Here is a 288,358-nt window from a genome sequence, read left to right on the forward strand (position 1 = left end):
TACCGTAATTATTAAATTTATCAACATCTATCACTATATTTTTTATATCTGCATAAAAGAACTTTCCCAGTCTCCAAATTCCTCTTACATTCCAGTTAGGATTCAGTCAAGAAATGTGTTTTGTTTTGTGCTTTTAGTTTCATTTAATCTAACACAGTTACCTTCCTCCCTGATAATACTGATTTTCTAAAGTCACCATGCCAGATGTGTAAAGTCCTATATTCTGGATTTGTCTGGTTCCTCATAGAATCATTCACCTTGTTACTTGATCCCCTTTACTTCTTGTAAAGTGGAAGCTTCTCCTAGAGCTTGATTGATTCAGGTTGCAATTTTTGACAAGAATTATTCTATAGGTAAATCTACAATAGTTAATATTGCATTACATCAGGGGACCCATAATGCCAGAGAGTCTCATTGTTAGTGATGCCAAATTTGGTCACTCAGCTAAGGTGGTGACAGACAGATGTCTCCATTGCAGTGATGCATTTTTTTTTTTTTTGCATTTTACAAGCAATAGTTTTGGCATCCACTAATGATCCCTTGTTCTTTTGGAAGTGAGATACTATTTAAAACCCACCAGGTTGGCAAAAATTTAAAAATCTGATAATATCAAGGGCTAATGGGTGTGCAAAGTCATTATTAATTGCTGGTAAGAGTGTAAGTTTATCTAACTACTTTGGAAATTCATATTATCTGGTAGAACTGAAGAGGCTTATAGTTTCTAATTCATTCTCTCTTCCTTCCTTTTAAGAGAAACTCTCATGCAGGTGTACAAGGAGACACACACAATAATTTTTAAGCAGATTTTTTTAAAGACCAAAACTTGGAAGCAACCCCAATGTGTGTCAAAAAAAAAAAAGAATGAATAAAGCTTTATATAGTCAAACAATAGAATACTGTGAAACAGTAATATTGAATTACCTAAAGCCACAAGCATCAGCCTTATGAATCTCACAATCATTACACACACACATACACACACACTCTCTTTAGGAGGAAAGTTGCAAGACTTTTGATAAAGATACTGAAATTAACACATGCATTTGCCTCTGCTCTTTCTCCAAATTCCATTAAAACGATAGTAATTTTTTAAAAGGCATAAATGTTTGTACAAAAGCAAATGAAGAAGAGAGTAGACAGCAGCAATAACAGCTTTTAGGCATAACTAATGATACTAATTTAGCAGACTGAAAAAGCTACTCTTAAGCCAGCAGGGAAAATGCAAAAAAGTATTATATATGTTTCCCAAAACACACAAACAGTTCTGGAATTGGCAGCACCAAGTATCTTTTGCAATAGGAGTAAATATGGACTAAAAAAAGTCAAGTTGGTTTCAATTCTACTCTAAACGTGCAGCATGGTGACTGTCCCTCTCTAGTCTGGGGGAAGATTGAGAGGGTAAAACAAAGAGCTCAGGTATTGGCATGGAGAGTGGTGGTCATAGCACTAATTTAGCATTGGACAGTAGGGTGCTAGACCGGATGCCTGTGAAAATAGCTTAGGTATTCAACAATGGGGTACAGCCATGGAGGCCTACACAGGTTCAACAGATTGGTAGAAAGGAGACAAACATCACAGAAATGAGAAGAGAGAAAGATATAGTGAGAGTGAGTGAGAGAGAGAATGAGCTGCAGATGTGAGGTAAGATTTCAGAGGTGAAGTTCTAGGTGATGACCAAGCCTTTGGTTTCTCCTCAAGGAAATCTTGCTGAGCAGCATTCCCCTAAAACCAGACTTTGATGCCTTGTGATTAGGGGTGATGGCTTTCACTATTTTCCTCCACTCTCAATAAGCACCAACAGAAAGAAGATACTCCGGAAAGAATCTCCGTGGTTGCAACATGAGGCAGAATGAACAAAATTGTACAGGCTACTGTTGTAATGGGAAGTAACAATGGGGTAAGAGGCGGTTTTAACAAGCAGAAGAGGCCCCGATGCATCTGGTTTGCCCTCTATGAGTACCAGAGTGTTAGCTACCATTTTCAGCAAGCCTGTGTGATGCATCTTGACTTTATCAACAACTAGAGGACTTTTTTCACCTAACAAGAGGAAGATGAACTGAGAATGACATCTTGAAAAAACCTGAGTCAGGTGGCTGGCAAGTCAGAATAGGAACAGCTCTCGTCTGCAGCTCCCAGTGAGATTAATGCAGAAGGTGGGTGATTTCTGCATTTCCACTGAGGTACCCATCTCATTTCTTTGGGACTGATTAGCAGCAGGTGCAGCCCACGGAGGGCGAGCCGAAGCAGGGTGGGGTGTAGCCTCACAGGGGAAGTGTGAGGAGTCAAGGAATTCCCTCCCCTAGCCACGGGAAGCTGTGGGGGACTGTGCATTGAGGAATGGTGCACTCTGGCTCAGACACTATGCTTTTTCCATGGTCTTTATAACTCACAGAACAGGAGATTCCCTTGGATGCCTACACCAGCAGGGCCCTGTGTTTCAAGCAAGACTGGGCGGCCATTTGGGCAGACACCAAGGTAGCTGTAGGATTTTTTTTTATGCTCCAGTGGCACCTGGAATGCCAGCAAGACAGAACCATTCACTCCCCTGGAAAGGCGGCTGAAGCCAGGGAGCCAAGTGGTCTAGCTCAGCGGATCCCCGCCCCCCGCCACGGAGCCCAGCAAGCTTAGATCTACTGACATGAAATTCTTGCTGTCAGCACAGCAGCCCGAAGTCGACCTGGACATTTGAGCTTGATGGGGAGAGTGTTGTCCACTATTACTGAGGCTTGAGTAGGAGATTTCTTCCTCACACTGTAAACAAAGCCACCAGGAAGTTCAAACTGGGTGGAGCCCACTGCAGCTCGGCAAAGCCGCTGTAGCCAGACTGCCTGTCTAGATTCCTCCTCTCTGGGCAGGGCATCTCTGAAAGAAAGGCGGCAGCCCCAGTCAGGGGTTTATAAATAAAACTCCCATCTCCCTGAGACAGAGCACCTGGGGGAAAGGGCGGCTGTGGGTGCAGCTTCAGCAGACTTAAACGTTCATTGCAGCACTATTCACAATAGCAAAGACCTAAATGCCCATCAATGATAGACTGGGTAAAGGAAATGTGGCACATACATATACACCACGGAACACTGTGCTGCCACGAGAAAGGATGAGTTCATGTCCTTTCCAGGGGCTTGGATGAAGCTGGAAATGATCATTCTCAGCGAACTAACATAGGAACAGAAAACCAAATATTGCATGTTCTCACTCATAAGTAGTAGCTGAACAATGAGAACACGTGGACACAGGGAGGGAAACATTATACAATGGGGCCTGTCAGAGGGTGGGAGGCTAGGGGAGGGATAGCCTTAGGAGAAATACCTAATGTAGGTAGATGACAGGTTGATGGGTGCAGTAAGCCACTATGGCACGTGTATACCTATGTAACAAACCTGCATGTTCTGCACGTGTATCTCAGAACTTAAAGTATAATTAAAAAAAAAAAAAGATGGAAGACCAAATAAAAAGAAAACACCCGAGTCAGTAGTTTTCCAAGTGATTCTCAGACTAGCAGCATCAGCATGGGAACTTTTTAGAAATGCAAATATTTTGGCATCTATCCTAAACCTATTGAATGGGAAGTTTCTGGGGTAGAGCCCAGTCATAGGAGTTTTTAAAAGCTCTTCAGGTAAGCATACTAAAGTCTGAGAATCACTGACCTGGACGTAAGTTTTTACAATTAAAACAAAATTTTTTGAGACAGAGTCTCTGTCACCCAGGCTGGAGTGCAGTGGTGCAATCTCGGCTCATGCAACCTCTGCCTCCTGGGTTCAAGCAATTCTTGTGCCTCAGCCCCCAGTAGCTGGAATTACAGGAGTGTGCAACCATGCCCAGCTAATTTTTGTATTTTTAGTAGACTCAGGGTTTCACCATGTTGGCCAGGATGATCTCGAACTCTGCCAGGCGATCTCTCAAGTGATCTGCCCACTTCGACCTCCCAAAGTGCTGGGATTACAGGCATTAGCCACTGTGCCCGGCCTAGCTGTAATTTTTAGTCAACTCAAGTATGTGTAACCTATGCAATTATGTGCAAAAAACACTATAAATGGAGCTGATGTTAATCTCTAGCCCCTGTTGTATTGAATATTGGTGAAACTCTTTTATTTTGTAATCCTTTTCTTTTTTAAGGGGATGTTTCTATTGATTCTCTTCTGTACCTGCTGCTTCCTCTTTTATTGGAAGACAGTAAAACAATTCAGAATTTTTTTAAAATATATTTTTTATTATATTTTAGATTCTGGATTACATGTGCAGATCATGCAGAATTGTTACATAGGTACATACATTGCAATGTGGTTTAGTTCCTCCATCCCCCTGTCACCTATATCTGGTATTTCTCCCCATATTATCCCTCCCCAACCTCCCTACACCCCACTGCCCCTCCCTAGTCCCCCTCAACAGACCCTAGTTTGTGATGCTCCCCTCTCTGTGTCCATGTGTTTTCACTGTTCAACACTTGCCTACGAATGAGAACATGTGATGTTTGATTTTCTGTTCTTGTGTCAGTTTGCTGAGGATGATGGTTTCCAGATTCATTCATGTCTCTACAAAGGAAGTGCTTTTTTATGACTGCTTAGTATTCTATGGTGTATATGTGCCACATTTTCCGTGCCCAGTCTATCGTCGATGGGCATTTGGGTTGTTTCCAGGTCTTTGCTATTATAAACAGTGCCGAAATAAACATACATATGCATGTGTCTTTATAATAGAATGATTTATAATCCTTTGGATATATACCCAGTAATGAGATTGCTGGGTCAAATGGAATTTCTATTTCTAGGTCCTTGAGGAATTGCCACACTGTCTTCCACAATGGTTGAACTAATTTACATTCCCACCAGCAGTGTAAAACTGTTCCTATTTCTCCACATCCTCTGCAGCATCTGTTGTCTCTAGATTTTTTAATGATCGTCATTCTAACTGGCGTGAGATGGTATCTCAATGTAGTTTTGATTTGCATTTCTCTAATGACCAGTGATGATGAGCATTTTTTCATATGTTTTTTTGCCTCATATATGTCTTCTTTTGAAAAGTGTCTGTTCATGTCCTTCACTCACTTTCGAATGGGTGAAATTTTTACAGAGATACAGAGGATTCAAAATGTCTGCATTGTGCTCTTCCAAAGCAAGAATCATGTCATAGTCATCTTTTTATTCTTGTTAACAGCCTTTATTGAAATATAATTGACATACTATACAACTCATCCATTAGAATAAGTTCCCTCTTCTGCCTTCAATACTTTTGGGTTTCACAGAATTGTGAAAATATCACTACAACCAGTTTTAGGCTAATTTTATCATCCCAAAAGGAAACCTCATACCTCTTAGCAGTCACTCCTCATTTCTTTTGAAATCGTCCAGGCTTAGGCTAATCTAGTTTCCGTTCCTATAGTTTGCCTAGCCTGGACATTTCATGTAATGCATTACACTATGATGTTTCACGACTGGCTTCTTTCACTTAGTATAATGTTTTGAAGTTTCATCCATGTGATAGCATTTGCCAGTACTTTATTTTTGTCAATTGCTTAATATTCCCTTATGTGGATCACAATAGTTTCCTTTTATCTGGGGGGCATCTGTTCCAAGTTCTGCAGCGGATGCTTCAAACCACAGATCGCATCAAATCCCGTATATACTACGTTTTTTCCTATGCATGATAATGTTTAATCTGTAAATTACAAGACAACATAAAAATAAATTAGGCTCAGTAAGAGAATAATAACAATAACTAAGTAGAACAATTTATAAAAATATGCCAGCATCACTACTTTTGTGTTTTGGGGCCATTATCAAGAAAAATGTGGGTGACTTGAATACAAGCACTGCGGTACTGCAACTGTCAACCTGTAAGTTACTAAGTGACTAATGGGCAGGTGGCTTAGACAGCATGGATGCACAGGACAAAGGAATGATTCACTTCCTGCAAAGGACAGAGTGAAATGACATAAGATTTTTTATCATGCTACTCAGAATAAGACATGATTTCAAATTTTTTTTTTTTTTTTTTTTTGAGACAGAGTTTCCACTCTGTCACCCAGGCTGGAGTTCAGTGGCTCAACCTCTGCTCACTGTAAACTCTGCCTCCCCGGCTCAAGCAATCCTCCCGCTTCAGCCCTGCAAGTAGCTGGGACCACAGGCATGCGCCATCACGCCTGGCTAATTTTTGTGTATTTTGCAGAGATGAGGTTTCGCCATGTTGGCTAAGCTGGTTTTTAACTCCGGGCCACAAGCGATCTGTCTGCCTTGGCACTGCAAAGTGCTGGGATTACAAGAGTGAGCCACTGTGCCTGGCCTGCACAATTTAAAACTTATAAATTGTTTATTTTTGAAATTTGTCATTTCACATTTTCCCACTACAATTGACTGTAGGTAACTGAAACTGCAGAAGGCGAAACTGCAGATAAGAAGAAGCACTGCTGTACATTTCATCCATCCATTCATTAGTTGATGGGCATTTGGGTTGTTTTCACTTTGGGGCTATTATGAATAATGCTGCTAAGAACATTTGTGTACAAGTTTTTGTGTACACATATGTTTTCCTTTTTTTGGGCATATATAGCTAGGAATGGTAACTATGTTTAATATTTCGAAGAACTACCAGGCTGTTTTCCAAAGTCACAAGACACTATTTCAAACTTTTTTGTGTGTGTGTGACAGATTCCCTACTTGTCACCCAGGCATTGTACCATTTTGCCTTCCTGGCATCAGTGCATGAAAGTGTCAGTTTCTCTACAATCCCATCAACATTTGCTATTATTTGTCTTTTCACACCCACATCCTAGTGGGTGTGAAATGGTATTTCATTGTGGTTTTGGTTTGCAGTTCTTTGAGAGCTAATGATGTGGAGCATTATCTCTGTGGTTACTGACCATTTGTGTATCTTCGTTGCAGAAGCGTCAGTTTAGATTTTTGCTATTATTCGTTTCTTTAGTTTTCAAGACAGAGTCTCGCTGTCTCCCAGGCTGGAGTGCAATGGCATGGTCACGGCTCACTGCAGCCTTTGCCTCCCAAGCCCAAGCAATCCTCCTGCCTCAGCCTCCCTAATAGCTGGGACTACAGGTGTGTGTCACCACGCCCAGCTAATTTTTGTATTTTTTGTAGAGACAGGGTTTTGCCATGTTGCCCAGGCTGGTCTCAAACTCTTGGGCTCAAGCCATCTGCTCACCTCAGCCTCCCAAAGTGCTGGGATTACAGACTTGAGCCACCACTGCCAGATTGCTATGAGTTTTGTGGTTTCACCTCTTACGTTTAGGTCTTTAGTTAACTTTTGTGTATGGTGTTAGGTAAGAGTCCAACTTCACTCTTTTGCATGTTCCTATCCAATTCTTTCAGCACCCTTTATTGAATTGTCTTAGCACTTTTGCCGAAAATCAATTCACTGTAAATGTGAGACTTATTTCTAGACTCTCAGTTCTATTCTATTGATCTATATATCTGTCCTTTTGTCAGTGCTACTCTGTCTTGATACTGTAACTTGGTAGTAAGCTGTGAAATTAGAAAATGAGTCCTCCAACGTTGTACTTCTTTAAGATTGTTTTGATTCTTTGCAAAAGAGTTCCTTGCAATTTCATATGAATACCCAAGTAGACAGCTTCCTGTTCTCCCACCCTGAGAAACACATAGTTTCTCAGACCACAACCACTCCTTACTGACCCACTAGCGTAGACTTAATTAGTAACTTCCAATTTCAATCATATGGACGATTATTCACCCAGTTCTCAAATCAGAAGGGTCTGCGTGGGTAAGGGGCTTCTATTACTGATGATGAGTGGACACAGACTGGGCCCCAGGGTCACTGTCCTGAGCATAGTAAGAATGAACTGGAGAGTGACTCACAGGGCTGTCTATGGAGCAGATTCCCTCTCCGTAAGACAGAGGCCCAGATACAGAGCAACCAACCCAGCACAAACTCCTCAGTGTCGGGGTGGAGAGCAAACCTCCAGGAATTCCTTCATTCTGGGGAATATGTGCACTGGCAGCTTTGAAACAAGGAAATGACATCATACTAGACAATCTGAAGTAGTTCTCTCTTCAAAACCTCTGAAAGAGTTGAATAAAATATAGTTAACATTCTTTTAAATGCACAGGTGAACTAACGGAAAAGTGAAGAAAATCACCAGGGGCCAAAGGTGGAGAGTGAGGTAACCAGAGCAATCACCATGAGCCCAGGCTAAGGCTGTCTTGGGGGCCTTGGCTTCAGTAACCCAGAGCATGGCTTTTAACACAGCACGAGGAAAGAACTTGTGCCCTGATGAAGTGAGAATTAAGAACATAAGAGTCGGCTAGAAAGCAATGCTGTTCTCACCCCATCCTAGAAAAAACCAAGGCAATTCATTTGTTTTAGCTTGTGTCTGGGTAAAGGACAACGAAGACAGTCTCCTGAGAATTTCTAGCACAAGCTTGCTACTCCTGGGAATCAAGGATGTCAGTTCATGCTACCCAAGGAGGGTAGTCCTTGAACCAACAACTTGAAAGTAAAAATTAGTCCCTGATCATTTGCTTGGTAAAAATTTTAAAGTATAATAATGAATATGGGGAAAGAGGTATAGATCCTCAGGATCTTTTACACACTGCTGGTGAAAGTATAAATTTGTGCAGTCACTTTGGAAAATGGTTTGTCATGACCATTACCTCCTAAAGTTGAAAATTCACACACTCTATATGATGGAGAAGCTCCTCTTGTAGGTAAATGCCCAAGATACTTGGACATGAACAGAAGTTGCAATGATATATATGAATGTTCATAGCAGCATTCCTCATAATAGCAGACATTTGAAGAATCCAAATATCTCTCAGTGGGATCAGGGACAGTAAAACTTAGTGAAATTTATCCAATTAAATATTATATAGGAGTCAAAATGAATGAACTGTAGTGACCTGCAGTAATATAAATGAGTCTTAGCAATATAATATTAAATGAAAAGAGCCAATTCCAAAAGATTATAGATTATACATAGCATAATACCCTCTGAGTTACTAAGGAAAAAAAAATATATATGTTTCTTTGCGTATATACATATAATTCTGCTATATATGTATATAGCAGAATTCATGGGAATCAGAATTCCATCCCCTTTGGTAATTTATTGTTTTGTCCTAAATGCATCTTCTTGAGGGCTTTGTTTCTAAAAGTACTGTTTGTTTTTAACATGAAGTATGGTGCCATCAATGCGAATATGCACCATCATGCTCTCTCTCCCCACAGGACTGTGCCAGGGCCTACAATCTCCCCATCAGGCCCTTATCTCTTCCAGTCAGATGTTGACGTTGCCAGTTCCTCCTTGGAACCGCTGCTACTTCTATTTATATCATTGCGGTAGTGTATGAATGTGAATTCTAGCCCAGTCATGGGCAGGGAGGGGTAGGAAAGAAGAGTCATCAAACAGGGGGAAGGGTGAAAAGAGACTGACTATTCAAACACGTACAGAGTGATTTAGGGACAGAATACTAAAGAACAGAGTGCAGGAAACCTGAAACCTTGCAGATGTAATGAGAGACAGGATTCAGGGTAAGATTTCTTCTTTGTAAATAGATTGAGGCCTCCCTTCCCTGGCCACCTCTGCCTGCTTCAATATCTGCCTCCTGAAAGTCCCCTCGTACTGTGCTTATTGTCAGTTACTCATAATATCCTTGGGACACTTTTTTTCCCTGTGGCCCTGAGCTGGATAATGAGGTGATAAATTGCTGAAACTTTCATCAGTTTATATCTCTGATTTCCAGGTAAATCATAAGAAAATTGTCCTTAAGTAATATGCTTATTCATCCATTTGGCTTACTCCATTTATTATTATTGCCTCAAGTGCTGTAGGGACTTCAGAAATCTTCTTGTCCAACCATCTCATTTTACAAATGAAAAAGTGAGGCTCATATTGGAGGAGTGATTTATAGTAGGATCTACAGGGGCAGTTGTTGGTATGTACAAAATGTCAGTTACTGGTGACACTGAATAGACCTGACATCCTCAGTCACTAGATGAAACATTCAATGTTACCTTCTCCAGTGACAAGAATAACCTGCAAAGTAACAGCAAAGTAACAAAGTAACCTGAATGGACACACTGTAGTCACTTCTGTGGAATAGCAGAGGAAAGGGGCTATTTTCTAACGTACACCAAACCCAGAGGGCAGGACAAGTCCTTGGGGGCTCAGGATAATATGTCCACCTTTCTAAGAGCCCAGGAAGAACGCTTCAGATCCTAACTTCATCACAAAAACTCAGAGAGGAAAGGAAAAGGTACCAATGACCATCTCAGCCACATCTCCGCTTTAACTCACTAAGAGGGAGATGTTGCCCACTCTGCATAGGACAAATCTGGGAGGCTTGTGGTTGAGGAAGACATGCGAAACAAACTTCTTCTTTTTAAATTTTTTTTGAGATGCCAAAGCTAGAGTTCAATGGCACAATCTTGGCTCACTGTAACCTCTGCCTCCCGGGTTCAAGCAATTCTCCTGCCTCAGTCTCCCATGTAGCTGGGACTACAGGCATGTGCCACCACCCTTGGCTAATTTTTGTATTTTTAGTAGAGATGAGGTTTCACCATGTTGGCCAGGCTGGTCTTGAACTCCTGACCTTAAGTGAGCCACTGGCCTCGGCCTCCCAAAGTGCTGGGATTGTAGGCGTGAGCCACCGCACCCAGCCTGGAATAAACTTCTTAAATTGAAAATTACGTCAAGATGAAGGGAGGTAATGGAATCTAAGAGGCAATGAATAGAAGTTGTTCTTTCTCAGGAAGATCTGACCAGCCTGGGGTCAGTTCAACAGTCGCCTGATCAATCAAAACATGTAATGGCACAAAAAATATAATAACATTGATGTTATACATAAATATGCAAGGTTGTCCATTGTAGTGATGTTTGTTTAACAGCCTAAATGTCCATAAGAGAGAATTAGGTAATGAATTATTGTACCTCTCTTTGTGAGAGCACATTGCTTGAAGAGAGGGAAGTCCAGAGAGGAATAGGGGTAGGTAATGCTCGTGGGTGCTGGAGCAAAGCCTGAGCTTATACGCCAGAAGCAGCTGTGATCACTGCTGTTTACAGACCTTTATAAGGAGGCTAAGGCTGCCAACCACATTCTTTCCCACTTTCCATTCGATGTCCTACCAGACTACTTGATGTCCCAAATATGTAATGCTCTGAATTTTATGCCTTTTTATCTGCCTAATGTGGCTTCTTACCTGGCTCATTTTTATCCATACTTCAAGTATCATTTCCACTTTAAAACCTTCCTAGGCTCCACCAGGTAGACATGAAATTGCAAATATTTGTTCATACATCTGCTAAATATGCTAGACTGTGACTTTCTCAGTAACAACCACAGTGATGCTGATTTTAACTGTGGAGAAGCCAGAAGAAGCACACTGTGGTATTAAAGAATAGCCAATAGTGAGGCTGGGCACAGTGGTTCACGCCTGTAATCCTAGCACTTTGGGAGGCTGAGGCAGGCGGATCATGAGGTCAGGAGTTCAAGACAAGCCTGACCAACATGGCGAAAGCCTGTCTTTACTAAAATACAAAAGTTAGCTGGGTATAGTGGTGTGCACCTGTAGCCCCAGTTACTCGGGAGGCTGAGACAGGAGAATTGCTTGAATCCAGGAAGTGGAGGTTGCAGTGAGCCGAGATTGCGCTGCTGCACTCCAGCCTGGGCCACACAGCCCAACTTCATCTCAAAAAAAAAAAAAAAGAATAGTCAATACTGTGTTTAGCAGGAAGATAAAACATCAGAAACTACAGAGTAACACACAGCTAGGGCCAGGTTCGTGGTTATGCTAGCCAGACTTCCATGCAGGGTGGAAGACGAAAAATGCCAAAATTTCAATCCTCAAGTTAGATGAAAAACTAAAACATGTGAAAAGTCACTCAGCCTTGTCTACAGTAAGCACAACATACTATTTTTCATCAACTTTATTGGTAATAATAAAAAAGTTTTATGAAGCAACATATTGGTAACGTTATGGAGAAACAGAAATATTTGGCCAGGTGTGGTGGCTCATGCCTGTAAGCCCAGCACTTTGGGAGAGGCTGAGGCGAGCATATCTCTTGAGCTCAGGAGTTTGAGACCAGCCTGGGCAACAAGACAAAACCCTGTTTCTACAAAAAATATAAAAATTAGCAGAGTTTGGTGGCACATGCCTATATTCCCAGCTACTCAGGAGGCTGATGTAGGAGGATGGCTTGCGTTTGTGAAGTCGAAGCTGCAGTGAGCTGAGGTTGTGCCACTGCCCTTCAGCGTGGGTGACAGAACAAGATCTTGCCGCTACAAAACCAGATATATTTGCTGGTGGGAGGGTAAACTGGTACAAATTATTTGAAAGGCAATTTGGCGACATCTGTCAAAACTTTAACTCCATTTATTTTTAGCCAAGAGTTCTGATAATTTAATATTTTACTCACATGTGTACACATCTATTTAATGACATGTATGCAAGGTTACTCACTGTAGCATTTTTTTGTAATAGCAAATTTTGTAAACAACTTGAAATTCATTAATAAAGAAAGATCAAAATCATTCACACAATGGAATATGCTGCAGTCTTTAAAAAGAATAAAGGAGTTTTTGTGTACTGACTGACTTGGGATGATCTCTAAGATGTAGTTTAAAATGAGAGAAATCGAAGTGCATGATAGAATTGACAGCACGTTAAAAGTTGTGATATTAAGGGATATATATATTTCACCCAAGTGAACAAAAAGTGAAGACATACACTTGTGAAGCCTTAGTTACTAGGGCTGCTATAACAAAATACCATAGACTGTGTGGCTTAAAAAGAGAAATTTATTTCTCACAATTCTGGATGAAAGAAATTTGAGATTGAGTTGTCAGCAGGGTTGGTTTTTTCTGTGGCCTCACTCCTTGGTGTGTTGATGACTGTCTTCTCCCTGTGTCTTCACATGGTCTTCCCTCTGTGTGTGTCTACGTCCTGTAATCATTTTTTTTTTTTTTTGAGATGGAGTCTCACTGTCACCCAGGCTGGAGTGCAGTGGCACAATCTTGGCTCACTGCAACCTCCGCCTCTTGGGTTCAAATGATTCTCCTGCTTCAGCCTCTCAAGCAGCTTGGATTACAGGCATGTACCACCACATTCAGCTAATTTTTGTATTTTTACTAGAGGCAGGGTTTCACCATGTTGCTCAAGCTGGTCTTGAACTCCTGACCTCAGGTGATCTGCCGGCCTTAGCCTCCCCAAGTGGTGGGATTACAGGCACAAGTCACCGTGCTTGGCACTAGTCAGATTGGAGCCTGCCCTAACACCCTCACTTAACCTTAGTTTTTTTTGTTTGTTTTTTTTTTAAAGACTCTATGTCTAAATGTACCTCAAGCATATTCTGAGGTTCTGGAGGTTGAGATTTCAACATATGAACCTGGCGGGGGGAAGGGGACCGCAGTTCTACCTGTAACAATAAGGTCCACACACTTGTAGATGCCAGTGAGAGGCTGACAACCTGTGGTGACCACATTGCCCCTGTCAGAGAGGAACTGTTGGGCCAGTGAACAGGTGAGGGGGAGACACACTTCCTACCCTTCTGTATTTTGAAGTTTCTATGCTATGCATGCAATATCTATTTTGAAATTTAATTGGGTAAAAATAAAGGGAAAATTTAAAGTCTCAGTACTTTGCTCTGTATTTTAAACATTCCTTCTTTTATTTTCTTTGCTAACGATTAATGATTTACTTATTAAAATAAGCCTGGATCTGTACCCTTTTGAGTTTCTCTCACCTAGGAAGGAATTTGTTTTGTGCAACCCCAGCAACAGCCTGCTGAGACTTGTTTCACATAAAACTACGTCACCTATACTGGAAGTTTCCTTTATACCAACCATACAGAATGGCAGTGGAAATTTCTTATATGGATGCTTAGTGACCCATCCATGCTCTCTGGCCACTTCCTCACTCACCCTGACCTCCTGGGGTTCCTGGAGAGACTGCCCCAGGCAGGGTGCTGCTTGAGGTCTCCTCTCTTGCTCTGGTCTGCTGTCCCCCAGGTGTCCAGCGGACTTCACCTCCTTTAAGATTTTGCTCAGTCTCCCTTCCTCAAGGACACTTAGCTACCTTGGCCATTGTATTTGCATTTGCAACCAGCCCTCCTCTCTCCACCCCACTTCCTTTCCTTAGTCCTCATCCAGTTCATGGGTACTTCTTGGTTATTTTTCACTTTCTTCTTTTTTTTTTTTTTAGATGGAGTCTTGCTTTGTCACCCAGGCTGGAGTGCAGTGGTGAGATCTCGTGCTTACTGCAACTTCCGCCTCCCAGGTTCAGCAATTCTCCTGCCTCAGCCTCCCGAGTAGCTGGGATTACAGATGCGTGCCACCACACCCGGCTAATTTTGGTATTTTAGTAAAGATGAGGTTTCACCATGTTGACCAGGCTGGTCTCGAACTCCTGACCTCGTGATCCACCTGCCTTGGCCTCCCAAAGTGCTAGGATTACAGGCATGAGCCACTGCACCAGGTCACTTCTTGGTTATTTTTCTATAGCACTCATCACCTTCTAACATACTGTTTATTTTTCCTGTTTGTCTTCTCCACGAGGTCAGGAATCTTTGCCTATGTTGTTTACAGGTGAGTCCCAAGCACCTAGAATTGTGCCCGGCACGCAGTACGTACTCCATCAAGATCGGCTGAATGCCTGACTGAACAAATGAGTGCCTGATAACAATGTGTATTTTTTTGTGCCTGAGGAAAGAACCTCTGAGTCCCAGGCTTCATTGCCGCTTCTCTCCTGACAACTCTCCTCTGTGGTGAAACTCAGATCTTCATTTATTACGATGAACAACAACACAGTCACCGCCTCAAGTATCAGGCCTCCCTTCAGGCACTTCACCTGTTAGCTCATCGATTCTACAGACTTTGTGATTTAGGTACTACGGATACGCTAATTCTACAAATGAAGGCTCAGTAGTGACAAGTAACTAGCTCAGGGATACCAACAAGGAAGCAAGAACCCCAGGGCTATTGCACAATTTTTTTTTTGAGACAGAAATTTAAGACATTTTCTTTTTCAAATCCAGTTGAACATTTTTTGACCCTCTCTCCATCAAGTGATTCTGGTGCCTCAGCCTCCCGAGTAGCTGGGACCCCAGGCGCGTGTCACCAAGCCCAGCTAAGTTTTGTATTTTAGAGATGGGATTTCGCCCTGTTGGCCTGGCTGGTCTCTAACTCCTGGCCTCAAGTAATCCACCTGCCTCGGTCTAGCAAAGTGCTGGAATCACAGGCTTGAGCCACTGCCGCCCAACCATAATTTATGATTTTCTATCACACACTGAGGTTAGAAACTACCCTTTGGGAAGATCTTCTGTCCCTCCATCCTTGTCTGTGTCTCTAACTGCCTGCCTATACACCTTTCTAAAAATAAAATCTGCTTTCTTTTTTTTAGAGGAGTTTAATGAGTGGTGGTGGGGTGGCTGAGAGCTGTGCTCATCTCAGATAAGGTTCATGGCAGAATCAGATTCCTGAAGTCAAGTTTCTAGGTCAGGTGCAGTGTCTCATGCCTGTAATCCCAGCACTTTGGGAGGCTGAGACAGGCAGATCACCTGATGTCAGGAGTTCAAGACCAGCCTGGCCAACATGGTGAAACACCAAAATTTTGTAGAAATACAAAAATTAGCTGGGAGGGGCAGTGGGTGCCTGTAATTCCAGCTACCTGGGAGGCTGAGGAAGGAGAATCGCTTGATCCCAGGAGGCAGGGGTTTCATTGAGCTGAGATTGTGCCACTGCACTCCAGCCTGGGCAACAGAGCGATACTCTATCTCAAAAAATATAAAAGTTACTTTCAGTGAATATCAATGGTGCTCCTGCTAGGCTGGACTCCCTGGATTCTTAAGAAAAGCCTCAGGGAGAATTGTAGACTATCAGAAATTGCTCCTCAAACCCCATTTCTGTTTAATTCAAGTTTCCCTGGACAAGGACGGGCCTGGTCAGTGTTAGCCCCAAATCTGGGTGAGTGAGGGGTGTCCAAAGCTTAAGAAGTCCTTATTTTCTTAATGATTAGCATTCTTGATTTTAGGTTATTTGATGCAGAGAGGGAATCACATACAATCTATAAGAGCAGAAATCCCCAAGAATGTTTTAGCAGAGAAGGCATTACACAATTTCTTCAGAAGTATACTCACCCTCCTAATTATGGATGCCTGGGGCTACAATTACAGATAAAAAGCATTTCCAAAGTCTAAGGTTCTTCCTGCTTCCTTCTCCAAAGCAATTCTCGCAAAGCTACCTGGGCCCTAGGTGCTGCAGAGGTGCGTGAGGCAGGCTGGGGGAGCAGACCTGACCAGAGGTCCAGAGGTGAGAGCAGGACAGGAGTAAGATGCCTTGACTATATTATCCTAGAAGGGAGGGCTTGCCACTCAGCTGCAGGTACTCCAGGGCTCAGCTCTTCCGTGCTTTGCCTCAGCTGTAAAGTGGCCTCACACGCAGTCATGCCCCTCCTGGGGCAGCCTGCATCTGGTGACCGAGCGAAGTGGGGAGCTGATCTGAGATACTGACAGGCAATCCTCACTCCCCACCTCCACTGCAGGCTCCTGAGCATTCTGTCAGGCCCGCATCACAGTTCAACCCATCCCTGGGCCTGATCCTGCTTCTTCCCTTTCCTTTCAGAGGTGCTGATCCTTAATAAACATGTTGTGTCCCCAAACTCCCTTTTAATGTCTGTTGGAAAACCCACCCTATGACAATGAGTTAGGGGATAGAGGGTAGGTGCAGCTGCTGATACAGAAAGAAGAGGTCTCTTTGGCCAAGCCTAACCCACATCAACTCTGGGGCCCCGTTCGAGGAAGAGATGTTCTAACTGGTGGGCAAAGCACAGCGCTGTACACAGAAGGGCCAGCGATGCTCAGCTCCAGGGGGCCTGTCAGAGGCAACGTGCATCTTTACTGTGACTCTATTCTCTTCCCCATCATATCCCGATGTAGGCCTTTACCATATTTCCCCTGAGTCATTTTGTAGTTTTTTAATTCTTCTTGTCTTCCACTAGACTGATCTTTCTGAAACCTGTATCTGATCAAGTCATTCTCTTCCATAAAACCTTTCAAAGACCCCTTTTAAACCTCAGGATCAGGCCCTCAAATGACTTAACTTGAATTATCATTGCCTTGAGCTCTGGCCTTGGTTGCCTGTAAACTTATCTCTTGAAGCTCTGGGCTCAGCCAGCCCCCTTCCCATTTCTCACTATTGCTATCTAACAGGCTGAGGGGGTTTTTCCCACTGCTTCAGGTACCAGAACCCTCAGCTGAAAACAATAGTACTCTCCCCTTCTAAAGAGAGCTGCCAACTTAGGCACAGCCATCTTCCTGGGGCTCAATAAGAGGTAGCAGAACCACCCCGATGCTCTCACCAACTGTCACAAACACCTACCACCACATCCCAAGTCTGGGGAGAAAGGAGGGTGCTAGAGTGATGGAGGACCGTCAAGGCAGACAGCAGAGTTTCCTGAGGACGGGGGTTGCCGCATCTCACACTGGAAGGCTGCGCACTGGGCCAGGCCACTCAGCAGAGGGGCAGACTATTGGTTTGGGAGCAGTGGAGGCGGGAGAAGAGCACAGGTGGACCTCCCATCTGGGAGCACCCAGAAGAGCTCCCATCTGAGCCCATGGCAGACCTGGCACTTAAATGCCTCCTACCCTGAGGGAAAGAGGGCCAGCCAGAGAGTCACAGTGATCACTGAAAGAATCACGACAATGGCTGGTTAGAGAGTGACATTCGCCACTTGCCCTTCTCTCCTGCCCACCCATCACTGGAAGTGCTGGTTGTCATCAGAATTCCAGCTCCAGTCTCTGTAAGTGAGTAAGAAGTTTTAAACTACATTTTAAAAGCTAGAGAGGGGGATCTGAAGGAGGGTGGTTGAAGACAGTGACTCCAAAAGAGAACGGTTTGTGTTTGTGCCCCATCTGATACTTTAGAATTATGCCATCTTCCTTAAACTCCAGCAGTACCACCTGCTTCTTGTATCTGCTTCAGGAAAGGGTGGCATGCTAGGCAGAAGCCAGCTCCGTTTTGTCCCTCCAACTAGGAACTGGGATGGGCGATGGATGTCAGCATCTCTCCCTTCCCTTCGGTCTCAGCAGTAACAGTAATTGGCTGAGCACTTTCCGCCTTGCCAGGCAGTGTTTTTTTTGAGATGGAGTTTCGCTCTTGTTACCCAGGCTGGAGTGCAATGATGTAATCTCGGCTGACTGCAACCTCCGCCTCCTGGGTTCAAGCAATTCTCCTGCCTCAGCCTCCCGAGTAGCTGGGACTACAGATGCGTGCCACCATGCCCAGCTAATTTTTGTATTTTTAGTAGAGACGGGGTTTCACCTTGTTGACCAGGATGGTCTCGATCTCTTGACCTCGTGATCCACCCGCCTCAGCCTCCCAAAGTGCTGGGATTATAGGTGTGAGCCACCGCGCCTGACCTAGTGTTTTAAATTATTGATGTGTGGCCCAGCGCGGTGGCTCACACCTGTCATCTCAGCACTTTGGGAGGCTGAGGCAGGCAGATGACCTGAGGTCAAGTTTGAGACAAGCCTGGCTGACATGGCAAAACTCTGTCTCTACTAAAAATCTATCTATCTATTTATCTATCTATTTGTATATATATACATACAAAAAAATTAGCTGGGCATGGTGGCACACACCTGTAATGCCAGCTACCTGGGAGGCTGAGGCAGGACAATTGCTTGAACCAGGGAGGTGAAGGTTGCAGTGAGCCAAGATTACACTACTGCACTTCAGCTTGGGCAACAGTGAGACTCTGTCTCTAAATAAGGAAAGAAAGAATGAATGTCTGCCCCATTCAAGTTCATTACTTAAAGAGCAGATCATACCTGCTTCCTCCATGACTTCTCTCACCCGCTCTAAAACTGCCCCCAGCCAGGCAGTGGTGACGCAGTTGGTATCTTCACAATATTTGCTGATATTAACCCCTCCTTCCTAAAAGTTCGGCCTTATTTGGTTTATGTGACATCACCCCCTGTGGAGTTTGTCCTCCCACTGAGTACTCTTTCTCAGACCCGTAGATTGGTTTCCAGCCGGCTTTCTGGCTATGCCTTGATATTGTCATAACCCTGGACTCCATTCTGAGCACTTTTCTCATTTGATTCTCTATCTTAGTAATTGTCTCTTTTACTGGGGATTTAGTTACTGAAGCTATGTGAATTTTATATATTCAGACGGCTAAACTCCAGACCCATGGATCTTTGGCTAATGGTTGGCTCTATCAGAGTGTCCTCAGGCAACCTAAACTGATCATTTTTAAGGTTAAACATGTCATCTCCCGTAAAGCCAGTTCCTTTTGACGTAACCCAATCAGGAGAATAATTCCTAAGACTGAACCAAGAATGCCCTCTCTCAACTCCACCAACCACTTTCCAAATTCTTTTATTTCTACTATTTTTCCCAGAGGTAGGTCTCGGTCTGTCACTCAGGCTGGAGTGCCGTGGTGTGAGTATCCAAATTTATACTTAGAGCATCAGCTCATTGAATTTACAGCCTACCCTTGAACTCCTAAGCTCAAGTGACCCTCTTGCCTCAGCCTCCAGAGTAGCGAAGACTACAGGTGTGTGCCACCAGGCCTGGCTAATTAAAACACAGTTTTGAGTGTGGTGATCTCGTTATGTTGCCCAGGCCGTCTCAAACTCATGGCCTCAAGTGATCCTTCTGTCTTAGCCTCTCAAAATGTTGGCATTAGAGGTTTGAGACACCACACCCAGCCATTATTTCTACCTTTTAAACTAGTGAGTCTCTGAATCCTTCTACACTCTTAAAAATCGTTGGGTATCCCAAAGAGATTCTATGTAAATGAGCCATATTTATAGATATTTACCATACTAGAAGTTAAATAAAAAATTTTAAAATATTTATTTAAAATAGTAACCCCATGACATATTGAAATAAGTAACAAACCCATCACATATTTACATGAATCACACATTGACATATTAATACTAACATTTCTATGAAAAAACTATTTTTCAAAACAAAAAAAATGAGAAGAGTTGCCTTGTTTTACATTTTTGTAAATCTCTTAATGTCTGCTTAACAGAGGAGCTGAATTATATCTGCTTCTGTTGCAATATATTCAGTAGCAGCCAAAACACAATGGTTTTATTTGAAGTATACAGAGAAAATGTCCTCTTCAAACTGATAAGTAGATGGAAAAGATAGCGGTGTTATAACATCCTTTTTAGATAATTGTAAGTAGTTCTTTTGATGCTACACCACAGCTCAGCAAGTGGTAGTTTCTTAAAGGTTAGCTGTAAGGTAGATTGCCAAACCATGTCAGTGAATTTTTTGTACTGTGTTATATTAAAATCTACTGTATTATTTTATCCTTTGAATGACTCTTTTCCCCATTCATGCATGACTGTGACACTGTGCAATGGGCTTTGGACATTTTGTTCACTGAGTTATGCATATCTTCCTGACATTTACCCATTTCCCTGTAAATGTCAAATGATCATATTTGATGTTTGCACCACTATATTGCTTGGTAGGGCTGCCATAACAGAGTACCACAAACTGAGTGGTTTATAATAACAGGAAGCTATTCTGTCACATTTCTGAAGCCTGGAAGTTTGAGATCAAGATGTTGGCAGGGTTGTTTCCTCCTTAAAGGGCTGAGGGAGAATCTCTTCGTGCCATTCTCTGAGCTTCTGGTGTTTGTATGCAGTCCTTGGTATTTCTTGACTTGTAGCTACATCTCTTCAGTTTCTGCCTCTGTCTTCACAGGCCTACTTCCTTGTGTGTGGCTACATCTCTGCATCCAAATTCATACTTATAGCATCAGCTCATTGAATTTACAGCCTACCCTAATTCAGTATGACCTCATGGTAACTCAAGTATATCTGAAAACCCTGTTTGCGAAGGTCACAATCAGAGATAGCAAAAATGAGGACTTCCACATGTCTTTTTTTGAGACATAATTCAACCCACAACAACCAATGGTGTCATCAGAAAAATCTTCAAGAATTGGGAAGCTGTCAGATTCACAGGGCTGGATACAGTCTTCCGAGATTCTAATTTTTACCTGAAAACTTAAATTTTATCATTGGCAAAAATACGACTAGTAACAAACACTAAAGCAAATCTAGAAAAATTTGTTGTTCTTGAAGTGAGAGGTTTACTCTGTTGACTTTTAGGAGAACATCTCCAAAATATGCCAGTCTGATAACCTTAGTTTATTAGTCATTTTCTTTCAGGTATGGAAATGATATTTACCATACTAGAAGTTAAAAGTATGGTAAAACTTAAAACAAAACTTTTTTTCATGTTCCATGAAAAAAACAGTTTGCTCAGTTTGTAACTACAGAGTGCTTTTCCTTGGGACAACCATCATATTTTACTCTGCAACTAAAATGCTTTGTATGCCCTTCATATATTGCATCACACAGAGTATTAAAAGGTTTTGGGCATAGTGGCTCACTCCTGTAATCCCAGCACTTTGGGAGGCTGAGGTGGGCAGATTCAGAGCCCAGGAGTTTGAGACCAAGCTGGGCAACATAGTGAAATCTTGTCTCTACAAAACAAACAAACAAAAATTATCTGGGCATGATGGTGTATGCCTGTGGTGCCAACTACCAAGAAGGCTGAGGGGGAAGGATCGCTTGAGCCCAGGAAGTCAAGGCTGCAGTGAGTTGAGATTATGCCACTGCGCTCCAGCCTGAGCAATAGAGCAAGATCCTACCTCAAAAAGAAAAAAAAAAAAAGTAGGCTGGTGATTCAGGAATGATAGAAAAAAAAAAAAAAAGATAAAAAGATGAGGTTTCTCCATGTTGGTCAGGCTGGTCTTGAACTCCTGTACTTTATGAAGCAATAAATAGTATTAATTTTTATTAAGTCTTGTTGGCCAGGCTGGTCTCGAACTCCTGACCTCAGGTGACTTGCCTGCTTTGGCCTCCCAAAGTGCTGGGATTACAGTGGCTGTGAGCCACTGCACCCGGACAGCATTTTAAATACTATACTGTAGTATTAAATAATGATAATTACCAATGGTGTGATCTCGGCTCACCACAACCTCTGCCTCCTGGGTTCGAGTGATTCTCCTGCCTCAGATTCCCAAGCAGCTGAGACTACAGGCACACGTCACCGTGTCCAGCTAATTTTTTTGTATTTCTAGTAGAGATGAGGTTTCACCATGTTGGCCAGGCTTGTCTTGAACTCCTGATCTCAGGTGATCCACCCACCTCAGCCTTCCAAAGTGATGGGGTTACAGGTGTGAACCACCTCACCCACCCTATCACAGCATTTTAAATACCATACTGTACCATTATTATAACAGCAAAACATCTATGTACTATGGGTTGGACACTGTGTCAAGCACATTAAATGCATCATAATTTCTGGCATATTAATTTATTAACCATATTAAGGCTTCAAGTTCCTTAACCTCAGGGTATGGGAGGTAAGAGAGCAATAAGGTTCACAGTTTTTCTTATTTATTTATTTATCTTTTTTTAGAGGGAGTCTTGCTCTGTTACCAGGCTGGAGTGTAGTGGTGTGATCTTGGCTCACTGCAGCCTCCACCTCCTGGGCTCGAGTGATTCTCTTGTCTCAGCCTCCTGGTAGCTGGGATTACAGGCATGCGCCACCATGCCCAGCTAATTTTTGTGTTTTTAGTAGAGACAGGGTTTCACCATGTTGGCCTGGCTGGTCTCAAACTCTTGACCTCAATTGATCCACCTGCCTTGGCCTCCCAAAGTGTTGGGATTACAGGTGTGAACCACCATGCCTGGCCAGGTTCATAATTTTTAAAGTTTGGGAGATACCTGTTTCCATCCCAGCTTCAATCTATGTGAATTTAAACAAGTTTCTCATTTCTCCTTCTCAAACAAACAGTTGTTGGGGTTTTTTTTTTAATTAAAGTGATAACATGATATCCAGAAAAGTAGAAAGAAGAAAACAATAAATGACCTCTAAATCCCACCATTGAGAAATAAAATTAATATTTGTGAGCATGCGTATAGATATTTCCAAGTGAATTTGTATGTTAGAATGATAAATAAATAACCTAGGATTATATTCTATATTCTGTTGTTTAAAGTAAAAAAAGAGGGCCAGGCATGGTGGCACACGCCTGTAATCCCAGTACTTTGGAAGGCCGAGGTGGGCAGATCACCTGAGGTCAGGATTTCGAGACCAGCCTGGCCAACATGGTGAAACTCCATCTCTACTAAATTACAAAAATTAGCTGGGCGTGGGGGCATGTACCTGTAATTCCAGCTACTCAGGAGGCTGAGGCAGGAGAATCACTTGAACCGGGAGACGAAGTTTGCAGTGAGCCGAGAATGCACTGCTACACTTCAGCCTGGGCAACAGAGCAAGACTCCATCTCAAAAAAAGAAAACAAAAAGTGAAAAAAGGTTTGCTGAGATTCAGGTAACATTTCTTTACCGTGAGGGATATTGGGTATTGGCTGCTCTTTTAAACCCTTTAGACGGGGCCCCAGCCTGGGTCCAGCAGGGTACATATTAAACCACAGAGGCATTTTGATTGGCTTCACACAGTCTGTTTAAAGAAATAGAAATGAAATGCCTTGGTGAGGGTCAGGGGTATTGACACTCCAATTTGCCAGGTTTCTGCCCACCCCTTATTGTCTCACCCTGGCCACTTCATATGGTCTCTGAGGGCTAGGAAAGGGTGGAGGAGAAGTCCATGGGCTGTGGAGCCAGACTGTCTGGGTTTGAATTCTCACTCTATGACTTGCTAGCTTTGGGGCTTTGGGTGGGTTAGTCAACTGTGTTTCATTTCCTCTAATATAAAATGGGGCTAGTAATAGACTCTACTTGATGGATTTATTGACAGGATTAGGTAAATCAATATATGTAAAGAGCTTAGAAAAACTTCGCTTTATATGTAAATGGATTTGATGCTCACCACCAGGATCTTTGCCCTAGCATTTTTATTTCTGAGTTTTTAATTCTGATTCAAATTTCGGTCAGCTGGAGTTTATGTTTTCAAGAAGAAATTATCCTGCATGTTACACTCTTGAGTTCTTGTAGATTTGAGAATGCCTGCCTTTTGCATTTATACTTGAATGACATTTTTGATCTGATGTAATGTTTTGGGGTCACTTTTTCTTTCCTTCACAACTCTGTGGCCTTTACTCCACTGTTCTTTTTTGTTTTTGAGATGGAGTCTTGCTCTGTCTCAAGGCTGGAGTGCAGTGACGTGATCTTGGCTTACTGGCTCACTGCAACCTCCGCCTCCCGGGTTCAAGAGATTTTCCTGCCTCAGCCTCCTGAGTAGCTGGGATGACAGGCGTGTGCCTGTCACAACCAGCTAATTTTTGTGTTTTTAGTAGAGATAGGGTTTCACCATGTTGGCCAGGATGCTCTCGATCTCCTGACCTGGTGATCTGTTGCCTTGGCTCCCAAAGTACTGGGATTATAGGCATGAGCCACTGCGCCAACCTATTCCACTGTTCTTTAGAGGAAAGTCTGATTAAAAAAAAAACCCTGAGAGGTGACTGGATTTTTCTTTCTGAATAGTTAAAGAATTTTTTTTTAGTCTTCAACTTTAACAGGCACATACCTAAATATATTTTTTCAACCAGTATTGTTGGAAAACAGTACTTCTTCATGGTTGAAAAACAGAATCACTTTGGAGAGATTTTCCTGTATTACATTTCCAAATAGTTTCCCTACTTAATTGTTGTAACTCTATTTCCAGGACAGTAGTAGTCCTTATGTTAGGTGGGTTTCGTCATCTATTCTTTACGTGTCTTAAATTCCTTATCCTTTCTTTCCATTTTCATTATGATTATAACAAGCCTTCCTTCCACAAAACTTATCTGATCCTCTGTTGGTTCTACTTTGTGGCTTGGTTATTTTTCTAAGTTATTTGTTTGATATGCATTGGGATTTTTCTATGTAACTTGCTCTTTAGTACTTGAATCTTCCTTTTAGTTTTATGCTGTTATTTTATCCTTTTGTCTTTGTGCTCTTATTTTATTAAAATCCCATGCTGTATTAGAATGTGATCTATGTCTGCAGAGTGATGAATTCACAATGAGTATTCCTCTGTTCCTCCGCTCGGGCTATGTTTTCTTCTAGGTTGGATTACATTTCTCTATAGTGAATGCTTTCATAGCTTCTGCCCTGTTTCTTTTTGTCATCTAGCCCATGATTAACACAGATTGGTAATTTCATTACATTACTGATTATTTATGAGTGGCTTCTCCTGGAAGCCCTTCTGTCGTATGTAAAACCCAATAGTTTTTCTCTCAGGACTGCAGGAGCTGCTTGCTGTCTTCTTTTCTGCAGTTTGAGGGCCTGGGGAAGGGATGGAGCTGCCCACAGCCCCTGCTAGAGAACCTGGGCGTGGCACTTTTCTGAGATCTCATTAAAATGTTCAATTTTATAACCTGCTCTTGTGTGCCCGCGCTATCCCAGCACATGTTCTGGAAGCTGTCAGGCCCTGGCTGTTCTGCAATTACTGTGGTACTGGCTTCTGCTTCTAAGCATTTTGTCTTGACTTTTCTTCAAACTTCGTTCTCCTCCTCTCAGTCACATTGTCTGCAGATGGAAACAGGGTGAGCAATTCCTAAAAATTATTAAAAATATTGCCATAGTATCTACTTCCTTTCACACTACTTATAGAAAACGTAAGTATGAAATTATGATCCCTGTGTCACCACACCAGAGCTTTCTATTTCTTTCCCTGACATCTTCTTTTCAACAGCTAAGGCATAAGCTTGAACCTCTTTGCTTGTTGCTGCTAGTAGAGTTTTTGAAATGTCATTTGGGAAGGATATTTTCAATGAATGTAGAATTCTAGATTGCCAGGTGTTCTTTCCTTCCTTCCCTGCAAGCATTTTAAAGATGGTCCACTATCTGCTGGTCTCCATATTTTCTTTTCTTTTTTATTTTTTTGAGACAGAGTCTCTCACTCTGTTGCCCGGGCTAGAGCACAGTGGTGCCATCTCAGCTCACTGCAACCTCCATCTCCCAGATTCAAGCAATTCTCCTTCCTCAGTAGCCCAAGTAGCTGGGATTACAGATGCACACCACCATACCCACCTAATTTTTGTATTATTTATTTATTTTGTTAGTAGAAACGGGGTTTCACTATGGTGGCCAGGCTGGTCTCTAACTCCTGACCTCAGGCGACCCACCTACCTCAGCCTCCCAGGGTGCTGGAATTACAGGTGTGAGCCACTGCACCTGGCTCTCCATATTTTCTAATGAGAATTCAGAAGTGATTCAAATGGCTCCTCCACTATGTGACATATTGTTTTTTCTCTGGTTGCTTTCAATATTCTCTCTTTAGTTTCCAGCAGTTTGACTATGATAGGCCTATATGTTTCTTTGTTTACATGTATGCTGCCTGGGGTTCACTGAACTTGAATTTATAAACACATTAGGGAACATTTAATCCATTTGTTCTTCAAAAAATTTTTTCTGGCCTCATTCTTTCTTCCACTTTTGAAATTCAATTACATGTACACAGGTATTTTTATATTTACAGGTCCCTGAGATCCTGTTCATTTTTTTCAATTTTTTTTTTGTCATCAGATTGGATAATTTCTATGGATATAGAAGTCTCTGACTCTTTTTTTTTTAAATCAAGTTTGTCCAGTGAATTTTTAATTTAAAATATTGCATTTGTCTGTTCTAAATTTCCATTGGTTCTTTTTTATATACTTTCTATTTCTTGTTTGAGATATCTTGCCTTTCATTCATTAAAGTATATTTTCCTTTACTTTGTTGAGACGAGTTGTAATACTTGCTTGAGAGTTCTTATCTGCTGCTTGGGGTTAGTCCCAGTTGATTGTTTTTTCTCTTAATACTGGATCATATTTTCTGAGTCTGTGCATGGCATGTGATTTTGGAGGATATTTAGGCATTACAAATTTGATGTTCTGGAGATTCTACATCCTATTAAGTTCTTCTGAGAGTGTTGATGTTTGATTTTAGCAAGCACTTAACTTAGCTGAACTCAAACTGCAAAACTCTATCTTTTGGACAGCAACTCACCTCTCGGGTTGTTTTCCCTGACATTAGCCAGGCTGCTTTGAGTATGCCTTATGTGAGTGTGGTTTAGGAATCTGCCCAAATCTTGATCAGCATTTATACACAGAATCCAGGTCTCTCTCACTTTGGCCCATTTCTTTCTAGTGTCCTCCCACCACTGATTTCTAGCTTACTGTATTAGAGTTTTAGCTATCCCACATTGTACCAAGCTCAGCCTGCACTCAGGCTACAAAACCACAAAAATAGGACACTCATCCCTTGCCATTTCTCTTATCCAAGATTTGACTCCCCTCAGATTCTGTCTGCTTCTATTTACTCCTTAGTGCTTTCAGGCTTTGTTTGTTTGTTTATTTCATCCGGAGTTGATTATCTGTAGGAAAGCAGGATATGGTAGATGCTTATTTGTCGATACCAAAAGTGGATATTGCTGCTACTTTTTTTTCCTGTTGCTTTTACTTTTGCTGTTCATTGTGTTAAATGTTGGGAGGAGAGAGATTATGTCATCTAGAGTCATTTTGCCATCTTTATCCAGAAGTTTTCTTGTGTAAATGGTTTATTCTTCTGGAGCCTCAGCTTTATAATCTGTAAAATAAGGGAAATAGTCCTTTGCGGAGTTGTTGTAAGGTTCAGATAAGATAGTGCAGGTAAAACATTTTAGCCCAGAGCCTGGCAGTTAATAAGATTATTACCTTCAGTACCAGTGTCTCATCAGTGTCATTATCTCATCGCTAGCATGGTGCTGAGTATGTAGTATGAGACAAATAATGACTGTTGGATAAATGAATTGGATACATGAAAATAGAGACCGAAGAGAATGGATACAAGAAATGGTGAAACTAACTACAGGAAACCGAGAAGCTGCTTCAAGGCTGGCATTTCCCCATTGGACCTGGGCACATAGCAGACACACAGGCCTGTGGCCAGGTAGCTCTTCCCTCTGGCCAGGCTCTGTTACACAACGTGTTCTCTTTAATTTGTGTGGTGATTCATGACACAAGCTGCAGCATGAGGCTGGTCCTGCCGAGCTGGGGGAAGAGTCTCCACATCCCTGCTTTGTACACTTTCCAGAGGGCACAACGGAATTTGGGTGGGGGCGGGGGGGGGCAGATTCTGGAGCCAGAGTGCAACTCCCTTGATTTGTGAGCATTGGAGAAAATGTTTGAAAACTGCTTTTGGGTGGGGCGGTTGCAGAGACAGAATGGATAGGTTTGGGGATAGAGGAGGCCTTCATTCTCCAAGCATGACAAGCTTGTAACACCCTGACTTCAGGGAGGAACAATTATCCACACCAGAGGGTTGAAATGCCAACCCCTCAGCAGGCAGTTGGTTGCATGCTCCAAAACAATAATTTACCAGGGTGAAGGGGGTCCAGCATTTAAGCACTGGTGGGCTGTGCTTCCACTCACAGCACCTACCATAGCTACTCTAAGAGGACAGTAATGTGAGCAAGTTCTTCGACCCTCGGAGTCTTCTTTGCTGGATAAAAATACAAGCACCGTATGTTCTCACTCATAGGTGGGTGTTGAACAACGAGAACATGTGGACTCAGGGAGAGGAGCATCACACACAGGGGACAGTTCATGGGGGGTGGGGGAGAGAATGGGGGGTGGGGAGAGAGGGAAGGGTGGGGAGGGATAACATGAAAAGAAATGCCAGATATAGTATGCACCTAAAGTAAAATAAATAAATTTAAAAAAAATTAAGATTCTATAGGGATAAGAAAATATCTGAATAACTAAGTTTGTGCATACATACATTAAGTTTAAATAACCATGACATTATTGTGTTTCTGTGTACTAGAGACAAAAACTTCAAAAAAATTTTAATGAATATGTGTTAAATAAAAAACTGCTTTCATTAAAAAACACACACACACACAAAACAAAAAGACTTTTGAAAATATTATTAATTAACATGTTTAAAATGGTAAATTTTATGTTATGTATGTTTTACCAAAATGACAAATCGGTAAAATAAGAAACGCTCATTATAGGCAATTTGAAAAATTAACAAAGATTTAAAGAGAAAACAAAGTTACTTAATTCTTTCCTTCTAATACTTTGGAATATATATATATATATTTTTTTAGCTGCAAGATTTAAGTCAATGTTGTTCTGGGTAGGTAATATATTTCTTTTCTTTTCTGTATCTAAATGAGCTTTTTTTTCTTAATTTAAATTATACTGCCTATAATATGGGATTTTTTTGGGAATTTAGTATTATAATCTCAGCATATTTGTCATTAAGCATTGTTTGAAAATCTTTTAATGGATTCAAAGAAATTCATTTATGGATGCATCAAATTGTGCTTTATTTATTTATTCATTTTGAGACGGAGTTTCACTCTTGTTACTCAGGCTGGATTGCAATGGTGCGATCTCGGCTCACCGCAACCTCTGCCTCCTGGGTTCAGGCAATTCTCCTGCCTCAGCCTCCTGAGTAGCTGGGATTACAGGCACGTGCCACCATGCCAGCTAATTTTTGTATTCTTAGTAGAGACGGGGTTTCACCATGTTGACCAGGATGGTCTTGATCTCTTGACCTCTTGATCCACCCTCCTCAGCCTCCCAAAGTGCTGGGATTACAGGCTTGAGCCACCGCGCCCGGCCTCAAATTGTGCTTTATTATTTCAGTGGCTATTTAGGCAGTTCCTAGTATTTTGCTAATAAAATAACACTTTAATAAACATCTTTAAACGTTAGTCTGTGTGTAAAATGGAACATTCTTCTGAAAGTGGAAAATTTTTTCTTCTCATCTTCTTTCATCCTGCTTAGATCCTACATCTCCTTAAATGCCAGGCTCAGATCTGGCCTCTGCTAAAAAACCTACCTGAGAATTTCAGCCTGCAAGAATCCCTTCCTTTTCTGACTCTAATTCATTTATTCTTCCATCAAATATTGTTTTATGACATATTAAATATGTATATATATATGTTTATCAAATATTAATTTCTTCACTGTAATTGCTTTGTACAGTGAGTATGGCTAAATATATTGAGTACTTTATGTTGGCCCTTTTTAAAACACTTTACATGGATTATATAATTTCATTTTTACAATACTATCCATGCTTTACCTATGGGAACACTGAAGCACAGAGAGGTTAAGTAATTTATTGAAGATTGCTCAGCTGTTTCTTGGGCGAGCTAGGATTTAACACAAGCCACTGTGGCTCGGAGTCCATTGACTGTATTAACACTTATGAATACTGCCTCAGCTGGACTATTCTAGAAAATAGAGTAGACAGAGCAATTATATCTCTGTCCTCTGGAGTGAATTTGCAGCCTGAGCTGCTCTACTGAGCTCTGGATCAGAAAGGATCTTGAGCCATTTCCTGATGGTGGTCTGTGGGTAACTCTTGTTTTTTCATTCTGTGAATCCTACAGGGCTGGGATATTGTCCCCTTCTGCCTTCTACCCCCATAAAGCACACATTTAGTGCACAAGGGCTACTCAGTAATGCCCTCAAACTGATGGCTGGGAGGTAGCAGAAAGAGATCCGAGCTCCTGGAGACCAGGGTTTGCTTCTGTCACTGTGAAACCACAAGGGAAGTTTGTCTGCCAGTCTGGTGTCTGTTTCTCCATGAGGGAAATGAGATCAGAGAGTGTGGTAAGATCTCCTAGTAATACCTTAGGTTTTTCTCACATGGTAAAGAGAGGAAATACTAACATAAGACCCTCCTGTGGCCCTGAGCTCTCTGATCTGGCCCACGGGCTGTAATTTCTGGGTTAAACATGAGAAAGCTGTCTCCACACTGCTTCTTTTTTAGTATGCACAGATGTAATTGGGAATCTTTTAGAGGCTAAAAGGCAATAACTTTCTCACTGCTACATATTTGTTTCATAAAGTAGGTGATCATGGTTACAATTTTTTTTGTTTGAGACAGAGCCTTGCCTGATTGCCCAGGCTGGAGTGCAGTGGTGCCATCTCGGCTCCTTGTAACCTTTGCCTCCTGGGTTCAAGCAATTCTCCTGCCTCAGCCTCCTGAGTAGCTGGGACTACAGGCGCCTGCCACCATACCCGGCTAATTTTTATATATTTAGTAGAGACTGGGTTTCACCATGTTGGCCAGCCTGGTCTTGAACTCCTGACCCTAAGTGATCCACCTGCTTTGGCCTCCCAGTGTTGGGATTACAGGTGTGAGCCACTGTGCCCAGCCCAATGTTTTGTTTTGAATGTGATTAAAGGACGAAAGAGGAACAAAAAAGAAAGAAGAAGAGGAGGAAGAGGCTTCTTATGCCAGGCCATAGGCATCTGGCTTTTCTAAATTGGTTCTAGGGATTAAAAAATGTTAGTTGTTCACCTCCTTTTGATCAGTTTCACACCTAATAATTATAATTATTATACCATTCACCTTTTGTGTATGTAGTTGATATACAGCCTGGCACTGCACATACCAGCATTATGGCTGATTCTTACTGTTATTCTCTGAGGAATGTAATATTTCCATTTCACAGTTCCAGAAAAGCTAATGGCCTTTCTAAAAGCTATCTGGCTAGTAAAAGCAAGACAGGAAACAAACTCCATTCTGCTTGGCCCCAAAGAACTACTGAAGCACCACAGCACTGAGTTAGCTGCTGTCTCATTAGTTACTGAAGGAACGAACCGTCAGCAACTGATGGAGAGGCACACTGCAGAGACTTGGCCTTTTTGGAGTTTTATTAAATAACTTGGAGGAGATCAGAGATAGAAATGTCAACTAAGAGGAGCAAGCCTATTTCCTGGCCAGGAATAGAGCTGGGAGAGACACTTGCTTCCCTCCCTACCTCTGTGGTCCTGGGCCAAAATTTGGGGAACGGCTAAATGAGGAGGGAAGGTTTCTATCTGATTTAATTTACAATTCTTAAGTCTGATAAAGAAAATTCTTTCCTGATTTGTGGACTTATTTATATAAAACAAAGTGTGTTTCTATGAACATATGTTTCTATTTGAAGGGTATTAAAAACCAAATGCCGTTTAGCTATGCATCAAATAAATGAGAAAACAAAAGGTACAGTCCCAGGAATTTCCACATGTGTCTACAAGACTTCAAAGAAGGAAGAGATCAGTGTGGATGCCAGGCTTCCAGGAGGAGCTTAGGATTGAACCAGACCTTAGAGGATGGGTTGAAGGCAGAGAGAGATGAAGGAGGCATTTCAGAGCAATGAAGAAGTACAAGGAAGTCCTATTGGTAGAGACAGTGAGGAGAGGGTCGGGTCATCCTCTCATCATTTTGTCTACAACAAAAAATGTATGAACCTAGTGGTCAAAGAGTGGCTTTGAAGTCATACACATTCTGGTTCAGTTTCCCGCTTTGGCAATGTCAAGACTTCAGCCAGTTATTCACACTTCTTAAGCCCGTAATCTCATTTCCAAATGTGGTCAATGACGCACATCTCACAGGGACTTTATGAGGATTAAGTAACATAACCATTTCAGCTCCTGCGTCGGTAATTTGAGGAAGTCGTTATCTCTCAGATCATTCTGGAATATCCAGATCCTAATGATCCTGATCTCAAGCATGCTCTATTTCACCTCAGAAACCAATGGAAATGACAATTTCCTCTAGCTCATGAGATCTTTGAAGCAATAAAACTACCTTGACTCTCTATGCTGAAAACACTGGGGTGAAGGAAATGTGTTATCCTAAGTCCAAATTCACACAAAGTCATCTCAAATGAGTGACTTCCTTCTTCTCCTCAGCAAAAACAACATCCCACCAGGTTTCTGGCCATTTTCTGTAATCGTCACTTATCATGTTATGTATTTTTCTTGGCACTTCGAAGAGACAGGATGAAAACCTAGTCTAATGATCCCTGAGCACTATGAAAAGTCAGAAAATAATGAGCAGGTCCTGATTCCTCTCAGGGGCCTCATTATGAAGGACAAGCCACTGCAATTTCTGCTTTTTCTCAAGTGTTTTGTGCTTTATACATTTTTCTGGGCTACTCTGTGGCCCCTTATTAGCATTTGGCTCTAGCCCAAATGCTGCCACTTATTGGCTAGGTGATCTTTGGCAAGCTGTTGTACTTTCTGGACCTCAGTTGATTTATCAGTAAAAGAAGGGTCAATCAAAAAATGTAAAGGAATGCACCTTGCAAGTCCTCTAAATGTGTAAATTATATTAAAGTGAGTAGATTAATCAACCAGCTGCACTGTTGATTAATCTACAGATTAATTAGCAAGCAGGCAGTCTATGATGACAATAAGAGCTTCTAATTATCCTTTCACCTTAACCCAGATTTTGCATTAGAACACTTCTTCAATATTCCACTATGAAGGTGGACTTAAGACCTCTGCATCTATTGTGGGGAAGGAAGTGAGTTTCCTAATATCCATCCTTTCTGTAAGTTTGAGAAAGGCCTCACAGAGGAGCGTGCTCTCTGGAATTACAGCCCAACTGATAGGGTGGGACCCCAAGCAGATTGGATCCAATCCTTTGAATATAATTATATACATGGTTAATGTAAGTGCCTATGCTTACATTCCCCCAAACACACACACACACACTCCCCTTCTACCTCAGTAGGCCTGAGCTAGAGTCCCTGCCTCCTGGATGAAGTTCTGGGGCCTTCAGGTCATGGCCTTGTCTGAACCTGTCTGGTTAGAGAAGTGCAGGCTCTTATTATCATTATAGACTGCCTGCTTGCTAATTGAACTGGACAGTTGAGTACTTTATGGTATCCACAAGAAAGACTGTAATGGATAAGGCTATACTGTTCAGGGTCTGTTTCCTGCAATGAACCATTTCAGTGCTTCCCAAATGCACATCTTATTGTCCATACACTTAGACCTTAGCAGAGCTGGTTATAGATTCACCCAAATCACCAGCTCCTCCATCAGCTCCTGCCAGGAGGATGCTGTGGCTGTACACTCAGAGATTTTTTTTTTCCTCTTTTTTCTTTTCTTTCAAGAAACAGAATCAATACCCATGAGCACTCAGGTTTCTAGTATGGAGCTGTCAAAGGTTTTGCCTTGAGCCCTGTACAAACAGAAACTGAAAAATTAATGCAGTTTCATAGGGTGGCGTTTAAACTTCAGGAAATACCTTAATGATAAGAAATGTGGCTTTTTCCAAAGGTTATTGCCCAGCTATTTGTGCTCAATGAACTACCGGTGATGATAATCAATGAGAAGGTGGCTGAGGCTGCAGCCATGCCTCTGCTGTCTAAAGCCCACAGTCCCCTGGCTCATTCAGGGGTTCCTCATTCAGGGCAGCATCAGCAGAGAGGGCTCCCTTGGTGATAGAGCACAAACATGTTCAGGCATAGTTGGCGGCTTTTTACCCTTTGGAGGAATTTATTTGTGAGAAGCTAGGAAGAGCCTTAGAGGTAACCCCGTTGACTGGTCTGTAAACCCTGCAGCTCCCTGCAGCATTGCCTGGAGAATTTGTTAACAAGTATAGATTCCCAGTGTCTGACCCCAGAACAATTAAATCTTGGGGAGGAGAATGTTTATATTATAAACAATTTCAGCAGGTGACTCCAAAGTTCAGCCAGGTTTGAAAACAACTTATTTTGTCCAACTGCCCTTGTTTCATAAAGTAGTAAACTGAAAACAAGAAAGAGTAAGGGCCTCGGCTGAGGTCTGCAGGCTGTGTTGCGAGTTTAATGTACAATGCGGGCCTGCTGACTCCTAAACTGGTGTGCTGTGCGCTGTGTGGCCTCTCTCATAAAATATTGGCTCTCCTTGGGGAGAGATGTACAAAACACGTGTAAGGAAAACACCATCAATGATGAGATAATTCTTTGAATTGAATTTTCAAGTCACCAGGACTCAGCTCTGGCCATCACTTGCCATAATTACTCCAACATTTTGATTAAGAATTCAGCATCGCTGGCCATGTGCCATGACTCGTATCTGTAATCCCAGCACTTTGGGAGGCTGAGGGGGCGGATCACCTGAGGTCAGGAGTTTGAGACCAGCCTGGCCAACATGGTGAAACCCCGTCTCTACTAAAATACAAAAATTAGCTGGGTGTGGTGGTGGTGGGTGCCTGCAATCCCAGCTTCTTGGAAGGCTGAGGCAGGAGAATCGCTTGAACCTAGGAGGCAGAGGTTGTAGTGAGCCAGGATCGCGCCACTGCACCCCAGCCTGGGTGACAGAGCAAGAGTTGGTGTCAAAGACACAAACAGTTCAGCTTCACTGGCTGGGTGCCATGGTTCATGCCTATAATCCCAGCACTTTGGGAGGGTGAAGTGGGCAGATGGCTTGAGATCAGAAATTGGAGACCAGGCTGGGCAATGTGGTGAAGCTCTGTCTCTATAAAAAAACACAACAAATTAGCTCATCATGATAGCATGTGGCTGGAGTCCCAGCTACTGAGGAGGCTGAGGCAGGAGGATTGCTTGGGCCCAGAAGGAGGTTGTAGTGAGCTGAGATCATGCCACTCACTGCACTCTAACCTGGGTGACAGAGTGAGACCTTCTCTCAAAAAAGAAAAAAAACTTCAGCCTCACCTCTTAACTACTCTTGTTACCGAGGTTAAGTTACTTATGCTGTAGTTTCTTCAGCTGTAAACTATAAGTAATAAAATTAATAGTACTACCTAAGAGGGTGGCTGCAAGGGCTAAATGATAGTATTTGTAAGTGCATCATGTGGTGCCTGGTGTGGCTTGTAGCACGTGCTCAATGTCAGCTATTAGGTGCACATGCCATACTGTCGTCCCTAATGTTCACAACAATTCTTGGAAGTAGGTTATTATTCATCAAACCTCGCCTATAAAGGAATAAGGAAGGATTGGCTAAACTTGTACTTTCTGTAGTATTGGTTGATTGAAATCAGATATTTTGCGATCTCTGTCAATATACGTGATAATGTAGAAATAGGTTGTTTTAACAATACCTTCCTGGAGTAACGAGTGTGACATTTTTGTAAATCTTGCTAAAACTCCTCGAGTGTGGGGTCTGCTGCTTGTTCGACCCAGCATCCCCTGACCTAGCCTACACCCTCTCTTGGGCCACTGATCTCAAAATATATTTGTGAACTGGAATTAAATATCATTTTGTCAAAAAGAGGAGTTTCAAAAATTCTGAAAGCCTGACGTTGGCACTACAGTCCCTTCATAACGAGGTTTCAATCCTCCTTTACTCTCCTCACGCATACAGTAAGTGTTTATTGCAGAGTTATTTGTTGACAGTGGAGAAGCCAAAAACAACCTTTTTTTTTTTTTTTTTTTTTTTTTAAGAAGGAGTCTCACACTGCTTGCACTGTCACCTGGGCTGGTGTGCAGTGCAACAATCTCGGGTCTCTGCAACCTCCACTTCCCAGGTTCAAGTGATACTCCTGTCTCAGCCTCCAGAGTAGCTAGGATTACAGGCACCCACCACCATGCCCGGCTAATTTTTTTGTATTTTTAGTAGAAACGGGTTATCACTGTGTTGGCCAGGCTGGTCTTGAACTCTTTTTTTTTTTAATTGCATTTTAAGTTTTGGGGTACATGTGCAGAACCTGCAAAATAGTTGCATAGGTACACACATGGCAGTGTGTTTTGCTGCCTTCCTGCCCTTCACCCACATTTGGCATTTCTCCCCAGGCTATCCCTCCCCAACTCCCTGCCCCCGCTGTCCCTCCCCATTCCCCCCAATAGACCCCGATGTGTAGAACTCCCTTCCCTGTGTCCATGTGTTCTCATTTTTCCTCACCTGCCTATGACTGAGAATATGTGGTATTTCATTTTCTGTTCTTGTGTCAGTTTGCTGAGGATGATGTTCTCCAGATTCGACCATGTCCCTACAAAGGACGCGAACTCATCGATTTTGATTGCTGCGTAGTATTCCATGGTGTATATGTGCCACATTTCCCCAGTCCAGTCTATCATTGATGGGCATCTGGGTTGGTTCCAGGTCTTTGTTATTGTAAATAGTGCTGCAATGAACATTCGTGTGCATGTGTCCTTATAGTAGAACGATTTATAGTCCTTTGGATATATACCCAGTAATGGGATTGCTGGGTCAAATGGAATTTCTATTTCTAAGGCCTTGAGGAATCACCACACTGTCTTCCACAATGGTTGAACTAATTTACACTCCCACCAACAGTGTAAAACTGTTCCTATTTCTCCACATCTTCTCCAGCGTCTGTTGTCTCCATATTTTTTAATGATCACCATTCTAACTGGAGTGAGATGGTATCTCAGTGTGGTTTTGATTTGCATCTCTCTGATGACCAGTAATGATGAGCATTTTTTCATATGTTTGTTGGCCTCTTGTGTGTGTTCTTTTGTAAAGTGTCTGTTCATATCCTTTGCCCATTTTTGAATGGGCTTGTTTTTTTCCTGTAAATCTGTTTGAGTTCTTTGTAAATTCTGGATATCAGCCCTTTGTCAGATGGGTAAACTGCAAAAATTTTTTCCCGTTCTGTTGGTTGCCGATTCACTTTAGTGACTGTTTCTTTTGCTGTGCAGAAGCTGTGGAGTTTCATTAGGTCCCATTTGTCTATTTTGGCTTTTGTTGCCAATGCTTTTGGTGTTTTGTTCATGAAGTCCTTGCCTACTTCTATGTCCTGGATGGTTTTGCCTAGATTTTCTTCTAGCGTTTTTATGGTGCCAGGTCTTATGTTTAAGTCTTTAATCCATCTGGAGTTAATTTTAGTGTAAGGTGTTAGGAAAGGGTCCAGTTTCTGCCTTCTGCACATAGCTAGCCAGTTTTCCCAACACCATTTATTAAACAGGGAATTCTTTCCCCATTGCTTGTTTCTGTCAGGTTTATCAAAGATTGTATGGTTGTAGATATGTTGTGTTGCCTCTGATGCCTCTGTTTTGTTCCATTGGTCTATATCTCTGTTTTGGTACCAGTACCATGCTATTTTGATTACTGTAGCCTTGTAGTATAATTTGAAGTCCGGCAGTGTGATGCCTCCTGCTGTGTTCTTTTTGCTTAGAATTGACTTGGCTATGCGGGCTCTCTTTTGGTTCCATATGAAGTTCATGATAGATTTTTCTAGTTCTGTGAAGAAAGTCAATGGTAGCTTTATGGGGATAGCATTGATTCTGTAAATTACTTTGGGCAGTATAGCCATTTTCACAATATTGCTTCTTCCTAACCATGAACATGGAATGTTTCTCCATCTGTTTGTGTCCTCTCTGATTTCTTTGAGCAGTGGTTTGTAGTTTTCCTTGAAGAGGTCCCTTATGTTCCTTGTGAGTTGTATTCCTAGGTATTTTATTGTTTTTGTAGCAATTGTGAATGGCAGTTCGTTCTTGATTTGGCTCTCTTTAAGTCTGTTATTGGTGTATAGGAATGCTTGTGATTTTTGCACGTTGATTTTATATCCTGAGACTTTGCTGAAGTTGCTTATCAGTTTCAGGAGTTTTTGGGCTGAGACGATGGGGTCTTCTAGATATACTATCATGTCATCTGCAAATAGAGACAATTTGGCTTTTTCCTTTCCTATTTGAATACCCTTTATTTCTTTTTCTTGCCTGATTGCTCTGGCTAGAACTTCCAGAACTATATTGAATAGGAGTGGTGAAAGAGGGCATCCTTGTCTAGTGCCAGATTTCAAAGGGAATTCTTCCAGTTTTTGCCCATTCAGTATGATATTGGCTGTTGGTTTGTCATAAATAGCTTTTATTACTTTGAGATACGTTCCATCAATACCGAGTTTATTGAGGGTTTTTAGCATAAAGGGCTGTTGAATTTTGTCAAATGCCTTCTCTGCCTCAATTGAGATAATCATGTGGTTTTTGTTTTTGGTTCTGTTTATGTGGTGAATTACGTTTATAGACTTGCGTATGTTGAACCAGCCTTGCATCCCCAGGATGAATCCTACTTGATCATGAGGGATAAGTTTTTTGATGTGCTGTTGCAATTGGTTTGCCAGTATTTTATTGAAGATTTTTGCATCTATGTTCATCATGGATATTGGCCTGAAGTTTTCTTTTCTTATTGAGTCTCTGCCGGGTTTCAGTATCAGGATGACGTTGGTCTCATAAAATGATTTGGGAAGGATTCCCTCTTTTTGGATTATTTGGAATAGTTTCAGAAGGAATGGTACCAGCTCCTCTTTGTGTGCCTGGTAGAATTCAGCTGTGAACCCATCTGGACCTGGGCTTTTTTTGTGTGGTAGGCTATTAATTGCTGCCTCGACTTCAGACCTTGTTACTGGTCTATTCATAGTGTCGGCTTCCTCCTGGTTTAGACTTGGGAGGACACAGGTGTCCAGGAGTTTATCCATTTCTTCCAGGTTTACTAGTTCATGTGCATATAATTGTTTGTAGTATTCTCTGATGATGGTTTGAATTTCTGTGGAATCTGTGGTGATTTCCCCTTTATCATTTTTTATTGCATCTATTTGGTTGTTCTCTCTTTTCTTTTTTATCAGCCTGGCTAGTGGTCTGTCTCTTTTGTTGATCTTTTCAAAAAACCAGCTCTTGGATTTATTGATTTTTTGAAGGGTTTTTCATGTCTCTATCTCCTTCAGTTCTGCTCTGATCTTAGTTATTTCTTGTCTTCTGCTATGTTTTGAGTTTTTTGATCTTGCTCCTCTAGCTCTTTCAATTTTGATGATAGGGTGTCAATTTTGGATCTCTCCACTCTTCTCATGTGGGCACTTATTGCTATATATTTTCCTCTAGAGACTGCTTTAAATGTGTCCCAGAGATTCTGGTATGTTGTGTCTTCGTTCTTGTTGGTTTTGAAGAACTTCTTTATTTCTGCCTTCATTTCATTGTTTATTCAATCAACATTCAAGAGCCAGTTGTTCAGTTTCCATGACGCTGTGCGGTTCTGAGTTAGTTTCTGAATTCTGAGTTCTAACTTGATTGCACTATGGTCTGAGAGACTGTTTGTTATGATTTCAGTTGTTTTGCATTTGCTGAAGAGTGCTTTACTTCCAATTATGTGGTCAATTTTAGAGTAGGTGTGATGTGGTGCTGAGAAGAATGTATATTCTGTGGTTTTGGGGTGGAGAGTTCTGTAAATGTCTATCAGGTTTGCTTGTTCCAGGTCTGAGTTCAAGTCCTGGATATCCTTGTTAATTTTCTGTCTGGTTGATCTGTCTAATATTGACAGTGGAGTGTTAAAGTCTCCCACTATTATTTTGTGGGAGTCTAGGTCTCTTTGTAAGTTGTTAAGAACTTGCCTTATACATCTGGGTGCTCCTGTATTGGGTCCATATATGTTTAGGATCGTTAGCTCTTCTTGTTGTATCGATCCTTTTACCATTATGTAATGACCTTCTTTGTCTCTTTTGATCTTTGTTGCTTTAAAGTCTATTTTATCAGAGACGAGAATTGCAACTCCTGCTTTTTTTTTGCTCTCCATTTGCTTGGTAAATCTTCCTCCATCCCTTTATTTTGAGCCTTTGTGTGTCCTTGCATGTGAGATGGGTTTCCTGGATACAGCACACCGATGGGTTTTGGATTTTTATCCATTTTGCCAGTCTGTGTCTTTTGATTGATGCATTTAGCCCATTTACATTTAGGGTTAATATTGTTATGTGTGAATTTCATACTGCCATTTTGATGCTAGTTGGCTGTTTTGCCCATTAGTTGATGCAGATTCTTCTTTTTGTTGATGCTCTTTAGCATTTGGTATGTTTTTAGAATGACTGGTACTGGGTGTTCCTTTCTGTGTATAGTGCCTCTTTCAGGAGCTCTTGTAAAGCAGGCCTGGTGGTTACAAAATCTCTGAGTATTTGCTTGTTCGCAAAGGATTTTATTTTTCCTTCACTTATGAAGCTCAGTTTGGCTGGATATGAAATTCTGGGTTGAAAGTTCTTTTCTTTAAGGATGTTAAATATTGGCCCCCACTCTCTTCTGGCTTGTAGAGTTTCTGCCGAGAGATCTGCTGTGAGTCTGATGGGCTTCCCTTTGTGGGTGACCCGACCTTTCTCTCTGGCTGCCCTTAGTATTTTCTCCTTCATTTCAATCCTGGTGACTCTGACGATTATGTGCCTTGGGGTTGCTCTTCCTGCGCAATATCTTTGTGGTGTTCTCTGTATTTCCTGGACTTTTATATTGGCCTGCCTTGCTAGGTTGGGGAAATTTTCCTGGATAGTATCCTGAAGAGTATTTTCCAGCTTGGATTCAGTCTCTTCATCACATTCTGGTACACCTATCAAATGTAGGTTAGGTCTCTTCACATAGTCCCACATTTCTTGGAGACTTTGCTCATTCCTTTTTGCACTTTTTTCTCTAATCTTGGTTTCTCATTTAATTTCATTGAGTTGATCATCGACTTCTGATATTCTTTCTTCTGCTTGGTCAATTCAGCTGTTGAAACTTGTGCATGCTTCGTGAAGTTCTTGTGTTGTGTTTTTCAGCTCCTTCAGTTCATTCATGTTCCTCTCTAAGTTGTCCATTCTTGTTATCATTTCCTTGAATCTTTTTTCAAATCTTTTTTCGAGGTTCTTAGTTTCTTTGCATTGATTTAGAACATGTTCTTTTAGCTCACAGAAGTTTCTCATTAACCACCTTCTGAAGTCTGATTCTGTCATTTTGTCACACTCATTCTCTGTCCAGCTTTGTTTCCTTGCTGGTGAGGAGTTTTGGACCTTTGTAGGAGGCAAGGTGTTTTGGTTTCGGGTGTTTTCCTCCTTTTTGCGCTGGTTTCTTCCCATCTTTGTGGATTTAGCCACCTGTCGTCTGAGTAGTTGCTGGCTTTTCGATTGGGTCTCTGAGTGTACGCCCAGATTGTCGATGCTGAAGTATTTCTGTTACTTGGTTTTCCTTCTAACAGTCTAGCCCCTCTGCTGTACGACTGCTGAGGTCCACTCCAGTCCCTGCTGCTGTGGGCTCCGCCCTACTGCTGTGGGCTCTGCCCTGCTGTTGTGGGCTCCGCCCTGTTGGTGGAGTCTCTCTGTTGTGGCAGGTTGCCTTGGCAATGGCAGGCTGCGTCAGCAATTGGCATGTACCTCAGTAGGGGCGAAATGCCTCGGTAGTGGCAGACGCCCCTCCCCCACGGAGCTGTACCATCCTGGATTCAGCTGTGCCCACGGTGAAACTCTCAACCCTGAACCTTTCCAATTGCAGTTTTGTTTGTCCCTGTGGGGGTGGGACCTGCCGAGCCTGATCACTTGGCTGCCTGCCTCAGAGCCCTTTCTCCCTCTTATTATTATTATTTTTTTAAATTTGAACGGTTGACTCTCTCCCAGGTGTTTTAGTTGCCTGCTGGTAGGGCACCATGATCTGTGTGATTTCCCGTGCAGTGGCCCACTGCACCGGCTCAAATGTTGCTTCCCGGGAGTTTCCTTGTCTGGCTCACTGTCCAAGTCCCGTTTAATCAGATGGATATGCTAATCTGCCCTCCCAAATCTCAGATTGCTAGTTTAACAGGGCACTCAGATCAGCGTGTTTTGTGCGGGGTGCCGCTGCGCTGTGGCGCTGGCCTAAACGGCCGGCACTAGCCGGGAGTGCTGCGCTGGCTTCCCATGTCTCTCCAACACCTGGTAATTTCCCCATTCTGTGGGCAACAAAGATCCGTCTGGAAATGCTGCTAGGACTCACCCTCTGCGCGTTCGTTCACGGAGAGCTGCAATCCCGAGTTGTTCCTACCGCGCCATCTTGGAAACCTTAATTCGGTCTTGAACTCTTGACCTCATCATCTGCCTGCCTTGGCGTCCCAAAGTGCTGGGATTATAGGCATGACCAAAAACAACCTTAATGTCCAGCTGCAGGAGAATAGTTGAATAATTTATAATGCATTCACATATTGTTAATAGCTACTGCTTATTCTGTGCTTAATGTGCCAGGTGTTGCTTTAAGCACTTTTGTTATTAACTTACTTGTTACTTATGTACTAATTTTTTGAGACAGATTCTGGCTCTGCAATTATTTGATCTCAGCTCACTGCAATTTCCACTTCCTGAGTTTAAGCAATTCTCTTTGCCTCAGCTTCCTGAGTAGCTGGGATTACAGGCACCCACTACCAGCCCTGGCTAATTTCTGTATTTTTTAGTAGAGACAGGGTTTTGCCATGTTGGACATGCTGGTCTTGAACTCCTGACCTCAGGTGATCCGTCTGTCTGAGCCTCCCAAAGTGCTGAGATTACAGGTGTGAGCCACTGCGTCCAGCCTATTTACTATTTAAAGTAACTTTTTGGGGGCAGACACTATTATCCTCACTTTACAGGTAAAAAAACAGAATCAGAGGAGTTAAGTAATTTGCCCAAAGTCACAAAGCTAGGAGGTAGCAGAGTCAGGATTCAAACCTGACTTGAGAGTACTCTCAACCACTAAACTGTCTCTTGTATAGCCAATACAATAAACCAGTAATAATTTGTTAAAGAATGCTTGCTTTGCATGTAATAAGGGCTAAACTGAACGAATTCATTTATTGTTAAATGCACATAGGAAATGCTTATGACATATTTAAATGGGGGAGGAAAACAGGATATCACTTTTAAATTTTAACTATTGAAAGTTGCAGAAAAATGTCCAGGAAATAACTGGAAGAAAACAGGTCAAATGGTTAATTGTGTTTGTGGTTGACAGGCTGACAGTTTTCCCCCCTTGCTTCTTTAACCTTGTCTTACTTTTCTGAATTTTCTAAATGTTACGTGTAACATCAGAAAACAAAACAGAACAAAACAAAACAAACACTATTAAAAACTGATTTTTGAAAACATGAGATCTTACAGATACAGGCTTGGGATAGATCACCAACAAGCAGCACACAACAAGCACCAACAAGCACCTCCTCCACCCAAAGAAATCATTCACTGCGAAGAAGTTTCATCGACCCATGCAACCTCTCGCACAAAACACTGACCCTTCCTGTAAGTTATTCTGACAGTCATCCTTAGATCATTAATGCATAGGAGGCAACTTCTACTTTAGTTCTGATAGAAGCCTCCCGAGAGAAGCCAATTTCCTGAATCTTTTTGAGAGAATGTATTACAAGCATCTTTGCTTCCCCGGAGTCTCCAAACTCTTGTATTCCCTGCTGTTACCAGTGTATCTGGTCTCCCGGGCATAGCTTATGAGCAGATGCTCAATACATGAAAATTATTATTATGAACTGAGATATTTTGCTAAAACATATGTGATTTGGGAACAGTGTCTTGGTTTCTCCTCATATCTTCCCAAGGACCTAGGATGGGGTTGGACACAGAAGATGATGAGGTGAAGGGCAGCATAACTACTCATGTGCCCACATGATATGTTTCTGAACTGTCCTGATATCACCATGCCCATATTCTATGCTGAGGTTTCTGGAGTCAGCAAGTCACTTGTTGCTGAACTCGGGGCTGTGGGGCCAGCCATCCTCCCAGTCTCATGGCTGTGATCCTTTCATGAGACCTGTTCCTAGTTTTCAGCCCCTGCATTCTAGCACTCTTCTTCTCTGCCCCCACTCTGCTTTATCAGCCCATCTGTGCAGGACTGCTTCACAGCAGTCAGCAGGAGCCATCCTGTGTGCTTCAATTAGAGGTGCTGTTATTCTGTCTCTCTCTCTCTTTTAATAGAGAAAAGGAATTCATTTCTTACAGTTACAGGGGCTGAGAAGTCCAAGGTCAGTGGATTGTATATGGTGAGAGCTTTCATGCATTTGGGGAGTCTGCAGATTTCCATGGTGGCACGGGGCATCACATGGCAAGGGGGATGAGCATGCTGTTATTTTCTGTCTACTTTTAAACTTGAGTTCTACAGACTTAGTAGGCTAGTTGTGTGTGTGTGTATATATATATATATAATCATCCTTAAGACTGGCAGCACTGAAAGCCAACATAGTGGGCACAGGCAAATCACAGTTCTTTTAGGCCCCTGAAGAAATCCTCATATTAGACAACATGTACTGAAGAGGAGACGTGATGTGAAGAGCAGAGCTGTGTCGTGGGTGGGGAAGAAAGATTTAGGAGGAAATTTTCAACTGCTTACCATCTTCCTCCCACCCATGAAATACCACCTCCAATTCACGAGTGTTATGAACATATTATTTGCAGGTGGACTGTTGTAAATAACTATGTGTAGAGCATTATGTATGTTAATTAATCTGTAAGCTGTCTGAAATGACGACTGAGCAATGCATGACCTAAAAATAGCATATATTAGCTAAGGTGGAAGTCAAGGGTTGAGGAAGGGATAAGGAATGTATTAGTCTGTTTGGGCTGCTATAACAAAAACACCATAAAGCAGGTGGCTTGTAAACAACAGGAGGTTATTGCTCGTGGTTCTGGAGGCTGGTAAGTCCGATATTAAGATGATGGGCCACTTGATGTCAAGGGAAGGCTCACTCTCCTGGCCATAAGTGGTATCTTCTAGCTGCATCCTCATATGTTGGAAGGGGCTAGCTAGCTCTCTGGGGTCTCTCTCTTATTTTATTTTTTAAAAATATTTATTTATTTATTTTTGAGACAGAGTCTCCCTCTGTTGCCCAGTCTGGAGTGCAGTGGCATGATCTAGACTCACTGCAACCTCCGCCTCCTGGGTTCAAACAGTTCTCCTGCCTCAGCCTCCCAAGTACCTGGGACTACAGGTGGGTGCCACCACATCCAGCTAACTTTTTGTATTTTTTAGTAGAGATGAAGTTTCACCATGTTGGCCAGACTAGTCTCGAACTCCTGACCTCAGGTGATCCACCTGCCTCAACCTCCCAAAATTCTGGGATTACAGGCGTGAGCCACCACACCTGGCTCAGGTCTCTTTTATAAGGGCACTAGTTCCATTTGTGAGGGCTCTGCCCTCATAACTGAATCACCTCACCCAAAGACCCCACCTCCTAATACCATCATCTGGGAGGTTGGAAATTCACTGTACGAATTTTGGGGGGATACAACATTTAGACCAAAGCAGGAAGGTGTGGGTGGAGAACTATCTCAGAACTGAGATAGTGTCCAGAGGGAAAGTGGGTATCTGTACTCCTTAAAAAAACCAAAACTAACCAGTCAAGGCAGGGACCTCAGAGACAATGGGAGGAGAAACCTCACACATACAGACTGGCGGGGGGACAGGTTCATCTCCAAAGTAATGTCCCAGCCTCTGCCTCTCGCTTATAGGTCAGCGGGTCCCAATTGATGAGAGAGAACCTTGGTGGAGGCTTCTCCACAATGACTCTCATCCTGGAACTTTACCAGGAGTAAATTTGTCTCAATGAGTCTCACCCTGGAATTTTACCAGGAGTAAATTTGTCTGCTGCCCGCTCATTTGTCTCAGAGTCCCAGGAAGTTTTCACGTGTCCTATCTTCTGTGCTTATCTCAGTGCTAAGATAACCTTTTCCCTTGTTTTCTCCTTATTTTGGTTTTCCAGTTCTCTGGAAACAAGAGCTGTGGAGTGGGGACTGGACGACCGTTTGAAAGAGCCTCTCTTTTGCTGTTCGTTCTTAAGGAGGGTTGATGAATGCGTGAGGATGAAGGAGATGATTAAGACCTTTTACTTTTAATTTTTATTGTACTTTAGGTATTGGGGTCCATGTGCAGATCGTGCAGGATTGTTGCATATGTACATACATGGCAAGGTGGTTTGCTGCCTCTATCCCCCTGTCACCTGTATCTGGCATTTCTCCCCATGTTATCTCTCCCCAACCTCCCTACCCCAAGGCTTTCAAAGAATATGAAAGCATGTGGCAAATTCTGTCTTCTCCTAGATGACTTCAGTTTCCTAATCCATAAAATAGGACTAAGACTGCTACTTATGAAAAGGAGAGACAATGTAATAAACAAAGTGCTTTTAATCCTGTATTATTCCATTTTCATACTACTGAGAAAATTGTAAATTACCTGAGACTGGATAATTTATAAATAAAAGAGGTTTAATTGACTCGCAGTACCACATAGCTGGAGAGGCCTCAGGAGACTTATAATCATGGCGGAAGGTGAAGGGGAAGCAGGCACACCTTACATGGTGGCAGGAGAGAGAGAGAATGCCGGGGAAATGCCAGACACTTACCAAACAACTAGATCCCATGAGAACTCCCTAACACAAGGACATCATGGGGGACTCTGTCCCCATAATCCAATTGCCTCCCATGAGGACCCTCCCCTGACACAAACAGATTACAATTCAAGATGAGATTTTTGGGTGGGGACACAGAGCCAAACCATCAGATCCCCAAATGGTAGCTATTATTTAGATGTCCTTTTTTTCGGTCTTGACTGTCACTGACACAGTTCAGGCTCTTATTATATCTTGGTTGATGTCACCTTCCAATCTAGTCTCTGCTTCTGGCATCTGTTTTCCAGTGTGGTGCCAGAGGAATCCTTGTAAAATACAAAGATGCATGTCATGCTACTGCACAGAATCTTTTAATAGCTTCCTCCCCACCCTTTTTAGAATAGGGCCTAAAATCTTCAATGTAGCATCCTTCCAGAAATAGTCTTCTGAACTTGTCTGCTTCTATTCATTCACTCATACTTCCATTTTACTGTTAGGAGCACCCTCTGTGTGCCAGACCCTAAGCTAAGTGTTTCACATAGGTCATTGCACATAATCCTGAAAGCAATGCTTTCCTTAATAGCTCCACTTTGCAGAAGAGGAAAGGGAGGCTCACAGGATGTGGAACTCACCCAAGAAGGCACAGCTAGTTGGCCATAAAGATTTGAAGTCACTCTATTTGGCACTCCCTTCAATTGGAGCTCTTCGTACTGAGCAAAAAATGCCTCAAGGGCAGCAGGGAAGAGAATATCAGCATCAGCAGAAGGGAACCAGGATCAGCACAGGGAGGAAGCAGTGTTTGGAAGAAGGGTGCTGGGGACGGGCTGAGGATGTAACTTCCCTTTCCCAGGTTGGTGATGGGGAGTAGCCACCTCATTTGGAGACAGGACTCTGGACCTGGGCTGCAGGCACTCTAAGTATGCACTGAACTTTGTGTTCCCAGAGGACTCCCAGACTTTTCGCCGCTCCTTCCTTTCCCCCTTTCCCACCCAGCACACATCCTGATGCCTGATGGGCACTCAGTAGACATCTGGGATATGACTATTGCCTCTAGTAGTCACATCCTCTCTCTGGGCTATGGGAAGCTGGAATGGAGGCCTTCAAGGCCCCTCCTGCCCTTCTGTTGGGCAGTTTTTTCGTCTTAGGGAAATCACCTTGTGGCCACCGCGTATGGTCAGCAGGCAGCTTGCTCAATCCTCCTTCCTTCCCAGCAGCCCCATCTTTGTCCTGGTGAAAAGAAATACTCTTCTGAACTTGTCTGCTTCTATTCATTCACTAGTGCATACGTTTTACTGTTAGGAGCACCTTCTATACGCCAGACACTAAGATAGGTGTTTCACACAGGTCATTGCACATAATACTGAAAACAACACTTTTTTTTTTTTTTTTTTTTTTTTGAGACGGAGTTTCACTCTTGTTACCCAGGCTGGTGTGCAATGGCGCGATCTCAGCTCACCGCAACCTCCGGCTCCTGGGTTCAGGCAATTCTCCTGCCTCAGCCTCCTGAGTAGCTGGGATTACAGGCACGCACCACCATGCCCAGCTAATTTTTTGTATTTTTAGTAGAGACGGGGTTTCACCATGTTGACCAGGATGGTCTTGATCTCTTGACCTCGTGATCCACCTGCCTCGGCCTCCCAAAGTGCTGGGATTACAGGCTTGAGCCACCGTGCCCGGCCCTCAACACTTTCTTTTATATCTCCATTTTGCAGAAGAGGAAAGCTGGGCTCCTAGGATGTGGCGCTCACTCCTTTCACCACCCGGCTGGAGGCTTCGGTTTTCCAGCTTGCAGCTTGGGGTGGAAGCCTCTGAGTGCCCTGGTTCCAGGATGCACCTCTCCTTCTGTATTTGCCATTTGAGAGCGCCTTGTAGGAGCCACGACCCAATGTTAACAGGTTAATGCCAAACGCAGAGAAAGATTTTGTTCCTTCCTATTCTACATGAAAGGAATACGAGTCTTCAGAGAGGTTAAGTGACTTCCTCAGCGTCTCGCAGTCAGTCGGTGGCAGAGCCCGGGTGTACAGTGCCTGCTTGTTAGGACCAAAAGCTGGACACGGCTGGATTCACCCCTGGTGGCCAAGCTGGGAAGAGGCATTTAGGGGTCCTTGTGCAGCCTCGTGGCCCCTCCCACTAGGTCCTAGAGCCACATTCCTTGAGGGGAGGCAGGATTCTAGCATCGCCCGGTGCCTTCAACAGGAACCCTTAGCCGGGTTTGGGGTGCGGTGTGGCCTGTGGGGCGAGGTGGAGCGGGGCGGAGACGGACTCAGTCTTCGCAACTCCATTTGCATACGGAGGCGACTCGCTTCCTTCCCGCCCCTCCGCCTCGCTCTTCCCTCCTTCTCCCGTCCTTTCCACTCTGCGTCTTCTGTCCCCCGTTCCTCCCCAGCGGACCCCTCCTTCGAGACTCCCTCGTGGGTTTCCCAGCTCCCGGGTGCTTTGCCCTTGCCGAGCGCGTTTTCTGGAGTCACCTGGGGGAGGGGAGTCCTGGGCAGGGCTGGGTTGGGGAGGACGCCTGGGGCACTGCCCGGCGCTAACAAAGCGAGCCGGTACCGACCGGCGTGGGCGTGGAGCGGGCGGAGCAACCGTAGCCTCCGCGGCCGAGAGTGCAGCGTGTGAGTAGGGGGTGTGGTGGGCGGTGCGGCTCGGGCCCTCCCGGGAGGCGTGTGATGCAAAGGGGCGCGGGAGGATAGCTGAGCCGCGGGGCCGTGGCGCGCCTAGGGCGCAGGGACTCTCTCTCCAGCGTCGCCTCAGCTGCCTTGGCTGGCCACCTCTTGGTTGGGGCTCTGTGTACATTTGTCTGGGCCAAGGGGGCCACCCTGGCTTCTCTCTGGCTCCGCGAGCCTGCGGATCCACAACAAACCCACGTGCGCACAGCCCTGGGGAACACCGATTTCTCCACAGCACAGTCAGTATTGGGTGGGGTGGGGAGGCCGGTGCGCCTCGCAGAGTCCGGGTTCCTTCAAATCCCACCTGCTTGCTGGGTTTACGGCTGGAGAAATTGAGGCCCGCGGCAGCGGAGGGGGCACAGGCACCACAACAAACGCACGTGCGCCCTGCCCAGAGACCTGGACGCACCGCAAACCCTTAGGAGCCGCCCTGCGGTGCCGGGCCATTGTCTCAGCCTCTGGGGAGGGAGTGGCTCTAGAGGCGCCACTTGCTGGAGGAGGGCGAGAGAGACATTTAAAAGGTACCGCTTGGGCATCAGACTAAACTGTCGGACTTAAAAAGGGAAATCAAAACAAGAATGCAGCTACGAAAATGTTACCCCAGGCTGAGAGTCCGTCCCCGGCCGTGGCGCATTCCTTTGGGTGAAGTGGACAACTCCTCACCTCCACCTCCTGGAGGTCTCTTAGAGATGTGGATAGGATTAAGGGTCTAACGGTGCCCCTCAAATAAAGATCGTGCTGGACCTACTATTGTGCCTGTGCTGACCTACTCCGGCGATTGCCTCCGTGTGCATATTTTGGGCGCCTCCTCAGCCTGCGGGAAGAAGGGTCAATGTACGCGTCACCCAGTGCGGTCTTGCGCTTTGCCTCTGAGGTCCGAGTCCGTGTGCCCAGACACCCCAGATGTCACCAGCCCTTTTGGCTTGTTAGGCATTTTCACAAGCAAGGCCAGCTGAGACCTGGTGTTCTAGCTGGGTACGTACAATGTTCAGTTCTGAGTTTATTTGAAAGAAATTCCGAGGTCCGGAAAGAGAGGACTCTTGTTTGTTTTGCTTTCTCTTTGCTTACATATGCTCAGCTCAGCTTTGCAGATGTTACTTAATCAGACACGATCTGCAGCAGGGAGACGGTTTGGGGGTGAATTGGTCTCTGAGGCGTTGGTGTTGGTCAGGTTGTGGGCGTGCAGTGGCGCAGGAACCAAGGCGCTGCGGCCTGAGTGTGTGCCTGCGAGGCGGGTGGGCTGCTGCCTCACCTTGGCTAGCGTGGCTGAAGATTAACCTGTCGGGGTGTGGGGGAGGGGGGGCTGGAGTGCCTCCAACCCTATTCCACTGTTACTGAAAAGGTCTAGAGAGCATCTAGGGAACCTTCTTATTTTGCAGGCAGGAAGCTGATGCCAGAGAGTTCAGCCACCTGTCCAAGTTTAAACCGGGTGAAACGGGCCACAAAGTGTGTGTCTCCCAACTCCCACACTGCATCGCCCTGCCGGCAACTAAAGGCAAAACCGGGATTCTGTGGTTGGCTTAAAACGCAATGGCCTTAGGCAGAACAGAGTTAAACAAAGAGAGTAATTCAAATCGAAAGCTGCACCCTTCCATTATCCCTTTCAAGAGTTCTTTATTCTGTTGAGAAAAAATAGATCTAGTAATTCCTTACTTTCCTTCTAGCCTTTCAAAAGCTTAGTTATTTTTCTCTCCTGGCGGCCCCTTCCCCTCAAATTGGAATAAGGCCAAGTATGGAGACTCAGATGTTTTGCCTCTCATCCCTGTGCCAGGAGGCCTTTGTTTGGGCAAAAGCATGGGCTGTTGACATCAGCCCCACTGGGAGGAAAGTGTCTCTTAGCAAGCTGCTCCTGAGCCAGTCGTGGAAAAGCATTGTTTTCACTGATTTTATTTAATTTTTCAAATGAGAGTCCCATGGAAGTAGCTGCTTGTTTTTGTATTTGGCAGAGAAGTAGGAAAACCAATAAAACACCGAGAAGCCGGGTTTCCCCAAAGTTAACATGTTGTTTTGCACTGTCCGTGTTATCTCCTAGTTACACTTGTTTCTTTTCCTTAGAGTTTCCAGGGTGTTTCACTTTCATGATGATTCTGATAGCAACAGGAGGCAGCCAAATGCCCAGGCAGATAGGGGCAGGTACCCAGTGAAATCCCCACCTTTAGGCCAAACACAGTTTAAAGCCTGAAAACCAGGCTGCAAGTTAAATTCTCGGACCAGACTGAGAACTCGTCCTCCTGTTTGGCGTGCTTTCCCTTTATTGATCCCTACCTTTCACCTGTTTTACATATGCCTACCCTTTTTCCTAATTGGTTTTCTGCACTGCCGTGCCCACCCTAAGTGTGTCTTCACTTTAATCTTTTTTTGCATACTCACAAACCGGTCAGCCTGCACTCTCCATTCTGAGTTCTTAAAAGGCCCCTGATCCAGCCACACTGGGGAACTTTCCTGTCTTCAAGTAGGGGACCAACAGTGGGTCCCCTCTCTGCTGAAAGCTGTTTTCATCACTCAGTAAAATTCTTCTCTGCCCTCCTCACCCTTCAATGTCCAGTGTATCCTCATTATTCTTTGCTGTGGTACAAGAGCTTGGAATTCAGGGACAAGCTATAACACAGGTGAGCTGAGGCAGACCAGCATGGCTGAGTGAGGCACAGGCGGGGGGACGTCACTGGCCAGGAGACCAAGAAGAAAAATCCTATGTCAATTCTACTTGGCACTGCAGTGTAGTTTTCTCAGTAGGACACTGACCCTGTAAGGAACTTCAGAGATCATCTGACTGGACCCTTTTATTTTTCAGATGGGAAAACTGAGGCCTGGAGAAGAGAAATTTCTTGCCCAATGATACACAGCAATGCACAATCTACTTTTAATGTCCCTTTTTGCATAAAAAGGAAATGGTTGCATCAAATCAGTTGTGGTTGGTACTCCAGGGAAAAGTCAAAGTTATGGTTGTTATAACAACATGCTTTAAGTCAGAGAACCAATTCCTTATGGATTTAAGTAGGTTTGGTTATTAAGCAAAGCCAGGGATCCCAGTGGTAGGTATGGTGAATATCGCAGTTATCGTTAGGGATCAGCTTTCTTTAGTGTTTGCTAAATGGTTTCCTTTACTCTTGTACTGGGTTCTTCCGTATCTCTCTTATGCTTCCCCATTAGGGGTCTGCTTTGTGTGAAATCATAAGGCAGGAGGTAGTGAGAAGACAGAAGAGAGAGGCTCCACTTAGCTGTTCACGCTACTTAACCTCTTGGGCTCTGGTTTCCTTCTTTGTACAGTAAGAGTCCTCCCTGCCCAATCTCTGCACAGGCTGTTTCAATGGAGTGGAAGATACCTAGGCTTTAGAGGCACCTAAATGGGGGGCGGGGTTTGGGGTCATCTTCCTCTCTTGCAGAAGATATATGATCTATTGCAGAAGATATGGTCTTTTTTTATGGCTGCATAGTATTCCATGGTGTATACATACCACATTTTCTTTATCTAGTCTATTGTTGATGAGTATTTAGATCTTTGCTAAAAGACCTAAATAGGAGGGGTTTGGGGTCATCTTCCTCTCTCCTGTGGTACTTTAAAACCAGCAGGCTGGGCTGGGCCCAGTGGCTCACCCAATAATTCCAGCAGTTCGGGAGGCCAAGGTGGGAAGAGTTCAACCTCCTTGAGTTCAGGAGTTTGAGACCAGAATGAGCAACATAGATCATCTCCTGCCACCACCATCTCTATGTTTTCATAACAAAATTAGCCGTGCGTGGTGGCATGCACCTCTGGTCTGAGATACTTGGGAGACAGGAGAATTGCTGGAGCCCGGGAGGTGGAGGTTGCAGTGAGCCGAGATCATGCCACTGTACTCCAGCCTGGATGACAGAGCGAGACCCTGCCTCAAAGACAGAAAACAACAAAAACAACAGAAGCAATAACAGCAGAAATCCCAGCAGACTGCCTCTGCATTGTGCAAAGTGAGAGGAGTAAAGTGTGTGAATCTCCTGGGGTGTTGGGGACATTAAGTCACATGACGTGTTTGTGACTGGTCAGACCTCTTGGCAGGCTTGAGTGCTCACCAGCTTTTACAAAACTTTACTTTTTAAACCTTTTATTTTGTGTTCAGGGGTACATGTGCAGGTTTGTTATATAGGTAAACTGTGTCATGGGGGTTTGGTGTACAGATTTAGTCACCCAGATACTAAACCTAGTACGCAATAATTACTTCCCCTGCTCCCTTTCTTCCTTCCACCCTCCACCCTCAAGAAGGCCCTGGTGTCTGTTGTTCTCCTCTTTGTGTCTATCTGTTTTCATTATTTAGCTCCCACTTATAAGTGAGAACATGTGGTATTTGGTTTTCTGCTCCTGCATGAGTTTGTTAAGGATAATGACCTCCAGCTTTACCCATGTTCTTGCAGAAGATACGATCTTTTTTATGGCTGCATAGTATTTCATGGTGTATGTGTACCACATTTTCTTTATCTAGTCTATTGTTGGTGGGCATTTAGGTCTTTGCTGTTGTGAATAGTGCTGCAGTGAACATATGTGTGTATGTGTCTTCATGGTAGAGCAACTTATGTACCTTTGGGTATTTACCACGTAATGGGATTGCTGGGTCAATGGTAGTTCCTGTTTTTGGTTTTTTGAGGAACCCCCACACTGCTTTCTACAGTGGTTGAACTAATGTACATTCCCACCAACAGTGTATCCATATTGCCTTTTCTCTGCAACCTTGCCAGCATCTGTTACTTTTTAATAATATCCATTCTGACTGGTGTGAGACCAGCTTCAGAGTGGTGGAGAGTGACAGTGGGAGAATGTCCCCATAGGGTAAGCTTATGTGCTCAGGTTAGAAGCTTGTCACCTGTCACAAAGAAATGTCAAGTAAGGCCTGCCAAACTACCAAGGGAGGCTTTGAATTGTTGTGAAGTTTGTGTGACTCTAAGGTGACTAGAACTTGTAAAAAAAAAATTAATAGAACCAAAACCATCAAACATAACTGAGTAAAATCTCAAGTCACCGTATTTATGTATTCTGTATTTATTGACAAACAGGTGGTGGGATGGAGGGTGTCTTGTGCTTATCCTGGGATTACAAAGAGCATGGAGACCCATTCTCTGCCCGAGGGACGCCCAGCTGAGCTCCACCACCCTTGCTTAAAACATTTTTGGCTCTCCCTTAGAAATTGCTCTCAGGAGCCTGAGAAAATTCATCTAATTTATCTCAGTATTGACCTCTGGGGTCCCCTTCTCTTCATGAATAAAGGCAAGAGCAGGTGGTAAATGACAGAGTATAAGAGGGAAGACTGCAGAGAAAATCTGGCTCTCTGTAAATATGGGACATGGTTGCATTAAAAAAATACAGGAAAATTCATTAGTGAAATTCACAGTAATTGTTCTGGACCATTAGAGTCCTGAGAATTTGGACAGAGAGTTAATTGTTCAGATATCGTATCAGTGACTTGTTCCATAAGAACTGAATTAGAGGCAAGTGAACTTTTTCTTGCTTGTCTGCAGAAAACGACGATGGCATTCTGACTCCTATGGATGTACTTTAGAATAGGCTTATATCTAACAGTAACATTGGTACAGTTTCACCATAGTAAAATACTGAGATGATTTTCTAAGTAATTATTATACTGGAAAAGTCAGGTTAGCCCTCAAAATCATTGTAGTAAATTACATTTTATTTATTGTTCTGATTATAAAAATAAAGCTAGGGCAGGGCACAGTGGCTCGTACCTGTAATCCCAGCATTTTGGGAGGCCGAGGCAGGTGGATCACCTGAGGTCAGGAGGTGGCCAACGTGGTGAAACCCCATCTCTACTAAAAATACAAAAATTAGCTGGGTGTGGTGGTGCATGCCTGTAATTTCAGCTACTCTGGAGGCTGAGGCAGGAGAATCACTTGAACCCGGGAGGTGAAGGTTGCAGTGAGCCAAGATCGCACCACTGCATTCCAGCCTGGGTGACAGAGCAAATGTCAGTCTTAAAAAAAAAAAAAGAAAAAAAAAGAAGAAAAAAAGCCTTTACCAATCGGGATAATTTGGAAAGCACTGTGCAAAAAAGCATAGAGAAACAGAAAAAAAGTCTGCTATCCAAAGACAAGACCTCTTAACAGTTGGCAGTTTTTCCTTTTTTTTAAAATGGATTTATTTTTTGTAAATGGTTGAGAGCATACTGTACGCACGGTTATGTCTCTTGCCTTCTTGCTTAACCTTTCCATGTATACATTTCATGGTTAACATTGCATTAAAGCTGTTCTCTTTCATCGTCACCCATATCAGCTGTTCGGCATCCCCAAGGTCACATGGGCCCCTGGGATCTGATCATTTCAGTGAGGGCCTGTAAAGGAAGGAGCCTCCAACTGCCCCTGCCTTTCCCACCCTTGCCTCAAGTGTTCAGTCATCAGCCATCGGTTTTTTAGAAGTCTGCAGGTACTGGCAGTACAGGGAGGGAGAGGAGCCCTGCGTGGGGCCTTCGGTTCTGGTCCGCCCTTGTGACCTTCAAACACTTCACTTTAATAACAGTCTTCAATGTCTGCATGTGTTAAATGAGCAACTCCAGGGTCATTTATTAATTTATTCACCACATAGTTGAGTGCTCACTCTAAACCGAAGACAAATAGGAAGAGCTTAGTTTTTTAGAAGATCGTAGTTCAAAGGAGGAGGCGGGGATAGTGCAGGATGCTGTGTGACCATGAGGAGGGCGTCACCAGTGACAGGAGCAGTGGGAAAGACTTCCTGCATGAGGCCACACTGTACAGCCAACCACACCTAACTTTCAATTATTGTAATTGACACTGTGATTAGAATATTTGTGAGGAGCCAGGGGCTCTTTATACTTTAAAAGGTATGCCCATTTTTAAAACTTCACAGATTGAGTTCGATTATCTATAAAATCTTAAAGTATCTATAAAGTCTTAAAGTAGCCAAATATATATTGTGGGATGGGAAAAAAATTTTTTTTGAAAGAGAAAGAAAGAAAGAGAAAAAAAGAATGAAGAAGAGGAAAAAAGAGGAAGAAGAGGAGGGAGAGAGAACGGGAGTGTTTTTAGTTGCCCAGGCTAGAATGCAGTCTAAAAATGGGTATTGAAATTATACCATCAATTGTGCTTAATAATGGCCAACCAATATTTCATTTAAACCTGTGAGTAGGTGTGATGTGGTACTGATAAGAGTACATATCTTGTGTGTTTTAAGTGGAGAGTTCTATAAATGTTTATTAAGTTTACCTGTTCCGGATCTAAGTTCAAGTCCAGGATATCCTTATTAATTTTCTGTCTCGTTGATCTATCTAATATTGATGTTGAAATCTCCCACTACTACTGTGTGGGAGTCCAAGTCTCTTTACAGGTCTTACGTATCCTGTATTGGGTGCGTACACATCCAGGATCGTCAGCTCTTCTTGTTGCGTTGATCCTTTTACCATTATGTCCTCTTTTGATCTTTGTTGCTTTAAAATCCATTCCATTAGAGGCGAGAAGTGCAACCTCTTCTTTTTATTTATTTATTTATTATTTATTTTTGCTCTCCATTTGGTTGACAAATCTTTCTCCATCCCTTTGTTTTGACTCTTTATGTATCCTTGCATGTAAGATGGGTCTGGATGCAACATACTGATGGGTTTTGGCTCTATCTTCTGGTTTTGGGGGATTTAGTCGCTTTAAATTTAAGATTACTGCCATTTAATGTTAGCTGGCTATTTTGCCCATTAGTTGATGTAAATTCTTCCTTATGTTGATACTCTTTACTTTTTGGTATATTTTTAGAAAGGCTAATACTGGTTGTTCCTTTCTATGTGTAATGCTTCTTTCAGAAGCTCTTGTCACGCAGGCCTGGTGGTAATGAAATCTCTGAGTACTTGCTTATTCACAAAAGATTTTATTTTTCTTTTGATTGTTAAGCTTAGTTTGGCTGAATGTGAAATTCTGGGTTGAAAGTTCTTTTCTTTAAGGATGTTAAATATTGGCCCCTACTCTTTTCTGGCTTGTAGGGTTTCTGCTTAGAGATCTGCTGTGAGTCTGATAGGCTTCCCTTTGTGGGTAACCTGACCTTTCTCTCTGGCTGCCCTTAGTATTTTCTCCTTTATTTCAACCCTGGTGAATCTAACGATTATGTGCCTTGGGGTTGCTCTTCTTGAGGAATATCTTTGTGGTGTTCTATGTATTACCTGGAGTTGAGTATTGTCCTGCCTTGCTAGGTTGGGAAAGTTTTCCTGAATAATATCATGAAGAGTATTTTCCAGTTTGGATTCATTCTCTTTGTTGCATTCAGGTACACCTATCAAATGTAGATTAGGTCTTTTCACATAGTCCCATATTTCTTGGAGACTTTGCTCATTCTTTTTTATCCTTTTTACTCTTTTCTTGTCTTCTTGTTTTATTTCATTAAGTTGGTCTTCAACCTCTGATATCCTTTCTTCTGCTTGATCAATTCAGCTGTTAAAACTTGTGCATACTTCGCAAAGTTCTCGTGTTGTATTTTTCAACCCTGTTTATTCACTTATATTCCTCTCTATATTATCTATTCTTGTTAGCATTTCATCAAACCTTTTTTCAAAGTTCTTAGTTTCTTTGCATTGGGTTAGAACAAGTTCCTTCAACTCCCAGAAGTTTCTTATCATCCACCTTCTGAAGCCTGTCTCTGTTAATAGAACACAGTCCTTCTCCATCAGGCCTTGTTCCGTTGCTGATGAGGAACTGTAATCCCCTGTAGAGGGAGAGGCATTCTGATTTTGGGTATTCTCAGCCTTTTTAGGCTGGTTTCTTCCCTTCGTTATAAATTTATCAATCTGTCGTGTTTGTAATTACTGCCTTTCTAATTAGGTTTCTGAGTGGACGTCCAATTTATTGATTCCCAGTGCCAGAATCTGAGCAACCCACTGCGCCAGCTAAAACAGCGGTGTTAAGATTGATGGTGCTTTTCTGACTCTGCACCAAAAACTGTCACGCCGGCCACAAGAGTCGCGGTGGTGACCCGTGGGGTTCCTCCGCTGGGAATCTCCTGGTCCGTGAGCAACAAAAATTCGCCTAAAACGTGGTGTCCTCTCGTTTTCTGCACTTTCACTGGGAGCCACAATCCTGAGCTGCTAACGGTCAGCCATCTTGGATCTCTAATAGGGAATGGGAAAAATTAATAGCGCAAGCAATTCGTGATTTGCATTCTTGCTCATTATGTATCACCTATATAGACTTGGACAAGCTACTTAAGATTACTAAACTTCAATTTCCTTCTCTGTAAAATGGGGATAACAGATCTTATTTCATAGGGCGATTATGAGCATTAGATGAAATCACAGGTAAAAGGCTCAGTACAGTGCCAGGTGTATGGCACTCAGTTAAGCAATGGCTGTTGTTGTTATAATTGGGGTTTTCACAAGCCACACACTTTCACTCCTGGTATTTTTTCTTACCATGATAGCAGGCCATTGTTTGGCTTTCTGTGCTGAGGGAAGCAGAAACTTAATTAAAATGGAAACCCCCACCAAATGACAAGTTGAGAGAGAAATGATCACTCACATGATACATTAAAAAAAAGTATTTTTTATTATGGAAAATTTGAAACGTACAATAGTACAAAGAAGAGTGTAAGGAACCCTGTATCATATCACCTAGCTTCAACTATGACGAAACTCATGGTTGATTGTAACGCCAGATCCTCAACCCCAGATCACATGGAAGCACATCCCAGACATCTTATCAGCTAAGCCACAGATATTTCAGTCGCATGATGCATATTTGAGGCATTGAGTTGTGCTGGCTAGGAGCCTGTCTCTGCTGTCATGATCATGGGACTGTGTGTGTTGGGGGGGAGGGAGGAGGTTGGGTTGGGAGTTAGGGAAGAGACAGAGAGTCAGCCTAGGAACTTCTTTTTTTTTTGAGACCTGGTCTCACACTGTCACCCAGCCTGGAGTGCGGTGGGAAGATCATGACTCACTGCAGTCTCCGACCTCTCAGGCACAAGTGATCCTCCTGCCTCAGCCTCCTGAGCAGCTGGATCTACGGGCATGCACCACCACACCCAGTTAATTTTATTTGTTGTAGAGATGGGTGTCTCTCCATGTTGCCCAGACTTGCATTCCTGGGTTCAAATGATCCTCATACCTTGGCCTCCCAAAGTGCTGGGATGACAGACATGAGCCACCATGCCCAGCCTCCAACCTGGGCACGTCTTAAGCTTTACTGCTCAAGTAAGGAGGCCTTGCACTGTCCCAGAGAGACAGGGTGGAAGGAGCACTGAATTCAGAGTCAGGAAACCTGATTTCAAATAAAGACCCTGCCCTTTAGTGATTGTGTTTTTAGAGAGTGACTTTTGAATTTCTTGCAACTTGTAAACATTTTGTGAGTGTTAAATGAGGTAATCCATGTGACAGTTCAAGTGGCTCAATATGAGTTGGACCTAAATCAGACTCGAGCCCAGCCTTCCTTTCCAGAGAGGCAGAGTTTCCATATGCAGCTAAGGTCCCTGACTGCCACCTGCAGCCTCACCAGAATGCATTCAGGGGGCATTGCCACTGGTCTCATGCTGAAGATGTATGTGGTGGTGGCTCAGATGGGCATGTGACACATAGAGCACCCCAGGCCTGCAAATCCCCAACCCCTCTCTTAGCCCCTTCCCTCTGCTTTATGGATGAGGGCAGGGTGGGGGGTGGCTAGAGAAGGTCCCAGGCCTTGGTAGCAGCAGGCTCTCTCTCACACTCCTTCTATAAGAAGACAAGTTCCCCTTTCCACCTCTGACTTTGACTATTCTTGGTCTCATTTAACTTGCTGTTACATCCAAGTAAAAATTTTTGACTCAAATAAAATAGGAAAGTCGATCTGATTTAGTGATTGAGTCAAAGTCCTCTCCTGAATCCACTGGGACACCCATTATGTGAAGACCTGGCCTGTGACTTGGGGGTCTCTGGCTGTTGCTGGCTGGCTGTTGATGGCCTGCTGTGTGACACTGAACAAATGCATGCCACCCTGGGTATGCCACCTCAGAGAATAACTCTCAGCCCTGTGCAGCTCCTTCCAGCTCTGACATTATCCAATGGAAGATGCATGTAAGACCGGGAGTCTTCTTCCCATAAATAATAAATGAAATGCTTTTTTTCCAGAATATTCAAACAGGGTAAAAAATTAATCCCCTCAGCTTACGCCATTCCTCCCTCATTCTACTTCTCTTTGCAGTGACTACTGTTTGCGGTTTGATGTCGGTTCTTCCAGCCCCTTTTGTGCACATTTATATATGTATTCATGGTTATATGCAAATACATTTTTTAAACTCAGTAGATGGATTACAATCAAATTTGTTCAACACATTTGGTTTGTACAGGTTTGGTCTGGGGGCCAAATGTAGTCCACGGTGGCCTCGAATGTGGCCCAACACAAATTCATAAACTTTCTTAAAACATTATGAGATTTTTTTTCTTTAATCTTATCAGCCATATTAGTGTTAGTGTATTTTATGTGTGGCCCAGGACAATTCTTCTTTGGCCTAGGGAAACCAAAAGATTGGACACTCCTGGCATTATACTGGCCCATTTACAGACTTGCCTTGTTCATTTCACTGTATGTATTTGACGTCTTCCCATATCAGCATTCTAGATTTTGAATGTGTTTTCCTTACCAATCTTCTGTTGATGGACATTTATGTATTCCCATAAAAATATATTTCTAAGTGTTTTTAGACCCCAAACATATGGGAAGATGATTGTAAATGTCAGTGGGTTAAATGGAGCTCATCCATCAAGTCTTGGAAAGGGTGGTGACAGAGTGGGCACAGTAACACTGAGACCTGCATTCTGGAAAGCTGAATTGAAGGGCTCTCAGAAAGCTACCAAGAGGCTGTTTGCATGGAAGGTTATTTTTGGAGGTAGCCTGCCTGGTTTGGTGTCCTCAGCTGCAAGTGCAAAAGCTGAGCTGCGTCATCACCTTCTCCTCCCCCTCCCACCATCCTTGGGCCTTCCAAGTTTGCTTCTGTTCTCAGGGTCAGGATCGGAACCTCATGGGAGAACTGGCACTTAAGTGATAGGGAGGAAGGAGAGAGAAGTGAAGAAAATGTGTGTTCGATCTCAGTCAGGATCTGGAGGAGGAATCGTGACAGTTACACTGTACTTTGTCTGGTTGTTCAAGTGTTATGCTTCCCTGGGTCGTCTCCAGAGAGTGATAAAATGATGCAACACCCAGAAATTGGCTACTCAGAAGGCAGTGGCTTTGGACAGCATCTCGGAGGTGGAATAAATGTGGAAACTAGGGCTTTCTAGTCTGCAGGAGATAAAAATAAGAGGCATCCTTTTCATGTGGAAGAAATCACACTTCATTAGAGTCACACTGAGTGGCTGCTGCAGAGGATAGAAGCAATATAGGGGTGGGTGAGGAGGGGACAGAGTTGCAGGAAGACAAATAAGCGAGAACTGACTTAACAGAGCTGCCCAACAATGGAACGAGCTATGCTACAAGGAAGCTACTGCCTTGTTATAAAGTTATCCAAGCAAAAGTTACAAATAAACTTGTTTGCCATCAGAGGATTTCTGCATTGCAGAGGGTTGGCCTAAATGCCCACTTAGGCCCCCTCCAGCTTTGAGAGTATGTGACTATGAGACAAGAAGCGGAAAGGTGCGAACTAGAACTGAAGGGGTGGGGCAAATTATAGAAAATGTAATGAAGCAGTTCTCACCTGCTCTGAAAAGGTGGAATGAGAAGCCATCCAAGGAGGCTTAAGCATTGTTTCCCTTGGATCTTGGCAACCCTCTCCCTGTTCTGTCCTTGGCTTCGGCTCCCTTTGACCTTATATTCATAAATTATTTCCACAGGAATAAATACATCACATACACTTTAGATGACCAGGAAATCTGGCAACTGGAAAAGAACTAAATGTCCCAGGAGGATGACTGCGAATTTTTTTCGTTACAGTCTTTGTAAATGTACATCCATCTTGATGGAGTCTTCCTTAGCACAGTGCTGAGCTTTCAGCTCTGACTTTAGGAGGGTTGTAGCCTTTACAACCTCTCGAAGGTCCTCTGTGCTGGAATTGAGGGCACTCACCATGTTTAAGAGTGATCCCTTTCTTTCTTGCAAGTGAGGAAGAATGTTCTGACTTGACTTAGCCAAGGTTGGTGAAGGAAATATGGCAAAATTTACCATCTTCTGGGCTTTTGCTGTGTGCCTGGTTCTGATCAGGCATGATGTGTGTTCTCTTATCCAATGATCATAGCCAGATCTGCTGTCTCAGTATCAAGCTCCATTTTGCAAATAAGAAAACACAGCTTCAGAAAGGGTTAGAAAGTCATATAAAGTTTCGCTGCTGCTGAATGGTGAAGCTGGGATTGGGTGTAGTACAGACTTTTCCACTGCTAATAATTCCCAGTCCTCTGGGTCTAAGAATTGGTTAGTCCTTTTGGTTCACTGGGGACTTCACTGAGTTATTTCTCCTTACAGAGTCTTTCTATCATTTCTCTAAGAACATATTAAAGAACTCATAAGATAGTCCTGTGTGAATAGCATGTCTTTTTGGATTCAGCATATGTTTGCTCCTTTTTCTTTTTAATAAGAGTTATTTGGGTCAAGCCTGCTTTGTACTTTTTTAAATTTTTTGCTTGTCCTGTGATATATATCTGTACTAATTATCTAGGTAAGACTGGGAAGAAACACACTACAAGTGAGCATGGCCATAGATTGATAGGCACCACTACTTGGCTACCTTGAATTTTTTTTTTTTTTTAAGAGATGGGGTCTCACTATGTTGCCCAGGCTGGAGTGCAGTGGCTATTCACAGGCTCTATCCCACTACTGATCAGCATGGGAGTTTTGACCTGCTCCATTTCCGACTTGGGCCGGTTCACTCCTCCTGAGGCAACCTGGTGGTCCCCCGCTCCCGGGACGTCATCATATTGATGCCGAACTTAGTGTGGACACCTGATCGGCATAGTGCACTACAGCCCAGAACTCCTGGGCTCAAGCGATCCTCCAGCCTCAGCCTCCCGAGTAGCTGGGACTACAGGCACACGCCACCGCGCCTGGTGGCTACCTTGAATTAACCTTGTAAATGGAACTCAGTATTAGCATTGTTAACAGCTTATAGTTGTGCTTCGAGGTTCTTAAACAATTTCTTCTTTTGTAGAGTTTATTCAACAATTCAACATTAATTTGTTCATAAAATATTTGTTGAATGTCTCTTATATGCTCAGCATTGGGAATACCTCCCTAAAGAACATAAACTGTAGATATGCACACACATGTCTTCAGTTTAAGTAGCAGAGCCATGGAGATTCATGGCAGACAAATCACCCATATCACCCTCTCCCTCTTTTCCCATAGTCCTTGCTTGGTTCTTTCATTCAACAAACATTGAGTGCCCGCTGCAGGCCACATGTAATGCTTATTTTATTATTTTACTTTTTAAATTTTTAAAAAATTATTTATTTATTTATAAGACAGAGTCTTGCTCTGTTGCCCAGGCTAGAGTGCAATGGCATGATCTCAGCCCACTGCAACTTCCACCTCCCAGGTTCAAGCAATTCTTTTGCCTCAGCCTCCTGAGTAGCTGAGACTACAGGTGTGTGCCACCATGCCCAGCTAATTTTTGTATTTTTTGTAGAGGTGGGGTTTCTCCATGTTGGCCAGGCTGGTCTCAGACTCCTGACCTCATGTGATCCACCTGCCTCGGCCTCCCAAAATGCTGGGAATTATAGGTGTGAGTCACTGCACCGAGCCTAGAATGCTCGTTTTTAGAAGAACATAGGTCCAAGTATGTTCTTTCTTTAGAAGAAACTCCCACGGTCTGTTTCTTCCAGAGCTTAGTTGAAGGTAGATATGCATATATTAATTACAATATAGTGCGATAAATATTATGATTTGGGTGTGCACAGATGATGAGAAGAAGATACAGTGAGTTTGGGAAAGATTTCTGAAAGAGGCAATACACAGGCTGCATCTTAGAAGGTAGTATCTGTTAGCCTCTGGGAAATGGGCATTTTTAGGGTGGGGGAAGGCTGCAAAGCAAAGATTTGAGGGTGAGGACTGGCTCATTCATGTGTCAGGGAAACTACAGCAGATTGATATTCCTGGAGAGAAATGCATGAGGCACGAAGCGGTGGGGGTTGAGGCTGGAACCATTACATGCCTCATTTAATAGAATTCTCATAACCTCCTTACATGGCACACACTATTATTATCTCACATTATTAAGTGAGGAAACAAAGGCTGAAGGAGATTCAGTGACTTGCTCAAACTCAGACCATGAGTGTGTTGAGTTGTGTGGACTTGAACGTAGGCCTGCTTGCCTCGAGAGCCCATGTCTCACCCTCCACTCCAGTGCCCGCAGAGGCAGGCTGTGAAGGTCTGGCTTGCTGGCTAAGACAATTGTTCCCTCTCTCTTAATCTTTCAGGGACAACATCCCTTGCCGAATCCTCTTCTTTCCACCTGCCTCATGGTGTTATCGGACTTTTCGCTAAATTGGGACTAGTAGATCTGATGTTGATAGCTTTTCTGAGTCTTGGTTCTAGTGTTTACCTTCCTTTTTATCCAGCCAATCAGTAATCCAGAAATCTTCAAATAAAATCTTTATGTGCCCAACCATGTGCAAAGAGGGAGAAGATTCATCCTGTTTCTCCAAAGCTCCAGGTTCATTTGGGAGCCCAGGTAGTGCCTACAAATCCTTTAGTTTGGAGAAATACTTTGGGGACTAGAACAGGAACCATCGCAGTTCGCTGGAGGAAGGAAGGTGGGGCAAATGGGCCTTGAGCTGCCCCTTTAAGAATGAGTAGGAGTTGGGAAGGTGGAGGGCATAACGTATGAGCAAAATTATTGTCTCACTTAATGGTGAATGGGACATCTTTTGCCTATTCTCCCCATCCTCCAAGATAATTCCTGGGTTAGAGTTGGCTCTTGGGTTGGAGAGGCAGTATGGGGAATTCATTCATTCAGAATAAAGATTATTGAAACTGATTGATCAGAGTCCAAAGACAAGATTATGATACTGCAGAATGAAGTAAAAAAGGTAGTTACAGTGCCAAGAAAGACATCGAGGATAAAAATAATATCATTACAGAAAAAGGCATCATGGAGTTTGTTGAAAGTTAAATTGCTAACAGAGAAGGAAGGCTTGAGGAAAATCACAGCTTCTGCTGAGAAAAAGGATAAAGGACTTAAATCGAAGATCTAAAGGTCATACAAAGGTGACCCTGCAAAAGGATAATTGGAGAATCTGTGGAGACACACATCACTTTCGCTCATGTTCCATTGGCCAAGACTTAGTCACATAGATACACCTGGCTGTAAATAACTCTGAGAAAGTCTCCAGCTGAGTGGCCATATGCCTTCTTAAAACTCAGATTTGGAGAAAGCTTTCTATTACTGAAAGGAAAACCTGGATATTGGGATCAGCTAGTATCTGCTTTAAGGGAAGTCATGTTGGTCTCAGACATGGGTAAACAGGTTTGCAGAGATCAGGTGAGGTGGCTCATGCCTAAAATCCCAGCACTTTGGGAGGCCGAAGCCTGAGGATTGCTTGAGGTCAGAAGTTTGAGACTAGCTTGGACATTGTAGCGAGACCCTAATGAAAATCGTTAGCTGGGTGTGGTAGTGCATGCCTGTGGTCTTAGCTACTTGGAAGACTGATGTGGGAGGATCCCTTGCCCAGGAGTTCGAGGCTGCAGTGAGCCATGATTGTGCCACTGGTCTCCGGGCTGGGTGAAATAGCAAAATCCTGTCTCTATTTTTTTTTTAATTGTTTACAGAGTTCTGGGGAAAAGGCAATGGGACTGAAGACTTTTACACTCAAATTATTTTGCAAGTATATGACAGGCAGACATCCTCACACATGCAAGAACTTAGGGAATCTAGCACTGACCAGCCCTTCTCGGGGAGACCCACTTGAGGATGAAAAAGATTAATCAACAAACACACTTAGGAATGCATAGTGAAAGGTCATTTGGTGAACTTTTAATCCATTCAAATAGACAAGCAAAGCTAAGTAGGGGAAAGGATGGGCAGTGAGCGCTAGAGAATAGAATGTGAGGAAGTAAAAAGAATATACCAGAAATAGGGAGCTTGGGGAGATGTGGAGGAAATGTAAGTGCTAACTTTAATTAGAAGTGTACCTTTTCCTTATAAAATAAAACAACAAAATTAGCTATTTTACTTAAAAAATTTATTATTATTTTTTGAGACAGCATTTCATTCTGTCACCATGCTGGAGTGCAGTGGTGCGATCACAGCTCACTGCAGACTCCATCGCCCGAGTTCAAGTGATCCTCCCACCTTGGCCTCTGAAAGTGTTGGGATTGCAGGCCTGAGCCACTGCTCCTGATCGAAAACAGCTATTTTATAAAGCAATCTCCATCTGTCCTTTCGCATATCCTTCCTTCCATACTCCACACTTCTATCCATATACAAATAGAGAGATGCGAGGAATCATATCAATTCATTTGTTTTTTCCTGGCTCTTGGGTGATTTTTAGCTCTATATAATTTAGCACATTGATCGACATTTTATAAAATAATGAGCTAGTGTTACTTAAATAAGACCACTGAAGCTATTCTAAAAGGTACCATTATATACTGGTTCCCAGAAAGTGAAGAGAGGGAGGAGAGATACAGATGGATGAACACCAGGGGGAATTTGAGAGTCAGTTATGCAAACATCTCACTCTAGGCAGAACAAAACGCATTGTAAATCAGATGGACAGCTGGGGATTGGGGCCCACAAGACAATGGGAACGGTTTCACAGAGGAGACAGATGAAGTTCTGATAGGTGGAGAATGGGAGAAAGGACCTTTCTGGCCTGGGGTGAAGGTGTGTGGCCTGTCTGGGGTTACTGAGAGCAGTTTGTTGGTGGTTGGTGGCTGGAGAACCAAGAATGAATGAAAGTGTAGCTGCTGTTCATATAGTGTCCACAGCACACCAGGTACTACACATAGATATCTCCAGGTTGTGCAACAATCCTATAGAACAGGTACAGTTATCTCTACTCTACACAGGAGGGGACTGAAGTTAGGGGTGAGAGATCTGTGCTTGTGTCAGCAGCACAAACACGAAAAGTACAATGATTCAGAGAAGGTGAGCATTACAAAATAGTGCTGTAAGGCTGGGCGCGGTGGCTCACACCTGTAATCCCAGCAATTTAGGAGGCTGAGGCGGGTGGATCACGAGGTCAGGAGTTCAAGACCAGCCTGGCCAAGATGGTGAAACCCTGTCTCTACTAAAAACTACAAAAAAATTAGCTGGGCACGGTGGCAGGCACCTGTAATCCAGCTACTCGGGAGACTGAGACAGGAGAATCGCTTTAACTCAGAAGGCGGAGGTTGCAGTGAGCCGAAATTGCACCACTGCGCTCCAGCCTGGGCGACAGAATGAGACCTGTCTCAAAAAAAAAAAAAAAAAAATGCTGTGTATCTGCCCAAAGTCACATGGTGGTGAAACGAATTTGAATGCCCTGTGCTGCTGGCACAGCCTGCCTGTGGTTTTTCCTACTGTGCTAGGATTTGTGGTACAGAGACCTGAATTAGCCACCTTTGTGAAAAATAAAATGTAAAAATAATTGTATAGGGAAATATTTTATAAGTAAGTCTATTTTATACATTTATATTTATAAATTATATTTACCTATAAAATAAAAGAGGTTTTAGATGTAAATTTTGTAGGTAAACTTTTCGGTAAATATAAGAGCCTGTATTATGGTCCAGACTCCACCACCCAGCAGCTGTGTGGCCCCAGGCTACTTAGTCAGAACCCTCATTTCCTTACCTATAAAAGGGGATCATAATTGTGCCACTGCCTAGCCTGAGATCAGTTTTTATGTTCAAATTAGATCATAGACGTTAAGGATGAGACAGCAGGAAAGAGGCACACAGAAGGGTTTGTTATTGCGGACACACCCCTTGCTCTTCTGAGAGCATACATCTGTTAAAGCACCCACAGGTGTCTGTAAAAACATTCACAGTCATGGACACAGCCCCTACAGAATTGAAACAAACAACTTGGTCAACAGGCAAGAAGCTGTGCTTCCCTCACTCAGAAAACCAGCTGGGGGCTGTGGTGAAAGGCAGCAGAGATGGAGGCAGGGAGCGTGTGGGGCTTTCCCCCTGCCTGGGTGTGGGAACGTTCCTGCCTGCCTTCCTGCTTGCTGGGGAATGTCTGGGCCCAGAGAGTTGCATGGGGATGGCTGTGAACAGCGTGGTGAGCGTGGAGGAGGCTGTTCCAGACGTGCCAAGCTTCAGGAATGAACATTGGAGCTGCCATGCCAGCAGGCCCTGCCATGTCTGGTAGAGGTCAGTGTCCTCTACCAGAGGGTTGTCTGAAAAAGGGACAGAAGGATAGGGTTGTCAGGGGACTTTGGTGGCCAGCTTTATTCTCCAGAAGTACTGATGAGGACAAGGCAAGGCCCTGGCCTCAAAGAAATTGGGCTTCTGGCAACACTCATCAAGGCAGGTGGGCAGCCAGACGTCTGCACTGAGCTAGTGTAGCTGCAGGCACCTGACATTTGCTCTGGGAAGGATCAGGATGGTTGTAGGGTGTGCGTTGGGCCTGGTATAGTCTTGGGGATTCAAAAACTCTATTGTGTGTATGTCTGTGTGTGTGGGTGGGGAGTGGTCAGGTGGAGCTGTTGGAGAGAGACTCAGGCTATTCCATATTGCTGAAGAGATCCATTTCTTCCCATCCCACTGGTCTCTCTGCTATACCAGCACCTTTTGGCTCAGCCTCAGCTCCAGCCAGCCTTAGCTGAGGAAGAGCCCCTCAAATTCATGGCCCACAAAGGAGAGAGAAGTCCTTTGATCTCTTGTGCCATGCTCACTATGCTATGTGAAATTTGCTATGTGAGACCGTGACATCCTAGACAGTGGGATGATGATGACTGGATCCTCTGCACAGCCCTGGGGCCAGTATCCCTCCCAGCCCTTAGGAGGCCTCATGGAATGAGCTCAGCCTCCCTGATGCTCCTGTTTGTCCACTGAGGTAAGAACCCATCCAGCCACCAGTGAGACGAGCAGGTGCTTTCTTGGTAACTTCAAGGTGTGAGAGCAGGCAGTGGGTTTGCAGTAGCCCATGGTGGGAAACCCGTGAGGCTGTAGTGGGCCCTCCTGCTCCACCAGAGAGTTGTTTTTCCTACCTGCCAATTCTAGTCTTGGAAGTGAAAGCCAAGCAACCAGGTGAAAGAGGGAAAATTCTCTTGGATGGTTCATGGATCTGAGCCCTAGAGGGGAGTCAAGTGTGGGACTTTTTCTTCTTGTCTTATTCTTTTGGGAACCAACGTCACAGGAGTTTGTTCCAGGTGAGAGAGGGAAGAAGGCAGCCAGGGAGCTGTGAGCAGCAGCCAGGCTGAGTCCTCATGTACCTAAGAGCCTGCTGCAGGGATTGCCTTTGTGGATTGCACGGTGCTGGGAGGAGGCTGGCCTGGGGCCTGAGCTGGAGTTGGTGGCCGACAGTGCGAGGAATGAATCCCTGCCACAGGGCTTGTGATGGCGTCTTTTTTGCTTTTCACAATGAACATCTTATTCCGGGCTACACATTTGGAAAAGAGGAAAAAAACTGGCCAGGAGGAGTTTTTTCTCTGGCCAAAGATGTCTCACGGGGAATCCTTCTGCACTTGAAGAGTCCCGCCCTTGTCTTGAAGCCAGATCCAGTGACTCACAGTCGGAGGGCTTGGAGGCAACTCACTACCTTCCCTGTTAACTACCATTTGCAAGGGCACTTTCCTCAGAAAGACCTTATCATTTGAAAAAAACACACACACACACACACACGCTTTGTAGCCCGACAGACTGGGGTTTAAATTCCAGATGTGCCACTTCTCAGCCGTGCAGACTTGCAGCTCGGCCTCTCTGGTCCTCAGTTTCCCATGTTAGTCTATACTCATCCTTCCTGCCTCACAGCATTGGTGTGAGTCCTAGATGTAGTGCTTAGCCTAGTTTTGGGCACATGATTGGAGATAATTAAATGGTGGTTATTTTTCATATCATAGCACATGTTAATGGTTATTCTCCATTATCAGCTGCCTGATGGGCCGCTTTGTTAAGGGCTGCAAATATAAGGAGAAGAGAGATACAGCCTCTTCCTGTAGGAGCTCTCCGTCTAGGAGGAAAGCCAGGCCTGTGGAATGGGCACAAAGGAAGGGGAGCTGCATGGGTTGTGGAGGGAGCAAGAGGCAGAGGCAGAAAAGGCCAGAAAAAAAAAAAGAGATGACATCCTCACCAGCTGAAAAAGAATGAAGAAGAATCTGCCAGGCAGGTGGGGCAGGGGTGCATTAGATCCACTCAGAAGGGAGAGCAGAGCTAACAGTAGAGGCTCCATAAACAGGTGAGCCCTCGGGGCTTCCACTCTCTGCTGGCATTTAAGCCCACTCAGTTTGGGTCAGGATAGAGTCTGCGGTTATTTTCCAGCACGTGGTTTTACATGGGCAGGGACCCAGCCAGGCTTGACTGGAGAAGAAGGGGTTGAGGTGCATGTGCCATCACAGTGATCTCTCCATCGGTGTCTGGGTCCCAGGCTCAGGGCTAGGAGCAGGAGGGAGCCTCCTCAGAGGGAGTGGGACAGGAATTGCAAAGGCAGAGCCCACTAAAGTGCAGGCTCCAGGTAGTGTGGATAGAGGGGCTTTACCAAATGGCAGGACAAAATGGTTGTTACCAAATTCAGACAGCAGGTAGGTGGAAGGAAGGGTGACCTGTGACTTCTGTGATTGCTGGAAATCCAGTGACCCTTTGTGCAGTGCTCAGTGTCAAATAAAAAGAACTGGTGGGTCGTGGTGGCTCATACCTGTGATCGCAGCACTTTGGGAGACGGAGACGGCAGATCACCTGAGGTTGGGAGTTTAAGACCAGCCTGACCAACATGGAGAAACCTTGTCTTTACTAAAAATTCAGAATTAGCTGGATGTGGTGGTGCATGCTTGTAATCCCAGCTACTCGGGAGGCTGAGGCAGGAGAATCGCTTGAACCCAGAAGGCAGAGGTTGCGGTGAGCTGAGATTGTGCCATTGCACTCCAGCCTGGGCAACAAGAGCAAAACTCCATCTCAAATAAAAAGAAAAAGAGAAAAAAAAAAAAACCGGAGAAGACCACCGTGATAGTTAAGGATATACACTTGTGGTTTTAGTTATTCACAAATGACTAGAACTCTATGATATAATATGATTGGGTGAATCATTTGGATGCAGTAGAAACAGGATTTTGTTGCTGGATGCATATTGTGTGTCACTTATATGGTGATAAAAACAAATGTAGGAGCTTTCATTTACAGAACTCTTACCATGTCTAGGCAAGTTATATGCTTTGCAAGTATCTCATTTAGCCCTCGCTAAATCCAGCCCTCCCTAGACCATACCTACTCCACAACTCTGAGTGTGACTGTAGAAAAGCATAGTGTCATCCTAAATGGTCTAATTCTTTTTTTTTTTTTTTTTTTTTTTGATGGAGTTTTGTTCTTGTTGTCCAGGTTGGAGTGCAGTGGCATGATCTCGGCTCACTGCAGTCTCTGCCTCCTGGATTCAAGCGATTCTTCTGCCTCAGCCTCCCAAGTAGTTGGGATTACAGGTTCCTGCCACCACGCCTGGCTAAGATTTTGTATTTTTAATAGAGACAGGGTTTCACCATGTTGGCCAGGCTGGTCTCGAACTTCTGACCTCAGGTAATCCACCTGCCTTGGCCTCCCAAAGTTCTGGGATTATAGGTGTGAGCTCACACCGTGCCTGATTATAATTCTTGGCCAAGGCTCTTGAGTGGACATTGGTGTTGCAGCCATCTTACTTCATTTTGTTGGTCCAGTGGTTCTCAACCCTGGCTGTCATTAGTGTTACTGGTGGGAATTATAACAGGTATTGCTGCCTGAATTCCTCTCAAACTAATGAAATTAAAGTCTTTGTGCGGTTGATCTAGGCATCGGTATCTCTTTTTAAAGCTGTGCCATTAATTCCAATGAATGACAGTTGAGAACCACGACCAGTCTCTGTCATCTAGGTGACTGTTTCACACCTTTCTCTCTCTTCAGATGTCTGACACCTTCTTCCCCATCCATACTCTTCGTTGATAACCTTGTTTTAAACCAACCTGAAAAAATAACGGCAGTCGGAAGAAAACCTCCATACCTTTTCTCTAATCTGTTCAGGCTGTGATAAGAAAATACTATGATAACATGAACCGGGTAGTTTATAAACAACAGGAATTTATTGCTTACGGTTCTGGAGGCTGGGAAGTCCAAGATGAAGGCACCCGCGGATTTGACGTCTGCTGAGAGCTTGCTTCCTAATGTACAGATGGTGCTTTCTCACTGTGTCTTCACATGCTAACAGAGCTCGCTAGTTCTCCAGAGCCTCTTTATTTATTTATTTTTTATTTTTTTTAATTTTTCATTGGATTTTAGGTTTTGGGGTACATGAGCAGAGCATGTAAGACAGTTGCGTAGGAACACACATGGCAGTGTGCTTTTCTTTCCTTCTCCCCTTCACCCACATTTGGCATTTCTCCCCAGGCTATCCCTCCCCACCTCCCCCTCCCACTGGCCCTCCCCTTTTCCCCCCAATAGACCCCAGTGTTTAGTACTCCCCTTTCTGTGTCCATGTGTTCTCATTTTTCATCACCCACCTATGATTGAGAATATGCAATGTTTCATTTTCTGTTCTTGTGTCAGTTTGCTGAGGATGACGTTCTCCAGATTCATCCATGTCCCTACAAACGACACAAACTCATCATTTCTGATTGCTGCATAATATTCCATGGTGTATATGTGCCACATTTTTCCAATCCAGTCTATTATCAATGGGCATTTTGGTTGATTCCAGGTCTTTGCTATTGTAAACAGTGCTGCAATGAACATTCGTGTACATGTGTCCTTATAGTAGAACGATTTATAGTCTTTTGGATATATACCCAGTAATGGTCCAGAGCCTCTTTCATAAGGTACTGTGTTAGTCCGTTTGGCATTGCAATAAAGAAAAACCTGAGACTGAGTAATTTATAAAGAAAAGAGGTTTATTTGGCTCATGTTTCTGCAGGCTGTCCAGGCATGGCACCCGCATCTTCTTCTGGTGAGGTCTCAGGAAGCTTTTACTCACAGCAGGAGGTGTGCCTAATATTTCTGCTCCTGGAGAGAGTTGTCTGCACTTGTATCCTGCACTTCCTCTTCTCTCATTCTCATTTAGACTTATGATGATCAGTCTTTTGCACTCATCACACCACCAAAACCATACCTGTCAGACTCACTGGTATCCTCCCTTGCCAAAACCAGTGGTCAGGCCTCAGTCCCTGTCTTGACTGATCATCAGCTTCTGACACAGTTGACCATTCCATCCTCCTTGAAACAGTTTCTTCTCTTGGCTTCTGGAACATCACTGTCTTTGCTTCTCTTCTTCTCTCCCTGGCTTCTCCTTCTCAGTTCCTTTTGTTGGCTCATTTTCATTTCCTTTTTATTTTTGAGATGGAGTCTCACTCTGTCACCCAGGCTGGAGCGCAGGGGCGCGATCTTGGTTTACTGCAGCCTCCGCCTCCCAGGTTCAAGTGATTCTCCTTGTTGGCTCTTTTCACTTGGTCACTTTGGACTGCCCCCGGGAGTGGCCCTTGGACTCGGGCTCTTCTCGGTCTTCTTACCTTCTGGCAATCTCATATCATCCATTTACTGACAACCCTCAATTTATATTTCCAACCCGACCTTTCCCCTGAGCTCCATGCTCATATGTTCAACATCTACTTGACAAGTTTCCTTAAATGTCTAATACACATCTCAAATATGACAACCCCAAATTGAACTGCTGCTTTTCTCCCTGAAAGAGCCATCTTCATTCCAGTGGACAACAATTTCATCTTTCCATCTTCTAGGGCTTAAACTCTAGAGTCATTCTAAATTCTCCTTCTCTCATGCTGCACACACTCCGTTAGCAAACTGTGTCAGGTGTGCTTTCACAATAAATCGAGAAACCAGCTATTTACTCAGTTCACCAGACTCATGATGGTCCAGGACAGAAGACCTGTTCTAACTTTCTCTGAGAATCCTTTCAGGACCGGGCCTCCTGCTTATAGTCTTGCTCCTGTGGTCTGTTCTCAAAACAGCAACCAGAGCAATCATTTTAAAAGACGTAGTGACGTGTCATTCTTCTGCTCAAAAATCAATAAAGTCTTCCTCTTTTACCCAGAGCCACTTCTCAGAAAGGCCTCCAGGGTTCTGTGTGACCCAACCTTCACACCCTGCAGACTTCATATCCGGCTGTTTTCCACCCCTTCTTTCTGCTTCACCTCACTGAACCTACTCCTCAGACATAAAGCACACTTTGGTCTTAGGGCCTTTGTACCACTTTCTCCAGGTGGGACACCTTCCTTCTTGTTATCCCATTGTTTTCATCCCTTCTTCAGGTTTCTACGTAAATGTCACCTTGTCAGACAGGCCATTTGGCAGCCCTATATAAGGTTGTAATCTCATGCCTGTCTCCTTCCACTGTGATATCTGGTGCTCTCCCTTTTATCCCACCTCGTTCCTCTTCAGTAGCATAGGTGGCTGTCTGACTTATTACCCTGTGTCTGTTCTCACTAGTAACTTGTTTCTACGAGGGCAAAAATGTCATCTTTTTTGCTCCCAGCTATTTCTTTAGGACCCAGAGCAATGCTTCAGAATCATACGCATAATCCATATTTGTTGGCTGAATTTAACAAAGTCCTCACTATGAGACTTTGAAATTAGTTGTAATAACCCAAAATTTATACATGAGGAAACTGAGGCACAGATAATTTTTTAAAAATTTAATTTAATTTTATTTTAAGTTCCAGGATACATGTGCAGGACGTGGAGGTTTGTTACAAACAGATAAACATGTGCCATGGCAGTTTGCTGCCCCTATCAACCCATCACCTAGGTATTAAGTCCCACATGCATCAGCTATTTATCCTGATGCTCTCCCTCCCCCACCCCCTGCCGAAAGACCCCAGTGTATATTGTTCCCCTCCCCATGTCCATGTGTTCTTATTGTTTAGCTCTCACTTATAAGTGAAAACATAAGGTGTTTTGTTTTCTGTTCCTGTGTTAGTTTGCTGAGGATAATGGCTTCCAGCTCCATCCATGTCCCTGCAAAGGACATGCTTTCTTTCCTTTTTATGGCTGCATAGTATTCCATGGTGTATATGTACCACATTTTCTTTATCCAGTCTATCATTGATCAACATTTGGGTTGATTCCGTGACTTTGCTATTGTGAATTGTGCTGTGATGAACATATGCATGCATGTATCTTTATAATAGAAGGATTTATATTCCTTTGAGTATATACTCAGTAATAGAATTGCTGGGTTATTGGTATTTCTGGTTCTAGATCTTTGAGGACTCACCACTCTCTCTTCCACAATGGTTGAACTAATGTACATTCCCACCAACAGTGTAAACACATTCCTATTTCTCCACAGCCTCATCAACATCTGTTGTTTCTTGACTTTACTAATTGCCATTCTGACTGGCATGAGATGGTATCGTATTGTGGTTTCAATTTGCATTTTTCTAATGATCAGTGTTATTGAGCTTTTTTTTCATGTTTGTTGGCTGCATAAATATCTTCTTTTTGAGAAGTGTGTGTTTATATTCTTTGCCCACTTTTTAATGGGATTGTTTTTGTCTTGTAAATTTGTTTAAGTTCCTTGTAGATTCTGGATATTAGACCTTTGTCAGTTGGACAGATTGCAAAAATTTTCTCCTATACTGTAGGTTGCCTGTTCACTCTGATGATGGTTTCTTTTGCTGTGCAGAAGATCTTTAGTTGAATCAGATCCCATTTGTCAATTTTTGCTTTTGTTGTGATTGCTTTTGATGTTTTTGTTGTGAAATCTTTGCCTGTGTTGATGTCCTGAATGGTATTGCATAGATTTTCTTCTAGGGTTTTTATAGTTTTGTATTTTAAGTCTTTAATCCATCTCGAGTTAATTTTTGTATAAAGTATAAGGAAGGGGTCCAGTTTCAATTTTTTGTATAAGGTAGCCAGTTTTCTGAGCACCATTTATTAAATATGGAATCCTTTCCCCATTGTTTGTTTTTGTCATGTTTGGAGATCAGAGGGTTGTAGATGTGTGGTCTTATTTCTGAGATCTCTATTCTGTTCCATTGCTCTATGTGTCTGTTTCATGCTGTTTTGGTTACTGTAGCCTTGTAGTATAGTTTGAAGAGTCAGGTAGTGTGATGCCTCCAGCTTTGTTCTTTTTGCTTAGGATTGTTTTGGCTATACGGGCTCTTTTTTTGATTCCATATACATTTTAAAGTAGTTTTTTTCTAATTCTGGCAGAATGTCAATGGTAGTTTAATGAGAATAGCATTGAATCTATAAATTATTTTGGGAAGTATGGCCATTTTCATTATATTGATTCTTTCTACCCACAAGCATGGAATGTTTTTCCACTTGTTTGTGTCCTCTCTTATTTCCTTGGGCAGTGGTATGTTGTTCTCCTTGAAGAGGTCCTTCACTTCCCTTGTTAGGGGTATTCCTAGGTGTTTTATTTTCTTTGTAGCAATTGTGAATGGGAGTTCTTTCATGATTTGGCTCTCTGCTTGTGTTTTGCCGGTGTATAGGAATGCTTGTGATTTGTGAGGCACAGAGAGGTTAAGTAACGTTTTCAGAGTAACACAGCTTGCTAGCATGGAACTGGGACTCAAACCTGCCAAGTGACTGTGCCATTAGATCATCTCCCTGTGGAGTCTGGCCTTTCCCCTGTACCCACATCTCAACTGCCTCATTTTTTTTTTTCATATCTTGTTGCAAGCAACTGGCCTAACAGAGTGAAAAAAATACTAGTAAAAAATGTCCCAAGTGTGACTGGAGATGTGGGAAAGGCACACACAAACGAACTTTCAGCTGTAACTTTCAAGTCCAAAAATTTGTGAAAGTCAAGCTTTATTCTTAACCCATGTGGTGGCAAAACCTAATTTGGATTGATGTGAGGCTATTTATAAATCTATGCCTGTAAAATGTGTGTGTGTGTGTGTGTGTGTGTGTGTTTTCTTCCTGGTAATTAATATTTCCTTTAAGGCTCTTTCCAGGAACATGCTGTTTTAAGACCTGATTAAGATCAGGCACGGCAGACTAGACTAAGAAGGGTGTGTGAAATGCCATTCTACACCAGATAGAGTGAAGGAAAGTCTACATGCTCACCAGCGAGGCCTCTCACGGCTCCCAGCACATTTTCTGCTTCTGTCACACAGTGCTGGCTACTAGGGTCTGATTCTGCTTTCCCTAGTCATGAGGTTAGAGGAGTCTTTCTTCATGAGCTTAACAGCCCAAGAGAAAAAGCCTCTAGATATTGATACTTAAGGTTCTCCAAACAAAATATACAGCTGACTCACAATCACCCTCCTGTAAGATCTACCAGTTCGGAAGTCCTGGCCATGCACACAGAACATCTGATCAGTTTTGTATCTCACTTTTCAATTTAAAAAGACAGTAACGAACACCAGATATTTGAGAAAAGCTTGAAACATGAGAGGCAGAAATTAAGAGAGACAGCAACACTAGAAACTCACAAGAAATAGAGAAAATATAGAGAGCAGAAGAAAACTTCATAAAACCTGTAATTACTAGTCTGAGAGAGATAAGATGTTGCATTAATAAAATAAAAGCAATGTGCAACAAAAAGGAGTATCCAGAGACCAAGAAAGAACTTTTGGAAATTTAAAGCGTGATAGAATAATAAATCAGTAGAGGGTTTGGAATGTAGAATTGAAGAAAACTTAAGGAAACTTGCAGAAAGTCAACAAAAAAAAGTGTGCTGGGAGTGGCGGCTCATGCCTGTAATCCCAGAACTTTGGGAGGCCAAGGTCGGTGGATCATTTGAACCCAGGAGTTTGAGACTAGCCTGGCCACATAAAGAAACCCCTCCTCTACCAAAAAATACAAAAGTTAGCCAGGCATGATGGTGCATGCCTATAGTTCCAGCTATTTGGGAGGCTGAGATGGGAAGATCACTTGAGCCAAGGAGGTTGAGGCCGCAGTGAGCTGAGATTGTATTATTGCACTCCAGCCTGGACAAGAGTAGACCCTATTCCTCCTGCCTAAAAAAAAAAGAAAATAAAAAATAAGAAAGGGTTATTCTAAGAAGCCCAATATCAGAATAGTAAGACTTGCAGAAAAAGAGAATAGAGAATGGAAGGGAACATTTATTGAAGAAATAATACAAGAAAAACTTTGAGAACTGAAGGACATTGAAAAGCCTACTTGAGTACCCAGGACTATGACTGAAAAAAAAAAAAATACACAGAAGAAAAGCTTCTAGACAGGAGAAAAATTTCCCAAAAACAAATGGATTATACGTAAGAATAGAAATCTGATTGACATCACTGATCTCTACCAAAGCTAGGAGACAATGAAGCCATTCCTTAAATTCTGAGAGGATATTACTGCCAACTGAGAAATTATATCCTGATGAATTATTAATCAATTATGAGGGTGGAATAATGGCATTTTTAGGTATGAGAAGTCTCAATTATCTCCCATACAGCCTTTTCTTAGGAATCTACTATGCATCCATTCCTCCCAAATTAGAGAGTAAACTAAGAAGAAATGGGATCTTCCTTTAAGCACAGAGAGCAACCAGTTCAGGTTGAAGCAGGAGAATAGAAATTTCCAGAAGGGAGATTTTTAAGAATTAAGAAAAAAAATCGATTGAGTATATAACGGTACATTTCATGTGCTGTGATGAGTTTGATAGAGTTGTTGGAATGTTGAGGGCTGAATTAGTGGCAAGTACATAGAAAGTTAAACAAACCAACAAATGAGGCAATAATGGACACTACAAATGGCAACTAAGGAATGAACATGAGCCACACAAGGCTCAGCTATGAACAGTAACATATCTGGTCATAATACTGTAACTTAACAACAAAATAATGTAACTTATTAGTGTTGACCCAGTGAAAAAGGTTGTAACTATTGGGAGAATGTGGGACAGGAGAGGTGGTATAGGAGCTAAATCCTTATTTTCTATGGTAGGAAGTCAATGAATAATATCTAACATTGAAGAAACCTCAGAGCCATATAAACATGCTGTTTAGATACACTGAGATGACTCTGGAAATAGATACAGGAGTTCAAAGACAGAATTAGGAATATGAAGTGTGGGGCAGGGGCTGTTATTTCTCCTTACAAGCCTTGCAGTACCACTGGACCTTACAGATCATGGGCGTGTGTTGCTTTGATTTAAAAAAAGGGCTCACTGGGCTGGGGCCAGTGGCTCACACCTGTAATCCCAGTACTTTGGGAGGCCAAGGCCGGTGGATCACTTGAGGTCAGGAGTTCAAGACCAGCCTGGCCAGTATGGTGAAACCCCATCCCTACCAAAAATATAAAAAAATAGCTGAGTGTGGTGGTATACGCCTGTAATCCCAGCTACTTGGGAGGCTGAGGCAGGAGGATGGCTTGAACTCTGAAGGTGGAGGTTGCAGTGAGCTGAGATTGTGCCTCTGTGCTCCAGCAGTGAGATGGAGAGCGAGACTCCATCTCAAAAATAAATAAATAAATAAATAAATAAATAAATAAATAAATAAAATTAAATAAATAAAAAAGGGCTCAGTGTCTCCCCTTGTATCCAGACTGGCACCATTTAAATGGGCACCTGATCAAAGCTGAGTGATTGTGTTGTTAATATGTTCTCTACAGCAAACAATCCAATAAATGGGCAGAGCCATCTCCTTTGGGAGTTTTGCATATGGCAGTGGTGGAAGAGCTTTATTCCTCTGGTTCTCTAAATGCATGTACCATTTCTCTTTTTATCAGAATCCACCCATGTACTCAGTGTGCAACTCATACTTTGTTTCAGCTCTTTGCTGGAATCTCTTGGCCCAGCGCTAGAGGGAAGAAAAAAGATCCTGGGAGGCAGATTTGTATGTGGAACTCTGGCTTAGTCACTTACCTGCGCTGTGCCCGAGCTGGTCACTAAAGCTCTTGTCACCTCATCTGAAAATGGAGAAAACACTCCTTGCTTCAGAGGATTGTGTGAGGAATAAACGAATAACTTAGTATGTAAAGCACCTGGCACATAGTAGTTGCTAAAAAAATGGAAATTAAAAATAAAGGAACATTTGTGGTGAATATGATTAGGTCTGGGACAGGAGCCCTATAATGGTGGGTCTGGGCTCCCCATCAAGAAGGGATGTGAGCCCTGGGAGAGGAAACGGGGGACGGAAATAATCCAGGAAGTCTCCTTATCTTGGCCGATGTTTTTACTATGTTTTGGGTGCAGTGTCTTCTGATTAGACTGCTGTGCTCAGCAGGTTTTTAGAGACCCAGATCCTGGAATGTTTTATGCACAACGATCAATAAAAGCTCTTAGCTTATTTAGCAGGCTGGGCACGGTGGCTCACGCCTGCAATCCCAGTACTTTGGGAGGCCGAGGCGGGTGGATCATGAGGTCAGGAGATCGAGACCATCCAGGCTAACACGGTGAAAACCTGTCTCTACTAAAAATACAAAAAATTAGCCAGGCATGGTGGCAGGTGCCTGAAATCCCAGCTACTCAGAGGCTGAGGCAGGAGAATCACTTGAACCCAGAAGGCAGAGTTTGCAGTGAGCTAAGATCGCGCCATTGCACTCCAACCTGGGCAATAGAGCAAGACTCTGTCTCAAAAAACATAAAACAAAAACAAAAAAACCCAAACCAAAACAAAAGAAGCTCTTAGCTTATTTAGCTTCCATGTTCAAACATAATCAGAACCATTGCTGACATCTCAGACAATGTGGAAGAATGGCTCCAGGCTTAACAGGCTTCTCTTACCCTAAGGCTCCTGTGTGCTGGAGGCGGGTGGGGATTGCTTCTTGAAGCCAGGGGTTTGGGGCCACAGCCTTACTCCTGTGACAGGTGAACCCATTCTCTGACTCAACACAGAGTGCTCAAGCAATGGTTCTCCTTTGCGGGGCTGGGCCATGAAATTCTTGGCTCAATTTATGAACTTCTTTGGGTTCCTTGGTTCTTGGTGGGCTCTCCAAATCCTGGTTCTGGGTCTATGGTTGGTGCCTTATACATTGTGCACTTACTTGAAGGAAACACTTGCTGGAGGCAAGAGGAGTCACTGCACCCAATGCATCCTCTCATTTAGCCACACGCTCCCTTAGAATCATCTTTCATGTCATCTAGATACTTCTCGGTCTATGGGTGGAAGAGAAAGGGGATTGGCTGAGCTGCTGCCAGGGGCTCTAGTGTGGGGGGAGGGCTGCCCCAAGAGATAAAGCAGAGTACAGACCCCGAGCACAAGGAAGGAGTCAAGCAGGATCTTGGGTGGCTGGACCTCAAGCGGGAAGTAGGGAAACCAAATCTGGACATCAGACCCAGTGACCTTTGTGGGATAGGAGTGAGGTCAGAGAGCAGAACTTGTGGCGATAGATTACAGGGGGTTGTGAATTAAATGGAAACTGTATTAAAATGGCCAGGAAACCCATGAGTAAGTAGGTGGCTTGGGGACCCTATGATCAGCTAAATATGCAGTGCTGAGTATGGAAATAGGAGTTTATATAATCTACTTAATAGAAAAAAATTTTAGAATTAAAATAGAAGAGTCATCCAACTACACTTTAGCAATCCAGCATAATCCCATCAGTAGTGGATTTTGTTTGTTTTGTTTTCTGGTTTTTTTTTAGATGGAGTCTTGCTCTGTCACCCAGGTTGGAGTACAATGGCACGATCTTGGCTCACTGCAACCTCCACCTCCCAGGTTCAAGCAATTCTCTTGCCTCAGCCTCCTGAGTAGCTAGGATTATAGGCATGCACCACCACACCTGGCTAATTTTTGTGTTTTTAGTAGAGACAACACATTTAGCTGATCATAGGGTCCCCAAGCCTCCTACCTACTCAAGGGTTTCCTGGCCATTTTAATAGAGTTTCCATTTAATTCACAACCCCCTGTAATCTGTCACCACAAGTTCTGCTATCATGACCTCACCATGTTGGCCAGGCTGGTCTTGAACTCCTGACCTCAGGTGATCCACCTCCCTAAGTGCTGGGATTATAGGCATGAGCCATCGCACCTCGTCCCATCCAGTAGATTTTGATTATCTGTCAGAAGTTCAGCTACAAACTTCAGAAAAAAGTTAAAAAAAGAAAAAGGCTTTTGAGTGCCACAATGGATGGCACAAGCCGTGTCCCAAAGCCGTGCACTACGTCACAGGGGAGCCCCCAGTCTCACTCAGAGCCCCCTTAGGCTTCAGGAGCCAGAGCCAGCTGGGACCCCAGAGCCCATTTACAGCAAGCTCTTGCACAAGATGAAGAAACCGAGGCCCATGTGAACTCTTTCCTTGCCTAAGCCTCACAGGCTGGGTTACTTGCAGCACCAGCCCTCAGTACCAGGACTCTAATTTGCATAGATTTGCTGTGGTTTGAGCAGAGCTGGGAAGAAGACTTGCTCTTTCCATCCTGATTTCCCAGCCCAAGATTGCTGCGGCCTCAGGGCCTTGGAGAGATTGTTTTAGGTGGAACAATTTTGGTTGCAAGAAACAAAGACACCTTCCCAAATTGAAGGAGGCCAGGGAGTGTGTGCAGGAGTAAGACATGCACAGAAGAGCCTAGCGGCCACTAGACTCACTACATACCTGCTGTCCTGGGCCTGCATGGTGTCCTGTCTACCTCTCCCTGGGCCTCCATCCTGCTGTCTTTGTAGGGCAGCTTCCTCTCCTTCCATAGGGCCCCTGCAGCTCCATTACTTGACCTTTTTTTTTTCTGGTTTTGTTTTGAGACAGTCTCAAAAACCTGTCGCCCAGGTTGGAGTGCAGTGATGTGATTTCGGCTCACTGCAACCTCCACCTTCCGGGTTCAAGCAGTTCTCCTGCCTTGGCCTCCCTAGAAACTGGGATTATGGGTGCATGCCAGCACTCCCAGCTAATTTTTGTATTTTTAGTAGAGACAGGGTTTCATCATGCTGGTCAGGCTGGTCTCGAACTCCTGACCTCAGGTGCTCCGCCTGCCTTGGCCTCCCAAAGTGCTGGGATTACAGGAGTGAGCCACATGCCTGGCCTCATCACTTGATCTTGTGCATGATATTTGCCTGTCATGGTTCCACCACTACCTTTCCTTTAATTCCAGGGTCTACCACCAGCTGACTAGAGTCTTTTTTCATAGTTGCAATTTTGAAAGAGTGTCAGATCGGCCCAGCTTCCTTGTGTATGTATGAATTGTCTTTAAGTCAAAGTTCTATCCTTTGTCCATCAGTGGAAGTCCGGGTGTATGAGTAGGTGGGGTAGGGGCAGGGTAGGCAGGTAGAATGATTTGCCTTAATACTGAAGATCTGTAAGCCATTTTCCAAAGGACTAAGGAAGCATGAATGGAACCTCCCATTCCCTCATGAATCTGCAGATTGCTATGGCTGGAGTGTAGGGTGCAGGGGAGTGGCAGGGCAGGGTCCTGGTCAGCTGGAAAGGGGTATGAGACAGGTTTCCAAGGCCTTTGCCTGGGTCACAAGGCTGAGAAACCTTGTTATCTGTGTAGGTGGGTTATCCATCTCTCACTGAAGGTTTGGCTTGGAGTGAAAGGAAGAATACAAGAGGCTGGCTAGGGAGAGATGGAGAGTGGGGTCTTCCTTCCTATTAAGGAGGTAGAGCAGTCAGCCCAGCAGTGCCCACCCCCAGCCCCACCCTAGGAGCACTTTGCTCCTGTTCCCCTAGGAAGGCTCCTTGTGGGTGGGTCCCAGCTGACCACTAGCTCAGCTCTTTGCCTGCAGAGGCCTCTTCCCCGATGGCTCTCTTTTCCCTTTGGTGACTCTGGCTCCTGGTGTTTAGTTGGCATTAATTATAAACAGCAACAAAGTGCCCAAGGCCTTAAGCAATTTTTTCTTTTTCCATCTCACCAGATGCCTTTGTTGTTGGCCCCGTTCTGCCCGGAAGCTTTGTGAGGTCTCGACGTTTCCACCTGTCACATGGCTCACTTCAGCTTCAGTTCTGTCTATCAGCATTTGCCGTCTCATGGGATGATTCTTGTTTCTCTTTGTATCTAAGGGTTTCTTTCCCCTGGACACCATCCTTGTGTATCTATCATCCCCAGTCCCTCCCCCGGGGTTCTCTTTCTCTCCTTACTAATTATCATTCATGCATCCCTCTTTCCCAAGCTTGATTAGGGGAGTTAATTTAGCATAATGGATCTTATCTTAGGCTTGGGCTGAGCTGAGTGGGAGCATGAAAGATGAAAAGTCAGACTTTGGGATTTCCACCTTTATTTCTACTAGAAATGGTTACACCAGGTGAACGAAGATATGTGTGTGATGAGGGACTTGGGGAGAGAGCCGTGTTGGGGAATGGGTTGCTGGGAGCAGTGTCTATGGTACCAGTGGTCCTGAAGGTAGCACGCCAAGACTGCTCAAAAGCCTGAGAAATTTTGAAACTCTTCGACCCAGCACAATTTTATTCCTAAGATTGTGTCAGAAGTGTATAATCATGGGTCTCCCTGGAAGATTTTGTTTCAAAGACTATTTGCCATTAGCCAAAAAAAAAAAAAAAAAAAGTGTAGAGATGACTTAAATGTCCAGCCTCTGAGGATTGGATACAATTTGTGGTACAGCTATTTAGGGTATGATACATGGCTCCTTAGAGATCCATGGGTACGAATCTATTATGTAGCCATTAAAATGCTGCTGAAGGTTCCTTAAAGACGCAGCACTTACTAAACCATGCCTAGCTTTATTACATCTTTATAAAACATTGAAAAATAAAAAGAAGAAACAGGCAGAGTGTGTTATCTGTAGCCATCTCGGATGAAGAAAGAATGGGCACATTTTGTCCTTTTCATTTAATTATATTTTCTAAAATTTATCGATTGAACATACATTTTTTTGACACAAGGAAAAACAATTATTTTAAAAACAAATGCTCTCTATTCAGACAACTATAGTACTATATAGGTTGAAAATTTAGGATCAGTTAAAAATGCTTCCAAAATGAATTAGAAATTGAATTCACATTTGTAACGGCTAAACAACATACTATAGGTCAAAAGAAAGTGTGAACCAGTTTGACATATTTGTTGATTGAAATCCATTGTCTACAAGCCTTCTCTAAACACAAGACTTGGGCCCAATCTGTAGCTTTCTTTTTTTTTTGAGATGAAGGACCCCTCTTTTTGCCCAGGCTGGAGTGCAATGGAGCGATCTCGGCTCATTGCAACCTCTGCCTCCCAGGTTCAAGCGATTCTCCTGCCTCAGTCTCCTGAGTAGCTGGGATTACAGGCACCCGCCACCACGCCCAGCTAATTTTTGGAATTTTTAGTAGAGACAGGTATTCACTATGTTGGTGAGCTGGTCTCAAACTTCTGACCTCAGGTGATTCGCCCGCCTTGGCTTCCCCGAAGTGCTGGGATTGCAGGCATGAGCCACCGTGCCCACTAATCTGTGGCTTTCTAACCCTTGCTTTTTCGTACTGTGACTAATGAGTAACATAAGGATTCCATGACTGTAGTAGAGTTTGCTTTGCCTAATCTACAACTCGCTCTGAAATTGTGTAGCCCCAGAAGGGACGGGTATGGGTGAACATGTAACTCATTTAGGTCCTGGGAAGGAGGCTGGCTGCTTCAGGTGAGGGTTGTGGTTCTGAAAGATGCTTTGAAGTGGCACGAGTGACCAGAGCTGGCAGTGGGAAGGGCAAAGGCTCTTTTCTCTTGAATGCATTAATGCATGTGCTTCTGGTGAAACTTTGTTGTTCTTTTTCCCCGCTGCAGGTGAAGGTAGAGCCAATTGTGCAGAGCCCTGCAGCCAGCAGTCCAGGGAGAAGTGGTGAATGTCATGGAGCCCAGCTGAAATGGACCGGCCCCCTTGAGCCTGACCCAAGCCCTGGTACCAGCTTTCCATCCCAGTGCTGAGGTAAGACCCCTTGAATCCCAGCCTGAGGAAGAGAGGACACAATGCCTTTTTGCAGGGGCAGGAGGCAGAAGGCCTTCTCTAAGGCTCAGGAAAGAAGGAGCCATTGTTTCTGGTTCAGTCAAACCATCTGCTTCAACCTCAGCCCGTGGGGAGGTGAGGTCATTTGGTGGCCAAAGAGGCTTCTGGTTTGTCAGAGCAGGTCTTTTGGAATCTTGATTGGAATTATATTTTCTCAACTACTGGGGAAATTTGAATTCCAAAAAGAATAAATTTATACTCCAGTTAAGACTGAACCAAATTCAGGTGAATGCTTAACTTAAATATACCTCCTCTGCTCTGCAAGGGAGGTATTGGGACACACACACACACAAACACACACACACACACACACACAGACACACACACACACAAACACAGACACACACACACAAACACACACACAGACACACACACACAAACACACACACACAAACACAGACACACACACACAAACACACACACACAAACACAGACACACACACACAAACACACACGCACACACAAACACAGACACACACACAAACACACACACAAACACAGACACACACACACAAACACAGACACACACACAAACACACACACACACAAACACAGACACACACAAACACAGACACACACACACAAACACAGACACACACAAACACAGACACACACACACAAACACACACGCACACACAAACACAGACACACACACACAAACACAGACACACACACACAAACACACACGCACACACAAACACAGACACACACACACAAACACAGACACACACACACAAACACACACACACAAACACAGACACACACACACACAAACACACACGCACACACAAACACACACACACACACACACACACACACACGCGTGCGCTCTCTCTCTTCCTTCAACCCAAGGGTGACAGAGTGACAAATTACGCAGAGACAAATTATTCCAAAACATTCTGGGAAGCTCACTAAAAATTGATTTTAATTACCTGTGTATGTTCTGATTATAAAGGTAATATGTGCTCATAGGGCTACTGGAAAAACACTGTTGTGGAAGAAAAGAAAATATATCTGAAATCCTACTCGTTAACAAACCTTCAGGTGGTTTCCTATTAAGGTTACTCTTTAAGCTTCCACAGGATGTTGATTTTTCCTTTGTGGAGGTAGAAAGGTGAGGCAGAAGAAAAACTTGCCCCTAATTTAGAAACCCTGTTTCCCAGTTTTTATATATTCAAGAATTTTGCAAAGTGCTTGTTAAAAACTATTAAACACTATTGGTGACTTGAAATTGACCACAATGGGAAAACTTATGCCATGGAAATGAGCAAATGCTACAATCCAAAGCCTTTGTGTTTTGGAAATTCTGATTAGACAAGCATGCCTGGTTTCAGGGCTTACTTGACACCAGGCTGTGAGGCATCTGGCAAATCACTTCCTCTGTGTGGTCCTTCATTTCCTCACCTGTGAACAGTAGGTGCCTGGCAACATTAGTTGCGTGAATAAATGAAAATGAGATTTCCATCATTATTTCATGAGACGATCGTGAGGGTCCCGTAAAAATAATGGAAACAAAAAGGTTTTGCCTCCAGTGAGCCTCCCTGCCCATGTAGGAGGGGCTTAGTTGAAGGGGAGGCCTTTGGTTTAGCCATAGAGAGAAGTCGGCGGCATTTCCTCGCTTTGGCTCCTGCTCCTTGGGGAAGCTGTGAGTTACTGACACCCTTTTATAAAGGCAGATGAAAACCCACCATTTACTGACCAACATCTGGGGCACATTTCCTTCCTGGAAAAGTCAAGAAGTTGGCCAGAGAAGTGTGAAAAGGAAGGCTCAGCAATGCAGGATGTGAGAGCCAGAACTGAAATGAGAGCTTTTGACTCATAATCTCTAATGGGGGTGTGGGGAACTTCCTGCCAAATGTGAAATTGCAACAAAAGCCTCTTTCTTCAAAGCCCTGCTGTTGCAGCGGATTAGAGCTAATACATTAGCATAATGAAGTCCCAGCCACTGCCCGTCTCCCTCTGCTTCCTGAATCTCCTTCATGTGTCCCAAAGGAGGGGTGGGGAGTGGGTGGGACACCAGTTAAGCACCAGTTTATCTTTGTAGAATTGTAGGTTTGGAAAATTATAAAGGTGGGAAGGTCTACAGAGTCCATCTGATCCCATGTCCTCATATTAAGAACCTAGGTCACCGAGCTGGTGATTACCAGTGCCTGAGGCGAAAGTACGTACTCCTGGGAGGAAGGGAGCCCAGGTCGAGGGGCGGAGGATGGAGTGCTGCTCAGGAGACTGCCTCATCATGGAGCTTGCATATGACTGGCAGGGGACATGGTGGGTGGTCTCCAGATGCCAGCCCTCCCTCCCCCGTTTCTATTCCCCGCTCTGTATCTGAAGCCCCAGTATACTTCCTGAGGTCCCTCTCTCAGGGGCTTGGTTTCCTGGTCAGCAAAATCAACTAAGATCTCACTTTTTATTATTATTTTTTTGGGGGGGATGGAATGTTGCTCTGTTGCCCAGGCTGGAGTACAGTGGTGCAGTCTTGGCTCATTGCAACCTCCACCTCCCAGGTTCAAGCGATTCTCTTGCCTCAGCCTCCCTAGTTGCTGGGATTACAGGCGTGCACACCACACCTAGATAATTATTTTGTATTTTTAGTAGAGATGGGGTTTTACCATGTTGGTCAGGCTGGTCTCGAACTCCTGATGTTGTGATCCACCTGCCTTGGCCTCCCAAAGTGCTGGGATTACAGGCATGAGCTACCAGGCCTGGCCTAACTAAGATCTTATTCTGAGAACCTTTAGGTCTGTTTATGACAAAGGGAAGGAAGGGAAGACTGTTGACTGAGTTCATGTTCTTGATGAGCTCCATCATTATTTTATATGACAATCGTGAGGGTCCCATAAAATAATGAAAACAAAAATGTTTTGCACACAGTGAGCCTCCCTGCCCATGTAGGGAGGGGTTTAGTTGACTAAGCTCATGATGTTACAGGCATAGTGTTTTGTGTTCTGTCTCATTATCTCATTTAATTCTGCAATGAGCTAACGAGATATCTATCCCATGTTATGAGTGTGGAAATTGAGTCTTACAGAGGTAAAGAGACTTCTGCAAGATTTCACAGCTTGTAAGCAAAAGAGAGACCCTAAGGCTGTCTGTGATCTCCACAGCTTCTCAAAGCCAGTGAGTGCTCTTTATGTCGGGGTTCCCAAATCCAGTTCTGACACTCAGAGCCTTTCCCCTCGGGGAATATCACTCCACCTCCGAAGCTCTGTGAACAGCTGCAGCTCAAAGTGCTTGGAGCTTTACAAAATACTGCACTGTTCTTTTCAAACCCCAAGGGCTCTTCCTTGTAGAGTAAGATAGCACCAGAGCTAGGAGCATTTATAGAATGCTATAGTGTAGTCCTCTCATTCAGCTGATGCCCCAGGAGGTGAGGCCCAGTGGCGCTGTGTCCCCAGATCTCCCCTCGACTTAGAAGCAAGGGGTATCTCTGTCTCTCGACTCTCAGAACTGTTTCCAGGGGAGTGCACGGAGATCTATATGCTTGCTTCTCCTCTGCAACTCGGGAAGAGATTATTCCTCTCGCAAGAGGGATTTAATTCAGTTCCACAGTTACTTACTCAAAGCCTACTATGTGCCGTGCCAAATATCCCAGCCTGTCTGGGCAAGAAATTCTGGCCCACACTTGGACATACAGATCTGTCAGGGTTCAAGAGGAGGTGCTTCCATACTTCAAGGCTGCTTACGACCTTCTCTTTCCCACCCACCCTGTCACTCATTGCCAGCCTTTCCTTCAAGAACTCTAAAGGGAGAAATTATGTCTCAAGTAGCTATGTGTCTCGGATTCTTAGACTCCTGAAGACAGGTTTTTTTTGGAGACAATATCTCGCTCTGTTCCCCAGACTGGAGTGTAATGGCGCGATATTGACTCACTGCAATCTCTGCCTTCCAGGTCCAAGTGATTCTCCTGCTTCAGTTTCCCAAGTAGCTGAGATTATAGGTGCCCGCCATCACACCCTGGTAATTTTTGTGTTTTTAGCAGAGACGGGGTTTTGTCATGTTGGCCAGGCTGGTCTCTAACTCCTGACCTCAGGTGATCTGCCCACCTCAGCCTCCCAAAATGTTGGGATTACAGGTGTGAGACACTGTGACTGGCCTGAACACAGTTTTAAGCGCCTAACTTGCTAACTGGGGAACAAACCAGCAGATGGAGGAAGGAGTCAGGGTCTTTGGAAGATACTTGGTAAGTGACAGGACTGAGGGGCGGAGGCGGAGTGGCAGAGGGAGTGATTTGGGAGGCACTGCTAAGTGGAGGTGGTGCTCTGCCTTCAGCTTCAGCTCAGTAGGGCACTCAGAACATGAATTACAGCCAAAAGAGCTCCTTGGAGGGCTTGATCGTTAGTCATCACATCTTTCACTGGAGGAAGTGGAGGCACAGAAAGGGGAAGGGTCTTGTTTGCAGCATGAGAGGAACTGGAGTCTGTTCTGCTGACTGTTTGGTTAGGTCCTTGACATGAAACTGTCCAGTGGCAGTAGAGGAAAGGGTGTCCTGGGAAGCAGGCACAGCCCGCTTCCTGCCTTAGCCCATCCGGCCCAGCATGGGCTGGCTTTGGCTGTTGGAGGTAGTTGTGGCCGTGGCAACCCAGGAGGGACAGTGTGTCATTTCAGTGATGCCAAAGATCTCCTGCAGCCCCACCCCTCACTCTCCTTTGGAGCCTTCTTCCTGCCCCACACCCAGGTGGAGTCTTGCTCTGTCACCCAGGCCAGAGTGCAGTGGCACGATCTAGGCTCATTGGAACTCCGCCTCCTGGGTTCAAGCGATTCTCCTGCCTCCGCCTCCAGAGTAGCTGGGATTACAGGCATATGTCACCATGCCTGGCTAATTTTTGTATTCTTAGTAGAGACAGGGTTTTATCATGTTGGCCAGGCTGGTCTCAAACTCTTAACTTCGTGATCCACCCACCTCGGCCTCCCAAAGCGCTGGGATTACAGGTGTGAGCCACCACACCTGGCCTGTTTAACTTTTAAAGACGCTGCCAAACTGTCATCTAGACAGTGTACCATTTTATATTGCCACTGTGTACCAGAATTCCAGGCGCTTCACTTCCTTTCCAACATTTGGTATGGTCCTTTTTTTTTTTTTTTTTTGAGAGACAGAGTCTCACTCTGTGGCCCAGGCTGGAGTGCAGTCTCATGATCTCAGCTCACTGCAACCTCTCCCTCCAGGGTTCAAGCAATTCTCCTGCCTCAGCCTCCTGAGTAGCTGGGGTTATAGGTGCCTGCCACCATGCCTGGCTTATTTTTGTAGTTTTAGTAAAGATGGGGTTTCACCATGTTGGCCAGGCTGGTCTTGAACTCCTGACCTCAAGTGATCCACCTGCCTTGGCCCTCCAAAGTGTTGAAACTACAGGCTTGAGCCATAGCACACAGCCCATCTCTTTCATTTTAATAGGTGTGTGGTGATATCTCCTTGTGTTTTTTTGTGCATTCCCATAAACACTAATGATACTGAGCATCATTTCATGTGCTTATTTGCCACCTGCATAGCTCCTCTGGTGAAATGTATAGAATTTTTTTGCCCATAAAAAAAAATCCGGTTGTTTGTCTTCTTATGATTGAGTTGTAAGGGTTCCCTATATATTCTACAGATAAGTCCTTTATTGGATATGCTTTGCAATTTTTTTTTCTAATTCTGTGGCTTGTACATGGCAGGAGACGGAAGCAAGTAAACTAATTCTTGCAATTCAGTTGAGTAAGTGCTGTGCATAGGAAGTGCGGAGGAAGAGCAGTGATCTGAGGACGGGGAGTCAAGGAAGCTTCCTTAAGGAGAAGGTACGTGGACTGGATCTTAAAGGAAATGAAAAGTTATCTAGGTGAGGGAAGGGTGGTCTCAGTCTCAGTCTGTATGTGTGAAGACATGGAAGTGTGAAATGTCGTGGTACACACAGAGCTGTGAATAATTTGACCTGGTAGGAACACCAGGATTTTGGAGCAAAGAGGTATGAGCTGGAATCCCAGTTTTCTTCTGGCTGTGAGCCTTTTCTTTTTATTTTACAATTTGGAAACAATTGTAGATTCACGGGAAGTTGAAAAGATAGTACAGAGACTCTGGTGCATTCTTCGTTTAGTTTCTTGTTTCTTCTCACATAATTATAGAATGATATCAAAACCAGGCCTCTGAGATTGGTACACGTGTGTGCAAAGTGTTATTTTCTTTGTGTGGAGGTTAGTGTAGGCATCACTAGAATCGAGATACAGAATTATTTCATCATCAAAACATCTCCCTTGTTCGGACCCTTTACTGTTACCCTACCCTGCCTTTGTTTTTCATCTCTATAATTCTGTCATTTGAGAATATTCTATAAATAGGATCATACAATGTACAGCCTTTTGAAGTTGGCTTTTTTTGCACTCATCATAATGCCCTTCAGTTCCACTAAAGTTGTTGAATTTATCAATAGTTTGCTTTTTTAAATTACTAAATAGTATTCCATGGTATGCATGTATCACAGTTTAACTGTTTACCTATGGAAGGACATTTTGGTTAATTCAGTTTTTGGCTATTACAGAGTAAGCTGCTATGAACAACCGTGTTCAGATTTTTGTATGGACATACATTTTTGCTTCTCTGGGATAAATGCCTAGGAGTTCAATTGCTAAGTTGCAATGGTAAGCATATTATTTTGCTTTTGAAGAAACTGCCAAACCATTTCCTAGAGTGGTTGTATCATTTTACATCCCCCCCAGCAACTTAATCCACTTCCTCCACATGCTGGCCAGCATTTGGCGTTGCCACGTTTTCTTAACTTTAGCTGTTCTCTCTCTCTCTCTTTTTTTTTTTAGATGGAGTTTCGCCCTTGTCACCCAGGCTGGAGTGCAGTGGCACAATCTTGGCTCACTACAACCTCCGCCTCCCAGGTTCAAGTGATTCCTCTGCCTCAGCCTCTCAAGTAGCTGGGACTGCAGGCGTGTGCCACTGCACCTGGCTAATTTTGTATTTTTAGTTGAGATGGGGTTTTGCTATGTTGGCCAGGCTGGTCTTGAACTCCTGACCTCAGGTGATCCACCCACCTAGGCCTTCCAAAGTGCTGGGATTACAGACATGAGCTACTGTGCCGGTCAACGTTAGCTGTTCTAATAGATGTGTAGTGATACCTGATTGTGGTCTTAATTTGTTTCCCTAACAGTTGGTTGTGTGCTTCTTTCTGCTCCCTTGGTCTAGCTGTCTGAATGTATACTGCAGCCTGTCCTCCTTCAGTGTAGAAAGCAAGAGGATTTGGTGCTGACAAGCCCCCTCCCATAATTTCTGGAGCTGCCCCAGAAATTTGACTTCCTTGTTTTTCAGCCTGGTTCACCAGTTATAGGAAATCTCTTAATTGTCCTGGGTGGCCTATGAAAAGTGATATTTTACAGAGCTGTGTATTTTTACAGGGAGGATTGTTTTTGTTCACAGATGAGCAAACAACCTGTAAGTGCTGATTTTTTTTACTATGCTTTCCACCCTGTTCCTCCCTGGTGCCAGTGTGCCAACATCTGTATTTACTGGCAGCCGAGATGAAGAAACCTCTAGAGTTGGCGCAGGAGGACTGTTTTTTCAGTGTTTGGAGATCAGACAGTGCCAAGGGCAGCTGCCATGGCCTCAAGCCTTCCTTAGCTCAGCATCTTCTACTCTTTCCCCTTATCGATGAAGAGGCAACTTCACTGCACTGGGGAAAGAAATGAACAATGACAGCTAACGATTATATTGCACTTCTTATGGACCAGGCACTAAGTGTTTTCTATATATTCATTCATTTCATCCCCATGACAACCCTGAGAATTAGGTACAATTTATGGCTCCATTTTATAAATGAGAAAACAGGCATAGCGAGGTCTCATAGCTAGTAAGTTGGAATTTGAACCTGGGGAGTATGACACCCAAGTCTGTCCTCTTAGTCATCATGCTATGGCTACCTGTTATTATCTTTTTTTTTTTTAAGATGGGGTCTCACTCTGCCCAGGCTGGAGACAGTGAAGCGATGTTGTCTCACTGCAACCTCTGCCTCCCAGGTTCAAAGCAGTTCTCGGGTCTCAGCCTCCCAAGTAGCTGGGACTACAGGCACGAGCTATCATGTCTAGCCAATTGTTTGTATTTTTTAGTAGAGACAAGGTTTCACCATGTTGACCAGGCTTGTCTTGAACTCCTGATCTCAGGTGATCCACCTGGCCCAGCCTCTGAAAATGTTGGGAGTACAGGCATGAGCCACTGTGCCCGGCTGCTACCTGTTACTATCTATACACTACCTGCCCCAGGGTGGGTAGAACCTTATGGCACACACATGAGGTCATGTACCATGGCTCATGTGTTCAGAGTGCCCAGCACAGAAGCAAGCACATAGTAGGTGTTTATTTAAAAAGTTGATTGAATGCTGAATGAGTGAGTGGGCACTCCTCACTGACAAACTGGGGTAAGGCATATACTCCCTGTTTTACTTCAATGCAACACTGCCCTACAGCTGGGCAGACACCTTGGTGTCTCCCTTAGGAGCATGTGGGAAGAAGAGGAGGATTCTCAAGGAGCTTTCTCTGGGGCAGGAGCAGTCTGGGATGCTGGGATGGGAAATGGAGTATGGAGAAGCGAGTGTATTTCCAGGGTGAACGGAGAGGCCTTTGGAGACCTGCACTGGGCATGGGCTGCCCAGCTGCGAGTGGGCTCAGGCTTTCAATCACGACTGGGAAGATCCTCTTTTGTTTTCTGAGTCTCCTGTGTGCTCAGGGCTGGTTCACATACACTGCAGGAAGAGGCTGGAGGAGGCTGACTCAGGGGACCGGACCTCAGAAGGTAGCACATGATTGCACTGGCCCTCAGATTTTCAATCCCCGCCTGTGCAGCGGTAACCTTGACTGCACTGTAGGGACGCCCATCCACCTCACCTCAGCCTTGCCCATCAGGGATGTCTGGGAAAGAATGTGGGCTTTCTAGCCTGGCAGATCTGGGTTCCGGTAGCAAAGCCTCAGTTGCCTCATTTGTAGACAGAGCAATAATAATAGCTAGTTTGTTACTGACTACCAGCTCAGCCATAGAGACCCCCACCCAGGCGGCGCTGAAGGAAATGAGAGGCAGACACCCAGACAGAAGAGAAAAGTGGGTTTATCCTGGGGGGTCGGCCAGCAGCCTTCGGAGCTGAGAGCCTCAGGGGCTGACAGTATTCCAGGCTGAAGGCTCCCAGCAGATTCTGATCCATGTCTCTCTTAACAGGTGATTCTTATTAACAAACAGGTATTCTGTATTTTCTCATAACTCAAGAAATACCAAGTAGGCAGCTGGTGCCCGCTTACCACTGATCACAGACAAACTAAAAGGTATTCTCCACGAGGGAGCCACGGGGGCAGATATCTCAAAGAACTGTTGGAATTGGTGTATGGTATTTATACATTGTTCTGCCACTCTGGAATGCCCTAAGTGGTTTTCCACTTGAGGAGGGCAACTAGGTTTTCCTTGCCTTTGTTCTTCCTAGCAAACAATATATCCTATCATACACCCAGCATTCATCAATATTTATAAACTTAATATTTCTCATCAGTTTGTAGATTGTTGTGAGGGCGAAGTAGAGAAGTGTCTTAGGGAGTGTTGGCTCCCTCTTCCCTTTGCCGCTCCTCCTCTCTGGGGGGGGCCCTCATCATGAATACGCAGCTGTAGGGCAGTGCTGCACTGAAAGAAAACAGTGGACTTGTGCCTTACCCTAGTTCAGTCAGTGAAGAGTGTCCATTCGTTCATTCAGCAATCAGTTTTTTAAATGAACACCTACTACGTACTTGCTTCTGTGCTGGGTACTATGAACACATGAGCCATGGTACTTGACCTCCTGTAGCGTGTGGTTTAAAGAGAGAGCGACAAACACTAGTTAAATAGTAACACAATGTAATCAAATGTAAAACCATGAATTGTGGAGGTTGCTGTGTGAATGAACCACAGCCTGGAAGCCAGTGGATACCTCCGCAGGAAAGTGATTTCAGCCTGGGCTTTGACTCCCCAGCTTTGGGGCACTAGAGAGCCCAATGTGGACGGTTCAGTAGGATCAGTGCACTTTATGCTATATCCTGACTATAGGCTGACCTGGTGCCTGGGCACCCCAGGGGTCTCAGCTCCCTGCAGTAGCCTAGACTGTTCCGTGAGATTACCCACAGCCGGCCATTCACAGGTGCCATGGATTGCAGGAACTGAGGTTATCTTTCAGACCTGGAGCATCTTTATTGAGGTACAGTTTATATTCCATGAAATCAACCCATATTAGGTATACAATTCAGTGATTTTTTTTTTTTTTTTGAGATGGAGTCTCACAGTCACCAGGCTGGAGTGCAGTGGTGCGATCTTGGCTCACTGCAACCTCTGCCTCCTGGGTTCAAGTGATTGCCCTGCCTCAGCTTCCCAAGTAGCTGGGACTACAGGCGTGCACCACCTGGCCTGGCTAGTTTTTTGTTTTTTAGTAGAGACAGGGTTTCACCATGTTAGCCAGGATGGTCTCCATCTCCTGACTTTGTGATCTGCCTGCCTCAGCCTCCCAAAGTGCTGGGATTAGAGGTGTAGCCACTGCACTGGGCCAATTCAGTGATTTTTTTTTTTTTTTTTTTGTAAACTTACTGAGTAGTGCAACTGTCACCACAATCCAGTTATAGAATATTTCCATCGTTGGTGAAGTCAGCTTTAGATGCAAAAGGCAGGAAAATTATTTTTGTTTTTATGGAATTAGTTTTGTGCTCCCAGCAGGAAGAGCTCTTTAATTAATTAATTCAATTAGTATTTACTGAGAGCCTGCGGGACCCACAGCAGGGCGAGGTGCAGAAGGGAATCAAGAAATAAAACAATTGGTGGTGGCTGCTTCACCGTGGCTGACAAGCTTCCCACTGAAGGGACACTGTTACATGTCGCCTAACTTGCCTGCTCAGATAGCGTTCATGGCAGCCACGAGGCAGGTTCCTGCTTTCCACCCTGTGGCTTTGATTTGAAGGCAAGGCAAAGGCCTTGCTTTTGCCATACTTGGCATTGCAGTGAATTATTGACCGAGCTGACGGAGAGAAGTGTACTCGCCAACATCTGCAAATAGCTTCAGGCTTTGTCAGGCCTGGATGCAGGATCTTGGAAGAGAGGAGAGTGGGTGTGCTGTTTACAGTGCAAAGATTTGACAGGTGGAATTGGGGCAAGGGTGTGCTGAGGGAGGAAAGGAGTGCAGGCAAAGTCAGGGCCATTGGCCAGCGTGAATCCAGGGAAGCGGTGCTGTGTGCACGGTGGGTCCTGCTTGGAGGCTGGGGAGTGGGTGGGAGCATGGTCTTGTGTACTAGACTGAGGCAATTTGCACTTAATGGAGTAAATCTGGAAGATGCTATTCAGGTCTCTGAGGAGGAGCTTCACTATTCAGAGCTGGACTTCAGGAGATTCATCCTTTGTGAGGAGATAAGAAGCAGGTGGGTTAGGAGACTGTCGGGAGGGTTAGATGATGGGGACGTGACTTGTACAGGGCAATGGGGCAGGGAAAGTCGTGCCTGGAGAGAAAGTTCTGCCAGGTGACGGGGAGTGTCTTCTCTGTGCCTGAGGTCTGTACCTGCCCGTCCATCTGCCTGTTGCCCTTCAACCACTCTCCCTCTGCCTGTCCACAAACGAAGCTTCCCCACAGCGTGTTCTCCCCTGGCCTCTTTGCACTTTCCCATCCACTTCTTCCCTTTCGTTCTACTCAGAATTAAATAAAATGATACATGGAAAGACCTCTAAAACCATGCTTGGTAGATGTAGGCACTCAATAAATGGACTTCAATCTTTTTTTTTTTTTTTTTTTCACATTCCCCTATTTATTATAATGTTAAGTATTTTAGACTCTCAAAGTTGGAAGAAACTTTATGGATCTATTGGATAGATCTTATGACTTTTTATTTATTTATTTTTTATTGCATTTTAGGTTTTGGGGACTTCAATCTTGAGCTACACATTAGACCTCAATCTTCAGCTATAAATCAGACCTCAACGATCAACTCTCTATTTCCAATTCTTCGGTCTCCAGGAGCCTCTATTTCTTCATCAGCAAAATTGGGTAATGACACTTACTTTGAAAGGTTCTTATAAGAATTAAGGCCAGGTGCGGTGGCTCACGCTTGTAATCCCAGCACTTTGGGAAGCCAAGGCGGGCGGATCACTTGAGGTCAGGAGTTCAAAACTAGCCTGGCCAACATGGGAAGTGGGTCTTCCCTTGTTCTTCTTCTCTTGCCCAGGAGGAAGGAGAGAATCCAGTGAAAGAGATGGAGAGCAACAGAACGCAGTACCCATGACAGGCAGTGGAGAGAGACTTCCAGAGAGGGTGGCTGGTGGTGCCAGATGCCACAGGAGTGAGGCTGGCATTGAAGGAGGGCTGGGGGACTCAGGATTGGGACTAGGTTGAGGCTAGGTGGGTGCCCCACCCAGGTGCCAATCCCCCAGTTGCGTGGTCCTGAGAACATGCACCTCCTTCAGTTTTGCATCCCAGGCACCTCCCTTACCTCACCCCAGTACTGGCCCTGGGGGGTAACTGGGGACCTCGGAGAAAGCATTAGATTACACAGACTGGACCAAGTGTGGGACTGTCCCTTCCGAGGACAGCCTCCCATAGAAAGCTGCCTGATACTGCTTGGGGCCCACTGGTCTCCTTCTTTCCTACCCCAAGGCAACCCCTCAGGGTCTCCATGGGCTTTCTAGAGTTCTGCACACAGTGTGAAGGCCACAGAACAACCCACCTTCCTGCATTCTACCATTGAGAATTCTGAGACCCAGCAAAGTACCTGATGGGGAGGTGTGACCTGTGGGTCTTCCTTTGCTTTCCTTTGATTGATCATCTTCAGTTGGTTTACACTCCTTTTTTATTCACCCCCCCCACCTTCCCCTCCTCCATGAGAATTGGAAATAGAGCGATGATAGTCGAGGTCTGATTTATAGCTGAAGATTGAGGTCTAATTTGTAGCTGAAGATTAAAGTCCATTTATTGAGTGCCTTCTTTCCACCATGCATTCTTTTAGAGGTTTTAACATACATCATTTTATTTAATTCTTTTTTTTTGAGATAGCATCTTGCTTTGTCACCCAGAATGGAGTGTAGTGGCCTGATCTCGGCTCACTGCCACCTCTACTTCCCAGGTTCAAGCGATTCTCCTACTTCAGCCTCTTGAGTAACTGAGATTCCAGGCATGTGCCACCACACCTGGCTAATTGTTTACATTTTTATTAGAGTCAGGGTTTCACCAGATTGTCCAGGCTGGTCTTGAATTCCTGACCTCAGTTTCCTGATCCTCCCACCTCAGCTTCCCAAAGTGCTGGGATTACAGACATGAGACACCGTACCTGGAGTTAATTCTTATAAGAAGCTTTCAAAGTAAGTGTCATTACCCCATTTTCCTGATGAAGAAGTAGAGGCTCCTAGAGACTGGATGGCTTGCTTACCTCTGTATAGCTACTAACTGGAGCTGCTGATTTATATTCTCCCCCCACACACGTGTTTCTTCAGTCACTCATATGTACTGAGTGCTTTAATGCTAGGCACTGTTTTAGGTGCTTATACAATATGAACAAAGGACACAAAAATCCTGCCAAGACCTTCTCCATCTGTCGCTTGCTGGTGAGGTTAGATTGGCTTGTTCTTTATAAAGTCTCCTGGGCTAGATGTCTGAGTATAGCAGTTGCTATGTTTACTGGCTATTGCTGAGATGAAATCCATGGCCCAATTTGCTCCTCAGCCTGAAAGGCGAATGGACTTCTTTCTCTCTGTTCCCGAGGTCTCTGAAGCCTTCTTCTGAAACTGCCCTAGGCGAGATAGTTTATTCTGTAAGGAGTGTGACTGTGGCTCCCTCCCCTGTGGTTCCTCCTCCACTTCTTTTCTTTTATCACCAGCGGTTTCCCTCAGCCACCACCCCTAACAGAACTCTGATTTAGTTCCATGATTTAGCCTTGATAAAGGCGAGCTATTTTGGCTTCCTCTGCCCTAAGCCCCAGTGAGAATTTGGACTCCGTGTTTTCACTTGTCATTTTAGACTCTTTGCCAGAGTTTGCGGAAAAAGGCCTGTATTATTAATACCCTTGCTGGGAACAGCTGCACCCTGCCAGGTTGTCATGTGAAACCTCTGAAAAACCCTGAGCTACAAGGTCCACAGCTCCCCTGGGCCCACTGGGTCAGGTGGGAAATGTGATCTTCCAGAAACTGCAAGCTGCCAAGGAGGGCAGAAAGCAACTTGGAAGGAACTGATTAGAGTCTCACATAGGAGAAACAGCAGCACTGGGAGCGTCTCAGGAGGGCTAATTCCATCCTGAGTTTCCATGGGCCTGCTATATTTGAAGATCTTTTAGCCTGAGGGATTTTTATCACATCATATAAAAGACACATAAGATGAAAATGAAGATACTAAGAATCAGTTTAATAACATTTAGGGAGCCAGTATTCCCTACAGTGGCCGCTATCCTCATCACCTGAAATAAATCAGTTTCAGAGCAATCCTTTGAAGTGAATGGGACTTGTTACTGCCATTTAATAAGAAAACAGTTTTGACAAGGCACGGTGGCTCAAGACTGTAATCCCAGCACTCTGGGAGGCCGAGGTGGGCGGATCACCTGAGGTCAGGAGTTTGAGACCACGCTGGCCAACATGGTGAAACCCCGTCTCTACTAAAAGTACAAAAATTAGCCAGGCGTGGTGGTGCATGTCTGTAATCCCAGCTACTTGGGAGACTGAGGCTGGATAATTGCTTGAACCTGGGGGGCAGAAGTTGCAGTGAGTGGAGATTGCGCCACTGCGCTTCAGCCTGGGCGACAGAGCAAGACTTCATCTCAAAAAAAAAAAAAAAGAAAGAAAGAAAAAAACAGTGTGAGAGAGGTTAAGTGAATTACTCAAGGTCATGGCAGGTAGTAAAGTGTAGAAGTGGAATTTGAAGATAGTCTATCTAGCTGGAAGCTCATGAGCCATTAGACACGACATCATATTTCTCTAGCTCCTCCTCTGTTTATCTTTGAAGTTGGTTCCCCCTCCTCTGCTCTCTGTCTCCCCTTTACTCTGTTAACAGCTTCTGGAGCCTGGTGTTCCAGGGACCTGACCAGAGTACACTGTCTGCTGAGCCAGGCGTTAGTGGGGTGGATGGTGGGGCTGCAGGCCAGACCAGGAGTGAGGAAAGACAGTCTCTGGCACCCTGTCCTCTATTCACTGAAATGGCTTCTCTTCACCTCTTCATGCTCCATCAAAGCTCCTTTTTAGTGCTGGGAGCTCACCACTGAGTTTAGAGAAAACAATCTAATAATGTTACTTGCTTGCTTAGAAAACCTCAACCAGTCCGAGTTGCTTGCAGGGTAAATTAGGACTAAATACCCCTGTCTGGAGCAGAGATCCAGTTGAAAACCATTTCTCATCACTTCGGCCCTCATTCCCTCCCCTACCTCACAGCTTCTCACCATTCCTGAACACAATGGGCTGCTTTCCTGAATGAGCCTTTGCACTGGTATTCTCTCTGTTGGGCATGTCTCGCTCTGCTTGGTGAACTCCTATTTAAACTGCAAAACACAGGATGAACTTTACCTCTTCTGACTTCCCGTAGCGGAGTTGGCACCACCTCAGCCCTTAGTTTTTAATGCTCTATATAATTTTCCACCTTCTAGTTTATGGTCTTTCCCTAAGGCCTCAGTAGCAGGAGCTGGGCCCTGTTTATTTCTGTATCATCTGTATTTGGGGCATATTTGTGTGAACAAATGAATGAGGGCTCATGATAAAACAAGCTCTGTGTAAAGTGTGAGTCACGGGTGGCCCCACTTTAACTGAAATATTAGGTTAGGTTGGGGGAATTCAGAGAAAGGACAGGTGGTAGGCTGAGGCCTAGCGTTACTGATTAGTTGACCAGTGAGGTATGCACTCTGCCTAGAGCATTATTGCAAATGAGCCTAGGACCCATTGAGAGAAGGTCCCAGGAAGTGAAGTAACTGTGAGAGGCCTTATAACTGAGAAATGAAGCTTAGGTCTTCCCTGTTCTCCAGGCCAGAATCTCAAACTCTGTACCTGATCTGCCTCCCAGGAGAGGAACTCCTTGGGCAGAGCTGGAGAAAGAGTGGGGATTCTGGATGGTTCCCAAAGGGGGGTAGGTGTGTGTATTGTGCAGAAGAGGAGTCGAAGCAGATGCAAGAGTAAGTCCAAGTCAGCCTTTCCTTCCTTAATACATAGGGCTCGGGGGCATCTTTCTGGGTGTAGCATGTGCCTAATGGCTGCTCCTAAGAATGCAACATGAGCTGAATTCAGACCTGAATTTGGAGCTAGAACCTGAATATATGGGTTGTTCTATGCCACTGGGCCCTCTGCCCATTCAATTTCTCCTTCTCTTGCTGCGAAGGCTTCTGAGAAGTTGCTGTGCAGGCACTTAATGCTTCAGAGATGGTCAGTTGTGAGTTTAAGTCCTGGTCTCAGGCACTTTCATTGCTAATTGTGTGGCACTGAGCAAAAATCATAGGGATGATACTATTACATGGCCATTCAGATCAGTTCATAGGGTTGATACTTTTATAGGGCCATTCAGATGAGTGATGTTGGTGATACTGTTGAGAGCTTGCTATGTGCCAGGAATTAGTCTAAGTGGTTAATGACCATTATCTCATTTATTCCTCTGAGTACCCTACAGGCAGATGCTGTCATCATTCTGAAATCCTAGATACATAACTGAGGTTCAGAGAGGTTAAGTTGCCGGAAGCCATAAAACATGTAAATGGTAGAATAGATCATGGACCTCACACCTTAACCACTATGCCATTGGTCCACATTTTGCCTGATCCTAAGAATCACCTGAGATTCCTGTTAAAAGAGCAGTTCCCGGGCCTGTCTCAGATTCTGATTCAACTTAGCTGGGGTGGAGCCTGGGGAGCAGTGGATGCAACAGGCCCCCTGGATGATATGAGGACCTGGCAAGTTAAAGAAACACTATGTTGTGCCCTCCTGCCTGTAAGGCGTGGCTCATGGTTGGCCTTCAAGACATGTTAGCTGTTAGTATTATAATTTAAATGGATTGAAAGGGCAGCTTATTGTGAAAGACTGTACATCTTTATAACGTTTATTAGTCCTGGCACTAGGTTTTAAAGGTAGAAGTCAAGGGGAAGTAGATTCTGGATCAGTGAATCTATATTCGAATACTCTAAACTTAAAACTATCTGCAAATGGGCTGAGTGCCTTTAAAGGTCCCTGTCACCTGTGGCCAAGTAATCAGTGCCATCATGTGTTGGGTGTGACGGTTGAGCTGTTCTTCAAGGAAGTGCTCACTGCTCAGCTGTTCTTCAAGGACCCGGTGCGGTATACATGCAGGCTGCAGAAGGCATTTGTGTACTGAGAGGGCCTTGGATGTGTTAATATTCTAGAACAGGTGGAGTAGAGCAGCTATGCAAAGGAGGAAGGCAGGAGGTGTTAAAAGAAAATCTTGAGACAAAATAAATGTAACAGTTATATTTGTAATATGTAATATGAGTATTACATCTGTAATATGTAAACAGTTTATTTGAGCAAAGAACCATTCATGAGTTGGGCAGTGCTCAGAACCAGAAGAGGTTAAGAGACCTCTGCTGCAGCAGTGAGGACAATGAGCCTTTATAGACTGAAAGGGGAAAGAAGACTAAGAAAATATATTTTATTAGAGTGGAAAGATCCTAGTTAGAGGAGAGTTGGTGGTTTCTGATTGGTGAAGTCTCTAGTTCCATTTTACTGTTTACTGAATTGGAGTTTGGCTTGCTTATGTAGACACTCTGGTTATGGAGACAACCTCAGCTAATGGCCTCCTTATTTGCTTTAACAGAGGGATGGCAGAGGTGGAAGTGAACAGATTTTTTAGGGCCACCACTACTGCCTTGTACCCTGGATAACCTGCACTGAAGTCTTCTCTGTAGCTTCAGAGCATCTAGATTCCCCTTCATGCCACGAATACACTAAGGCACTTCATTTTCCTCGGGGACTGATGATGTCTTGTTATCTCTTATTAGCATTCCAAGTCTTGTCTTGTTTTTGAATTCTCAAGGTCCGTTTGTGGACTTATAAATTCCCGAAGGCAGTCAGGGAATACTGTCCCATCAGAGCCGGTAGAAAGACTCAGCCCTTATCCTGGTCCATTGACCTTCTATTTCCAACCTCAGCTTTGATGACAAAACTCAGCAAAAGCTTTCTTGTAGACTAAGAGCAGAAGACACTACTGAAAGCTGAAGGAAACCCATGGAAAGATCCCCCTTGAATACATCCTTTCCCAAGACCCATGATTATCTGGGAGTTAGAATCCATAATAATAGCTCCGACTATGCACAGTGATTGTGTGCTAGGTGCTTTACGTACATTTTCTCATGTAATTCTCCTAACAGCTCTATGATAGCAATCACACTATGACACAGGTCACTGCTCTTTTTTCACAAATGAATAAACTGAGGCCCAGAAAATTCAATTAGATTTCTCTAGGAGGTGACAGTCCTAGTTAGCAGTGGAGTTGGACTTCAAACCTAGGTGTGTGTAGCTCACAAATGAACACTTATTATGCCTATACCATTTTGCCTCATTATAATATTAGAAAGTCCTTCCTTTTTTGGTGAGGAAGAAATTTAGAGATTGGTTACCCTGATGGGTGATACAGAGCAAAGCTTTGTACAAATTGCGTCAAAGGGTGGCAGATCCCTACATTCACATTTGAAGTCATTCCTAACCTTTTTAAATGTGGATAAGCATGACTTTACTCAAGTCATTTCATTTCTTTTCTTTCTTTCTTTTTTTTTTTTTGAGACAGAGTCTTGCTCTGTTGCTAGGAGTGCAGTGGCATGATCTCAGCTCACTACAACCTCCGCCTCCTGAGTTCAAGTGATTCTCCTGCTTCAGCCTCTCGAGTAGTTGGGCTTACAGGTGCCTGTCACCATGCCCAGCTAAGTTTTGTAATGGGGTTTCATCATGTTGGCTAGGCTGGTCTCCATCTCTTGACCTGGTGATCCACCCACCTCAGCCTCCCAAAGTGCTGGGATTACAGGCATGAGCCACCACGCCTGGCCTACTCAAGTCATTTCTTAGTAAGATAGATTGTTGCTTGCACATGACTCTCAGTGAAGATCGAGTAATGCCAAGAATCATGGCAGACTATTGGGGGGAATGTGTATCTGCAAACTATGGGGCTCTATGGCAAAGGTGTTAAGTCCCAGAAATTTGACTACTTTTGAGGAGTAATGACAACCAGGCACAGGAGTAAGAGGAAGAGAGCATGTTCTATGCATCATTTAATCAACCGTGAGCTTGAGACCAAAGGGGACCTACCCTAAGTTTAACTAGGATGGATTTATCCAGATATAATGGCATTATAAGTTGAAAAGTTTCTGTGTATAATTCTCTCTCTCTTTTTTTTTTTTTTGAGATGGAGTTTTGCTCTTGTTACCCAGGCTGGAGTGCAATGGCGTGATCTTGGCTCACTGCAACTTCTGCCACCTGGGTTCAAGTGATTCTCCTGCCTCAGCCTCCCAAGCAGCTGGGATTACAGGCACCCACCACTACACCCAGTCAATTTTTATATTTTTAGTAGGGATGAGGTTTCACTGTGTTGGCCAGCTGGTCTCCAACTCCTGACCTCAGGTGATTCACCTGCCTCGGTCTCCCAAAGTGCTGGGATTACAGGTTTGAGCCACTGTGCCTGGCCCCAGTTCTCTGTTTTTTATAGAAATCTAATTACATTTATCTGGCTACTTGGTTTTCCGCCTCAAGTATGCTAAGTTTGTCTCTCAAAACTCTTCGTGGGCAAGAATCATAGTTTATATGGTAGTGATGGTTGTATTTTAACTTCACAGAGTTGTCTAGCAGGTGATAATTAGCCGATAAAATGTTTTCATTCATTCACCAAATATTTATTGTATAATTACCATGGTTTGGATACTGGATGTAAAGGTGCTAGGACTACAGTGATAATTATTACTTGGCGGTTGAAATGCTTACAGTTTTAAGGGAAGACAGACATGTAGGCAAATTAAGATGACATTTTAATTTGATTAGAATATAATTGAAAAAAATTTTTTATTGCATTTTAGGTTTTGGGGTACATGTGCAGAACATGCAAGAGAGTTGCATAGGTACACACGTGGCAGTGTGTTTTGCTGCCTTCCTCCCCTTCACCCACATTTGGCATTTCTCCCCAGGCTATCCCTCCCCAGCTCCCCCCACCGCACTGTCCCTCCCCTATTCCCCCCAATGGATCCCGGTGTGTAGTGCTCCCTTCCCTGTGTCCATGTGTTCTCATTGTTCATCACCTGCCTATGAGTGAGAATATGCGGTATTTCATTTTCTGTTCTTGTGTCAGTTTGCTGAGAATGATGTTCTCCAGATTCATCCATGTCCCTACAAAGGACACGAACTCATCATTTTTGATGGCTGCATAATATTCCATGGTGTATATATGCCACATTTTTCCAGTCCAGTCTATCATCGATGGGCATTTGAGTTGGTTCCAGGTCTTTGCTATTGTAAACAGTGCTGCAATGAACATTCGTGTGCATGTGTCCTTATAGTAGACTGATTTGTAGTCCTTTGGATATATACCCAGTAATGGGATTGCTGGGTCAAATGGAATTTCTATTTCTAGGTCCTTGAGGAATCACCACACTGTCTTCCACAATGGTTGAACTAATTTACACTCCCACCAGCAGTGTAAAAGTGTTCCTTTTTCTCCACATCCTCTCCAGCATCTGTTGTGTCCAGATTTTTTAATGATCGCCATTCTAACTGGCGTGAGATGGTATCTCAATGTTGTTTTGATTTGCATCTCTCTAATGACCAGTGATGATGAGCATTTTTTCATATGTTTGTTGGCCTCATGTATGTCTTCTTTTGTAAAGTGTCTGTTCATATCCTTTGCCCATTTTTGAATGGGCTTGTTTGTTTTTTTCTTGTAAATCTGTTTGAGTTCTTTGTAAATTTTGGATATCAGCCCTTTGTCAGATGGGTAAACTGCAAAAATTTTTTCCCATTCTGTTGGTTGCCGATCCACTCTAGTGACTGTTTCTTTTGCCGTGCAGAAGCTGTGGAGTTTGATTAGGTCCCATTTGTCTATTTTGGCTTTTGTTGCCAATGCTTTTAAAATTAAGTAAAATTTGTTGGGAACTCAGATGAGAAATAAGGAGAAAAGAAAGAGAGGGAGGCAGATTTAAGAAATGCTCTGAGAGTAGAAATAGAAGTTTGTGGCCTCTTCAGTTGGAATCAACACTGTTTATAGGATTGTTCTAGGGGCAGTGAGGTGCTGGCATGGACAGTAAACCAGGAGCACTCAGGGTGAGGGAAGAGTTGAATATGGGGTGAGAAGAAAGGAAAGTGGAAGATACCAAGCTTAGCAAGATAGTAAGAGTTGGAGAGAGGGAGGGAGGGAATTATAATGGTTAACATATAGGGAGTGCGTATTACTAGTGCAAGGTAATTCACATGAATTGCCTCATTTTTTCCTCATAATGACCATAAGAAGTGGCACCGTTGCAGAAACAGACACCGAGAGCAGTTGAGTAGCCTGTACAGGATCATACCTCTGAGGAGTGGAAGGGTTAGGTTTACGCCCAGGAATCCTTGCTCCAGAGTAAACAGTCATGCAGCTGGGTGGAGAAACATTCCACTAGCTGATCAAGAACATCCAAAAAGCTCTCATGCTGATAACTCCCAAATATGTGTCTCCAGCATACACCTTTCTCCTGACCCCTAGACTTCCCTGTCGGGTACTTACTTCATGCTCTGTTTGACAGTCCCTTCTGAAACTCAGAATATCCCAAACTGAACTCCCAGATTTCCTCTGCCCCCAAGCTCTGCTCTTCCCTTGTCTCCTCTTTTTCCGCTGAAAGCAGCACCATCCGTCTGGGTGCTTGGGCTCCAGTCCTTGTCATCATCCTTGACTCTTCTCTCACACTCACATCCAAAATATCAGGCATGATTTTCAAAGCACATCTAAAATATATCCACTTCTCACTGCCTCCACTGCAACCACCTGCTCTAAGCCATGAGCATCTCTCACTGGGTCTACTGCTGTCTCCTTGCCACTCTCCTTGTCTCCTACTCCTGTTCCCACATGGCAGCCTGAGAAATTCTGGCATATTAAGTCAGGTCTGGTTGTTCGTTGGCTCAGCCTCCTGCAGCAGCTCCTATTTCATTTGCTAAAAGCCAGAGAGTTCTTGCCAAGACCTCAAAGGCCCCGCCCCTTCTCCTCCGCTTCCCCAGCTCCATTGTTTCTGCTCCTCCCGGACCCGTCTCTGTGTACCCTCTTTCTTGATCCTTTCCTTCCAACTAGTACACACCAGTGCACTCTAGCCTTCAGCCTTGCTGCAAACTCTTCTCCCGATATCGCAGGACTCATTCCTTCACCATCTTCAACTCTTTGTTCAAATGTCCCCTTCTTAGTGAGGTCTTCTCTGGCTGCCCTTCTGAAAATGGAAACTTACCTCAATCTAGTACTTCTGATCCCCACATTCTTTTCTTTTTTTTTGAGATAGGGTCTTGCTCTGTTGCCGAGGCCAAAGTGCAGTGGCGTGATCTTGGCTCAGTGCAACCCTCGCCTCCTAGGTTCAAGTGATTCTCATGCCTCAGGCTCCTGAGCAGCTGGGATTACAGGTGCCTGCCATGACACACAGCTAATTTTTGTATTTTTAGTAGAGATGGGGTTTCACCATGTTGGTCAGGCTGGTCTCGAACTCCTGACCTCAAGTGATCTGCCTATTTTGGCCTCCCAAAGTGCTGGGATCACAGGCATGAGCCACTGAGCCAGGCCTGAGCCCCCCTTTCTTGCACTAGGCTCTACTTTGTTCTCTAAGCACTTAGCATCTTTTAAGATACTGATAGTTCTTTTATTTGTTAAGTTTATGGTTCTTAGTGTCTCCCTCTGCTAGAATGTAAAACTCTAAGGATGTTGATCTTCATCTGGGTTATTTACTTTTGTATCCTACGCACTAAGAATTATGCTTAGCACTTAGCAAATGTTTAATACATTTTTAAAAAAAGTAAATGTAGAATATAAAGCTTTTGTGCAGGTCTCTACTTTAACATTTTTTGAAAGGATATGGTCTGAGGCTAGGCACAGTGGCTCACACCTGTAATCCCAGCAATTTGGGAAGTCAAGGTGAGTACATCTTGAGCTCAGGAGTTCAAGATCAGCCTGGGAAACATGGCAAAACCCTGTTTCTACAAAAAGTAAAAAAAGATTAGTTGATCATGGTGATGCATGCCTATAGTCCCAGCTACTCAGGAGGCTGAGGAAGGAGGATCGCTTGAACCCAGGAGGTGGAGGTTGCAGTGAGCCGAGATCACACCACTGCATTCCAGCTTGGGTGGCAGAGTAAGACCCTGTCTCAAAAACAAACAAATAAACAAATAAAAGATGAGGTCTGGAGTCTGGGGGAGATGTCACTGGGGGCTGGCCATGTGGTGGCAGGAATCTTCCCTATGTAAGAAGCACAGAGTGAGGGGAGCCTACCTGTAAGGCTGGACCCTTGAGGATGTGGGCAGGAAGCTGGATCCAGAGGAGGTTAAGCTGGGGAGAATGCCTATAAGGCATTAGAGGGAGGGAGTTTGAAAAAGACCCAGAGAGGCGTGTTTGAAATAAGTATTGGAAAAGAGTCTTTAGATTTTGCAACTAGAAAGTCAGTTTCAGTGGAATGATGTGAGCTGACTTCAGTTATTTGAGGAAGCAGTGGAAAGTGGGGAAGAGTAAGCAAGCATAGCAAGTCAAGAGACCTTGCCACAAGGAAGGAGAGATTACATTGCTGTTTGAGGAAGTGATTTGTTTGAGGGACTTTTTTTTTTAAGTTCTACAAAAAATCATGTTTTGGGTGTGAGCGAGGATGGGGAAATGACACAGTAAGCTAATAACATCCAAACCATCTTGTGAAACATCATGCAAGTTATGTCTGGTTCATATCAAAAAGTGGTTACTCAGTCCAAGCTTCTAGCATGCTTGGCACATAGTAGGTCTACAATAAACATCTGTTGAATACATATTAAATACTGTAGAATTTAGACAGGTCTCTGTATCAACAACAGCAGCAATAACTGCCACCACCACCACCACCACCACCACCACCACAGCAACAAATTAAAAAGAATGTCCGATGCAGGGGGTTGCTTTTGATTCACTTGCCTTTGGCTAGCAGTGTCTCTCTCTCCTTTGCAACATACTCTTTAGCGCTTTGAGCAGCTGTATGTGGTTCATTTTGGCTTCCTCTTTACTGCACCATGATTATGTTTTCAAGAGGCAAATCGTCAGGGTGGCTAGAGTGACATATTACCTGAGTTCTGCATGGATGTAAGGGAATATCGTGGTGAGTCTAGGGAAGCAAGGGGACAAGAGAGATGACCAAATGAGGCGGAAACACCCCTGGGCTTGCGATCAGAAAAACCTGATGTCAAACCAGCTCCATCTTATAGCGAGTTGAGCCACTTCTCTAAAAGTTGGATTTAACTGATCTAAGGTCATTTCCTTTGGATTTTATAAAAAGAATAGTGTCAGGAGAAAAAGAAAAACAAGGAACCATGACTTGCTAACCATACTCAGAACCACAGTTTTTCTTTCTTTCCTTTAAAAAAAAAAAGTGATATACAGTGAATACAGGCTTAGTTCCCTAATGGTGGCAAATGATGCAACGTTCACAGATGTCCTAGGGGAAAACAGAACAATCAACTTCTACTTTACTCTTACTTTTTCTGAGAAAAGTCAGTCAGACTGCATAGGAAATGAAGAAAGGAACAAAGAGAAGGAAAGGAAGGAGAGAGGAAAGGAGGAAGAGAAGGGAGGGAAGGAAGGGAAGAAAGGAAAGATTGAAAGGAAGAAAAGAAAGGAAAGGAAAGAAAGCAAGGAAGTGACAAAGGAAGAAAGAACGAACCCCGAAGGTTGGGAAGTATCTTCTGTCCCTGGAACTATGCTAGACACATGTGTACCTCACCACCATACTTATCAGGTGAAGGGCATTACATCAGTTTTTAGGTAACCTACCTAAAGTCCATAGCAACAATGGGGAGAGAGGATAGAACAAGGCTTTGGGAGAGAAAATTGAAGCCCATGGCCCACGAGAAATAAAGCCAAGAAATGCAGTTGCTTAAAGTCAGCCAGATTCCCCAGCAGCCAGCACAGTGCCTTACTCTTAGGAGAACTTGAGAAATATTTATATATCTGAGGGATGGTTAGTTGGTTGGTTGAATGAATTACCTGAGGAAACCTGAAAATGTTTTTTGCTGAAGTGCTGTTGGAGGTCCTCAAGGTCTTAAGGAGATGGGAGCAACCTAGGGGGAGAGAAATTTAATTGAAAATTTTAAAATGAATAATTATAAAGCAACTGTATCAGGCAGTAACTGAGATGACATATGTTAAATGCATAGCAATGGTAGTACTAAACAAGTGATAACTAAGATATTTAAGGGAATTATTATCATCATTAAATATGTTTCTGCTGCTGCTGCTTACACTGGGACATGAGACAGAGTTATCATGCCCTGATACTTTTAATTTGGGGCTCCTATTGAAAGCCCTTTAGCTTTTCTCTATCCATAATGTCTCATGGTGTAAGATAACTTCTTTCCCAAGTGGCGGTCATGCCCAGCTTCTTGTACCTCTGCTTTAGTTCCTCTTTCTGGTGTCTGCACAGTAAAGTTTACATACAGCCATATAGCCTCTATGTTAAAGACCATCCCACGTATCTCCTCAGTGATCAGGCATTTTTGTATGACACAGAAGCATACACTTCAATTTACATTGGTTGCGATGATAAGAGTTAAAACTCTTCTATTAGTGAGTGCCTTTGTATCCTCAGTTACAGGGTTTATGTTCTCATAGACGAGATGGTAAGTGTGTCCTGGATGATGTTCAGTTGGCTTAGATGTAGTGCTTCTGGAACTGTTGCTAAAGGTGCTAATTTGAATTGGTCATGGGGATAGTGTCTCGCCTTAGCTCTAACCTATGATTTAGATGAATAAATAAAAGGCTTGTTGATCACATTTATGGAATGTTAAAAGCTGAGAGGGGTAGAAGATATTGTATATGCCAGAATCAAGATTCCCTATAAACTTAACCGCCTAGAGGAAGGACTGAGTGAAGAAAGACAGGCTGCACAAATGTGAATGTAAACACCTAGCTGTAGGCTCCAAATACCAGTCGTTAAGCAAGGCAGTGGGGAGGTGGGGCTAAAGAGTAGAACTTGGAAGAAAAGAGAGGCTGTCAGTTGCTCACAGCCTGTAATCCAAGCACTTTGGGAGGCTGAGTAAGGGGGGATTGCTTGAGATCAGAAGTTCGAGACCAGCCCAGGCAACATGGTGAAACCCCATCTCTACAAAAAATACAAAAATTAGCTGGAGGTGGTGGTATGCCTGTATTCCTAGCTACTCAGGAGGCTGAGGTGGAAGGATGACTTGAGCCTGGGAAGTGGAGGTTGCAGTGAGCTGGGATCACACCACTGCAGTTCAGCCTGGGTGACAGAACCAGACCCTGTCTCAAAAAAAAAAAAAAAAAAAAATTCTACTGCACGTGATTTCAACTGAGAGTCATTAGCATGAAGCTGCTAAAAACTAACCAGAAACTTTTAGTATTTGCATCATAGAGGTGTAGTCATTCCTCTTCTTTTAGACTAGTTGGGTCACACCTGGAAACTGAGTAGAAAAGTTTCTCTTCAAAGTTTCCTTTCTTGTGAAAAAATAAATTTGCTAATAACTCTTTGTTAAGCCCTATCCTATGTAGCTGTTAGACATGCATGCTTACAGCATATAGTACATTCTATGTCCTTGTGCTTTAACGAAGATATCTGTGCTGGATGTGCTCTCAGGCATGTCCCAACTCACAGCCTATGCCTCTTACCTGTTTAAAAAAGTTTTAAGTTATTAGCCAATTGGGTTTTAGTTTAGTTGGAGATCTGGCTCCAAGCAGCAGAGATCAGACGTGGCAGTAAGGACAACGCCAAATGTGTAAGGGATACATATGTCTGCTTTTCCTTTGTTCATTGTACTCTCGTGGCAAGATGGCTAGTGAGGCTGCCCATCCTGCAGTGCAGGAAGTAAAAATTGCTTTGCTCAGAGATCCTTTGTCTCAGGGCTGATTTTTCTTTGCGACATTGAGCATCTGTTTCCAACACTGTTGTTCTTTTGAGACTGAGGTGGGCAAATGGAAATAGGTGCAGAGGACAATAAACAGAAAAGTTAGGAGCTTCAGAGACCATGTTATCTAAAAAATGACTCAAAGGCTGAGAATGTTTAGCTTGAAAAAGAGAAGGTTTAAAAGTGTGCCATAGTCTTAAAAGATTGTCTTATGGAAAAAAGAACAGATATCTGTTAGAACCAGAAAATGGATGCTTAGGGGAATGGGGAAGAGTTCAGTCCAACGTATAAAAAAATTCATAATTAATATTTGGCTCTCTGCAGACAGGCTGTCTTGAAAGAAAGCTTATCATTATTACAGATGGGGAAGTAGATGCTGGCTGGCCACCTTTTGTTGCTGTGAGAGTGGGGAATTTTTATTCATCGGAGTGAGCTGGTGTCCACTAAGGTCTTTCCTGACTGTGATGGTGTGATAGTAGGCCTTAGAGAACATGAAGCCCATGCACCATGTTCAGGGGACCTGGGTAACATTGTTGGCAGGCTAATGGGAGCTGGTAGTGTAGAAAGCTTGAGCTTTGGATGAAAAGCTAATGATTGAAATCTTCCTGTATTTGACTTTCTGTCAGCACAGAGAACATACCAATTTGAATTTATGTAAGATAACTAGTATGCCAAGGTGCCACCAGATAGCATTTACTATTTGAAAAATAGCAGAATAACTACAGGGCATTTGGTTTTGTGTTTCTTCTCCCAAGGGATCTCGGGGACCCTGTGGACTTCCTGGATGTCCTTCCAGCACTGCTTCATCAAGGTCAAGGTCCAACACTCTTTCTTCACAGGGTTTCTTCACAGGAACCCTTTCTTACCCACCTTACTTGTTGGGGCAGTCTTTCCTCTGGATGCCGTAGGCATGGGCTTTGGAGTTAGATGAGTGGGTTGAATCCTAGCTCTGTACCAGCTCCACGACCTTGGGCAAGTGGCTTAGTTCTTCATGTAAAGCTGCTTCTTCTTGTTATTCTTTTTTTTTTTTTTTTGAGACTGAGTCTTGCTCTGTCACCCTGCCTGGAGTGCAGTTGTGGGATCTCAGCTCACTTCAATCTCTGCCTCTCAGGTTCAAGCGATTCTCCTGCCTCAGCCTCCCCAGTAGCTGGGATTACAGGTGCATACTGACTAATTTTCCCAGTAGCTGGGATTACAGGCACATACTGACTAATTTTCCCAGTAGCTGGGGATTACAGGCGCATGCTGACCATGCCTGACTAATTTTTGTATTTTTAGTAGAGACAGGGTTTCGTCATGTTGGTCAGGCTGGTCTCAAACTCCTGCCCTCAAGTGATCCGCCCACCTTGGTCTCCCACATTGCTGGGATTACAGATGTGAGCCACCAAGCCCAGCCTACAGCTTCTAATCTGTGTCTATTAAAAGCAGGTGACTTGTTTCCACCGGCCAGGTTCTTAATGATTATTGGAGAGAGACAAACTTCCCAGCAGCACAGCACTGGCACACTGTTCATGTCCAGTCAACGGTGTTAATATGTGTGATGATAGGCAGAGACTATTGATAGACTTGATAATGATATTCAGTCCCCTGTGGGTAGCTACTTGGTGTGAAGGATTTCTTGGTGGGGGCTGAGGAGAGTTCTATACCTCACCTCAACTGCAGCTCGCCTTCTCTAGTCCCTCCCTCTCCAACCATTGCAATCCTTTCCTTCAGGATGCTTTTTTTCTTGATTTCTTCTAAAAAAATTTCAATAAGGAATATAAACCAGGAGGCTGAGGCAGGAGAATCATTTGAACCGGGAGGCAGAGGTTGTGGTGAGCCAAGATCCTGCTATTGCACTCCAGCCTGGGCAACAAGAGTGAAACTTCAGCTGAAAATAAACCAGACAACAAAAACCCAAGATGTTTGTTCCAGCAAGTTCTCCATCACTCCCTGTCACCGCCTCCCCTCCTCTTCCACCCTTGCTTCCAGGTCATCTGCAGATCGCCGGGCTGGGTTTCACAGGACTGACGGGAATCACCTCACCAGGCTTCTGCCCCTTGTAGTTGGTGGTAGCTAATTGACTAGTTTTTTTTCTCATGTCAGGATTTTTCCACTGAAGCCTTTTGTTTATGATGTGGGAGAGACTGGTAGCACCTAGCTAGTTGTCTTCTCCTGGACTTGCTGTGATTTGCCTCTTCAGTCAGGCCGGGTATTTATTTTATTTTCCCTTGGGTGGAAATCAGGTGCACTGGCCTTTTTTTGAGACAGGGTCTGGCTCTGTTTCCCAGGCTGAAGTGCAGTGGTATTCAGATTAGGATCCAGATAATGTCCAAGTGCATAGATTGCTCTGACCTTTAAGCTTGCTAAAATGCTGGCCAGCCCTGGTGGCTCACTACTATAATCCTAGCACTTTGGGAGGCTGAGGCGAATGGATCACCTGAAGTCAGGAGTTTGAGACCAACCTGGCCAACATGGCAAAACCCCATCTCTACTAAAAAGATAAACATTCCATAGGTACCTCATTCATGATTCATTTGTTCAGGGCATACAAAAGGGATTTCTTAGGACCTAGCCTGGGCCTAGTGGTGTGGTAGGTGCCTGGGCTTCAGAGAAGGCTGGGATGGTTCCTAATCTCTGAAAGTCATGCCCTAATGGAGGAAACAGACATAGAAACGGTGAAGGGCGTGGTCTTGGGGTCTGTACAGGGTGCTGTGGGAGCACAGGGGAGGGGTTCCTAACTTAGACTGGAGATCAGGGAGGCTTTGGCTCCTGATACTAAATTACTTAATATTTGACACACTTTTTATGTCAGACTCCCTGGCTCTTTCTACACATTGAGTCAAAGGATATTTCTGGTTCCTCCCTGGATGGACTGATAACAGGCCATTTCACTCGACCTCCCAAGGGGTTATCTCCTCTGGCCTCTCCGGGTCTCATGAGTGAAGGTGTGTTCCTGAGGCCTGGATTCCCTGGAGGCATGGATTATTCACTGGCTGGCCTCATCCCATACTGATCTTCTGGGGTGATCCTATTCACCTGTCTCCTTTGCTCTCATAACTCCCCTGCTGGGGGCAGAGGTGGGGATGTTGAGCTTGTGGGCAGAAGTAAGTTCAACTGAGCCATAGAACTTGACTCTGGTCACCTTCCCACAGTGGAACTCAGGGTTGGCATCCTTTCCCCAGCCACCTCCCCTCCCATCTGAGGACAGAGGGTAACCTGCCCATCTTCTTTGGAGTTATCAGTGGGTCCAACTCTTTGAGAGGCCTTTTAGATAGCATACCCTTCTATTGTCTCCAATCTCCCTCATCTCCAGCTGACCTCCCATGTGGCCAAATTGATTCTGAGGTTGGGAATCCAGTTCTTCAAACTGAACTCTTCCGACTCTGCTGTGGTTTGTGAAAACAGTTTCAGTATTCAGCCATAAATACCTTCCAAAATTCTAAATGTGGTACATGACCATTGATATGGTTTGCCCATGTCCCCACCCAAAATCTCATCTTGAATTGTAATCCCCATAATCCTCACGTGTCAAGAAAGAGACCAGGTGGAGGTAATTGAATCATTGGGCTTGTTTTCTCCATGCTGTTCTCATGACAGTGAGTGAGTTCTCACAAGATCTGATGGTTTTATGTGTTTAGTTGTTCCTCCTGCCGCCTGGTGAAGAAGGTGTCTTGCTGACCCTTTGCCTTCCACCATGATTCTAAGTTTCCTGAGGCCTCCCAAGCCATATGGAACTGCAGGTCAATTATAAATTATCTAGTCTCTGGAATTTCTCTATAGAAGAGTGAGAATGGACTAATACAATCATGACCTTGAAAACCAAACAAAGCAACAACATGGCAGGACACAGTGGCTCACGCCTGTAATCCCAGCGCTTTGGGAGGCTGAGATAGGCAGATCACCTGAGGCCAGGAGTTTGATACTAGCCTGCCCAACAGGGCAAAACCCCATCTCTACTGAAAATACAAAAATTAGCCGGGCATAGGGGCATCCACTTGTAATCCCAGGTACTCAGGAGGCTGAGGCAGGAGAATCACTTGAACCTGGGAGGTGAAGGTTGCAGTGAGCCGAGATCTCGCCACTGCACTCCAGCGTGGGCAACAGAGTGAGACTGTCTCATAAACAACAACAACAACAATTTGAGGCCTACTTTTTTTGAGAACACAAGCAAATTAGACGTTGTCCTTGCCCCTAAGGTTCTCACCGCCCATTATCTATCTAGGTCATATGGTTTCTGATGCTGGTCAGCGTTTATGAGGCAAACCCTTTACTAACTTGCGAAACACTGCCCGTCCCATGCAGTTCTTCCTGGGAGACAGCAGCTAGGTCCCGTGAGAGAGCATGGCTGTTCCTTCCTCCCTCCCATCACTCTCTTCCTCTGTCTCCTGGCGATAGCTGTGGGCTGCAGCTCTGACTTGAGTGTTTGCATCCCTACAGCGTTGAGCTTTGGCAGCTTTGGGTGGGGGCTCCGTTGGCAGCTACTTGATAAACACCTGCATGAGAAGTCGAAATGACAAGTTCATAAAGGAATCTAATTCGAGGTCGCACTGCTGGTGGGTCCCTGTGGTTCCTGTTTGCTGGCCCTTGGGCAGAGCACATCCCTTGGCAGTTCACCCTCATAAACATTCAGTCTGGTTATTAAGTGGTCATAATAACCCAACGGAGTTAAGATGGAAAGAAAATTACTTCTTGTTTTTGGCATAGGGTCATCTGTACGTCTTTTGTTCTAAACCAAAGGCATTTCCTGTCTTGTCCTCTCAAGCATATTAGTGGGATGGAAGGGAAGACATCATCGTGGCAGAGAAGCTGGAAGTGAAACTGAACGGTGGCGCAGACTGGCAGAAGCGACCCCTTGGGAATCACAGGGTGTGGTTTTCTCTGCGTCTCCGTTAGATAACTTGACAAGTTGACTTATTTATTTTATGTTTTAGAAAATGAAGAGACCTAGGTAAATAACTGTGCCTTAAAGGCCTTCTTTCCACCCAGGGGCAGCATGCTAGAAAAGAAAGGGCGGGCCTGGGAAACTAGATTTGAATTTTGGTTTTGTCACTTTCCAGCAGTGTGGCATTTTGAAAATCATATGATTATTCTGAGCTTCAGCTTCTTCACCTGTAAAATAATCAACCCACAGGGTTATTCAGAAGATTTACAACAAAAGAGAGCATACCTAGCACATTACTTTGTGTGAGTGATGCTTGTAGGCATGATGATAATGATAATAACAATATCACAATAACAGTTGAATGCTGGGCTCTCCGCTGCTGCATGTAGGTAGACATGGCTCTACTTCCTCATCAAAGAGGGTCTCTGTGGCCCGAAGTACTCGGCAAGCTCCTTGCCTTCCCCATATTTCTATGTGTTAGATTAGATTGTCTTCAATCCTTAAATATAAACTCAAACGGTAGAGGCCTAGTACAGCTTCACCTTGGAGGAGAAAAATATGAGCATAGAGAGTACTGTGTCGATTCGGCTCTACTCAGCAATTTTTTAATTGCATTTTAGGTTTTGGGGTACATGTGAAGAACATGCAAGATTGTTGCATAGGTACACATGTGGCAGTGTGATTTGCTGTCTTCCTCCCCTTCACCTATATCTGGCATTTCTCCCCATGCTATCTCTCCCCAACTCCTCACCCCACGCTGTCCCTCCCCTATTCCCCCCAACAGACCCCAGTGTGTGGTGCTCCCCTCTTAATTGCTGCCTCAACTTCAGATCTTGTTATTGGTCTATTCATGCTTTCAACTTCTTCCTGGTTTAGGCTTGGGAGGACACAAGTGTCCAGGAATTATCCATTTCTTCCAGGTTTACTAGTTTATGTGCATAGAGTTGTTTGTAATATTCTCTGATGATGGTTTGAATTTCTGTGGGATCTGTGGTGATTTCCCCTTTATCATTTTTTTATTGCATCTATTTGGTTATTCTCTTTTTTTTTTTCATCAATCTGGCTAGTGGTCTATTTTGTTGATCTTTTCAAAAAACCAACTCCTGGATTTATTGATTTTTTTGAAGGGTTTTTCGTGTCTCTGTCTCCTTCAGTTCTTCTCTGATCTTAGTTATTTCTTGTCTTCTGCTAAGTTTTGAGTTTTTTTCATCTTGCTCCTCTAGTTCTTTCAATTTTGACGATAGGGTGTCAATTTTGGATCTCTGCCTTCTTCTCAGGTGGGCACTTACTGCTATATATTTTCCTCTAGAGACTGCTTTAAATGTGTCCCAGAGATTCTGGTATGTTGTGTCTTCGTTCTTGTTGGTTTTGAAGAACTTCTTTATTTCTGCCTTCAATTCATTGTTTATCCAGTCAACATTCAAGAGCCAGTTATTCAGTTTCCATGAAGCTGTGCGGTTCTGAGTTAGTTTCTGAATTCTGAGTTCTAACTTGTGGTCTGAGAGACTGTTATGATTTCTGTTCTTTTGCATTTGCTGAGGAGTGATTTATTTCCAATTATGTGGTCAATTTTAGAGTAGGTGTGATGTGGAGCATATAAAGTACTGTGTCAATTCAGCTCTACTCAGCAATTTTTCTTAAAAATGGGGAGATTGAGAGAGAAAGAGAGAGTAACTAAAATAATGCCCACGGTTCTGGCAGCCACGTGGTCAGCTTAGAGCCCAAGCTGGTCAGCAAGTGCAAGTGGGGAGACATGAATGAGAGATTCTCTCCATCTCTGTAGGGAGATCAGCTTATTGGGTCAGGTGTGATCCCAGTGTTTAAATGTTTGCCTTTTTAGTGTGACATGGTAGTCAACTGAAGATAATTATTTTTTCAGGTACAAATCCTGATCTTTTTCAGGGCTGGAGTCTAACGCAGCTGTGTTAGATTCACTGAGTGAAATTTTATATGAGTGTCTAGGGCTGTATAAACAGACCATATATTCTGTATTTTATAGGTGATTCAAAGTGTGGGGGGGGATTTTTTGTTTGTTTAACTTTCTTTTACCGCACGTGAATAGTCGTACAAAATAAGATGTTATTTTAACTGACTTCCAATTCAGCTGTTTTTTTTTTTCATTTTTACCATAGATATTTCAGTATGTGTATTTAAAAGACAGCGACCCTTTAAAAATAGGCCAGGTGCAGTGGATCGTGCCTGTAATCCCAGCAATTTGGGAGGTCAAGGCCAGCAGATCACCTGAGGTCAGGAGTTCGAGACCAGCCTGGCCAACATGACGAAACCCCGTCTCTACTAAAAACACAAAAATTAGCCAGGCATGGTGGGTACCTGTAATCCTAGCTACTCAGGAAGCTGAGGCAGGAGAATCGCTTGAACCCTGGAGGCAGAGGTTGCAGTGAGCTGACATTGCGCCACTGCACTCCAGCCTGGGCAACAGAGTGAGTCGCACATTTACTCTTATTGCATATACTATCCGTCTCACAAACACTTGCTTCCTGATGTCTTTTTTAATAAGAATAGGATCTTTTGAGATTCTTTTTCTCTTTAAATATCTGAATACAGGTCTACTTGAAGGACCAGTATATTGAAGGACTAGTCAGCTGCAGAAACCCTGACTTCAGATCTTCACCCAAGAAGCTTTGTGTATTTGCTTTTCCTGGGCCATTCAGATAGAACATTGCATTTTTGCGACAGTAAGAGTTTACAGCTTAGCTTAACTAGAAATAATCTGGATCTTATTTTGGAATTAGGAAGAAACATGTTATACTGTAGAAAAGTCCACTCTGTTACCTACACGATGGCATAGCTTTGTGCTTTTCATGCTTTGTGGCCTTGCAAGGATGTAGGTAGAGTGTAGGTGGTTAGGAGGTATTTCCCGGCTAAAAATAGGGACAGGATATTGTGGGTCAGGAGCTCCTTCTCTCACAAACCTCTGTGCAAATAGCTGAGGGTTATGTATCTGCTGCAGGTGGTACTTAGGCTCCAAGAGCTTACAGCACACATGCTTGAGTGGACCATGGGTGAGCCGGAGAACCTGAAGTAGGCCCGAAGGCGAGAAGGCAACGGCGTTCCGTCTGTGGAAGGACCTCCCAACCAGGTACCTCTGATGACAGGGCCCATCTCACAGGTGGCCCACTGTGCATCAGACCCTCATATTTTCTTTGCATTAAGTGCTGTAGGATTCCAGGCTCGTGCATACCTTTCTGCTCCCCTGCTTTGCAAATGTTTGCACTTTAGGGTCCTTCTTGTTGACCACTACATACGTGTCTTCTGCTTCTTGCCCCTCTCTGCTTGGGTCCTTGCTACACTGGGACTCTGCTTGGGTCCCTGGAATGTGGACCCACTTTTCGCGTTGTATTGCCAGTTTGTTTGCAAGGCCATCTCCACTTTGAGCTTCTTCATGACTGTCTCACACAGCACCCTTGTTCTGTGTGCTGGTTTGAGGAGTTCTGTCCGTAGCACTGGGCTCTGGCTGTGTTGGAAGAGGGCAGCTGGGAAAAAGGAAGTGTACTTTTGGGGAAATTTGTTTTTAGAGACATGAGACATGGAAAATAGTTCAGTAATAATATAAAATGGGAGTCATGGACTCTCAGAGGAGGCTGGGCAGTCCTGCCCAATCTCACTGTACACATGATGCTACTTCCTCCTGACCTCTATAGTCCTTTGCATTTATCGAGCACTGCCATACGTGTTATATTTTATCAAGCACTGCGTGTTGTTTTATCAAGCACAGTCACATGTGTTATGTTTTATCAAGCGCTGTCAAGCGTGTTATGTTTTATCAAGCGCTCTCAAGCGTGTTATGTTTTATCAAGCGCTGCCACGTGCGTTGTTTTATCAAGTGCTGCCACGCGTGTTGTGTTTTATCAAGCGCTGCCACGCATGTTGTATCAAGCACTGCCACACGTGTTGTGTTTTATCAAGCACTGCCACGCGTGTTGTGTTTTATCAAGCGCTGCCACGCATGTTGTATCAAGCACTGCTACACGTGTTGTGTTTTATCAAGTGCTGCCACGCGTGTTATGTGTTTTTTTTTTTTTTTTTGAGACGGAGTTTCGCTCTTGTTACCCAGGCTGGAGTGCAATGGCGCAATCTCGGCTCACCGCAACCTCCGCCCCCTGGGTTCAGGCAATTCTCCTGCCTCAGCCTCCTGAGTAGCTGGGATTACAGGCACACGCCACCGTGCCCAGTTAATTTTTTGTAATTTTTAGTAGAGACGGGGTTTCACCATGTTGACCAGGATGGTCTCGATCTGTTGACCTCGTGATCCACCCGCCTCGGCCTCCCAAAGTGCTGGGATTACAGGCTTGAGCCACCGCGTCTGGCCCACGTGTTATGTTTTATCAAGCACTGTCATACATGTTATCTCATGCAATGACCTGGGTGTCATCATGTCCTGTTTTGTAAGTGACAAAACTGTCACTCAGAGGGATGAAATGACATGCTAAAAGTCATCTAGTTAGTAATGATAGAACCAGGGCTGGAGCCCAAGCCTCTGATGATGCTAAGGCTAGTTCTTTTTCAGCTCTTGATCATGTGTCTCAGGATGCGACACTGAGGCCTGAAATGGAGAAGGAACTCACCCAGTCTTGATTAGGATTTTAGGACGGCCACAGTAGCTCGTGCCTCTCAACATTTTGAGAGGCCAAGGTGGGAGGATTTCTTTAGTCCAGGAGTTTGAATCTGGGCAACATAGTAAAGCCATGTCTTTACAAAGAATTAAAAAAAAAAAATACCCAGCTGTGGTAGCACACACCTGTAGTTATAGCTACCAAGGAGGCTGAGGTGAGAGGATCACTTGAGCCTGGGAGATTGAGGCTGCAGTGAGCCACAATGGAATCATTGCACTCCAGCCTAGAACAGAGAGAAACTCTGTCTCAAAAAAAAAAAAAACACCAAAAAACACAAGGGAAGGATTTTAGACAGTGCTGACAATATTGAGACAGTGCTGACCAGTGAGCCGAGATGGAGAAATAGAGAAAGAACTAATGTCGTGCAGAACTATGTTCTAAGCCAGTGCTATCTAAAAGAAATAGAAAGCAAGCCACAAGTGTGGGCTGCTGCATATGTAGTTTTCAAATTTGTAATAGCCACATTAAAAAAGCAAAAAGAGGTTGGGCTTGGTGGCTCACACCTGTAATTCCAGCACTTTGGGAGTTAGAGACCAGCCTGGGCAACACCTTGTCTCTATTATTATTTTTATAAAATTAATTTTTTAAAAAATAAAAAAGTAAAAAGAAACAGGTGAAATTAATTTAAACAATATAGGATAACACAGGGGTTAAGGGCACTAGCCTGGGTGCAGTTGAAATCTATATTTTCTAAAAGTAGACTGTGAAAAATAAAAAAAGGAAAATCTATTTGTAGCTTTTGACTCCTCCTAAACTTAATACAAATAACCTACTGTTAACCGGAAGCCTTACTGATAACATAAAACATGGATTAACACATATTTTATATATCATGTGTTTTCTATACTATTCCTACAATAAAATAAGCTAGGGAAAAGAGTGTTATTAAGAAAATCATACGGAAGAAAAATGATATTTATTATTCATTAAGTGGAAGTGGATGATCGTAAAGGTCTTCATCCTCATCATCTTCACATTGAGCAGGCTGAGGAGGAGGAAGAGGAGGGGTTGGGCTTGTCGTTTCAGAAATGGCAGAGGTACAAGAGGTAGAAGGAGGTGGAGGGGGAGGCAGGAGAGACAGGAACACTGAGTTTAACTTTGATTGAAAAACATCTGCATATAAGTGGAACCGCGTTGTTTAAGGGTCAACTGTATTTTATTTAACCCAATATATTTAAAATACTGTTACTTTTTCATGTACTCAATATAAAATTACAAATCGTACTATCTACATTCTTTTTTCCATAAGAAATCTTTGATGTGTACTTTTACACTTACAGCACATCTCAGTGTGGCCTAGCCACATGTGACTAGTGGGCTGTTGCATGGTGGAGCCCAGTTCTAATCCCTTTACATATATTATTTCACATAGTTCAACAGTCAGTGAAAAGTTTATTACAGTACTACCTAATGGTTGAGGAAATGGAGCCCAGAGAGGCTAGGTAACTTGCCTGGGGGTCACGGAGCTGGAAAGTGACAGAGCTGGATCCTGGCCTCTCCTTCCTCTTCCCACTCTGGCCAATGGCAAGCCCTCCAGGAAGGGGAGAGGAGGGGGGCGAGGTAACGGCAGGGATAGCTAATTCCAAACCATTATTAAACTTGCTTCTGTGGAGGTGGCTGCTCCTGGGGCAGTAAAGGGAACCCTCTTCTTTAGATGCATATGCCAAAGTTAAGGGAATCCTTTCACTAGGCAGTAAGGCTCCCTCAGGGGACCTGGGACCATTAACACCACTTTCCTCTTCGAAGGTGAGCAAGATTCAAGTTGATAATGCAAAGGAAGAGCTCAGCTATGCCAGAACCAGGTCACTGTGGATGCTGAATAAATGTGTTTTCTGTCCCCTGTGCTAAGGCAAGAGACCTGGGGGAGTAGACCCAGATTTGTCATCTTCAAGGAAGAATACTATATTTTGTATTTCTATTTTTATTATTTTTTTTGAGATGAGTCTTACCCTGTCACCAAGCTGGATTGCAGTGGCACGATCTTGGCTCACTGCAACCTCCGACTCCCTGGTTCAAGCGATTCTCCTGCCTCAGCCACCTGAGTAGCTGGGATTACAGGCATGCACCACCACGCCCAGCCAATTTTTTCTTCTAGACGATGTTTCTTGTTCTTGTTGCCCAGGTTGGAGTGCAATGGCGCGACCTCGGCTCACCACAACCTCTGCCTCAGGGTTTAAGCAGTTTTCCTGTCTAACCCTCCTGAGTAGCTGGGATTAGAAGCACTCGCCACCATGCTTGGCTAATTTTTGTATTTTTAGTAGAGATGGGGTTTTTTTATGTTGGTCAGTTTGGTCTTGAACTCCTGATCTCAGGTGATCTGCCTGCCTTGGCCTCCCAAAGTTCTGGGATTACGGGCATGAGCCACCATGCCCAGCTAATTCTTGTATTTTTTAGTAGAGATGGGGTTTGACTATGTTGGCCAGGATGGTCTCCATCTCCCAATCTTGTGATCCACCCACCTCAGCCTCCCAAAGTGTTGGGATTATAGGCGTGAACCACTGCACCTGGCCAAAACTACTATGTTCTAATGGAGGGGAAGTGAAATAGGAGGGCCAGGTCCGTGCTCTGGCGGCAACAAACTTGGTACCAAATTTGCTTTTCCTGTTTTACTTACAAACATTATGACAGCACTAAAGATATGCTTTTATTTCTTTATATATTTTTTTAGAGACAGAGTCTCCCTCTGATGCCCAGGCTGGAGTACAGTGGCTATTACAGCTCACTGCAGCCTTGAACTTGTGGAATCAGGAGATCCTCCTGCCTCAGCCTCCTGAGTAGCCAGGACTATAGGCATGCACTATCACACAGAGCTATTTTGAGAAAATGGTTATAGAGTGTGTTGCCCAGATTGGTCTTGAACTTATGGCCTCCAGTATTCCTCCTGCCTTGGCCTTACAAAGTATTGGGATTTATCAGCATGAGTCATGGTGCCCAGCCAAGATACATTTTAAAAATCCTGCATCCTGACACAGTACTGTTTGCTCATAACAATGGTCCCTCGTAATCGTAGTCTGTTTGCAAAGCAAACTTTTAATAGAATTACAATTTTAGTGTTGATAAAAAGTTTATTTTGGGCCAGGCGTGGTGGCTCACGCCTGTAATCCCAGCACTTTGGGAGGCTGAGGTGGGTGGATCACTTGAGGTCAGGAGTTCAAGACCAGCCTGGCTAACATGGTGAAATCCCATCCCTACTAAAAATACACAAAAAAAACCCTCAAAACAAACAAACAAACAAACAAAAAATTAGGTGGGCATGGTGGCTCATGCCTGTAATACCAGCTACTCAGGAGGCTGAGGCAGGGGAATCGCTTAAACCAGGGAGTCGGAGGTTGCAGTGAGCTGAGATCTCGCCATTGCACTCCAGCCTGGGCAACAAGAGTGAGACTGTCTCAAAAAAAAAAAGGTTTATTTTGTTTCTCCTGTTATCGTGAACATAGTTTTTCATCTTTGTAGTGCATGTCGTGGGTTAATGGCTTCACAGGCAATCCTGGATTTGTCGATCACAATTTGCTTGTTCCTATGGCTAGACATTTAGGTTGTTCCAAAATTTCTCAGCATTACATTTGTTGCTACAGTAGGCGACCACATACTTATGCTTCTTTTCAGTTTTTGAACTACTGTTGATTGTTCTGAGGTATTTTCTGAAGGTTTCACTTCTGTTTTCCCAGCCATGAGTGATGTATGAGCACAATAGTTTTGCTATAAATCACCAGCATTGGGTATGAAAATTTGCTCAAAGTTCTGCTAAATTTAACTGGAGTAAAAATGGGCCAAGTATCTGTTGTACTTCCCTAGGTGCTTCTTAGAACACTGCTCGTGTAACTGACCAGAGTGACAGGTGAGGCCATAGTTGGCAGAAAGGTGCCTTCCTTGGGGGAAGGTTGCTTAAACAGTTTTTCTTTGCAGATTAATGGTGAGATCCAAACCCAAAGAAAGATCCACAGGTTTCAAGCTGGCCATATAGCTTCCCTAAGTCAGAGGCACTTCCTACAGAGGCACAGAAGCAGGGTAGAACTCAGTTCTGAAATGTCCACAGCCCAGGGAAACGGATGACCTGCATGTCTCCTTCCAGACCCTCCGCTGCACATTAATCTGTCTCGGGCATTGAGTCAGAGGGATAAGTGACTTTGGACACATTATTTTACCTCTCTCTGCCTCATTTCTTTAACTAAATGGGGTGGCAGCAATGTCTCCCTGTAATGTTGAAGTGAGGATTAAATCTGTTAATCCTTGGAAAGTGCTAAGATCGGTGCCTGGCACATAATTAATTAGTACTCAATAACTGCTGTAAATGTGGGTTTAGGTCTCACTTCCAGTGCTTTCTAGAGGCCCACTTAGGACAATGGCTGACAGTTCTGGACGTCAGCTTCATCTGTAAAATGGGCTATGGCATCTGCTTCAGCAGCGTGTCAGGTGTTTAAGTGAGAAAGTCCATTTCACACAGTGCCCTGCACATAAAGGGCCCTCTATAAATGTAATGAGAAACAAATAAACAGTGTTCCTGGCTTTATTTTCTACTCTACAAAAGAGAGAGCTTTGCTGCCTTACATTGGTGTTGTAATTAGCTCTTAGATTTGACCATAGTTTTTCTTGTGGTGTATTTTTAAGTCCACATTCTAGATTTAAGGACATAATGAAACAAATGGAAGGCAAATCAACATTTTCATGTGTCTGAAACTTTAAATACAGTTTTGTTTTGGAGATGAATGAGCTCATAGTTCTGCAAAGAAGGGATGATATTTCATATACGTATTAGTTTCGTGATTTCCCTCCCACACTTAGTGTCAAACAAAACTGTCAGGTTTATGGAAGCTATCAGGTGTTTCTTTATGTTCGGCAACACAGATTAAAGTTGTCTACATGATAAGGTAAAAATATATTCCTCAGGAAATGCAAAGAAATGACCAAAGAGGCCCTTGGGCACAGCTCATTCCCCTCCGAGTCTGTCCAACTTGCCCTCATCTTCTTGTCTGAGCTGAGACGTGTCTCCCCGGCACTTCCCTGAACCATCAGCCTGGATCCTGGGCCCTCGGAACGGTGAGCCACTCTGCAGCTGTTATGTCCTCCTCCCCGCCTCTTTCTGGAGACAGAGGCATTTATGGAGTGCTGAGATGTTCAGGCCAGGTGTTAGGTAATGGGTGTTTGTTGGCTGCATGAACTTGTAAAAATCTTCCTGTGATGCTAGAAGTATGTATAATAGACAGATGGATCTGCAAAGCCAAACAGGAAGAGAGATGCCATTACCTGCTGAGGCTAAAAAAAAAGTGAACCTAGTCATCGCGTCTGGAAAATGCCAAGGACTTTCCCTCATTTTTTACATGGCCTTGCACTCTGTGAGGCATTGGCTGGGAGGTGATGGTTCATTGTGGCTTTCTTGCCCCTAAGCAGTTTCTCTCTGCCAACATCTCACCAATTCCTATCTGTGCCAATTATCTTTGCCTCAGATTTGGGGTGAGGAAAGTTCTATGACGTGTCTGTTCCTGTTTTGGGGTGAAATCTCAACTCTGGGCATATCATCAGAAAGACTTCTGAAATGGCCCTTGATTAGATGATTCTGAATCAGTAGCATGCATATGTGTATGCATAATTACCCTTATCCAAAAAAATTCTGCATTATAATTCTTTAAAAGCACAGGTTCACAAATTATTGGAAAATGTATTTTATGTATTATTTACAGTAGCAAAATTTCCAATGCAAGAAGCAAATTTAATTAAAGATAGGCAAGACTTTTTACTGAAGACCATAAAATATTAGTAGGAGAAATAAAACAACGGCTTATCCAATTACGGAAACTGAAAATTACCAAGATCTGCAGTCGGCAAGTTGGAGGCCCAGGAGAACCAATGCAGTTCGAGTCTGAGTCCAAAGGCCTGAGAACCAGGGAAAGCCAATGGCCTAGTTCTAATGCAAATGCTAGTAGGCTTAAGGCCTAGAAAAAGCTGATGTTTCAGTCTGAGTCCAAAGGCAGTTGAAAAAAAAAAAACCCAAACCCAAACCAAAACAACCACCACCACCACCACCACCACCACAATCCCCAGCTCAAGGTGGTCAGACGGGAGGAGCTCCCTTAGCTGTGGGAGGCTCAGCTGGTTTTAATGCATTCAGGCCTTTAACTGATTGGATACAGCCCACCATTAGAGAAGAGGCAATCTGCTGTACTCGGCCTACAGCTTCCAATGCTCATTTTATCCCAAACCGCCTCATTGAAACACCCAGAATGTTTGACTAACTATCTGGGTACTCTGTGGCATAGTCAAGTTGGCACATAACTTTTCAGTGAAAAGTCTTGCCTATCTTTAATTAAATTTGCTTCTTGGTGTTTGATGTTTTGCTACTGTAAATAGTATATAAGATATATTTTAAATAATTTTGAAATTATGCATCTAAAGGATTATAATACAGAATTTTTAGGAGAAGGATAATTGAAAATCCATCAGACAGCAGTGAAGTTTAGGAACTGCCATTCTGGACATAACCGTAAATCATTAACAAAATATTCCTTACATCTCTATGCTACTTTATTGTTGCCAAAACTTTTTTTTTGTTTGTTTTGGTCCTTATAAGGATTCTTAGAAAGAGACAGAAGAGCTATTATTTCTACTTTCGTACAAGGCAATGTGGTCTGAGGGATATGGTTTGATTGTATGTCCCCACCAAATCGCATGTTGAAATGTAACCTCCAGTGTTGGAGGTGGGGCCTCCTGGGAGGTGTTTGGGTCATGAGGGTGGATCCCTCATGGCTTGGAGCTGCCCTTACCACAGTGAGATCTCATGAGATCTGGTTGTTTAAAAGTATGTGGCACCTCACCTGCCACTGCCTCCTGCTTTTGCTTTCGCCATATGCCTGCTTCTGCTTCACCTTCCGCCGTAAGTAAAAGCTCCCTGGGATCTCCCTGGAAAGTGAGCAGATGCTGACACCAAGCTTGTATAGCCTGCAGAACTGTGAGCCAATTACATCTCTTTTCTCTATGAATTACCCAGTCTCAGGTATTTATAGCAATGCAAGAAAGACTAACACAGGAAGACTATCTAAAAGTCCTATGACTAGCAAGGGGCAGAGCCAGGCCCAGAACCCAAGACTTTTCCCAAGAGAGAGGTCGTGCTTCTGCTACCAAAGTTTGTAGAAAGATGGCCTTTTATAGCCATTACTCAGAACACACCTCCAGGGGCCCAGCTGTATGAAGAATCCCTGCCTGGAGCCACCATAGGCAGCATAGGAGGAAGGGAAGAAGATGGCAGAAGGAGCAGAGTGGACCCAGGTAACAATGTGTAATACACTAGACTCAGGAGCGAGCACAGTGTCCTGTAAGCCCATATAGCACTTTTGTGCTATTAAGAAAGGGTGCCTTGGGCAGGCACGGTGGCTCACATCTGTAATCTCAGCAGTTTGGGAGGCCAAGGTGGGTGGATCACGAGGTCAGGAGATCCAGACCATCCTGACCAACATGGTGAAACCCCATCTCTACTAAAAATACAAAAATTAGCTGGATGTGGTGGTGCATACCTGTAATCCCAGCTACTCAGGAGGCTGAGGCAGGAGAATAGCTTGAACTTAGGAGTCGGAGGTTGCCGTGAGCTGAGATTTCAACAGTGCACTCTAGCCAGGTGACAGAGCAAGATTCCATCTCATAAAAAAAAGGGTGTTTTTCCAGCCAGGGCCAGATGCCATCATGCAGTGAACAACTTGTGCAGTCGTATGTGACATCCCAGAGAGAAAACAACAAATACAGAAACCTTACTTATTCAGGAGTTGATTATTGATGAGGAAGCTCAATTGGTATTTTTGTTTCTTTTCTTTAGAGAAATTCACCAAAAATACTTTCAAGATGATTCAAAGCTAAAAGAGAAAAAAAGTCTTTCTTTCCTCTTCCTTTTACAACCTTTCCATCTTCTATCCTTTCCCTTTCTCCACTTCTTCCTTTCATTACTCAGCACTGATTGAGTGCCAGGTCGTGAAAATGCAGAGATAAATGAGGTGGCGTCTCTCCCTAGGAGCTTCTAATGTACTGCCACCGTCAATAAGAAGTACCTTTTGTGGTATTGGAGTTTCTCTTTTAGGTCTTTTTTTTAAGGGTTACATATTGAAATATTTATGAATGAAATGATGAGTTCAGGATTTGTTTCAAAATCTAGGGATATAGGTGTGAGTGGAGTATAAACAAAACAAGATGGACTATGAGTTGATAATATGGAAACTGGGTCATGGGTCTTTGGGGGTTCATTACCTGTTATCCATCTTTTTTTTTGAGATAGCGTCTCATTCTGTTGCCCAGGCTGGAGTGCAATGGCACTATCTCAGTGATCTCAGCTCACAGCAACCTCCATCTCCCAGGTTCAAGCGATTCTCCTGCCTCAACCTTCCAAGTAGCTGGGCTTACAAGTGCGTGCCACCACACCTGGCTAATTTTTCTATTTTTAGTAGAGATGGGGTTTCACCAACTTGGCCAGGCTGGTCTTGAACTCCTGGCCTTATGATCCACCCACCTCAGCCTCCCAAAGTGATGGGATTACAGGCATGAGCCACTGTGCCCAGGCTGTTACCCATCTTTCTAATGATTTATTTGAGAGAAAACGTTTCATGAACATCTACTTTCTCTTATTTCATGCAATGAATTCTGATATTTTAAAATCTAGTTTATTGTCTTTTTAAAAACCTGGTCCTTGTGCCCTAAATTGTTTTTGAGACTCGCTAATGTAAAATAATACATTTCGAAAACACTGTGTATTGAGGGAGAGAGAGACCCATAACGTAATTGATTACACCAGAAAGTGCTACTAGAAAGATGGTCAGAGGGCTGTGGGAGCACACAGGAGGGAAAGACTGACCAACAGGGCCCTGGGGAGTCTGGAAAAGCCTACAGAAGCCCTTGAGTAATTTGCTTGGAAGAGGAGACATAGGCACTTTTGACAAGATGGTGGGGAGGGATATGAGACCTTGAGGATGAGGGAAGTCCTGCAGGTGGGAGGCGGAGAGATGGAATGGGCCAACCTGAATTCAGTATGACTGGAATGTGAGGGCTGTTAGCGAGTGGCAGGAAATGAGGTTACAGAGAGCAGTAGCAGCAGCAAAAATCACAAGTCTTCTCAGACAGCCTAAGGAATTGAGTTTTTATTCTGTTTCAGGGAACCAAGGAGGGTAAACTGAGAAATGACCCAGTTCCATTTGCCTCTTACAGAGATCATTCTGTCAGCTCTGTGTAGGCAGACCAGTCTACCTATGGGGTCATGATTTAGAACATAAAACCTAGACCCAAAGGAAAGCCAGTGTGGAAGCCAGATCTAACCTACCTCTTGCAATTATGTCCCCACTCTGCCACATGACTTCTCAGATCCGCACAGAGCACAAATTGGGCCTTTTCAAGTATTTATCAAAACAAAAATTATGGTCACTTTCAGGACATAGGATGAGGTGGAAATAGAGCCAATTCCCTGTCTGCTCCTTTCCCCTTTTTCCTGCTTAGGGTTCTCTCACCTGTTGGAATCGGGTTATAACATCAGGAAGAATCCACACCAAGACAATGGATCACTCAGCAAGGCTAGTTTACTTCCTGCAGGAAGGGTGCAACTTGCCGGCAGTCTTGCCATGAGAGCACACTTGAACAAGGCAGATAGGGACATTTATAACTTTCATAACTTGATGTAGTCGCCCTGCTGCTGTGTCCAGTTTCCATCGGCCGGAACAGGACCTCACATTCTATGCTTGATCCAATTGGCTAAAAACTTGGAAATTTCCTGAAGAGATAACAGGAAAGAACAGGAGGAAGAAGACAAGGAAAAAGAGGAAGCTAGTCAGGAGAAGGTCAGGAGGGTTTCCAAATAAGGAACAGCATGCGCCAGGGTTTGGAGCTTGCCCAGTCCTGTTCAGACATGCCGGAGAGAGTCAAGGTAGCTGATTTCAGACATAGCTGATTCAGAGACTATATATACATGGGTATATGTTTATGCTAATAGTGGATAATGGCCATAGAGCAAGAGATTGTAACTTCATTTAATGTAGTCTGTGATATAAACTTGGAAGCACTTTCTCATCTCTTACGTATCTGTAAAGTTATGGCAACCTGTGAGGGATTCATAGTAGTCACAATGCGGCATTAGAAAAGGTGCTTTACAACCATTAACTCACTTCATCTTCACAGTAATTCCACGTCTAAGTGTTATTATTAGTTTTATTTCATAGATGAGGAAACTGAGGTATAAGAAGTAAGTGACTTGTCTAAGGTCACACATCTAGCAGTTAGCAGAGCTGGGATTTTGGCAGCCTGACCCCAAAGTCCACTCTCTTAACCACCTGTTGTGCTTCTTGATTAAGCTTGATTTTGTTCCAGTCATCTCATTACACTTAGATGTTTAAATAAAGAGTCACCTACACCTGTAATCCCAGCACCTTGGGAGGCTGAGGTGGGTGGGTCACCTGATGTCAGGAGTTTGAGACCAGCCTGGCTAATATGGCAAAACCCTGTCTCTACTAAAAATACAAAAATTAGCCAGGTGTAGTGGTACACGCCTGTAATCCCAGCTACTCAGGAGGCTAAGGTGGGAGAATTGCTTGAATCCGGGAGGTGGAGGTTTCAGTGAGCTGAGATTGCGCCACTGCACTCCAGCCTGGGCAACAGAGGGAGACTCCATCTAAAAAACAAAAACAAAAACAAAGACAGTCATGAAAAAATTTGGCTTTAAGTTTTATACTGAAGATTTCCAAATCCCTTTCTTTCCTAATGAGAAGAAGAGGAAAGTGTTCTAGCTGGGACAAAAAGGGTGGCTTCTTAGAAAAGAGTAATATTTTAGTGGAGCTTTGAGACATGGGTGACATTTTGAGAAGTAAATTGCTGAAAAGGAGGAGTTGGTAGTACAGCCAAGGTGAAATAATCCAACCACAATCTTTACTAGTGCTTACAACAAAAACTGGATAGAATGCAAAAAACTACATGAGAACTCTGAAAAGTCTTAGCAGGTAGACTGGGTAGTGGGTTCAAAATTTGAACAGTGACTCACACTGAACATGGAATTGCAGAACAGTGTGGAAAGCTAAGATTCAGAGATAACTCTGGCTCTCCAGCTGGGGGGAAGGGGTGGGGAGAGGAAGGGGGCGGGGAGGGGGGAGGGGAGGGTCTGAATCACTGGTGGCTGGAGAGTGTGACGAAATCCTTGAGAAAGGAGAGCCGGAAAAAAGGATCCACTAATTGGATTGACAAAAGTCCTGAGCACACTACAAGGTGTGTATGCATGGAACAGACCCAGGAAGCACAGAAGAGGTTTTGAGAATCTAACTATGATATTAACAACCACTGGCTGGGCGCCTGTAATCCCAGCACTTTGGGAGGCTGAGGTGGGTGAATCATCTGAGGTCAGGAGTTTCGTCTGAGGTCAGGAGTTCGAGACCAGCCTGGCCAACATGTTGAAACTCTATCTCTAAAAAACAAACAAACAAAAACAACCACCCAAGTCCCAGACAAACTCTTGAGTGGAACATGTGACAAATCGACTCAAATGGCATAGCAAAAGCTTTGAAAACTGATCTGATACTGGAGCTAACATTCATAAAAAGCGAGATAGTACTTTCAGTCGGAACCTAAGTGGGTTCATTTCCTGGTAAAACAAATAAAAAAAAAAAAAACATTTTTCAGATGATTTTTAACAGGATCCAGAGTTTCACCACATAATATTTAAAAATCCAGGGTACAATTCAAATTTACTCAATATCAAAACAATCATAAAAATCTAAAAATCGCTCAAAGGAAAAGACAATCAATAGACACCAACACTGAGATTCCTTAGATGGTGAAATTATTAGACAATAACTTAAATTAGGTATAACCATTTTTCACTCTTGAAATTAATGGAAAGATAGAAGTTCTCAGCAAAGAAATAGAAACTGCAGAATAACCAGACAGAAATTTTAGAACTGAAAAGATGATATGGGCTCAGTGGCAGAATAAAGATTACAGAGAAAAGAGGCAGTAAACTTGAAGGTAGATCAATAGAAATTATATGCTATGAAATATACATTATGAAACAAAAAAATTGGAAAAAATAAAAAGCATCTCATGGTACTGTGGAATAATATCAATAGGCTGAAAATTCATGTTATTGGAGTTCCATCTCAGAAGGTATAAAGAAAAATATTGGTGCAGTAAAACAATTTGAAGAAAGAATGGCTGAAGTAGTTTCAAATTTAGAGAAAGACATATCTTTACAAATTGAAGAAGCTAAGTAATTTCAAACAGGATAAATTTAATCACAACTCCTCATCCACCTCATAAGAAAACTTCTGGGGATCAGAATTAAAAATACATTAAGAATATGAAAGACACATTATACCTAAGGAAGCAATCAAGAAAGAGAGAGAGAGAAAAAAGAGAAAAGGAAGGAAAGAAAAAAAAAGAAAAAGAAAGTAAGAAAGAAAGAGAAAGAAAGAAAGAAAAACCTACTCAAGTGATTGTCGATTTCTCATTCAAAACGGTGTTGGCCAAGGACAAAGACAGTGAAACTACATCTTTAGAATACTAGAAGGGGAAAAAAACCTGTAAGCCAGAATTTTATATCCAGAAAAAATATTCTTTGGGAATGAAAACAAAATAAAGATATTTTCGGGTGATGGAATATGAAGAGACTTCATTTCCAGGAGACCTGCTCTTAAAGAAATATTAATGGAAGTTTTTCAGCCAGAAAGGAAGCTGTACTAGAGGAAAAGTTAAATCCTCAGGAGCGAAAAAAGAGCAGGAGAAATTAATAAATATCTAATATATTCCCCTTGATAAAAATGCGCGCGCACATACACACACACACACACACACACACACATACACACACTGGGCATGGTGGCTCACACTGTATTCCCAGCACTTTGGGAGGCTGAGACAGGTGGATCGTGATATCAGGTGATCGAGACCATCCTGGCCAACATGGTGAAACCCTGTCTCTACTAATACAAAAAAATTAACTGGGCGTGGTGATGCGCACTTGTAATCTTAGTTACTTGGGAGGCTGACGCAGGACAGTAGCTTGAACCCGGGAGTGGGAGGTTGCAGTGAGCTGAGATTGTGCCACTACATTCCAGCCTGGCGACAGAGCGAGACTCCATCTCAAAAAAAAACAAAAAAAAACAAAAAACACAAACATAAATCTCATGACACTGGGAACTACAAACTACTGGCAATATTTAGGTCGATATCCTTCCTGTCGTTTTTTGTTCTGTGAATAAGCATATCTCTCTCTTTCTTTTTTGTTTTTTTTTCTCTCTCTGAAACAGTGGGAGAAAAAACGTTTTCTTCCTTTCATGTGGACATTTCATAACATTTAAATACTCTTTTTGTTGGGATTTGAGGTTGTTTCAGGTTATGCATGGACTAAAGTGAAACTATAGTCTTTGGCAGCTTCTCTGATTATTTCGTTTTTGGAAGTAGAATTACTGAGTTAAAAGAGGATGGATATTTTTAATGCTTTGGTACCATTTGTCAGATTGCCCACCCTCCCTCCCTTCTTTTCTTCTTTCCTTCCTTATCTCCCCTTTTCTTCCTCCCTTTTTTCTTTCAACTAAGATTATACAGTATATAGTTTTATAATATTCTTTATTTATTCACATTACATTGTGAGCATTTTCCTGTTTTGTTAAAAAGTCAATTGAACTGTGAAGTAATAGACATTTATAGAGAAAATGCCTGGGCACAATAGTCAATCTGAAAATGATAGCTTTTGTTGTTCTTGGGAAGCTGAGGCTCAGGATGTGAAACAGCCTTCTGCTCTTTTTCGCAGAGGTGGCAAGGAGCTCAGAGCTGGTTCCTTCATACATGGAAGGCCCCTTGCAGGAAATTGCTGCTGGTACACTTGTCATTGCTTCTTTACCTTTGATTCTTCCAGCCTCCCAGCTCTGCAGTCTTTCATTCCCTCCTGGGCATCAAGGCAGCCATCACAGGCCAGGAAATTCATTTTAGGCAATTGGGTGATCTTAGGGAAGTAATTCAAATTGCTAATGGTGTTTATTTGATTCAGTGAAATGCACCTTGCAGTTCTTGATTCAGAGGACTGGGTTGAATTTCAGGAGGGTTTGTTTGACATTGTCTCATCTTACTCTCCGGAGCAGGATTCAGACCTGGAATGCTCTCTTTCCAGGGCAGCCTAGCCAAGCTATGGTCTCTGCCTCAATTTACTGCCCTTTCCCCAGGCCTCTCATCTTCCTCCCCACTCACTCTTTGCCCAGGGTCAGGTCCTCTATGTTAGATATGCTCTTGTTACACACATGCCACCTCTTTCAGAAGGTTGAGAGCAGCCAAAACAGAAAAGGGAATTATGGCTTTCAATAACCTGTCTGCTCACAGACCATGAGAGAAGCAAAAGTGTTTTGTCTGTATTTACTGCATTCTATTTTTTTTTTTTTTTGAGACAGGGTCTCGCTCTGTAGCCCGGGTTGGAGTGCAGTGGTGCAATCTTGCCTCACTGCAACCTCCGCCTCCTGGATTCAAGTGATTCTCATACCTCAGCCTCCTGAGCAGCTGGGATTACAGGTTCCCACCATGACAGCCAGCTAATTTTTGTATTTTTAGTAAAGACGGGGTTTCATCATCTTGGTCAGGCTGGTCTCGAACTCCTGACCTCAAGTAATCTGCCCACCTTGGCATCCCAAAGTGCTGAAATTACAGGCTTGAGCCACTGTGCCTGGCCTGTATTTACTGCATTTTGATTGGTGGGAGAAAAGGGTGTACTTTTTAGGTTATATGAACCCCAAGCAAGTAGTCTTCCTGGGCCCAGGCTCACAGATGAGGCCCCACCACACTCTCTCAGCCATGAGCAAGGGTGCTGTCGATTTGGCACAGAGGCATTTCTCCTGAAATCAAGACTGGGTGCCAGGCTGTAGGGCTGCCAGCCTGCCCATGGTTTCTCTGTGAGACCATCTAACCGAGCTCCCATTTTCTTCCCCGAGCACATTTGAGTGCAAGAGGTCTAAGCATGAGAGTTGAATTTGACCTATTTTCCAAATGGAGGGAAAATCCAGAGAAGTCAGCAGGCTTCATTGTGAGGAGTCGTGTCGACCAGTGTTTCCTGTTTCAGGCGGTGAGTGCCTGCGCTGTGGAAATGAAAGCAAATCTCCACCAGGTGGGGGCTGCAGAGGGCTGGCAGGGGTGAGGTGGAAGGGCTTGGGGAGAATTTAACAATGTTGTGTTTCCTCTTGATGATCACACAGAAATGATTCTGTACCAGTTACAATGACTTCAGTTCATAATTGGAGGAGAACTTTCGTGTCTTGAGTGTTTCTGGAACACTGTTCCTTTTTGTTCTTTAAAATGGCAGCATACTTAATATATAATTCTATTTCTGAGGGCTCTATAGAAGTGATGAAGTAACTGCATTGTCTAAAGAGACTTAAAATAACAGACATTTCCTCTGCAGTTTAAAGGCTCCTCCCATCTTACTTCCTTGCGCTTTCCCACAACTCTGTGAAATATGGACTATTAAGCCCCTTTTTTTTCACGTGAGGAAACAGGGACTCAGAGAGGATAAGTGACTTTTCTGAGGAAACACAGTGATTGGGTTGGAGAGTTAGAGGACCTCACATCTGTGCCCCAGTTTCAGGCTTTTTCTGTTAGTTCAGTTTTCACAGTGAGAACCCCTTGACCCTGCCTCCCATGAAGGTCCCACATTCCTCTTCTCGTTGCTGTGGAGCAGTGTTTGAAATAGTTAACACTAAAAGGGGTAAATATAGTTTCGTGTTTTTGTTTTTGAGACAGGGTCTCTCTCTGTCACCCAGCCTGGAGTGCAGTGGCGCAGTCTTGACTCACTGTAACCTCCACCTCCTGGGTTCAAGCGATTCTTGTGCCTCAGCCTCCTAAGTAGCTAGGACAACAGGCATGTGCCACCACACCTGGCTAATTTTTGTATTTTTAGTAGAGATGGGCTTTCACCATGTCGGCCAGGCTGGTCTCTAACTCCTGACCTCAGGTGATCTACCCTCCTTGGCCTCCCAAAGTGCTGGGATTATAGGCATAAGCCACCGCACCCAGCTGCAAATACTGGTTTTGTTGACATGAACATCAAGGTCATGTGTTTAGCCAAAGGTAAATACCAATTCATGACACTCCCAGAAATTTCATCTCATCCTTGAAAATGAAGACCTTCTATACCCGATAGCAGTCAAGCTAGGACCCAGCCTTCTGTCCTTCCTCCCCTGCTTCCTGCCAGGCCTAGGTTTACCAGCTCCCATTTATTAAGCACCTGGCATGTACCAGGCACTGCACAGTCCTTATTTGTAACCCTCACTGCAGTCCTGGGAAGCAGGTGGTTGTATACACATTTTACAGATTAGGAAATGGAGACCCCGACTGTTTTATAATTTGCCCAAAATTGCACCCTGATTAATAATAAAGCTGGGATCCACATCTAGATTTGTTAATCAATGAGAGCTTGTTATATTGCTCAGATTGGCCTTGAGATTGGCCTTGAACTCATAGCCTCGCCTCCTCAAGTGCCAGGACAACTGGCCGGAGTCACTGCAGCCCCCTGCATCTAGATTTGTGACTCCAAGGCTTTGTTCAAATGAAATTTAGCACCATTCTTCCAGACAGAGCCTTGTCTGAGGGTCTTTCCCCTTCTTGGTCTGGGTCCTTGGTCCCCTGTAGTTTTTTCTGGGCCCACTGTTCTGAGCTCCCAGTTACCAGCCTCTTGATTGAATTGATTGACCTGGACGATGTGGTCAAAACAGGCAAGTTCACTTGCCTGCCTCACTTGCCAAAGGCTCTGCGTTTCCCAGGCCAGCACTGGGGTGGGCTGTGGGGAGTCGGGGCAGCCCAGAGGCAGCTCTCTTCCTTCTTTGGATCTCCCTCTTCCGTGTCCATCTTCCAAAGTCACATTCTGTGCTTGGTCAGCATGCAGGAGTTGGAGCTGTTTGGAGGACTTGCTCTCGGGTTGTGGGGCAGGAAGTGCACTGGCACGACAGCCATAGATTCCTGGGCAGTTCATCCGGCCTCTCCCAGCTGTGGTTCCTTCATCTATAAAATGTTGACACAGTGTGTCAGAATGTTGATATTCACGAGTGATTTTTCCTGAGGACTTTGCCAATTCTCAGATCAACATTCTTATGGTCATCGTGGCCAGGATCTCATTTATTGTTTACAGTAGCCTAAGAGGAAGCATTTTGTTCTTGCTCGACAGATGACAAAATCATGCATGCACCACCGGGCACATAATTCCCCCTTATACCGTAAGTGCCATCCAGCCAAGCTGAAAATCCAAGTGATTTCTCTTCCTTATTGTTTCCATAAATAAAAGGCAGTAGGAATTTCCAAATCTGTTAAAAGAAATTCATCACTGAGTGTGAATGCTCCTTAACATGGACTAGCACTTTTGTTTCTCTGGGAACTATAATTCACAAGCCAACAGTTATTTCTGTCACTTCCTAATACATGGAGGGTACAGCGTCCCCTGCACAGTGGGTTCCAGCCTGAGTGTGAGCTCTCTTACATAAGAAGGGACTGGCCTTTGTCAGCTTCTTACTGCACACACTTCGTAATTACTCCTCAGCAGACTCAGGCTGTTTTATGTCTAGGATCTTTAGAGTTGCTTTAAAAAGTAAAAATCCCAAATGTTGATTCTATAAATGCCAAGGGTCAACTGTAATATTAGCAATGATCCAGGGCTGCTGGAGGATTCAATGAGATAAAATGCAAACTGTCCAGCATCCTAAGTGTGCTCTGGGCTTGGGATCTTCCTTGTTCACTGAAATCCTTTGCTTCCAGGGTTAGGTGGGCATGGCTGTGGCTGAAAGAGTCACAGGTCAAACAAGATGATTATCTCAGTACAGGCCTTGAGAGTGCAGTTTTTCCTGGGTGCAGCGGCTCATGCCTGTAATCCCAGCACTTTGGGAGGCTGAAGTGGGCAGACTGCTTGAGCCCAGCAGTTCAAGACCAGCCTGGGCAATGTGGCGAAACCATGTTTCTACAGAAAATACAAAAATTATCTGGGTGTGATGGTGCGTGCCTGGAGTTCCCAGCTACTTGGGAGGCTGAAGTTGGACGATCGATTGAGCCTGGGAGGTCGAGGCGGCAATGAGCTGTAATTGAGCCACTGCACTCCAGTGAGTGACAGAGTGACAGAGTGACAACTTGTCTCAGGAAAAAACCAAAAAATCTTGGATTCAGACAGTTCTGGATTCAAACTTTGGCCCTGCTGTTTACTAGCAAAAGTCCTTTCACATCTTTGAGATTCGGCTTTCTTATCTGAGATGGAAAGGATAACATGGTGCTGGCCTTGGAGGACTGTGGTGAGATTGAATGAACTGTTGGATGTCCAGAGCTGGCACAGTGCCTGGCACGTGTGAACCCCCAGGAGGCAGTCACACTCACTTTCCTCCCTTCCTTTCTTTCTACATGGAGTCACAGACCCAGTGGGTGATTCATGTTTGTCGATGATTTTATTTCCTCTCTAAAACCATTTTCTTGTTTACAAACTAACCATCTTCCACCCCAGCACACACCACAGCCCCTGCAGTGGATGCCAGCCAGACATTCTGTTCATCAAGCGCCACTTGCATCTCCTGTGCTTGGCAGTGCTAAAAAGGAGACAGAAAAGGGTTTTAATCTTACCTTTCTGATTGGGAAAATAAGATTCCCACACGCAGGACCTGCAGAAGCGTGCAGGAGTGCAGGAGAGTGTGTGAGCATGTTAAGGGTGTGAGTAGCAATCTACAGTGGTAGAGGACTTGTCACTGAAGAGTCTGAGAAGCTTCCTCCAGGGACATGGGCTGGAGCTGAGGCTGCCTTTGGGGCCCTACAGTGAAGGAAAAGAGTAATGCAGGGAGGCAGTTTGGGTTTGAGATGAACCATTGAGTGATGACTTTTGTGGATCTGCCCCCTAGAGAAAAATGCCCAAAATTGGTCAACATGCTCCATTAAGCCCCCAGAAAGCACAGATATAAAATGTTCTTCATGTGTGGTGAGGAGGGAAGCAAATGTTCCAGAAAACTAACCCCTGCCTCCCAGGAGGCAAAGACATGGGCCAAAGTCAAAACTGAGTTCTGGCCTTTGCTGGGATTGCTTGGAGTGTAGCAGTCCCTTTGCCCAAGAGCTTGCTTTGCAGCCATGTTGCTGCCTCTTCATTTAGTGACCAAAGATAGGACCAGCTCATCATGTGGGGAGGAGGGAGAAGTGAAAGGCCTACCTCAACGCGAGGGCTATGAGCTCTTTTCCAGCAGTGCTCACTCACCTTGGCCTACTAATCAATGTGAATTCTGCAGAGGAGGTGATCCCCTTTGAGTCCAGCAGGACACAGTTGATGACAGCAGTGTAGCCTGAAATTCCTGGGGGCCTGGATTGAGGGAGTGGCCCTGCCATTTCCTCAGTAACTATGGGCTGTTACTGGGCAGCAGACTTCCTAGGTGTGGAGAAGTCTGGGTTAACTGGAGATTTCAATGCTTGAGCCATGCGTTGTGTCTACTCTAGGCTGAACTGGTGCTGCCCCTCCCTTCCCGGGAAAGGCCTGGTCTCACTCTCATTCTGCCCAAGGCCACCCTCTTGTGAACTTTCACATTCTTCAAAACTCTTTCGTTTATTGGTCTAGATCAATTAACTCAGAAGCTGCTGAGGATAATATCAGGCATCTGTATTTTGAAAATGCTTCCCAGGTGATATCATGCTCAGGCAAGGTAGAGCAACGATGTTCTAAGTGGATTCCTTCACCTATACTACTCAATCTTTATGGCTATGAGATTAGGGATGAGAGGCTGGGGAGGGTTTCACGAAGGGCCTTGAAGCTCTCAGCATAGACTGGAACAGCTTTTTCTCCTCCACGTTCCCTTCCCCTTTGTCTTTGCAGGGGGCCCACTTGGCCTTGGACTGGTTCTAGCAAAAATAACAGTTTGTTATGATGAGAGAGTTAAACAGTTGTTGCCCTGGTGACTTTAAGGAGAGGTAGTTGCACTTCAGTGATTCTGGCAATTAGAAAATGTCCAGGAACACTGGCCCAGACTTCCTCCTGCTGAGATTGGTAAAACGAAAACTGCGATGGCCATGGATGGGAAGAACGGCTGCCTGGCACCATCCCCAGCTCTGGAATTCCTTGAGGAAATGATGTTTAAGAAGACATGAGTAGACATCGTTCTCACTAAAGACACAGTTAAAATGGAGTCTGAAAAGGTTGTCAGACCCACGTTAGTAGGATTTCAGAGAAAATCCTTAATCTGTGGCATTTCAGTAGAAATCCTTCCCTCCCGTTGTATTGCCATTTGGTTCTCCTTTGCAATTTAGCATGTCAGAATTCCGGGCAGCCTGATTCCTGCTGATCTTTGACAGCTCTGCTGCTGGGTCTTGGGGAAGGCAGATTTCTAAAGTAACCGCTGCCCTGCCTTTGCCTGGTGAGTGCTGAGATGGAGAGGCAGGCTGGTATCTGTTTGATCCAGCAGTCCAGGAAAGTTGTGGTTTTACACTGCTTTTCTCCTGATTTCTAAACAGTTGCAACCAGATTCTTCTGGAGAAACAGAATGCCTTAATTTTGCCTAGTTGGGGGCTGTTGGCGGTAGTTTTCCTAAGCACCCGTCTGTGTCTAGCCAACCTGTAGAACCTGTTTCTTTGGGAGGTGAATTACTCAGAGTCCTTTAGAGGGACAGAACTAACATGATAGACGTATATATAAGGGGAGTTTATTAAGGAGTATTGACTCACGTGATCACTAGGTGCGGCCCCACAATAGTCCATCTACAGGCTAAGAAGCAGGGAAGCCAGTCCACGTCCCAAAGCTGAAGAACTTGGAGTCTGATGCTCAAGGGCAGGAAGCACCCAGCATGGGAGAAAGATGTAAGCAGGGAGGCTAAGCGAGTCCAGTTTTTTCACATTCTTCTGCCTGCTTTTTTTTTTTTTTTTTGAGACGGAGTTTCGCTCTTGCTCTTTTTACCCAGACTGGAGTGCAATGGCGCGATCTCAGCTCATTGCAACCTCCGCCTCCTGGGTTCAAGCAATTCTCCTGCCTCAGCCTCCCGAGTAGCTGGGACAACAGGCGCGCGCCACCATGCCAAGCTAATTTTTGTATGTTTAGTAGAGATGGGGTTTCACCATGTTGACCAGGATGGTCTTGATCTCTTGACCTTGTGATCCACCCGCCTCAGCCTCCCAAAGTGCTGGGATTACAGGCGTGAGCCACCGTGCCTGGCTGCCTGCTTTTTTATTCTGGCTGCACTAGCAGCTGATTAGATGGTGCCCACCCAGATTAAGGGAAGGTCTACCTTTCCCAGCTCACTGACTCAAATGTTAATCTCCTTTGGTGACACCCTCACAGACACACCCAGGATCAATACTTTGCATCCTTCGATCCAATCAAGTTGACACTCAGTATTAGCCGCCACAGGGGGTATGCTAAACAAGAATTGTGTCTATGGCTGTAATCAAAAAATTTTGATTGTATTGGAGTAGGCTACACAAACCAGAGTCCCTTGTCCAGGGTCTCCAGGGTCCCACCAGACACCTGAGTATCTCAAAAAGCCAGATGGGAGAAGCATGTTCACCACAGCAAACCTGTGTAGCCAGGAAAATCAAGTTTCTTTGTTTTCTGCTAAATTTTATCAACTGACCGTGGTAGTCATGGCATGGCAATCTCATGCCCTTCAGAACCGCTGGTTGGCAAGGGTGTCTGTGTTCATTTGATAACAAACAAGAACCCAAATTTTAAATTAAAGTTAGTTGACAACATCTTTCAAAATCTTGGAATCATGTAGGGGGAAAAATACTAGCGGTATTATTTGATGTGGAAGAACTTAGGAGCTCTTGGCCTTGATTAAATCAGGGTGTGCATCTGTTATTTCACTGGGCTTGTGAAATTCTGGGATGAGGAGATATGAAAAATCTATAGCTGAACATTCTAATATGTTTTTGGACCGTAGAAATGAATATTCAGAAAGTATCAGGTGAGTAGCTCTACAGGGCAATGCTGGCTGCTAGAGCAAATAAACTCTTAACTGTCTTGGCCCAGAAGTGATAGATGTTGTTTTTGCTCACATTTCTTTGCCAGTAACTAGTAAAATGATCCGTCTACATGCTGTGTGTGTTTGTGTATGTGTAAAATGCAGTCCCTCTCTGGGCAGTAATTTATAGCAATGACTCTATATGGCAGAAGGAGCAAACTTTTTTTTTTTTGAGACTGAGTTTCGCTTTTGTTACCCAGGCTGGAGTGCAATGGCACGATCTTGGCTCACTGCAACCTCTGCCTCCTGGGTTCAGGCAATTCTCCTGCCTCAGCCTCCTGAGTAGCTGGGATTACAGGCACGGGCCACCCTGCCCAGCTAATTTTTTGTATTTTTAGTAGAGACGGGGTTTCACCATGTTGACCAGGATGGTCTTGATCTCTTGACCTCGTGATCCACCCGCCTCGGCCTCCCAAAGTGCTGGGATTACAGGCTTGAGCCACCGCGCCCGGCTCAGGAGCAAACTTTTGATGGGCAGTCAGCTATCCCTGATATGAGGAAAGAGAAAGCAGTCAGAGCATCAAGTGGCAGATCAGGTGACACACATTAAGAACCCAACCTCTTAGAGAAATGAGAGAGGGTTTCTGGTGGCCAGGACACATAGAGCCCCTCTCGGAGGCACTATGGCTAGTGGAGGTGCCCTCTGGGGGCAACAGGGTGTCAAGAGCAGAAAGTTTGGGTTCTAAGGTCCAGATGAGGGTGAGGTTTGCACATTGAAGATTAAGGAGATGAAGATCAGGGCAGAGTAAATAGGTATCACCAGAAGGTCAATATAATGATTAGCAACTGTAGTTGATGTGGTAAAGCAGAGAGGTTTGCAGTAGCCCTTGGAAAGGCCTGAGTAGGGGGACATAGGATGAAAGGCACAACCCATTTGTCGGTTAGAATAATCTGGTCACACCCTGGTTTGACCATTTACAGTGACATCTTGAGCAAATGACTTAAACTCCCCAAGTTTCCATTTCTTTGTTTAAAAAAGGGGATTGTTAATACCCTACCACACAGGGTGGTGGTAAGGATTAAATCTGGTACCAGCTGTAAGATGTTAGCACCGGGTGAGAGCTCAGGACTGGGATCCTGCGCCATTCTCACCTGCATTATTGCAAACGTCTTCTTCTTTTCACCGTTCAAGACCTGCTGCTTATCACAGTTGATTCTCAGGGCAGCGTTCGCGATGCTTTTCAAACATATGTCAGCCAAGTCTTGCTCAGATGAAAGTTAAAATTCCGACACTGTGTAAGGCCCCACGTGATCTGGCTGCCCCGTGTAGGTATCTTGCTGTTCCCTCTGCCTGCAACCCTCTTTTCTCAGAAATCTGCATGGTTGTCTCCCTCATCTCCGTTAACAGAAAAGCCAAAAATCTGTAAAATATTTTAGAGAAGTTTATCCTGAGGCCATAATGAGTTACTGTAGCCTACAGAAAGCACAAGCCCAAGAAGCCTTGAGTAAGTGGTGCTGAGGTGGTCAGGTCCCTGTGTGGTTTTATACATTTTAGGGAGACAGGCATTACAGGCAAAGATGGAAATCAATACAGGGAAGGTAACTGTTAGTTCTGCTAAAATCATATGAGACCTCTGAAGGTGGGGGAAGGAGTGTGGTATTGTGATAATATGTATTGGTTTTCATACATGGTTCCTGGGTCATAACCCCCTTCCCCGTGCTATAGTCTTGCTATAATGTTGGGGTTTTTAGGCTTGTAGAGCAGGCCTCAAGAAATGGTCTCTCTCCTGCCTTCCTTTCACTTGTCCCAAGGCATGATTCTAATGTTTCCTGGCCTGACTGTGGGCCTTAAGAACTTCCCATGAGGCTGGGCGCAGTAGCTCATGCTTGTAATCCCAGCAGTTTGGGAGGCCGAGGTGGGTGGATCACCTGAAGTCAGAAGTTCAAGACCAGCCTGACCGACACGGTGAAAGCCTGTCTCTACTAAAAATGGAAAAATTATCTGGGTGTGATGGTGGGCACTTGCAATCCCAGCTACTCGGAGGCCGAGGCAGGAAGAATTGGTTGAACCCGGGAGGCTGAGGTTGCAGTGAACAAGATTGAGTCAATGCATTCCAACCTGGGCAACAGAGCGAGACTCTGTTAAAAAAAAAAAAAGAAACCTTCCAATGAGAGGCCGCCACCCTATAGCCTGGGGGAAGGAGTGCTGACGTCAAGAAGCTTCTATAAAAACCCAAGAGGACAGGGTTCGGGGAGCTTTCGGATAGCTGAACCGGAGGAGGTTCCTGGAGGGTTGCGTAACCAGGGCGGGCACGGAAGCTCTGCCTCCCTTCCCCCTTGCCTTGCTCTACGCATCTCTTCTTCTGTATTCTCTGCAGCATCCTTCATCATAAACCAGTAAATGTAAGTAGGTATTTCTCTGAGTTCTAGGAGCTGCTCCAGCAAATTAATTGAACCCACGTGGGGGGGGACCCCAACTGAAGCTGGTTGGTTAGAAGTTCTGGAGGCCTGGCCGGGTGCGGTGGCTCAAGCCTGTAATCCCAGCACTTTGGGAGGCCCAGGCAGGTGGATCACGAGGTCAAGAGATCGAGACCATCCTGGTCAACATGGTGAAACCCCGTCTCTACTAAAAATACAAAAAATTAGCTGGGCACGGTGGCGCGTGCCTGTAATCCCAGCTACTCGGGAGGCTGAGGCAGGAGAATTGCCTGAACCCAGGAGGCGGAGGTTGCGGTGAGCCGAGATCACGCCATTGCACTCCAGCCTGGGTAACAAGAGCGAAACTCCGTCTCAAAAAAAAGAAGTTCTGGAGGCCTGGACTTTTGACTGGTGGAACAGGGGCTGTCTTAGACCCTAAGCCCTCAATCTGTGGTATCTGACACTATTTCCAGGTAGATAGTATCGGAACTGAATTCGAGGACACCAAGCTGGTGTTGCTGCTTGGTGTGTGGGGGAAAGAACTCCCATACATATGCTCATGTAAGTCATCTTCTGTGTTGATTTTGTGGTGCGAGAACAGGAAAGATGGTTAGAGAGAGTTTTTCCCTACACAGGAGTTTGGGGTTGAGGGTTTGGCGGGGGCTGAGGGCACCTTTCAAGTCATAGGTGCATTTTAGGGACTCTTTATCTGGCAGTAGCTGAGAGAGTTAAGCTATTGTCTACTGACTTGAAGTCTGTAGGAAGAAATATCTGAGTTAAGATAGGGAGGCTGTGGGGGCCAAGGCCCTTGGTTGGGTGGTTGAAGCCTCATAGACAGCAGCCCTCAGGTGCATAGACAGTGATTGTCTCTTCTCAGACCTTTAGTTGTCTGATGCTCAGGTAATTTCTCCTAGATCTGGGAAAGGCCTAGCAGGGGAAGGCATTAATATAGATTCTCTAGAGATGCAGGCTTCCCTCACCAAAGATGGCTTTGCAGTCTGCAGGTTCTGTGGCAGCCATTCCCAAGTATGTCAAAAAAATGTATTTTGGGGTAAAATATTTTAATTTCCTTCAGAGTCAGTGATCTGTCATGTGATACTATACCAGAGTCAGGTTGGAAATTAAGCTGCAGTGTACTGGGTTAATTAAAAACCCCCATTTAACGAGACTTTACTGTTTATAGGGTATGACTTAATCGTGGGCTTTCATGGCCTCAAGTATTGTGTATAGTTTTGTATTTTCTTGCCACAAAAGGTCTGTTTTGTCAGTCTTATGATCTCTATTTTAACTTTAATACTGGTCAGTGATGCCTAAAACCCAAAAGGGACGGGTATGATGAGGGTGTAACCTCTCTTCGATCATGGCTGGGAATTCCATTTTCCAGGTTTCTTGGGGTCACCTGTGGCCGAATAGGAGTCCATTCACTTGGTTGGTGGGGGACTTAGGATTTTATTTTATTTTATTTTATTTTTTTGAGATGGAGCTTTGCTCTTGTTGCCCAGGCTGGAGTGCAATGATGCGATCTCGGCTCACTGCAACCTCCGCCTCCCGGGTTCAAGAGATTCTCCTGCCTCAGCCTCCCAAGTAGCTGGGATTATAGGTGCCCGCCACCACACCTGGCTAATTTTGTATTTTTAGTAGAGATGGAGTTTCTCTATGTTGGTCAGGATGGTCTCGAACTCCCGACCTCAGATGATCCATCTGCCTCTGCCTCCCAAACTGCTGGGATTATAAGCGTGAGTCACCGCGCTTGGCCCAGGATTTTGTTTTTGTTTTACATCTCCTTCCAACTCTTGCTCAAATGTCTTCTCAGTGGGGCTTTCTCTGGCCATCTGATTTAAATCTCCACCTCACGCACCCCAAGCTGTCCCTACCCCTCTTCCCTGCTTTGTCTACATATCAGTTATCTCCTTGCGAAGCACCACGTAATTTATGTTGTTTGCCTCCTTTATTTATCCTTACTAGAGGGTGAGTGCTGGAGGAGTTAGGGATTTCTGGCTAGTTTCTCTACTGCTGTATCTGCAGTCTGGTTCACAGTAGGCAATCGGCATTTGCTGAATGAATGAACCTATCATATGAGTATTGGTGTAGGTTTTCTCACAGGCCCTGGGGCCCCCACAAAGTAGAACTCAGCCTTCCCTGTTCATTTCCTCACCTCCAACTCCCTTAGATCACCAAGACTTAGATCCTTTTGGGTATATATATATGTTTTCTGTATATACATGTATATATGTTTTCTATATATACATATATATGTTTTCTATATAAACATGTTTTCTACATAAACATATGTTTTTATATATACGTATTTTTCTATGTAAACATATGTTTTCTATATATGCATGTTTTATATATATTGCATATATGTATATATTAAAAAAAAAACCTGGGAGAAACATTGAATTAGAAACCATCAAATCTCAACAAGCCTTGAAATCTAACACTCAGTTTAAGGAAATGCAGAGCAAAGTGGAGAGCATCGAACACCAGCATGAAGAAGTCATGAGCCAGGCTCAGAACACAAGCCATTCCACAGGAGAGATGACAGTTTTCTCAACATATATATGCCATGGGAAAGAAAACGTAAGGGAGCGAGGAACTATTACAGATGAGAAAGAATTGAAAATGGCATATCATCCAAACAAACTGTGCCGTCCTTGACTGGATCCTTTTTTGAACAGGTTAGTGTAAAAGACATTATTGAGAGAATTCGTAAAAATTTAAAAGCGAATTGGAGATTAGGTGATAATGGCATTGTGGTCATATTTAATTATTATATATATTCATATATTCTGTGGAAGAACCTGGTGTGTGTATATGTGTGTGTTTGTGTGTGTGTGTCTGTGTCTGTGTGCGTGTGTCTCATAGTATAGAGAATTTGAGGGTCTGCGTTCTCAATTCTTCCAGGGGTGGTTATTTCATTGTATGCAATGGAGGTCTTAGAACATGTAGACTTAACTTTTTGTTGGATTCCCAGTTGTAAAGAGCTGGTAGCAGGAAACTGGTATGAAGTCTGACATTTGCTTTAAGTTACTCCAGGCAGAAAAGGAAGCTGTGTGGTAAAGATTAGGCAGAGGTGAGACAGTTCTTCTTTCTGAGGAGGTGACAGGCCCATTTGCTGTTTTCTCTGACTCTCTGTAGCACAGGGGTGGGGTGTAGTGTAGGGGTGTGGAGGAAAGAGTGGGTGGCTATGTAGCTGGGGAGGGGTGCAGTGTTTTACAGTTCTCTTTAGAGGCCCTTTCTGCGCTCTCCTCTGCTCAACGCTCATTTACCAAGTGGAGTGCAGACTGCATGGTAAGCATATGAGAAATGTCTGCTGGGGCTGGGCTCATAGTGGGGAGTGGGTATTATATAGAAGGGGAACTCATGGGACATGAAAGACCTACTTTTTGCCAGGTGCTTGTCAAATAGGAAGGCAAATATTTCTTTTTTTTGAGCCAGAGTCTTGCTCTGTCACCAGGCTGGAGTGCAGTGGCACGATCTTGGCTCACTGTAACCTCCAGGAAGGCAAATTTTTCTACAAGTATATGTCTGTCTGTCTGTGCGTGGGGTGCAATGTTGCAGACAGTGGCAAATGGCTCATGATTTCCCTTTGCCATGGCTGTGTCAGTCTGGAGTTCAGAGCTCTCCTAATCAGTTCTGAGCTGTTGGCTCTGGTCAGGGACTGCTGCCTGACCTCATGGTGGGGACAACACCCCCCGCAATGTTCTGTTCTCCAGACTTTTAGAAAACCTCTGGGGAAATTTACTCAGGGAAATGTTCTGAGGACTTCATTATCTTCTCCATCAGTGCTGCCTGGCTGGAAAAAGATGTAATCTCCGGTAAGAGACCCTTGGCAGGAGTGAAAGCCCCTTTATCTTCAGGGCTTTGCTCTGGGCAGGATCTCGCCTCCCCACCATGAGCCCTGCAGGTGGGCCTGTCCATAAGTAAACATTTGCAGGCGGTCACAGCCTGGAAGACACTGCACGCCTCTCATGGCTTCCTTCCTTTCACTCTCTCAGACTGACGAGCTACAAGTCAGTTTCTTGTTGCATATCACGCTTCCGACCTTTGCTGTGCTTTTGAGTAAAATAGTGACTTGTCAGAAATGTTTTGACAAAACGATTAATGCTTTGACTTATGTTGACTCTCACTTGATAGAGCTCAGTGGGTAGGAGCTGGGGTGTTGGAGCCAGACAGCCTGAGCAAGCTCCTCTGGGGACTCTGTGAAGCGTATGGTGATAACAGTCCTGGCCTTGGGCACTATTGTTGCTGTAGGAAGTAAATGAGCTTCACCAAATTACAGGACCTTTACTGCCTGTCAATTACTTAGCACGTAGTAAAAGCTCAGTAATTACTAACTAAACTAAAGTGATAAAAATCTGTCATTAAATTGTCAGATAGCCCTCCAGAGGTAATCTTTTAAGTACTGTTATCCTTCACAGATGAAGACACAAGTTTCACAGAAATGGACTAACTGGCCTAACATAACTTACAGTATAAAAGCCAGGGTTTCCATCTAGGTTTTTGAGAATAGAGCCTGAGTGAGCAGTTTCTCCAAAGCCAGCGCTTCTCAAATTATTGGTGGTGAAGAACCAAAAATTTTTTCCCACTTTCTGTCACACCAGTAGTTTTGTAAAATACAATAAAAATGCATTCTGGAAGAATGAAATGAGGAAAAAGGACATTTGAAATAAAAGCTGCATTTTAAAAAGTATTGATTTAGCAGGCATACTATTACTCTTTAAAATTACTGTAAGACTTGCTTACACTCCATTTCTGTACTTTCTCATCTTGTATCTTGAAAAGCTTTCTCAGCCTAGCACTTCTCCCCAGAGCTCACTTTCAGTAGCACTGTCCTCAGCTACCTGTTTCTCATCACCTGCCTGAGAATCAGTTACCTGGGGTGCTTATTAAATGCAGATTTCTGACCTCCCCTCAATGTTCCCTCACCCCCCCTCCATTCTGAATGGGAGGGATTGAGACAGAATTCAGGAGTCCACATTTTGACACATGATTTTAATACTTTGGATGTGCTCTCTGTCTGAGAATCACTGTGTTCCACACTGTTGCCTCCCCTCTAGAGATAATAGATAAGAGGGTACATAGTGAAGTGAGTGCCATGTTTCATTCCAGCCCCCCTTCTTGTTGCCTCTTCTTTTCTCAAAGTGTTTCAAAGGCTTCCTTTCTGTAGAAGCTCACTGAGAGAACCTACTTTCCACACGCAGTGCACTTCAACAAACAGGTATTGAGTGCAGACTGTGGGCTGGGTAGGTGGAGAGCAGACCACAAGATGCTTGCAAGCAGCTGAGAGTGTGTGTAGGTAGAACAAGGGCAGCCCTAGGGCATTTCTGTGCATAAAGGTGGGGCAGAAGACGAGGAGCCAGCAATGAGACCAGTAAGGCATTACCGGTAAGGTGGGGGAAAACCAGGAGAAATGTAGTGTTTGGAAGCTAGGTGAAGAGTATGCATCAGGGAGGAGGAGGTGACGGACTGCTGATGGGTTGGGTAAGATGAAGACTGAGCACTGACCATTTGGTTAGCAACCTGGAGGTCATAGAGATCCTTGTGACTCTGACAAGATCAGGTTCATGAAGATAGGGGAGGCCTGGTTGGAGTGGGTTCAAGTGAGAGTGGAAAGATAGCCATGGCAAACAAGACTACGGACAGTCTTTCAAGGAGTTTACTGTAAAGGAAACAGAAACAAGGCATTTTAAGGAAGATAAATGAGGTCAAGAGGTTTAGGGTCAGGGCAGTGAAATGGAGTTTATTTAGAACTCATGCGATGAATGGCTCCATATGTGACTTTTCTAAAGTCATCTATTTTTTTAGTTAATTTCTTGAGTAAAACAGAAACAATTATCAGTCGTAACTTTTTTCTTCAAGCTCTTTAAAACTCTTCCCGCTCCCAAACAATATCATTGTCTAAGAAGAAGGGAGTTTGAAAATCAGTTTCGTTACATAGCTTAATTTGAATACCTATAAAAAAATGACATTGTGGTTTTTCGTATTTGCTGAATCTATATTTTGGCTGGAGGATTTTAAAGTAGATTTTTAAAGTATATTTCATCTCTTACTACTTTACATGGACTTAAAAAATATAACCACAATACTTTTATATATCTAACAAAATTAACAATAATTTCTTAATATCATATAATAATCTATGTTCAAATATCCCTATTGGTCCCCAAGGTTTTTTTGAAACCAAGATTCAGGCAAGATCTACATATTACATATTATTATATCTGTGAAGCTTTTTTTTTTTTTTATTCCCATTTACTTGTTAATGAAACCAGTTCAGTCGTCCCATAGGAAGTCCTGCCTCTGGATTTGTCTGATGATTTTCCTATGCTGTTATTTAACTTGTTCTTCTTTCTTCTGTGTTTCCTACAAACTGGAATTTGTGTGAAGGCTTGATAATATGCAGATTAAATGTTTTGGACAAGAAGTTTTCATAGGTGGTTAGCCAGGGGTGGTGGTGCGTGCCTGTGATCCCAGCTACTCAGGAGGCTGAGCGGAAGAATCGCTTAAACCTGGGAGGTGGAGGTTGCGGAGAGGAGATTGCACCACTGCACTCCAGCCTGGGTGACAAAGCGAGACCTTGTCTCTTAAAAAAAAAAAAAGAATTAGGTGGTGCAGTGTGCCTCATATCACATCACATCAGAAGGCACACACTGTGTAGGTGTCTCCTGTTAACGATGCTAAGACTGATCAGGGTCAGGTGGTGGCTGCTTGACTCATAAGACGTGTTTTGTTTTTGCTTTTTAAGATAGGAGAACACTAGCGTGTCTATATGCTGATGGGAGTAATCTTTTAGAGAGGGATACTTAATGGTTAAAAAAAAAGAGAGGTTTTCTAGAACAACTTTCTTAAGTAAACAGTAATGTGTAGGATCTAGTGGACAAGTGTTGGTTATTGCAAGTGTTGGACACAGTCAGTTCATCTATAGTAACGAGGCATATGGGCATATATGCAGATAAAGTGGGCTGTGTTAGGGGCTGTGAGGAAGTTCTAATCTGGCAGCTTTGTTTTCTCCAGGAATAAGTAGCAAATTCATCACAGGAGAGTGAGAGTGAAAGGAGGAAGTCAAATAGTGGGTATACGCCGCTATTCACTATATGAATAGACTGGAAAAGTAGCCTACGATTTCTGAGAAGCATTAAGGTCCTCCTGGCAGTTAGAGATCATGCACTTGAAGTGAAATCAGTAAGCATTGTTGTGCAGTTTTTTCTCTAGCCATGCTCAGTTGCATGTTTGCCAGCTGGATTTAACCAGGATTGGGTTTTAGCCAATCATGTGTGACAAGAGGGGGCAGGGGACTCCTTTTAATGATTTTGAGCATGGAATTTAAGCTGTGTGAGAAGGGAAGTAAGAATATGAGGAAAGTGAGGAATAGTGACAGGTGGCAGAATTAGCCACAGACGCTTGTTGGAGTTGGGGTACTAGTTGGAACAAGCTGCATGGACAGGAGTGGTAACTGGAGATGGGATGCCTGAACTCAAGATTATGGAAGGTATTTTTGGGAAATAAGGAGATCAGAGATATGACTCTGGGAGTGAGTGGCTATGGTCGCAATCACTGGGTAGAGGAGGTCAAAGAACTGTGAGGCCAGAGAACTAGAATATCCTATAGGTGGATATTAATATCACTTGGAGTTATGACAGAAACAGTGTTGGAGCTAAAATATTTAGGCAATGAAGCACAGTATTTTGGGTGGGGGAGAAGATGACTGCAACCAGGTAAGTGGGGTCATAGGTAGTGTTGTCCCGTGAGGATGAAATGCGTTGATGATGCACATGAAGCTCTTCACTTTGAGCCTGACAAATAGCATGTGCTCAACAAGTGTTAGAGGTTCTCCATCTGAGTGTATGTGACTCCAGTGCATACAGCTTAAAACACTGGGTTTGTTACTTATTTGTTTTTGAGACGGAGTCTTGCTTTGTTGCTCAGGCTGGAGTGCAGTAATGTAATCTCGGCTCACTGCAACCTCTGCCTCCTGGGTTCAGTACCTCAGCCTCCCTAGTAGCTGGGATTACAAGTGTGTGCCATCACACCCAGCTAATTTTTGTATTTTTAGGAGAGATGGGGTTTCACCATGTTGGCCAGGCTGGTCTTAAACTCCTGACCTCAAGTGATCTGCCTGCCTTGGCCTCCCAAAGTGATGGGATTACAGGTGTGAGCCACCACGCCCAGCTGCAGCACTGGATTTATTTTTACAGGGAAGTTGATTTTTCCTTAATTTTAAGATATTTCTAAGAGGCAAGCTGCTCACACAGTCATGTGTGGTCTGGGGTGGTAGTCAATTCTCTGTCATTTAGTGTATCCAACAGACAAAATGAACATTTGCAATGATGGTGTTGTAAAGGAGATTCTAGCTGGGTAAGTGGGAGGGGTGATCCTAGCAATTGAAGGCAGTGGGCAGTGAGGAGGGATGGTGTCAGGAGCCAGCTTCATTCTTGCATTCAAACATGACTGAGCATTTCGTAGTTATGGTCCAAGAGCTCTCAATCTGGTTGGGACAGATTTGCAAACAGATAAATGTCACGAAGTTTGATGAGGGGAAGAATGGGCACCATGGAGTCATGCTGATCTCTGTGGGGCCAAGGAAGGCTTGAGAGTCAAGGAGCACTTGAGCTGGTGCTGGATGCTGAGTGGGCAGGGCCCCATGGGAACAGGATAGGAAAGGACACTATGCTGAAGAACGTCTTGTGGAGAGCTGCAAAGACATGAAAGAGTCTCTGACATTTAAAGTGCCATACCACTTAATCTGGGTAAATTACTTACCTTCCCTGTCTCAGTCTCTGTTTGTAAAAATGGGGGTAGTGATGGTATCCACAGAGGAAGGGATGGTGACTACTGTAATCCCTTTGAGTGGATTATCTTTTTTTTGAGATGGAGTCTCGCTCTGTTGCCCAGGCTGGAGTGCAGTGGTACAATCTCAGCTCACTGCAACCTCCACCTCCTGGGTTCAAATGATTCTCCCACATCAGCCTCCTGAGTAGCTGGGATTACGGGCACACGCCACCATGCCCAGGTAATTTTGTATTTTTAGTAGAGATGGGGTTTCACCGTGCTGGCCAGGCTGGTTGAAAACTCCTGACCTCAAGTGATCTATCTGCCTTGGCCTCCCAAAGTGCAGGGATTACAGGTACATGCTACCTCACCTGGCCGAGTGGATTATCTTACCTGATTCTGTAAGTCACACTATGAGTTAGGACTTATTATTATTATTATTTCCATTTTACAGGTAAAGATGCCTTAACTCTTGAATCTTAAGGGGTTGAGTAACTTGCTCCAGGTCATGTACCTGGTGAAAGGCAGTTTGGGTTCTTGTCTTAATCAGTCTGATTCCAAAGCTTGTATTATTTATTCCTAAGCTATAGTCTGCGTGGCACATAGCTAGTGCCAAGTAAATGGTAGCTGTTATTGCCAGGATTGCTAAAGTTTCTCACCCAGAAAGTTGAGGGTTCTTTATCACTTCTACAGAGGGTTGAAGATCAGTAGTGCTGCTATCTCATCATCAGCAGGGACTATTTGTGGAAAGTCCTCATCACCTATGATAAATCTAGATAGCTGTACCACTTTTGTTTCAATTGGTTGATTTTTGGAAATTAAAAGTAGAGAGTGATTTTTATTTTCTTCGAGAGCAAGGTTTTCTGAACAGATGCAGCTGACGTGAGGGAGGAAGAGCTGGGCTTGATGCAGTCTTCTGATGTCTGTGGGCTGTATCAAACAAAAAGTTTTCTACCCTGGCTGCCAGCTGGAGGACGGCAGCAAACCAGCATTCACAGGCAAGACGTGTCATCCAAAAGTCTGCTGACTGCCCACAGTGTTTTCTATAGGGGGCTAAGAAAGAGCCTCTTCCATGAGTGATGCCAGAAGTAAGAGCTGTCAACCCTTCACCCATTTATTTATTCAACAAATACATATTGAGTGCTTGTTACATGCCAGACACTCATATAGTGTCTAGAGATACTCACTGGAAATAATAGAGAAGAAGGTTGAAAAGATTCCTATTTATGAAGCTTATATTTATAGTGGAAGGAAACAGACTGATTAAATACTAAATGAATGCCTGCATAATCATAAACCCTCATGCCACAAAGGAAATTCATGCCATAAAAATGTCAGAGGGATAAGTATCAGGGAAATTTTCTGGCTCTTCCCAGGATGCTGCCCAGAAACCTGTTCTTTGAGTTGATGAGGAGAGCCCCAAATGTTTTGACAAAGGACAGAGTGGCACCTTTCATTTTTTTCCCCTGGTAGTCATACCTAGGGCTTGCCTGCCTGCCTACCTACTGGTCATGAAGAGCTGGGGTTCTCCCAACATGAACTCCTAGCCTTCAACAGAGGATTTTCTCTTGGTTCATGGGGTGAAGTCAAGTATGTCCATATGGCTTCCTCTTAGTTCTGTTAATGCTAGATCTCCTAGGACAGGCCTTGAAGATAGGTTAATATTGTGCATCAAGTTGATACACAAGGTTGAAGTGTATTTTTAGCATTGCCCCCAATAGTTTTGCCTTAATTATTCAAGTAACACAATAAAAATAATAAAGAAAGTTGGTTGGGTGTGGGGGCTCATGCCTGTAATCCCAGCACTTTGGGAGGCCAAGATGGGTGGATCACCTGAGATCAGGAGTTCAAGACCAGCCTGGCCAACGTGGTGAAATCTTGTCTCTACTAAAAATACCCAAAATTAGTTGGGTGTGGTGGTGGGTGCCTATAATCCCAGCTACTCAGGAGGCTGAGGCAGGAGAATCACTTGAACCTGTGGGGCAGAGGTTGCAGTGAGCCGAGATTGCACCGCTTCACTCCAGTCTGGGCAACAGAGTGAGACTCCATTTCAAAAACAAAGAAAAAAATAATACAGGAAGTCAAACTGATAAGAATTAATCTCTCATCAGTTTTCCTGTCAATGGTATTCAAGTCTCAACCATTTGCATTTTTTCTAGACAGCTGGGCATCATATCTTTTAGTCACAATCTGAGTACACAGATAACATTTCTATTTGCTTTTGTCATTATAAGATTTCAAATATTTTCTTCCCTATGACTGTATAAATTCATACACAATTATATAAATTCTTTCAGGTGGCTATACTATACTTTTCTTATTTCCTTATTGCTGGATGCTTAGTCGTTAACAGATTTTCACCATGATAAATAAGTTTGACATCAAAAACTTTTATTTTGGGCATTGTTAAGAGGAAAGCTTATAGTGCTTAACACCTACTTTAAAAAGTTAGAAAGATATCTAATTAGAACCTAAAGGAACTGGAAAAACAATTACCCCAAAGCTAGTAGAAAAAGGAAAAAATAACTAAAATCAGAGCAGAACTGAACAAAATTGAGACTCAAAAATCCGTGCAAAAAATCAACGAAACCAAAAGTTTGTTCTTTGAAAGGATAAACGAGTTCAGTAAACCAGTAACTGGATTAACAAAGAAGAAAATAGAGAAGTTACAGATAATCACAATCAGAAATGACAGATATGACATTACAATTGATCCACAGAAATACGAAAGATCTTTAGAGACTATTATTAGTACCTCTGTTCACACAAACTAGAAAATCTAGAAGAAATGGACAAATTCCTGGAAACACCCAGTCTTTCAAGATTGAATCAGGAAGAAATTGAAACCTGAATGGACCAATCTTTTTTATTACTGACTCAGTTTCAGAACTTGAAACTGAGTCAGTAATAAAAAAGTTAGCATTCAAAGAAAGCCCTCGACCAGAGAGATTCACAGCCAGATTCTACCAGACATATAAAAAAGAGCTGGTACCAGTTCTACTGAAACTATTCCAAAAAAGTGAGGCAGACAGATCCCTCTCTAACTCATTCTATGAAGCCAGCATTACTGTGATACCAACACCTGCAAAGACATAATAAAAAAAGAAAACCACAGGCCAATATCTCTGATGAAAATAGATGCAAAAATCCTCAACAAAATACTAGCAAACTGAAGCCAGCACATCAAAAAGTTATTTCATTGTGATCAAGTAGGCTTCATTCCTGGGATGGAAAGTTGATTCTACATACACAAACTAATAAACGTGATTCACCCATAAACAGAATTAAAAACAAAAGCCATATCATCATCTCAATAGATGCAAAAAAAGATTTTGATAAAATTAAAAATCACTTCAGTATAAAAGCCTTCAAGAAACTAGGCATCAAAGGCACATACTTCAAAATAATAAGAATCGTCTATGACAAATCCACAGCCAACATTATACTAAATGGATAAAAACCGGAAGCATTCTCCTTGAGAACTGAGACAAGACAAGGACCCATTCTCACTGCTTCTTTTGAGCATAGTATTGGAAGTGCTATCCAGAGTAGTCAAACAAAAGAAAGAAATAAAAGGCATCCAAATAGGAAAAGAAGTCAAACTGTCTCTCTTTGCTGACAATATGATGCTATACCTAGAAAACTATAAAGACACTGCCAAAAGGCTTCTGGAATTAATAAACAATTTCAGCAAAGTTTCAGGATACAAAACCAGTGTATAAATATTCATGGTATTTCTATACACCAGTAATTTCCCAGCTGAGAGTCAAATCAACAACACAATCCCATTTATGATAGTTGCAACAGTTTTTTAAATACCTAGGAATACATCTCATCAAAGTGAAATATCTCTCTAAGGAGAACGACAAAACCCTACTGAAAGAAGTCACGGATGATGCAAACTAATGGAAAAATATTTCGTGTTCATGGATTGAAAGAATCAATATCATTAAAATAGCCACACTGCCTAAAGCAATCTGTAGATTCAACACTGTTCCTTTGAAGCTGCCAATGTCATTTTTCAAAGAACTAGAAAAAAAAACTATTCTACAATTCATGTGCAACCGAAAAAGACCTCAAACAGTGAAATAAATCCTAAGCAAAAAGAACAAACTCAGAGGTATCCCTAAGTCAGGTATACCTAACTTAGAATCGTACTGTAGGGCTGCAGTAAGCAAAACAACAAGGTACCAGTACAAAAAGAGACACATAGACTAATGGAACCGAACAGAGAATCTAGAAATAAAGCCACATACCTTTAGTCATCTGATCTTTAACAAAGTCAACAAAAATAAGCAATGGGGAAAGAACTCCCAATTCAATAAATGGTGCTGGAATAACTGGGTAGCCATATGCAGAAGAATGAAACTAAATCCCTTCCTTATACCATATACAAAAATTAACTTACAATCAATTAAAGATTTAAATGTGAGATCTCAAACTATAAGAATCCTAGAAGAAAACCTAGGAAACACCATTCTGGACATCAGCCTTGGGAAAGAATTTATGACTAAGTCCTTAAAAACAGCTACAACAGAAACAAAAATTGACAAGTGGAACCTAATTAAACTAAAGAGCTTTTGTGCAGCAAAAGAAACTATCAATAGAGTAAACAGACAGCTTACAGAATGGAAGAAAATATTTGCAAGCTATGCATCCAACAAAGGTCTAATATCCAGAATCTATAAGAAGCTTAAGCAATTGAAAAAGGAAAAAACAAATAACAACATTGAAAATGAGTAAAAGACATGAACAGACAGTTCTCAAAAGATACATATAAGCTGCCAACAAAGGAAAAATGCCCAGCATCACTAATCATCAGAGGAATGCAAATCAAAAGCACAGTGAGATACCATCTCACATCAGTCAGAATGGCTATTATCAAGTCAAAAAAACAACAGATGCTGGGGTGGCTGCAGAGAAAACTTATACATGGTTGTTGGGAATGTAAATTAGTTTAACCACCATGAAAAGCAGTTTGGAGATTTCTCAGAAAACTTAAAAACAGAAGTACCATTCAACTCAGCAATCTCATTACTGGGTATATACCCAAAAGGAAGTAAATGTTTGTACCAAAAAGAGACATGCACTTGTGTGTTTATTGCAGCGCTATTCACAATAGCAAAGAATGGAATCAACCTAGGTGCCCATCAGTGGTGGATTGGATAAAGAAAATGTGGTGTATATACACCATGAATACTACACAGCCATGAAAAAGAACAAATCCTTGCCCTTTGCAGCAACACAGATGCAGCTGGAAGCCATTATCCTAAGCAAATTAATAATGCAGGAACAGAAAACCAAATGCCATATGTTCTCATTTACAAATGGGAGCAAAACAATGGATACTGATAGACATAAAGATGGCAATAATAAATACTGGGGACTTCAAGATGGGGGAGAGAGGGGAAAGAGTTGAAAAACAAACTATTCAGTACTTGGGTGGCAGGATCAGTCATACCACAAGCCTCAGCATTGTGCAGTATACCCAGTTAACAAGCCTGCATACGTACCCCCTGAATCTAACATAAAATCTAACATTATTTTTTAAATAACCCTTTTCTTCTTTGTGTGCATATTGCTTTATAGAACTCATATTCTTTATCTCATCAATCCTCTTTCAATTGTCATCACAACTGTGTAAGGTAGAGGATCATTTTCCATGTGGGAAAACTGAAATATATAGTCTTTTTCTTCTTTTGAATTATTGATTTATTCGCTCTTATTTCTTAGAAGTACAGTAGCGTGATCCATAGTCATGAGCTGTTAATTCTATGGCCTGAATACATTCTAGAAAAGTTAAATTAATTTATATGCTCCTTTGAATGTATATCAATTTAATTATAATCTGTCCAGCAATGAGTGTCATCATGTAGAAAACTGCCGACCAATGTAAATTCTGTGAACTAGTATCTGAATATTCTAGTTGCCTCTCTTTGGTTTTTCTCGAGATTAACCATAACTTTATATGCTTGTTAATTGTGCTTTTTATTTGATTATTTGTCTGTTCATGTTGATTGCCTCTTTATTTCGGGAGGCTTTTACTGTATTAATTCTTTGTATATTTTGACTTTTTCTTTTCATTGGAGTTACAGTATTTTTCATTGTATAGATGTCGAAATTTTTTTGCAACTGAATGTATTAAACTTTTCCTTTGCTATTTTTCTACATTGCATCAAAAGAAGAAAAAACTAAGTATATAATTATATTTTTAGCTGTTTGTTGGTTTGTTTAGAGACAGGGCCTCACTCTGTCACCTAGGCTGGTGTGCAGCAACAATGAACTCCTGGGCTCAGATGATCCTCCCTCGTCAGCCTCCTGAGTAGCTGGGACTACAGGCATGCATACCTGGCTCATTCTTAGCTTTTTAAAATTACCTTTTTATACTTTCATATGTATATTGTAAAGGCAAAGAATAATGGGATGTACATTTTAGAAATTTTGGAATATATGTAAAATTATAGAAAATGAAAACATCTATTATTCTTACCATTCTGGGTATACTTTTTTCTAGTACATTTTAACATTTTTGTTTGTTTGTTTGTTGTTTTTGTTTTTGAGACAGAGTCTCACTCTGTCGCCCAGGCTAGAGTGCAGTGGCATGCTCATGGCAACTTCCACCTCCCCAGGGTTCAAGCAATTCTCCTGCCTCAGCCTCCTGAGTAGCTGGGATTACAGGCACCTGCCACCATGCCCGCTACTTTTTTTTATTTTTTTTGAGATGGAGTTTCGCTCTTGTTACCCAGGCTGGAGTACAATGGCGCGATCTTGGCTCACCACAACCTCCGCCTCCTGGGTTCAGGCAATTCTCCTGCCTCAGCCTCCTGAGTAGCTGGGATTACAGGCACGTGCCACCATGCCCAGCTATTTTTTGTGTGTGTGTTTTTAGTAGAGACAAGGTTTCACCATCTTGGCCAGGCTGGTCTTGGACTCCTGACCTCGTGATCCACCCACCTTGACCTCCCAAAGTGCTGGTATTATAGATGTGAGCCACTGCGCCCGGCCTTTCACATTTTTTTAAACTTTTTTTTTTTTCTGAATTTGGATAGTATTTACAGTTTTATAACTTACCTTTTCAGTTAAAATTATACTGATTGAACTTTCACATATTATTAAATATTCTTTGAAAATAAATACTTTTTAAAAAATCTGTCTGAAGTTTATTTCAGGATGGACCTAATTGCTCCCGGTTTATCTCCAAGCCAGCGATTAAACAATCTGGTCTTCCTAGGTTGGTTCATGGTGGCTGCATTAGCTTTCTAGCACATTGCACTTTTAATAGGCTCTTCTTTCTCTTTTTTTTCCTGAGTCCGGGAGGCTTCCTGGGTTGAGACCCAGCCTAGGTTTGCAGAAGCACCTTTCCATCTTGTTAATGTTTAGCCCTGCCCCTGCCGGAAAACAGCTGTCACCTCTTCTCTCGCTCTTATTTTTTGCCTTTGCTGATGATTTTTGATAATCCTGAGCAAAACGGGCCTTGGCCTCCAGACCCAATAAATCTTCCCTTGCATGGAGAAGAGTACTAATTTCTGAGGACCTGGAGGGCCTGTAGCTCCTGGGGGATTTGCCAGAAGAGGTAAGGAATGCACAGAGGCATGGGCTAGCAAAGGGGTCCATTCTTGAGTCAAAACTGGTGTGGCAGATGTGCTGGCAAGGAATCTTGGGATCTCAGTATCTGGCTACAGCTTTGCTGTTTTCTTTTTGCATATATATTTTTGGTCCTCTTTAACTGCTGATTCAGTTTGGGTTTGGTTGGGGGGGAGGTATAGATAAATGGCTTGTCCATTTCTATAAACCGTAAGATTTAAGTTATTCTGTATTTCAGTCAACCATTTTGAGTACTTACTATATGCCGAGAATGCAACTGGTACGGAGTATGTCGTGATGAGTGGGTCAGGACAGCATTTCCTTACTCTGAGCATTCATTTCTGCCGGTTCAGTGTTGGCCAGCTCTTTGTAGGTGATAATGTAGGTTGTTGTGTTCTTCTTCTAGAAGCGTCAGGATGACTGTAAAGATTCTCTGATACGATTGCATCAGTTCAATAATCTTTTATTCAGTATTCACTCTAGTCCAGGTACTGTGCTGGGTACCAGGGTTTCAGAAATGATGTCAGGAGGTGTTTCCCTTTAGCAGCAAAGTCAGGCATGAAAAGCAAGCATTACAAAGCACTGGTTGGCAGCAGTGGAGAGCAGGGATAGTGTGGAAGGGGAGGTGGCCTCCACTCACCTTCAGAAGCAGAAGGGTGATGCTGTCAGAACTGATAAGCACATGGACAAGGAGAGAAAGCGCAGCAGTACAGACACCTGGAGGCTTAAGAACACAGTCTGGTGTGAGTGGAAAATTCAGAGCATGGTGTGTATTTCCAAAACATTTGTAGAGAAAAGTCTGCTATTTTTTTCCCTTGGTTGTGCCATTTAGAGAAAGCTTCTTTGGCCTCTGCCTTCTTCAAACAACTTGAGAGATGAGAAAGGGTCTTGTAGCTCTAAGAGCCTGTGTCCAGAAACTCTAGCCACCTGGTGGACTTGGAGCCTTCACAAGGGTGGTGTCAAGGGACCACATGAGCCCTGATACGAGATTTCAGATGAGCGCCCCGAGGCCATGACGGGGTACGGGCTGTGAAGGCTGAGGCCATGACGGGGTGTGGGATGTGAAGGCAGAAGCCATGACGGGCTGTGGGCTGTGAAGGCTGAGGCCATCTGATGGTTGCAGGATTGATGTTAGACCCAGCTGTTTGGAGGAACTCTTCCTTTCTGGGAAACCACACCTTGGAGAGTAGGTACTGGGCCACTGCTCCTTGAGCCTCCACTCCTGAGACAGTGAATCAGGCCCTTCCTGCCATCTCCTTTCATTCAGACATATCAAAGTGAAGTTCCAAGTTTACTATTTCCAAATCACTCATGCAAGGTTTGAAAATTACTTGTATTTTCAAACCTCAGCATATTCAGCTATAAATGGAGCTCATAAAATCTGCTGTGCTTATCTCACAGGAGTATAGCACGTCTGTAAAACCTTATTAATACGAAAAGTCCCAGTGGTAACACGGCGCACAGCAGGGATGGCAGGTGCAGGACTGATGGCGATGGTGGCTTGTCTGAGACTGTCTGACAGATCAAGTTGCCTCTCTAGTGACCTTGAGTCCCATTTGGTCACACTGATGTCTCACTGCACCTTATCACAGATGCATGTCCTTGGGTGGAAAGATGATGAACTTTTAGAGTCAGACAGACCTGGGCTGGAATTCTGGTTCTGGAACTGACTTGCTACGGACACTGGAGAAACCCCATAACCTTGCTAAGCCTCAGTTTTTTCATTTCCTAAAATAGGGTTGTCAATATCTCTATCATAGCGTTGTCATAAAGGTTCAATAAGATATTTCAAGGAAAGTGACTACCATGTAGTAGGCCCTCCCTAAATTCGACCTTCCTTCTTCTCTTCAGTTCCTCTTCAGCTGTCATATGGTCATGTAATTAGCTGTGTTAGGCATAGGCAGAAATTGAATTCTTTAGTTTCTGGTAATACAACAAGCTTCCCATCCCTGACTTCTTGATCTTATCTCTGAATTCTTCTTCCTCTGTGTACATTTAATCATTTACACAACTTCAGCAGCCAAGGAGAAGCCCGTCGTTCTCAGAGCCACTGGTTCCTGAGGTCTGGGCTGGTGGAAGCACTGCTTTGTTTGGTATCACCAGTGGATTCCAGGAATGAGCTGGATGTCAGTTCATGAAGGAGTTCCCAGGGAAGACCCTGGAGCTCAAGTCTGCTGAGTCGTGGCTGTGGCTTCATGCTGTCGTCTTCACTGTCCTCAATCACCTCCACATGGCCCCGTGCTGAGCAGCTGCTTTTCTCTCTCCATTCAGAATACTGCCTGCGCCTTTTTGCTTACCTAGTTCAAATCCAACTAACGACATCCCCTTGTTTGGTCCTCCTAACACTGCAAATCACACAAGACAGAGATAATTATTCTAAAAAACTCAGGGGCAGAAATTTTGGCTGACCTGCCCAAGATCACCAAGAATGGGGGTAAGAACCCAGGTTTCCTGAATACCCGATCCAGCATTCCCGCTACCTTATACTGATATCCTTAGGAACAGGATCCATGGAAAGGGACCTCAGTCCCCTGGTGCGTTACTAAAACCCCTGAGGTGACTGCTTTGATGTATTATGATAAATAAACCCAGTGATTGGGGAAAGAATGTAATGTTTTCCAAAAAATACAGACATTGTTTGAGTTCAAGGTACTTCCAGTTTCCATTCAGTTACACAATAAATTCTGAGAAAACGAAGTAGGTGTTTACCCAGAAATAAAGGGGACTATGCAGTCTCTATTTGCTCAGTGAAATCTGTTGTCCAGAACTTTCTGCAGTTCTGTACATGTTGTAGGGGCAAGGACATGGGTTGCGGAGTCAAGTGCGTTTGGATTTGAACCTCAAGGCAACCATTTCCTTGGCTCTGTGATCTCGAGCACTTACCTCTGAGAGCTTCAGGTTGCTAATCCATGAAATGCAGATTATAACACCTATGAAATGAACCCTGCACGGGTTAGGAGATGACCTTCATAATAGACTATGATATGCGTGGTGCCCCTGGAGTTGCGTCTCATGGTGGCCCTGGTTATGCTGAAGTTAAGTGAAATAACATCTAGCATGCTTAATGAATCTTTGTATTCATTTCCTTAGTTGGCTACATGTCTGCTCTTTTACCTATATTTCCTAACCTCTATCGTGAGGTGAGTCAGCTTCCTGTCTCAGTGGCGCTCTTCTTGCAGGGTAGTACGTGGAACTGAATATTTTGTGGTGGAGCTAAGCCTTGATATTCTCATGCAGGAGTCCAACATCACAGCCCTTAGGGAGATGCATCAAAAATCTATGGCATTGTCTATAACGAGAAGTCTGGCTATGTTGTAAGGGTGTTGGGCCACTTACTATTTTAGAAAGTTTAGGTTTGGTGATGTAAAACAGTCAGCCTGCTCTTTTTTATTCTCTTTTTTCCCCCAAACATGCATGGTTTCCTTTAACAGATAAGGACCTAGGAACCGAATGATTTGCAAAGTGTGGTTTCTGACTTCAAGAAACAAAGTGCAGTCGGGGAGGTAGACCAAGGCAACCAGAAACTAAGATTCAGTATAGAAAAAGTAATGGTGGGAGGACATACAAAGCGTTCATGGCTGAAAAAGAAGGGAGTGTCTGAGGGACTGCTGTCTACATTCAAAGCCCAAATGGAGGCTGACTTTTGTCGAGAGTTGCTGAACAGGGTGCATAGGTGGATAGGAGGTAGATCAGGGCTGGAATTCACCTCACCTGAAATCGATTGCTCAACCCATTGCTCCACCTCATGCCACGTTGGGTTTTTCTTTACATCATTTTGTTTTTTTCCTTGTTTCACTTTTTTTAGGCGTGTTTTCCTGTTCGGAACAAAGTGGCTTCCCTGAACACATCTTCATTATGATTCACACCAACTTGAAGAAAAAGTTCAGCTGCTGTGTCCTGGTCTTTCTTCTGTTTGCTATCATCTGTGTGTGGAAGGAAAAGAAGAAAGGGAGTTACTATGATTCCCTTAAATTGCAAACCAAGGAAATCCAGGTGCTGAAGAGTCTGGGGAAATTGGCCATGAGGTCTGATTCCCAGTCTGTATCCTCAAGCAGCACCCAGGACCCCCACAAGGGCAGTCAGACCCTTGGCAGTTTCAGAGGCCCAGCCAAGGCCAAAGCAGACGCCTCCTTCCAGGTGTGGAACAAGGACAGCTCTTCCAAAAACCTTATCCCTAGGCTGCAAAAGATCTGGAGGAATTACCTAAACATGAACAAGTACAGAGTGTCCTACAAGGGGCCAGGACCCGGCATCAAGTTCAGTGCAGAGGCCCTGCTCTGCCACCTCCGGGACCACGTGAACGTATCCATGGTAGAGGCCACAGATTTTCCCTTCAATACCTCTGAATGGGAGGGTTACCTGCCCAAGGAGAGCATTAGGACCAAGGCTGGGCCTTGGGGCAGGTGTGCTGTTGTCTCATCAGCAGGATCTCTGAAGTCCTCCCAACTAGGCAGAGAAATAGGTATGTTCTAGGGTGTTAAGGTTGTTCTGTGAATGGCAGTACTGATTGGGACTGGCTGGGCATATTGATGGCGTTGGAGACAAGTGGCTTAAGTCTGGCTCAGTGGACCGGTGAAGTGGGCCCAGGGCAGTGTCCCTTTCAGAGTCACAAGTGACACAGAGGGAATTGAACAGATGATGCTCTACACCCTGGCATCTTTATCAATTAGAAGAGCTTCATTATTGTTTCCTTCTATTTTTAGTTGATATATAATAATTATATATATTTATAGGGATACTTTGATACATGTATTCAATGTATAATGATCCAATCAGGGTCATTAGAATATCTGTCACCTCGAACACTTATTGTTTCTTTGTGTCAGGAACAGAATGGTTTTATTTTGATCTGTTTTAAATTTCGGTATTCTGCAGAAGATTTCATTTGAATAGAGAGTTCTGCCGCTACCAATAATCAAAAGCCTACAATTGACCTTTCTGAGGCATAGACCGCTACCTATTTCCGGGTTCTGAAATTCTGTTGTTTTACCTGATTAATGCAGGACTGTTTTGGCCTCAGCTACCTGGGTAGTTTTCAGCTTTTCTCTTTGAAAAGGTTTAATTCTGTTAGTAATTCTTAACTGAAGGCTGTGGACCAACTTCAGAGGGTCATGAATCCCTGCAATTGCATGCAAAATATCTGTGGATTCGGTGTGCATTATGTGTGTGTATGTGTATAAGTGTGTTGGTGCATTTTTCCACGAAGGGGGTTTGTAGATTGAAGTTTATTCTCCAAGGGATCGGTGACCCAAAAAGGTTTCAGAATCACTGGTCACAATATATTAATTTGCTCTTCTTGAAATTCTTTGTAGTGAATTGAGACAGAAACTCTCTCTGTATTTGTCAACCTGTGTAACAGGGAGCCTTATTTCTCTTATGCTGAATGTGTTTTCCATTATTTTGAAATGAATCAGCTAGAGAAAGCAAAGCACAGGAAGCTTTGCTCCTCCGTCAGGCTGGAGGTACTGGAGCAGGTGAGGTCATATGTCTCCTTTTTTATTTCCTTCAGTTGACTGCCAGGAAAAACGGTCTAAAACCAAGCACAGGCTCTCAAAGAAGAAAAGTAGGTCCAAACTGGATTCTCTAGAGCAGAAAGAAATGGTGAGATCACAGTTTCTACCTCCCCAAACAGGCAGTACTAACTCATAAAAGCCGCTCGCCGGCCAGCCCCACCTCGACTTTTGCTTCTGCCTTTTTGGTTTTTCTTGGACTTTGTTGTCAAGAAACTAAATGTGATTGGTTTCTGTTCATCCATAATGGAGCTAAATTTCTTTCTTTCTTCTCTGTTTTTGCTGCATAAAGGTAATGTTTGGGGTTTCTTAGGTATTAGCTGATCCTTCTTCTGCATGTCAAGTTAAGATTACCTGCCTGGCTGAAATTGTACTGAAGTTTGAGACAGGGCCTGTTACCTCTGTGGATTGGAACTACACCTTTAATTTTATGCCTTCCTTAAAGGTTTGGAGTGATTTAAGTAAACATTAATAAAAATACGATTTTTCTATAGACTGCAGTTTCACCTTCACAATAAGGATTTCCACGGAAGGACTTTGATCCTGAGATGTAATAAAAATTGCATGTTAGACTTCAAATATTCTGCTGTTACGGGGTATATATCCTCTTGGCATTTTGTCTAACAAATATTTTAAGACATTCATTCATATATTTTTTATTTATTCATGGATTCATCAACAATACAAAATAAGAGCTTAGAACACTAAGGGGAAGGGGAAGGGCAAGGCCCTTCATGGAAGCCTCTGAGTCGCAGGCAGCGTGCCAGCCCTGCACATCCTACTGCATGTGGAATTTGTTGAGTCTATTCCCAAATATTGAATGGATCGCATTATTTCAAATGATTTGCTTTTACAAATAACATTGCTAACAAGGGTTTTCTGCAGATACCTTAGGTGACCACTATTGACATTCAACAGGGAAATATCCCCAGAAGTGAGGCTAGAAGACGCGAGTAAGAGACATTTTATGACTCTTTTTTCGTCCATAGCAAGATTTTTTATCAGAGAGAGTGTAATAACATACTCTGCCTCTAGCAGTCTCACAGACCAGCCAGTGGTGGGCTCAGGCACTTTCAATGATTTCTGATAGTTTACTCAGACATGTTAAGTCGCTTAGATTTGCTGGAATTTTCATATCAAACAGTAGCATAATTTTAAAACACTGTCATCCGTAGAAGTGATGCTTATCACACGTCTGCTGTGCTCCTAACATGCCTTGCTCTTTTAATCCTCCCAGAAATTCTGTGAGGTTGGTAAGTTTTTTGGTCCCATTTTGCTGCAGAGCTAAATGTGGAGGCTCCAGTGGTTCCGCAGCTGGCGAATAGCAGACTGGGGTATGAAAGCAGAGGGCTTGCTTCAAACACCCCACTCTTGGGCCCTCTGCTGTTGTGCCTCATAATAACTGTAGCTTCATAATAAAATTTGATGTGATTACTCTTCTGTTATGTCAAAAAGTTTCTTATATTCTTATCTATCAGCTTTCCTAAAGAAAAAGAGAAGGGTATTCTGAATTAAGGCAAAGGCAAGAAGCAAGGAGAATTGTTTTGTTCATTCAACAAATACTGATTGAACGCTTCTCATGCCTGGCTATCCTTTGGGTCTCAGCTGTGTCTTTCTCTTGACTGAAGGTCTCAGATTCTGCCAGGAGGCCCTCCCAGTCTTGGTTCTGCTCTCTCCCTTTTTCTTTCAGGACTATGAGATCCAAGGGAAGGAGCAGAGCAAGGCTGGAATATTGACTCCCTCAGGCTCATTCTTGCTGGCTGGAGGTTGGCAATAGCTGTGTTCCTCTCATAAAGGCAACAACTCCCGACAGGCGTCCCTCCTCAGCTCAGGGTCTCTGCTCATCATCCCACAGTAGACCTGGGGTAGTCCTGACTCTCTGCGGTCATCAGCCCTGGGGGCTTTAGCCTATTCCATGTTGATTTCTTTAGACTGTACCTCAAGTTGGTAAATAGTCCCCTTATGAATCTCTCAGTTGCTCCATTTGAGCTTCTCATCTCCTTTCTACTGGGATTCTCACCGGTAATTTATTCATCTGTTCAATGGGAAAGCTAAGTGATGTTTCTGATGGACCTGTGTTTCTCATACTAATTCCTGTCAAACCAGTGACTGATTCTGACAAAATGTCTTGCGATTCTGAGTTGTGTAAAGATATATCTCCTGCCCAAAGTGCACTTCAGTGTACCTGCCCTGTGAGATGATAACAGTTTGGACTATGTACTTTTCAGGTAATTTTCAAACCATTTTGATGAAATTTTGCCCTATGAGTGAGGATAGGGTGATGGTGTTTTCATGAATGAGATTGCTGCATTCCTGAGGTTTAGTACATACACTGGAACTGAAATTGAGAGGATTTCATCCTTAATTCTGTGGACATCCTCTTTCTTTTCTCTCTCTCTTTTTTTTTTTTTTTTTTTTTTTTGCTTTTCCTGAGATAGAGTTTTGCTCTGTTGCCCAGGCTAGAGTGCAGTGGTGCAATCTTGGCTCACTGCAACCTCTACCTCCTGGGTTCAAGCAATTGTCCTGCCTCAGGCTCCTGGGTAGCTGGAACTACAGGCGCACGCCACCATGCCTGGCTAAGTTTTGTATTTTTAGTAGAGACGAGGTTTCACCATGTTGGCTAGGCTGGTCTTGAACTCCTGACCTTGTGATTCACCTGCTTCGGCATCACAAAGTGATGGGATTACAGGCGATGAGTCACTGTGCCTGGGCTGCACAGCCTCTTTCTAAATCATCTTATATTGAGCCAAATGCCCTCACTTCTCCAAATCCTATCTATGTGGATAAAGAATGACCCAAAACAACCCAAATAGAACAATAGAGGATTCAGCTGACCCCCAGATCCAGTACAGATTTCAGTGATGAGCGCACACTTGCTTGACCAGGTCAGTTTGAAAGAAGCTCTCAGGATCATAGGGTTGGGATGGCTCCTTAAAGTCTTCAGTTCTCTCCTCTACCAGTTTGGTCAATGGTGGATAGAGAAGCTTTCTCAAGTCTTCCAAACACTGCTTAGACAGTTGCAAAGACAAGGAGCCAGAGCCCAGGAAGCTTTTAGGGTTTTCAAGGTGGTTTGTTTGATTTTGACTGGATTTAGAACATTGTTTCTGACTATGGCAGAAAGAAAGAAAGAGAGAGAGAGAAAAAGAAAGAAATTCAGTTTAGCTCCGTGACCTCCTCTTCCATTTCTACCACGCCAGGTCTTGTGACTCTTCCCTGGGCCTAAATGGAACACCTGGGGGTTGTCTTGGATGTCATAGTTAAATCCTGCCCATTTGCTGAGCACTGCATGCTTTTCAGAGTACATTGGTGTTCTTTGCACTTATGGGAAGCACTGAACATATGGTAGTATTTTCACGTTTCTGACAGAGATAGAAATAAAATCTACTGATGATACCAAGAGAATATTTGGTGTGTTGCTTTGATCACTGGAGTAGCTATTCCACTCTAAGTAGCACACTGGCTTTGTTCACGTTTCTGCTGTGCCCAGGCAGAAATGAGTGTCTTTGCATGGGTTTCAGGAATGCCACTCTACGGATCCCTTCAGCCCTAATGGTGGCTGGCAGGCAGGTGGTCATCTCGGCTTAGTGGCTTTACCTGAGCACCATGTAAATACTGCCATTTTTCCCTGTGGATCATGATGGGGTAAAGATTGGGAAGCATTATTCCCTTGCTCCCTCCCCTGCCTCCTGCCTTTTTCTTTTTCTGCGTATTGCCAGTGCTCATCACCTCTTTTCTGTTTCTTTGTGGTTTATAGATGATCATGATGCAGTCCTGAGGTTTAATGGGGCACCCACAGCCAACTTCCAACAAGATGTGGGCACAAAAACTACGATTCGCCTGATGAACTCTCAGGTAAAATTTCTTCTGTGCAGATATGGAGTAAGAGAAGGACCGCAGTGTGAGCTCTAATGTAAAATGTATCTACTAGGAGCACATCTAAGCTACCAGTTAAGGCCCCTGATCTTCCCGAGTTCCCGATTCCTCACTGGAGAAGGAGAAGACAGTGATTCCATGACCCAACCTGATGATGTATTTATTTTATTTTATTTATTATTATTATTTTTTTCTGAGACAGAGTCTCGCTCTGGAGTGCAGTGGTGCAATTTCAGCTCACTGCAAGCTCTGCCTCCCAGGTTCAAGTGATTATACTGTCTCAGCCTCCTGAGTAGCTAGGATTACAGGCGTGCGCCACCAAATTCAGCTTATTTTTGTATTTTTAGTAGACGGGGTTTCATTATGTTGGCCAGGCTGGTCTCGAACTCCTGACCTCATGATCCACCTGCCTCAGCCTCCCAAAGTGCTGGGATTACAGGTATGAGCCACTGCGCCCTGCTGATGTATTTTTTTTTTTAAACCCTTTGATATTAGTCTTTGCTGATGAAGGTATCTAGTGCCCAGGAATATCGAGTTCAGCTGTTCCTGCTGCTGCGAGGTCCTATTTGGAGGCTCGCATGAGAGACAGCAGAGCCCAGAACATGTAGCGAAGAGTGGGAAGTGTTGTAAAAAGTGAAGGAAGCAATACACATGAGAGCACTTTATGAACTGTCAAATGCTATACAACTACTGTAAGACATTGTCACTGTATGATTATGTGTAATATGGCACTAGATTTCATGTATTATTTCATAAATTCCCCTGGATGAATAGGTTCCTGAGTTATTTTCAGGTAGCACATGCTGATTTCTCAATACTAATGGAAACTTAAGAAATAGTCTTGCCACAGGATTCTGTTAATAGATTGTATTCGTGGGAAAAACTGTATTACACGTACATCAAAAATTGCACAATAGGGCTGCAACCCACTCATCTCACAACCACCAATATTTGCCTTTTTCTGAATAAACATCTGCGCTCTGGGTGGTTTTACAACAGTGTATAGTCTGCACACTTCCCTAGGAGTTGTGGGCATGGGGTGGGTTCTGGAACAGATCAGAAATACCTTCTCAGCAGTGTCCAGTGGAGTGTGTGTCTTTCCTTCTCTAGGAGGGCTCCACGCCCCTGTTTCTGTCTCTTCACTTCCTTACTTTCAGGAACTCACCAGCTAGGCAGAAGCTGCTTCCTGCGTAGCCCACTGCCCATCTGAAGCCCACAACCTTAGGAATATTTTTATAATGGGATAGACATTGAGGAACTTCTTTGTAAGTGGTCGCCATCTTTTTTTTTTGTTCTTCCTCTAATACCTTTTAATTTTTTTTAAAAGAGCATTACTTTCTATCACTGTCATGTCACATCTTCCAGTAGCCTCTAGGTGTTTCCAATACCTGTTTGTTGTTCAAACTTATATTTTGGGTTTTGGTATTACTTTTATTATTATTGAGATGAAGTTTTGCTCTGTTACCCAGTCTGGAGTGCAGTGGCATGATCTCAGCTCACTGCAACCTCTGCCTCCTGGATTCAAGTGATCCTCCTGCCTCAGCCTCCTGAGTAGCTGGGATTATAGGCATGCACTACCATACCCAGCTAATTTTTGTATTTTTAGTGGAGATGGGGTTTCACCATGTTGGCTTGGCTGGTCTTGAACTCCTGACCTCAAGTAACCACCAGCCTCAGCCTCCTTACAGGCATGAGCCATCATGCCTGGCCTACTTCTATTATTACTAGAAGAGATAGGATTGAAAGAAATGGACTGGATAGCAAGAACCTCTCTGGGGTAAATGACACACTTGCGCTAGACTTTGAAAGATGGGCAGGACTTGGGGAAATAGCAATAGAGGGGCATTCCAGATAGCAGAACTGGCAAGACAGATGCATAGGAAATGAGGGAGACATTCAAATACCCTTGGCTAAGTCGGAGGTGGAGATGTGGAAGGAGTGGCTGGCATTGCCCTTTAGAGAGATGAGGCTGGACCTTCATGGCTGCTTGTGCTCTGGCAAGTTTGGAAATTCAGACAGAGGGTTAGGACCAGCTTTGTCCCTTTTCCTTCTCATGACTAGTCAGAAATCCTGGAGCTGGAGAGCACTTTAGGGAGCACTAAAGCCTCATCTCTACTTCTATATAAGATGTTACCTAAATATCCAGGAGAGATGTTTATTTACTGTTCATTCATTCATTCAACAAGTATGTTCAGTATTGAGTAGTCAGTACATAAACTCTAGAGTTAGCCTGCTTGGGTTGAAATCCAACTCTGTCTCTTACGAGCTAAAGGACCATCAAGTTACTTCTCTCTAAAGAAGGAAGAATAATTCCCTTTCCTTACAGGGTTGTCGTGAGGTACAAATGAGAAAAATCTGTGCAAAGGACTTGGAACAATAGCTGGCTCATATATCAATAAATGTTAACTGCACTTAAAACTGTTGATATTCGCAGACATCGAGCTGGTAATGGAGGATACAGTTGTGAGCAAGACAGACTCAGCCTCTGTTCTTATGATGCAATCAAATAGTTTTACAAATAAAGTTGCAACAGAGAACTAGAGAAGAGAGGGTCTAGGTACTAGGAGAGCCCTGAAAGGGGAGAGTTGAGCTATTCAGGGAGGTCGGAATCCACAAGCAGGTGGCACTTGGCTCTGTAGAAGGAATGTGTAGATGTTGAAAAGGGTGGGATAAGAGCTTTTCAGGAAGAGGCAAGAGCATAGGCCCAAAATTCCGCAATAAGAGTTTGTGTGGAAGGAAATGGGGGACCGGAAGGACTCAGGAACAGGTGAGTATATGTGCGGCTGTGTGGTAAGAGACAAGGCTAACGGTAAGGAGTCAAGCCATGGTCCTGCACTGAGGCATCTTCTTTACGGCAGTATTGGATTTGCATTTTGTAACCATCACTGGCTTCCGTCTGATCAGAGGGGCTGCAGTAGATGAAGAGACATAGTTAGGAGGGTCTTGCAGCAGTTTGGGCTAGATCTGCTGGTAGCTTGCACAAGAGGAGGGGTGAAGGTGAATGTGAGAAAAGAACGTATTTAAGGGCTACTTGGGATTTGCAGTCAACAGGTTTTAATGTCGTATTGGATGTGAGAAGCAAAGGGAGAGGGGCCAGAGGTACGGCTTGGTTTCTTTCTTGTGTAACTGCAGCAAGAAGTCACTGAAATTGTAAGTCAGCCCCTTTCTGCGGTTTCATTTACCTGTGGTCAGCTGCAGTCTGAAAATATTTAATGAAAAATTCCAGAAATAAGCAATTCAGAAGTTTTAAATGACACACTGTTCTGAGTAGTGGGATGAAAGCTTATGCATCTTACTTTGTCCCTTCTTCATCACAGGAAGAAGGATGAGTACAGCAAAATAAAAACTGTGAGAGAATAGAGAACACATTCACATAACTTTCATTACAGTCCATTGTTATAATTGTTCTATTTTATTATTAGTTCTTGTTGTGATTCTCTTACTGTGCCTAATTTGTAAATTGTATTGTGGGAACGTATGTATGTATAGTAAGAAACATAGTATATATAAGGTTTGGTACTATCTGTAATTGCACGTATCCGCTGGGGCCTTAGAACATATTCCCCGTGGATAAGGGGGGACAAGTGTACTTGAAGATATTTTGGGTGATGAGGGCTAGGTTCCGGGGGAGGGTAGATGTTAAAAATACAGGTCTGCATAAGGTCAGTGTGCATTGCCTCTTAGATATCTGTGAAGAGATGTCAAAGAGGCATTTGCACCAGTAAGGCTGGAGTTTAATGAGAAGGTCTGGGCTGGAGATGAGAGTTTGTGAATTGTCTTTATCTAGGTGGCAGTGAATCAATGGGACTGAATGAGAGCACTAGAGAGAGACAGAGTGTGGAGAGAGGAGAGAAGGCTTATCCTGGAGCTGTGGATAACAAAAGCAGAGAGACGGAGGCAGTGGTCAGTGTCATCAGTTACAACTGAGGGGTGAATTTAGGTGAAGATTGAAATGCATGATGAACTCAAAATATCTGAAACAGATCTCAACCAATTTAGAACATTTATTTTGCCATGGGTAAGGATGCAGCCTCAGGAGGTCTGACATGTTACCAGGGTGGTCGGGGTACAGCTTGCTTTTATTCATTTTAGGGAGACACGAGATATCAATCAGTATATGTAAGATATACATTGGTTCTGTCTGGCTAGGTGGGACAGCTTCAGGTGGGGAGTGGGTGGCTTCCAGGTCATTGGTAGACAAGAGACAAAAGGTTGCATTCTTTTGAGTCCTTGATCAGCACAATTTCTTCTGGCCCAGTGAATCTGCATTTTTACATAAAACAATAGGGCAGAGAAAGCAATCAGATATGTATTTGTCTCAGGTGAGCAGAGGAATGATTTTTCTGTCCCACACCTGTGAAGATAAGCTGTCAGTTTACATTGTCAGGGTGAAATTTGACGGAACTGTTCTGGGGTCAAGATCTTGAGGCCCACAAGGAATTTCCTTGTGGACAAATTGGTGGGAAGGTATGTGCTTCTTTTATCTTTTTAGCTATCTTATTTAGGAATAAAATGGGAGGCAGGTTTGACTTTTCCGTTGGCTTAGTGATTTGGGGGTCCTGAGATTTCTTTTGCTTGCACTGCGTCTGCTCTCTAGCAAAATGCAAGGCCGCTGGTGACCATAGCAAAACTGGGGAGAGTGATGAAGCAGATTGAAGTGTATCAAGGAGGGAGTGGGAGGAGTGACTGGGGAAGGCAACTTTGGATAGGGTTTTCAAGAATTTGGTCTCTAAAGTTGAGGAAAGAGAGAGGGCACTAGCTTGAGAGCACTGAGGCCAGTTTTTGTTCCATTCAGCTGTTAGTACAGTAGCAGCCACTCACCCCTCACCCCTCAGCCCAGGGCTGGCAGCTGTGCATATGTTCTGGGAGCAGCCTGCACACAACTTCTGGGAGCCAGAGTGGGCAAAATGGATCCTATCCTTTGAATACTAGGGATCAGTGCTCTGCCTTCTGATTGTTGCTGCTTATCACAGTGATACAAACAAAGAGGATAGCGTTTTTTTTCTTTTTCTTTTTTTTTTTTTGAGATGGAGTCTGGCTCTGTTGCCCAGGCTGGAGTGCAGTGGTGTGATCTTGGCTCACTGCAACCTCCGCCTCCTGGGCTCAAGTGATTCTCCTACATCAGCCTCCTGAGTAGCTGGGATTATAGACACCTGCCACCATACCCGGCTAATTTTTGTATTTTTAGTAGAGACAGGGTTTCCCCATGTTGGCCAGGCTGGTCTCGAACTTTCTGACCTCAGGTGATCTACCCACCTTGGCCCCCCAAAGTGCTGGGATTACAGGTATCAGTCAGCCATTTTTATTACACCTCTCCTCCACCCACTGTTACAGCTACTTCCCCCTCTGGCTAAGAGACTTTCACGAGAACCTGGAAGCTCCTCGTCCCAGCCTTTATTTTTCTCTTACTCTTTTTGGAGCTAGACATTGAAGAAAGGACATTTAAACAATCTGAAATGAAAGTTAGGACATTACTTCTGATTCTACAGAAATAAAAAGGATTATAAGAGAGTACTGTGATCCATTGTACACCAACACATTGGGCAACCTAAGTGAAATGGATAAATTCTTGGAAACACAAAACCTACCAAGATTAAATATCTCTTACAAATATTCATCTTCAACAAAATACTAGCACACTGAATTTAGCAGCATATTAAAAGGAGTATATACTGCAATCAAGTGATATTTATTCCTGGAATGCAAAGATGTCAACATACAAAAGTTGATCAAAATAATATACCACATTTGACAAAATTGAATACCTTTTATGATAAGAATACTCAACAAACTAGATATAGAAGGAAACTACCTTCACATAATCAAAGCCATATGTAAAAAACCCACAACAAGCATCATACTCAATGATGAAAGCCTGGAAGGCTTTCCTCTAAAATTAGGAATGAGGCAAGGATGCTACTTTTGCCATTTCTATTCAACATAGTGCTGGAAAGCTTGGCAGAGAAATCAGACATGAAAAAGACCTGTGTCATGTGAACTGGAAAAGAAGTAATTTAATCTCTGTTAAGATGATACGATGTTTTATGTAGAAAACCCTAAGCATTCCATAAAAAACTCTTAGAACTAATAAACAAATTCAATTAAGTAGCAGGATCCAAAATCAACATGCAATAATTTTTTTTTCTACTTTATACAATAACAATGAATGATCTAAAAAGGAAATTTAAAAAACAATTCCATTTACAATAAAATAGCATCAAAAAGCAAAAAACACTTAGGAATGAATTTAACCAAGGAGATGAAAGACTTGTACAATGAAAACTACAGAATATTTTTGAAGGAAATTAAAGAAGACACAAAATCCTGGAAGAAATTCCATGTTCAGATTGAAAAAAATATTGTTAAGATGTCAATAATACTGAATATGATCTGTGGATTTGATGTAATCACTATGAAAATCCATATAAATTTTTTTTGTAGAAATAGAAAAAACCATCCTAAAATTTATATGAAACCTCAAGGGACCCCAATTAGCCAAACAATCCTGAAAAATAATAATAAAGCTGGAGTTCTCTCACTTCTTGGTTTCAAAAAATACATGTTACAATAATTAAAACAGTGACATAAAAAGACAAACATATAAACCATTGGAATAAAATAGAAAGTCCAGAAATAAACCCTTGTATATAAGCACAAGTGATTTTTGACGAGTGTGTCAAGACCATTCAATGATGAAGAGTCTTTTTAAGAAATGATACTGGGAAAAGTGGTACATGCAAAAGAATGAAGGTAGACCCTTACCTAACAACAAAAATAAAAATTAACTCAAAATGGATCTATGACCTATATGTAGACCTAAAATTATAAAACTCTTAGAAGATAACATGGGGCAAAAACTTTATGATATCAGATTTGGCAATGATTTCATCATTATGACACCAAAGGTATACATAACAGAGGAAAAAATATGCAAGTTGGACTTAATGAAAATTAAAAATAATTGTATATCAAAAGATATATTATATATCAATATAGTAAAAAGGCAGCACACATAGCAGCAGAAAATATTTGCAAGTCATTCTGTCTGATAAGGGATCAATATACGGAATATACAGAAAACTCATAAAACAATAATAAAAAATCAAACCACCCAATTTAAAAATGGGTCTTGCCAAGGGCTAGAGGGAGAAAGGAATGTGGAATTGTTGTTTAATGAGTACTGTGATTTATTTTGGGAGGCTGAAAGAGTTCTGGAGATGGTGGTGATAGTTACACAAAACGAATGTACTAAGCTGAATTCTTAAAAGGTCAATTTTGTGTTATGTATATTTTGAAAGCTTTTTTTTTTTGGAGACAAAGTCTCACTCTTGTCCCCCAGGCTGGAGCTCAGTGACCCAATCTCGGGCCACTGCAACCTCCGCCTCCTGAGTTCAAGCAATTCTCCTGTCTCAGCCTCCCAAGTAGCTGGGATTACAGGTGCCCACCACCACACCCGGCTAAGTTTTGTATTTTTAGTAGAGATGGGGTTTCCCCATGTTGGCCAGGCTGGTCTCGAACTCCTGACCTCCTGATTCATCTGCTTTGGCCTCCCAAAGTGCTGGGATTATAGGCGTGAGGCACTGTGCCTGGCCTAAAAGCTTTTTTTTTAAAATCAGCAAGGAGAAGCCAGTTGATAGAGAGAGAAAGTGAATACACAAAAAGAGGAGTAGTTACCGAGAGCATGATGGTGGTGGAGCGAAAGCTAGCAGAGGATGAACTCCAGCAGGAGGGAGTCAGAGGGAAGATGGTGGGAGTGGTGTAGCTAATGGTAGTCCATATTAGATGGATGAGAGGGCTTCTATTTTCTCTGCAAAGCGGGATGCAAGGCCAAGTCAGAAGAGGCTGAGGGGGAAACAGGTTTTAGTAGAGAAGGTTTGAGCAAAGAGATTTGAAACTCATTGAGCTGACTGAGAGAGTTAGTAAACCTGAGGAATGGAGTAGGATTTCCAGGCCATGCTGGGCTACTTTGAGTATCTTAAAAATGGTTAAGATAGTCAATTTTATATGTATTTTAATACAATTTTTTAAATTGGAAAGAATGTCAGTAGAGGAGACAGTCATAAACACAGTATGATTTTACTTCATATGAAATACCTGGAGTGTTTGAGGTTGAGGAGAATGAATTTAGAGAGAAACCAATCTCTGTTTGATGCATGGATGGTAGGATCTGGAGGTGAGCAGGCAGCAGCAGAGAAGACAGGGAGAGTGAAGCAGCCCTCCCTGAGCATTCCCTTGGACTGCAGAGGATTCTGAAACTTTAATACCAAAGTTAGGTTGTCTGGGGATTGAGAGTACTGGAGTCAGACTGGTCAGATTCCTCCCCCAGCACTTCCTACATGAGTGACTTGAGCAAGTTGCTTTACTTTACCTCTCTGAGCCTCAGTTCCCTTATTTGTAAGGTAGAAATAGGAATAGTTACTATTCAGGGTTTTTTTTTTTTTTTAAGGATCAAAGGAGTTACTATTTATGGAGCATTTCATCCAGAGGCTGGTATGCAGCAAGTGCTTTGTGAATAGTAGCGACGGGCACTACTGCACCGTGAAGCCCTGCCTCTGCCTGTTTCAAATGGCTCTACCTTCCCAAATCCCAAGCAAATGGGCATCTTCTCTCCCAACGGGGAAGGTGAGTCAGCTTGAGACCACTTGAGAGGCATCTAGCAGAAGGGAGGTAAAGCTTCTGTTAAAGGATAATTTTTAGGAAAATTAAAAAGTAAGATGATAACTCTCATAGACATAAAAATGAATTCATAATGAAGATTGTATTTTAGTCATCGGATGGATCCAGACAGATACTACAACTGGTTCCGAAGAAAAGTCAAAGCCACATAAATCTGGAGTAAAGAGGAGTTAAACTAGTTTTTCTGTGAGATAAGTCAGGGGGAGGGGAGAAGTCAAATGAAACTCTGCTGGGCAGCATGCTGCCCACTAAGCACATGTATCAGTTGCCTGCAGTTCACAAAGTGAAACAGCTCCCATACAATCTGATGAGGAGGAAAGGTGTGCTCAGAAAATGCATGGATTTCTACTGAAGCGGATTTTTCCCCTTACACGTCTAGATCTCTGTGCTCCATTGTGCCAGGGCTGAGAGGAGGGTGGCCCACTTCCCGGAATACACTACCGACCCTCAAGAGAACCTTTCCTGCTTCTTCCTAGGCAAATCAACTCTTTTCTCACCTCCTGTAAGCAATACTAAATATCTGGCTGTTCTCCAGTGCGCGAGTCCTGGGCAGCTCTGTGACAGTGCCTGTTGTGGCTCTGAACTGTGATGGACACATTCTATCACTGCCCTTTCTTATCTTGATATCCTAAAAAGCTGGTGGTCTGTCATCTCTATGCTTTGTCCTGGTCAGTTTTCCTATTTTGTGTGTCTGTTTCTGTGGATGAGCAAATGGGTCCCCACCCCCATTGCACAAGTAGAGCATCTGGCACCCAGAAGTCAGAGAGAATAGCTGTCACTTTGGTAGAATTCTCCCTGTGAGTGGCTGGTTCTCTTCCCAGATGGGGACAGGGAGGTCTTCCTGACAGCAGCTGCCCTCCTCCTCCTCCTCCCCCTCCCCCTGCCCCACTCCCCTTCCCCTCCTTCTCCCCCACCCTCTTCTTTCTTGGTTTTGCTCTTGTCACCCAGGCTGGAGTGCAGTGGCACAATCTTGGCTCCCTGCAACCTCTGCCTCCCGGGTTCAAGTGATCCTCCTGCCTCAGCCTCCCAAGTAGCTGAGATTATAGGTACCCATGACCACCCCTGGCTAATTTTTGTATTTTTAGTAGAGATGGGGTTTCACCATGTTGGCCAGGCTGATCTTGAATTCTTGACCTCAGGTGATCCACCTGCTTCAGCCTCCCAAAGTGCTGGGATTACAGGGGTGAGTCACCACACCCGGCCTTAGCAGCTCTCTTTTTTATTTTATTTTGAGACTGAGTCTCACTCTGTCACCCGGGCTGGAGTGCAGTGGCACAGTCTCGGCTCACTGCAACCTCTACCTCCTGGGTTCAAGTGATTCTCTAGCCTCAGCCTCCTGAGTATCTGGGACTATAGGTGCATGCCACCATGCCCAGTTACTTTTTTGTATATTTAGTAGAGACAGGATTTCACCGTGTTGGCCAGGATGGTCTTGATCTCCTGAACTCATGATCTGCCTGCCTCGGCCTCCCAAAGAGCTGGGATTACAGATGTGAGCCACCGTGCCCAGCCAGCAGCTCTCTTCTAAAGACATCTGGACCCACATTTGTTCAGCTCCCCTCCCTTGGGCTGTGATGAAGGCATAGAAAACAAAAAGACACTTTTCTTATTGAGAAGGTGGCTTTTTATAGAGAATGGTGTCATACCATTAGGTTTCAGGCCAGAAGACCTAGTCAGGCATGTACGCCTCTGTGCCAGGTGTGGCTCTGAGTCAACAGGAAAACGATATATTTAAATGTGGGTCTTTAAATAATGCAGTTTTGACTATAAGTGAAGAAGCTTTCTGTGAGACTCAACTCAGTGCCTCCTGTACCCAGTGGGCCCGAGAGAGGAGACAATGGGACAAGAAGACACAGTGGCTTCCTTGGAAGCTTTTGTGCTAGCTGGAGAGAGAACCCCTACTTCCTGTATGCCTGGATGACAATCAGGACATTTCCAGATTACTCAATGGGGCTTCTCCTGAAATCATAGCGGTTGCCATTTGTTAACTATATTACATATACCATCTAAGGGTCTTACATGCCTTATCTCATTTGACCTTCATGGCAAACCCTGTGAGGTATGACCACCAACCACCATTTTACCTCAGAACTCAGGCTCCCAGAGTTTGAGTGAGTTGCTCATAGTAGCCCAGAAAGCGGCAGAGGTGGGATTTGGGTCTAGGTGTTTGACACCAGCACCTGAAATCACCAAAGCTTTCTTGAAGCTACAACTTTACTTCTCAAGACACTGAAAGACAGGTGTCTGAATGGGTTGGCGGGGTGGGTGGGAGGGGGGTGAGATTTCTGTCCACAACAGGTCTAAAAACAGCTATGGTGAGCTGGGTGATTTTGATGGCACCCCTTCCATACAGTATATTAATATCACGATTGGAACTAAAATTTAATCATGAATTCTGGGGCTTCTTGATTTGGGTCAGCAGACATATTCTCAATTACTATCTCTCAGAATCAGAGAAAGGGTGTCTTCAGGCTGTGTCTTCACACGGCTTTTCCTCCATACGTGGTGAAAAGAGAGAACTCTGGGGGTCTCTTCTTGCTGTAAGGACACTGGCCCCGTTGGATTAGGCCCCCCCCATGACACATTTAATCCTAATTACCTCCCTCACAGCCCTATTTCCAAACGTGAGTCACATTGCGGATTAGGGCTTCAGCGTTTGAATTTGGGGGAACACAACTCAGTCCATAACAGAGGGAAAACAGATTTGAGAAGTCCAAAATATGCACAGTGGTAATATCTGAAGATCTCTGTGTGTGTGTGTGTTTCTATTCTTGCATTTTCTTTTTATTTTTTACTATGTCTTTTTTTTTTTTTGCGTTAAGTTCTGGGTTACATATGCAGATCTTGCAGGATTGTTACATAGGGGTACACATGCCACGGTGGTTTGCTGCCTCTTCCCACCCCCCCCCCGTCACCTACATTAGGTATTTCTCCTAATGTTATCCCTCCCCAATCTCCTCACTGCCTGCTATCCCTCCCATAGCCCCCTACTCTCCAACAGACCCCAGTGGGTGATGCTTCCCTCCCTGTGTGCATGTGTTCTCATTGTTCAACACCCACTTATGAGTGAGAACGTTCAGTGTTTGGTTTTCTGTTTTGTGTCAGTTTGCTGAGAATGATGATTTCCAGATTCATCCATGTTCCTGCAAAGGACATGAACCCATCCTTTTTTATGGCTGCATAGTATTCCATGGTGTATATGTGCCACTTTTTCTTTATCCAGTCTATCACTGATGGGCATTTGCATTTTCTAACTGTCCTCAGTGAACATTCGTTACTTTCTGAGAAGGTTACTTGAAACAATGTCTTTAGCGGCAGTGCTCCATGCCCTGGTGTAGTCTTTTCCTGGCAGAGGTTCCCCAGGGCTCTGCTGCTCTGGGCATGACTTATTCTCGGCATGAACTCCTCCCCTTCCCCTAAAGAGGATCTCCAAACCTAGGTCACACCCTGCACCTGCAGGTAAGTACAGGCTTGAGAAGAGCTTTATTCTTCCAGAACAGCTGGTCCCCCAAGCAGGGCCTAACAAGATGGTTATGTCTAAATAAGGCAGCTGAGGCCGGGAGATGGGAAACTCCATCTAATACCAAGGAGTGAGTTAGACACAGAGCAGGACTGGAACCCATGCTTCCAACTCCCCATCCAGTTTTAAGGTGATCTTTTTTTTTTTTTAGAAAATCTTTGAACCTCATACAGAGGGATTAATGTGGGTAAGTTCAGACCCATGTCCATTTAAAGTTCCAGGAGGGGAGTTCCTTTTCCCTCCAAGATCCCAGCTCCAGCCACTTTCTATTTCTCTTTCTGGATAAAACTATCATTTATCTTCACCTATTGTCATTTTCATGGATTACTGTCTCATTCATCTCAAGTAGCTCAAGTGAATGACTGTTTCTCCATTGAGTACAGGAGGGCTGAGGGTGACCTGACCCTCATGGTGTGCTTGCTTATTTGAATGTCTGATGGTTTTATGGGTGTAGTCCTGTTGGAACAGAAAGAATACTTAGTTAGGAGCCTACCTCTGGACTCCGGTCTTAGCTGTGCCCCAAACTCTCTTGTATGGACAATTCTCTCGTCTCTCTGGGCCACAGTTTACCTATCTGGAAAATGATGGGTTTGAATTTAATGCCTTGAGGATCTTCCAGCTGTGACCTATTACAACTCAGGCATGAAGCAAATTCTCCTAACACTCTGTTCTCCTGTCCGGTGCTCTTTGACGTCTTTGCCCAAGAGCTGTGGTACCCTACCCTGCCCACATTACGTGAGGCATTTTAGCACCTAGGTTAGAAGTGTGGTCTCTGGAGCCTGACATAAGACTCAATGTCAGACTCTCTTACTTATTGACTGTGTAACTCAGAAAACTTATTTAGCATCTCTATTTCTTTAATTATAAAATAAGCATATTAACACTTCGTAGGACTGTTGTGAAGATAAACTGAGTCGAGGTATGACAGTACCTAGTGTATAGTGAGCATCATTAAATGGCATCTGTTGTTTCCATTTATTGTAAAGAAGAAAGCTTCATGCATCTCTTGGAATTTCTGAGGACAGTGGAGCCACAGCTGGGAAAGTCTCGGGGAGCCAGGAGTTGCTGGCCTCCTGCTTTGCATACCAGAACATTGCTGGAAAGGGGCTAAAGCAGGGGAGACATTTTTTAAAATCCCAGTTACTGCTATTCCTCATGACTATGTATATATCACCTGGCATTACTACTCTGTGTAGAAAGAAGCATAGCTAAAGAAAAGACATTTTGCTTTTATTATTATTTATTTATTTTTAATAATGAAAGCGCGTCTGACTTGATAGCAGTGGAATGTCAGCTATTTTGCAAATGTTCTTTGCAGAAAGAACCCAGAGAGAAAAATTCTGACGCCGAGGCTGACAATTTTTCCACTCCATGTTTTTTTTTCATATGGAATCTCACTGTCACCAAGGCTGGAGTGCAATGGCCTGATCTCAGCTCACTGCAACTTCCATGCCCTTGGTTCAAGCAGTTCTGCCTCAGCCTCCCTAGTAGCTGGGATTACAAGTGTGTGCTACCACGCCTGGCTAATTTTTGTATTTTAGTAGAGATGGGGATTCGCCAAGTTGGCAAGGCTGGTCTTGAACTCCTGAGCTCAGGTGATCTGCCTGCCCTGGCCGCCCAAAGTGCTGGGATTACAGGCCTGAGCCACTCCATGTTTTTAAAGTATGGTTTGAGAGAGCAAAGTTTTTACAAAAGACTGAAGGTGATGTCTATTTATTTATCATTATTTTTTGAGGTGTACTTTTCTCTGTTGCCCATGCTAGAGTGCAATGGCATGATCTTGGCTCGCTGTAACCTCCGCCTCCCAGGTTCAAGCGATTCTCCTGCCTCAGCCTTCTGAGTAGCTGGGACTACAGGCACAATGCCACCATGCCCAGCTAATTTTTGTATTTTTAGTAGAGACAGGACTTCACCATGTTGGCCAGGCTGGTCTCAAACCCCTGACCTCAAGTGATCTGCCAGCTTCAGCCTCCCAAAGTGCTGGGATTACAGGTGTGGGCCACCATGCCCAGCTTCATGTCAACTTTTCACAGTAAATGAAAAATTTACTATGAAAATTTAGTAATCTATTTAGTATTCCTCGTGTCCCAGCTGCCATTTTATTTCTAGAGCCAGATAACCTGTTCAGGTTCCTTAATTCTTTCCAGGGAGTTGGGCTGGCTCATGGGAGTTTCTTAGCTTTTGGTGTAGCAGAAACACTATTTTGAGATGTTGACAGTTTAGTATTTTGAGAAGAAAACTGCATTATAAAAAACAACAAAAGGAACCAATTCTTTTCTTTTTTTTTTTATGCTATGCAATTACTGAGGAGTGATTTACTTCCAATTATGTAGTTACTTTTAGAGTAGGTGTGATGTGGCACTGATACGAATGTATGTTTTGTGTATTTGAGGTGGAGAGTTCTATATATGTTTGTTAAGTTTACTTGTTTTGGGTCTGAGTTCAAGTCCTGGATATCCTTGTTAATTTTCTGTCTCATTGATCTGTCTAATATTGACAATGTGATGTTAAAGTCTCCCACTATTATTGTGTGGGAGTCTAAGTCTCTTTATAAGTCATTAAGAACTTGTCTTATGTATCTGGGTGCTTGTGTATTGGGTGCATATATATTTAGGATTGTTAGCTCTTCTTGTTGTATTGATCCTTTTACCATTATGTAATGTCTTCTTTGCCTCTTTTGATCTTTGTTGCTTTAAAGTGTATTTGATCAGAGGTGAGAATTGCAACTCCTGCTTTTTATTTATTTATTTATTTATTTATTTATTTATTTATTTATTTTTGCTCTCCATTTGGTTGGTAAATCTTCCTCCATCCCTTTGTTTTGATTCTTTGTGTATCCTTGCATGTGAGATGGGTCTGGATGCAGCATACCAATGGGTTTTGACTTTTTATTCAATTTGCCTGTCTGCGTCTTTTGATTGGGGGATTTAGTAGACTTACATTTAGGATAAATAAAAATATATGTGAGTTTAATACTGCCATTTGATGCTAGCTGGCTGTTTTGCCCATTAGTTGATGTAAATTCTTCATTATGTTGATGCTCTTTACTTTTTGGTATATTTTTGAAAAGGCTGATACTGGGTATTCCTTTCTATGTGTAGTGCCTTCTTTCAGAAGCTCTTGTAAAGCAGGCCTGGTGGTGATGAAATCTCTAAGTACTTGCTTGTTCACAAAAGATTTTATTTTTCCTTCGCTTGTGAAGCTTAGTTTGGCTGGATATGAAATTCTGGGTTGAAAGTTCTTGACATCTTGCTTTTAATATGCCAGCTGTTTTCAGGGGAATAGGGTAGGATGGGGATAAGGAGTACAGTTAGAGAATTCAGTCTTAGAAGACATGTATAAAATAGTGGATGATGGCCCTCTGTCCTCAGGCCTCCCTGTCACCGGCTCAATCACATCTATCTTGCAAAGCCCCATCTAGCAGGAAGCCTGCTTTTCCTTTGGACTGTAGTACTGAATTGCTGTTATAAAGTAACAATGTTTCCTGTGGAAGGAAGACAGTACTTAAAGTAACAAGATATGGGTTCTGTTCTTAGTTCTGATGGCCTGTCAGCCAGGGACCTCTAGGCCAGTAGTTTCATCCTTGAACTCATCCTTTTTTTTTTTTTTAGTTGGAGTCTTGCTCTATTGCCCAGGCTGGAGCGCAGTGACATGATCTTGGCTTACTGCAACCTCCGCCTCCTGGGTTCCTGGGATCACAGGTGTCCACCACCACACCTGGCTAATTTTTGTATTTTTAGTAGTGATGGGGTTTCTCCTTGTTGGCCAGGCTGGTTTTCAACTCCTGACCTCAAGTAATCTATCCGCCTCAGCCTCCCAAAGTGCTGGGATTATAGACATGAACCACTGTGCCTGGCCCTCAACCTTGAACTTCAAATTCCCACCCACCTCACTCCCACAGGTATATACCAGTTGTTCCTTTTTCTCTGTTCTTATGCAGGAAATGGCCTGAGGTCCAAAAGTCCCCTAGGTCCCCTTTTTCCCTCACTCTCAACATTCAACTAGTCTTCACATCTACAACTGACAACTGTAACTTCTTTTCTTTACTCCATTATTTCTTAGGCCACAACAGGAGCTTCTATGTGTTCTTTTTTCTAAAAACACTCATCGAGAACTCTAGTGTTTTTCAGTCTTCTTTACTTGAAACCCTTTCCTGGTCCCCATAACCTACTGAAGAAATCCTAAGCTCCGTGGCATGACCTCTATCTACATTTCTCTGATCTCTTCCAGCTCTTTCTCTGTCTCCTAGCCATACTGAACTACTTGCAATTCCCAAACAGGGTACTGGTACTAGTACTGACTGTACTAGATGTTCCTGCAAGACAGGAATGCACATCCCCCCACATTAGCTTAACAAGACAAAAAATGTATTTCCCTCTCATGTAAATGAAGTCCAAAGGTAGACAATTCAAAGTTGGTATGGTGTTCCAGTGTCAGAATCCAAGTTCTTTCTACTTTGTGGCTTTGCTGTTCTCAGCATCTGACTTCCACTTTATGGTCCAAAATGACTGCTCAAGCTCCAGCCATCCACACATCCACATTCCAGCCAGCAGGAAGGAAGAAGGAATAAGGAAAGGCATAACCTTGGCTCTAAGGGTAGTGAGTTCCTGGAAGTCACGCTTGCTTACATACCACTGACCAGAATTAGTCACCCAGCCATTTATCTATAAGAGAGGCTATGAAATTTTTTATGTCAGGGTCTAGGTTGCCATGTGCAAAAGTCAAAACCAGAGGTGCTCAAAAAAGAAAGAGAGAATGGATACTGGGTGACATCTAGCAGTCTCTCCCACACACTCACACAGCCAGGAGTCTGCACTTGGCCCCTTTGTCCTGGACATCCCCTCTCTCACCCTAACAATCTCCTTATTTGGCATGTTCTTTTATGCCCCTCGCCATGCGCTCATTTTATGGCCATTTCCTCATACTACCTCTATTGTTGCACCATCACAGTGTGTTAGTCATTGTTCAATTATCCACCTTTCCCACTACCTTGTGACTTCCTGGAAGGTAGGGACTGTGTCTTACCTTTGGTGTCTTAGTACCCAGTACCGCTGCACAATCTCCAGCCAAGGTGGACCCACTACCAATAATTCTTGTCTTAAAAATATATTGAGGACATGAGAGTATATTCTTCAGGTTCCTAGGAACTTCCTTACATCTGTAGGAAGGTATGGGGGTGGGACTAGCTCAGGGAATATAGAGGCCCGTGGCAGATTGCTATTCTTTGGGTTGCACACAGGCCATCTCCCTTGCCATTTTTTTTCCAGATACTGCAGTGACATTGATTAGGTCTAAGCCTTGGTGATGAGGACCGAGGTGGATGGAGAGGGATTATTGTCATGATTCTTGCTTTCATTTCAGTCCGTTCTTGATTTGATTTCTGCCATTTATTCCTCTCAGTTTTTACCTGGGCAGCATCATCTCCCACCTGCTTTTTAAGGTGAATGTTGACGGCTGATCTCATATATTAGTTGTGGCTTTCTTAAGAGGGACATGGCTCCCTTCATTCTTAAGCCTTTGGGGCTACTTTTTCTTTCACATTTGCTCATGATCTCCATTTGATCTGCAAGATGGCTCCTGTATGAGAGAGCAGAGCAAACATGTTATTCTCATTTCACAGATAAGAAAATGAGAGCCTAGTAAAATTATTTGCTCAAGATCATAGGAAAGTTAATGGCAAAGCCAAGAGTTGATCCTGGATCTTTTTGTACCTGAGACCAGTATCTTTTGCCATACTTTTCTTTATTTTGATAAATAATTAACATTTAAATGCATAATTTCCCCCTAAAATTTGGATTCTTTCTTAGGATAGATTCCCAAACATGGAATTGAGTTAAAGAGTATAAATGTGCTTTTTTTTTTTTTTTTTTTTTTTTTTTAAATAAAAGGCTTTTAATACATTTGGCAGAATTGTTCAAGCAAGGCTATCACATGCATGTTTAAGCCAGGCAGGTATAACTAGTCATGTGCAGGGCAACCCAGGAGCCAGTGTGGTGGGAGAGGCTACGGCTGGTTCCCCCAGCCAGCACAGGCACTCATGAGCTTGTCACCAGCCTGGAGAGAGTCTCCTGTTGGGAGATGCACATTTTTGCCTGCACTCTGGGCCCTCCACCCAAACTGTATATTTCATCTGGTGCTCAACCACAAGCACAGCCATCTGTTTCAGTGCTGCAGAAACTATTGGCTGTGTTGGACTTCGCAAGAGATCCTATGTCAGTCTCCATCGTGAGATACTGGACTTTGTACATCACGATATACTGGACGTTCTAGATGATGGAAAGGATTCCAGAGATAATTTTAATTCTATGAGACCCTGGCTTCAAACTCCACTCTTGTGACCCTCACACGAGGTGTGACTCCACAGGGCTGGGGTGCCATGCTATTTTCACTGTACCCTTGTCCCCGTAATCTCAAATAATCTCAAAGCCTGGGTGGAACCCTTTCTAGTCTATGGATAGTGGCTTGTGATAAATGTCCTTTCAGGTCAACACAGTGCAGGCTGGCATCTTTACCCTTCTTTCACTGAAGTTAAGTGCTGCACCAGAACTAGCCTCAAAGGGCTCTGGGGGCTCCAGTTGTACCTTGTGCTATGTCAGCTATTACTTCATGTTAAACATTTGCATATGAATGTTTCATGACAGCTTGTCTCTTTCTTCTTACAGTTGGTCACCACAGAGCGGCGTTTCCTCACAGACCGTTTGTACAATGAAGGACTCCTAATTGTATGGGACCCATCTGTGTACCATTCGGATATCCCGAAGGTAAGTGGGTGTTCATGGGAAATAGGAGTTGAGTTTCAGGTCTGTCTACAGATTTTCCTGATTTCCTAGGTTTTTCAAGTCTTGGCTGTTATTAACTATCCCTAGAGGCTGAGTATTTGAGTTTTAGGGTACCCCATTTCACCTGGACTAGCAGATTCAGAAGTATTCCTGTCCTATGCCAGCTACTTTCCTTGCCCTGCCAGATATTGCCAGGTATTGTCTCCTAGTTATAGTATTTACAGGGGTAGTGGCTGGACTTCCCAACATCTGGGGTAGATTGTTCACTAACGCAATTATTCCCCACGAGCATCAGCAGAATTAGAGAGCAGGTGATGTTGCTCCTGTAAATAACGTGAGCACACTTCTGTTTCCCATTTCCAACATCCAGAATTCTTCCCATTTCACTCTCATAACAACGTAAGGGGATAGATGGAAGAGTGGTTGTTCCCATTTTACAGATAGGGAACTTGGAAGGTGGAGAATGAAAGTCCCTCATCCCAGCACTTGATTTACTAAGCAGAAGGTGCAGATCTGAAACAGCAGCTCTTCCCAGGGAAGCAGACATGAGTGGCAGGCCTGCTGGGTTCTAATCCCCCTGGAACAGTCCCCTCACTGTTATGCATGCCAGTTGACCTCTCCCTGACAGAGACTCCTGTGGCCTCAGGAGCATGACTTTAAGGAGGAAGGGCAGAGAGCACTAATCTTGGGACATGTAACTCTTAACTTGGATTTACCAGTACCTGACAGGCTCTGGTGACCCCTGGCACCTTCATTATCTGAGTTTCTACAGTTTCACACTGATCTCACTTAGAACTCAAATTTGCCTAGGTCAGGACAAGGACTCTGAACCCATAGATGTGGCAACCTATTCTCCAGTTTTCTCCCCTTTAAAAATGAGAGATGGGGCTAGATGGTACCTGGGGCTCCTTTCAGCTCTGATAGTGTTCCTGGGCAACATCATCTCCCACCTGCTTTTTCTTTTTCTATGCGTTCTTCTGTTTTCTAAAAACACTAATAGCTGTTTTTAGAAGCTTAAAGCCAATCTTGGTTCACTAAGGTCAACACTCCCCAAAAGCACAGGCTACATGCTGGGCCTTACACTGCTATCCAGTGAAAGCTGTGAGTGGAAGTGAATGAAGCCTGGTAGTCTGCTGCAAGAAAAGGGCTGTGCCCCTGGAGAAACCCTTGTTGGTCCTTTCCCCTCCCCCAGCCCACTGCTGAGGATGACTCCTATGGGGAGCAGCTCACTGGCCCATTTCTCCCTTGAGAGGACCATTTCTTTCTTTTTCAGTGGTACCAGAATCCGGATTATAATTTCTTTAATAACTACAAGAGTTATCGTAAGCTGCACCCCAATCAGCCCTTTTACATCCTCAAACCCCAGATGCCTTGGGAGCTATGGGACATTCTGCAGGAAATCTCCCCAGAAGAGATTCAGCCAAATCCCCCATCCTCTGGGATGCTCGGTGAGTTCATGTCAGGGAAAAGAGCTTGCATGTTTGTTTCTAGAAGAGATGAGCCTTTTTTCTGGGGTCTCATTCATTCACTTATACATTCATTCATTTGTGCACTAAACAATTGCTAGGATTTTGCTTTGCTTGTCCACTGTGCCAAGTTCTATTTAAAATACAGAGGTAAGTAAGATAGAATTCTTTTTCCTGAAGATATCTATTGGGGGAGTTCAATCAGATGTCTGAGGCAATATTCAATTTGTGCCAGGAGGGAGAGACAACCTGGTGACAACCTTCTCACTGGACAGTCACATATAGCCTCATGGAGGAAGTCATGTTGGGTAGGCTTTTGAGAGGGGAAAATTTAGCAGAGGAAGATGGAGGGAAAGAAAACCATGAACAGGGGAGGGAGGGAGGTGGGAAAACATGAGGAGTGGGACTGCCCCTCGATGAAGGCAGCAAGACACTTTTCTCAGGTGTACAATTTAAGGGGGTACCCCAAAACTCAGCCATCAAGATAAATAATATTTTAATACAGTATCTTCAAAAATCACAATTAATATGAAAATTATGATGAATGAAATATCAACTATTTAAATCAAGATAGGATCAGTAGGATCAGGATCCAAGATGGCCGATTAGGAGTAGTTCAGGACTGCAGCTCCCAGTGAAAGCATGGAGGGTGTAAGTGGACATCGCATTTCCAGACGGATTTTTATTGCCCACAGACCAGGAGATTTTCAGGCGAAGGAGCCCCATGGGTCACCAGCATGGCTGTTTTGGCTGGCGCAGCGGGTCTCCACACAAGATACACAGGTCCAGGTGCAGTTTTAGCTGGTGATTGGAGCTTCTGGGAGACAAAGTTGTCCATTCAACTGATAAAAGGGGACTGAAACAGGGAGCCAGGCCAGGAGATTCTCAGGCAAAAAAGCACCATGAGTCCCCAGTGCGGCTGTTTCAGCTGGTGCAGTGGGTCTATGCACAAGAAATCACACAAATCTGGGTGCTGTTTCAACTGGTGACTGGGATGCCTGGGAGAGTTGCCATTCAACTGAAGAAAAAAGGGGGTCTGAGGCAGGGAGCCAGGTGATCAGGCTCGGCTGGTACCACCCCCACAAAAAAACAGCAATCTGAGACGCTCTGGATTGAGAGTTTCACAGCAAGCACAGCTGAACCTGGGACGGTCCAGCTTTGTGGGGGAGGAGCATCCACCATTATCGAGGCAGCCCACCATTGCCAAGGCAGTCTGCCATTACAGAGGTGGGCCGCCATTGCCGAGGCAGTTCTAACTATACCCCTATAAACAAGACTGCAGGGAAGTTCACACAGCAGCTGGGCGGAGCCCACAGCAGCTCAGCAAAGCCTCTGGAGGCAGACTGTGAGTAGGCTGCCTCCTCGCTGGGCAGGGCAGCCCTGAAAAAAGTTTGCAGCACTACAGAAACTTATAAATAAAGCCCTAACTCCCCAGGACAGAGCACCTGGGGAAAAAAATGGTGTTTATGAGTTCTGCTGCAGCAGACTTAAACATACCTGCCCAGCAGCTCTGAATGGAACAACGGAGCTTACAGCTCAGCACTTGAGCTCCTATAAAGGACAGACTATCTCCTCAAACAGCTCCCTGACCTCCGTATATCCAAAGAGTCACCTCATAAAGGAGAAGTCAGACTGACATCTGGTGGGCATCCTTCTGGGACAAAGATAGCAGAAGAAGAAACTGGCAGCAACCCTTACTGTTCTGCAGCTGCTGCAGGTGATCCCCAGCCAAGCAGGGCCTGGAGTGGACCTCAGCAGTCCTACAGCAGAGGGGACTGACTGTTAGAAGGAAAACTAAGAAACAGAAAGAAATAACTTCATCAATAACAAACTGGACATCTACTTAGAGACCCCATCTGAAAGTCGACAACTACAAAGATGATGGGTAGATAAATCTACAAAGATGGGAAGAAACCAGTGCAAAAAGGATGAAAACACCCAAATCAGAATGCCTCTCCTCCTCCAAGGGATCACAACTCCTCACCAGCAAGGGAACAAGGCTGGATGGAGAATAAGTGTGATGAATTGACAGAAACAGGCTTCAGAAGGTGGGTAATAAGAAACTTCTCTGAGCTAAAAGAACATTCTAACCCAATGCAAGGAAACTAAGAACTTGAAAAAAGATTTCATGAAATGCTAATGAGAATAAACAGCTGAGAGAGGAATATAAGTGAATTGATGGAGCTGAAAAACACAACACAAGAACTTCACGAAGCATACACCAGTTTTAGCAGCCAAATTGACCAAGCAGAAGAAAGGATATCAGAGATTGAACATCAACTCAATGAAATAAAATGAGAAGGCAAGATTAGAGAAAAAAGAGTAAAAAGAAATGAACAACATCTCCAAGAAATATGAGACCATGTGAAAAGACCTAATCTACATTTGATAGGTGTACCTGAATGTGACGGAGAGAATGAATCCAAGCTGGATAATACTCTTCAGGATATTATCCAGGAAAACTTCCCCAATCTAGCAAGGCAGGCCAATGTTTAATTCCAGGAAATACAGAGAATACCACAAAGATATTCCTCAAGAAGAGCAACCCCAAGGCACATAATCATCAGATTCATCAGAGTTGAAATGAAGGAGAAAATGCTAAGGGCAGCCAGAAAGAAAGGTCAGGTTACCTACAAAGGGAAGCCTATTAGACTCACAGCAGATCTCTCAGCAGAAACCCTACAAGCCAGAAGAGAGTGGGGCCCAATATTCAACATCCTTAAAGAAACAAACTTTCAACCCAGAATTTCATATCCAGCCAAATTAAGCTTCATAAGTGAAGGAGAAATAAAATCCTTTATGAACAAGCAATTACTCAGATTTCATCACCACCAGGCCTGCTTTACAAGAGCTCCTGAAAGAAGCACTAAACACAGAAAGAAACAACTAGTACCAGCCACTGCAAAAACATACCAAATGGTAAAGAGCACTGACACAATGAAGAAACGGCATCAACTGACAGGCAAAACAGCCGGCTAGCATCAAAATGGCAGGATCAAATTCACACATAACAATATTAACCCGAAATGTAAATGGGTTAACCTTCCCAATCAAAAGACACAGACTGGTAAGTTGGATAAAGAGCAAAACCCATCAGTGTGCTGTATCCAGGAAACCCATCTCACATGCAAGGATACACAAAGGCTCAAAATAAAGGGATGGAGGAAGATTTACCAAGCAAATAGAGAGAGAGAGAAAAAAAGCAGGAGTTGCAATTCTAGTCACTGATAAAACAGACTTTAAACCAACAAAGATCAAAAGAGACAAAGAAGGACATTACATAATGGTAAAAGGATCAATGCAACAAGACGAGCTAACTATCCTAAATATATATGCACCCAATACAGGAGCACCCAGATACATAAAGCAAGTTGTTAATGACCTACAAAGAATGTAGATTCCCACACAATAATAGTGGGAGACTTCAACACCCCACTGTCAATATTAGACAGATCAATGAGACAGAAAATTAACAAGGATATTCAGGACTTGAACTCAGCCTTGGACCAAGGAAATGTAATAGACATTTACAGAACTCTCCACTCCAAATCCACAGAATATACATTCTTCTCAGCACCACATCACATCTACTCTAAAATTGACCACATAATTAGAAGTAAATCACTCCTCAGCATATGCAAAAGAACGAAAATCATAACAGTCTCTCAGACCACAGTGCAATCAAATTAGAACTCAGGATTAAGAAACGAACTCAGAATCGCACAGCTTCATGGAAACTGAACAACTGGCTCTTGAATGTTGACTGGATAAACAATGAAATGAAGGTAGAAATAAAGACGTTTTTTGAAACCAACGAGAATGAAGACACAACATACCAGAATCTCTGGGACACATTTAAAGCACCATCTAGAGGAAAATATATAGCAATAAATGCCCACATGAGAAGCAAGGAAAGATCTAAAATCAATACCCTATCGTCAAAACCAAAAAAGTTAGAGGAGTAAGATTAAAAAAAAAAAAACTAGAAACCTAGCACAAGGCAAGAAATAACTAAGATCAGAGCAGAACTGAGGAGATAGAGACACAAAAAACCCTTCAAAAAATCAATAAATCTAGGAGCTGGTTTTTCGAAAAGATCAACAAAATAGACCACTAGCCAGATTCATAAAAAAGAGAGAATTATCAAATAGATGCAATAAAAAATGACAAAGGGGATATCACCACAGATTCCACAGATATCATCAGAGATTATTAAAACAACTCTATGTACATAAACCATCCAAACCATCATCAGAGATTATTACAAACAACTCTATGCACATAAACTAGTAAACCTGAAAGAAGTGGATAAATTCCTGGACACTTGCATCCTCCCAAGCCTAAACCAGGAAGAAGTCAAAACCCTGAATAGACCAATAACAAGTGCTGAAGTTGAGGCAGTAATTAATAGCCAACCACACAAAAAAAGCCCAGGTCCAGATGGGTTCACAGCCGAATTCTACCAGACATATGAAGAGGAGCTGGTACCATTCCTTCTGAAACTATTCCAAATAATCCAAAAAGAGGGAATTCTTCCCAAATCATTTTATGAGACCGACATCATCCTGATACCAAAACCCGGCAGAGACTCAACAAGAAAAGAAAACTTCAGGCCAATATCCATAATGAACATAGATGCAAAAATCTTCATTAAAATACTGGCAAACCAATTGCAACAGCACATGAAAAAGCTTATCCACCATGATCAAGTAGGCTTCATCCCAGGGATGCAAGGCTGGTTCAACATATGCAAGTCTATAAATGTAATTCACCACATAAATAGAAGCAAAGACAAAAACCACATGACTATCTCAATAGATGCAGAGAAGGCCTTTGACAAAATTCAACAGTGCTTTATGCTAAAAACCCTCAATAAACTAGGTATTGATGGAACATATCTCAAAATAGTAAAAGCTATTTATGACAAACCAACAGCCAATATCATACTGAATGGACAAAAACTGGAAGCATTCCCTTTGAAATCTGGCACTAGACAAGGATGCCCTCTCTCACCACTCGTATTCAATATATTATTGGAATTTCTAACCAGAGCAATCAGGCAAGAAAAAGAAATAAAGGATATTCAATTAGGAAAGGTGGAAGTCAAATTGTCTCTATTTGCAGACGACATGACTGTATATTTAGAAGATTCCATTGTCTCAGCCCAAAATCTCCTGGAACTGATAAGCAACTTCAGCAAAGTCTCAGGATACAAAATCAATGTGCAAAAATCACAAGCATTCTTATACACCAATAACAGATGTGAAGAGAGCCAAATCAAAAATGAACTGCCATTCACAATTGCTACAAAGAGAATAAAATACCTTGGAATACAACTAACAAGGAACATAAAGAACCTCTTCAAGGAGATCTACAAACCACTGCTCAACCAAATAAGAGAGGACACAAACAGATGGAGAAACATTCCATGCTCATGGTTCGAAGAATCAATATCGTGAAAATGGCCATACTGCCCAAAGTAATTTACAGATTCAACACTATCCCCATCAAGCTACCAATGACCTTCTTCACAAAACTGGAGAAAACCACCTTAAACTTCATATGAAACCAAAAGAGAGCCTGTATTGCCAAGTCAATTCTAAGCAGAAAGAACAAAGCTGGAGGCATCACACTACCAGACTTCAAACTATACTACAAGGCTACAGTAATCAAAACAGCATGGTACTGATACCAAAACAGAGATATAGACCAATGGAACAGAACAGAGGCCTTAAAGGCAACACCACACATCTAGAACCATCTGATCTTTGACAAATCTGACAAAAATAAGCAATGGGGAAAGGATTCCCTGTTTAATAAGTAGTATTGGGGAAACTGGCTAGCCATGTGCAGAAAGCAGAAACTGGACCCCTTCCTGACACCTTACCCTAAAGTTAACTCCAGATGGATTAAAGACTTAAACATAAGACCTAATACCATAAAAACCCTAGAAGAAAATCTATGCAATATCATTCAGGACATAGGATTAGTCAAGGACTTCATGACCAAAACACCAAAAGCATTGGCAACAAAAGCCAAAATAGACAAATGGGACCTAATCAAACTCCAGAGCTCTGTACAGCAAATGAAATAGTCATTAGGGTGAATCGGCAACCAACAGAATGGGAAAAAATTTTTGCAATCTACCCATCTTACAAAGGGCTAATATCCAGAATCTACAAAAACTAAAACAGATTTATAAGAAAAAAACAAACAAGCCCATTCAAAAGTGGGCGAAGGATATGAACAGACACTTTACAAAAGAAGATATACATGAGGCCAACAAACATATAAAAAAATGCTCAGCATCAGTGGTAATTAGAGAAATGCAAATCAAAACTACATTAAGATACCATCTCATGCCATTTAGAATGGGGATCAGTAAAAAATCTGGAGACAACAGATGCTGCAGAGGATGTGGAGAAATCGCAACACTTTTACACTGTTGGTGGGAGTGTAAATTAGTTCAACCATTGTGGAAGACAGTGTGGTGATTCCTCAAGGACCTAGAAATAGAAATTTCATTTGACCTAGCAATCCTATTACTGGGTATATATCCAAAGGACTATAAATCTTTCTACTATAAGGACACATGCACATGAATGTTCATTGCAGCACTGTTTACAATAGCAAAGACTTGGAACCAACCAAAATTTCCATCGATGATAGACTGGACAGGGAAAATATGGCACATATACACCATGGAATACTATGCAGCCATAAAAAACAATGAGTTCGTGTCCCTTGTAGGGACATGGATGAACCTGGAAACTATCATTCTCAGCAAACTGACACAAGAACAGAAAATCAAACACTGCATGTTCTCACTCATTGGTGGGTTTTGAACAATGAGAACACATGGACACAGGGAGGGGAGCATGACACACTGGGGTCATGCACATGCGGAAATAGGGGAGGGACATTGGGGGGCTGGGGCATTGGGGAGAGAGAGCATGGGGAGAAATGCCCCATACAGGTGATGGGGAGGAAGGCAGCAAATCACACTGCCATGTGTTTACCTATGCAACAATCTTGCATGTTCTTCACATGTACCCCACAACCTAAAACAAAACAAAAAAACAATTAAAACAAAACAAAAAAAGGATCAGTAACAGTGCTGTGCAGAGTTTATTGGAACAATGCTGGCCAGTGGTCCTCTTCTTGGATTTTCTCCACACCTCATGGTCTGTCTGCTCTTCCCCTCTTTTCTCCTTGAATTGAGCTGGACCACTAAGCAATTTTTAATGAGGCTCTAGGATCTGCATAAGCAGAAGTTAACCACCCCGCCCTCTCCCTCAACACGCAGTGGGCCCCTTTTCCACTGAATGGCTGTTTTGAAAAAAAACTCTTTGAGTTTCTCAATGAACTTAACTGGTAGCTACCATCTCCAGCAGCCTGTGGGGGTTCCTTTAGGGCAGCCTTACTGTCAGGGGTTGGATTGTGGGAACAGTTTCAATGACACAATCAGAATGTGAGAGTGTAAGAGGTTTTTATTACTTACAGATTCTCAAGCTGGGCAGGGTGATCAGAGAGGGGCAGACAGCAGTTCTCTGTCCAGAGGCTCATGGTAGCAAAAGCAATGTAGGCATGAAGGGGAGGGCTTCCCCTGTTTAAGGGTCACCTAGGGTGGCGTGTCCTAATTTCACCAGGTACTTTAAATAGCAGGTTGGCTCAAAGCTGGATTTAAAACAGGGGGCTCCATGGAGGGACTTCTGTCTACATTAGTCAGCCTTGGCTGGACCTAGGCATCAAGCAACTACGATTTCTCCATTACTTCAGTCAATGGCCCCAGCCACTCACCACTGTGTCACTTGTCTGCCTACCTCCCCTACTAGACTGCAGGCTCCTTTGGGGTGGGAACTATTGTGTCTTCTCTTTGAGTCTAACATGGGATAGCCCTTTGGTAAATGTTCCCTGAGTAAGTGAATAAATATGTGTTTAATATGAGAGGCACTCCTTTATAGAGAGATTGGGGTTCTTAACCATATCACATCTCCTTCATACCTTTTTCTTTCACTTTTGGTTGGGTACATTTGGGGCTCTTCTTGGAGCCCTGTTGAGCAGGAGTCATTGGCATTTTGGGAGACACAGCTTCCCACTGCCCTGTCCTGTTACCTTTACCACCAGTCCTCCCCTTTGCCCATCTTCATGGCCACTGCCCCTTCCACATCCCACAGCAGTGCTTCTGGGAGGTTTACTTGTCTTCTCCTGTGGGAAGTGCTCCTTCTCATAATCCCAGGAGCACTTCTGCGCCTTAATCATTTAGTTGCAGAGCTTTCTTTTCTCTCCCATTCAACCAGCAGCAGCCAGAGGGCAGAGGCAAGGTTTATCTCATCTCTAATTCTTTTGGAACAAAGTTGCTGCTGGCAGTTTTGCTTTCAGTAAGAACTACCCTATTATAAAGATTCCATATTTATGGTATACAAAGGGGGTTTTAGAAACATGATCTTATTTAATCTTAACAGTGACCTGTGCAGTAGGAGCACTGGGTGGATCATTCCCTTGGAACAGATGAAGAATCTGAGGCCCAAAGAGGGGATGTGTCCTGCCTAAGATGACTCAGCCAGTTGGGGACAAGCATGGTGGCAGCATGAGTCTTCTGCTTCCTGCTAGAGCCTGAATCCCAGAGTTCTGCACAGCCTCCCTGAAGAGCACCAACATCTTAGGCTCTAATTGCTCTGCCTGAATGAGTAGAGTCCATCAGTACAGACTGTGGAGTGCTCTTGTTCCAGTTGTCCTTTCTCCCAGCTAAGGGAAGAAAAGTCTTCTCTCCCCAACACTGTTTCATGCAAGTGCTATAAGGAATAGTCTGCTCCCAAATTGCATCATCCAAGAGGCTCTCCAGGATGTCACAGTGCTAGAAAGTGCTAATTATATATGATGGCACTGTCTCCTCAATCAGCTCAGTAACCTTGTCCTCTTTCTTCAAATAAATTATTCCATGGATACATTCATTGGCTGATTGATGGAGTAATTTAATCTACTAGCATTTCGGGAGGCTCTGTTATTCACCAGGCCCTGGCCTAGGTGCTGGGGATTCAAAGGTACATAACGCTCATACAGCCCTGCATCCTAAGGAACACTGCTGGGCTTGGCTTGTTGAAACTTGGATTGGGAATCACAGACATAAATAAAAATTCCAGAGGGGAACCTCTCCATATTCGGGGTTATGAGCTTCTGGACCCTGGGCAGAGCTCTGGCATTTTGGCATTTTGGGAGACAATGCTGGGGCTGTCGGGCATGACTCACCTCTGCTCCCCTCTCCAGGTATCATCATTATGATGACATTGTGTGACCAGGTGGATATTTACGAGTTCCTTCCATCAAAGCGCAGGACCGACGTGTGCTACTACTACCAGAAGTTCTTTGATACTGCTTGCACGATGGGCGCCTACCACCCGCTGCTCTATGAGAAGAATTTGGTGAAGCATCTCAACAAGGGCACAGATGAGGATATCTACCTGTTTGGAAAGACCACACTGCCTGGCTTCCGGACCATTCACTGCTAAGCACAGCCTTCTCACTCTTCTCCATCAGGCACTGAATGGATGGTCTTTGGCCACCTCAGCCTGGGAAGACCATTTACCTGAACAATTCCAGCCTGCTCCTTTTACTCTAGGGGCCTCTGTCAGCAAGAGCACTGGGGCTTCAGGAGCCTGTGATCAAGAAATCAGGTCCAGCCTTCCCTGTGGCCAGTTTATGAGCCCAGAGCCTCCTCCCACACACATGCACACATACCTAGCATTCTTTCCAGACAGCATCCCCCCCACCTTCCACCGTGGTAGATGCAAAGTCTACCTCTCCCATCAGGGATGCCAAAGCTGGGCTTCATTTTTCCCAACAGAATTATGCCATTCTCACAGACTAATGCTCTATATTGCTTGAAATCTGCATCTAAATATTGATTTCATGTTTTAAAGAAATTCTCCCAAATTACAATTGTGCCCAATGCAGGGTGGCTCTGGGGGGCAGGTAGGTGGTACAGGGGATTGGAAACATGCTCAACTCCTTCAGAACAAAGTTGCTCCCAAGGTCCATGCCCCTGGAACATGTTCCTATCACTCTGGCTGGTTGGGCTGGTCCTTAGACTGGGTGCTTGTGAGCAAAGTGTCTTGACTAGTCCTCTTTCTCTCCATGTAGAGATGGAAGCTACGGAAGGATACAGTCTCTGTCCTCAAGTTGCTCCCGTTCAGTGAGAGAGACAGACATCTGAACAGGCAGGTAGGATTCAGTGTGCTCAGCGCACTGGGGACTGGTAGAGAGATGAGCTTGCTCTCTGAGCACCCAGGAGGGCCACACACTTACACTGTGTTTGTGGATCAGAGAAGACCTTGTAATACCAGGGGCATTCAAATGAGTCTTAGAGGGAGAGAAGAAGCTTGGCAAGCAGATTACATCTGAGTCATTTGAGTTGTGTTTTTTTCTTCCCATATTTACTCTCTAAGATCTACCTAAACTTAGAGACTCAAGAAATTTTTTTGAGGAAACCTCCTACCCACGTCTGAGGTAACAAAATGCAGCCTCACGACAGATACCAGGTAATCCAGATCCCCAAAACCTGATTTCTTCAGGCTCGGCCGGGCCTGACCCTATCCTACCAGCTGGGTTTGCACACCATACTCCCACTCTTCCTTTTTAATACCTACCCCCAAATCTCCTCCTAACCACCATCTGTTTTTTTTTTTCCTTTTCAAATCATCTTCCCCTCCCAAATTTCTTTTAAGCATTTTTTTTTTGCTTTAAAAGCATTGTGACCCCAATTTATTTGAGCTCATGGGCCTTTGCATGTCTCTCAGGGAGTAGTGGTGTGGCTCCCCAGACTTATGTCACCCTCAGAGGTCAGAACCCTGGAGATTGTAACTGATTCTCATCAGGTGTGAGAAATGTGATATCAGATTGCAATGCCCTGCACTACTTCTTTGCAAGAAAGCAACATCAGGGGATCTGGGCAGAGGCTGGCCCACTGAGGTTTGCAAACATGCTCTCCAGATGGTTTTCCTAAGTCCCCTCTCCCTGATAGGAAATCATACTGGACCCATGCAGTCTCTGGTGTGGAGCAGTTAAAAGACTTGCACAAAATCACCAAGTCATACTGTAGAGCCAGGATTCCTACACCCAGGCCTCTGGACTCTCAAGTCTGGCCCCATGTGCTCAAGGGGATCTAATGTTTGGGCTCCACACCAACCATCTTGGAGCTGGGATCCTCACTTACTACCAAACCCTCAGCTTATATAGCTAGAAAGGCCTTGATTTTCGAATTGATGCTCCCCTACTGACTAGCTATGCCACTCTGGGCAAATGCTCTTTCTTGAGCCTCTGTTTTCACATTTGTAAAGTGGGGATGATGATCCTATCTCACAGTGCTGTGGTGAGGGTGACAGGAAAGCACCTGTCCTGGCTCTGCACCTGGCACATAGTAGGTGCTCAGTACATGCAGGTTTCCTTCCTGCCTTCAGTAGGGACCTGCTCTGTGTTCACACCTGAGCTGCATGCACCCTGCTGTGACTGAGGCTAGCGGGGAAGAGGTCCTGTCCTCAGGGAATTAACTGTCATATTGGGAGATAACAACAACCCTCCTTGGAACACCCAAGAAACCATGCAAAGCAGTGGACAGCACAGAACATGCCCCTCCTCCTCGCTGCCCGCAGCTCCAGTCTGACTCTGCTTAGGATGGGCAGAGCACGTGGGCTGCTTCACTGCTGTATAGGACAAGTCCTTTACCCCTCTCTGGGCCCGTGAACTCCTGGCTTGGTTTATGTTCTCATATGACATGCTGATTTTAATCTTCGAATCATGACCACTGAGTGCCGAGGAGGTACCATTCTGACAGCTGGACATCCATGTTGGTGTGGAGACTGAGATGACACTGGGTAGAATCTAGTTTTTAATTATTAATATGAAGGATTGAATTAATTTAAATATAATTCTGAAGTCTACAGAACTTTTAGTTCTGTGCTATCTATATGTGGACACTTTGGTAAAATGCAGATTTGAGATGGATGTTATTGATGGTCTGGTGAGATGTTTCATATTTTTGACAGTTAATTTAAAAATTATGACTGAATGCTTCCTCTGTCTATGGGATTCTGTCTTCTTTGATAGCCATTTATTCATCTGCATCATGGGGCCCTCTCTAATCCTTCCACCAATCAAATAAGCTATTGCTATTGGTTTAGAGTTGAGACATCAGTCTCAGAAACCTCTGAAACATGCCTAAGCTAATTCTGAATTACACAAGGATTATGTCAAATTTTAAAATAAATGTGTGTGTGTGTTTTTAAAGCTGTTTCTCTCTTCTTACTTGCTAAGGGAACACCTGCTGATTGCCAAATTTTGTCTCCAAAGAGGACACAACTGAGATCCTGAACCCCCCCAATCCTTAGCCACTAGTCCTCTAGCCTTAGACTTATACTTCTGTACTCCAGGAAAATAAATGTGTACTTTATTGAAAGAATCACCTCTTTGAAATATTACTGATTTTGGTGGTGGGTTTTTTTTTTTTTTTTTGCTTTTTCTTGGATTCACATAACTAACCGGTTGCATCAAAGGAGGGATGGAGTTGGGCAGAAAGCAATATAAGGAAGATCCTTCCCTTGGTTTCCAAAACTCTAAATTCCTTAAATGAATGATGTCTTAAAAGGAAAGCTAAAATGTCGGGACACAAATCCTCAGGAGGAGGAGCATGAGTTAAGGGAGAGAGGACAATTCTTTTCTCCTGTGAACTGCCCATCCCCTTGTTACAGGTTGACTTGTGTCCCCCGCAAGATTCAGATGTCGGAAGTCCTAACCTCCAGTACCACAAAATAATGACCTTATTTGTAATTAGTTAAGATGAGGTCATATTGGAATAGGTTAGGCCCCTATTCCAGTATGGCTGGTGTCCTTTAGAAATGTGGAAATTTGGAAGCAGACATATATACAGGGAGAATGCCATGAAGGCTGAAATCACAGATAGCACTCACCTGCAACCTCCACTCCCACCCCATTAGTAGGGTTCTCCCCACTGACAAAGCCTGACTCTCAGTGTCTTAGATACTGTTCTTAGAGAGGGCTTCATGCCCTGGCAGTGTGCTGAACCTGTACCAGTGCCTGGCCTCTAGAGCCCTGAGCAAGATGAGGAGAAGGGACACACAGGACTCGGAGAGTGCCATCTCCTCCCTAGTCCCAGATCCTCCTCTGGGTGCTTGGTTTCCACTTCCTTTGTGACTCCCTGTGCAGCCCTCAGGGATGTGTTGTAAGGATGTGATGGAGAGTGCACTGTGACTCTAATGGCACCTTCCCCTCTCACTTGGGGCAGGAACACTGGCTCAGGAAACTCATACTATGGGATGGGATAATGTAATCAGCTCAGGAGAGAGGCAAAGGCCTTCTCAGTACTCCTGAAATCCCACTGTCCAAAGCATTGGTGTCTCCATCCAGATGTTCTCAGGATGAATTAGAAAACAAGTTTATAATGGGAAGAATTATTCTCTTTGGTCTGTTTAATGTGACTACACGTTAAACAGCCACCATGTGCCTGACACTGGGAACAGGATGAAAACCCACAGCACCTGCCTTTCAAAGAAATGGAGGGCTAAAAGAATGGGCCTGCCCTGCCTGTGGATAGGTATTGTCATGCTAATGTGAGATTAGTGATGTTATTTTCTGGAAAGCTAAGCCTGGATAACACTGCTATTGTTAAACACACATTCATAACTGCTTAGGAGAAAAATAGTGTGTGCAAATGCCAAATACAGAGACATGATAATACAAGGTAAGGTAAAACAATGATGTTATAGAGGAAACATTTATTTTAACATGGAGATTTGGGGAGTCTTGAGGATGGGCAGTGTCAAAAGAACACAAAATTTTAAAAAGAGAAAAAGAACCATGTTCTACATCCTAAGATCCCAAGGTAATTTCTACCAGCAGTTTCCAGTTCTACTTTAAAATACAATATTTTTATACAAATGAGAACACATCCTTTTTATTTAAAAAATACATCATAAAAATGATTCTGGATCATTAAGGAACTTTTCAAAAATAGGCTTTGTAATGGTCGACTGATATTCTATCATAAGGATGTGTTATAATTTTCACACAACTTGTTCCTAGAGGTGGGCATGCAGCTTATTTACATTTGTTTTCTCCAAAATAACCAAATATATAAGCACATGTTCTCATCTCTGATTGTATCCTGAGGTGGGAAATAGGTTTAAGGGGTGGGATGAGTACTATTTTCCCCTCAGGAAATGTGGCTGGGAGACTCAGAATCATATTAGGGGAACTTCTGGAACAGTCTTAGAGAACTGGAAAAAGACCAGGTAATAAATTGATGGCAGATATTTCAAGATAGCTGAATAGGAACAGCTCTGGAGTGCAGTTCCCAGCAAGAAGAATACAAAAGGTGAGTGATCACTGCATTTCCAAATGAGTTTTTACTGTCCGCAGACCAGGAGATTCTTGAGCTGAAAAGTGCCATGAGTTTCCAGCATGGCTGTTTCAGCCAGTACTACGGTTCTCTGCACAAACACTTGCACAAATCCAGGTGGCCATTTCAACAGGTGCCTGGAATACCTGGGATACAGAGCTGCCCATTCAACTGAAGAAAAGGGGGCTGAAACAGGGAGTCAGGTGATCTGGCTCAGTGGGTCCCACCACCTACAAAGTCCAGCAATCTGAAATGCTCTGGATTGAGAGTTTTGCAGCAAGTGCAGCTGGACCCGGGACAGTCCAGCTCAGTGTGGGGGTGAGCGTCAGCCATTACCGAGGCAGTCCACTACTACAGAGGCATTTCACCATTACTGAGGCAGTCCGCCATTACTGAGGCAGTCCACCATTACTGAGGCAGACCACCATTACTGAGACACTTCTAACAGGAAGTTCACAAAACAGCTGGGCAAAGCATACAGCAGCTCAGTAACGCCTCTGCTGGCTGACTGTGGCTAGACTACCACCGTGCTGGCAGGGCATCTGAAAAAAGGCAGCAGTACATCAGGAACTTTTAAATAAAGCCCCACCTTCCTAGGACAGAGCACCTGGGGCAAAAGGTGTTTAGGAATTCCACAGCAGCAGACTTAAACGTATCTGCCCAGAAGCTCTGAATGGAACAATGGAGCTCCCAGCTCAGCATTTGAGCTGAGACATACTGTCTCCTTAAGCAGCTCTCTGACCCCTATGTATCCAAAGAGACACCTCATAAAGGAGAGCTCAGGCTGACATCTGGCGGGTACCCTTCTGGGACAAAGATAACAGAATAAGAAACTGGCAGCAACCCTTACTGTTCTGCAGCCCCTTTGGGTGATCCCCAGGAAAGCAGGGTCTGGAGTGGACCTACACCAGGCCTACAGCAGAGAGGCCTGATGGTTAGAAGGAAAACTAAAAAACAGAAATAACTTCAACATCCACAAAAAGGACATCCACTCAGAGACCCCATCCAAAAGTCACCAATGACAAAGACCACAGGTAATATGGGAAGAAACCAGGACAAAAAGGATGAAAACATCAAAAGCTAGAATGCCTCCTCCTCCAAGGGATCACAACTCCACACCAGGAAGGGAACAAAGCTGGATGGAGAATGAGTCTAATGAATTGACAGAAACAGGCTTCAGAAAGTGGGTAATAACAAACCTCTCTGAGCTAAAAGAACATGTTCTAACCCAATGCAAAGAAACTAAGAATCCTGAAAAAAGGTTAGATGAAATGTTAACAAGAATAAACAGCTTAGAGAAGAATACAAATGAACTGATGGAGCTGAAAAACACAAGAGAACTTTGCAAAGCATACACAAGTTTGAATAGCTGAATCAACCAAGCAGAAGAAAGGATGTCAGAGATTGATGATCCAATCAATGAAATAAATGAGAAGGCAAGACTACAGAAAAAAGAGCAAAAAGAAATGAACAAAGCCTCCAAGAAATATGGGATTATGTGAAATGACCTAATCTACATTTGATAGGTGTACCTGAATGTGAGGGAGAGAATGAATTCAAGATGGAAAACAGTCTTCAGGGTATTATCCAGGAAAACTTCCCCAACCTAGCAAGGCAGGCCAATATTCAAGTCCAGGAAATACAGAGAACACCACAAAGATATTCCTATTCCTCAACAAGAGCAACCAAAAGGTACATAATAGTCAGATTCACTGGGGTTGAAATGAAGGGAAAAAATGCTAAGAGCAGCCAGAGAGAAAGGTTGGGTTACCCACAAAGGGAAACCCATCAGACTCACAGCAGATCTCTTGGCAGAAACCCTACAAGCCAGAAGGGAGTGCGGGCCAATATTCAACATCCTTAAAGAAAAGAACTATCAACCTAGAATTTCATATCCAGCCAAACTAAGCTTCATAAGTGAAGGAGAAATAAAATCCTTTATGAATATGGAATTGCTGAGAAATTTCATCACCACCAGGCCTGGCTTACAAGAGCTCCTGAAAGAAGCACTAAACATAGAAAGGAACACCAGTACCAGCCAATCCAAAAGCACACCAAATGGTAAACACCATCGACACAATGAAGAAACTGCATCAACTAACAGGCAAGACAACCAGCTAGCATCAAAATGGCAGGATCAAATATACACATAACAATATTAACCTTAAATGTAAATGGGCTAAATGCCCCAGTCAAAAGACACAGACTGGCAAGTTGGATAAAAAGTAAAAAACCATCAGTGTGCTGTATTCAGGAAACCCATCTCACATGCAAGGACACACATAGGCTTAAAATAAAGGGATGGAGGAAGATTTACCAAGCAAATGGAGAGAGCAAAAAAAAAGCAGGAGTTGCAATCCTAGTCACTGATAAAATAGACTTTAAACCAACAAAGATCAAAAGAGACAAAGAAGGGCATTACATAATGGTAAAAGGATCAATGCAACAGGAAGAGCTAACTATCCTAAATATATATGCACCCAATACAGGAACACTCAGATACATAAAGCAAGTTCTTAATGACTACAAAGAGACTTAGACTCCCACACAATAATAGTGGGAGACTTCAACACTCCACTGTCAATATTAGACAGATCAATGAGGCAGAAAATTAACAGGGATATCCAGGACTTGAACTCAGACCTGAATGAAGCAAACCTAATAGACATCTACAGAACTCTCCACCCCAAATCCACAGAGTATACATTCTTCTCAGTATTGCATCACACCTACTCTAAAATTGACCACATAATTGGAAGTAAATCACTCCTCAGCAAATGCAAAAGAACGGAAATCATAACAAACAGTCTCTCAGACCACAGTGCAATCAAATTAGAATTTAGGATTAAGAAACTAACTCAGAATTGCACAGCTTCATGGAAATTGAACAACTGGCTCTTGAATGTTGAATGGATAAAAAATGAAATGAAGGCAGAAATAAAGATGTTCTTTGAAACCAACAAGAATGAAGACACAACATACCAGAATCTCTGGGACACATTTAAAGCAGTGTCTAGAGGGAAATTTATAGCAATAAATGCCCAAATGAAAAACAAGGAAAGATCTAAAATCAGTACCCTGTCATCAAAATTAAAAGAGCTAGAGAAGCAAGATTAAAAAAACTCAAAAGCTAGCAGAAGACAAGAAAAAACTAAGATCAAAGCAGAACTGAAGGAGATATAGACACAAAAAACTTTTCAAAAAATCAATTAATCTAGGAGCTGATTTTTTTAAAAGATCAACAAAATAGATAGGCTAGCCAGATTAATAAAAAAGAAAAAAGAGGCCAGTATCGAAGATGGCCATTTAGGAACAGCTCAGGATTGCAGCTCCCAGTGAAAACACAGAGGGTGAGTGGATGCCGCATTTCCAGATGGATCTTTATTGCCCACAGACCAGGAGATTCCCAGGCAGAGGAGCCCCACGGGTCACCAGCACAGCTGTTTTGGCCAGCGTGGCTGTTTGCCAGCAACCTGGCATGGTGGTACAACCTGTGTGTTTTGTCCCCATACAAAATACACTGGTCAGGTTGCCCTTTTAAGCTGGCAATTGGAGCTCCAGGAAGGCAGATTCGCCCACTCATCTGATTAAACAGGGGACTGAAACAGGGAGTCAGGCCAGGAGATTCCTGGGCAAAAAAGCACCATGAATCTCAGTGCCGCTGTTTCAGCTGGCGCAGTGGGTCACTGCACGGGAAATCACACAGATCCCGGGGCCTTTTCAGCAGGTGACTGGAACACTTGGGAGAGAGTCAACTGTTCAACTTAAAAAAAAAAAAAGGCTCTGAGGCAGGGAGCCAGGTGATCAGGCTCGGTGGGTCCCACCCCCACAAAAACAAACAAAAAAACAGCAATTGAAAATGCTCAGGGTTGAGAGTTTCATGGCAAGCACAGCTGAACCCAGGATGGTCCAGCTCTGTGGGGGAGGGGCATCCGCCATTACCGAGGCACTCCACCCCTACGGAGGTAGTATGCCATTGCTGAGGCAGCCTGCTGTTGCTGAGGCAACCCACCATAACAGAGAGAGTCTGCCATTACAGAGGCGGGCCACCATTGCCGAGGCAGTTCTAACCACACCCATATAAACAGGACTGCAGGGAAGTTCACACAGCAACAGGGCAGAGCCCACAGCAGCTCAACAAAGCCTCTGCAAGCAGGCAGTTACTACGCTGCCTCCTTGCTGGGCAGGGCAGTCTGAAAACAAAAGGCAGCAGCACAACGGAAACTCATAAATAAAGCCGTAACTCCCTGGGACAGAGCACCTGGGGGAAAAAAGGGGTTTATGAGTTCTGCTGCAGCACATTTAAACGTACCTGCCTAGCAGCTCTGAACAACAGGGCTTACAGCTCAGCACTTGAGCTCCTATAAAGGACAGACTGTCTCCTCAAGCAGCTCCCTGACCCCCATATATCCAAAGAGTCACCTCACAAAGGACTGATCAGACTGACATTTGGCAGGCATCATTCTAGAACAAAGATAGCAGAAGAAGAAACTGGTAGCACCCCAACTGTTCTGCAGCTGCTGCAGGTGATCCCCAGGCAAGCAGGGCCTGGAGTGCACCTCAGCAGTCCTACAGCAGAGGGGTCAGACTGTTAGAAGGAAAACTAAGAAACAGAAATAACTTCATCATCAACAATCTGAATCAATGTCCACTCAGAGACACAATCTGAAAATCAGCAACTACAAAGACGACAGGTGGATAAATCCACAAAGATGGGAAGAAATCAGCGCAAAATGGAGGAAAACACCTGAAACTGGAATACCTCTCCTCCTTCAAGGGATCACAACTCCTCACCAGCAAGGGAACAAGGCTGGATGGAGAATGAGTGTGATGAAATGTCGGAATCAGACTTCAGAAGGTGGGTAATGAGAAACTTCCGTGAGCTAAAAGAACATGTTCTAACTCAATGCAAAGAAACTAAGAACCTTGAAAAAAGATTTGACAAAATGATAACAAGAATGGACAACTTAGAGAGGAATATAAGTGAATTGATGGAGCTAAAAAACACAACACGAGAACTTCGTGAAACATGCACAAGTTTCAACAGCCAAATTGATCAAGCAGAAGAAAAAATATCAGAGGTCGAAGATCAACTCAATGAAATAAAACAAGAAGGCAAGATTAGAGAAAAAAATGCAAAAAGGAATGAACAAAATCTCTAAGAAATATGGGACTATGTGAAAAGACCTAATCTATATTTGATAGGTGTACCTGAATGTGATGAAGAGAATGAATCCAAGCTGGAAAATACTCTTCAGGACATTATCCAGGAAAACTTCCCAACCTAGCAAGGCAGGCCACTATTCAATTCCAGGAAATACAGAGAACACCACAGAGATATTCCTGAAGAAGAGCAACCCCAAGGCACATAATCGTCAGATTCACCAGGGCTGAAATGAAGGAGAAAATGCTAAGGGCAGCCAGAGAAAAAGGTCGGATTACCCACAAAGGGAAGCCCATCAGACTCACAGCAGATCTCTTGGCAGAAACCCTTCAAGCCAGAAGAGAGTGGGGGCCGATATGCAACATCCTTAAAGAAAAGAACTTTCAGCCCGGAATTTCATATCCAGCCAAACTAAGTTTCATAAGTGAAGGAAAAATAAAATCCTTTGTGAACAAGCAAGTACTGAGAGATTCTGTCACCACCAGGCCTGCTTTACAAGAGCTCCTAAAAGAGGCACTACACATAGAAAGGAACAACCAGTACCAGCCACTCCAAAAACATACCAAATGGTAAAGAGCATCAACAAAATGAAGAATCTGCATCAACTAACATGCAAAACAGCCAGCTAGTATCAAAATGGCAGTATCAAATTCACACATAACATTAACCCTAAATGTAAATGGGCGAAATGCACCAATTAAAAGACACAGACTGGCAAATTGGATAAAAAGCCAAAACCCATTGGTATGCTGTATCCAGGAAACCCATCTCACATGCATGGATACACAAAGGCTCAAAATAAAGTGATGGAGGAAGATTTACCAAGCAAATGGAGAGCAAAAAAAAGCAGGAGTTGTAATTCTCGTCTCTGATAAAATAGACTTTAAAGCAACAAAGATCAAAAAAGACAAAGATGGATATTACATAATGGTAAAAGGATCGATACAACAGGAAGAGCTAACGATCCTAAATATATACAGACCCAAATGCAGGAGCATGCAGATACATAAGGCAAGTTCTTAATGACTTACAAAGAGACTTAGACTCCCACACAATAACAGTGGGAGACTTTAACACTCCACTGTCAATATTAGACAGATCAACCAGACAGAAAATTAACAAGAATATCCAGAACTTGAACTCAGACCTGGAACAAGCAAACCTGATAGACATGTACAGAACTGTCCACCCCAAATCCACAGAATATACATTTTTCACAGCACCACATCACACCTACTCTAAAATTGACCACATAATTGGAAGTAAATCACTCCTCAGCAAATGCAAAAGAATGGAAATCATAACAAACAGTCTCTCAGACCACAGTGCAATCAAGTTAGAACTCAGAATTCAGAAACTAACTCAGAACCACAGAGCGTCATGGAAACTGAACAACTGGCTCTTGAATGTTGACTGGATAAACAATGAAATGAAGGCAGAAATAAAGAAGTTCTTCGAAACCAATGAGAATGAAGACAGAACATACCAGAATCTCTGGGACACATTTAAAGCAGTCTCTAGAGGAAAATATATAGCAATAAATGCCCACATAAGAAGAAAGGAGAGATCCAAAATTGACATCCTATCATCAAAATTAAAAGGGCTAGAGGAGCAAGATAAAAAAAAACTCAAAACCTAGCAGACGACAAGAAATAACTAAGATCAGAGCAGAACTGAAGGAGATAGAGACACAAAAACCCTTCAAAAAAAATCAATAAATCCAGGAGCTGGATTTTTGAAAAGATCAACAAAACAGACAGACCACTACCCAGATTAATAAAAAAGAAAAAGAGAATAACCAAATAGATGCAATAAAAAATGATAAAGGGGATATCACCACAGATTTCACAGAAATTCAAACCATCATCAGAGAATATTACAAACAACTCTATGCACGTAAACTAGTAAACCTGGAAAAAATGGATAAATTCCTGGACACTTGCCTCCTCCTAAACCAGGAAGAAGTTGAAACCCTGAATAGACCAATAACAAGATCTGAAGTTGAGGCAGCAATTAAGAGCCTACCACCCAAAAAAAAGCCCAGGTCCAGACGGGTTCACAGCCGAATTCTATCAGACAGACAAAGAGGAACTCTTATGATTCCTTCTGAAACTATTCCAAATAATCCAAAAAGTGAGAATCCTTCTCAAATCATTTTATGAGACCAACATTATCCTAATACCAAAACCCGGCAGAGACTCAACAAGAAAAGAAAACTTCAGGCCAATATCCATGATGAACATAGATGCAAAAATCTTCAATAAAATACTGGCAAGCCGACTGCAACAGCACATGAAAAAGCTTATCCACCATGATCAAGTAGGATTCATCCCAGGTACGCAAGGCTGGTTCAACATACGCAAGTCTATAAATGTAATTCACCACATAAACAGAGGCAAAGACAAAAACCACATGATTATCTCAATTGATGCAGAGAAGGCCTTTGACAAAATTCAACAGCCCTTTATGCTAAAAACCCTCAATAAACTAGGTATTGATGGAACGTATCTCAAAATAATAAAGCTATTTATGACAAACCAACAGCCAATATCATACTGAATGGGTAAAAATTGGAAGCATTCCCTTTGAAATCTGGCACTAGACAAGGATGCTCTCTCTCACCACTACTATTCAATATAGTACTGGAAGTTCTAGCCAGAGCAATCAGGCAAGAAAAAGAAATAAAGGGTATTCAAATAGGAAAGGAGGAAGTCAAACTGTCTCTATTTGCAGACGACATGATAGTATATCTAGAAAATCCCATCGTCTCAGCCCAAAATATCCTGAAACTGATAAGCAACTTCAGCAAAGTCTTAGGACACGAAATCAATGTGCAAAAATCACAAGCATTTCTATACACCAATAATAGACTTAAAGAGAGCCAAATCAAGAATGAACTGCCATTCACAATTGCTACAAAGAGAATAAAATACCTAGAAATTCAACTAACAAGGAACGTAAAGGACCTCTTCAAAAAGAACTACAAACCACTGCTCAAACAAATAAGAGAGGACACAAACAGATGGAGAAACCTTCCATGTTCATGGGTAGGAAGAATCAATATCGTAAAAATGGCCATACTGCCCAAAGTAATTTACAGATTCAATGCTATCCACATCAAGCTACCAATGACCTTCTTCACAGAACTGGAAAAAATCACATTAAACTTCATATGGAACCAAAAGAGAGCCTGCATAGCCAAGTCAATTCTAAGCAAAAAGAACACAGCGGGAGGCATCACACTACTAGACTTCAAACTATACTACAAGGCTACAGTAATTAAAACAGCATGGTACTGGTACCAAAACAGAGATATAGACCAAAGGAACAGAACAGAGGCCTTGGAGGCAGCACAACATATCTACAACCATACGATCTTTGATAAACCTGACAAAAACAAGCAATGGGGAAAGGATTCCCTGTTTAATAAATGGTGTTGGGAAAACTGGCTAGCTATGTGCAGAAAGCAGAAACTGTACCCCTTCCTGACACCTTACACTAAAATTAACTCCAGATGGATTAAAGACATAAACATAAGACCTAACACCGGCAAGGTGTGGTGGCTCAAGCCTGTAATCCTAGCACTTTGGGAGGCCGAGGCGGGTGGATCACGAGGTTAAGAGATTGAGACCATCCTGGTAAACATGGTGAAACCCCGTCTCTACTAAAAATACAAAAAATGAGCTGGGCATGGTGGCATGTGCCTGTAATCCCAGCTACTCAGGAAGCTGAGGCAGGAGAATTGCCTGAACCCAGGAGGCGGAGGTTGTGGTGAGCCAAGATCACGCCATTTCACTCCAACCTGGGTAACAAGAGCGAAACTCCATCTCAAAAAAAAAGACCTAACACCATAAAAAGCCTAGAAGAAAATCTAGGCAAAACCATTCAGGACATAGGAGTAGGCAAGGACTTCATGACCAAAACACCAAAAGCATTGGCAACAAAAGCCAAAATAGACAAATGGGACCTAATGAAACTCCACAGCTTCTGCACGGCAAAAGAAACAGTCATTAGAGTGAATCGGCAACCAACAGAATGGGAAAATTTTTTTGCAGTTTACCCATCTGACAAAGGGCTGATATCCAGAATTTACAAAGAACTAAAACAGATTTACAAGAAAAAAACAAACAAGCCCATTCAAAAGTGGGCAAGGGATATGACCAGACACTTTACAAAAGAAGATATACATGAGGCCAACAGACATATAAAAAAATGCTCATCATCACTGGTAATTAGAGAAATGCAAATCAAAACTACATTGAGAAACCATCTCATGCCAGTTAGAATGGCAATTATTAAAAAATCTGGAGACAACAGATGCTGGAGAGGATGTGGAGAAATAGGAACACTTTTACACTGTTGGTGGGAGTGTAAATTAGTTCAACCATTGTGGAAGACAGTGTGGCAATTCCTCAAGGCTTTAGAAATAGAAACTCCATTTGACCCAGCAATCCCATTACTGGGTATATATCCAAAGGATTTAAATCGTTCTACTATAAGAACACATGCACACGAATGTTCATTGTAGCATTGTTTACAATAGCAAAGACCTGGAACCAACCCAAATGCCCATCAATGATAGACTGGACAGGGAAAATGTGGCACATATACACCATGGAATACTATGCAGCAATAAAAAACGATGAGTTTGTGTCCTTTGTAGGGACATGGATGAACCTGGAGACCATCATTCTCAGCAAACTGACACAAGAACAGAAAATGAAATACTGAATGTTCTCACTCATAGGTAGGTGTTAAACAATAAGAACACATGGACACAGGGAGGGGAGCACTACACACTGGGGTCTGTTGGGGGGAATAGGGGAGGGACAATGTGGGGTGGTGAGTTAGGGAGAGATACCTTGGGGAGAAATGCCAGATATAGGTGAAGGAGAGGAAGGCAGCAAATCACACTGCCATGTATGTACCTATGCAACTATCTTGCATGTTCTTCACATGTACCCCCAAACCTAAAATGCAATAAAAAAGAGAAACCCCAGTATCTATAAAAAGAAAAGAAAAAAGAATCAAATAGATGTAATAAAATATGATAAAGGGTATATCATCACCAATTCCACAGAAATACAAACCACCATCAGAGATTACCATGAAGAACTCTATGCACATAAACCAGTAAACCTGGAAGAAATGGATAAATTCCTGGACACTTGTACCCTCCCAAGCCTAAACCAGCAAAAAGTTGAAACCCTGAATAGACCAATAACAAGGACTGAAGTTAAGCCAGAAATTAATAGCCTACCATACAAAAAAAGCCCAGGTCCAGATGGGTCCACAGCCAAATTCTACCAGACATACAAAGAGGAGCTAGAACCACTCCTTCTGAAACTATTCCAAAAATCCAAAAACAGGGAATCCTTTCCAAATCATTTTATGAGACCATCATCATCCTGATACCAAAACCTGGCAGAGACTCAATAAAAAAAGAAAACTTGAGGCTAATATCCGTGATGAACATAGATGCAAAAATCTTCAATAAAATACTGGCAAACCAATTGCAACAGCACATCAAAAGCTTTTCTATCATGATCAAGTAGGCTTCATCCTGGGGATGCAAGAGTGGTTCAACATATGCAAGTCTATAAACATAATCCACCACATAAACAGAACCAAAGACAAAAACCACATGATCATCTCAATAAATGCAGAGAAGGCCTTCAACAAAATTCAACAGCCTTTATGCAAAAAACTCTCAATAAACTAGGTATAGATGGAACATATCTCAAAATAATAAAAGCTATTTATGACAAACCAACAGCCAATATCATACTGAATGGGCAAAAACTGGAAGCATTCCCTTTGAAATCTGGCACTAGACAAGAATGTCCTCTCTCTCTACTCCTATTCAACATAGTATTGGAAGTTCTAACCAGAGCAATCAGGCAAGAAAAAGAAAGGGTATTCAGTTAGGAAAGGAGGAAGTCAAACTGTCTCTATTTGCAGACAACATGATTGTGCATTTAGAAGACCCCATTGTTTCAGCCCATAATCTCCTGAAACTGAAAAGCAACTTCAGCAAAGTCTCAGGATACAAAATCAATGCTCAGAAATCACAAGCATTCCTATACACCAATAACAGACTAAAAGAGAACCAAATCAAAGGCAAAATCCTATTCACAATTGCTACAAAGAGAATAAAATACCTAGGAATACACCTAACAAAAGATATAGAGGACCTCTTCAAGGAGAACTACAAACCACTGCTTACAGAAATAAGACACAAACAGATGGAAAAAACATTCCATGCTCATGGTTAGGAAGAATCAATAATGTGAAAATGGCCATACTTCCCAAAGTAATTTACAGATTCAATGCTATCCCCATCAAGCTACCTATGACCCTCTTCACAGAACTGGAAGAAAACTACCTTAAACTTCATATGGAACCAAAGGAGAGCCTGCATAGCCAAGACAATCCTAAGCAAAAAGAACAAAGCTGGAGGCATCATGATTCCTGACTTCAAACTTCAAACTATACTACAAGGCTACAGTAATCAAAACAGCTTGGTACTGGTACCAAAACAGAAATATAGACCAATGGAACACAACAGAGACCTCAGGGGCAATGCTGCACATGTGCAACCATCTGATCTTTGACAAACCTGACAAATCTCCTCTTATAAGGAGACCAGTCAAATTGGGTTAAGACCCACTCTAATGACCTCATTTTAAATTAGTCACCTCTTTAAAGGTCCTCCATCCAAATACAGTCACATGCTCAGGATTGGAAATTCGGACATCAGCATATGAATTCTGAGGGGACACAACTGAGCTCATAACAAACAATAAACACTATTTTCTCTCACAGTTACTATGAGTCAGAAATTTATGAGTCATTTAGCTGGATACTTCTGGCTTGGGGTCTCAAAGATTGCAGCCAAGATGGCAACTAGGGCTTTCATTATCATCAGAACTTAATATATAGCCTATATTTCATTTTACCTTTCAAACTACCAAGTTTTCCATTGCCATATGTTTTACAATATGCTTTAACCTATATTTCATCCCTTATCAGAGTCAGAAATGAAACAGTATCCTATATTTTTATAAGATAAGTAGTTTGACACACTTTTAATTGTCCATCCTTAGATTTTATTAACATTAGAATTTTGGATTCAGAATATCATTGTTCTTTGGCAAATAATTTCTGGCATTATCATTTGGTTTTATAATAAAAACTACAATGTATTTTTCATGCACATTTCTATTTTAAATTGGTTAATTACTCAGCAGCTACCCTTTTACACACAACAGCTCCATTCGTTTCAAGACAGAGTCTTGCTCTATGACCGAGGCTGGAGTCCAATGGCACAATCTTGGCTCACTGCAATGCCCACCTCCCGGGTTCAACTGATTCTCCTGTCTCAGCCTCCCAAGTAGCTGGGATTACAGGTGTGCATCACCATGTCCAGTTAATTTTTGTATTTTTAGTAGAGATGGTGTTTCACCATTTTGGCCAGGCTGGTCTCGAACTACTGACCTCAGGTGATCTGCCCACCTCGGCCTCCCAAAGTGCTGGGATTACAGGCATTAGCCACTGCACCTGGCCAACAGCTTCATTCTTAATGCTCTTTATTTGCTCAATTTATCATCCTATTGTAGTACACCTTCAAATAATTTTTTTCAAGGATACATGAATCCTTGCATATCTGAGAATGTCTCTGTTTAATACATGAAAGTTAAATTGGGTGTAAAATTCTAGGGGTAACAATTATTTTCTTTTAAAATATTATAGTGAAATCATATTATGATTCAGTTGCAAGGTTAAAAAAATAGCATAGAAGGCAAAAATCATGCATAGAATTTAATATCACTCCTGAATTTAATTCCTTAAAATGTCTATCATCCCAGGTCCAGGCCCTTGAAAACTCAAAAGCCTAGGATTATCTTCTATTTTGCCTTTGACTGAAGTTCCCCTTTCTCTGAGGCAGAGAAGGCCAAACATTTGCTGCCAAAGCAAAAGTCTGAAATTGGATTCTTGTTAGGCAAAACATAAATTATTCTATGTAGTTATGTAGATTGTTCCCAAAGGCCCAGGCCTTGGAAGAAGTTTGTCTGCTTGGAAGGATCACCAAGCAAAGTCAACTAAGATTGAGCACCATCTGTTCTGGGAAGCCTTCCTTGATTCTGCAGCTCCCTCCCCTTATAAGAAAGCTTGGGTAGGTGCCCCAGTGCTTTCCTTTTTTCATTCTGTGGTTGTCTCTGCATACAGTACATTATAGTAAAGCAATGTGTTGAGCCTCGTTGGGACAGGGCTTGGGTCTGATTTGTCTTTAGTGTCTATAGAGGATGAAGATGGGCCGGGTGCGGTGACTCACACCTGTAATGCCAGCACTTTGGCAGGCCAAGGAAGGAGGAGGGCTTGAGGCTGGGAGTTCAAGACTAGCCCAGGCAACATTGGGAGATCCTGTCTCTATAAGAAATAAAAAGTTTGTTGGATGTGGTTATACACACCTGTGGTCCTGGCTACTCAAGAGGCTGAGGTGGGAGGATTGCTTGAGCCTGGGAGGTGGAGGTTGCAGTGAGCTATGATGGCACCACTCACTGCAGCCTGGGTGACACAAAAAGATCCTGTCTCAAAAAAAAAAAAAAAAAAAAAAAAGGAATATGATGATGGTTGATTGGCTGAAAGTTTGTTAAACTGAACAAGAAGATACGGTATTCTAGAAACAATACTCACCAATTTCCTCGGGTCTGTTATTGTCAGATAAACTTTAATTGTGCTAACATTGTGACTTCAAAAACTGTACATTTCACATTGAAAAGAAAAAAATCAACAGAGAACATTTTATCCCTAGATGTTTCATGTCCTATGCTAAACGGGCCAGTGTGAAGCCCAAGGCTATATGGATCAATAAACCCACTTTGATTCTAAAGCAAATGTTCTTGTTTTCTCAGAACAGTGTTTTATCACCTCAGCCTTCCAGAGGAATAAAATAATGGTAAGTTTCATAAAATAATTAAATAACCAAATCCTTATTGGTGGGGTCCCAATGGTTGGAGAGCATTCCACATTTCTATTATAATATCATACCTTCACAGACACGTTGTAGATTCTTGTGTCACAAACAATAGTCATTTGTTCTAGCAACCTTATCCTGTGAAATTCTTTTTTCTTTCTTTTCTTTTCTCTTTTCTTTCTTTCTTTCTTTTTTTAGAGACAGGGTTTCACTCTGTCACCCAGGCTGGAGTGCATAATCTTGGCTCACTGCAACCTCTACCTCCTGGGCTCAAACCATCCTCCCACCTCAGCCTCCCAAGTAGTTGAGACTATAGGCATGCACCACCATGTCTAGCTAAGTTTTTGTATTTTTAATAGAGTTGGGGTTTTGCCACGTTGCCCAAGCAGGGCTTGAACTCCTGAGCTCAGATGATTCACTCACCTCGGTTTCCCAAAGTATTGGAATTACAGACTTGAGCCACCACACCCAGCCTATCTTTAAATACTTAAAAAGGGGCTTTCAGTGAAAGAGAAAAATACATCCAGAGGATGTGCCATATTTTCCTTTTATTTTAATTACAGAATTATTTCATGTTCATTGTGGGAAAACATAGTAGTATGGATAAAAGGAAAGGAAAAACACATTTTGTTACCTTACCTTATAGATCAAAATTTGCCATGTCTTTCTTACGAGTAAGTGCTCCCTGTTATTATTAATATTTTTACAACTTCCTCTGCACAATGGAGGTGGCACAACAAAGCCTGAAAGCTTCCTAGAATTTCATTTCCAGGCAGCTTAAACTAGGAAATTAGTGTTGGGGGTGGACAGTTCTTTTCTGCACTGAAAAAAAATTTAACAGTGAGGTATGATTGGGATAAAATAAACGGCACAATTTGACAAATTTGGGTTTATGTATACAACTGTGAAACCATCACCACAACCAAAATGTGAACATATCTATCACTCACTAAGGTTGTTTCTTCATTGCCTTGATAACCCCTTCTCCTTCTATCCCTCCCTGTTTCTCCCCATTCCCAGGAACTTTGTTTTTGTACTACAGATCAGTTTGCATTTTTTCGAATTGTATATAAATGCAACCATACAGTATGGATCCTGTATCTATATCAGTCAGGATTCAACCAAAGAAAGTGGGGTTGGGGTAAAATGTATATATGAATCTGTTACAGGAAATTGGCTTCATGCTGTTGTGGCAGCTGGTCAAGGAGTCTCTTTAAGACTTTCCATGTCTGATTTTAGAGTTGGAAGTCAACTGGGCAAAAAGTCAAGATGATCACAAGTGGGCTGGCATGAATAAGCATGAGCTGGAGACTCACAAGCATAGGCTGAAACTCTCATCCATTCTTGTTGCCTCTGATGTTGGTGATGAGGGTATCTTGCAGAAGCCAGGGCCCTTTATCACAAACCTAAACATATACATGGTCTCAAAGTCAGAAAAACTGGTGAATCCAAGTGTAGGCAGTAGAGCAATTGTAGGCCTAGTTGCTGCTTCAAAGTAACTTCTGCCTTTTCCCCACCCTCTGAAGTCCCTTGTTGCTAACTCTGATAGAAAACAGAATTCTTGGACAGTTTAGACTGGCCAAGTATAACATTACAAATCCATCACTTTCCACATACTTTTTTTTTTTTCAGACAGGGTCTGGCTCTGTTGCTCAGGCTGGAGTGCAGTGGTGCAATCTCAGTTCACTGCAACCGCTGCCTTCTGGGCTCAAGCAATCCTCCTACTTCAGCCTCTTGAGTAGCTGGGATTACAGGCACACACTACTATGCCCGGATACTTTATGTATTTTTTGTAGAAATGGGGGTCTCATTATGTTGCCCAGCTGGTCCTAAACTCCTGAGCTGAAGCAGTCCACCTGCCTTGGACTCTCAAAGTGCTAGGATTACAGGCAATAGCCACTGTGCCAGCCCGCATACTCTTTTTTTTTTGGTCTGGCTTCTTTTACTCAGTGTAATGTTTTGAGATTAATCCATACTGCAGTGTATATTAATAGTTTATTCCTCTTATTGCTGAGTAGTATTCCACTTTGTGGATATACCATATTTGTATAAGAGTTATCTTTGTTGTTGAATATTTGGATTTTTTCTAGTTTGGAGATGTTATAAATAGAGTTGCTATGACTATTTGTATGCCAGTCTTTTATTTCTCTTGAGTGACTTGTAGGAGTGAAATGGTTGAGTCACATTATAGGCATTTAGTTAATTTTTAAAGAAGCTGTCATATTGTTTCCTAAAGTGGTTGTACTATTTTAAATTTCCACTGGCAATGCATAAAAATTCCAATTCTGCCACATTATTGCTAAACTTAGTACAATAAGTCTTTTTAATTTTAGACATTATAATAGGTGTGTTACCTTATTTTGATTTTAATTTGCGTTTCCCTAATGGCATATAATGTTTATTATCTTTTCAGGTGCTGAATTTCCTATCCATTTTCTTTGATGAAGAATGTTTTCAAATAATTTGTCCATCTCTTAATGGACAATGATTGTTTATTTTTATATTATTGGGTTTTTAAGAATTCATATATTTATGTATAAGTTTATATACATTATTTATTTATATATTCTAGACACAAGTCTTTTATGAGGACTTGTAATTTGTAAACATTTTCTCTCAATCTGTGATTTGTTATTTTCATTCTCTTAAAAATGCCTCTAAAAAATTTTAAATTTTGACGGAGTCCAATTTATCTTTTATTGATTATGTTTTTGGTGTCATAGTTAAGATGTTTTTGCCTAACCCAAGGTTATAAAGATTTTCTTTTAAAAGTGTTATAGTTTTAGTTACATTTAGGTCTGTGATTCTAATTTTTTTCGTGTTGGTGCAATGTATGGAACAAAGTTGGGGCTTTTGCATATGGATATTCAATTGTTCTCATACAACATGTTGAAAAGAATATGCTGTTTCCACTTAATAGCCTTTGCACTTTTGGTAAAAAAAAAAAAAAATCAGTTGACCTAACTGAATTTACTGCTGGACTTTACTCTGTTCCATTGGTTTATTTACCTATCTGGATGCTAATTATACACTGTCATGATTATTGTAGCTTTAAATTTCTATAAATATTTTTGGTGGGTGGGTATAGCCAGGCATGGTAGTGCATGCCTGTAGTACCATGTAGTTGGGAGTCTGAGGCAGGAAGATCACTTGAGCCCAGGAAGTTCAAGGACAGCCTGAGCAACATAGCAAAACCCTGTCTCAAAGAACAACAACAAAACTGAGAGGGAGAAGGTATCTTTGGTTCTTTCACATTTCCACCTAAGTCTTAGAAATAGCTGTCAGTATCTACAAAAAAAGCCTGCTAGATTTTGGCTGAGATTGCATTGAATCTATAGATCAATTCAGGAAAAACTGACATCTTAACAATCTCAAGTCTTCTAGTTTATGAGAGCACAGTATATTTCTCCACTTATTTAGGTTTTCTTTAATTTCTCTCAGAAATGCTTTGTAGTTTCTAGTATATGAGTCTTGCACATCTTTTGCCAGATTTATCTGTAAGTATTTCATATTTTGGGTGCTATTATAAATGTTTGTTTTTAATTTCAATGTCTGAATCTTTGTAGCTAGTATATAGACATACAGTTGACTTTTGTATATTGATTTTGTATTCAGTGATCTTGTTAAAGTTAGTCCTAGGGGCTTTTTTTTTTAAATATAAATTCTTTTTTTTTTTAATAGGTAGTCATTTCATTTGTAAAAAAAGACAATTTCTTCTTGCATTGTTTCCGGTGAAAAATCTGCTGGCATCCTTTTCTTTGCTCCTCTCTATGTAAATTAACTTTAAAAAAATTTTTAAATTTACTTTTACTTATAATATTTTAATTGACAAATCATAATTGTATTACCTGTATGGAGTACAATGTGATGTATACACACACATACATATGGAGTAATTAAGTTAAGCTAATTAACATATTCACTACTTCAATTACTTGACTTTTTTTGTGGTAATACATTTGAAATTTAGTTTCTTGTATTTTTTTTTTTTTTTTTGCCAATCAGTTTGAGCTTATGAGGTTGCTCAGGTTACCCTTGAACTTATGACCTTGCCTTCGCAAGCACCATGACCTCCGGCGGGAGCCACTTTGGACCCCTGAAATTTAGTTTTTAAGTTATTTTGAAATATACAACATTCTTATTGACTGTAGACACACTGGTGTCCAATAGATCTCAAATCTTATTCCTGCTGTGTAGGTCAAACTTTGAACCCTTTGACTAGTGGTAACTCCCCATTCTCTCACTCCCCTGACCCCAGTATCTGGTAACCATCTTTCTACTTTCTACTTTTATGAATTCAACGTTCTTAAGATTTCACATGTAAGTGAGATCATGCAGTATTTATCTTTCTGTGCCTGGCTAATTTCACTTAACATAATGTGCTTCAGATGCATCCACATTGTCCCAAAGGACAAAATTCCATTCTTTTTAAAAGTTGAATAGTATTTTTCTGTTGTGCATACATAGATTTTCTTTATCCATTCATCTATTGATGGACACTTCGGTTGATTTTCTATCTTGGGTATTGTAAATAATGCTGTAATAAACATGGGATTGCAGATATCCCTTTGACATACTGATTTCAATCCTCTGGATATATTCCCAGAAGTGGGATTGCTGGATTAGATGGTAGTTTTATTTTTAGTTTTTTGAGGAACTTCCATACTTTTTTTCATATTGGCTGTACCAACTTACATTTTCATCAGCAGTGGACAAATATTTCCTTTTCTCCACATCTTCACCAATGCTTGTTTCATCTTTTTGATAAAAGCCATTCTAACAGGTGTGTGGTGATATCTTGTTGTGGTTTTAATTTGCATTTTCCTGATGAGTGGTAATGCTGAGTATTGTAAACTTTTTGGCCATTTGTATGTCTTTTTTTGAGAAGTGTCTGCTCACATCCTTTGTCCATGGATTATTTGTTCTCCTGCTGTTGAGTTCATTATACATTTTGAATATTAACCCCTTATCAAATGAGAGGTTTCTAAATACTTTTTCTCACTCTGTGTGGGCTGTCTCTATTTGGCTGTGCAGAAGCTTTTTAGTTTGATGAAATCTTATTTGTCTATTTTTGGTTTTATCGCCTGAGCTTTCAGGGTCATATAAAAAAATCCTTGCCCAGAATAATGTTATGGAGTTTTTCCCCATGTTTCTTTTCTAGTAGTGTTTTTTTTTTAAATTTTCTATTGCATTTTAGGTTTTGGGGTACATGTGCAGAACATGCAAGACAGTTGCATAGGTACACACATGGCAGTGTGTTTTGCTTCCTTTCTCCCCTTCACCCATTTGGCATTTCTCCCCAGGCTATCCCTCCCCAGCTCCCCCCTGGATGGCCCTCCCCTTTTCCCCCCAGTAGAACCCAGTGATTAGTACTCCCCTCCCTGGGTCCATGTGTTCTCATTTTTCATCACCCGCCTATGAGTGAGAATATGCGGTATTTCATTTTCTGTTCTTTTGTCAGTTTGCTGAGAACGATGTTCTCCAGATTCATCCATATCCCTACAAACGACACAAACTCATCATTTCTGATTGCTGCATAATATTCCATGGTGTATATGTGCCACATTTTCCCAATCCAGTCTATCATCGATGGGCATTTGGGTTGATTCCAGGTCTTTGCTATTGTAAACAGTGCTGCAATGAACATTCGTGTGCATGTGTCCTTGTAGTAGAATGATTTATAGTCCTTTGGATATATACCCAGTAATGGGATTGCTGGGTCAAATGGGATTTCTATTTCTAAGGCCTTGAGGAATCGCCACACTGTCTTCCACAATGGTTGAACTAATTTACACTCCCACCAACAGTGTAAAAGTGTTCCTTTTTCTCCACATCCTCTCCAGCATCTGTTGTCTCCAGATTTTTTAATGATCACCATTCTAACTGGCGTGAGATGGTATCTCAATGTGGTTTTGATTTGCATCTCTCTGATGACCAGTGACGATGAGCATTTTTTCATATGATTGTTGGCCTCATATATGTCTTCTTTCGTAAAGTGTCTGTGCATATCCTTTGCCCACTTTTGAATGGGCTTGTTTTCTTCCTGTAAATCTGTTTGAGTTCTTTGTAAATTCTGGATATCAGCCCTTTGTCTGATGGATAAACTGCAAAAATTTTTTCCCATTCTGTTGGTTGCCGATTCACTCTAGTCACTGTTTCTTTTGCCGTGCAGAAGCTGTGGAGTTTCATTAGGTCCCATTTGTCTATTTTGGCTTTTGTTGCCAATGCTTTTGATGTTTTGGTCATGAAGTCCTTGACTACTCCTATGTCCTGGATGGTTTTGCCTAGATTTCCTTCTAGGGTTTTTATCGTGCCAGGTCTTATGTTTAAGTCTTTAATCCATCTGGAGTTAATTTTAGTGTAAGGTGTCAGGAAGGGGTCCAGTTTCTGCTTTCTGCACATGGCTAGCCAGTTTTCCCAACACCATTTGTTAAACAGGGAGTCCTTTCCCCTTTGCTTGTTTTTGTCAGGTTTATCAAAGATTGTATGATTGTAGATATGTTGTGTTGCCTCCGATGCCTCTGTTTTGTTCCATTGGTCTATATCTCTGTTTTGGTACCAGTACCATGCTGTTTTGATTACTGTAGTCTTGTAATATAGTTTGAAATCTGGTAGTGTGATGCCCCCTGCTGTGTTCTTTTTGGTTAGAATTGACTTGGCTATGCGGGCTCTCTTTTGGTTCCATATGAAGTTCATGGTAGTTTTTTCCAGTTCTGTGAAGAAAGTCAATGGTAGCTTGATGGGAATAGCATTGATTCTGTAAATTACTTTGGGCAGTATAGCCATTTTCACGATATTAATTCTTCCTAACCATGAACATGGAATGTTTCTCCATCTGTTTGTGTCCTCTCTGATTTCGTTGAGCAGTGGTTTGTAGTTCTCCTTGAAGAGGTCTCTTACGTTCCTTGTGAGTTGTATTCCTAGGTATTTTATTCTTTTTGTAGCAATTGTGAATGGCAGTTCTTTCTTGATTTGGCTTTCTTTAAGTCTGTTATTGGTGTAGAGGAATGCTTGTGATTTTTGCACACTGAGTTTATATCCTGAGACTTTGCTGAAGTTGATTATCAGTTTCAGGAGTTTTTGGGCTGAGGCGATGGGGTCTTCTAGGTATACTATCACGTCATCTGCAAATAGAGACAATTTGGCTTCCTCCTTTCCTATTTGAATACCCTTTATTTCTTTTTCTTGCTTGATTGCTCTGGCTAGAACTTCCAGTACTATATTGAATAGGAGTGGTAAGAGAGGACATCCTTGTCTAGTGCCAGATTTCAAAAAGAATGCTTCCAATTTTTGCCCATTCAGTATGATATTGGCTGTTTGTTTGTCATAAATAGCTTTTATTACTTTGAGATACATTCCATCGATACTGAGTTTATTGAGGGTTTTTAGCATAAAGCGCTGTTGAATTTTGTCGAATGCCTTCTCTGAATCAATTGAGATCATCATGTGATTTTGTTTTTGGTTGTTTATGTGGTGAATTACGTTTATAGTCTTGCGTATGTTGAACCAGCCTTGCATCCCCAGGATGAATCTTACTTGATCATGATGGATGAGTTTTTTGATTTGCTGTTGCAATCGGCTTGCCAATATTTTATTGAAGATTTCTGCATCTATGTTCATCATGGATATTGGCCTGAAGTTTTTTTTTCTTGTTGAGTCTCTGCCGGGTTTTGGCATCAGGAAGATGTTGGTCTCATAAAATGATTTGGGAAGGATTCCTTATTTTTGCATTATTTGGAATAGTTTCAGAAGGAATGGTACCAGCTCCTTTTTGTGTGTCTGGTAGAATTCGGCTGTGAACCCATCTGGACCTGGGCTTTTTTTGTGTGGTAGGCTCTTAATTGCTGCCTCGACTTCAGACCTTGTTATGGGTCTATTCATAGTTTCAGCTTCCTCCTGGTTTAGGCTTGGGAGGATGCAGGAGTCCAGGAATTTATCCATTTCTTCCAGGTTTACTAGTTTATGTGCATAGAGTTGTTTGTAATATTCTCTGATGATGGTTTGAATTTCTGTGAAATCTGTGGTGATTTCCCCTTTATCATTTTTTATTGCATCTATTTGGTTGTTCTCTCTTTTCTTTTTAACCAGTCTGGCTAGTGGTCTGTCTATTTTGTTGATCTTTTCAAAAAACCAGCTCTTGGATTTATTGATTTTTTGAAGGATTTTTCGTGTCTCTATCTCCTTCAGTTCAGCTCTGATCTTAGTTATTTCTTGTCTTCTGCTGTGTTCTGAGTTTTTTTGATCTTGCTCCTCTAGCTCTTTCAATTTTGACGATAGGGTGTCAATTTTGGATCTCTCCATTCTCCTCATATGGGCACTTATTGCTATATATTTTCCTCTAGAGACTGCTTTAAATGTGTCCCAGAGATTCTGGTATGTTGTGTCTTCGTTCTCATTGGTTTCGAAGAACTTCTTTATTTCTGCCTTCATTTCATTGTTTATCCAGTCAACATTCAAGAGCCAGTTGTTCAGTTTCCATGAAGCTGTGCGGTTCTGGGTTGGTTTCTGAATTCTGAGTTCTAACTTGATTGCACTGTGGTCTGAGAGACTGTTTGTTATGATTTCAGTTGTTTTGCATTTGCTGAGGAGTGCTTTACTTCCAATTATGTGGTCAATTTTAGAGTAGGTATGATGTGGTGCTGAGAAGAATGTATATTCTGTGGATTTGGGGTGGAGAGTTCTGTAAATGTCTATCAGGTTTGCTTGCTCCAGGTCTGAGTTCAAGCCCTGGATATCCTTGTTGATTTTCTGTCTGGTTGATCTGTCTAATATTGACAGTGGAGTGTTAAAGTCTCCCACTGTTATTGTGTGGGAGTCTAAGTCTCTTTGTAAGTCGTTAAGAACTTGCCTTATGTATCTGGGTGCTCCTGTATTGGGTCCATATATGTTTAGAATCGTTAGCTCTTCCTGTTGTATCGATCCTTTTACCATTATGTAATGGCCTTCTTTGTCTCTTTTGATCTTTGTTGCTTTAACGTCTATTTTATCAGAGATGAGAATTTCAACTCCTGCTTTTTTTTTTTTTTTGCTCTCCATTTGCTTGGTAAATCTTCCTCCATCCCTTTATTTTGAGCCTTTGTGTATCCTTGCATGTGAGATGGGTTTCCTGGATACAGCACACTGATGGGTTTTGGATTTTTACTCAATTTGCCAGTCTGTGTCTTTTGATTGGTGCATTTAGTCCATTTACATTTAGGGTTAATATTGTTATGTGTGAATTTGATACTGCCATTTTGATGTTAGCTGGCTGTTTTGCCCGTTAGTTGTAGATTCTTCATTATGTTGATGCTCTTTAGCGTTTAGTGTGATTTTGGAATGGCTGGTACTGGTTGTTCCTTTCTATGTGTAGTGCCTCTTTCAGGAGCTCTTGTAAAGCAGGCCTGGTGGTGACAAAATCTCTGAGTACTTGCTTGTTTGCAAAGAATTTTATTTTTCCTTCACTTCTGAAGCTCAGTTTGGCTGGATATGAAATTCTGGGTTGAAAGTTCTTTTCTTTAAGGATGTTGAATATTGGCACCCAGTCTCTTCTGGCTTGTAGTGTTTCAGCCGAGAGATCTGCTGTGAGTCTGATGGGCTTCCCTTTGTGGGTGACCCAACCTTTCTCCCTGGCTGCCCTTAGTATTTTCTCCTTTATTTCAACCTTGTTGAATCTGACGATTATGTGCCTTGGGGTTGCTCTTGTTGCGGAATATCTTTGTGGTGTTCTCTGTATTTCCTGCATTTGAGTGTTGGCCTGTCTTGCTAGGTGGGGGAAATTTTCCTGGATAATGTCCTGAAGAGTATTTTCCAGCTTGGATTCATTCTCTTCGTCCCCTTCTGGTACACCTATCAAACGTAGGTTAGGTCTCTTCACATAGTCCCACATTTCTTGGAGACTTTGTTCATTCCTTTTTGCGCTTTTTTTTCTAATCTTGGTTTCTCGTTTTATTCACTGAGTTGATCTTCGACTTCTAATATTGTTCCTTCTGCTTGGTCAATTCAGCTGTTGAAACTTGTGCATGCTTCGCAAAGTTCTCGTATTGTGTTTTTCATCTCCTTTAATTCATTCATATTCCTCTCTAAGTTATCCATTCTTGTTATCATTTCCTCGAATATTTTTTCAAGGTTCTTAGTTTCTTTGTATTGATTTAAAACGTGTTCTTTTAGCTCACAAAAGTTTCTCATTATCCACCTTCTGAAGTCTAATTCCGTCATTTTGTCACAGTCATTCTCCATCCAGCTTTGTTCCCTTGCTGGTGAGGAGTTTTGGTCCTTTCTAGGAGGCGAGGTGTTCTGGTTTTGGGTGTTTCCCTCCTTTTTGCGCTGGTTTCTTCCCATCTTTGTGGATTTATCCACCTGTCGTCTGTGTAGTTGCTTACTTTTCGGTTGGGTCTCTGAGTGGACACCCAGATTGTGGATGATGAAGTATTTCTGTTACTTGGTTTTCCTTCTACCAGTCTAGCCCCTCGACTGTACAACTGCTGAGGTCCAGTCCAGGCCCTGCTTGTCTGGGGTGCACCTATAGCAGCTGCGGAACAGTGAGGGATGCTACCAGTTTCTTTTTCTGCTATCTTTGTCCCAGAGTGATGCCTGCCAAATGTCAGTCTTTTGGATATAGAGGGGTCAGGGAGCTGCTTGAGGAGACAGTCTGTACTTTATAGGAGCTCAAGTGCTGAGCTGTGAGCTCTGTTGTTCATTCAGGGCTGTTAGGCTGCTATGTTTAATTCTGCTGCAGCTGAAATCATAAAAAAAAAAACCTTTTTTTTCTCAGATGCTCTGTCTCGGCGGGGGGTTGGGGCTTTCTTTGTGAGTGTCTGTTGTGCTGTCCTGCCCAGCTAGGAGGCAGTCTAGTCACTATTTGCCTGCCGAGGCTCTGCCCTGCTGGTGTGAGGTTCGCCCTGTTGCTGCAGGCTCTGCCGTGCTGCTGCGGTCTCCGCCCTGCCGCCACAGGCTATGCCCTGTGGCGGAGTATCTCTGTTGTAGCGGGTTGCCTCGGCAATGGCAGGCTGAGTCAGCAATGGGAGTGTACCTCAGTAGGGGCTGATTGCCTCGGTAATGGCGGATGCTCCCCCCCACGGAGCTGCACCGTCCTGGGTTCAGCTGTGCCCGCACCTGGAGCATTTGGAATCGCCGTTTTGTTCGTCCCACTGCGCTACCCAATCGCTGCTTCCCTGGAATCTCCTGGGCTGGCTCACTGTCCAAGTCCCGTTCAGTCTCAAGTTCAGCCCTCTCAAGTCTCAGATTGCCGGTTTAACAGGGCACCCAGACCAGTGCTCTTTGTGCGAAGCGCTGTGTAGTGCCGCTGCACTACAGCACTGGCCAAAACCTCTGCCTGGCATCCCGCGTCTCTTTTATACCTGGGAATTTCCCCGTTCTGTGGGCAACAAAGATCCATCTGGAAATGCGGCCCTGACTCACAATCTTCATGCATTCACCGAGAGCTTCAATCCTGGGTTGTTCTCACTGCGCCATCTTGAGTCCCCCTCCTTTCTAGTAGTTTTATAGTTTCAGGTCCTACATTTGAGCCTTCAGTGTATTTTGAATTGATTTTTGTGCTTGGTATAAGGTAAAGGTCTAGTTTCATTCTTCTGCATGTGGATAACCAGATTTCCCAATGTCATTTATTAAATAGACTCTCCTTTTCTCATTGTGTACCTGGCACTTTTTCCAAAAATCAATTGGCCATAAATAGGTGGATTTATTTTTGGGCTTTCTACCTGTCCCATTGGTTGATGAGTCTGTTTTCATGCCAGTACCATGCTGTTTTGACCACAATTGCTTTATAATGTATTTTGAAGTCTGGTACTATGATGCCTCTAGCTTCATTCTTTTTACTCCGGATTGTTTCAGCTTTTCATGGTCTTTTGTAGTTCCATACACATTTAAGAATTATTTTTTCTATTTTTGTGAAAAATGACATTAGAATTTTAATAGGGATTTTATTAAAGCTATAGATTTCTTTGAGTGGTGTGGACATTTTAACAATATTAATGATTCTCATCTATGAACATGAGATATCTTTCCACTTTCCTCAATTTCTTTCATTAGTGTTTTATAGTTTTTAGTATACAAGTCTTTTACCTCATTAGCTAAATTTATACCTGTGTATTGCTGTGGCTCCTCTCATAAATTCCTTTTCAGGTGTATATTGCATTAATGGTGTATAAGAAAAATATTACTGATCTCTGTATGTTGACTTTGAATATTGCAACTTTACTAAATTTGTTGAATGGTTCTAACAGTTTTGGTGGATTCTTTGGGGATTTTCAATATTTAAGATTATGTCATTAATGAGGAGAGAAATTTCACTTCTTCCTTTCCTATTAGGATGTCTTTTATTTCTTTCTCTGCCTAATTGCTCTAGCTAGGTCTTTCAATACTATGTTGAATAGAAGTTGTGAGAATGAGAATACTTGTTTTCCAGTTCTTGGAGGAAACCCTTACAGCATTTTACTGCTGAGGACATTAAATATGGGTATGTCATACATTGCTTTTATTATGTTGAGGTAAATTTCCCCTATAGCTATTCTGTTGAGAGTTTTTATTATAGAAGGGTGTTAAATGTTGTGAAATTCTTTTTCTGCTTCTGTTAAGATAACCATATGGTTTTTATTCTTTATTTTGTTAGTGTAATGAGTCACATGGATTGATTTGCATATTTTAACCATCTAGCATCTCAGGGATAAATCCCATTTAATCATGGTCAATAATTCTTTCAATGCATTGTTAAATTTGGTTTGCTAGTATTTTGCTAAAAGTTCTTGTATATATGTTCATTAAAGATATTGGCCTGTAATTTTCTTTTTTGTAGTGTTCTTGTTTGATCTGGGTATCAAGGTAATGTTTGGCTCATAAAATCAGTTTGGAAGTATTCCGTCTTCCCCTATTTTTTTGGAAGAGTTTGAGAAAATTTGGCAGTTATTCTTTAGTTATTGGTAGGATTCAGCTGTGAAGCTACAGATTCTGAGCTTTTCTTTCATTTCTCACTTATTTGATCTCCTTTTTATTGGTCTCTTCAGATTTTCTGTTTCTTCATGATTCAGTTTTAGTAGGTAGAATATGACTAGAAAATTTTCTGTTTACCTAGATTGTCCATTTTTTTTTTGCAAATAATTATTAATAGTAGTTTCTGGCAATCTTTTATATTTCCGTGTTATCAGCTGTCTCCATTTTCATTTCTAATTTTATTTGAGTCACCTCTATTTTTTAACTTAATCTAAGTGTTTATTATTTATTATTTTTATTTATCTTTTCAAAAACAAATACTTTTCTGTTATTTTGCTAGTCTGTATTACTTTACTTTTTTCTCTTTCTGCTATTGTTATTCACTTCTTTCTGCTAACATTGTTATTTTTCTAGTTCCTTGAGGTGTAATACTAGGTTATTTGAGATCTTCCTTTTTTTGATATGGGTATCTGTTGCTATAAAATTTCCTCTTCGGACTGCTTCTGCTGCATGCCATAAGTTTTGGTATGCTATATTTTCATTTTTGTCTCAAGGTATTTTTTTTTCTTTATTTCTTTTGTGACTCTGGGATTGCAGTTAGGCAAGAGAGAGAAATAAAAGGCATCTGAATAGGAAAGGAGGAAATGAAATTGTCTCTCTCCACTGATGATATCATCTTATAAATACATAAAAATCCTAAAAATTCCACAACATTTCCACATATTAATTTCCACAGTTGTGAATTTTCTAGTATTTCCCAAGATTTCTCTGGTTATTGATTTCCAGTTTCATGGCATTGTGACTGGAAAAGATACTTGCTATGATATCAGTTATCTTAAATTTTATAAGATTTGTTTTGTGGCCTAACAGGTGGTCCTGGAGAATGTTCCATTGAGAAGAAAGTGTATTCTGTTCCTGTTGGATGGAACATTCTGCATATGTCTGTTAGGTACATTTGTTCCAAAGTATAATTCAAGTCCAGTGTTTCCTTGTTGATTTTTTAAATAATGGACAGTTCATCTGTCCACTATTAAAAATGAATACTCCTGCTATTATTGCCTTGAAGTCTGTCTCTTCTTTGAAATCTTCTTTAATAATGGCTTTATGTATTTAGGTGCTTTGATGTTGGATGACTATATTTACAACTGTTATGTCCTCTTGACAAACTGACCCATTTTCATTATATAGTGGCCTTTTTGATCTCTTTTTATAGGTTTTGAGTTACAGTCTATTTTTTCCATATATAAGTATACCTAACTGCTTTCGTTTAGTTTCTGTTTGCATGAAATATCTTTTTCCATCCCTTCATGTACAGTCTATGTGTCCTTACTAGTGAGGTGAGTCTCCTGCAGACAGCATATGATTGAGTATTAGTATTTTGTTTGTTTGTTTAAGACAGGGTCTTGCTCTGTTGCCCAGGCTGGAGTTTAGTAGTGCAATCTCAGCTCACTGCAGCCTTGACTTCCTGGGCTCAAGCATCCTCCCACCTCAGCTCCCAAGTAGCTGGAAGTACAGGCATTCACCACCATGTCTGGCTAATTTTATTTCTTGTAGAAATGAGATGTCACCATGTTGTTCAGTTTGGTCTTGAACTTCTGGGCTCAAGCAATCTTCCTGTCTTGGCCTCTGAAAGTGTTGGGATTACAGGCATGAGTCACCATGCCCGGCCTGAACATTGTTTTTATGCATTCAGCCACTCAATGTCTTTTGATTGGAAAATTAAATTTATTTACAGTAGAAGAAATTAGTGATAGGTAAAGGACGCGCTACTGCCATTTTGTAATTTGTTTTCATGTTGTTTTGTAGGTTTCTTGTTTCTTTCTTACTCTCTTGCTCTCCCTTTGTGGTTTTCTGTGGTTGTCTGTTTTTATTCTTTTTAAATTTTATGCATCTATTATAGTTTTTTGCTTTTTGGTTACCAAAAAGCTTGTATAAAACATCCTAAACTTAAAACAGGCTATTTTAAACTGATAACAATTATAATTGCAAGACAAAAAATCTGCACTTTACTCCTTCTCCCTACTTTTTATGCTGTTGATGTAAAAAAAAATTCCTTTTCTTATAATTTGTATTCCTTAACAATCTATTGTAGCTACAATTTTTGATAGTTATTTTTCAGTACTCATAGTAGAGATAAAATTGCTTTTCAAACCACTTTACACTTTTAGTAGATTCTGAATATAACTATGTATTTCTTCTACCATTAGGTTTTTTATTTTATATGTTGTATATTATTAGTTGGCAGTCCTTCGTTTCAACTTAAAGAACTCCCTCTAGAGGCAGAGGTTGCACTGAGCTGAGATCACATCAGTGCACTCAAGCCTGGGTGACACAGTAAGACTCTGTCTTAAAAACAAAACAAACAAACAACAAACTCCCTTTAGCAATCCCTGCAGAGTGAGCCTAGTGGTGATGGTAAACTCCCTTAGCTTTCATTTGTAAAGTTTTATTTATTCCTTATTCTGGAGGACAGCTTTGCTGAATAAAGCATTCTTGATTGGCAGTTGTTTTTTGTCCTTCAGCACTTTGAATGTATCATCCCACTGTCTCTTAGACTACCAGGATTCTGCTTAGAAATTCCTTGATAGCTGTATTGAGACTCCCTTGAGTATGATATGCCTCTTATTTCTTGCTGCTTTCAGTATTCTTTGTCTTTAATTTTTGATAATTTGAATGTAATGTGTCTTGGTGAACTTGTCTTGGAGTTAAATTTGATTAGAAAGCCCTAAAAATGACCTGGATACGGTCATCTTCCCCTAGGTTTGGAAAATTTTCAGCCATTGTTATCTTAAATAAATTTTCTGGTTCTTTTTCTCTTTCTTCTCCTTCATGAATTCCTATTATGCATAAATCTGTTTTCTTGATAGTGTCCCATAGACCTTTTCCATCCTTTTCCTTTTTTTTTTTTTTTTTTTTTTTTGCTTTTCATTCATCTGACTAATTTCAAACATCCTGTATTCAAGTTCACTAATTCTTTCTTCTGCTGGTTGAGATCTGCTATTGACACTTTCAATTAATTTCAGATATTTGGTCATTATATTCTTTAGCTCTATAGCTCTATAATTTCTATTTGGGCTTTTAAATATATTTCTTTGTCAAACTGCACGTTTGTGTTCATGAATTGTTTCTAAAATTTTATTTAATTTTTCATCCATATTTTCTTGTGGTTCTCAGAACCTCTTTGCAAAATTATTTTGAATTTATCAGTCATGTCATAAATCTCCACTTCTTCAGAGTCCACTATTGGAACTTTATTAGTTTCATTTCCCACATTTTTTTTTTCTTTTTTGAGATGGAGTCTCACTCTGTTGCCCATGCTGGAGTGCAGTGGTACAATCTTGGCTCACTGAAACCTCTGCCTCCTTGGTTCAAGTGATTCTCCTGTTTTAGCCTCTCAAGTAGCTGGGATTACAGGCATGTACCACCATGTCCGATTAATTTTTGTATTTTTAGTAGAGACAGGGTTTCACCATATTGGCTAGGCTGGTTTCAAACTCCTGATCTCAGGCAATCTACCTGCCTTAGACTCTCAAAGTGTTGGGATTACAGGTGTGAGCCACTGTGCCCAGGCTTCCCTCATTTTTTATTATCCTTGTGTCTTTGTATTGGTACCTACACATTTAAAGAAAAACCTTCCAGACTTCGCTGGTGTTCTTTGGCAGTGCAGATCTTCATTATTTAATATAGGCTAGGATTCTAGTTGGCACAGTAGGTGGTGACAGGTAGACCTTGCTTTCATGCTTTCTATTTTGACTGGGCTGTAACTGTGTTCTGGTGTCAAGTAAAACTTCTGGCCATGGCAATCACTATAGTCTGGCTCTCAGGAGCACTTCCTCTTAGAAAAAGGGGGAGAGTACCACATCATGGGAACACCCTGTGGGACAAAATAATCTGGATGACAGGCCTTGAGTCCCAGATCTTTCCAGTAAGAAAGTTTTTTTCAGTAGAGACATGATTGCAGTACTGGACTCAGCAAGGGAAGTATGTATCTCTACCCCAACAGTCAGGCAGCCCTGATGTTCATGAAGGGTCTTAGAGAAGGAGTCCTCTTTCCCCATTTGTTCACCACTGCAGACATAGCTGGGGCTTCTCTCATGGGAACTCTGTGTGGATTCACCTATAGGCAGCCTTCCTGGAACACTTCAGGGTGACAGTATCCCCACTGGAGGAGCATTCCCCAGGTTTGGGCTTGCACAAAAGCAGACTCTCAACTTCTCTCTTCTTGAAACATCAATATTCGTACAGACAAAAAGAAGTGCCTGTATGATCTGAATAGCTGGAACACTGGGGCAGGCATGAGGCTGGGAGGTAGACAGCTTTTCTGCTGGCCTGGCAGGGGACCTGAGGTAGCTCCCAACCTTCACCCTGATAAGACCTCAGTGTATCTATTTGTGAGCTCCCTAAGGAACCTTAATCAAGGGTAGAATCTTTGCCCACCATTGGGTATTGCATCTATCCACCTGTTTTAGCTACAACCAGTTACTAAATTAACTGGTACAGCCATTAACTCAGTAAATACAATACTGGGGAAAAATTAAATAAATTTAAAAAGTATACAACACAGGGAAATGAGATAAGCTCCAAAAGATCCCTGCCATTCCAATCCTGCAGGAAACAATGAACTTGCCTATACCAAGTACATACAAGTAGCATGTGAGAAACCCATCACACAGACTCTCTATAACCAAGGAACACACACAAAATCTTCACTTATAAAAGTACCAAGAACCAAATTAAGCTATAATAAACTATAAATATTAAAGTTGTCTGACCTACCCTCTACGGGAAGACAGAGCTCGTTCAGAAAAAACCAGACCGCAGGTTAGAAGAAAGTCTTAAGTTCAGGCTTTATTGAGAGGAAAGAGCCTCCGGGCGGGCCAGTCGGGAAGAACAGGAAAATGGCCGCGCGCGCTCAGAGGAGCAGGGTTCTTTTATAGGGGGCTGAAGGGCTGAGGGAGTGGGAAGGCCTGGAGAGCCGAGGTGGCGGGCAACGGTTGGTCAGTTTAAACTGCTGGGTGGGGAAGCCGGGCGGTGGGAAGCTGGGGAGAGCTGATGAGGCAGGTGGTGATTGGTCAGCCGGTTGCCGGACGGGAGGTGGCTGCAGCTGGGCGGGAAGGCCAGAACCGTATGTAGAGTGAAAGATAAGGGAGCCTCTTTGTGTGTTTTGGGGGGAAGAGCTTTCACGACAGGGACAGAGTTTTCCAAACAAAAGTCACATCCTTAAGAGAAAAAAAGAACATTAAAAAAATAAAATAAAAAATAAATTCAATAACAATTAGAAGAAATAGTCTACCGAAATGAGAAGGAACAAGAAAAGCAATTCTGGTAATATGACAAAATAGGGTTTTATAATGGCCCCAAAAGATCACATTAGCTCCCCAGCACTGGATCCAAAGCAAGATGAAATCTTTGAAATACCAGATAAAGAATTCAAAAGCTTGATTATTAAGCTACTCAAGGAAACACTGGAGAAAGGTGAAAACCAACATAAAGAAATTTAGAAATTAATACAGGATATGGATGAGAAATTTTCCAGAGAGACAGATACAAGGAAAAACTAATCAGAATGTCTGAAAATGAAAGACACACTTAGGGAAATAAAAATACAGTAGAAAGTTTCAACAATGAACTAGAACAGTAGAAGAAAGAATTTCAGAGCACAAAGACAAAGCTTTTGAATTAACCCAATCAGACAAAGATAAAGAAAAAGAATCAAAAGAACAAAGTCTCCTAGAAATATGGGACTACGTAAAACAGCCAAATCTAAGAATTGTTGTTCCTGAGATAACAGAAAAGGCTAAAAGTTTGGAAAACATTTGAAGGAATAATTGAGGGAAAGTTTCCTGGCCTTGCTGGAGATTTAGATATCTAAGTACAGGAAGCTCATAGAACATCTGAGAAATTCATTGCAAAAAGATCAACAAAACACAAATTCATCAGGCAATCTAAAGTCAACATGAAGGAAAGAATTCTAAGAGCTGTGAGACAAAAGCATCAGGTAATATATAAAGGAAAACCTCTCAGACTATCAACAGACTTCTCAGCAGAAACCTTATAAGCTAGAGGAGATTGGGGATCCTATTGTTAGTTTAAACACAGTAATTATCAGTCACGGGTTTTGTATCCAGCAAAACAAAGCTTCATAAATTAAAGAGAAATAAAGTCTTTTTCAGACAAACAAATGCTGAGGGAATTTGCCTCTAGCAAACCAGCACTACAAGAAATGCTAAAAGGAGTTCTAAATCTTGAAAGAAAAGCTTGATATGCATCAAAATAGAATCTCTGTGAAAGCATACAACTCATAGGGCCTATAAGATGTAATGAATGTATGAATGTAAATGGCTCAAATGATCCACTTAAAAGGTATAGAATGGCAGAATGGATTAGAAAAACAATAAGCCAGATATCTCTGTCTTCAAGAGACCCACCTAACATGTAAAAATTCATATAAACTCAGGTAAAGGAGTGGGAAAAGATATTTCATACAAATGAAAACCAAGAAGCCCGAATAGCTATTGTTATATCAGACAAACCAGAATTGAAAGCAGTAACAGCCAAAAACTAACAAACCAAAAACAAAGAAGAACATTATATCATGATAAAAGGATCAGTCCAACAAGAAGGTATTACAACCATAAATATATATGCACCTAACACTGGAGTTCCAAGATTTATAAAACAATTACTACTAGATCAAAGAAACGAAATAGACAGCCACACAGTAATAGTGGGAAATTTCCATACTCCACTGACAGCACTAGAAATATCACTAAGACAGAAAGTTAACAAGAAGTAGTGAGCTTAAAGTATACTCTAGAACAAATGGACTTAACAGATAATTACAGAACATTCTACTCAACAATGGTAATACACATTCTTCTCTTCAGAACATGGAACATTCTCCAAGATAGATTGTATCATGAGCCACAAAACAAGTCTAAATAAATATAAAAAAATCAAAATCATATCAAGTATCTTAGACCACATTAGAACAAAACTGGAAATCAACTCCAAAAGGAACTCTCAAAACTCTAAAGATACATGGAAATTAAATAATCCACTCTGGAATAATTTTGGTGTTAATAATGAAATCAAGATGAAAATTTAAAAATTATTTGAAATGAATGATAATAATCCACACAAGTTATCAAAACCTCTGGGATACAGCAAAAGCAGTGCTAAAAGGAAAGTTCATAGCATTAAATGAATACATCAAAAAGTGTAAAAGAACACAAATTGACAACCAACTAAATCATTCTGTAAAGCCAGTATCACCCTAATACCCAAACTAGAAAGGGACATAACAAATAAAGAAAACTACAGACCAATATCCCTGATGAACAAAGATACAAAAATCCTCAACAAAATACTAGCTAACTCAACCCAACAGCACATCGAACAGATAATATGTTATGATCAAGTGGGTTTCATCCCAAGGATGCAGGAATGGTTTAACACACACAAGTCAATAAATGCAATACATCACATAAACAGAATTAAAAGCAAAAGCTATATGATCATCTCAATAGATGCAGAAAAAGTATTTGATAAAATTCAGCATCACTTTATGATAAAAACTCTCAACACAGTAGGCAGAGAAGGGACTTACCTCAAAATAATAAAAACTATCTATGAGGAAGCCAATGTCAACATCATACTGAATGGGGGAAAGTTGAAAGCATTCCCCCTGAGTACTGGAACAAGACAAGAATGTCCACTTTAACCACTTCTATTCAACATAATACTGGAAGTCCTAGCCAGAGCAATCAGGCAAGAGAAAGAAATAAAGACCTCCAATTTGGAAAAGAGGAAGTTAAACTATCACTGCTGATGATATGATGGTGTATGTACAAAACCCTAATGACTTATCCAAAAGGCTCCTAGATCTGATCAACAAATTCAGTAAAGCCTCAGGTTACAAAATCAGTGTACACAAATCAGTAGCACTGTTATACACCAACAATGACCAAGCTGAGAATCAAATCAAGAACTCAATCCCTTATACAATGGCTGCAAAAAAAAAAAAAAAGTAAAATACCTAGGAATACACTTAACTAACGAGGTGAAAGATCTCTAAAAGGAAAACTGCAAAACATTGCTGTTAGAAATCACAGATGGCACAAACAAATGAGAACATACCCATGTTCATGGATGGAAAGAATCAATAATGTGAAAATGATCATATCGCCCAAAGCAATCTATAGATTCAATGGAATTCCCATCAAAATGCCATCATCACTTTTCACAGAACTAGAAAAAAAAAATCCTAAAATTCATATGGAACCAAAAAAGAGTCAACATAGCCAAAGCAATACTAAGCAAAAAGAACAAATATGGAGGCATAACATTTTGACTTTAAAGTATACTACAAAGTTGTACTTACCAAAACAGAATGGTACTAGTATAACAATAGGCACACAGACCAATAGAACAGGATAGATAACCCAGAAATAAACCTCATACTTACAGCCAACTGATCTTCAACAAAGCATACAAAGACATAAATTGGGGAAAGGACATCCTATTCAATAAATGGTGCTGGAGAAACTGGCAAGCCACATGCAGAAGAATAAAACCGTCTGCATCTCTCACCTTATACAAAAATCAACTCGAGATAGGTCAAAGGTCTAAATCTAAGACCTGAAATCATAAAAATTCCAGAAAATAAAATTAGACAAACTCTTCTGGACATTGGCCTACACACAAATTCATGACTGATACCCCAAAAGCAAATGTAACAAAAACAAAAATAAATAAATGGGACCTAATTAAGCTAAAAAGCTTTTGCACAGCAACAAAAATAATTAGCAGAGTGAACAGGTAACCCACAGCATGGGAGAAAATGTTTCAAACTATACATCCAATGGAGAACTAATATCCAGAATCTATAAGGAATTCAAACAAATCTACAAGTAAAAAACCAAATAATCCCTTCAAAAAGTGGGAAAAGGACAGGAATAGATAATTCTCAAGTATACAAACATATGAAAAATGCTCAACATCACTAATCATTAGGGAAATGCAAATTAAAACCCCATGAGATACAACCTTTCTCCTGCAAGAATGGCCATAATTAAAAAATTTTTTAAAAATAGATGTTCATGTGGATGTGATGAAAAGGGAACACTTTTACACTGTTGGTGGGAATGTACATTAGTACAACATCTATGGTGATCCCTTAAAGAACTGAAAGCAGATTCACCATTCAATCCAGCAATCCCCCTACTGGGTGTCTACACAAAGGAAAGGAAGTCATTATATGAAACAGACACATGCACACACACATTGATGGCAGCACAATTCACAATTGTGAAGATATGGGATCAGCCTAAGTGCCTGTTAATCAATAAGTGGATAAAGAAAATGTGGTACATGGAATACTACCCAACCATAAAAATGAATAAAGTCATGTCTTTTGAAGTAACTTGGATGGGGCTGGAGGCCATTATTCTAAGTGAATTTACCCAGGAATGGAAAATCAAATACCATATGTTCTCACTTACAAATGGTAGCTAAGCCACGAGGATGCAAAGACATACAGAGTGATATAAGGGACTTTGGAGACCTGGGGTAGGGAAGGTTGGGGACAGTGAGGGATACAAGACTCGTGTGACAGGTGCACTAAAATCTCAGACTTCACCACTATAGAATTCATCCATGTAACAAAAAACCACTTATACCACCAAAAGCTACTGAACAAAATAATTTTAAGAAGTTAGAAATTAAATTTACTATATGTATAAAAGAAATGACTGTACTATTAAGGACATCAAGTACAGAGAAAGACAATATTACATGAATTCAAAGAATTTATGGAAAATAGCTAGTGTTAGTAAAATGTTCTCCTTAAAAAAAAAAAAATCTAAACTGCAGACTGTGCTCTGCACTCTGATGAGACCAGTGGCTGGACTCTGCAGTAACGCTGAGCTGTTTATTGCACTCTTTGATCGTTCCTGGTCAGGCGGTGCTGTAGGTTGTCTTCTCTGGTTGGCCAGTACTGCAGTTTTGAATCTGTAGTTGGGCAGGGTTGCATGCTGGGCTCCAAGGCTGAGCAAGACTTCGGAGATCACTACTTAACTTATCGGAGTGGGCAGGGCCAGAGGTGATGCTTCGTAGATGTGTGTGAACTTGAGCTTACCTCTCACACCAGGGTAACCTTCAGCAGAGCACTGAGGGTTGGTGTTTTAGCTGTTTGACTGATGGACCTGGGTGAGGCCAGATACTCCCTTTGCAGATAATCACTGACCTGCCCCTATCTCCCAGCCTGGGTAAATTTCAAGAAGAGTAACAGGACTGACTGTGGAAGCTGCCCAGATATCTGAACTTGAGAGACCAACTGACTGTGTTTTGTGCAGAACAGTGCTGTTGGCTAGCCTCTCTGGTGGTATACCTCCACTGGCCTGAATGCAGGACAATTGCCAGGATTGAGGTGAGCCCCACATCTGTTCCTTGTCTCCAAATGATCTCAGATGGTCTAGCTCTGCTGATACTTCCAATGCTTCCTGTGTGATGAGACAAGAGAACACTTCCTGTGAAGCGTCCCAGAATGGTGGCAAAGCTGAATGTTCACCTCCAACTCTCTCCTCCCTAGGTAACAACCGTGGGTTCCAGAGAATCCTGTGTGTGTGGCATGTTGCCAGATTGGGGGTGGAGGAATGTGGCCAAAGTGAAATGAATCCTCTTACCCTTGGCATGTGGCTGTTCTCAGTTCTGTGCTGCAGGGGGGTGTCTTAGCTTCAGTCCCAAGTGCTGGAATATTCACGAGTGTTTTTGTCTGTGGGTAGTTGCCAGTGGATCTGTGTATGTGCATGTGGTGGGGGAGGAGAAATGCAGCTGGAAAATTCCTATTCTGTTATCTCGCTGATGTCACTCTCAATGTCTTTTTTCTTTTACTGCTTTCAAGATTTTTGAAACTTTATCAATGTTTTTAAACCTACATATGCCTTTATGTAGTTTTCTTTTGGGTTTTTTTTCCTGCTAATGGGTATTTGAGCTATGTGGATCTGTGTTTATAGTTTTAATCAGATTTGGAAAATGTTTTTTTTTTTCTTTCCGAGACAGAGTCTCGTCCTGTTGCCCAGGCTGGAGTGCAATGGTGTGATCAGAACTCACTGCAGCCTCAGCCTCCCAAGTAGCTGGGACCATAGGTACATACTACTATGCCCAGCTCCCTCAACATAGGAACACCCTGTTTCTCCACAGAAAATTCTTATTTTATTGCTCAGGCTGGTCTCAAACCTCTGGACTCAAGTGATCACCCTGCCTAGGTCTCCCAAAGTGCTGGGATTATAGGTATGGTCCCCCATGCCCACCCTCCTCTGGAGAACCTAATAACATGAATGCAAGGTTGCTTATGACTGTTTCGTAGCTCATTGATCCTCCTTTAATTTTTTAAATTGTCCTTTCTTCTATTTTATTTTGGGTAATGTCTAGTGCTATGTCTTCAAGTTCACTTATATTTTCTTCCACAATATCAAGTCTGCCATTAATCCCATCCAGAATGGTTTTATCCGAGATATTATAGTTTTGATCTTTCTTTTAGCTTCTTGAATATGTAAAATGCAGTTTTAACAACTATTTTTATGTCCTTGTCTAGTAATTATGTCAAGTGTGTCATCTATAGGTCAGTTTTAGCTGATTTTACTCTTAACTATGGGTAACACTTACTGCTTCTTTGTATGACTGGCAATCTTTTATTGGATGTCAGATATTGCAAGTATTTTCTTTTAGGGTGCTAGATGTTTTTGTATTTTGATAAATATCTTGAGCTTTGTTCTGGGATACAATCGAGTTTCCTGGCGACAATTTGTTCCCTTTGGATCCGACTTCTAAGTTCGTTTGTTTCCTGTTCCTCAGGAATCCACTGTTCATCGTTACCTGGTTTCCAATCTCTTAAATATTGTTGTTTTTCTCATGTTCTTTATTTGTTTCACTTAAGAGGGTAAATACAGCTTCTTTTACTCCATCTTGGCCAGAAATTGAAATATCTCTTCATCAAAACTTAAAATAAATATGTTACAGGAGTTATACTTCAGCAGAATCTGGGTTCATTCAAGCATGTGGCTCTCTCTCAGAGATTGGAAATAGGGATCCTACGGGCTTCCCTGTGCCCCAACTCCGTCACTTGAGCAGTATACACTGTACCAAATATGTAGTCTTTATCCCTCACTGCCCCCAACCTTCCCTGTCCCAGGCCCCGCCGGTAAGGAGCTTCCATAGGGCAGGGGGCAGAGCTTAGGTGAACCTGATGCATAAGTTCAAGAAGCCACAATAGAAGGGAATAGGGACGCTGATTGTTCTATGGCCCTGTCTTGTGGGCTAGGAAGAGAGGACTATAGTGAAAATAGGAGAAGGCTCCATGAGTTTTGATTATCTGCAATCTCTATGAAATAACGAAATCTTGGTGTGGCATGAGAAGTCTGTAGCTTCAATAGCATCATGGTAATAAGAAGAGGCTACAAGAATGGTTGGTGTCTGGGATTAGAGCTCACAGAAGAAAGGCAGAAAAGGAGGAAAGTGATGGCTGTTAGAACAACAGGTTCACTTCAGATCAGTGCCTCTCTGTCCTTTTCGGGTAGGCATTTGAGGGGACTAGATCCCCAACTAAAGGATCTGGGTCAAAGCAAAACCTTTAGCAAAATGCCTGGTGACAGGAAGTCCTTGTGAGTGCACTTACACGGGCCAGTCAGGATGACAGTGGGAGTATAGTGTGGTTTCCTGAGTAAGTGAATTTTTAAAGTCATTAGTGACAAAAGTGACTTTTTTTTTTCTGGACATGAGATCTGGCCTGTCTTCCTGTGGTGGTGAGGTCCTATGTATTTGTTGCTGGCCACATTCTGCTCTGTGGAAGCCTATAGGTGGGTCTGCCCAGCTGAGTAAACAGAGGCCAGGACTGAAGGCTCAGGGCTGGGCATGATCCAAGCACTCACTGATGCTTCCTGAGATGTTTGTTTTACCATTTTGCCAAAGAGAGATTGAAGAAGCCTTAACACACGTGGGGAAAACTTCCACAAAGTTCTTCATCAGGAAGCTTGGAAGACTGCTTGGCAAAGGCACATCTGGAGACCCGGTTACATGAGTGGAAAAGGATCGGTCTGTAGGCACAGGCACACTCCTCTGAAAATGCTGAAAATCCGTTAAATTCTGCAGCTCAGGTTGAGACAAATGCTGCGACAGCTTCATAAATCACAGTAGAAGGAAATAAAAAGAGAAATGTCTGTGAGGACTTTGTATGAGTATTTCTTTTCCAAATATGGAACATCTCATTCTTGGAACATTGCAAAGGGTAAGTGTGTGGCCCTGGGAAGCACTGAGTTATAAAGTAGTATTCCACTAAGAGTTCTAGGAGAAAGTCAAAATACAGAGAAACCCTGAGTAGCTGCTTTTCCAATCAAATAATCCAACAGTGGTAGGTCATAATGTCCCAGGCAGTATTCACCAAGAGAAAAGGGTTAGTGGTTTGGCCTGTGGTAACCAAGCTGACTTCACTGTCTGCTCTGCTTGGCCAGCAGTTAGTAATCTCCACCTCTTTTTCCATCAGTTTCACTTGTGTGAGTTACTTCTCACCAGACCACGGTAAATTCCACTAGGAGACTCACAGCAGTGCTTCATGTTTACTAGCAGGAAGGACACCAATGCCATCCCACTACTGAAGAGTGGAGAGAACTGAAATTGCATTTTGAGGAAACAGGTCCCAAATGCACTTTTTGTGGACTCTAAGTTGTGACATTTCTGAGTCTATTGAGCCCTCGTATTAACATGAATATCTAGCCCTAAAAATGAGAAACAAGCTATCTCTGAAAATGTTTTGTTATGTGCTATTTTATATAACACAATAAAAACCTGTGTTTTGATTCAACAAGTTCAAAACACAGTTTTTGTGGAATTTAAGAAGTGTAACACTTTCCAAATTTATCCTTACATTGAAGTTTTTTTTCACTATTGCCTAACTCAGCAACTTTCAGTTATAACAGATTCTCTAGTCTAGACCTAAAGTGCATTTTAAAATATTGGAATATAGTGCCCCTAATCCTGCCAGCTATCTCTGCACCCTCCTCTTTTAGAACTTTAAAACATTTTTACATTTGTTCTGTCATCCATCCATCCACCCATTCACTTGTTCATTCAACCAAGAGATATTAGCATAAATACATTTTCCCTAATCTTGGTGTCATGTGAGGGAGTTACAAAAATAACAACATCATCAGTGACAAACTCTTATATATCACTTGCCACTTGCCAGGAAGACTTCCATGCACTTAATGTATTAACTGTTAATCCCTGTAACTATTGAGAAGTTGTTGCTGCTGAACTGCGAGGAGATACTATCATTACCATGTACAGATAAGGAAACTAAGATTAATAAGACATGGTCTTTGCTTTCAAAGGAGTTTACAGAGTAGTAAGAAGTCAAGTTATATGTGCATAAAAGAGTGAAGTTAACATTGTTGGTTCTAAATATCCACACAAGCTTGCAAAATTAATGGCATAGGATAGTTTCATACAGTACAAGGGAGTGTGTCTTACATCAGGTTCTCCCAAAAGCAGACAGTGAGTTAAGGAATTGGGTGGTTGTGATTGATTAAGAAAGTGCTCTCTAGAGGAATCAATAAGGAATGGATGCAAGATAGGAAAGAGGAAGAAAGCCAGCAAAAGGGTACTTTCAGGTGAAGGTCTAGCATCAGTCTGATCCCATGGAGAATACTGGAGTATAAATTACACCTTGGATGTAGTCCTTTTACTATCTTGGGTTTAAGCCATTTGCAACAAAGCATGCAGAAGCTGGGGTACACAGAATTGGTAGAAGAGATCTGGAGGGTATCAACGTATCTGCTATAGTTCACCTCTTGTACCTCACAGATGAGCTCGCTTCTCTCACTCCATCCTTAAACTCACTCCATCTCATCACAGCTTCAAAACTCTGATTGGTTAAAGATTCTGAAGGAAACTTCTAAGAAATAGATTAATGGAATAAGCTACAATGCTCTCTACTGCAGTTGTTCCTGGGATTGCACCATCTATTTGTCCTTTTCTTCCTCTACCACCTTTTCTAGAGTTCCCTTGTCCTTGGCTACCACTTCTGTTAGTTTAGCTGGCTTGCTTGGTGACATGACCCAGACCTTCAATCCTGAGAGTCCTGAGCTCCTGGCTACCATGCTTTTATTAGGCCATGGTTGCTGTAACTACCCATCCTCACTTAATGCTGGCCATGGGAGTATCAAGAAATGTCCCAGTGAACCACCTGAGTTCTACACATATTCCTCCACATCTTCATTATGTAGCACAATTCTACCTCCTCATGATGTCAGAGTCAACTCTCCTGCTAGTATGGTGACTTTTATTTCTGTGCCTTTTGGTATAGTGGCAGCAACCAGTTAGCAGTCATAGCTTTTTAAATGAAACTCTTAATGTGTCCTCTGGTGGAAGTATACCTCCTCTGTGAAACAGCACATGAGACCCACAGTGACTGAGTTTGGGGAGACAAGAAGTAAATTCCCCAAGTGGGAATGATCGTGAGTCGGTTCACTTTCTTCTCTCCACACTTGAATTCTGGAATCAAATATTCAATGTATTGACAACATAGGACCCCACCTTCAGAGAATTACTATCTCCAAGCTGGCACCTCACCTCTGCCTAACACTGTTAGGCCAGCAGCCTCTGGATGACATAGTACATGGTAGGACCAGAGGATTCCAGTCTTGGGCCCATGGCCAGACATCCAAGGCATTGTCACATAGTATGCCCTGCTGGTAAATCAGATGCTGTTAGCCTTCATCAGATAGTGATGTTGTTTGAGGCCTGTGGGCAGGAAAGGCAAGCTCATTCCTGGAATACATGACAGTCCCAGTGGGAAGAAAATGTGTGGCTTTCCAGAGTGCATGGAGTCCAATGTAATCAACTTCCTGCCAAGTGACTGGTTGTTTTACTTGAGGGTCAGTACCATATTTGGGCCTCAGTGTTGGCTTCTGTTTCTGACAGCTCAGACATTCAGCAATGCCAGTAGTTAGATCTGCCCTGGTAAGAGGAAGCCCATAGGTCTGTACGCAGTGCCTTTGTCTCTGCTATCCTGGCTTCTCTGTTCCTGGGCCTATTTCACACACACTGGTTTGCCAAGGACCAAGGTGAGCTCACATCCATTGGAAGAGCTACTCTGTCCAGTTGGTTAATGTTTCTTCTGGGTAGATGCTTACTTGTGGGGCTTAAATATGTGCTATAAAGATGTTCATGCTTTGAGACCACTTCCACAGGTTAATCCACTGTTCGTCTCTAGACTATTTCTTCCTGATTTTCTAATTTTTCTTCCTCTAGGCCCCTGGTTAATCAGCCAAGCCAATCACTACTGTCCATGAGTCTGTATACAGCCATTCCTTGGTATCTACTGGGGATTGTTTCCAGGATCCCCCTTGGATACCAAAATTTGTGGATGGTCAAGCCCCTCATATAAAATGACATGGTATTTATATATAACCTATACACACCATCCATATATATTAAATAATCTCTAGATTGCTTATAATACTCAATACAATGTAAATGCTATGCAAATAGTTCTTATACTACATTATTTTTAAAATTTGTTTTATTTATTGTTGCATTTTTTCTCCCAAATATTTCTGATATCTGCAGTTGGTTGAATCCACAGATGTAGAACCAGTGGATATGGAGGGCCTGCTGTGTACATCATTACCACAGAGCACCTCCCTCTCCACACAACATAGGTGACCAGATGCAATGTTCCAACTTTGTCCACTTAGAGAATTTCTCTTACCATTGTCTTTAGGGCCACCCACGAGTGGGGATACAGTTCAGAAATAGGTAATTTTTGGTTCATACCAAGATATTCAATAACATATCCATGAATCAGACCTGGTAATCTTCCTTCTCTCATAGGTGGTCAAAGGAAACTCCCACGTGAGGCCAAAGGGTTAGCAGAAGAGAAGTATCACTGTGCTGGTGATGGGTGATGGGGATTTGGGCCACCTGTTCATGCAGATTACCATGCCCTCTGGATCTGCTGTAGCTCCACCCAGAATGTACCACTTCTGTCACATGAGAGATTGCTGCTGAGCCTGCCCAAAAGTATGCCTTGGTAGTTCAGAAAGTTCTCAGCTCAAGATAAGCAGCTCTGATCCTAGAGTCACTTGATAAGATGCTCTGTCTCTATGAGAGCTTAGTACCTCCCATACCAGGAGCTGCTTTTCATATGGTGTATAACTTTATGCTTTGAATGGCATGGTTTTTCTCTCTTCAGTGTATCGAGGACACTCAGCAATAGTCGTCAAATTGTTCTGCAGTAGCTATAAATCATTTCCCTTGTATCTTTCAATTGCTGAAGATATTGAACAAGTCAGAGGATTCCTTCCTGTTTCCTTTCTCAGCCACAGGTGAAAGTTTTAGGAATGCATTGCTACAGCCTGCCAGGGCCTATTTACACAAGACATGAGGTCATTTTCATCTGGCCAGAATCTCATCCAGAGAGGGTTCATCCCAGGACTACTTTTGGTACCAACTGTCTTAAAATAGGCTCTCCTGGAATCAGATCCTGAGTCAAGGATTCAGGTGCTAGTGATTTATTAAGGGAAAAACCAGTAAGGAAGTAGGAGAAACAGCTTAGGAGAGGAAAAGAGACTAAACAAGGCTTCAATTTTTGGTGAGGTCACAGTTTTAACCCAAATTTGCAGAGTAATGACTGACTCTTCGTTATTAGTTCCACAGCAAAGGAGCTGGGGAGGGGGGTAGAAGTAGATACAGAGCACCCAGACCTCCTGTTCTCAGCTGGGGAAGGCAGCCCTAGTGCCTGGGAGAAGGTCTCTGAAAGTCATAGGTGTTGGCTGCTGCTGCTGCAGAGCATGCAGAAGCTGAGGGATGGAGGCACAGAACTAGGAAGAGGGGTCCCAGGGGATCTGGCCAGGGCACTCTTATGCCTGTTCCAAAGTGATACAGGAAGAAACGTGCTGAGTTCAGGGAATCAAGCAATCCTGTGTGAGATGGAGTGGTCAAAGAAGGCTTCCTGGAGGAGGTCAGACTTGAGATAGATTAATCTAGAGTCAGTGGACACTTGGCTCCAATTATTATCAACGGCATCACAGTTAACGTTTAGTGGTGCTGTCAACAGTGGCCAGAACACAAAAGGGTGTGAGGAACAGGATTTGATCACCACAGTATTCGCTGTTGAGATCCTTTGACATTTTCATTAGCACCCTTGCTAGGCTGGAGTAAAAATATAGAACAAAAACACCAACGTCCTAACTATCTCCCCTTTCTCACTAATCTCTCCTGTATGCTTGTTTCGAGTCCTCCTCTAAGAAATGTCCTCCGGAGGGGTGAGTGCTGATCATGTTTACCTAATACCCCTGCTCCCCATTGCATTCCCCACTCTCCTTCCCATCCCTTCCTCTCCTCTACATATTGGGTGCTGGTTACCAGTAAGGGCTCTGAAGACACCACATCCTTTCTCAGGATATGTTCGTTTTAACTGAACAAGCATTTATGATTTCCCTGCCTCTTCTGAGGGCTTAGCATTTGCTGCAAGTTCCAAATCACTGTTACCTAATACTATGAAAGAGAATATGATGACCTGTCCAAAGAAGTCTAATAGATTGTGAATCCGAGTGCTCACAGACCAATTGTGTTCAAGCAAACCAAGAAAACTCTCAGGAGAACACAGGACCTGATTTGAGTCTTGGAATATAAGATGTAGAGACGGTGGAGAAGAATTGGCCTACAAAGGAGCTGTAGAGTAAGTGAAGACCCCGACGGTCCCTGGTTTACTATGGTTCAACCATAGTAAACTCCAGAGTTTTTGACTTTAGAATGGTGCAAAAGTGATCGCATTTAATATGCTTCTCAATTTACAATAGGGTTACATCAGGATCAACCATATAAGTTGAAAATATCAGTTTGTTCAGGCTTAATCCCATAAGCCGAGGAGCACCTGTATTTGACATGGAAGAGTCAGGAGAAGGCCACATTAATGCCTCTTCGGCATGACCCTCAGATCGTCACCTCAGTACCATAACGAAAGCACTCATTCTCCTTTCTTCTCTCCCATTCACCTATTCATTCCCGTCCCCCAGAGGAAACCATTTATTATAGTTTTTACTTTCATTTTCCTAAAGGATATGATTATACTGCCATGGTTGTTTTTCGACTTTAAAAATTATTTACTACAATGCAAGCTAAAGTAAAAATTATTTACTACAATGCCATCTTCACCCCTCATCCACACACAATGCTTCTACACCCTACTCCTAACATAGTTATAATAGTATCATATTTGGTTAAGTCAAAATTCAATGATATGTTTTGACTGTGTAAATGTTATTTATAGCTGAGCTACGTATGGTTTTCATGGTTACATTTTCTTTACCTTTCTTTAACCACCCCCACTGCTCTGGAGTTAGTGATTACATTTTTGTTTGCTTAGTATTCTTTTGTAATATCATCAGTTTAATCCCCAAGTTCTGACACAGCTGTCAAACTTTTCTTGGTACAATTCTTTATAAATATTAAATATTCTATAAGCTTCTTTTTAATACTTCCTTCCTTCCCTCCCTCCCTTCCCTCTCTCCTCCCTCCCTTCTCTTTCCTTTCCCTTCCTTCCTTTGTTCCTTCCTTTCTTCCCTCCCTTCCTTCATTCCCTCCCTCCTTCTTTCTCCCTTCCTTCCTTCCCTTTCTTCATTCCCTCCCTCCCTCCCTTCTTTCTCCCTTTCCTTTCCCTCCCTCCCTTTCTTTATTCCTTCTTTTCTTCCTTCCCTCCCTCCCTTCCTTCCTTCCCTCCTTCCTTCCTCTTTCTTCTTTTCTTTCAAGATGGAGTCTCGCTCTGTTGCCCAGGCTGGAGTGTAGTGATATGATCTTGGCTCACTGTAACTTCTGCCTCAGAAGCTCAAGCAATTTTCCCACCTCCGTCTCCTGAAGAGCTGAGACTACAGGCGTGTGCCACCACATCTGGCCAACTTTTGTGTTTTCAGTAGAGACATGGTTTTGTCATGTTGGCCAGGCTGGTCTTGAACTCCTTACCTAAGCTATCCACCCGCCTCAGCCTCCCAAAAGTGCTGGCGTCACAGGCATGAGGCACCACGCCTGGCCTATAAACTTCATTTTTGAGGGGAGCATGTGGGGGCACTGTCCCTTCTGAAGTGATCTCTAATCCAACACTAAACAAGTATTGTCCTAGAACTTCGTTTCATCATCATCTCAGGAATTTCCTTTGCTCCTCTGTGAATCTTGTTCCTTTTTCCCTCACACTGCTTCTTTCTTGGTTTACACCTCCTTGCTTTTGTGCGACATACCAAAACAGTGGTTTTGAGAGAGAAGCCACAGGGGAGGAGGCAGCAGGGTGAAGGTGGGAATGGATGGCTCAGAGAAAACATCCCCTGTAAGGAAATGTGAAGTTATCACCTGACGGTAATGCAAGAATCCTGTGTTGTGTGCTCTTGGAAGTTCTTCTTTCAGAGACAATACATTTCAACTGTGCTGAATTTGAAAGGTAAGGCCTTTAGGATAGAGCTTTATGTTTTTTAGTGTACATAATAGGCTTGGATTTCTCCTAGAGGACACACTATTTCGCCCCCCAAATACCAAAACACAATCATTAAAGAAGCTGTACTTCACCACGTTGACAGAAGAGGGCACCATTAAACAAAGAATCTTGTAAATTAGCCCACATCCACAAGAATTACAAAAAATGGAATAAATCTATGCAAAGCTACTTTAAGAAAGAAAGAAAGAGACTTAACATACCTCCAGTGTGTTGAAAAAATATCACAAAGCAGAGGAAAACTGCAATGCAACACTCCAGACTTAAACAAGTATACAGACATGTGAGAAGCTATCTTTATTTATTTATTTTTATTTTTTTTGAAACTGGGAGGTTCAAAAAATAAATTTAAAAACTTTATTTATTTATGTATTTATTGAACCTCCCAGGTTCAAGAGATTCTCCTGCCTCAGCCTCCCAAGTATGGGATTACAGGCGCACACCACCATATCCAGCTAATTTTTACATTTTTAGTAGAGAGGGGGTTTCACCATGTTGGCCAGCCTGGTCTCAAACTCCTGACTTCAAGTAATCTGTGAGCTGCACCACTGCACTCCAGCCTGGGTGACAGAGCAAGACTGTGCCTCCAAAAAAAAAAAAAGAAAGAAAGTAAGAAAGAAAAAGAAACCAATACTCTCAATTTTATATATGGATTCCTCCTTCCTCCTTCTCCATCATAGTATGATGCCCTTAATTTTCTTAACTGTAGTATAGCCACCTCATAATGCACAGCCCAGATTTTTCCTCCACCATTCCACCACTGGGATATGTTGTCTTAGTTCTATAACAACATTGATCTAATCCCTGAAGATGAAGGCTCACTTAAAAAAAATGATCTATGTACTGAAATATATATCTATGTCCGAGGCCTTCTTTGTACAGTCATCCTTGGTATCTGCCAGGGATTCGTTCTAGGACTTCCACCGATACTAAACTCACAGAGGCTCAAGTCCTTTATATAAAATGGCCATAGTTATTTGCATATAACCCATTCACTTCTTCTGTATATTTAAAATCACTTCTAGATTACTTATAAGACCTAATAAAATGTAAACAGTATATAAATCATTGTTATACTGTATTTTTATTGGTATTATTTTTTCTTATTTGTTAGACACAAAAAATGTTCCTCTTCAAAGGATTTAGTTTATTTGGTCCCTTTGTTTCCCGCTTTCAAGGCCAGACCTCCTTATCCTTTGTGCCTCCTGCCCTGTTTCAATAAACAACTTTCCTACCAGTCCTAATCTACAGAACCCACATGTACTACTCACTCTTTAAATTACCCCTCCCGCCACAACGGCTCTTCCCGCCAAAACTGCCCTTCCCTCCTCATGACACACACCCCTATACTCTTCAAGTTAACCCACCAAGTTCAACTTAAATTGTACAGTCCAACTCCAGCCAATAAAAATAAGGCACAATAACAAAAACAAACTACATTAATAATACAAACCCTTCCCTTCTTTATTCAGTGTAGTCTCGTGACAACCAGCCCTACAAACACCACCCTTCTACAAAAGTAAATCTGCCTTACTAAAAAGTCCTTAAGTACTTGTTTTCTTTATGACTCCAAACTTTCACTCCCAACATTACTGTAATTTTTAGGGCTCTTAAATCTGTGGTCAGTTGAATTTGCAGATGTGGGATGATAAATATGGAGAATTGAGCATATTCCATTTATTTTCTAAGCATAAAATTGCACTCACTCATTCCTAGACTTCACCTCATATACACGTCTGTGTTCAGGGCAGCTACATATTTAAGAGGTAGAGCCCCCATTCAATTTTGAGAATAGGGAATTCCCTCCCAATATCAGAGGGAGAGATGAAGCTTCCCTACATGACACCTTAGCACAAAGAAAAATGTACCCTTCCCTCTGGGTGGATGTAGCTTTGCACAATGGTGTGGCTTGGCAAGTGGAATTCCAGCAGAGCTGTAGTCCTGATTCACTCCTTTGGCCAGCCATCTTTGTGCAACAGCCGAACTGCACAATCATACAAGGTAGCCCTGGGACTGGGACCCATGAAGATTATTTCCTTAAGATTTTTTTTTTTTTTTAAGTAACTGACATGGCAAGTAGACACAGTCACTTCACAGTTTGTAATTATATATTTGCAGGATTTAATATCTGCTCCCAGTTTAATGAGTTCCATGAAAGTAGGGACTCCATCTTTACTCACTCGACATGCCACAGCCCACTATAGTGCCTGTGGCATGTCGAGTGAGCAAAGATGGAGCCACTCATCCCTGGCTCAATTCTCTTAATAGCTGAGCCTGCAATACTTTTGGAAGAGCAAAAAGATTACCTCATAACTCTCAGACATGACCACTGTCCAGAATTTTATTTATGGCAAACCCAAGAACCCACATGTAGAGAAGAGTGAAAAAGACAGGCAGAGACTGCTAGCTAGAAATGTTACAAATTCTAGACTATGGTCTACCACTGCTTCTGGATAATGTTCTATTTAAATAGAGTAACAATATAAATGACAAAATCTGTGACTGGCCCTTTACTGGTTACTTATATTTGCACTTTATCAATGGCCTCCTATTCTGTCCAATACCATTCTTGCCTCCTTCTCCAATCCATTTTTCGTATCACGGCCAGTGTGAAAACTAACCTGATTGAAGTATAATTTCAGTTCAAAACCTTTCAATGGTTTCTGATTGCTTAGGAGAAAAAAGCACAATGTTCTTATAATTTATAAAGCCCTATGTGATTTTGGCCTCTGCAAACTCACCTTGAGTCCTTCCCTCTGCTTTCTCTGCTCCAGCCAGCTCCTTTCTATGCTCCTGGCACTTCCCTAAGGAGATAATGCTCACTACTGCCCAGGGCCCTCAAACACGTTGTTTCCTCTGTCTAAAAGACTTTCTCTCCCCATGACAATCTTTACTCACCTAACTTGTGCCTCCTATAGGTCCTAACTTATATTGAGTTCTGAACACATACTGAAGGCATAATGTAAAGTGGGTCTCTCCACTTGTCCAGGAACTCTGCCTTCTCTGTATCTTATTTTCCTATGTAGTCCTGATCTCATTTTGTCCTACTGTATACATCTGCATGATATGATTAGCATCTATCCCTCTCACTACAGGCTGAAGATCTCTTTGGCTCACTAGTTATCCTCAGCATTACCCAGGGGTTTGGCATAGAGCACAGATCCTGATGTTTACTGAATAAATGAAGGTACAGTTTTTAAAGGTCACAGAGACATTTTTGAAACAAAGGCTTTCATATATTTATTGCTGAATCCACCTTACTAGCACAGAGCATATACACAAAGAGAAAGATATATTCCAAGTAAAACATGCAACAGTCCAGATAGTGGTGACATTTCAGCCTGATATTGTAAGACGATCATGATCTTGATACAGCATAAATATGCATGCCATCTCATGTGCAATTCCTTATAGACCCAGCTTGGTTCTTCTCCAATGTCTCCTTTTGGAGTTGTACCTGATTTTATTACCAGTTTTCATCTGAATCCAGTGGGGAATGGGACGATTTTGCTTTTGTTTCTTGGCCAGGAATCGCTTAATGCTGAAAGTCTTGTGAGAAGACATGGTGAGAAACAGTCAACCCCACACCACTATGGAGAAGAAAGAGAGAGAGACAGAGACATTACTAACATAGGATAGGATAAGGTAACGTGAATAAATAACAAGACAAGAAAGAGGATCTTTGGTGTCACAGTGAGGGCCCATTACCACTCAGGATCCCACAGCCAGCTCAGGCGCAGCTGATGAGCCAGCAGCAGGCTGAGGAGTCTGATGGCTGTTCTGGTGGATCAGCAGCAAAGGCAGGAGTCCCTTTGTTCCTCCTGTTCCTGACTTGATGCTACTCATTTCTCAGCAACATACTTCTGTTTCTCTTGTCAAATGTCCATCAGGAGGAATTTTTTTCCAACTTCTAAAGAAGTAATGAACAGGTAATACCAGTTCATTATAGAAAAACCAAAGCAACAGAACACTAAAAAAACCTATTATCTCATCTAGCTAGAAAAAGCCCCAGTATTAGCCACCTGGTATTATACTAGCCTTCCACTTAAGATAGATGTGCATGCAGAATATTGTCTTTCTATAAATTGAGATACTGTAGATATTATTTTGTAATCACAACTTATTTAACTAATATGTGACCCTTTTTTGGCAACTCTTTCTCAATAACCCTTTACATCTGGAGATCTTAAATCTTTCCCAGTGTTCTCGTATAGCAAATAGTACAGTAAAGGAAAATATGGCTGAAAATATAAATCTATAAAACAAGTAATTCATCCCCATGAAACTTAAAATATAAATGTATACATTTAAAACATGTAATTCGCTGTAAAACTACCTCATGGTACTTTCAATTTTAAAAGCCATTGGCTGTGCATACTAACTTATCTAATTATCAAAATTGACCACCTTACCATCTACTGAACTGATTTCAAATTGCATGCTACCTTTCCTTTTAAAGATCCTGGGCCCTCCATAATTAAGGAATATCAACCTGGGCAGAGAAACACAGGTAGTTATTTTTAATAATTCAGGTACAAAATAATGTCTACATCTCAGATTGTGAGAGTAATTAAATGACGGCAGTAAAGTCCTACTACAGTGTTGGAAATATACAAACAGTATGGCTCTGTCATGACAAAGGCATTGTTTTCCTAATCCTAAGATGGTGGGAATAGTGGTAGTGTGGAAAAAGCATGGTTCCTGACTGACTGAGTTCACATGTAGTGTCTAACCCAGTCTTTTCAGATGTGACCCACGTTATTATCTTGCTTCTCTCTCATGGTCACCTTACTGTTGTGAGATATCTATTCTATGTCCAGCATCTCCCCTAACATGCAGGCAGGAGGAAGGGGAAGAAAGAAAGGCAAAAGAGTACATGGCATGGGGCTACTGGCTTTTAAGGAGCTTTATTAGGTCTCTCTCTCAACACCTTTGATTACACCTCATTGGCAAGAACTGTGTTCCACTGCCACACTTATCAGTAATGAAGGATGAGCACTGTAGTGTTTTAGCTGAGCACACGGTGCCCCCAACCCCATGCAAATCAGTTTCTGCTCAAGAAAAAGGAAGAAGAATGAATAGAAGAGTAGATAATAGCAGTCTTTCCTATAACAATTTTGGAAAAAATAATTTAGGATACATCTGTTAATTTTAGCTCTCAAAATAACCCAAAGAAAACAGAGGGAAATTAAAAGAAGAGAAAAAGGAAGTTCTCAATGGAAATACCTATTAGTCTAAGTACTGAAAAGTAGGGTGAAAAAAAGCCCAAATTGATGGGCAACCCATAACTGTCATGGTAAGGAAATACCAGAAGAAGTAAGAGTGCTAACTGTATTGTCTGCCTTTCAACCCTAATATCCAAACTTCAGACACTTCTGATGCAACTGCCCAGTTGGGAAGCCAGTGTCCCCAGATTTGTACACCTTCCCACTCGGAACTCTCAGGAGCAGTAGACTTGACGTGCAAGTAACAGATGAGTGGCCAAGTAAGTTGGGATATAGAGTGGGGTGTGGTTGAGATACAAATGTTTCATGAAATATAAAACATTGGAAACTAAGCCACAGGTATCCTTGTAGAAGTCTACAGGCTAAGAGAATAACAAATAGGCCTGGAAATGCTGCATGAGTGATAAACACAGGGAAGGCACACTACTATTCTGCCCAGTCCTTTCATTTTCTTCCCATACATTAGCAGCAAAGAACCTTCAGCTACTGATCACAGTCCACCCTAAATTGACCACCTGCTGACTTTAGCTAGCTATAAAAAGCATCTAGCTGACCCTGTTCTACTCTTTGTACATCAGTTCCTTCTATACAATCTCTACCAGTGGTTCCAACCACTTCAGAAAAAAGCTGTGAAGAACACAGGGAAAGAACTAGACTGGGCTGCCAACAAAGCCAGGGTCTAACACCCTCTCCCTTGAGAAGCCTAGTTGTACTGGTTAGGGTTCTTGAAGCCAATCTCATTTGAAAGTCTTCTCTAAGAAAAATTTACTATAGTAAGATAAGAAACTACAATAGGCCAAAGAGTTTACTGTACTATTCCAGGTATTAGTTTCCAGTGAAGAGGAAGATAGGGTGCTCACCTCTGGAGATACTTTGGGCTAGGAGCTCTGACCAGGTATTTCCTGCAAGTTCAATGCCAGTGACACACAGCTCTTAGCTAGAACTCTCATGGACACTTTTAAAATAAACTCAAAGAGATAATTGCTATCTGTATTGAAGACAGTGAAAGAACTGAAAGAACTGGCTATAATACCAACGGAAATAAGCTTATAGCCAGCAAGTCAGTAGTCCTCATTCTAGTACAATAGTAATGGTTATGAGGGCAGTTTTATCTTAAAAGGAATGATTATACTCATTGCCCTAGACATCTCAGATGATTCATAGAACTTGTAGGAGTTAAATTTTCTGAAGAAAATATGGAACTGTGTAGCTCTGGCTATATGCTAAGTTATCTAATTAGTCTAGAGGCTGCAAATACAGTAAAATACAGATCCCACATACTGGAGATACACACTTCATTCCAGAAAACTGAGAGATGAGAAATCATGGTACCATGTAAAAAACTGGGCAAATTCTAGAACCTGGATAGCCCATGCAAAGGCAAAGTTTATTAAGTAATCATAAATGGAAGGCCTACTGCAGTAGAAATAAAGCACATGTGGAGATGAGGCTCGTGAGATTTATTAAATCTCTATCTGATGCAATCATACTTGGCCATTTAACTGGTGCCACCAGAAAGATGATCTACCACTAAATGCTGAGACATACGTTTCCTGCCCCTTGCTGTCCTAAGTGTAATCTTCAACCATATCTAGATGATTCTGAGAGTTCAAGGGAATGGGCACCAGTGCTTGTAACATCGAGGTGCTCATAAGGATCCCATTCTTTAACATCTATATTGAACATCAAAAATTGGACTCTGAATTTTGGCAAAACGTATAGGCCCACTCTTCATTCTTCTACTTACTGGATATAGGGGTCATGTGCACACCAATGGCTGTCTGAGGAATACAGTAGTGGCAGCTATTTGGGCATAACTAGACCACTGGGGCCACTAAATGGTTCCTCAAAATTCTTATTAGGCTCAGAAACAGAATTTGTTATGTAACTCCAAAGTTCAGTTGACTGGGCAACTTCAGCAATTTGTGATACAGCTATTATACGTGACCAGCCATGCAAAAGTAATGCCAAAGAAATGGTAGCCACAATAAATGTGGTCTAAACCTATGTCTAGCTGGAAAGAAAGGAGGAGCATGTGCTACTAAATAAGGAGAATACCTGTATCCCAGACAACAAAACACAGGGGATGCAATAAGATATGTCTAAAACGAAGCGGTTAAACTGAGTGGCCTTCATGGTGGTCCTGGCTCTCCACATCTTTTCAAAAAGTAGGATTTGATAATCAGAAATGGGAATTTATACTAAGAAATTTTATACTTGTGAGAGCAGTATTTTGATTTTTAAGTGATAAGTTGTATGAAAATAATAATAAATGGTGGTGTCATATTGGTTTAAAGGTCAACATGTTGTTTTAAATAAAAGTTATCATAAGCTAAGGGTTGGATGGTGGTTGGCCGTAGCTTGCCTTGTAACTTAGGAAGTGCCATGGCTGGAAAGCCTCTATGTGATGTGAAAAGCACCCTCTATTTGTAGCTCAGACCTGGAGTGTTCCTGCATCTTGTGGCTTTCTGAATCACTGCATGCAGACATAGAAATGCACTTGCTGGCTGTTGATGACTTCCTCTTCCTCACCCATCCCTAATCACTGTCTTTCTGCATGTGGTTACAGTGAGATCTTAGATCCCCCACTTGACCACCTGCTGCCTGTTGATCTTCCTTGCCTCTCTTGTTTTCCTTCCCCACTATATAAATCCCTAACTTTGGTTGGAGAGGGGAGATGGATTTGAGGTTTGGCTCTGGTCTCTCTGGTTGACTTCAACTGTGAAATAATAAAGCCTTCCCTGGCATTACTTGCTGCTTTTTGCGCAGCAAGCAATGGGACCTAGACTGAGCACCTAGTGTTTGATATCAGTATCACAAATTGTAAAGTGGATCTTGTACTAAGCATACCTCTGCACTTTGTGAGGCTTTCTGAAGTTGTGGGAAGCATTTATGGAACCCAGTGAGTAAATATCAGAGCACTCCGGAGTGGTTAAAGGTTATATTACTATTTAAGGTCATAAGGTTAAAGATTTTAAATATGGAACTCTGGGAATCTTCTTTTTTAACAAAAAAGTTTTTGTATCCAAACCATCTTGCGTGTCCCATGTCTGATTAAAGTTGTAGACTAAAAAAAGAACTTTTTGTTTCCAACAATTGCTTTTTTTTTTTTTATTTTGGAGACAGAGTTTCACTCTTGTTGCCCAGGCTGGAGTGCAATGGCACTATCTCAGCTAACTGTAACCTTGGCCTCTCAGGTCCAAGCAATTCTCCTGCCTCAGTCTCCCAAGTAGCTGGGATAATGGGTGCCTGCCACCATGTCTGGCTAATTATTTATTTATTTATTTATTTTTAGTAGAGACAGGGTTTCACCATGTTGGCCAGGCTGGTTTCAAACTCCTGACCTCAGGCAATCCACCTGCCTTGGCCTCCCAAAGTGTTGGGATTACAGGCGTGAGCCACCATGCCCAGCCCATCTGTTGCTTTTCAATGTTTTGAAAAATCACAGTATTTTGAAAAATACTGTGTGTTATTAATTTATTTTCCATTTCTAGTAATGGTGGGCCAGGTTATTTAGATCAGTCTGCCAGCTGAAGACAAAACAACTAAAAAAAACCGGGTAAAATACATTTCAAATAATCTTTTAAAAAGCATCAAAGAGGTTATAAAATAGTAAGGAATTATCAGACCAAAAGTAAAGAGAAGCAAAGAATCAAGAGAAGTAAACAAGCCTGAAGCCACTTTTTCACTGAAAGCATTAGCTAATCCCAGAACATTAGGACCTTCATTTTGACAGCCTTTCAGGGTACAAAGGAGCTCAAAAACAAAACCCTGGGTTCATATAAGTTGGGGTGTCTGACAGGAGACCTTCTCCTACAACAATCTGGGATCCAAAATCTCAGAGTGAAGGTAAACAAGAATTGTAATAATCTGAAAGTGATGAGACGCTTCTGAGTTGACTAGGAAATATCAAACTTTGAACAGGTGAACCCAAATTTGTACTACCTGCAGGTACCCAACAAAAGCAAATACAAGTGCTCTTTGGGGCAAAGTATTTTAATTATAGGCCAGACAATTATTCGACAAAATGACATTTCAAGTGCAATGACTAGTGCAGGGTCAAATGTATCCAGTCTATAAGAAAATTGGAATAAATAATTAAAAGAGGCAATAGAAAGAGATCATTAGAAACTCTAGGTAGGACCCAGTATCTGTGTTTTAAAAGGCCATCTAGGTCATTCTGATACATGCTAAAGTTTGAGAATCATTGCTTTATACTTTACCATGTAAACATGCATCGCATAAAAAGATATACATAAATATAATAGATCAGAGAATGGACCCAAGAATTTGCATTTCCAACAAATTCCCAGATAACACTGATGCCAGGCCACACTTTGAGAACCACTGGTACGAAAAAAAGAATTTTAGTATACAGGTAAAGATAGTGGTCACCTGTAGGGAGGCAAAGGGCTGTTACTTAGAAACAATATTCATATATTTTCTAGAATGCTGATAATTTTCTATTTCTTAGTCTGGGTAGTGATTACACAGGTGTCATTGTTAAATGACACATTTACACTTAGTGCATATTTTCTTTTTTAAAAATTTTTACTTTTATTGTACTTTAGGTTCTAGGGTACATGTGCAGATGATGCAGGATTATTGCATAGGTACATACATGGCAATGTGGTTTGCTGCCTCCACCGCCCCGCCATCACCTATATTTGGTATTTCTCCCCATGTTATCCCTCCCCAACCTCCCCACCCCCTGCTGTCCCTCCTCTACACCCTCCGAACAGACCCCAGTGTGTGATGCTCCCCTCCCTGTGTCCCCATGTTCTCATTGTTCAACACTCGCCTATGAGTGCATATTTTCATGCATAATGAGATAACTGGTTTCCCTTTCCCAATTGATCATACAGTTCAAATGCCATGGCATAAATCCTGTCTACCATCATCCCACCATCTTCATTTATAATCAGTGCCTAAAGTCAAAAATGTAAAAGTTTGTGAAGTTCCAAGACAGCTCTTTTCACTTTACTTTGAAATGTAATTAGTTCACAAAATTAAATAGCTTTAAAAATTAAAACAAGAAAAGTTTAGTCTAAGTTTTTAAAAACCATATTTAAAACACTGCTTAAAATTCAGAGATATACTATCTACAGCCTTCATCCCTAATTTAAAAATATCCATAAAACTAAAAAGAAAGTATCTTAAAATTTTAACAAAGTGTCCAATTTTTTAAATTATCCCTTTTCCCCCACAAATTTAAAGAAAGGGGAAGAAAATCCTACCTTTTCCAAGTCTGAATTTCCTACTCCAAAGAGTCAAAGATGCTTGCTTTTCTCCAAATAAAATCTGAAGAAAAAAAAAAAATCCAGTGTATACTAGTAACAGTAATATCCTACTATTTTCAGTGAAACCTTAACTATGGGTGAAAGTAATGTTCATCAATTGGCCTTAAATTTGTGAAAACTTTAAGAGAAAATACAGAAAGTCTTTTTGAGGAAAGAGAGGTAATGACAAAAAAAATGAAATATATAATATTAAACTGATCGGTGAAGCTTGTACTTGCTATTGAACTCCCACTCACAAATCCTCAAACAACATTAATAAAATCTGGGATGTGTACACCTGTTTCTTGGGTTTATGAAAAATATGCTCTTTTTGGGGATTAGATTCTTCCCAAAACTTCAAAAACAGTAATATTTGCCAGTTTTTGGATGGACAGTATCAACATAGCTATTATACAAGCCCTCCTCCCCTTATTCTGTGAGGAAATCATTACAACAGTTTTTTTTTAACACACATTTCTTTCTCTCTTTTTTGAGACAGGGTCTCATTCTGTTGTCCAGGCTGAAGCACAGTATCATGATCCTAGCTCACTGCAGCCTCAAATTCCTGGCCTCAGGTGATCCTTCCATTTCAGTCTCCTGAGTAGCTGGGACTACAGGCTTGCGCCAGTATGCCTGGCATATAACAATTGTTATAGTTACTAATTCTGGCAGGTAGTCAGTAGCAGCCTATGCCTTGTGATGTACCAACAGGTATCTGAACAACCAAATAGTTCCCACAGAAAGGTCTGTGGGTAATGCCTCCCTGTGGCAAGCTAATGACTGAGGCTATGGCAAAAACATATGAAGTCAGGTTTTGTTATGCCTGTAAACATTATGACGCATCCAACATCCAGATATGTCTCCCCATGTATGTGGTAACACCTGGCCAGACCCTATTATACCTCTTGCTTGCATAGAGCTGTACGCACACATCCCTTACAATGTCTTCTCCTTCCACTGTTGCAAAATGACTGTATGTTACGATGCCTAATCATTATCATATCAACTGTAGGATGTGGCAAGACAGTGATGATAGCTTAACAAGGATCGTCCCTGGATATCGAATGTTAGATCCAGATGGTCAGACAAGTGAAAGGCAGTTTTTGCAACCATGTGAGTTAATACACTGCAATTTCAAGATAATATAGTTGAGGATTAAAGAGGTTTGATAAGCTCCCTTCCTGAGCAGATAGAATAGTAGGTTTTAACAGCCTAAATATACAACCTGGGAGGATTTGGGGAGATGTGAAAAGCCACACACACACTGAACACTGTCAATCCAATGTCCTCTGTGTCCTTTACTCACGATGTAACCTTCATCAAGCCTCAAGGCCAGTCTTCCCTAGGATCACTTCAATTTAGAAAGTAATAATCATTTTTTAAACAAAAGCATAACCATGGCTTTGGAATACAGCTGATCTTAGAGAGCAGTGCTCCTTCTCCTCCTCGCTGACAACAATATCTTAAACACACAGTTCGTTCTTTAAAATGACATCTCCACTCAGTTCTTTTGAGTAGAAAATTCTAAATTATCAACATTTAGCTGAGCTTGTTCTATTCAATGATTGTTTACCTTGTTTTAAGGATAAATGTGCCACAGTAAAGCACAAAATATGCTATATTGTTTCATTAATGTCTGTAAACTGTACTGGATTCTCAACTTTCTATACCTTTTGGACTATAAAGTTAACCTTAAGAAACCAACCTGGCCAGGCACGATGGCTCATGCCTGTAATCCCAGCACTTTGGGAGGCTGAGGCAGGTGGATCATGAGGTCAGGAGTTCATGACCAGCCTGGCCAAGATGGTGAAACCCCGTCTCTACTAAAAATACAAAAATTAGTTGGGTAAGGTGGCACATGCCTGTAATCCCAGCTACTTGGGAAGCTGAGGCAGAGAACTGCTTGAATCCGGGAGACAGAAGTTGCAATGAGCCAAGATCATGCCACTGCACTCCAGCCTGGGTGGGCGACAAAGCGAGACTACATCTCAAAAAAAAAGAAAGAAACCAACTTATAAAATTTCTGCCTTACATCTTTCAACACAATCTGAGTATTTCTCCCTACTCCCAGGTCACCACTAAACCCTCCCCAACCTGTGTGTGTGTGTCTGTGAGAATATCAGGCTCACACATAAATAAGTGCCACTTAATAAAAGCTGCATTTTGTCATCTAGGTCACCCAGTAGGTATAGAGAAGATATTAGTGATTTCCCTTGGGCTAGGCTAAAATACTTCATCTCATACATAGTTTTAATGTACTCTGTTATAATAATCAGTTGGCTTGAAAAACCAATCATAAAACTCTCAAAGCATCTTAGTCTTTCAAGACAGCCCTTGCCAAATGCTTTGAATATTCTTGTTGACTGCCTTGACTTTCCAATGTTTCCTCTTACAAGAACCAGTTTGGGAGTTAGGGAGATATTCTAGTCATTTGTGAATCTACTTTGCCTCACATGAGTTGATAACATCCATGATATTACCTTCAAAGCAAAGTTCTTCATACATTCCATTCATTGGTTTTATTCTCTGATGTATTAAACTGAAATCACTTTTGCACCAACCTAATAGTTTGGATATTTGTCCCCACCCAAATCTTATATTGAATTGTAACCCCCAATGTTGGAGGTGGGCCTGGTAGGAGGTGTTTGGGTGGTGGGAATGAATCCTTCGTGGCTTGGTGCTGCCTTGGTGACTGTGAGTTCTCATCAGGCAGTGTTACTCTTGCTTTTGCCATGTGACATGCCTGCTCCCACTTCACCTTCTGCCATGAGTAAAAGCACCCTGAGGCCTCCTCAGAAGTAGAACAGATGCTAGTGCTATGCTTCCTGTACAGTCTGTAGAACCATAAGCCAATTAAACCTCTTCTTTATAAACTTACCCAGTCTCAGGTATTTCCTTATAGCACTGTAAGAATGGCCTAACACATTCTCAATCATTTGATAAAAGTTTTCATCCTAAATTTCTTCTGTATGGCAAGTGGTTTCTGAGTAATCTTTAATTTTGAAATGAAAGTTCTCAAGTATTTTATATGCAGAGGTAGAGCTCTTCCTGCATTTTTTTTTTTTTGTACTTCTACTGTTACTGAGTCATCTGCATCACATGACATTTCCATCAAATGGGTACAACTGCCTGTATAATTCATGCTGTTTGTTGACTTATGAGCCCAGGGCATCATCATACCACTTGCTAACTTCTTTTCCTTAGCATGTCCTCTTTCAGTTTTCTGTACATCCTTGGTTGGCATATAACCTAAAATCAAAGTGGTATTTACAGGCTTTTTTTCCCCACATATACAACTCTGATTTTCTCTACATTGTCTTGCAAGTTGAAATATTTTTCTCTTCTGTATTTTTGACCACTGTTAACAGTGGTTAAAAGAACTCTGGAGGGCCGGGCACGGTGGCTCACAGCTGTCATCCCAGCACTTTGGGAGGCCAAGGCGGGCGGATTGCCTGAGGTCAGGAGTTCAAGACCAGCCTGGCCAACGTGGTGAAATCCTGTCTCTATTAAAAATATAAATTAGCCGGGCATGGTGGCAGGTGCCTGTAATTCCAGCTACTTAGAAGGCTGAGGCAGGAGAATTGCTTGAACCTGGGAGGTGGAGGTTGCAGTGAGCCGAGATGGCGGCACTGTACTCCAGCCTGGGTGACAGAGCAAGACTCCTTCTAAAAATAATTAAAAAAACAAACTCTAGAAACAAACTGCATAGGCTCAAGTCTCACTGTCACCACTTGCTATTAGTGTGACCTTGAACACGTTTCTTAGTCCTGTTGTTCCTTATTTTTCTAATCTATAGTGTGTGGATAATAACATCATAGGGTTGTTATGAAGCTTATATACGTGAGGATTCAGTGTAGTAATGAATGTAAAATGTTTAGGACAATTCTTGGCACATTATAAACACAATACAGGTCTTAGTTGTTATTTTTATATCTACAGCTGTATAAAGCCTACAGTTGTTGAAATTATAAATGTTCCCAGTTTAAATATTTCTGTGTTGATTCTATGGTACTAATGTCACTATCTTGGCTATTTAATAGAAAGATAGCACATGCACAGACTATAAGCTCCTCAAGAGGTTAAATGCTTCTTGAATACTCAAGGATGCTCAAAAGAGTAATTGAGCAAATGATAAAGCTTTCATCGTCACACCAGATACAGTACATTTCCTTTAGGCTGCCTACCAAATAACCCCATTAGTGATGGTTGTAGGGGTCACAAACACTCCTGATTTCCACAGTATCTGAAATAAAAGAACACTATACCAGAGGTACTGCCCATGGCAACATAAACCAAGTACGCCCCCAGGCAGCTGATAGCAAGATTATACATGCATGTGTATACACATGTACTTATTCACCCAAAGTGGCCAATATTAATGTTCGAAGATTATTGCTACACTCAGCATCTTCCCTTGACAAGAGAGAATACAGATTTTTTTTTTTTTTGAAAAGTTTTGCTCAAAAATCTATGAAAGATGCTCAGCTGCTGGGAGTAATTTAAGTCTGGTGCTAGTTGAATGCTGACTACAGGTGTAGAAGGTATAGGTGTGGACCCACCTCTTCAATGAGAGTTCATTTAGGTAATTAGATAAATCTGCTGCTGAAAGACAAAAGAATGGCAGATACTGAAACGATTTTGCTTCTTCTCTATTTTAAGGATGACTTCACAAGAACCCCTGATTTTGTAAGAAACAGATGTTTCCCCGTATGGTTTCTCACTATCTCAAGAGCCACTTTTGTCCATATTCAACATGCATAAATATTTCAGTAATTTGTCTTCTGCCTTGGATGTAGAAACCTAGAAAGAGCATCACTCCTATGCCAACAACCAGAAAAACTGCAAAATAATTTTACTGAGGTCAGTTGGGGAGCGGTGCTAGGGGATGGACGGTGGGGGGGTTGGGAGGAATAACGAGAGGAGAAATACCAGATATAGGTGATGTGGGGATGAAGGCAGCAAGCCACCTTGCCATGCATGTACCCGTGCAACAATCCTGCATGATCTGCACATATACTCCAGAATCTAAAGTACAATTAAAAGAAAAAAAAAGAATTTTTCCTGAAACTTAGAGGACTGAGGTTAGGGAGACCAACTGGACTTTCCCAATATTAGAAGTAAAATTCCCATATCCTGGGAAATTCCTCAGATCCAGGTAAATTGGAATAACTGGTCACCCCACCTAAGGTCACAGGCCAATCAAGTAGCTTGAAATCCAAGGCAAGACTGGCCTCGAAAAGGAGCAAAGGGACAGGAGCACGGAAGAAGAGACATCAAGTACCTCATACACTGATAAGAATTCAGCTAAAATTGTTAATGAATTGCTAAAGGTCAAGTGTGGACTAGCATGAGAGTATAAAACCCCTGGGAGCCTGACACAAAAACAATTTGCTTCCATTTTCAGTCTCTCTTCCATGATCTCTACTGGGTACTGATGAAAAAGACAAAGCAGGAGACTAGAGAGCCTCCCTTGGTGGTAAAGATCTGTTAGGTGAATGATATGGTCTGGCTTTGTGTCCCCACCCAAATCTTACCTCAAATTGTAATCCCCACCTGTTGAGGGAGGGACCTGATGGGAGGTGATTGGATCATGGGGGTGGTTTCCCCAGTGCTATTCCTGTGAGAGTGAGGGAGTTCTCATGAGATCTGATGGTTTAAAAAAGTGGCACCTGCCCCTTCACTCTCTGTCTTTCCTGCCACCATCTAAAATGTGCTTTGCTTCCCTTTCTGCCAGATTGTGAGTTTCCTGAGGCCTCCCAGCAATGTGGAATTGTGAGTCAATTAAATTATTTCCTTTATAAACTATCCAGTAGCAGGTAGTTCTTTGTTGCAGTGTGAAAACAGACTGATAGAGGGATGTAAGCTCTTAATGTGGAAAAGGTAAAAAATCTGCCCAGACCATTCCTTGCCCAAGACTGTGGTTGGACCAGGATGATCAACAGCGTTCTGGCCTCCTCTACCAAGATAGCAATCATCAAGTAACAAGCAGAGTGAAAGGCAAAAGCAAGGAGAGAGACTCCTGTGTGGTATGGGTTCATTGGGAAGGCTAGAAGCTGAGAAAGAAACAGAATATTGAGAAAATCCCTCCAGCACTCCAGCCTAAGCATAAGGTAATATTAGAGGAAATTGAAGCTGGTGGTATACTGAAGATGGACCAATATAACCCAAACCCAGCTTAACTACTGAGTAGACTGTTTCAACACCCCGCATTACTGAACTAGCAGAAAAAGCATGCTTATTTTGGGGCATAGATTATCTTAACACTTACTGTCCTACACAAGATGCTTGGCATTTATAAAAGAGCATGAAAAAGAGAAAAACAACTCATTGTGAAGAAGGGAAGTAATCAACAGAACCATGCTCACAGATAACCTAAGCGTTAGAACTGAGAGGGAATTTAAAATAAATTTGATTAATATATTAATCATATATATTGAAGGTTCTAATGGAAATAGCAACATGAATGACCAGAGAGGAATTTCAGCAGAGAAAAAAAATTATATACATTAAATGAAAATGTTTGAAATAGAAAGCATGGTAACAGAGATAAAGTAGTCTAAAGCAGTGATAAGCAACCAGGGCAATTCTGCCCTTTCAGGAGACATTTGGCAATATCTGGAGATATTTTGGTTGTCCACTGGAGGAGTGCTGCTAGCTCTAGTGGGTGGAGGCCAGGGATGTGGCTGAACATCCTACAATGCACAGGTAAGCACCATACAACAGAATTATCCAGCCCAAAATGTCAGTAGTGCCCAAACTATTTTAGCCTGACTGATAAGAAAAAGAGAGAAGAAACAAATTACCAACATCTGCAATGAAAAAGAGAGAAGAAACAAATTACCAACATCTGCTACAGGTCTCAGGACATTAAATGGATAGAACAATATCACAAATTATTGTATGCCCATAAAGTCAACTTAGTCATCTAAGTCTTGTAAGGAAATGGACAAATTCCTTACGAGAGGCTGGGTGTGGTGGCTCACACCTGTAATCCCAGCACTTTGGGAGGCCGAGGTGGGTGGATCACGAAGTCAAGATATCGAGACCATCCTGGTCAACATGGTGAAACCCCGTCTCTACTAAAGATACAAAAAATTAGCTGGGCACGGTGGCGCATGCCTGTAATCCCAGCTACTCAGGAGGCTGAGGCAGGAGAACTGCCTGAACCCAGAAGGCAGAGGTTGCGGTGAGCTGAGATCGCGCCATTGCACTCCAGCCTGGCTAACAAGAGCGAAACTCCGTCTCAAAAAAAAGAAAAAAAATTCCTTATGAGATGGATACTACCAAGGCTCAGGTAAGTGCATAATCCAAGTAGTTCCATGTCTATGAAAGATGTTGAATTTGTAGTTTAATATCTTGTAACAAAACTACAGGCCCAAATAGCTTCACTACCAAAAGCCAGAGATCGGGACAAGACCTAAGCCTTATTCAGTGCCAAGAAGAATGCTGGAGTTTCAACTTACAGTTCCCGCCTCTGTTATGCATCCAGGGATTCCCAAATATTTTGCATTCTGTGGTGCACACACCTCGATCCTATCTCATAGTGCTGACTTGATCATGGCTGAAAGGTGCTGTTGCATATAAGATGGACCTTTGTGTGTTGGGTGAAAGGGAAGTCTCAGAAAGGCAGTAATTTGAGCCAGTGGTAGACATTCTTTCCCAACTCAACTTGCCAAGCCTTTTTCGCTGAAAGCTTTATTAATTTTTAAAGAAATTATATGGCTATATGATGGTAGATCCTTCCACCCTGATGGAGTAATCTCATTTTAGTCACCTGCAGGTGTCCACAGAGTGGAGATCCAGCTTCTAAGGCTTTGTCAAATACTGTGGCTCCTGAGGCAAAGCAGTTCAGAAGCACAGCTGAAACTGAGCCTCATGATGGGACAGTGATATGGTTTGGCTGTGTCCCCACCCAAATCTCATCTTGAATTGTAACTCCCACACTTCCCATGTGTCATGGGAAGAACCTGGTGGGAGGTAATTGAATCATGGGTGCAGGTCTTTCCCATTGTTCCTGTGATAGTGAATAAGTCTTATGAGTTTTGATGGCTTTAAAATCAGGAGTCTCCCTGCACAAGCTCTCTCTTTGCCTGCTGTCATCCACATAAGATGTGAGTTGCTCCTGCTTGCCTTCCACCATGATTGTGAGGCCTCCCCAGCCATGTGGAATTATAAGCCCAATAAACCTCTTTCTTTTATAAATTGCCCAGTCTTGGGTATATCCTCATTAGCAGCATGAAAACGGACTAATACAGATGGGTCAGCAGTGAGTAGGCAAAGCACACTCCTGGATGAGGTAGCTCACAAACAGAGCCGTATCTTTCCAGAGGAAGACATAAACCAAGTGTGTCAATCCATTTTGCACTGCTGTAAAGGAATACCTGAGGCTGGGCAATTTATAGAGTTTTATCTGGCTTATGGTTTTGCAAGCTGTACAAACATGGCATCAGCATCTCCTAGGCTTCTGATGCTGTAACTCTTGGTAGAAGGTGAAGGAGAAGCAGGCATGACACATGGCGAGAGAGGAAGCAAGAGAGAGATGCCAGCCTCTTTTGAACAATGATCACTCATGTGAACTAACAGAGCAAGAACTCTTCCCATGAACTAGAGGCTCTGGGAGGCCTGGATTAGGACCTCATCCAGTACACACTGAGTCACAGCTAACATCTCTCATCACACTGCTTTTGAGACCCATTCAAAACACTAAAGATTGAGATATTGGAGTCCACCCATTTTATATTTCATAACTAAAGGAGACTGCTCAAGTGAGAGCTTACATTTACAGATATAAATCTGTAAATACTTCAGACTAGAGCATCAGGCAATGTCTTCACTAAAGCTAATTCCTTTTTTTTTTTTTTTTTGAGAGGGAGTTTCACTCTTGTTACCCAGGCTGGAGTGCAATGGCACGATCTTGGCTCACGGCAACCTCCACCTCCTGGGTTCAGGCAATTCTCCTGCCTCGGCCTCCCGAGTAGCTGGGACTACAGCCGTGCGCCACCATGCCCAGCTAATTTTTTGTATTTTTAGTAGAGACGGGGTTTCACCATGTTGACCAGGATGATTTCGATCTCTTGACCTTGTGATCCACCCGCCTTGGCCTCCCAAAGGGCTGGGTTACAGGCATGAGCCACCGCACCTAGCCCAGCTAATTACTTTTTAAAGTGGTGTGACTGTTAAAAAGAAGTCAGGCCAAGGATGCTGTAATACCAGGGTCTGTAACAATATAATTTGGAGTGAAAGCTGGGGAGGTGACCACCCTCCTTGATGACTTCTCTCTTCCCTTCTCTTTGATTTCTTTACAGTTCACTTATGCACAACTGGACAATCAAACAGCCGAAACAGTGGAGCTAGGTCTGCCAGAAACTGAATTGGTTCTAATGCAAAAGCTGAGGGAAGTTTGAGCCTTTCTCTTAAAAGTGACTATAATTCTGCAGTCTTAGACCATCTGTAGTTAGCCTATGGTTCCTTAACTGCCAAGGCCTTTGAGTTGAGCTGGGTTAGTAAGGTTTTTTGATATGGGTCACATAGGATAGGAGTAAGTAGTGGTATTTTCTAGGAGATAATAAGGGTCAATGTGAGGTTTGGAGGGAGTGGGGAAGGCAATTTTTCTGAACATTATAAGAAGTTTCCAATATCTTAAAACATTTTTTTTGAGACAGAGTCTTGCTGTCACCCAGGCTGGAGTGCAATGGCATGATCTTGGTTCACTGCAACCTCCACCTCCCAAATTCAAGTGATTCTTCTGCCTCAGCCTCCTGAGTAGCCTCCTGAGGCACATGATTACAGGTGCCTGCCATCATGTCCGGCTAATTTTTGTATTTAGTAGAAGTGGGGTTTCACCATGTTGGCCAGGCTGGTCTTGAATTCCTGACCTCAGGTGATCTGCCTGCCTTGGCCTCCCAGAGTGCTGGGATTACAGGTGTGAGCCACCACACCCAGCCCTCAATAATTTATAAGTGTTTTCCAAAAGAAATATAACGTGAGCCCCATATATAGTTATAATTTAAAATTTTCTAGGAGTCATGTTAAAAGTAAATAGGGACAGGTGAAATTAATTTAAATATATCTTATTTAATCTCATGTATTTAAAATCTCATTTAAGCATGTAATTAATATAAAGATTGATAAAATATTTTAAATTAAAAATGAGACATTAGGCTGGGTGCAGTGGCTTACATCTGTAATCCTAACACTTTGGGAGGCAGAAGAATTGCTTCAGCTCAGCAGTTTGAGACAAGCCTGAGTATGTTTCTCATAGTGAACCCTCATCTCTACAAAAAAATTAAAAATTAGATAGGCATGGTGAGGCATGCCTGTGATTGAGAGGCTGAGGCAAGAGGATGGCTTGAGCCCAGAAGGTTGAGGTTGCAGTGAGTCATGATTGAGTCAATGCTCTCCAGCTGGGCAACAGAATGACCCTCTTTCTCAAAAATGAGAGGGCCAGGTGTGGTGGCTCACACCTGTAATCCCAGTACTTTGGGAGGCCAAGGCAAGTGGATCACCTGAGGTCAGGAGTTTGAGACCAGCCTGGCCAACACAGCAAAACTCTGTCTCTACTAAAAATACAAGTCAATTAGCTGGGTGTGGTGGCATGTGCCTATATCCCAGCTACTTGAGAGGCTGAGGCAGGAGGATCACTTGACCTGGGAGGCAGAGGTTGCAGTGAGTTGAGATTACACCGCTGCACTCCAGCCTAGACAATAGAGTAAGACTCTGTCTCCAAAAAAAAGAAAAAGAAAAATCGGCTGGTTGTGATCACTCATGCCTGCAATCCCAGCACTGCCAAGAGAGGCAGATCACCTGAGGTCAGAAGTTCAAGCCTGGCCAACCATGGCCAACATGGTGAAACCTCGTCTCTACTAAAAATACAAAAATTGGCCGAACGTGGTGCTGGGCACCTGTAATCCCATCTACTCCGGGGTTCTGGTCAGGGTTTAAGTCTCTGGAGGAATCCAGACATGTAAAAGGCAAGGAAATGGAGAGATTCCTTGGGCTATTTTTGAGAAACTGGGACTGAGGGAATGCATTCACTTCTCTTCCTGAGTCCACAAGGGGCGTGGTTTCAAAGGCTAGAACTTCCCAGAGATGTGTCCAACCGGGAGCTTAGAGGTCTTTAGCTTTACCGTTCGAGAGAAGATGAACTCCCCAGGTGAGCTTCCTTTATTTAGAAAAGGCAGCGAAAAGCTATGGTAGGACCGTGGGCGGAACACAGCCAATCCGATGTCAAGTCGGAGATCAATCACTCCAGCGAAGTTTGAAGGAACTCCTCTCATGGGACAAGATCTTGGATGCGGCGGGAATAACTCTCAGATTAAAAATACCCCCTGCCCCTCACCTGTGCGGATTTCCCTCTCTGGGATCCCCTCACATGACAGCGTGGGAGCTGGCTTTCTCTCTCTGCCTAATAAATCGCTTTTCTGCAAAAGCTCTTGGGGTCCGATATTTACTTGAACAATATCACGGCGCCAGGGCCTCGTATCCATTCTTGGGTGGAAGAGAGCCCAAGCACCTGAGCACGTCGGGCAAAGCCCATCTCGGAGCTGAACCTCCCCCGCGTACTGCAACCCGGTCACAGGACCTTAAAGGAGACCCCAAAATCTGGCCTATTGGAATTAATGGAGGAAGAGAAAGTGTTTGCGCCTGTGAGAACGCCTTGGAAAGTGGCAATGAGCAGACGAGGCAGGTAGGTAAGACACCTGTTTTGCTGAAAACCACTGATGAATCAATCAATGCCGCTCACATCCTGGGTAATTCTAGGGACACTAGTTGGGACAACACTGACGTCTGCAAAGGTGGCAGGCCTGAACATGGATCCCTTTAAGGCTTCTTTGTCAATTTCCCCCTTCTCCACGCCAGAAACAGGCGGTGCCTGAGTGGCCCTCAGAGGCCACTACCGTAGGCCGGGGGCATTGGCTCATGCCTGTAATCCCAGCACTCTGGGAGGCCGAGGCGGGCAGATCATCTGAGGTCAGGAGTTCGAGACCAGTCTGACCAACATGGGGAAAACCGTCTTTACCAGAAATACAACAATTAGCTGGGTGTGGTGGCGCACACCTGTAATCCCAGCTACTCCGGAGGCTGAGGCGGGAGAATCGCTTGAACCGGGGAGGCGCAGGTTGCAGTGAGCCGAGATCGCGCCACTGCACTCCAGCCTGGGTGACAGAGGGAGACCCTGTCTCAAAAATACAAATAAAGAAAAAGCTACTACGGTCAGAGTCTGCTTGGGCTGTGGCATGGTTTCCGGCCCGTGACCCTCACTCTGCCAGCTCTCTAGGCGGACCGGCCCAGGCGGCAGGTGAGAACCGGCCTTTACTTACCGGCGGCCTGGGCACTGCTTCCTTCTCACTCCAGGACGCGAATCCCGGTCTGCAAGGGCCTGGGGCGCGGGCGGAAAAGGGGGGCCCAGCTCCCTCAGGCCTGCGCGCCAACGACCGGAAGTCGCTCCGTCGTCCTGACGCCTCCGGCCTAGCTGCAGCCACCTGGTCGCAGGGGCCTTGGCGTCTCTGCGTCTCCGAGACACGTCGGCCACAACTGGCGTTCTGAGGCCGTTGTCGCGCAAGGGGCATTGGTTCAAACTGCGCGCGCAGCTGCTAGGACGGCGGTTTCCCCAGTGACAGGCCCCGCCCCTGCCCCGCCCAGGCCCTGGCGGCCCCGCCCCGGAGTCCTACTCCTCTGCGCCACTCCTGCGTGTGATGCCACCAAGTTGGCTTTGGGGTCCCCCATTCTTCCTTAGTTCCCTATTTTGCCTCAGCGCGTTGTCTTAACTGCTGCCTGGCAACGGTACCTAGCACACAGGGTGACTTAATACTGGAGAAACGAGGAAAGGATTGGTCTGCCCTGGCGGGACCGGAGGCTGACCGCGTGGTGTTACCGCGGGCCAGAGAGCCAGGAAGCAACAAACCCTCCAGGGAGCGCTCTCCGACCCATCGAGCCACCGCTGGGCCTTCGGGGACCGGGAGGACCACTCAGCTTCATCCCGGCCTCTCTCACAATTGTCTCATCTCCCTGCCTGGAGTCAGTGTTCCCACTCCCATAACACAAATTTTTTAAATGCAACTAAATTTTAAATGAGTCACTTTATTTAAAAACGACATAAACAAAATGGGATTTCTGCTAATGCAAATATCTATACAAATTTAATAATACTGGTTCTAATTCTAGAGGAAAAGTCAAATCTCCTATTACATATTAGAAGTTTACCTCTTGTTACTTTTGTGGTAACTGCAATAGCAGTTTCAACTGATTCAACCAAATATGTAGTTGGAAATGCTGTTATTAGAAGTGTATGTTCCTAGCACTTCGGGAGGCTAAGGCAAACAGATTACTAGAGGTCAGGAGTTCGAGACCAGCCTGGCCAACATAATGAAACCCCATCTCTACAAAAATACGAAAATTAGCCTAGTGTGGTGTCGGGTGCCTGTAATCCCAGCTGCTCTGGAGGCTGAGACACGAGAATCGCTTGAACCCTGGAGGCGAAGGTTGCAGTGGGCTGGGATCATGCCACTGTACTCTAGCCTGGGCATCAGAGTAAGACTCCATCTCAAAAAACAAAACAAAACAAAACAAAACAACTGGGTATGAAGTTTGAATTAGAAGTAAAACCCTTCCTAATTACACCAGTTAAATCATGCAATGGTAGAACAGGTGTCTTACCTGCCTGCATTGTCCTGTAAATATTGACGTTATTCTAAATAATCACAAACTGATTGATCATGCATATCTTTAAATCTAATCGTAAATTTAAATACTGTATTTGAATAAAATCAGCATATTTCTAAATCTGTCTTTAAGCCTATCCTTACTTAACTGATGCAAAGATGGAAATTTGAAATGTCTTGGTAAATGAGGTTAACACAATATAAATTTTTTGATGAAGGAATCATAATTGGTTCATTTTAAGGACATTGATTTTATCTTCTTGAAGTTTAAGGACTTTGACATTTTAAATGTATCTAAAAGATAAGCCAGTTTCACATTTCCTTTTTTATTGATTGAAACAAAGCATTCCATAATCATTTCAAATATTGTACAAAATATTTTAAAACTTTTTTCTTCAAAGATCTATCTGATTTTCCTATGCAGGATAAGCCATTCAGACTCTTATTTGTTGTTAATGTAAAATTTAAAAATATTTAAGACATTCCATTTAGTTCTTTCCTTCCTTCCTTCCTTCCTTCCTTTTTCTTTTTTCCTCCCTCCCTTTCTCCTTCCCTCCCTCCCTTCCTTCCTTTCTTTTCTTTCTTCCTTCTTTCTTTCTCTCTCTCTCTCTCCCTTTCTTCTCTCCCTCACTCCCTCCCTTCCTTTCTTACTTCCTTTTGAAGGAGTCTCTGTTGCTCAGGCTGGAGTGCAGTGGCGCAATCTCACTGTAACCTCTGCCTCCCAGGTTCAAGTAATTCTCATGCCTTAGCTTCCCAAGTAGCTGGAATTACAGATTCGTGCCAACATACCTGGCTAATTTTTGTATTTTTACTAGAGACGGGGTTTCACCATGTTGGCCAGGCTAGTCTCAAACTCCTGACCTCTAGTGATCAGCCTGCCTCAGCCTCTCAAAGTATAGAGATTACAGGGGTGAGCCACTATGCCGGGCCTCCTTTTAACTTTATGAATGGTCTTGATACCATTCCATTGTTCATTTATTAAATTCATTGTTGAAATGTTTTAAGGTTGGTGACTTAGTGTTGTTGATGAATAATGCAACCAGTTACCAAAAACCTGATGCTATACTTTACTACCTAACTACAGCTGATGCTCAAATAATAACATTGGGATATGATTTTTAAATTTGTCTTTATGAAATAATGTGTATGTGTCAAATCTTAACACCCCATTGTATTCCTTGTTAGTAATTTTGAAGACAACAACAGTAAAAAAACTTTCTCTCCCTCTATCACTGTTTCTGTCTATTTGCATTGCTATAAAGGAACAGTTGAGGCTGGATAACTTATAAAGAAAGATTTATTTGACACATGTTCTTCAGGCTGTGTAAGAAGCACAGTGCCCAAATCTGCATCTGGTGAGGGCCTCAAACTGTTTCCATTCATTGTGGAAGGGGAAGGGGAGCAACTTGTGCAGACATCACATGGTGAAAGAGGAGGCAAAAAAGAGTGGAGAGGGAGGCTCTTTTTAAATACCAGCTCCCAAGGTGTATTAGTCCAGTCTTACACCACTAATAAAGACATGCTGGAGACTGGATAATTGATAAAAAAAAAATAAAATAAAAAAGCAGTTTAATTGACTCACAGTTCTACATGGCTGGAGGCTTCAGGAAACTTACAATCATGGCAGAAGGGGTAGCAAGCATGTTTTTTATCACATGGTGGCAGCAAGGAGAAGTGCTGTGCAAAAGGGGGAAAAGCTCCATATAAAACCATCAGACCTCACGAGAACTCAGTATAACAAGAACAGCATGAGGGTAACTGACTGATTAAATTACCTCCCGCTGGGTCCCTCCCACAACATGTGGGGATTCTGGGAACTACAATTCAAGATGAGATTTGAGTGGGGGCACAGCCATAGCATATCACAAAAGACCTTAGAGTGAGAAGTCACCATCCCACAGAGAGGACATCAATGTATTCACGAGGGATCCACCTTCAACCTCAGAAACCAAACATTCCCCATAGGCCCCGTCTCTAACATTAGGGATCAAATTTCAATATGAGGTTTGGGAGACGAATATCCAAAGTATAGCAATCAGCCTGTTAAAGCTGAGATTCTCTGTGCCCTTTGCTCCGTTTCTCCAAAAGGTAAAATCTTGCAAAACTCAACAATAAATGACTACCAAGATATTGGCATTGTTACAGTCAAGATACAGAGCACTTCCATCACCATAAGAATCCCTCATGGTGCTCTTTAACAGGTACCCAACTTTCTCCCTGCTTCCACCCCTCCCATACTTCCTTAGTTCTCCATTTTATAACCTCGTTCTTTCAAGATTGCAATATAAAGGAGAACTATAGCATGTAATCTTTTGGGATTGGCATTTTGTTGTTGTTGTTGTTGTTCAGCATAATTCTCTGGAGATGTATCCAGTTCACTGCCTGTATCAGTAGTTTGTGTCTTTTTACTGCTGAGCAGTATTCCATAATGTCCACAGTGTTTAACCGTTGCCAGTTGAAGGACATCTGGGCTAATTATGAATAAAGTTGTGATAAAATTGTGTCTAGGTTTTCGTGTGAACATGAGTCTTTATTTATTTATTTCTTTTTTTTTTTTTCTGAGACGGAGTTTCGCTCTTGTTACCCAGGCTGGAGTGCAATGGCGCGATCTCGGCTCACCGCAACCTCCGCCCCCTGGGTTCAGGCAATTCTCCTGCCTCAGCCTCCTGAGTAGCTGGGATTACAGGCAAGCGCCACCGTGCCCAGCTAATTTTTTGTATTTTCTTAAGTAGAGACGGGGTTTCACCATGTTGACCAGGATGGTCTCGATCTCTTGACCTCGTGATCCACCCGCCTCGGCCTCCCGAGTCTCTATTTCTTAGAGATAAATGCCCAGAAGTGCAATTGCTAAGCCATATGGTGGTTGCATGCTTAATTTTTCAGAATCTGCCAAACTTTTCCAGAGTGGCTGTATCGTTTTTTTATTCCCACTAGCAAAATATGAGTGATTATTTGCAGCCTCACCAGAATTTGATGTCACTTTTTTGTTTTATTACTCTTACTAGGTATATGTCAGTATCTCATTGTAGTTTTAATTTGCATTTCCCTAATGGCTAATGATATCAACTATCTTTTTTTTATTACACTTTAAGTTCTGGGATACGTGCGCAGATCATGCAGGATTGTTACATAGGTATACACCTGCCATGGTGGTTTGCTGCATCCATCCCTCTGCCGTTATCTACATTAGGTATTTCTCCTAATGTTATCCCTCCCCAATTCCGCCACCTGCTACTATCCCTCCCCTAGCTCCCCCACCCGCCAACAGGCCCCGGTGTGTGATGTTCCCCTCCCTGTGTCCGTGTGTCCTCATTGTTCAACACCCACTTATCAGTGAGCGCATGCAGTGTTTGGTTTTCTTTCCTTGTGTCAGTTTGCTGAGAATGATTGTTTCCAGCTACATACATGTCCCTGCAAAAGACATGAACTCACCCTTTTTCATGGCTTCACAGTATTCCATGGTGCCACATTTTCTTTATTCTGTCTATCACTGATGGGCATTTGGGTTGGTTTCAAGTCCTTGATGTTGTAAACAGTGCCACAGTGAACATGTGTGTGCCTGTGTCTTTATAATAGAATGATTTATAATCCTTTGGGTATATACCCAGTAGTGGTATTGCTAGGTCAAATGTTATTTCTATTTCTAGGTCCTTGAGGAATTGCCACACTGTCTTCCACAATGGTTGAACTAATATACACTCCCACCAACAGTGTAAAAGTGTTCCTATTTCTCCACATCCTCTCCAGCATCTGTTGTCTCCAGATTTTTTAATGATTTCCATTCTAACTGGTGTGAGATGGTATCTCAGTGTGGTTTTGATTTGCATTTCTCTAATGACCAGTGATAATGAGCATTTTTCATTTTTTTTTGTTGGCTACATAAATGTCTTCTTTTGAGAAGTGTCTGTTCATATCCTTTGCCCACTTTTTTGATAGGGTTGTTTGTTTTTTTCTTGTAAATTTGTTTAAGTTCTTTGTAGATTCTAGATATTAACCCTTTGTCGGATGGGTAAGTTGCAAAAAATTTTTTTCTATTCTGTTGGTTGTGGGTTCACGCTAATGATTGTTTCTTTTGCTGTGCAGAAGCTCTGGAGTTTAATTAGACCCCATTTATCTATTTTGGCTTTTGTTGCCATTGCTTTTGGTGTTTTAGTCATGAAGTCCTTGCCTATGCCTATGTCCTGAATGGTATTGCCTAGGTTTCCTTCTAGGATTTTTATGGTGTTAGGTCTTATGTTTAAATCTTTAATCCATCTGGAGTTAATTTTAGTGTAAGGTGTAAGGAAGGGGTCCAGTTTCAATTTTCTGCATATGGCTAGACAGTTTTCTTAACACCATTTATTAAATAGGGAATCCTTTCCCTATTGCTTGTTTTTGTAAGGTTTGTCAAAGATCAGATGGTTGTAGATTTATGGTGTTACTTTTAAGGCCTCTGTTCTGTTCCATTGGTCTATATCTCTGTTTTGGTACCAGTACCATGCTGTTTTGATTACTGTAGTCTTGTAGTATAGTTTGAAGTCAGTTAGTGTGATGCTTCCAGCTTTGTTTTTTTTTTTTTTTGGTTTGTTTTTGTTTTTGCTTAGGATTGTCTTGGCTATGTGGCTTTTTTGTGGTTCCATATGAAGTTTAAGGTGGCTTTTTCCAGTTCTGTGAAGAAGGCTAATGGTAGCTTGATAGGGATAACATTGAATCTATAAATTTCTTTGGGCAGAATGGTCATGTTCATGATATTGATTCTTCCTAACCATGAGCATGGAATGTTTTTCCATCTGTTTGTGTCCTCTCTTATTTCCTTGAGCAGTGGTTTGTAGTTCTCCTTGAAGAGGTCCTTCACGTCCCTTGTTAGCTGCACTCCTAGGTATTTTATTCTCGTTGTAGCAATTGTGAATGGGAGTTCACTCATGATTTGGCTCACTGTTTGTTATTTGTGTATAGAAATGTCTGTGATTTTTGCACATTGATTTTGTAACCTGAGACTTTGCTAAACATCTTTTTTTCATGTGCCAATTTGCAATCTTGTGGATCCTCTTCAGTAAAATGTTTTTTCATTACCTTGTTTCTTTCTCTTTACTGTTAAATTTTGAAACCTCTTTCTATATTTAAAATGCTATACCTTTGGTAGATATGTGTTTTACAAATATTTCGTCCCATTCTGTAGCATTTCTTTCATTCTCTTAACAGGTTCTGTCACAGAGCAAAAGTTTTTAACAGGTAAAGTGAAATTTATCAACTTTTCTTTTATTAGTGATGTTTTTAGTGTTTAGACTTTGTCTAGCCCTAAATATTAAATATTTTCTTTTTTTTTCCTGTAAGTATTACAGTTTCACATTTTATATTTAAGCCTGTGATCCCTTTTGAGTTAATTTTTGTATAAGGTATTTTTTTTTTTTTTTTTTTGCCTACTGTATGAGTCCATTCTCACACTGCTACAAAGATACTACCTGAGGCTGGGTAATTTGTAAAGAAAGGTGGTTTAACTGACTTGGCTGGGGAGGCCTCAGGAAACTTAAATCATGGCAGATGGCAAAGGGGAAGCAAGTACCTTCACAAGGTGAAGGCAGGCAAGGGAGGGAGTGAGGGAAGTAGGGAGAAAGAGAGAGAGAGAGAGAGAGAACACACAGGGAAATTGCCAGACTTCTCAGACAACCAGATCTCACATGTAATCACTCACTATCAATGAGAACAACATTGGGGAAAACCATGCCAATGAGAAATCACTCATTATCATGAGAACAACATGGAGAAAACTGCCCCCATAATCCAATCATCTTCTATCAGGTCCTTCCCTAAACACCTGGGGATTACAATTCAAGATGAGATTTGGGTGAGGACACACACGCAAACCATATCATTCCACCCTGGGTCTCTCCCAAATCTCATATACTTTTCATATTTCAAAACCAGTCATGACTTCCCAACTGGTTCCCCAAATTCTTTTTTTTTAAATTTTTATATTGCTTTTTAGGTTTTGGGGTACATGTGCAGAACATGCAAGACAGTTGCATAGGTACACACATGGCAGTGTGTTTTGCTTCCTTTCTCCCCTTCACCCACATTTGGCATTTCTCCCCAGGCTATCCCTTCCCACCTCCCTTTCCCACTGGCCCTCCCCTTTTCCCCCCAATAGACCCCAGTGTTTAGTACTCCCCTCCCTGTGTCCATGTGTTCTCATTTTTCATCACCCGCCTATGAGTGAGAATATGCGGTGTTTCATTTTCTGTTCTTGTGTCAGTTTGCTGAGAATGATGTTCTCCAGTTTCATCCATGTCCCTACAAACGACACAAACTCATCATTTCTGATTGCTGCATAATATTCCATGGTGTATATGTGCCACATTTTCCCAATCCAGTCTATCATCAATGGGCATTTGGGTTGATTCCAGGTCTTTGCTATTGTCCAAATTCTTAACTCATTCCAGCATTAACTCAAAAGTCTCATCTGAGACAAGGCCAGTACCTTCCACCAATAAGCCTGTAAAATCAAGAGCAAGTTAGTAACTTCTGAGATACAGTGAGGGTATAGGTATTGGGTAAATGTTCCCATCCCAAATCGAGGAAATTGTCCAAAACAAAAGGGCTACAAGTCCCATGCAAGTCCAAAATCCAAACAGGGAAGACATTAAATCTTACAGCTTCAAAATGATCTCCTTTAACTCCATGTCTCACATCCAGATCATGCAGGGATGGCTTAACATACACAAGTCAATAAATGTAATCCACCACATAAACAGAATTAAAAACAAAAATCACATGATCATCTAAAAAATGTAGAAAAAGCATTTGACAAAATCCAGCATCCTTTATGATTAAAACTCTCAGCAAAATTGGCATACAAGAGACATACTCTAATGTAATAAAAACCATCTGTAATAGACCCACAGCCAACATAACACTGAATGGGGAAAAGTTGAAAGCATTCCCTCTGAGAACTGGAACAAGACAGGGATGTCCACTCTTACTACTCCTCTTAAACATAGTACTGGAAGTCCTAGCCAGAGCAATTAGACAAGAGAAAAAAATAAAGAGCATCCAAATCAGTAAAGAGGAAGTCAAACTGTCATTGTTTGCTGATGATATGATGGTTTACCTTGAGAACCCTAAGGTCACCTCAGGAAAGCTTTTAGAACTGATAAAAGAATTTAGCAAAGTTATTGGATACAAGATTAATGCACACAAATCAGTAGCTCTTCTATACACCAACAGTGACCAAGCAGATAATCTAATCAAAAACTCAATCCCTTTTATGATAGCCGAAAACAAAAAAATACTTAGGAATATACCTAACAAAGGAGTTGAAAGACCTCTACAAGGAAAACTATGAAACATTGCTGAAAGAAATCATAGAGGACACAAACAAGTGGAAGCATATCCCATGGTCATGGATGGGTAGAATCAATATTGTGAAAATGACCATACTGCCAAAAGCAATCTATAAATTCAATGCAATATCCATCAGAGTACCACCATCATTCTTCATATAATTAGAAAAAATAATTCTAAAATTCATATGAAACCAAAAAGGAGACCACATAGCTAAAGCAAGACTAAGCAAAAAGAACAAATCTGGAGGCATCACACTACCTGATTTCAAACTATACTGTAAGGCCACAGTCACCAAAACAGCATGGTACCAGTATAAAAATAGGCACATAGACCCATGAATAGAGAATCCAGAAATAAACCCAAATACTTACAGCCAACTGATCTTCAACAAAGCAAACAAAAATATAAAATGGGGAAAGGACACCCTTTTCAACAATGATGTTGAGATAATTCGCTAGCTGCATGTAGAAGAATGAAACTGGAGCCTCATCTCTCACCTTATACAATAATCAACTCAAGATGGATTAAGGACTTAAACCTAAACCTAAAACCATGAAAATTCTAGAAAATAAGATTGGAAAAATTCTTCTAGACATTGGCTTAGGCAAGGATTTTATGATCAAGGACCCAAATGCAAATAGAATAAAAACAAAGATAAATAGCTAGGACCTAATTAAACTAAAGAGCTTTTGCATGGCAAAAGGAAAAGTCAGCAGAGTAAACAGACAACCCACAGAGTGGGTGAGAATCTTCACAATTTACACATCTGACAAAGGACTAACATCCAGAATCTACAATGAACTGAAACAAATCAGTAAGATAAAAACCAACAATCCCATTAAAAAGTGGGCTAAGGATATGAATAGTCAATTCTCAAAAGAAGATATACAAATGACCAACAAACATATGAAAAAATTCTCAAAATCACTAATAATCAGGGAAATGCAAATCAAAACCACAATGTGATATCACCTTACTCCTGCAAGAATGGCCATAATCAAAAAACAGCAGATGTTGGCATGGATGTGGTGAACAGGGAACACTTCTATATTGCTGGGGGGAATGTAAACTAGTGCAGTCACTATGGAAAACAGTGTGGAGATTCTTTAAAGGCCTAAAAGTAGAGCTACCATTTGATCCAGCAATCCCACTACTGGATATCTATCCAGAGGAAAATAAGTCATTATTCAAAAAAGATACTTGCACACTCATGTTTATAGCAGCACAACTCACAGTTGTAAAATCATGGAACCAACCCAAATGCCCATCAATCAATGAGTGGATAAAGAAACTGTTATATTATATATTTATATTCCATTATATATATATATATAATGGAATACTATGCAGCCATAAAAAGGAATGAATTAACAGCATTTGCAGTTACCTGGATGAGATTGGGGACTATTATTCTAAGTGAAGTAATTCAGGAATGGAAAACCAAACATTGTATGTCCTTACTGATATGAGGGGGCTAAGCTATGAGAATGCAAAGGCATAAGAATGATCTGATGGACTTTAGGGACTTGGGGGGAAGGGTGGAAGAAACACAAAGGATAAAAGGACAACAAATATGGTGCAGTGCACACTGCTTGGTGATGGGTGCACCAAAATCTCACAAATCACCATTAAGGAACTTACTTATGTAACCAAACACCACTTGTACTTCAATAACTTATGAAAAAAAATTCCAGGT

General features: G+C 42.6%; 2 protein-coding genes across 45 annotated transcripts; one reads left to right on the plus strand and one right to left on the minus strand.

The window, feature by feature from the left end:
- The first annotated feature begins 49,044 nt into the window (after window positions 1-49,044).
- Window positions 49,045-205,611, plus strand: ST6GAL1 (ST6 beta-galactoside alpha-2,6-sialyltransferase 1). Of its 39 annotated transcripts, none has more exons than XM_078350448.1 (13): window positions 49,045-49,331; window positions 85,969-86,110; window positions 88,306-88,456; window positions 90,078-90,368; window positions 91,838-91,957; window positions 92,695-92,794; window positions 98,056-98,187; window positions 121,019-121,147; window positions 167,142-167,798; window positions 172,601-172,698; window positions 191,578-191,676; window positions 192,968-193,142; window positions 202,428-205,611. In XM_078350448.1, exons 9-13 carry the CDS (start codon window positions 167,192-167,194, stop codon window positions 202,667-202,669), a joined length of 1,221 nt encoding a protein of 406 aa, XP_078206574.1. In that variant the 5' UTR covers window positions 49,045-49,331; window positions 85,969-86,110; window positions 88,306-88,456; window positions 90,078-90,368; window positions 91,838-91,957; window positions 92,695-92,794; window positions 98,056-98,187; window positions 121,019-121,147; window positions 167,142-167,191; the 3' UTR covers window positions 202,670-205,611. The 39 variants fall into 39 exon arrangements, with proteins under 39 accessions (XP_078206574.1, XP_078206575.1, XP_035130601.1 ...); XM_078350460.1 differs by lacking the exon at window positions 49,045-49,331 and adding an exon at window positions 50,197-50,360; XM_078350449.1 differs by lacking the exon at window positions 92,695-92,794.
- A 52,777-nt stretch (window positions 205,612-258,388) lies between these two features.
- RPL39L (ribosomal protein L39 like) lies at window positions 258,389-278,258 on the minus strand. Of its 6 annotated transcripts, none has more exons than XR_013527197.1 (4): window positions 277,999-278,258; window positions 265,637-265,700; window positions 258,883-259,084; window positions 258,389-258,764 (listed from the first exon to the last, which is right to left on the minus strand). XR_013527197.1 is itself a non-coding variant. In XM_078350474.1 (4 exons), exon 4 carries the CDS (start codon window positions 258,736-258,738, stop codon window positions 258,583-258,585), a length of 156 nt encoding a protein of 51 aa, XP_078206600.1. In that variant the 5' UTR covers window positions 258,739-258,764; window positions 258,883-259,084; window positions 265,637-265,700; window positions 277,999-278,214; the 3' UTR covers window positions 258,389-258,582. The 6 variants fall into 6 exon arrangements, 4 of the variants coding, with proteins under 4 accessions (XP_078206600.1, XP_035130612.3, XP_078206599.1 ...); XM_078350474.1 differs by having other exon boundaries at window positions 277,999-278,214; XR_008476691.2 differs by lacking the exon at window positions 258,389-258,764 and adding an exon at window positions 259,587-259,666.
- Window positions 278,259-288,358: the final 10,100 nt, after the last annotated feature.

Source organism: Callithrix jacchus, chromosome 15 (genome assembly GCF_049354715.1).
Source record: "Callithrix jacchus isolate 240 chromosome 15, calJac240_pri, whole genome shotgun sequence".
Taxonomy (NCBI): domain Eukaryota; kingdom Metazoa; phylum Chordata; class Mammalia; order Primates; family Cebidae; genus Callithrix; species Callithrix jacchus.

Coding starts and splice junctions, on each gene's coding strand:
- ST6GAL1 (XM_078350448.1), top strand. CDS start 167,192: ATGATTCACACCAACTTGAAGAAAAAGTTCAGCTGCTGTGTCCTGGTC. Junction 172,699..191,577: donor TTCGCCTGATGAACTCTCAG/GTAAAATTTCTT, acceptor TTCTTCTTACAG/TTGGTCACCACAGAGCGGCG. Junction 193,143..202,427: donor CCCATCCTCTGGGATGCTCG/GTGAGTTCATGT, acceptor TCCCCTCTCCAG/GTATCATCATTATGATGACA.
- RPL39L (XM_035274721.3), bottom strand. CDS start 278,247: ATGCCCCTTGCGCGACAACGGCCTCAGAACGCCAGTTGTGGCCGACGT. Junction 265,701..277,998: donor AAGCAGTGCCCAGGCCGCCG/GTAAGTAAAGGC, acceptor TTTTTTCTTCAG/ATTTTATTTGGAGAAAAGCA.